We start from the raw sequence: 243793 nt of genomic DNA, 5'->3' as shown, positions 1-243793 counted from the left end.
CAGCTTTGTGACAATATGGTATTGTCTACAATACAGATAACGTGGTATTGTTTGTGAGAGAATTGCGAAGAAGAGATGGCTCTTCAGTGCATTCTTACTGATTGGAGATTATACCTACTCTAATAGGAAAATAGAGGTTCGCCTATCTTGCTACAAAATGAGCTCTCAATAATGGAGAAAAATACGGATTAATTCATCGAAATGGTTGTCCTTTATGACTAAGCCCCTACTTGTCATGACTTACGAATTTGCTATTCAGGGTAAAAGCTTGAAACATAAGAGAAATAAAAGGGCTAGATAATTGGTAATCCATGGGAATAAATCACATTATGTAATAATGTCTTATCACATACTGCACATTGCTAACTCTCCCTGATGTAATTGCTTTTAAGAAGGGCACGAGAGCCTTTGTAAGTAGCCTGCTCTTCTCACATCCACATCGGGTAATGAGGACAACTGCTGGGGCTAGAAGAAATGGAAATCTCCGTAGAAATGCTGAAGAACTGACCACTGTCATCTTAATTCTGTGACTGAGGAGGATTTAATGAAACTGGTGCTCTGTTCTTTGGAGGAAACCTGTTTCAGGAGTAGCTGAAGGCTAGGGGCTGTCTCCTGCTTTCCTAACGACAGCAACAGTTGTTGCAAGGAGGTAGACTGCTTAAAGATATGTGTAGGGGAAAAATGGAGGAGGAGAAGACTACTTGTGCTATGTCAGACTGTTTCAGATGACTTTCATACAGTGAAATGAACTAGCTTTGGCACAGGGTTGGAGGCAGGAGGGTAAGTTGCTGGTGTTTTTAGCAGGCAAGAAAGAAATATGGCCATGCTTCTTGTCAGTGAGCGAAGGGGAGGAGGAGGAGGACAGCACCCCTGAAGTGTAGGAACAGGCTCCAGACTTTGTCTTTCCCAGATGCTGATTCACTGACTGCAGTGTGACAAACTTCTTGTAAATTTAACAAGGTCAAAGCGTCACCCGCATATGCTATTGCTGCTTCTTTTCCTCACAGAAAATAAGGGTAATGTAATGAAGGGAAGCATTGGTGTTGATTACATCCCTGGGCTCTCTCCCAGGAATAAATGTCCTTTAACCTGGTCATAGATCTGTTGGAGCACAGGTGTCCACTCTCTTCTCCTCCTTCCTCTCCTTTTCCCTGAGAGAGCAGCCGCACCTGGAGGCCTAAAACTGGGGCAGACAAAGCCAGGTGAAAACGAAATACCTGCTCCCTGTTGTGCGGTTTTGTTTGATACACCCCCGCTGTCGAGCATAACCGTAGTCCTCCGTTAATCGCTATAATTAACGAAGAGGTGGTGGGGAAAGCGGTCCGGCCCTCCCTTCGCTCCTTGGCGGCCGTGAGGGGGCCGCCGCTGAGGCGAAGCCGTTGGGACCGTTAGAGCCGTTGGCGGCCGCCACCTGCCGCGCGGACTACGCCTCCCGGCAGCCCCCGCGCGCTGCGGCGGAGCCCGGGGGCGCTGAGGGGAGGCTCAGGAGCGGCTGAGGGGGCGCAGGCTGCGCGCCGCACCGCCCCGCCCCGCACCGCGCAGCCGCGCCGGGGCGGGGGCCGGGGCCAGCCGGCGTCTGCGGCACCTGCCCGGCGGAGCGCCTCGCTCCCTGCGGCCGGCGCCCGCCCGCCCGCCGAGATGGCGGATCCCGCAGAGTGCAGCATCAAAGTGATGTGCCGGTTCCGGCCCCTCAACGAGGCAGAGATCCTCCGGGGGGACAAATTCATCCCCAAATTCAAGGGCGAGGAGACGGTGGTCATCGGGGTGAGTTTGCCGCAGACCCTCTCTCCCCACCGCGCGGCGCCGTGACGGGGCGAGCATCCCCCCTCCCCGGGGAGAGCATCCCCTCCCGGCGGTCCCGCACCCGCCGCCGGGCCCCGCGCCCATTGTTCCCGCTGCGGCGGAGCGAGGGAGGGGCGGCGGCGCTCCCCGCTCTCCTCCGGCGGGGCTGGGTCTCCCCCAGCTCCTGTTCGGGGTCTGGGCTCCCCGCTCCCCTGGGTCGCCCACCGGGCCCGGTGAGGGGTGGGGGCGCGGGGGCGGCCGCCGGCGGCGGCGCTGATGTCATGCCGGTGACTGGGCATGCTCGCCGGCGCTCCGCGGGGGCGGCCGTCCGCGCCCCCGGGGCCGCGCAGCATCCTCCGCACCCGCGCAGCATCCCCCGCCAGCGCGGAGCACTGCGGGGCGAGACAAAAAGCCGAGCCGGCTGCGGAATGCCGGGCTGCTCCCCCGGGAGAGGCGGTGTCCCGGCGGGGGGGTGCGCTGTGCTCGTCCCGCCTGGCTGCTGGGCAGCGCTGGTGGTGTCTGGTGGCTGCTGGGCGGCACTGGCAGGACCCGCCGAGTCCCTGCGGAACAACCGGTGCACAAGCACCATTAGTTAAAATGATCCACGCAAGGTGAAGTTTTTTTTCCTCTCATTGGAAAAAAACCGAATTTAAACATCAAGTCACTACCAGCTTATAGCAATGACATATCCAAACTCTGCGTTTTCCCTGCGTTTTGTAGGGGAAAACATGCTTTGTGGGCTGTTCACAAGAGCAAAGGCTTTAAAATGAACAAAGCGTGCGTGTGTCAGGGCCCTCCGTGGCTCCTTGGACAAGTGTTGAATATGGCGCAGCGCGTTCGTCAGCCCTGCACGGCAAAGTGCCTTTTGCTTTTCCTTCCCGCAGCCCGAGCTTTCCAAAGCAGGTGGCTTGGCTGGGGTTGTGTTCAGGAGGCTGATGGTGCTCATGTTGGTGGGTGTTCATAGATAGTACCGAGCACTTGAGTTATATTTTTGGTTTACTGTCTAACCAGACCATGTCTTTGGTGCTTTGTTTTATATATTGGTCTACTGTGGTTAAACCGATGATATGATCCATACTGTACTATGATAAGGAGATCTTAAAACTAATTGATGATACAAAGAATGAGCGATTTCTTGTATGATTTGTCAAGGTTCTTATTAAAACCTCGAGTTTTTAAGAAACTTTTTTCATGAAAGTTGCAAGACTGTTATGGAAAAGCAAAGAAAAAAATTACTCAATTCTGGACATACATGGCTAACTCGTTTTTTCTTAATTTGTTTTTATTAAATGTTTTCTGTGTAGCCAAATTAATTTTCTTTATCTGAAGGTTAAAGTCGTAACACCCAGAACAGTCTGTTAACAATAGAATAATCAAATTAGTTACCAATCTCAGTCAGCAATTGAAGGCTGTCTTTGGTCAACAAATACTTGGAACGAAAGCGTTACTGTAGCACAGTCATTTGGATGCTAAAGAAACAAAAGTCAGCAAAATGCCGTCCCCCCTTTAAATAAATAAACCCTCAGATGTATTAAAAGTAGATTAAAATACATCTACTGCAAATCCTTTAACAATGTTATCTTTTTAAGAGAAGCATAATTTAGAATTTTTTTATCCCACCTAAGCGAATGTGCAAGTATATGATGTATCTTTCTCTAGAAAGTATCGGTTGTCTGGGAAAACAGTAACTGTGATGCTTTGAAAAAGATATCTATATCTTGCAGACAGGATATAATTCCTTTAGCAAAGGTAAAAAGGAAAAATACCAGCAACTGTCAATTTCCTACCATGGAAGTTTAAAAAAGTAGCTAGAGATAAACAAGAAAAGTGCATGTATCTATTTATTTATAGGAATACATATAAACATTTATTTTTAGATATATATATGTTCACTTTGGCAGGATCATTTTTTGGGGCTTATTTTCCATCTTGAAAATCTAGTCAGAAGCTTAGAGTATGGCTTTCCTTTCCCTTCACAGGGCAAACCACAGGTCTTTTTTAGGCGCACATTTTAGTCATCTTAACTAGTGAAATATATCCTCAAATACTGCTGCTTTTTTTTCAAAGAGAAACCATCCGGCTCAGGTTCCCTGGGGATATTTGTAGTTTTGTAGGTGTAAATGAACATGAAAATCTTTCCATATTCTTTGTCTTCTTTATTCGCAGTACCGAGCTCATTGAGCTTTAGTGTAACTTGATCTACAGTGGATGCCACTGCAGTACGTTAGTAGAAAGCAGTACCATTTGTTATTATTTACTGGTTTAGAGTGACTGCTTACATCCAACAAATAATGCCTGGCAGGGGGAAGGAATCATAATTCTGGTGGAAGGCTCTATCAGAGTGGCCTTCCTTCTAGAAAAGCAGTATTTTAGCCTTCAAAAGCTCTTAGAAACATTACATAAAGCAAAAATAAACCAGAACCAAACACTTTTGTGTGTGTGTTTTACTATAGCATTTGAAAAACACTGCAATGCAGCTTTTATTTTTGTTCCATAAAATATTGGAAAGAAAGAGATTCTGTTAAAATTTAAAAAAACCAACCAAAGCCACCAACACGCCCTTTCCCCCCCATTCTCCCCCCCCGCTGCCCCGAGGAATTCTGCCATCACGTAAGGAAAAATTAAAATATAAATGATTTAAAGGAAATGTCAATTTTTTTCCTGACTAGTGAGTCTGAACAAATTTACTTCTCCTTCCCAACAAACAATTGTGGGGAAAATGCTTTCTTTCTGAACCTCCCACCATCTCCTCCCATTATACTTCTCCAGTGCCTTGAGTAAATTTTCCAACAAAAATTAAAGATCACAACTTGATGATATTTCTTGAAAACAAGCAGCAATGAAGGAAGTTTAACAACTTAGGCTTGAGTTTCCCCAGGATATCTTTCATGCCTTGACTAAAGCTGTATCTCTACGATGCCTGTGGCTGCATGGTTCAGAGCTCTTTGTCGGGGAAGTCTTAGGACAATGTCCTAACTGTTCAAACCAGTTAAACACCTCAGAATTGGGATTTGACCCCGTGTCTTATATTCTGTCCTCTTCCATCCGTCTTCATGAGCTTTGCACATGCAACGCAGTGAAGCATGGAAGATTAAAATGTCTTACCTTAAATTTTCCTCTGGTTAAAACAGAGAAAACCCACTGGATTTTGAATCTACTTTAAAGTTTTAAATATAAAAGCCTTTTAGATGTATCTCATCTTTAACCATGGCAGGAAAAGGTGATAGTGGTAAATCCATCTCCTTCTTTTGTGGTTAGCTACCCAACAGTCTCAAAAGACTGCAGTTTCATTTTATGTTTCTGCTCCTCTGCAACCTCAAGGTGACTCTCCGATTGATTGTGTTGGCTGACATACCTAAAAATGTATTTTTTTAGCTGGCTTGCTTCTTACAGTCTTGTTGGAGAGCGTGGAGCTGTTTGCTGTAGTAAGCAACTGAGGCAGTCTTATGGCGTGTGGTTTCTTCGTGTTTCCCCTGTTCCTCTGAGTGCTTTTATTCCTGAGCATCTGCAAAGGAAGGATGCAGAGAGGCTCAGCACCTGGTGGGATGCCCTCCCTGAGGATGCTTTTCTGGTTTAGGTTTATGCGGGAGAGTGCTTCCAGCTCTTTTCCCCCTCCCCTGTTGTAAACAATAGAGGAATTTAGTTGTGAAGGAGTATTTTCACCTCCTTCTCTGTTAGGACTAGAGTGACCACTTCCCTTTTAGCACAAGACTGATCTGAAACTGATTTTTCAGGCAAATATCTCCTGTTTAGAAAGGAGAATGCCTAAATTGAATCTTTCTAGCCAGCTCAGAAACCTCATGTTAATATTACCAGAAAGAGGATAAAAGACTCTTCATTCTGGTTGTCAGCTGGTTTTTGAGCTGCAGTGTGAGTAAAGCCCAGCTTAGCAGGAGCTGCTGAGCACTGCAGTTCTCTGCTGCGTGCTCGGTGTCAGGCGGGCAGCGCAGAGCCTTCCTCGGCCCCTGGCTGCCTGCGCTGGGGGTTTTAGCGGAATTCCACCAGCTCCTGCAGCAGACTGCCCCTGGGAAAACCAGCGGAGACCTACAGGGGCAATGGGAGGGGCCCTGTGGGATCGCGCATTACTCACATGCGTGAAAATTCTGTTGTTTCATCCATGAAACATTCCACATAACTAACTATTGTGCCTAAGACAAACAAAAATATCATCACCTGATACTCTGTTGCCTTGCAATGCTTATTGCTGTTTTGCAGTGTCATATTCCATGAAGTAAAAGAAAACAAAAATTGATGACTGATTCCTTTGAAGCAGGTGGGGTGGAATCTGAGCAGGGTTGTGGTTTTTTTTTTAATATTTTCTGCTATAGTACTGTTTGCAATGTTGCCTTGTGGAGAGATTTTCACTTATTTGCATCCCTAGAATATCTGGATACATTTTACCTTTTATTTCATGTTCACCAGTAAAGTCAGTAGAGTTTATACAGATGATAAAAAGTCGTGTTCTTAAGTCCCTCCTTTACAGACATCTCTGTAGGCAGTTGTCATTCTGTGGTTAAGACAGATCCACAAAAACCCCTTGGGATAGTAGATAAATGACTAGTTAAAAAAAAAAAAAATTAAAAATCTACCCTGTGCTGCATGACATTTTTCATGGGGTGTGGTACATTGTGCTTCTAACAAAAGCCAAGCATCCATCTCTATTTCAAAATACACAGCAATTCTGTTTGTAGAGGGTTTGTTCATGACTTATCTGTAAATACCTTTTATAAAAAGCTCATACTGGTTTGATGTAGGATGTGAAGTGAGGTGGGATTTCTGTCTCGGTATAAAATATGTCAATGGATATGTAGCATGCTGTTTTCCTAGCAGAAGGCTCAATCTGGGAACCTAATGCTTGCTTTGTCTCCCAGCATCTTTGGTGTGTTTTCCACCTCTGTTCAACTCTTCTTTTCCAGTGAAGACTGAGCAAGTTTTGTATGAAAGCTTTTGTGAAGGACTGCTGTGAGATACAAGTGGCTGGCATAGCTACGCATGACATTTATATGGAATTGATGGTATCTGAAGACACCAAGAGCTGACAAATACCTTTGTGGGAGCTGTTTGTTTCGAAAGTGTTGCTAATCCTCCTACACCCTAAGATTTTCCTGTACCCTGGCATAAGCTGCGAATGTCTCTAACCTGCTGCATTTTCCTGTTTGGTGCATGAGATGTACCACGATGTGCTGTGCTCATTCCCCTGTAGCTTTGGGCTATGTTGCTTTCAGGTCAGACTATTTCCAGAGCAGCAGCAGCACAAGACTGACAGATCTGGCACTTGCTTTTTTTGGGTGATTTCTCTTAGTAGCTGAAGCCAGTAGGTATCTCAGGAAGAAGAGGAAGCCTGTAGATCATACCACGTTGCTCTTCATTTAGGAAAGAACAAATACAAGATGATTCCACTGGGTCTGGGTGGCTTTTCTGTGCCTTGCAGAAAAAACAATTTTATTTACTGAAGAACTGGTGTGGTAGCCATTCAGGGAGCTGCTTGCGTGCTTGATTTTTGAAGAGTAGTTGTTTTCCTGCTGTGCTTCACACTTATTTTCAGGAGCTTGTGTAGAAAGTTAAAATCCTGGGACTGATAAGATGACTGGCACAGTAGTTTTTTGGTTCTGTTTTTACAGTGTGTTGGCTAAACAATGAAATGGTTCTGGATCTAATTATCAAAAAATATAATACATTTATTTCTTTCACACAGCAATACTTCCATAAAGCACTGAAGCAAATGTAATGTACAACATTACTTACTCTCCCGTAATATAAGTCGGTGAAGAAAATCTGTCTTGAGAAGGGCTTGGAAAACATCTCTGAGCTTCTCCAAACCCCAGATGTTCTCCTTCTCCACCAGGCTTTGCATCTGTCCAATCCCACAACCTGGACTGGGTCGGTATGAGATAGGGAGGCAGCTTTCCAAAGGAAAAGTGGGTTTGCATGGTGATTTGTCGCATGTAGAGCTTTGAAACGTTGCACAGGGGCAGAGCATGGCATTATTAAGAGGGTGGTGAGTGGCATGAGCAACACCCTCCTGTCTGCCTGAGTCCGGTGGGTAGTGATGCTCTGGGGGGTTCCCCCAGGCTGCACTGCAGGTGTCGGGATGGGCTGCAGCCGATTCGTCTCCCGGGACTCTGCTGGTGCCAAACCAGTTTTCTAAGATGCTCCCGAGATGGAGATACTTTCCTCCAAGTTGAAGTTCGAAGCAAAATCCTTGGCTTGTTAAGTGCTGCTTGGCACATTCATGCTAGATTTAAGCATAGATAGTCACTTCTGCAGGGACACTGTGGTTTGGGTATTTCTGTTTGTTTCTTTTCTGAATCCTCAGCTGTTTCTCTTCTGGAAGGGATATTCTTTCAAGCTTGTCTGTAAGTGCTGAACTGGGGGAAATTATTCAACACGGATCAATGGGTACTTCTTGGATGAAGTTGTACGTGCATTTCTGTTCTCTAAAAATGTAATGAGAAATAAGGTGTGAAAATAGCTTCTATTTATTGTTGGTGGTGCTAGAAAGATGATTTACTCAAAATACAATGCTTACTATTTTTTCACCAGAGCAATTTCCCTTTTGTCTTTCCTCAGGGCATTGAAGGCTTTTTTAAATCTTTTTCTAATCCCATTTGGGTATCCTTCTCTAAAAATATCTTCATCCGGCATACCTGTCCTGGGCAAAACATGGATTCCTACTTAAAGCTTTGAAATTTAAAATATAGATGATATATTTCAACAAGCTGGATTGTCAAACAACTGGAAAATGTAGTCTCGTGTCACTCTCAATGTCTTTTTTCCTCTGGTAGCTCCTGCAGGATGCATTTGGTTTAGACCAGAAGGTTTAGACCATTCGGTGCCTGTGTTCCTGTATCTCCTTCCAGCTTGTTACAGTCTTTGTTTCCTTCCCCTGAGATGCCGTAGTTAGTCACTGGTGTTTGGATCCATTTTTGCAAATGGCTGTTCAGTCTGGTACAGTCTGATTTATCGGTATTTGGGGAAATTTGGGAGTACTTTTTTTTTCTGCATGGTTGGAGATGATTTCTCCTGAAGCTTCTTGCACTAAACGAAGGCTTAATGTGCAGTGAGGAAGCTGGTGGGGAGTGATGTGTACTTACATCTCCACATATTGTTTCAGTGTTTCAAACTGTGCGAGAAGAATAAAAGCCATTACAAAAGATAAAATGAAGGATGAAATGCCACTTATAAGTCTTTAATATTAATGTGCTTTTCTCTGTGGTATTTTTTTGAGGATTTTTTGAGGCTTGAGATAATTTTTGGGGGATTACAGGAATGCTTCTGTAAAAACAGATATTTAGGAGGAGAGATTATTTAATTTAGTTTTTCTTGGCAGTTTTTAATAGATTGCTGACACCCTTGGTATCATATTTGGTGTTGTTCTTGTTATCATTAAAATGACTCACCTTAGGATTTGTTTTGTTTTCTTCCAAATGTAGTCATTCTGAAATGCCTGATGTGCCTCCAGGTCCATTCCTAACTCTGTAAGTGCTGTATCAGAGCAGCAAGTTGCAGAGCTGCAACACCTGCAGGTCTCACAATTGTGTTTTCTTAAAGGTGGGCTTTTCCTTCTGCTGAGGAAAATGTTAAATGGAAGTTAAATATTCCGTCGCTGGTATTTGTCCATTCTTTTGTTTGAAGACTTCAGTGTGCATAAACTGAGCCGTGTCATTTCATCGGTGATACCGTATGTGTAGGGAGAAGGGGAGTTGTGGACAAGTGCTGAAAAGGGGGCAGTGGCATAGAAGAAACAAATGAACGGGGCGATCTGTTCTCTGCTTGGAAAAGAAACACACGTAATCTAATTTCCACCTATTAGCTTTCATGGCTTGGGACGGTCTGGTTGCTGATGCATTTCTTGTTAAATTCTGGCTGGTTTTGTTGAATACAAAAGTGCGTTTGGCAGGAATGTTTTCATCAAAAGATCTCTTCTACACAGGGGGATTTATTTGTGGGTTTTTTTCTTAACATAGACAACAGTCCTGTGCACAGGATGTTTTGTGTCTGTTTTTGTTGGATCCTTTTGAGCTTGACATCTTGTGTCTTAATGTAGCCAAACAAGACCAAACACAATTACCTACCAACTACTTTCAGACCCTTTACTTTCCCTCTTTTGTTTGCTTTTGTGTTGTTGCAGCCTTTTAAAGCTCAGAGGTCAAGCCAAGGTAAGACTCATTCTGAAAAGATAGTTACTAAGTTACTCAGATGACTGAAAAACCGTGTATCTGTGTGGGAATGAGTCTTGGTTCTGTTCTCAATTCTGCTGTTGAGAACCAGGATGCTGCAGGGTGCAGCAGCAGAGCTCTGCTTTGGCAGCGGGCAGAAGAAATGGAGGGACACTGGATCCAAGTCATTTGAGACAGCAGCCTGGGTGTGCAATACAGGGTAAGCTGTGCTTTAGCTGACGCTGCAGGGATAGGAACAGAAAAGTGATTTAGAGTTGCTCAGTAATTGCTTGACACTTTTGACTTGTCTGCGGTGTCGCCAATGTTTGCTTTTCTAGCTCCATTGGAAGGTGCATGTTGGATAATGGTGCTTGTCTGTGTGATGGCTTTGTGAACTGGGAAAATACCTTTATTCAATTTTATTGGATTTTGGAGTGTGAAAATATTGCGTAGTTAAAAAGAAACCAAAACCAACACAACAGAAAAAAACCCTTTACCTTAAAATATCCAAAATGGCATCCTTCATATCTTAAAGGTGTGGAGTCACAGGCGTGGTGTTTCTGATGAATTCCTGATTTTATTCATCTACTAGAAAGAGCCAAGCCGTTTCTCTATGTTTATGGCCTCTTTGGTTCTTGACTTTTTGTGGGATGTCCTGGAAATGCGTGTGATTGTTATCAGATTCTCATTATAATACCAATAATTGGTCCCATGACAGCTTCAGAAAGTGCATATTTTCAAATTATGAGATAGAGTCTAATTGAAACCAAGAATGTTGGATTTTTTCCTCATGAGAAATGAGTATTCAGAGATAAGGACTTAAATATTTAATAGTTGTCTCTTAGATGTCTTTGAAAAAAGTGATTTATTTTTTAGTGCTTTACTCTCTGCTAAAAGAAATCTTACTCTGCTACCTAGTTATAATGATGGATAGGAGATGCTCTTGGTTGGTGTAAGAGACTCTCTTCTGGGTCAGGGAGGACTAGGATTCTCGGAAAACTGTGGTGGTTTTGAAGTTGTTGTCAAACATTTCTGTTGCATGAGGAGGATGTGATACTGAAAAACACATTTTCCTGTATGTCAAATGGCCTAAAGGCTTGCAATAACTTTTGCTGTATTCCTGAACGAAATATTATTGAATTTACTTAGATAATGTTGCTATGAGTCAATTTTTTGTATTCAACTGTCCTTGTGGCAGCCTGTGAGGTAAACAAGATCTCTTATTTTGGGGGGTGAAAGTTGACTTTTAAAGTCACATTGGGAATCTGCAGGGAAGTTGAGTCTCTGGTACACAAGTATCATTCTGACTGCTAAATTGTTATCTCACTTAGCAAAGATGTGCAGGAGACCGTTATCTGAATTGGGGTAACTGGGTTAGTGAATATTTTTAGCAAAGCTGTTAACAGAAGTTGGATTTTTCTGCAGTTGTAATCTCTTTTCTTGACTATACAGTTCTCCTGAATTGCTTGAATCTCTGTATTTAGGCCAAGAGTGAGATGTGGATAATGCTGCAACTTCTCAAAGAGCTTTGAGATTTTATATTGTTCACTTAGTAATAATCTGTTCCAAAAATCTAGTAAGGAAAGTCATCTGGCTTTTTCTTAATACATTGCTCTGTAGTACAAATAGCTGAGCAGCTGTACTTGGAGGCACTAGAGCCTGGTGAGGGAAGCACAGGATGCAGCTGGAGGATGTATATATCTATGTTTGTAACTATATGTATATCAGACTAGCTCATAACATGCAGTGATGTTCCGTGAAGAGGTGGTTGAAGCTAGTTCAACTGGAGCAGGCACAGCAAATGTATACGTCTTGCCTTGTTCACTGTCTACCTGACAGGATTTGCTGATGGCTTGATCAGTGCCACGTGTCCTTTTAGAATGCAGTGACTTCTGTGACCCTGGGAAGCCACACTGCTCCTCGGTTTTACTGCTGATGCTCTTAGTAGCTGTTTCAGTTGCACTGCACGGTTGTCTGCATCCATACAGCTCAGTCTTCTCCAACTGCAGCAGTCAATTCCTCTTTAACAGCCCAACACTGATTTTTGTCACCATGCAAATCATACAAAATGCCACTACTAAAGATTGACTTGTTTGTCTCAAACTGCTACCCCCATGTCGTATCCATCCTCTACTTCTCTCCCCTTTTCTGTTACCTGTTTTTTCCCCCTTCCCTTTTATATTGCATTTTAATTTTTTTCTCTCCTTTTTTATATTACATTTTGTTTGTTTTTAGTCCTTTTAGAACCTTCTTATATATATACTTTCTTATTTTCTTACCACTCTTTTGGGTCACCCATAAATACCCAGTGGAAATCTTTGCTGTCATTCGATAAACACATTGGCTTGATTATTTTTCACTTTATGGTATCTTTTACAATTTAACTTCAAAGCAAAGTAGTTCAATGATGCAAAGAAATCTTAAAGCAAAGTTAATCTTGCTATACAGGAGCATGTGTTTCTTTACACTTGAGAAAAATGTTTGCTTATATTGGTAATAGAGGATTTATTCTGCCCATTGCTTGCTTTATGTGCAGCCCAGATTTTCTGAGTATTATAGAATAACCTCAGCCATAAACTTCAAACAAAACTGTTGCCAGCATAAACAATTTATTTTAATCATACCATATGTGATCATTGAGCTGTGAAGCACTGTTCAAGAGTTGCCTTCTCTCTTTCTGTGCGGGAGGAAGGAAGGACTCTGCTGCTAAGAGCTGAAGAAAAATGGAAGCATCTATGGTGGTTTCATACTGGGCTCATGTGTAAGCCAGTGCCAGAGCTGGGAAAAAGAATGAGATGTGGAAACCCCTGGTTGTCAGTGCCCAACTTGGGAAACACCCGACTCACCTGCAGAACTGCTCCCCTTTGGGGAAAAAAATGTTGAGATGGGTCATTGCTATCTCCATCGTCTAATCAAGCTGTTTTAAGGGCTGCTTATTTGAGATGGCTAGGAATATGTGTAAGTGCAGAACTGGCTGCCTCAGTCGGAGCGGTGAGAAGCGCTGTCTTCAGCAGCCCTCTGGGCTGTTCATCCTCCTGGCACAAGGATGGGAGCTCCCGCAGCGGGATCCAGCTCCTGGTGCTGTCTCCAGGGCTTTCTGATGGCTGGCTGTGTGCAGAGCTAGTGGATGTGTCTGTTTTCTAGAAGCAGACTGAACTATTGCCTTATTTTTTACATTTTTTTTGTTTTAAGTTCACTTTTGTCAGAATTTTTCAATAGTATATCACTTAATATGGGACTTCTGTTTTTCTGAAAATCAAGTGAACTATCTCCTTGTTATGTTTGATGATACATACATGTGCTATTTCAGCAAAGGCAGTACTATATGAATGTACAATTTTAACTGAGCTGAGCACATTGCTCTTCTGACTTGATGCAACTCTTAAACTGTTCACCTTAGTAGAGCTTGTGTTTGTCCTGGTTTGGATTCAGACTTTGTGCTGGAACTGAACAAACCTGGATTTGACTTGCAGGTGACTGTAGGCTTATCAGCTCTTTAGTCCCCTGTTTATACAATGGAAATACTCCTTGCTTTTCTCTTATTTGTTATTGGGTTTGGTGGTTTAAACTTCAGGGTTTTCTGATTTTTGGCACTATGGTAGCTGCTGGTGCACACTTCCGTTTCATTTTGAGAAAGTCATTTGGGACACTCTCTTTAAAACGCAGGAAGCCTGAAAGCTGAAGCAGCTGTAGTCTTGCTGGTGGACATGGGAACTCAGAGCAATTACTCTGTCCTGGAGGGAGGTACCTTCTGTCTTTAGGATTTGCAGAATATTGCTGTGTATCTGTCCTGCTTTTCAAAAGAGCCATCAATAACTGTGTAGATGTATGTCTACCGCACGCAGTGGCTGAGCTGTGTGAATGCAGTTGTAGGTGTGCAGGGGCAAGCGCTGGAGCCCCGCTGCTCCTCTGGCTGGCGAGCGGCAGCAGCAGCTCCTGCTGAGAGCCGTGTAGGGGCAATGACAGCAGCACTGTCCTGCTGGTACAGCTCTGATCCTGCCCTGGGTTGGTTTCTTTCATTAACATCTAAGCAGAGCACTGCTGATAAAGATGCCTTGCTGCCCAGGATGCCTGCAGCAGGCAGTGCTCAGCCTCTAGGTAAGCTGCTGCGAAGGGAAAGCGGGCAGCTCCTCTTTGCTGCCATTGCTCACTCGGTCTGTCTGGGAAAAGTTATCCCTCCTCTTCAGGGAGAAGGGCCAGGTGGAGAGGAAACTGTGTTCATTTACCAGTTATCTCCAGAGCTGAGCTAGTTTGTGTAACAGGAACTGCTTGCATTTTATTATTATTAAAAACTGCCGTGTGGAGCGGCATGTGTATTAGAGACTTTGAGATCTAGGAACTGTAAATTGGATAAACATCAAGGATGGCGAAGGCAAGAGACCTCTGTGGCTTCGGGTCTAAGGAGTTTGGGTTTTTTTTGGAAACAGAGCCAAATGATGAGCTTAAAGGTAAGCAGGGTGGCTGGAGGTTGAAGTCTGTCAGCAGAATGGCCTCTGACTTAACAGGAAGAGCAACTGCTTATGCTGATGCAAAGAAAAGGTCTGAATGATTGTTTGCACTCTCCTTGTCCTCCTTATTTTCTGCCCGTTGACAGTCCTGTGTCTAGCAGATTTTATTTGTTTCTGCTAGAGAGAAATAGGAATATGAATCATGATTTACATACAAGACAGGTACTTTGTTTATATGACTGCCATTCTATAGGTCATGGTCCTTTCTTCATCTTCCTTATTGCAGTGGGTCAAGAAACAGTGCCAGGGCTTTCACTCACGTGTGTAAGCGTTAACATCGTCTTGGTGCCTCTGGAACACTATAAGGGAATGGAGTGTGGCAGCCCAGATTGTACCCTGCTTTGAAGATTTGGGAAATGCAGAAGGAATATATCAGCATTACTAAATCTGATAATAGAATTAGTGTCAGATAATTCCAGCCAGCATTGCCTGTTTCTGGATAACTTAGCAGAAAGTGGGGCTGGTCTGCCGATGTCATTGCTGTGCTGTAAGAAGAGGTGTGCTGTATATGTAAGCTGTAATGCGTTTCTAGCTGCAGGGAGGGCACAGGAAGGGGCCAGAAAAATCTATTTTTGCAATTAAAAAGCCAAAATTGCCAAAGAAGGTCCAAGCAGTGCATTTAAAAAAGAAATTCTGCAGCTCTTTGTTGTTACGAAGTTCACAGGAGGGTATTTTGTTGTGTTTGTTTGTGTGTTTTAACCAGCTCTATAACATCACTTTTATTCATATTATTTGTGTAACAGTTTGAGCTATATTCTGTGTAGTAACACAATCGGAACCCCTTTGTCAGCTGTCCAGGACAGCACAACTTGCCACCGCAAATTTCTCAGTATAGGACAAGCTGGCATAGCCGTTCTCACTCCCAAATGCAAAGCCATTTGGAACCAGTTCCACTTGAATTTTGAATGAGATTTAAACAATTCTGAATTTCTTGATGATTGACTTAATTTGTCAGTGATGGATTAAAGTATCAGAAACGCAGAAACCAGATTCTCAAATACTCTGTTTTCCTCCTGATAACTGGTGCAAAAATGGAGGAGGCAGTAATTCTAGTTTGGAAGGGGTTGCAATGGTTTTGTAAGGATGGGTTTTTTTGTCTCTGCTTGTCTAATTACTTAATGCAATTTTTATGAACTAGAGGTACAAATGAAGAGTGCCTGTATTGGAATATGATTGCTGAGTATTACCAAACCAAGCACTTGCAGTATCATGACCCTGCTCCCACAAATATATGGGTTTTACAAATAGGGTTGGGGTCTCTGCTTAACAGATTCTTATTTAAGCTTTCCTAGCCCCCACTATATCAGAGAAATAATCCTTATTTTTTTCCTATTACTAAAAACTATTATTTTTGTATAATTACCCGTTCCCAAATGCTTTAGCTTGAGGAAGACTGGATGATTGGTGCTAAAATTGTGAGATTTGGACACATCAAGTGAAACAGAGTTCTGCTTTTTGTTTTCTCCAGATAATGAGATGAGATATGTATAAGGAAATCAGTGCAACAAGCTAAGAAACAGAAGCTTGTTGGTTGTAAGGTTATGGATGGGAGTGAGCAGGTTCCTCTCTATGCAGAGGGTACAGGTGGCAGGAACCGGTGCTCATGCAGGCGACAGCTGAAGCTCCAAGTGACCAGGCTTGTGCTTGGCCAGTGCCGGGTGGCTTTGTTCCTCCCAAAGGGGAGCTGCCTCCTTTCTCCTCCACTCCTGCCTGTCTTAAATGGGGTGAAATGGTAGGGCGAGAAGAAACTGGGCAAATTTAGGTAAGAATCAGAAGAAAAGGTAAAACCAAATCAATAGAAGTGTTACCAGAGTGAAAGGAGTAGCGGGAATCAAAGGCCATATGAAACACTGCAGCTCCTTCCTGGAAGATCTAATCTCACTCCATGTTCTTATTAAATAAGCTTTTAGATGTGCATTTCGCTTGTGAAGCGCAGACCTCACAGTGATGGGTCTGCCCCAAGAGCTGGAGAGTCCGCAGCACGAGGACGGAGAGAAGTGGCGGATGCGCAGACGCTCATCAAAATGGCTGTGCTCGTGCATGGGGTCTCTGTTCCGTGAAGGCTGTTCTCTGTCCGTGTTTGAAGAGGTTTGTTGCCAGGAGCAACTTGTCTGCATTACTTGGTGACAGGGTAATTGCTCTGCCTGCCTCGACATCTGAGCTTCTGTGAAGGCTCTTCCATGCTCAAATTGTAGCTGTTACTACAGTCGTTGAGATGCAGAGCTGGATATTTCCAAGAGACAACACGAATCTAGGCTGCAAACAGTCAAGCTACAAAATAGAAGGTAATGCCAGGGCAGCTGTGCATCAAATATCTCTATAGATAAAACTAGATACAGCACTGCACTGCTTGCTGCCCTTTCAGTTCTTCTTTTAGGTATCACTTTCCAATGGAAAAGGTTGGGGGAAGTACAGAAGTAGTGGTGTTGCCATTCTTCTTCCTTCGTTCTCTGATGTATTTTCAGTGCATTCGTTTTTAATTACATTGCATGAAAGGAGGCTGGGGCAGCCTAGTGATAACGTTTCTGTTATATTGTGTGCTTTTAAATCCCTGCTACAACATCAGGTCAGTAAACATTCAAGCTCCCAGCACTGCTGGCATTTAGTCTCTCAGTTTGTAAATGAGGAAGCAAGTCTAAGTTGTTGTTACTGGTCTCCCAGTGAATCAGGCACTCGACCAGCAAGGTATCAAAGGGCGAGGCTTATTTCCAGATCTCTGGGAGTACTGTTACTCCATTAGGTTATGGATGCTGGTATCTTCCTTTCTCACCTGTTTTGGACACTATAAATCTGGGCTTTTGAACATTTCAGATCTTTCAGTTCTTGAGAGCAGAGGAAAATAATCTACACGTACCAGTGTTGCTGTTGGTCCTACAGTTTGCTACCAGTGATTATGGGATGACAATAATTAAACCCTGTTTGGTGGAGCATGTTCTCAGCAGAGAGCCGTGTTCTCACCATGGTGTGCCACCACGTAGACGGCATTTTGGCTCTGCACAGGTCATTGTGAAGGGAGTCAGTTTGGGGAACAGAGATGTGCCCAGACTCACTGCATATGCTGTCTGTTGGGGTCTGGGCTCGTTGCTGTTGGGATTACCTGTGTGGTTTCAAGACCCTTCAGGAACTCCATCCACAGGATTCAGTCACACAATAAATTAGTGGCTCTGGATTAATCCCTGCGAGACTGAATGAGTATATAGCCCAGCTGCAAATGTGACAGTTTTATGCTTGTGAAGCGCTTTCTCTGCAGAATAAATACCGTACAATGCAGGCAGTGGGGTGCAAGCATCTCATTTGTTTCCTCTTGCTGATATATATCCAACCTGACGGGACGCTCCAAGACCAATGGTGTAGTTTGTTCTCTGATCCTCTTCAATCCTTGGTTTTGCGGAGCATGCTGAAAAGAAAGCTGCTGTACGGACCAGTGATGCCCTCTCATTTTGTTTTGACCTCTCCTGACCTGAGGTGGATTTGAATCTACAACTGACAGTGCTCAGTATCCCATTACTAATCTCCTGAGCCACCCAGTTGCCCCATAAATCTGTAAGTGATATGTTTAACAAAGTGGAGATTAACACAACACTGCCACGGCAGAATTAAGATGTAGTTACGTCTTGAACCGGGACTGGTTTATGTTGCACTTCTCTTCTGTAGGTGGAGCTGAAGGTCAGCATCTTACTTGGGACTTTTACTTCACCAAAACCGCTCCATTTCATGATTTGAAATAGCCACGTATCTTTTTTTGATTTTCGTTGGAATATTATAAACACTGATGATAAGCAGAGTTGCTGCTCCAGGTGTAACTTATTCCCACTGCCCTCCACCTATGAGATGGCCTTGTCTGACTCCTCTTCCATTGCTACTGTAGGGAGCTGCCTGAGGATAGGTTTTACTACATTGTTTTTCTGGCTAGGAATTTTTTATATTTGTTAAAAGAAAATCATAGTGTTCTTTAAATAACAAAAAGCCCACAGTAGTTTAAAACCAATTATGAAGTATTGCATTTTTACAAAATAGACAATTAATACATTGTTCTCTTTTCATTCTCAACTTCTGTTAAATCACAAGACCTTTAGTTAGAGGAGTCTTGGGCTTCTATAGTTACGGTACATTTCTTTCTCTTTTCTTCTACAACAAATATTATTCTGTCTTTTATTTCCAAACTGTTAGTTTGCATTGTTTTATACACAAAAGAAGTTATCAAATTCTCCTATCCTTTTGATGTGAGGGAGTAGGGTAGGTTAGCTGAAGTGCTGGAGACCAGTAGAACTGGAGAAATTGTGGGTAATTTTGAGTCTGGCTTACCGTCAGAGCTCATTGAGTGCTTTTTTTTGGTAGAAGCGTGCCATGGTTTAACTCCAGCCTGCAGCTAGGACTGCGCAGCCGCTTGCGCAAGGTGCCTGTTGAAGGTGGAAGCTATCAGAAGCATGTTAGAAAAGGACCCTGTGTACCAACTGTGCCTTGGAGTATTATTTATTAAATATCCTCCCAAGATTTCTGTTTACTTAAGAACCTCTGATGTCAAGAGGATCTTTATCTGAAATGCAAGTGACAGCATTTTAAAGTTAATTTAATTAAGCCTGTCTGTGCTTTGCTGAAGTAAAATGAATAGATTATGAAGGTAGCTTCGAATAGGCCTGAAAAGGTCAATTAAATTAGATAGAGCACATTAAATTAAACCAGTAGTTATCTGTTACACATAATACAGTGGCACAAGCTACCTGAAAGCCAGAGGGATGGTGCAGGGGACGACGTTCTCCAGTTTCCCCTAGGACCGTTACAGTAACCTGTGTCCAGTTCCTCACTCTGATAGTTTTGTACCTATGATGAAGCGGAGAGGTCTGCTGAGCGTACAATCACATATCTACTTAAAACTTAGTTTTGTGAAAAAAGAAACAGTTTTGTGAAAAACAAGTATGAAAAAGTTTTCTTAATGTGGGCTGGAAGACCCAGGAAAGGGGGAATAATGCACATCTTCAGCTAGTGCTGTACAGACCACCAAATGAAATCCTTTTCCCCACGATCATTAACATAGCTTCATCTTTTCAGAGATTAAATTTAACTGCAGGAGGATATCACTGCTCTCCAAATACCCAGTTTTGTGCCGTTGCATAAGCAGTTAAGTAATCAAGGCCCAAATCTGCAAGCTGCTGCGTGGCATGCAGAGCACTGGTGGGCTGGAAGGATGGTGCTAGTCCTGATGGCATTAGGCTGCACTGTGGAAGGAGTACCAAAGGATGCGTGGACTAACCACGGCCGGTAACACAGCATCCACATGCGGTGCTTGGTGCTGCTGGGCGCTCAGTCGCCGACCGGGCAGTGCCCCCACGGGGGCTGCCTGCACCCGACTGCCAGTGGAGTGATGAGGATGGCGAGGAGCTGGAGGAAGATGTGTCCCAGGGCCTTTCCGCCTTCCTGTCCTATTCTTGATCCATGCAGCGCTGGGGAGTCCCGGAGGAGGAGGAGGAGTGAGTCGGTTGCCCTCAAGTAAGAAGAGATCCCATTTTCCACGGTGCTGGTGGGTGCTGCAGCCTCCAGCAGTGATGGAGCTCCTGAGCTGTGGGTGCACCGGGGTGCTGCTTCTCCAGCCCCTTGCCCCAGCCTTCCTCCCAGCTGTGAGGACTCTCTCAGCCTGCAGTTTATCATCTGATGGCCAGGCTGGGAGGTAGTTTGCATTGCTTTTTATTTTTGTGACTAGTGTTACGTTGGTAATGTCCCATCTGATCAGCTGAGAAGTGCCAGCAAGGGGTTAGAGCATTTGCGGGGTCCATGATGGACACACCGGGTCCATCTCTTCCTCTGGACAGTGGTGACTAGCTTGCACCAATAAAAGTAAATAATAATGGAGAGTTGTTACTCTGGGTATTGCTGTGTCTGAAGTATAAAAAAAATGTTGCCAAAGAGTGCTATTTAATAGTTGGCTTTGTATTGGGAGATGTTTATACTTAAAATTCATATGAAGTTTCTTAAAGAGTATATTTTCCAGGTCATGCATCTTAGGTAGAAGAAAAGCTTTAAAATAATTGCTAGGGTTTGGTTTCCTAAATTGCAGATCCATACTAAAATAAAATACTGCTTTCTGAAAATGGGATTTATAGCAAGGAGTTAAAGGTTCTTTCTGCTGAGAGTGAAAGCTAAAAGTGGATCGCTGGCCACGTGCCAAATTCCATCAGCTCCACAGAAATATTCATAAGGTAGATCAATAATTAAGCCCACTATGCAAAAGTAATGCTGTGTTCAACTCAAATTGCTCTGCGGTGCCTGTTCATACACAACTGCTTGTTTTCATTTATTTTCCAATTGAGTTTTAGGACTGTTACAAAGATTTACGAGTTTCTTTTGGAGAACTTGGTTTGACTGTGTAGTATATTCAGGTTATTCTGAATAAATTTCCTTAAATTTTTTATCCCAGGTGTTCTGAATTCTCATCTCCTAGGTGAATTGCTGCTGTGCTAGTGTTTTTAAAGGGTGAGCTAGCGTGGAAAATGGGTAGGATGGGTGTAGCATTTCCTTAGTCAATAAAGGAAAGGAACAACATAATAACTAAATTTAACTGTTTTGCTCACATGCATTAATTTTCTCCCTCTGTCTTTAATCATAATGTTTTCAGTCCTCACTAGAGAGAGATGGATTCAGGAGAATGGGATAGGTCCTGTTTTTTCTTGTGCTTTATCAGCAAAATCATAACAACCTTGTAGTTGCAGAATTTCTCTAACTTGTGGGGAAAATAAGTCCTTCTATCTAATTAGTTCTATCTAATTCCAGAGGAAATTTGCAGGTGCTTATCCCACTTGTGAATGGAGTAAGTTTGATGCAGCGTTCAGTAACTGTGGCTTCTACATTCTCAAGGGGAGTAAAGACTTTAATTCTTACTCCTATAGGCTAGAGAGAAGAAATGAGTTTTATACCACCTTCCAAGGGAGAAACTCAGCTCTGCGCAAGGGATGTGCCTCGACTGAAAAATTGAATTGCTGCTGGTAATAGTTTGCTTTCTGCTCTTTGAAAAATTCTGTCTTCCAGGCCTGCAATTACGTATCTTCTATTTATAAAACCTCTACTACAAGAGCACTTATGGTAGTGAAAACTAGCTGGGAAATAATTTCCCATTAATTAAGCTCCTACGTATCACATGCTTTTATTACCTGTATACTCATCCGTTTTATGTACTGGCAGTGGCGTCTTGTATGGTATGTTAAACACACTCATAGATCATTCATTCCAACTGCGTCAATAAAACTCATTGACTTGAATAGAGAGCCAGAATAAAAATGACAGAGTTTCAGCAGTCACGGTTTTGCCAAATGATTCATCTGGTAAACCGAGCCACGTGATTTGTCACTGTTTTGTTTCCGCAGGGACTAAAAGTTTTCCTGAGCTATCAGCTGGTGATTGCATGACTGATGCACCCCTTTTACAGGGGTAAAGGGGATGCCTTTATCTGACCAGGTTGTGGAGAAAAGAACATTCCTGGCTTCTGAGGGGACAGGGGGCTAAGATGAATGAAAAGGACCCTGTGTATACAATCTGTCTGCCCGTTTCAGATAAGTGCCCTAACTATCGGCTGTTAGGAAGAACCAAATCCGACAGCCTGGCAGAGGTGAGGCTGAGCCCCTTTCCAGACCTTCTTGCACAGAGATGCAGCTGGCAGCATGGACATGTGGACCTTGTGACCTGTGGTCCCACCTCAGCTGCTGGTGCTTGGGAACTTACACGTTGCCAAGCAGTACTTTTTCCCCTATTATTATCTTCAGAAATACCATAACTCCTTGAGTCTCGTTCAAAATGATGTCCCCCTCGAGGATGTGCTGGCATGGTATGTTGCAGGCAAGTATGAATGAGCTTCACCTCTGCTTGTATGTTTGGGGTCAGAACTGCACTAGGCATACTCACAACCGCCAGTCATCATATAACTTGCTCCCAGCTGTTTTCTGCTCAAGCAGAACAAACTTGCATCTGTCCTGGGTTAAATCTGGATGCTATCTTTAATTCTAGGCGATGGTTTCAGGCTATAATTCCTCATCTAACTCAAATGTCTCCTTACAGCCCCAAAAAGCAAAGAAACCCAGCATTTTGTATGCCCTCATCTTTCTTTCTTCTTTAGCAATTATGTATCTGAGCTACATGCTAGCTGTTGGAAATCCTGTTCTAAGCCATCCCACTTTGCCCGTGGTTTTTATAAGGCACTTTGGGGATGGACCTTGGACTGTGGATTCTGCCTCTGAGCTCAGATGCCTGAAAGTCAGGTGTTGTCTTGCTTAACATCATGACCTGCAGATACACTGGTGAAGTCAACCCTGAATGTCTGTCTGAAGATCACAGGGAATTAGTCATGAAATTGCATTAAGGCTCCTAATTCTTAGCTTTAAGAACTGAGCACTTCTCATTTCCTGTGTAGAATTTAGGAGAGTTGATTTTTTATATATATATATATATATATATATATATTTTTTAACAGAAAATATATTTGGTTATCTTTAATTGAGACCCTGTTGGCTCCTAGTGATATCACTGCTCTGTGATGTTGCATGTAAAATGATGGTTTTGGTAGCGCATGGATTGATGGTCAGGATTCTTTTTGTGCTTGTGAAATCCTCAGATTTTTAAATGCCAAGCCTGTAAACTCAATAGGAAACTGTAGACATTAAGCTGGTGAAATAGTAATTGGTAATACATATGAATAGTGTTCTTCGTGCTATCCAAGGGCCAGAACAGAATCTATCTAGCTGTCAATACAACTTCAGCAGGAATTGTGTGGGTGGATCAGAGCACTTATCCTAGCCATTATGCAGCAGTGGCATAAGTTAATGGAACAGATTGTCAGGGGGACTGTAGGAAGTAATGGCATAGGAAGGAAGATGTGATGTATGTACGAGAGATAATACACTGCATATAATGAGAAAGTTTGAAAAATAATGTATGGAGGAGGCGCACAGATAAAACTGTTAGCATCAACTCAGAAAATAACACTTTATTTCTAGCTGCTTATTGCTTTCTTGAATAAGTGCTAATAAGGCTGAAATCTTCCTGATTTTGGTATTTAATTCAAGCTGAGTTACATTAAAAAAAAAAAAAAGCAGTTATGGTATTTCTGAAGGTGACAATAGGGGAAAAAGTACTGCTTGGGAACATGCTAAAAATAAGGTGATGTTCATGTTTGCTCACCCTCCCTTTCTGTTTTGGAGCAAAACCTTCGGATCTGCCAGTGTGTTGCCTTTGTAGGATGGATATGGCTTTTGTTACCTTTGAGGAAAGTCTGTCAAGAATTAAGAGCTTATAACAACAACATCCTCCAAATCAAAAAAAACCCCAAAGCCATAGTTTGGTCCAGAGAAAAATCTTCTATCTTAACAGTATCTTGGCAGCTGAATTACCACAGCTTTCCTTCAGGCTGGGCATCTTCTCCCTGTCTAAGGTGTTGTGGTCTCATACAGCCCCCGTAAGTTGAAGGTGAGCTCCTGCGGGACATGTGCAGAGTGTGTTTGTGGGCTGCCTAGCTGGGACGTGGAAAGGGTGAGGAACAACCTGGTAGGAGAGGTGATGAAGGTCACAGCCTGCCACCAGGAGCCTGGAGCTGGGTGGAGATGGTGGTGAGGAGGACTCCAGGGAGAGCCGGTGGGACAGAAGAGTCAGGAATTTGAACAAAGTGAGTGGGGTGACACGGGAGGTGCCCAGTCTTTCTCCAACATCAGAGACCCAAGCAGGAACTTCTGAACAAAGGAAGAGAGAGGAGGATGAGGAGCCTAAGGAACAGGGAGGGCAGGTGGTGGTGGAGGTGGGGAGAAGAGGGTTGAGCAGGATTGGGAAGATTTAGGGCAGAGAAGTGGTGGTAGAGCAAAAGAAGTATAAACTCTCAAACTGAGTAAAGACAGAGGGTCTGTGCCCACTCAGCATACTGTCCTTTGTGGAAAGGAGCATGAGCCTTGAGTTGTCTTCATCTAAGATCAGTGTGGAGATGAGGCACAAAAAACCTCCCCAAAAACCTGTAAGTGCTGCTCAGATAATGGAGTGCTCTCGCTTTGTGCAGTTGGTGACAGATGCTTTGTGATCCTTCATGTTCATTTATTTTCTTCAGCTATCAGTGATGGGTATTCCAGTCTTTCAGCTTCCCAGAACAAAAATCCCGAGGAAGAAATCTGACCTATGTAGCACGTTTGTGAATTGCTGTTTTACATTTGTAGCTTTTCAGTTTGACAGCTAAATAACAGTTGCAGTCAGTGCCTCTTTCAGCTGCGAGCAGCACAATTATGATGGGATTGGTTTTTGGGGCATTATAGTTGTCGAGAGCTCAGTAGAAGAGCTGGATTGATTGCACCAGAGCAGCGTTTGCCTGGAGTGCTGGGTTTGCCGTGGTAGGATGAGGTACTGGCATTGTTTTCTGCTATTCTCTCACATTGCTTAGCTAATAAGCCTCAACTCAGGCATGAAATAAATAAATGGGATAAGTGGATGGCTGAGGTTGTGTGTCCGTGTGTTTTTTGGCCACTTGCATTAGGGATTATTGTCTGGTACTTGGAATAAGCAAAATGGGGGTAAGTAGGTAAAAAGTCCATTTGAGAAATTGTTCCGGAACAATTATAGCAGGGCTGGGCAGCCCTTCTCATGCTGGGAATGATGAGCTTTGTCTAGCTGAGAGCCATGCGATGTGCACTGTCCGTGGAAAGCTGTGGAGAGCAGAGTTTGGGGTAGGTGCCAGCTGGGTGCTCCCAGCAGTCCCACCACTCTCCTGGGGGCTGGGGCTGCACTGGGGATGTCAGTCTGAGTTGCGTCTTTGGGCTTGTGTCTTATCAAGCGGGCTGCTTGGGTGGCCCAGTGTTCACCCCATTCCAACACAGGACCATGAATTATTTACTACGTGATTTATAAATTGCTTTCTTATCCTTGAGATCTGAAATTCTGGGATGAAGCATGAAGAACACACATTGCAAGCAAACACCTCTCTGTCTTATTTCCCCTGTGGCTGTTAAGTACCCGAGTTTAAGGAGCAGGCAACTGTAAGCTTGTGATCTGCTTGAAGAAAAATCAAAGTGTGACAAAAATGGCTAATTGAGCACAGCATTTGAACAGCTGGCTACAAATGGCAGAGATGGCACATCAACTCAACAGAACAAGACTCCTACATCGGGTATCCAGCCACCTTGCAGTTAGCTTTGAAGCCCTTGTTATGCCGTTCTCAGAGCAGGTGTCACATCTTCGAAGGGAAATATTACAGGCTTTGATGGAAGATAAGAAAGATGCTACACATACACTTAGTGTAACTTTAAATAAAGGAATTGTATTTTAAATGCAGATGTCTTGCTTGGTTTTGAGTTGTAAGGAACTGAACTGCTGTCTTAGAAATTGATTTGCCTTTTAAGTGTCATGCAAACCTATTTTTAGGATTGCTAATACGTGTTTCTCTTGTAACCAATTATACTCGCTACAAAGAGGAATCAAAATTTTCTGGAAGTGTATGTACGGGTTGTGCTACGCCGTATATGCATATGAATAAGTGTCAGTCATGGTGTCACCTGAGAATTAGGGCAGCTCGGTGTCTGTGGTGGGATGGATTGTGGTTCACAACCTGGAAATGGCCCTGGTCCCATTCAAGATGTCATTTTGGAGCTCTTTCACACGGCATCCTGTTATTTGTTGGTCCTAAGGATAAAAATCATGACAATTTCTGAATAAAATACAAGCTTAGGGCAACATAACAGTCTGACTGGTCTGCCTGTTTTGGGTCTAATCTGTGGTTTCACCGACACACATTTGCATGTTTAGCATAGAAATGAAACCAGGCTATTTCTGCTGAAGGAACGTGCAGTGTGCTGGGACCATGCTTGGAGTGTGCTGGGACCGTGCTTGGACTGTGCTGGGCCACCCCAGCTGCAGCAGAAGGCAGCTCTTGGGACCTTTCAAACTTCTGATTCTCTCAGGTCTGACTGCTGTTTCTTGCACCACAGCTTTCACCTGTTTACAATAATGAACGGCAAATCTTTTGCAAATATTTGTATGGCTATTCCCGTTTAACTCCTAGGAGAGCGAGAAAATAAATCAACTTCCAGTTGCTGATATTTTAGCTTATTTTTTCCTGCAACTGTAGCTGCTGACCCAAATGTGAACACACAGAAAACATATGCTGCGTTTTATTTGCCAGCTATAGACAAGATGGTTTTGGAGTGCGTGAGATGTCACATCTGTTTATTCAACAAAATATTGTCGTCTCCATTGCACTGAATGGCTTCCTTTGTAGTAAATGCTGCATTTCAGGAAGCCTGTTAAATTGGGTCTGTAAACTGTTTTAAATGTGTGTTATCTTACAGAGTTTCTCTTTTGTTTGCAGCAAGGGAAGCCGTATGTCTTTGATAGAGTGTTACCTCCTAATACAACCCAGGAACAAGTTTATAATGCCTGTGCCAAGCAGATTGTTAAAGGTAGGTGTTATCTTTGTTTATTCCTGCTTGGGGAGAGGGAAAAAGATGTCTCCCTGTCCCCTCAAGCTATTTAAAGACAGGATAATAAATGTTTATATGTCTGTGTGGGAGTTTAGTAATTAGTAATTCCAAGAGTTTCCTTTTTTAAGGACTTGTCTGTGTAAAAAAAAAAAACAAACAAAAAACAAAAAACAAAACAAACAAAAAAGCAAAACAAGCAAATAAACAAAAAGATCTGAAGGAATTGCACTAGTTGTTCCTTACTTTCTCCTTGTGTGTGACTGTTATTCCACACAAATACTTGCTTTTTGTGATATATGATAAGCAACAAAAAGCATGTTCTTCATGCAGCGTGACACTATTCCGTATGGAATGAGCTGTCTTTGATATGGATAGCTGTGTCTTTGACTGGAATGATGGACCACTAAAAGAAAACATAGAAGGCACTGGTTTTGTAGCTGCTTTGCGTGCAGATAGCTTGCATTTAAAAATGAAACGAGAGCACAAGTGCCTATTGTATAACACCCTATTTGTTTAAAACAAAACTTTCATAAACTGTTGAAATATCAAGATTTTAACTTGAGAATCAAACTTTTTGGGTGCATTTTAATTGCCTGCCATACTTCCCCCACCTCCCAAATCACTCTCAGACCTCCCACTCGGTTCTGATGCTGGATAGTCCATCCGTGATGGTATTACAACTGGATAGTCCATCCATGATGGTATTGCGGTCTAGTTGTTCACTGGCCTTGTGCAGTGTCCCTGTGCCCCCCAAGATTTGGTCCTCCATTTTTGTTTTTAAATCAAAGTATGCAAACAGTGGGAATGGTGTCAGAGCTGGTCAGAACTGTGCTTTTACAGCAATGCAAGGCTGCGTGTTGAATGCTGTGAGATTTACGAGGCATGAGAGATTTGGGCTTGTTCAGAGGTGCAGGAGCTACTGAAGCAGTGTTGAAGGACTCGGTAGCGTTCCAGGCGTGGAGCTAGATCTGCTGAGAGCTTGTGTGTGCTGCCGGTGGGGAGAGGTCCCTGCGGTGAGCAGCCCTGCTGCCAACCCTGCGTTCCCTTCTGGAGGAAATTGCTTGGCTCGCTCGGAGAGCCTTGAGCAAACCAACATGCGTGTAGACTAGATGGTTGGGGGTGAGGACCCGAAGCTAAGTTATTTGATGTTGGAGAGAGGAAATGAGTCATAAGACTTCAGTTGCTTCTTCTCAGCGGGGAGCCTAATTACGGCAATTCTGACTTCAGACGGGTAAGCCTGTAATAAAAACTGGTGGGATTGGAGTGGTAGAGCTTAGAAATCATTAGTTTGGGTTGCTGACACACCACTCAACTTTTGGAAGTTTGGGGACCTGTTTCAATACTACAGTGTGTGCTAACAGAAGCAACAGAGCACTGTTTGTAGCTTTGCGGAGGGTATTTATATCTCCTGTGGAAGTTGGTTTCCTCTGAAAATAGTGAGAGAAATAAAATCCTGTTTGAGAGCAATTTGGAAGACGTAAATCAGTGACTAATTCTTCATTAACCAAATAGAAAGCTAAATGCTTCCCAAAGTTCTATTTGAAAATAGAGTTCAAACATACTCTTTCATGTGTGTTAACTTAGACCTTCTAGATACCTTGAAAGACAAGTTTGATGGGGGGAAGGGTCTAGAAGAAAGGAAAAGAGACAGAGAAATGGGAAAAAAAGAGAGAAGGAGAGAAAGAGGGGAGAGGGATGGGGAAGGAGAGAAAGGGAGAGGGGGGAGAGAAAGAGAGTGGAAGACAGGGAGGGAGAGCACAGCATTACTGGAGTGATATTTTTGAGCTCTGGGTTTACATTTCCTTATGTTTAATTTCCAGTTTAAAGCCTAATAAAGTGAAGAATGTGAAACGTACTGGGCTGTTTCTGATAGAATGGAACAATGTAATTTACTACATGGAAATATGAGCTGAGTGCGTTACAACTTGGAGCACTATTTAAATCTTTGAGACTTTTTTAGATAGCTTTTCAAGGTTGCCATTTGTTATCAGATTTCATTATACTCCCATGAAATGGCTGGTGGTTTCATTGTGATTAATGTTATTACAGAAAATGCCAGCTGGCCTAACAGTCTCTAAAACAATGGTTACAATAACTATGTTGACAATGAGAATGATCTCAATGAGGTTTTTTTCACTAAAGAAGAAGTGGGATTAGGCTTAAGTAAACAGCTCAGTGACTAAGTCAAAGTATTTCACATTCCATATGTGAAAAACATGAGAAACGGGGAGCTTTTTAGAAGAGGAGAAGCAATCTGTTTGTTACAGCAGTTTACATCGGGCTGGGCACTGGGATGGTGTTTGTTCAAGGTGCTGCCAAGGGCAGAGGTACCAGTAGTGGAAGCGCGTGGGGAAATATCACTGGAGCATATCAACACAGTTTGGGGAACTTGTGTTTGAATTTTTTTCACCAAAGTAAGAAATATTGCTAAATCTGAAAGGGAACAATAGTGTGTGATTGCCACCACTTTTGCTTTGTTTCCCATTGCTTTCTACTGCCAGCAAACAACTTTATCTTCTCAGTCTACACAGATGGATGTGTGTATCTGGATTTTGCATCTTTCCTACATTGAGGGGAGAATACATAATGGCCATATATTGCTGAGCACTGGAGCTGTGAACATGTGAACATCTGTGCATTTGTGTGTCCTGTGAGGAGGGGAAAATTGCTTTAATAATTTTTTAGGTGGTGGGGTTGCTCTCAGACTGGGTAGCTTATTGGCCTTCTATTCTGGTTACAAATATGGGCCTCAGATGCTGTGTCGTAGAACTAGAAAGTTTAGAGATGGAAAAGATAAGTATGGAGCTAAAAATTTGGTTGTAGAAATGAAGCTGAAAGGGCTGCCATAAAACCACTCGGTCTGTCTTCTTGCCATTAAGACTCCTATAGTTGTCAGTGGTCCATTTGAAAGGTCTCCAGTCCACAGCTGCCCTTGGTGACCTGTTGCAGAGCTCTGCTGGGACTCTGGTGCTGCTGGAAAGACTTTCTGGGTCCCTAACCCGAGTGAGTCCGTGTTGTAGCCCCAACACAAGGGCTGTGGTTTTAGACTGTTGCTACTTGTCCTATCCATCCTCGTCAGGAAAATCACCATCTGGCAGCAGCTGAGTGGCTGAGTGAAGTAGCTGGCTTTTGTGGGGAGAGCAAATCAAACTGAAAGTCATTGTAGAGAGAGTTGGACCAGGAATTAAAAAAAGCACTTGTTCTTATTTTGTTTGGTATGAGTTACGTAAAAATCCCAATTGATCTTTGTTCGGTCACTTTGTTCATCTGTTATTTCCCCCCTCTCCTTTGCTCTTAAGTTTTGTGCAGGCTGTTTCTGTCAGCATCTGCCTTCTCTCTTTATCCAGTTGACAGATGGTTTATTTTATTTTAAGGTGGAAAGTCTTCTAACTAAAATAACCTCTTCTACCACAGAGACCACTGACATTTTTTAATTGCAGGTGAATCAAAGGACTGTGGGGTTTTTTTTTTTTATAGAATAAGGTATTTTTTGCTAATTGGGAAGGTAAATTGCTTATCTGTGCTTCCTCAAACAGTGATGTATCTTAGTATACCTTGATGCAAATTCTGAGCAATTTTCTTACATAACAGTAGATTAATCAGGTTATTTCCCCCCTAGGCTGTGTACCAGTATAAAGCTGACATTGTACATTGCATTCACCTGGAGATAATAAGCCTTTTTTTTTTTTTTTTAATTCAACCTATTTTTTTAAAACGTGAACCAAGTTTGGCAAAAATTTGAAATAGTAGTAGTGAAGTAGATTGTGCCTAACTGTCCTGTGGTAGAATTTAAAAGGTATTTGGATGCTAGGTGATATTTTAGAAACAAAAAGGAGTTGCACATGTTTGCTTGAGGATTTCTGACTTCCTCCTAGGACAACTATTTATATTTTTTGATGCCTAAGCACCTTTGAAATTCTGGTTCTGTGCACCTTCCAAACGTGATTTGCTTTCATCTAAAGAAAAAAACAAACCTTCCAACTTCTAGCTAGATTTTAGTTTAGAATAAAAAAGTCAAAATGCGAATACTTTCTTTCTTTGCTGTCTAACAAAGATGGAACTTTCTACATACAACAGATACGGAGTACTTGCAACTGGATCTAGTCTCAAAAGTTAAATACACTCCCTCCCTGTTCTGCTTAGATGTGTCTATGTTTAGTAAGAAAAGTGTCAAGTAAGCTTTTTATTTAAAATATTTCAAATAGAGTTGCATTAAACGTTCCCTTTCTTATAGGCTATATTGAAATTTAGTATTAATCTGATTAGATTTTAAAAAGGAAACAATATTTTTGTATTAAAAACAAGATAACAGTCCTATCTCCTGTGAGCTACTGCCACTGGTCTCATGCTGCAGATCCACGGCTGCGCCTCTGTCTCTACCTCCTTGGTCCTGCGCTCCGTGTTTCTGCTGGTTCGCCCAAGTTAGACCCATCAGTGTGAGTTGAGTGGAGCTCCTAGCAGAATTTGTGTTAAAGTTTTAATCATCAACAATCTTCAGGAAATTGCTAAGCAGCTAATTTTCTTTTGTTCATACTTTAATGACTTCCAAAGGCAATGCTCAGTATACATTGGGGTTTCCTTGTAAAAAAATGCTGTTAAATTTGCACCCCCAGAAGTTCAAGTGAATGGGCTTTGAAGGTGGTGGAGCCAGAGGGCTAGCAGGGAGGCTCGCCAGCTCTTCAAGCTACCAATGGAGTAACCCTTCCCTCCCACTCAAGTTCATCCTGTACTGAACTGAAAATGAATGTTTCCTTCAGAAAAGAACCGGTGAATGAATGTTTTGAAATACCAGTAACATGAAACTTGGTGCTACTTTGAAGCCTGTTGGTGAAATTATGGGTCAAAGGCATGAACTCAAGATAGCACTGCATCTATGGCTGCACATCTGTGTTTTTATCTTTGCAATTATTATTTATACTTCTTTATTTTAAACTTTGTCTCCTTAAAGCAAGAATAAGCAGTGTCTCTATTTTTATAAACAGATGAGGATGCTAAATTCATACAAAATGTTAATACCAGAATGACAGTAATTATAGTCTCTAGCTTTGTCTTTCTTCTAGAATTCAAGATTTGAAAAATTTACCCAGCGATACTCTGTGGAGGTCTATGCAACCCCTGGCATGTCTGTCCTCTTCAGTTCCCCAAAATAGTTCTGCCACAACTTAAACAGTTATGCTCTGTGTTTAATTAGACTATATATTTTTAAATGGCTTCATTCCAATTTCATCCTTACTCCCTGTTGCTGTACAGGAAATGTGGGTCTGTGTAGCAGTTGTCTTTGAAAAAGATCTCTTGCCCTTTCCTTTTTTAAAATCCATTTAGTTTCTTTGAAAATCACCTTTCTGTGTTTTTTCTATGAATTTTTTCATGCTTGTTCTTTCTCCATTCTTTTTCTCTTTTTCTAATGTATCTTATTTAATTATCCTTCCTATCTGGACCATCTACATACATACATATGGAGATACAAATAAGGAGACTGTATGTGTAAATGTAATATATATGACATTATATGTAATAATATATAATATAGTCATGTGTATATATTTACTGTAAATACACGCACAGCATATACTCTTTTCTCCGGGTAGTCTCTATTAGTATAGCTGTAGAGGGTGGGAAATGTAACATATTTCAGAAGCAGAAAGGCCAACTCTAACAGCAGGAGATGCGTTTGGAAGTGGCCATGGACAGGAAACTTTCTGCCCTGCCAGATGGTGGCTGCTCTCTAGTCCCCTCTGCAAGCTGCAAGAGTCCAGCTTTCCTTTTGCTTTTCTTCTGCGCTGTTGGCTTCCCCCTGTGTTTGGTGTTTCTGCTCCAGAGGCCCATGGCAGAGCTCCGGTGCCAAGTATGATGCCACTGGCTCCCACAAGAGCATCAAGCACGGTGGCGAGGGGAAGGTGGGTGTCCCTAAGCGGAGCACCTGGCAGCGTCCTTCCCACCGCCCTCGGGGCGCTGGGGGTCTCTCGGAGGAGGCTGATGGGGGGCAGCACAGGGTTATCACCACCAGGTTTTGGATTGAAGGTTTCCTTTGTTCTTTATTAGCAACTATAATAAGTATTATTCTATTTTTTTACATGAAAGCTGCATAAATAGGTGGCCCTCCTTAAGACTTTAAATTCACTTGCCTGGAGCAAGTCCAACTCTAATCCTTTCAATGGCAATGAATGGACGTGGGATTGTGCGTAAGAACCAGCTGGTTTACAACACTCCTGTATTTCTGAAAGCTACTATAGACATTAACCACTGCAAAGTTAAAAATGGGTATTTTTATATCTTAATGCAATATAAAATTATTCTGCCTTGAGTGAAGTATATTTTCAATAAAGCCAATTCCTCTTTGTCTGACTTTCTTCTTGCTTTGCTCTCCTGCTTTGCAGACAAGCTTGGAAATTAATGAGGCCATGAAATCTTGAGGGTGTTATAGTAGTAGAAAAAGTATGAATTTGTTTAATTTTCTCTCTGTTATATAATGGTTTAAAATGCATTTCCATGTTACAGAGATATATTGGATAGTATCTAGTGTCCAGAGATGATTTTTCCAGGAAAGTGAAAGAGAAGTCAATAATTCTGTAATTCTCTGAGTTACATTTGGTTATGATTTTTTTTTCCCTAGAGATGGTTAGCTTTGTTACATTTTTCCCATTCTTTATTGTGCAAACTATTTTCTAATTGAGCTTCAACATTGTAGAAGACTTATAAAATGCTGATAATCCAGCTAAACCGTCAATATGATTTTTAATTGTTTTCCTTCTTCTTGCAGATGTCCTTGAAGGGTACAATGGCACAATCTTTGCTTATGGACAGACATCATCAGGAAAAACGCATACTATGGAGGTACAGTGGCAAAATTAAATGAGTTTGGTAGCAGCAGTAGAATTATATGTACCAATTACCTGAACAAGCCCGCTATCTGGAGCACTCAGCTGTGAGTGACATATAAAAAGCAATCTGGGCTTCTACTGCCTTTTAAGCTGTAGTATTTCTTTCAGTGTAGAGTTCTTTTCAAGAGATGTCTATACATACCTACCTAAACTAACAAATACTGAGTCAAAAATACCAAGTATAGCTTCTCTGTATTTGTCATAACAGTTTAGGTATGTGTATATTTTAAAGGTTTTGAGTGAGATGTGTTAATCCACAAATGAAAACAGTAATAAGGGTCTGTAGAGTTCCCTGGCATGCAGGATTACGAAAATTCATGCCTGGGTTATTGGTTTTCTCATTTTCACTCCCCTTCTGGGAATACCACTCTCGCATGCTGCAGCACAGATGGATGAATTTGAGAATTGTTGCTTTGGAGGAGAAGAATACCAAATTATACCAAATTCCAGTGGCTGAGGTCCTTAGTCTTTTTATATATCTGCTATGTGAAGTGTGAGAGTGTAGGGTATTTTCCTGTGGTGGTTTTTTTTTTTAAATGGTTCAGTTAGAAGATATTTAGATATTTTAGTCTCTTGCTAAAAAAGGCGGATCATTCAAGCATTTAATCCTCACATAGGACTGTTCCATCACAATGCTGTACAAGCTGGATGTCTTGGAGCATTTCAGTTCAACTGTGAACTTTAATACAGGAGGGCTACAGCGAAGTTTTGCTAAATGAAAGGAAAAAATGAGCTTTCATTTGTTTAACAGCATCAGATGGTTTTTGCTATACGATTAACACGGGTGACCTACCTAACCTGAAGGTTAAAGGAGATGGAAAGCAATATTCTCTCGAGCCAACAGGCCCTGGTGAAATTGCCGTTCGATTGCCACAGTTGCTCCTTTCCTGGAGGATGCAATAACTGATGCCTCATGTCTAATTAAGTCTGTCCTTGTGAGGATGGGGGGAAATCGCTAGCTCAGCCCTCACAGATGGCACAATGGCTGAGTAATCCACCAGCTCTGAATGTAATTAAATCAAAATGTCTGCAGGGCTTGAGCTGGTGCTTCCACATGGCATGGGGAAAGATCTCTTAAAGCCAATTTATATTCAGAATTACAAGCTGTGATAAAGAAAATGACTGTAGAAAAATGGCTGTTTTACTTATTTAATAAAAAAAAAGCTGTCATTTTAAAGTGGAATCAGGTCTATATTCAGTTTTAATCCCCCTTTTAACTGAACATCCTCTTGTAAAGTTGCTAAAGTATGTTGTGGAAGAAAAAAATAGTCTGTAGTTGAAGCAATAGTAAATCCTCTTGGTAAAGCTGTTATGGAGGATTTTCTGTGAAATGTGAAATGCTTCGTAGTGTTAGTGGTAAGCTTAAACAGGACATGGTAGTATAATATAGCCAGGATAGCTTTCTGACATACCTAGGTCTTTCTTCTGTGCTAGATAAAACATTTGCCAGCCTGTATAGCAGGATATAACCAAAACTGTCTTAAAAATTACGTATTTCTGCCCATAAGATTGAATTGCTCAGCTTTGACCTTATAGTAGTTTTCAATGCTAAGTCCCTATCGGTTGTAGTTATTATGTCAACATCCTGAAATAAAACAGCACTGCCTCAAATGTTTCACTTCACTAACTACTGCCTGCCCGCTATGTTTAAATGTGGAAATTAGTGTTCTTATTAAAATGAGAGGCTTTAATGAGCAGAGAACTCTCTGTCCTGGTGCTTTGGGGGAGTTCACTAACTGCAATGGCAGCAGCAGCCCATTTCTCCAAACTCTTTCTGAGGTTACAGCTAAATCCATGAAAGTGTTGTGGTTTTTTTTTCTTTTAAATATATTTTGTTTCAGCTTTCCAGTGAATAGCCTACCTTTACCTTTGTCTTCCCTCCCAGTTTATGGTCTCCATAAATGAGAGTGGGACCTGCTTCAGTCATCTCGTTTTAATAAAAATCCATGGATAACAAAGTAAAAATGATATATTTTTTATCAATATGTCACAGAGTGCTGGTGCTACAGTGTTTTAAAGATCTTAACTCTTTCTTTGGAAAGCGTTGAATGGGGTCTCGCTTCACTGAAGTTTCTACTGACTTAAATAGAAAACCCAAGCCCAAGAAGTTGTAGATGCAATGGTTGAGTTACATGCACACTTAATCATGTTTTACAGATTGCTTTCTCTTCTGAGCTAGAGAAAGCTATGTAAAGGAAAACATAATTATTAGGGGGCTTGTTGAAGCTAGAATGTTTAATTAAATACTTTTATAAGTTGTCACTTATCCAGACCCCAAGCGATTATTAGGGGAAAGGTTTACGTAGTGCAGTGATCCTGGTGCACAGCTCTAGCATTTCTCCTGTAGCTGCCTCTGCTGCCTTAGGAATCATGCCTCCTGCAGGGCTACATAGCCTAGACATACCCTTGGTTGCATTAATGTGTGCTGAAGAAATACCTGCAAATCTCTGTTTACTCTAGAAAAACTCCTTTTCCCTCTGTGGGAAAACTCTCTGTGCAGTAATAAAGGGTAGTCTGCTGGTTTCAGTGAGCTTTTCAAGGACTTCTTCAGGAGGAAGGGACGGAGAGTGGGAAAATTGTATTGCAGTCTCTGCTCAGTAACAGCGCTGTGTGATGGAGCTAAGTGCTGGCAACTTAAAACGAGAAGAACAGAGATGCTGGCCATTGAAGAAGAGGGGGCTGACCCATTTGATCCCTCAGCTTTATACCAACCATGATGCCGATGGGATGCAATACCCTGTTGGTCAGTTTTGGGTCATCTGCCCTGTCTGCTTCTCCCCGCATGTGTGACCCCTCTACATTCTTCCACTTCCGACCCTCCAACGTGGCAAATAAAAGTGAGCTGACCTTGGCTGTTTTAGTAATAAGTGTAGGCAAAAGCCTCTCTGCATACCGTTCCTTGGTATTCGCTATAAACGTCAGGCCTTATCTCTGCTAGAGGCAGGAACTGTCTGAAAAACATGCCGTTGATTTCAGAGAGTGCAGTCACTTAGAACAGACTTGACTGAAAAGTAAAATTACTGAAAAGGAAAATTGGTTTTTTTTTTTGTTCCATCTCAAACCAGGACACAGATCAAATCTGAATTCCCATGATTTGGAATTGTATGGCTACCCACTATATTTAAAAAAAATAAAAATAATTCCCTGCCACTCTTTGGAGTAAGATGCTTTGTTGTGCTGATATGGGCAGTATTACTTGGACAAAGATATATTCAAAAGGTGTATTAGAGTTTCTAGACTCTGTGTTCTGATGGAGTCTTCCAACTATTGACTTGTTATTGCATGTTTAAGCAGTTTGATAAAACATTTGGAAATAACAATACAGTGTGTGCTGTAGTCAGAAAAGGTTTTTATTTCAAGTTAATATTTCTATTCAGTTTTCAAGTGTTAGCTTTCCTGTATGTGTCTGCCTTTTTCAAAAAGAGTAATACAACTAAAAGGAGCCATGCAGCCAGGGAAATTGTTGTTTTTATTTAATATTCAGTTCTTGAAAGAATAGAGGAAGGTAGTTGTGCATATTAACATAGAGAACAGTCGTGTTTGTAAGGCACAGTTCTCTGGCAACAGGCCCAGCAAGCTCAAATCAGAATATATTACTCTAATCCCCAAATCCCCGCAACCCAGATTTCCCTTTAGCTTTTCTAGCATAGTGGTGAAAGAGAAACAAAATGCTTTAATACTTCTTGCTTGTGACATGTTTCCAAATATCTGATTTAACTGGGAGAACTGTTTATTCCTCTATCTTCAATGGGAGAGTGACAGTGTAGATAGCGGCAGGGCAGCACGCTTGGCAAATGGCAGGAGCTGACAAAACAAATAGGTGCTCTGTCAGGTGAAGAGTGCTAGCACGTTGAGTCGTTCTGCCACCTTTTTGGTGCACTTATATCAAGCAAATCCTCCCCAAAGCAGCAGACATGTTCATAGGGGTCCACTGGAGGAAGGTGTGTTTGCACAAGGCTTCCTCCTCTCATGTGCCTGAGCAAGGCTTTCCGAGTTACGGTTTGGTTTTGTGTCCGCAGGGGAAGCTGCACGACCCTCAGCTCATGGGAATCATTCCAAGAATTGCACATGACATCTTTGATCACATCTATTCCATGGATGAAAACCTGGAGTTTCATATAAAGGTAAATGCAGAATGATGCATTATGTAATGGGTCGGATGGAAGAAAGTCAAGCTGGACGGGAAATCTGCATTCACGCTATAACATTATGCTGCAGAAGTTTTCCATTCTCCCTTTTTTAACTCAGAACAACCCCCCATTATTCTGCCCAGGACATTTACTAGGAATAATCCCATACAGTTAATACCCTTTGATAGAAATTTTTTTGGAGTGTGTTTTTGGTTCAGGTTTGTTAGTCCTTTGATTGCCTTGTCTCTCACCGCAGTTGGTAGGCTAACCAACTTGGTAAGAAATAACACACTTATTTCACTGCAGCTTCTCCAAAGACTGTACCTCAGCCCCACAAGTTGTGACCATAAATACCATTGATTTGCATGACATTTGTGAGAATTCTGACACGTTGTTCCTTTCTCAAGGATATACACAGTCCTCCATTGAAATGGAGGAAAGATGGCTTCAGGCAATTTACGGAAGGATGCTTAGAAGTAATTTTTAGCTCAAAAGTTTATGTATGGGTTCCTTAAGAATGGTGGTCTAAGTCTTGATTTGAACAGCTGCTATGTTTTTCTGTGTCACTATCTCGATCCCAACTGTATGATTGCTCAAATTTTTTGGGTGACCTTTAATTCCTACTGTTCATCCAGTCTCCTGGGGAGCTCTCAGCCATGGGGGGGCATTGGTCCATCTGGCAGAGTTGGGGTCAGGATACAGCTTCCTTCTGAGCAGACATCAGTAAAATTACCCAGTGGGTTGCAGGAAAAATTAAGTACTCCTCTGTATCATCCTTCCCCCAAAACACACAAAATATACCTGGATGGCGTCAGTAAAGTTAAGTACCTGAGCGCAGGCAGAGTGTGAAAACACTGTTCCTTCTCCTGCGGTGACCAGGTGATGCTCTCTGAGAATGGAGCTCTCCTCCTCTGTCCCTCTTGGGCCTAAAGCTTAGAGATGAGTGGCCTTTTAGTGCTGCTTGCATTAAAGCCCTTGAAGCACTTCTGGGGGTATGTGTGTGTGTATATATATATTTATCTATATCTATATCAGTGCCCATTCATGGCGGGGGTGCTCATGAAGTACAGACAGAAGAAGCAGCCTTACGAAGTACAAATAAACCATCTAAATATTTTAATAGAATCTAGATTGTAAAATATTGAGCTCCTTAAGAAGAGATGCCTCAGAATTTTCCTAGAAATGGCTTCCATAGGAGCGACACTGATTTCTTTTCATCATCCGTAAAGCTGTCCTGTGGCTATTGCTATTCTACTGATAGCACTTGGATACACTTCGATAGCACAGATGGGGACCCCCTTGTACAAGACGTAGTAAATTCCTGTCCTGGCAGAAGATTATCACTTTATAAAACATGTTCTGCCGGTGCTGAATTGTTTCAGTGGTTTCCTATCATAGTTGACGTTTATGAATATCTTAACAGAAAAGCTGCCTAAATAGCTATGAATGAGTGAGTGATTATACAAGGAGCTGTCAGTGAGAGAAATGCATGTTCTGTCATTGGGAGCAAGAATTTAACCAAACTGTCAGACTCTTTTAATAACTGAGCCAACGTTGAAAATTAATATAATTTCTTTCTCTCCCTTTTTATTAGAGACCCATTTAGAATAGGGGGGAAACTGGGTACCTCCTGTGTCTGTTGGTCCTCAGCAGTGTGTTAATAGGATAATGTGAAGCACGCGAGTTAAGGCTGGGTGAACTGGACTGTTGAAATGAGCTGGTCCAGAGGATGGATTTAAATGGGACATGGGTGAAGTAAATGCACAAAACCAAAATATATCTGTTGTCACATAGGAAGACAAAAAACTAGACATAATTTATTTTTCACATGAGACAACACAATACTTTACTAAATAGCTAGAGTTTATTGATACCTAGAATTTAGCCATCTAGTATTCTACCTAAGTAATCCCTGGATAAAGCTTATTCAGGGTACGGTCAAGCACCACGCCCCTAACACATTTCTGTTTGCTTCTGTGAGTTGAATACCCTTTTATTGAGAGTCATTCATTCATTCTCCCTCTCCTTGATTGTGTTTGGGTTGTATTTTTTTTTTTGCGGACAATTGTCTCTCTGTTACAGAACAGCTCATATTCAGTTTCTTCTTTGGGGCTTGATTCAAGACAGAACTTTTACATATGCTTCATTTAAAAGTTTGATTTAACATATATTGCTTACATTATGTAAGTTGTATGTCAAACCACTGAAGGTGCCGTCTGCTTTTGTGCTGTGAATATCAATACATCTCTTACAGCTGTCAAACCTGACCCTTCTCATGATGCAGCTGTACTAATATGATAGTAGCTTAATTGACTTGATTCTGTTCAATATTTTTGTCAATTTTGCCTATATAAAAAAAAAAAAAGAAAAGAAGAAAAGATTTGTCTGAAGTTTTTTTGTATACTTTCCTGATGAATCATTGATAAATGGAGAAAGATCAATGACTTGTAAATCATTCAAAATACAAGTACGTTCACATGAAAGATGTAATTCAAACTCTGTGGGAGGTGGGGTTTATTTCTAGTTTGGTGGTTTTTGTTTTGACAGATACAGAAATATAGGTATTGCGATTTTTAAATTGCCAAAGTTTAAACCTGTGATGTTTATGATTTCTTAATTAGGTTTCCTACTTTGAGATATATTTGGACAAAATAAGGGACCTACTCGATGGTAAGTTCTGCATTTCTTAGGGGACTAAGTATGTTTTGGCTGGGTATAGTGCTTTGAACCAACGCTTAAGGGGAAACAGTTACTTTCTTTGAGAGTGATTTAAGTGTAAGCTGTATGACTGGGTTTGTGAAAGAGAATTTTGCAGTTGAAGTCATCTGATCTCTGACTCTTGCGCACCTACCTCTGCAGTGCTACATAGCTTTATTACAAATCAATGAGTACAGAGAATTTTACAGACTTCAAGGCAGGTCTGAGCCACGTTGGCAATGTATATTCTTAAAGAAAAAAACCTGTAATTAAAAAATTTATATAGTATTCTGTTTGTGGGACTATGAAAGCGCTGGCAAGGGACAGTGAGGACAAGCAACAGCTTGTTAAATTTTATTAAATTTAGAATACATTCGGTTCAACTTATTCCTCGCTTCGCTTCTGTTAGGTAGAGTTGGTTTGGAGGGATCTATCTCTTTTACAATTTGTGCCTGTATATGCGTGCTGTATGTTAATGAAAGTGTGAAATGCGTGTGTTGAATCAGTCTGAAGACAGAGAAATGTATGCTAATGGTAACACAAAACCAGGAACGTGTATCTGAGCTTTTCAGAATTCCAGTGAGTTCTTCTGTCTATTTTGAAATTCTTGCTGCCTTGGCAAAATCCGACTCGTTCTGTGTTTGTTTTATTAATACAAGCAGTAAACGAAAGCTTTTGTGCCCTAAAGTTAACTTTAAAGAAACAGGTACAAGACTGACAGAACAAGAAACAAATTTTATATAGCAGAAATACTGGCAGTTCATAAGGAATGGGAAGTGACTACAATTCTCATTTACAAATTTAGTACATTCACAGTATTTGTCTCTCATGCCTATAGTTGACACATTATTACCTGTGGAATATTCCTAATGATCTACATCTTTTTTTGTAGTGTCAAAGACAAACCTCGCTGTACATGAAGATAAAAACAGAGTCCCATATGTTAAGGTATAAGGAAAATTTGATGCTCAGTTTTTCATTCTTTCTCACATATGCATTTATTTACACATTTCCATTTGTATCACAGTGTGTTTGCTGAAATAATTCAACTCGTGTTTGGAGTCTTGAATGTTCAAGTAGTATTGGTTCCTGAAATATTAATGGGCTTGAACCATGTTTGCTTTATTTTCCTGACTTTAAACATTTACATTTTGTTAGTATGGTGTTAAATTTTATGTATTCATATTCTCATTCATGTCAGATATGAAAGAGAACATCTTGAAGAATTTTGTTCGCTAAGATTTTGTTGCATAGATGCTGTAATCTCGCAATATTTTACAACAGATGTGTTGGGTTAGGATTTTTTTTTATGACATCCTGGGCCCTCACTTAAATGGAATATACTTTTTATGAACATATGTGTCTTAATAAAATACATATAATATTATTCTGTTTATTTTCATCCTGGGGAGGACAAAAAAATTTGATAAAATAATTCCTTCAGTAATATTGCATTAAGGCAGAGAATAAGGGCTATGCATCTTGTCTTGTAGTTTGAGAGAGAAAAACTAATTTGGATATGCAATTTAACCCGAATTAGTAACAGAAATATATGCCATATCATTCCATGTGTTCTACATGTAGAAACTCTTTTCTACTGCATGTTTGGATCTGACCGAGTCTTTAATCTTGTGAAAGAAAATTGTCCCTTAAGTTATCCTGTGGAGTCCTCCTGAAAGTCATATAAAGGCATGTTTTGGTCCATTGCCTCGCTAATGATCGTGTTGGCTGCTGATGGCTCTTCTAATTATTTTGTTCATTAGTGCTAAATATTCTTCCTGATGGCATTTGGAGTACTAGGACACTTCCTAAACTTTTCTATGTTCGACTTGCGTATTTCTAGGGTTGTACAGAAAGATTTGTATCTAGTCCTGAAGAAGTTTTGGATGTCATTGATGAAGGGAAAGCTAATCGTCATGTAGCCGTTACAAGTAAGTGTTCTGGCTGTAAAGTGTGGGTGGTTGTAGCTTCCTGGTGATGTATTGATTCTTCGTGTGCACAGAGGGCTTTGAGTTACTTAGATGAACGATGTAATGATGCACAATTATAACGCTCTAAAATTAATAGAGCTGTACTTTTTTTACCGCTTCACTGCATACAGAAACATTTATTGATTTTCAGCTTTGACAACTCCTGAATTTAATATATGGCATTATTAAGTGTTGCTATATAAAACATCAAAATATGTATTGTCACATATAGTATAGATATTTTAAAATTATGTAAAACTGAAATTATGTATGTACATTCTTCTTTGTGCTACAAGTCAAGAACTCAGCGCAATTCACTGGTCAAATGGCAGGCAAAGACTGCAGAGCAGTTAGCAGACTCTTGCGAGTTGTCCCAGTGAAGTGGTGACTTGGGTTGAGTTCCAATGATGGCAAAGCAAACAAATCTTCCTCAACTTAAAAAGAGAATATTCAGGCTGTGCCAAATGTGTTGACATTGTGTTGCGTGCAGGCTACTAGCGTTACAGTGATGAAAAGGGCAGGAATCTTTGGCCAGTTTCCCAATTTATACTGTAAGACGTCTTTGATCCAAGCAGTGAGCTTGGCAGAACCTCAGCTTGTAACTCAAATCTTCGTGGTGGGGTGGAGTTTTGGGTATGGGGTTTTTTGGTGGTGGTGTGGGGTTTTTTTAAATTGTATTTTATTTTTTATTCTGCACTAGATAACTTCTTTCTCTTCCATGTCTCTACCTTCTTGCTTTGGTAAATACTGTATTGCTTTAGCTTTCCCATGTCTTTCTCATCATACTAATGGAAACGTATTCTCTTTTTTCCTGCGTAAAATTTCCTCCTGTTGTTTCTGCTATTCACTTTAACAAAAAATATCCAAATACACCTTTTGCTGCGATACTACCTGTTGCATTTGGTGCACACACAAAAGTTCTGACAAAAGTTGACAGAGATTGAATTTTACCTAGACTGAAATGGCGAGGAGCAGATTTGGAAGTGTTATTGAAAAAACTAGGTTTGGAGATGGAGGAGAAAAAGGGGGTTCAGAAAAATATAAATATTGCTGTGAGTGTGAATGTGGAAAGGTGGGAGTGGATTTTAAAGTAACACAGAAAAGAGAGAAACAGATGAGAAAGCGGTTGACTGATTCTTAATGTTTTCTTTTTTGCTACTTTATGAAACTTCAACCATGATATGGTACAATCAAACTTAGAGTAAGTAGGAGCTGAAACTCGAGCTGCCTGTGTTTCACCTGCTGCCTGGGTGAAGGAGGAGTTGTAATTACACAAGCAATAAAAATCACTCTGAAATTTTAATTTAAATAGTAAGTTTTTGATGAAAACTTTTGCTAAAATGTTGGGAGATCTCCTCACACAACTGCACTGAGACCTGCCCAACTTCTTTTTAATGCAATTATTATTACTTCTCTTTAAATTCTCCTGCTCAGCTCACAATTATTGCTCTGTCCAGGATGCTAAACATACATCCTCATTGTAGTTCTGTCGGAATGGTGTATGTTAGATCACAGCAGTGTTTTGTGTGAGCTGTCTATACTCCTGAAGAAGCATAAAAGGACAGACCCTTTATTTCTTACCGTATCTGTGAAATGTTATTTTATTAGTCTTATGCTGTGATTTTTTTTGTTATTTTTAACTATTTCTGGTCAAATTTTATTGCGTCAGGGGAATAAAAAGACTTTTAAAAAAGAAAGAAGGAGAACAAAAAAAAGGCCTGTCACTTATCATGAATTGGGTTCATTTGGTCCTGTTGGGAGAAAGTAGGAGCTCGTTCTGTAGTCCATGAGCTTTACTTGCAGCTCTTGGTGTAGACCCTGCTGTCAGTACGCTGCTCTGGGCTCTCCAGGGAATCGCCTCATACTAGCACACTAGCCATAGGCTAGCTCTGATGAAATATAACTTCGTGTCAGGTTTTAAAGTCATTTAAACAAAACCTTTCAAATGCGATTGCAGATATGAATGAACACAGCTCTAGGAGCCACAGTATCTTCCTCATTAATATTAAACAAGAGAATGTGGAAACTGAGAAGAAACTCAGTGGAAAGCTTTACCTGGTAGACTTGGCTGGCAGCGAGAAGGTAATCTTCCCTTTTTCCTAAACTTCTGAACAACCCTAGTGGGGTCGCTAAACTGATCATGTGAACCCGTGTCAGTGCAAAACTAAGCTAGGTTATCTTAGCTTATTTTATCTTAGATTATCATTAGTATGGCAATTTTTTTTTTTTTTTAATGCGGGATGGAGTAAAGGAGCAGATGAGAACTGTTGGTATGAAATACAAAACCCCAAATCTGCAATATATCTTCATTTATAATGAAGTGGATTGAACCAGCGTACTTCTATATAGTGTCACATTTAGTTATGGGTATTTGAAGGAAGTAATGTAATTTAATGCAATTTGTCAAATTAGACAGCTATTTTAATTTGCTTATATTCAGACATGGCCTATTTCTAGGTTTGCTGTAATTATTTCACATATTAGATCAAAGAAATAACAGCAGCTAATGCAGTTTTACAGCTGAAGTCTACCTGAAGCTCCCTGAATGACTCTCTTGATTGTGGTGACTCTTTCTGCCTTGCGAGATAGAAAAATACTAACCAGAAAAGAACTTGTGTCTGTTTACCAATGGTGTAATGGTCTAGAACAATACTGCAGTGGGAAAATGTCATTGTTTCCCAATTCTCATTCCGACATCTTCTTGGAGTGTTCAAAATTGTCTAACTGTAAATTAAATAGATTATAAAATTCATTTTGCAATGCTATGGAATTCTTCATTCAAGCTGGATCCTTGGTAACTACTGTGCGTGTCAAAATAATTACTCATGATGAAGCAATGTCTCTCATTGTGGTCAGAGATTTCTATTTCTTTCTGAAAATGAGAAGTAAAATAAAAGATTTAGCTTAATAGGCTGGGAAGGTTTCAGAATGCTCATGGGGACACACTAGTTGATAACTCACTAGTACAATGCAGAAGCCATTCACCAGAGTAATTAATCATGTTAATTTCTATTATTGCCTATAATACTAGTTGTTAAATTAAAAACTTCTAGTGATGTTTAGAAAATGAGGGCCTAATCAGGCTCTACTCTCCTCTGAAAAATACACTTTTGTTTGTTTGGACATACAGAAAACTTGAAATAAGGGTTTTCTTGGTAGATTGTCTTAAAAGATGCAATTATGTTCATGTGGCATTTCTAGAGGAAAGTACAGATACTGTAGTTTTAATGTAGAGAAAAATATGTGGCTTTATCCTACTTTTCCGTGCCCTTCCCCACCCACCCCATCCTCCAAAAAAAGAGAGAGAGAAAAGACTGTAAAACCATGTTGCTGTCTAAAGGAGTGCTGGTCCCAGGCCACCAAGCTTCTCGCCTGGACCACCTTGGGATCCAGTTTGTGGACCAGTAAACCTTGCATTCAGGATGAGTAAGATCGCGCTTCTTCTGTCCTGACATTCTTGGTCCATGCAAGCAAAATACAAAGGCAAAATACTTGTTTGGTGGCATATGCTGTGCCACTGAGTGTGCCCTAAGAATATAGCTGTGGTGTTCCCTGCCTGTATGGACACTCTGGTCTTAGAAGTGGTCCCCAAGTGTCCTCAGGAGACACGGGCTTACCAGCTTTTCCCTGAACAAAGTAAGGGTCAACTTGCTGTTACGCTGGAGGAAAGGTGCAAGTATTACAAGCTTCCACTAACAAAAAAAGTGCATAGAAAAATTCTCCTCCTTTATGCTGAGGATAAGCTTGCTTTCTTTTTCTTCCAAGAGCATCTTTAAAGGTTGCACTATCTGCGTTGTAGCTGTATTTGTAGAGGCACTCACTGGTAGCTGAGCCTGACTGTTGCCTGCTCTCTTTGGTAGGTCAGCAAAACTGGAGCGGAGGGCGCTGTTCTTGACGAAGCTAAAAATATCAATAAGTCTTTGTCTGCTTTAGGCAATGTGATATCTGCCTTGGCAGAAGGAACTGTAAGTAATCCTGTTTTGTGTTGTTGAAGAATGGCTTTTTATCTATCTGTTTCTTTGCCATGCACATAAAAAAAATCAGCTAACATTTCAATTCAGAAACACGAAAAGATTAGCTTTCCAACCACAAACCTGTGACGCTTTTGCTCTTCTCCTAAAGATAAGAAACGAATTCTCAGTGATTCCACTTGAGTGATTATCCAATCTTAGCACAATCAAAACAATTACTCTTCATGATTGCATGCTTCAAATCCATTAAACCTGTCACTATCGAGTCGTGTTCTCTCTCATTATGATATCATTACTTAAAAAAATTGTTCTTGTCTCTTATTTATATTTTGATTAGAAAACCCATGTTCCATACCGAGACAGCAAAATGACCCGAATACTTCAGGATTCCCTTGGTGGGAACTGCAGAACCACCATCGTGATATGCTGTTCTCCTTCTGTGTTCAACGAAGCAGAAACAAAGTCGACCCTGATGTTTGGACAGCGGTGAGTCCTACTTGCCATTAGGCTGGATGACTCTTACTCAGGCTCTTCCACGTGTTCCAAGCCAGCTGTGCCAAGGGGAACGAGACGAGTAGGCATTTTAAAATATGGAGGTTATGGTTTTCTGGAGTTGTTCAAAAATAGTACTGGAGAACTTGAAAAAACTGCCTCTTCATTCCCTGTGGTACCATAAAAATAAATGTTAATGTTGGCCAGCAGCTGCACTACTTAGAAGCTCTGGTAATTTTTCCTGTAGAGAGTACAAAGCGTTATCGTAGTTCTTTGAACTTTTATGGGGAAGATAATGGTATTGGACAGTTTTCTGTTGGCTAACAGTGGAACATGTTTGGGTTTCCTTTATTTGATGCTGCTCTTGATGCTTTTAAGATGTGTCTTCTTCTTGAATGGCATCTCAGGGATTATCATTAGGTTGTAAAAAATATTTTTTAACCGTTAAGAAAAATGAAGAATATGGACTCCGTGTAATATTGACAACTTCAATAGATTATCGTGATAGCTTGTGGACATTTTTATGTTTGAAGGATCTTAACAGTTTAGGAACAAGTCTTCAGAAACAAGCAAGGGTAAAATAAGCATGGAAGTATTCAGAAAGAAAATTTCTCTTCCATATGTGTTCGTTGGCAATAGTCATATGAAATACATTTGTAAAGTTTGCAAAAATAGGTCAGGCTCATTACGTAATTACTGCTTTTGTTGTAATTGAGAACTCTGATACTTTATAAAATTACTCATTTTGTGTAATAGCAGAAAGAAAAAATACTATCAAGTTATGATTGTTTGAAATAGAATTGATTTAACAGTTTGTACAATACAATAAATTTGTCTTTGCCTGAAAATGGGTTGTTTTCCACCATGCATAATTTTTGCATTGAAGCCCACACTGTTAAGGAGCATTTTATATTGGAAAGTAAAATCATGTGTAAGAGATGAATGTGACAATATCTATTAATTCATTGTTCCACTTTTATCCTTTAATGTGAGCTTTTCTTAGATTTTCGTGGGGGAAGATGATCCCTTTAGTGTATTCATATAAGAGTACATAAAAGTGCAGGACAAACAGCTGCAGTTGGGCGCAGTCCCTCTTAGCGGCGAGTTGTGGATTAGTGCAGGTTCCCTGCAACACGCTCTCCATCTGGCGTTGCCAGAACCAGTCCGAACTTGGCCTTGTCATCTGCTGCTGGGGTTTGTGGAAGGTGGGGAGGGACCCCCACGCTGCAAGCCAGTTAGCTGCAAAAAGCACCACTTCCTCCAATCTCTTCCTATAAACTACTCGCTTAATAACAGCATGCAGGAAAAACTCCCCGGAGTTGGAACGTCACAGGTTGCTGCAGAAAGTTTTAATGGAAAAGCGATTGTTAACATATAATCGAGTTAAGGGTTGCTATGCAGTTTTAATTCACCGTTGTATGATGAACGTAAGTCTAAGTTATTGAAGATGTAAGCTTCTACTGAAATCCCATATATTATAATGTGCATCACAGATATTTTGAGTAAATGCAAATATTAAGATACAGTAGTTAAATAAAGATAATTAACCGTTCTGAAGTATAATGAGCTGCACATATTTTGTTGATGGTTAAATTTTAAATGTTTTGATGGTTCACAGTTTAAACCTCCCCACGTACAATTTTCTGACTGCAGGTGATTTCAGACGAGTGTGAATCTTACACCTCTCTAGAACAGAAACGCCATCCCGAAGTTCCTGATAATTCGTTCTGGATAAGGCTCCAGGGCAGTAACGCAGCGCAGGGGCATTCAGTTTGCAATAGATGGGTAGGTGCTGTGTTAGGTTCCCGCTGGCTTGCTGCTGTGCAGAACTCCCTGTCTGCAGGTATGGTTTGAAGTAAACAGAAACGTAAGCAGTAAAATGTAGTAGTTCAGATCAAGGGGATTAAAAGGTAGCCTAGCTTTTTTTAAATTATTGTTTTAAATCTAGATTAAAGGGGGTTTGCTTTTGCTCTGTAATGTGTAGCAGCGCTCCAGGCTCTCTGGGAAGTTGTATGCTTGGCTATTTGAGGAATTCTGTGTAGAGGAAGTCCAGTTTCCATGTTATTTCAGTTTACATTTCTCTTGGTTTTGTTTCTCTTTACAGTAATGGGTAAAACTTGCCTTTCCGTTGGAGCAAAATATTTTTTAAAACAACTCCACGCATCCTGGCTAGCAGAGCTTGGAGTGATGTGACGTGACTAACACTTTTCTAGAAGAGGAACATTGTAAAGATGTTCCTTACTGAGGACTGGGATGTCAGCTGAAAGAACCGGGGAAATAGCTAAATACTTCCTGAGAGTGCTTGGTTGGGGTTTATTGGGGGGTTTTTGTTTGTTTGCTTACAAGCTATAGAATTGGGCTGAAATGGGAGTTCCTTGTGGAGAACGTGCACTTGTAAGAAAGGAAATACAAGTAGGAGGACTGGTGATGTACTGGGCCTGCAGAGCAGCACGCAGACTTTACACACATAGTGTTATGTGTCAGCATTTTGGATAGGAATATTGCTGTCTAGGGGAAATGGTTTCTTTTACAGGCTCTTCGGTTGCGGTGTTTCATTTTTCTGATCTGACAGTATTAAGGGCCTGAATAACATTAAAGGCAAGGTATATGAGTCATGGGTGATTACTGGTTCCTCCATCTTTCTGAGCAAGGAAGAATTATATCACCATTAAAATAAGTGTTAGGAGTAAAATTCATCTTCACAGGCCACTTAAACTAATCAACACATGCATGTGCTCCTCTGTTAGTGGGGAGTCGGTCTCTTCTTTTTCTGCTCCATCTTTTCTTGTGTTTTTATATTGTTTTTAATTTTAGTTGCTAGTAAGTACTCCATGCATCATTGGGGTAATGCAGTCGATAAACTTAACGGTGTGGCATTTTTTTCCCCTAGTGCAGTTAAATGAGTGGAAACTTGAGCCATGCTTTTGGCAGAGACAATATGTAGAAGCTAACTATTAGGTGTCTGCATATTTTAAAAGTACAGGGTTATTTAAAAATGTTTCTAAGGTAATAAAACTCTTGCTTGCCACATAGTGCAAATCACTGGAGCGCAGTTTGGAGTATAAGGCACAGATAGGGGAGTGTTTTCTTGCTGACAAAACAACGTTTTGGGATTTTTAGTGATTGGCCACATTTAAAGGATGCTTTAGAATCAGTAAGTGGAGCTGTGAAGAAAATAATTAAGATCATGTGCCCTCCCCAAAGTAGAGTTAGCCCATGTATTTCTAGCCCATTCCTAGGCGTAGTTTCTTGCATTGATATTTCATACATGGTTTCATACTACGCTTTACATACCAGTAGGAGGTTTGTCTGTTATTCCTTTATTTAGCTTCTGTTTTATCCAGTAACACTGGAGTCATTTGGAGGGACTCAGTGTCTGAGCAGTGAAGGGCAAAGATCCGAAGCTTTCTTAATTCATACTGATTTGTTTGGTTTTTCTTTTTAAATGTGGATTTGCTGGAGTAGATGCTGTGCAATTTTTCTGCTTGCTTTGCATTTTCTGGTGCAATTGTTTAGGTTCAGTTGGAGCTAAGCACTTTGACAATAGTAAAGTGGTGGTGGTTGTTGTTAGAAGGGTTTAAATTTTGTGATTTTTGCCAGAGAGGCAGTAACTCGTGAACCCGCCTGCAGTGGCACCGGAATGAGTTCAGGCTCCCTTCCCCCTGAGAGCCTTCCCCAGCCCAGCAGTGACCCAGTTACCTGGTGGTGACCAGCGGTTCCCCTCCTTCCCCTCCTTCCACCCCCAAAAATGTGTTTCAAAGTGCTATTTGGCTTTCAAGAAGGATAAGTTTCCATAAGTTTTAAACTGAAAGAGGGGAGATTGCGATGAGATGTGAGGCAGAAATTGTTTGCTGTGAGGGCGGTGAGCCCCTGGCCCAGGTTGCCCGGAGAAGCTGTGGCTGCCCCATCCCTGGAGGGGTTCAAGGCCAGGTTGGACGGGGCTTGGAGCAACCTGGGCTGGTGGGAGGTGTCCCTGCCCAGGGCAGGAGGGTTGGACTGCATGGTCTTTAAGGTCCCTTCCAACCCAAACCATTCTGTGATTCTATATCTCTGCTTCACTGTGATATCCTTCATGCTGCGATGCTTGACGTATGGCTGAGTTTTCTTGGTGGAGTTTAAGGGATGGTTGTTAAGAGATGGGGCGAGACCGTGGTCAGACACTGGTGTGGGGTACTCTACAGTGGGTCCAGGAGAAGCTGCGAGGTGACGGCTTACCTAGCAGAGCAATAACGACAGGACTTGGTTTTGTCCTTAATTCAAGAACAGTTTCCAGAGCTTCTCTTTTTGGAGAAGAGGCAGATCCACGTCTAACTGGTCACTTGCTGCTGGATTTTGATACAGAAAAATTTCCATTGAGGCTTCAAGGTAGCAATGGTACTGAGGGTTTGAGAGAAATGGAATTGTACCATTGCACTTTAGAAAATAAACTGCAAATGTTTAGTAGTTTCTCATTGTGTTATGGAAAAAATTCTGAATCCCTACTGTTGTATGGAGATAAAAGTTGCAGAGCAACTGACAGCTGGTTTTGTTGCGCAGAGCTAAGACGATTAAGAACACGGTCTCTGTGAATCTGGAGCTGACTGCGGAGGAGTGGAAGAAAAAGTACGAGAAGGAGAAAGACAAAAACAAGAGTCTAAAGAATGTTATCCAGCATCTAGAGCTGGAACTGAACAGGTGGAGAAATGGTACGTACCAGAAAATGGGCATGGGTACGTGTGTCTATATTTTTAAATTATGTATGTTTAAATCTTGCCTTAAATCACAAGAGTCACACTGTTTCTAAGCTCACCATTCAGAGTGGCAGCTCACGCTTCATAATAATAACTGAAAGGTGAAGAAGCAAAAACGAGGGAAACCAGCAGCAGCCATTTATAGAAGGTACCATTTTAAATGCCAAAACTAGTGTGATATCAGATGTTGCGAGTACAGGAAGGCATCAGTAATTTTTAATAATGCTAGTCACATTACTAAAGAAAAAGTAAAATGTCCTTATGTTTAGGTTCTTTTTTTTTTTTAAAGAACTCTGCTCCTCAGGCATGAGAATCAGTTTCATTGTTCTTTAAGTAACTAAATCTTGGGTTTGTGGTTTGTTTTTTTTTTATAATTGAGTTTAACATTAGAATAATTAGTCCTTTAGTACAATGATTAGGAGTGTCATCGGATTAGAAGAATCACCGCTTGTCTCCTTCTGTGGCTTCTAAGTAAAATTTATGTTGAGCCAATTTGCTGTTTAGAAACATAGGGAATTGCTGTTCAGGGTACACTGTAAGGTCAAGTGTAGGATGGTAGAGGAGGAAGAATATTTTTATGCATCCATACAAATTAAAGAATTTTTATTTAATCTGGAACGTGGACAAATAATTTTAGCAAACCATCCTTGCTTTTCATTTTTATTCCATGTATTAAAAAAAAGCCCAAACAAAAAACCTCCAAACCTATAAGAAGCAACAAACAAACAACTCTTGAACCCCAAAAAACCCAACCCTGCACCCCCTTGCACCCTGAAATCCCAACAGTAAAATGCTGCTTCTTTGAAGTCATTTTTATTTTCTAAATTGCTTGTCATCCAGGTCCTAAGTGTTGATGTGTCTCGCAGTTCAATAATACGTAACTCTTGCAAACGTGAAGTATCTAAACCGAGAACAGATCTGTGATTTAATGATTAATCACAATTTGTTTTGCACAGTCGAGTCTGGTTTTGAACATCCTGGGTGAAATCACTACTTAAAAGATAATACCTGATCTTTATGGGTGCGAAAAATTGTTTCCTCTTTCAGCTCCCTGTGCTGTTTACTTGCCTTTCAGATGAGATCGTTACCTAATGATTGCGCTCCCTGTCTTTCTCTGGAGACTTCAGCACAGGGAATATTTCCCTTATCAGCATAGCGCAATTGCTATGGAGACGGTCGCTCTGCTGGTGGCGTTGAGGAGTGCTGGGGATTTATAACCTGCCCATGTTCTGCGTGTTTCATTCGGTGTTTGCTAAATGTGACGACTTTAATTTCCTTCCCATTCTAGAAACATTTTTTTTAGAAAACCCTGTATAGATCCTTTCTATAAGCCATGTAAACAAGCCTTATAACATGCTGTCTCTATTGTTTTGTCTAAATATACACACCTCCTCATCCCCTCCATCTCATTGGCGTTACCCAGCAATTCATTCAATGCATTCAAAATACTATTGATTTCTTGTCTGACCTTCTGCAATAGCATCCTTTGGAAGGATATGCTGTCAAAAGAGGCTCTTTACAAATGAATGCGTCACAGAAATTGCATCTTGAATATGAAATGCCAGATAGATGCATAAATATTCCATTGGTATAGCTTATTCTGTAAACTTAGAAAATAATATACAAAATAAAATTATAGCAGAAAATGGGTGTGCCCAGTTCTCACTGGAGCAGGATTTCAGCAGCCTTGTATCCAAGTGCACAATTTGGTCTGTGTTTTACAGGTAGGTTGTTTTAATCCAGTGAATGAAAAGCTAACGATTCATTTTGTGAGGCTCCTGATGGATTCTCTGCAGCCTGAGGAGCGTTGCCGTGGGTGCGAGGTCCGACGGTCTGACCGAGCCCACCTTTCCTAGTCTGCTCCGGTGAAATGCAACAATGAAAAACCAATTTACATTTTTCTCATTAGTAATATAAAATATCATCAAGCCACTAGCAACAGGGGGAGTATTTTGAATAAAGTACTTTTATAGAGGTTATGGTGCTTGATTTCAGATTACTCTCTTTCATGCTTTAAGCTTGAAAAAATTATCGTCTCCGTTAGTTGGTCGTGCTCTTTCATGCCCTGTTTTGTTTTGCTTTGGGGCCTGAATTAGCCTGCCTTTTTTCTTTTTCATATATTTCTCTTGTTTACTTGTTTCCCCACCAGTAAGACAAATACTGCCTATGCTGTTTTGGCAAGAGGAATGGCTAGTAAAGCTTTATGGCATTAAAATATTGCAGCTTTTCATAGAGAAGGAAAAACCCTGTTCATGCAGAAGGGTTGGAGGTAACCTTCCCGCACCTCGAGCCAGGCGTGCAGCGTTCAGTGACTCGCAGAGTCTCTCACCAGACTCTAATGAGCGTAGATTCAATTTCTGGCATGAGCGCTTTGCCTGTCCCTCTTCACTGAACTGCAGCAGCCTCGTAATTGCAATGCACTGACGTTACCGAAGAAAATATTCCTCGGAGAAAATGATTTTGAATGAAAATGTGTAGGGAGAACATCCTGTCTGCTATGCATAGGCAACATCTGAAAATTGGTGTATGCGCTTTAATTTTAGATGTGACAAGGCAGAAGGTGAACATCGTTTTAAATGCAGCTGTCTTGCCTGTTGTCCTGATGTTCTTGCAGTTCATTATGGGGAAGGCAGAGTTGACAAGGCAGTTGGCAATCTGGAGAGGAAGAGACATTTAATTGCCAGTAGGCTTTAGGCTGAAAGTCGGATTTTTTTCCTCCTTATTTACACTTCTGTTAATCCATGGAGCTAATCCCATCTATAGAGGTCTTGAGTGAAAGAGGAGCAGGGAGCTCAATGCTTTTAATGGCAGCCATTCAAACTGTTGCTGCATTTTGCATATTTGTGTTTCTAACCATGGAGGTCATCTTCCTAATGAGGATGGCCATCTTTCCACACCTCCTTTGGCCCGCCATTTGTCTGCATGGCAGTTGCCTGCCTTGCACAGCTGGATACAGCCCTTCTTTGCTTTGCTGAGTCCCTCTCAGCAGCTGTGAAGGACCATCCTAGAGTCTCCATGGGTTTGGGCAACCCTCTCTCTTGGATTGTAATGACCGTAGATTGCGTGCCTGCAGGAGAAGCTGTGCCTGAAGATGAACAGATCAGTGCAAAGGACCAGAAGAACCTGGAGCCTTGTGATAACACCCCGATTATTGACAACATCACGCCGGTTGTTGCCAGCATCTCGACAGAGGAGAAGCAGAAATACGATGAGGAGATTGCCAGTCTCTACAGACAGCTGGATGATAAGGTGGGAACCTTTGGGTTGACTCCATTCGCTGGAAAACTGCAAAATGGAAAACTAAGCCAAAATGGGTGGGTGTCTCTCTGTATTTCTGGAGCACCATGAACTGGAAAATGTCCCAAAGCTCAAAACATGGTCACTGCATAAAACCAGATCATGTCCTTTCCTGTCAGTTCTTGGCCTCTGTTCCCTCTGCAGATAGTGTTTGGGAGTGTTCTCCGTGAATTGGAGCCAAGCTTGCCTTTAATTTTAAGGGCTCAGTACAGGCTTTTCAGCACTCCTTTTCTTCAGTGATTTTTGTAAAATCCATCAGCAAAATGTAATGTCGTCTTGGAGTCACAGGAGAAAGAAAAAAAGGGAGACTATATCTTAATATTTTTTATATATTTATTGTGTATTGAAATTTTAAGGAAAATACATAACCATCCCCTGGGGCTCCTTTGTTCATGTTGTTCTAGCTGTGAGCGCTGCCTGGAGTGCAGGTGGCTTATTTATTTATTTGCACAGCTTGAAATACATCATTGGCACTTAAAGCTATCAGCCATACATTTACTGAGCGCTTGCCGTTAATAGCTTTGGCTTGCGTGAAGATAAGTAGTGGGGAAAAAAAGGCATACTGAACCCATTGACCATTAAGGATGAGAACAGCTTAAACTTTATCTAGCAAAAGTTGTTGTGTGTTGATGGCATTCAAAATAACAGTTAAGGTCTTTAAGAAATTACAGCTTTTCTGTGATGGAGCATAGAGCCCCAGTAGCGGTCTCTAGCTTTTACGTATTGATTAGAAAAAGAAAAAAAGTCAGTCATTCTTTCACTTTCCCTCATCAGTTGTAGCAAAGCCCATTGAATTATTCTGGAGGGAACTGGCAGCAGGATTGCGTTTCACCCTAGAAAACATGGGAAGCATAATTTGGTGCATTACTGCAGTACTATCGGAAATGAGAAGGTATTTGATCCCCAAAACAAAACCAAAATGTTGCCATGTAAAACTTGTTACAGTGTAGACCATTCTTAGGTTATATCTGGGAAAGGATTCGATGTATTCTACTTGGTATCTGTATTTTTTATCGGAAATCAATCTATTAGCGTGCTTGTCAGTGCAATACAAAATATCAGTTGACTCTGATTGGGTAAAAAGCAACCTTTTATCTTTGCTAAGCTCCTTTAGAGAAGGATGTCCATCATAAGAAGAGATGGACTTGGTCAGGTCCTGTGCTCGGTGCGCCTGTGGCGGTCTGGGGGAAGGACCTGAACAGTGGAATCCATCATCATTTCTTCTCTGTATTTAAGATCAGCTCCTGCCCATGAGGATGCTGTCTCAACAAGGAAGTTGAATCATAGAATCATAGAATTGTTGAGGTTGGAAAGGACCTTTAAGATCATCGAGTCCAACCTTTAGCCTACCCTGACAAAAGCCACTTCTAAACCATGTCCCTAAGTGCCCCATCTACCCTTTTCTTAAACACCTCCAGGGATGGTGAATCCACCACCTCCCTGGGCAGCCTATTCCAATGTTTAGTAACCCTTTCAGTGAAAAAATGTTTCCTAATATCCAATCTAAACCTCCCCTGACGTAACTTGAACCTGTTTCCTCTCGTCCTATCACTTGTCACCAGGGAGAAGAGGTCAGAAATGCCAGTAAAAGTGGATGCCTGGCTGTGCATTACCTGGCATTATTTTCTGCAAGGGCTGTGACGGAGTAGGAAAATACAAATTCTGCAGTTGAGGGTCCAAGTTCTGTGTTGTGGTTCGAGCTTCCTCTGTCATTAAAGCAGTTCAGAGCTAGCTGTAAATTGTAGTTGGTTAATAAATTTATTTATTATTTATAATAATTATATTATTATTATAAATTATAAATTTACGATCTCTCTTCAGCTGAAATTTAGGGACAGAGTAAGAAAGAGAAGGGGTGTGTATGTATTTTTATATCTATAAAACATCACATATGTTGGCAAAGTCTACTGCAAGTGATAAGGTGCAACTCTGACTGTATCAGTATCTTGTTTACCATCAGGGACGCCTCTGCTTAGGTATATACCAGAGACAGCTGCATGCATACATTGCTTTTACTATGTAGCTCCGTGTATGTGCATTTTTCTCTCCTCTCATACCACTCAAACCTGCACAAGGTTTGCTTCGGCATTATTCTTCCTTCTTTTTTAGAAAGGGGAAATAAAAGTGACCAAACAAGAACTGTGAAAAGAAACTAAAAATGTCCAACTCTATTTCATTGCAGGATGATGAAATCAACCAGCAGAGCCAGTTGGCTGAAAAACTAAAGCAACAAATGCTGGATCAAGAGGAGGTAAAAAAACAAAAGACAACAAACAAAAACCCCTTATGCATTTTGCTTGTGAGCCCCTTGTTTAGCAATTCTGTCACAGTTGTTGACTAAATATGTTCATATTAACTGGATAAAATTCAATCAGTAAGAGAAACCTGTGTGACAGCTAGGTTTAAACTTCAAATTTCTTAATATCCTCAGAAGAGCATTAAGCCTTGATAACTCCGTATAATAGCAAACCGTCCTGCTGGGAGGCGATGCTGGAAGTACCAAGGTAGGAGCACGGCCAGTATTTTTTTACTTCAAAAGTGTTTTGCAATATGTCTGTATCCTTTCAGGTGTCCAGACACTATGGACCGTAGGTGGTTAACAGATTTCCGGATTGACAGTATAAAGATTAGTTCTGGTAATGTTCATTATAGTCCTGATGTTCATTATTTTGGCAATTAGAGATAGTCCTGTGAGAAATCTGTGAGTCTGAAAAATTGATTATCGCTGCTTCCACAGATTTGCTTTAAAATCTTGGATTGCTCACTTTAAACATTTTATTCCATTCTTTTTGTCTGTAAAATGAATGTGGCTTTTAAGATGGGGAATATGACCACTAAACTTAGAGTCAAGTCATTTCCTTTTCTGTCATTTGTTTACGAGAGGTTTTGAAGATGTAAAATCTGGCAATAACACTAAATTACCAAGTTGCCCAAATGTTGCTGTGATATTTCTTGGAAGATGGCTTTATGCTGGTTTTCAGACTGTGGGAAACGGGTATTACCGTGGCGTGGAGGTTCACTCGTCATTACTGTTCCAAAATGTTGGTGTCTCTTTGCCGTGATTCCCTTGGATTCTCCCAGCTGCCCGAGCCCCTTCAGTTGGAGTACAGCATTATTCTGGCTGCTTTTTTGGGGTGTGAAACCTCTCTTGTAAATGAAAAATGATTCTGTCCATGCCTTAACCAAGTCCTCAGAAAGGGTCGCCAAGGTTTGGCTCCTAGCAGGGAGAGAACAACCTATGAAAATGTCTGTTACTCGTCATTTGTGACTTACCTGCCACCTTGGGGGACTTTATCCTCACTGCAGGAATTACCAGCTTTATTTTACTCCATGATTAAGCTCTTCATTCCCTTGCTGCAACTTTCTTTTGATGACTCTGTATTACGTGCTGCCCATGTCCATGGCTATACAAACATGAGAGAATTTTATGCATTCTAGGCAACATTATTTTTGGATGTGTGTTACTTACACCATCTCACTTCTCCCATCTTTCTTACATCAGTGTTCTCATCTAAAGCTTATTTTCCCTCACGGTTTTTCTTATGTCTTATTTTTTGAGCAATGTTCCTTTCTTTGTATTACAGATTTGGGAGCATGCTGTACCCTGGCTTATTCCCCACCCGCTGTGTTCCAAACTCAATATTACATCTGGAAGATGAATCAGTTTTTCAGTGGTCTCTAATCCTTGCCTTAGAGATCACTTTTTCCCCTTTTTCGCACATGCTCTGGCCTAGCTTTGCTGACTTACTGAAGTCTCTGCAGCTGATGTTGCACCACTAGTTCAGAAGGTTTTTAGCTGTTCATCCGATAAGCTTGTCCACCTCTTTGGAAGCTAATGCAATATTTTTGTTTTCTTCTTTAAGGGATTTGAATTAATTTTTTCAAGGTTTTGTCTTGCCCGCGTAAGCTTCAGTGTGGGAGCGATCTACCTGTCCTGTCTTGGAGCCTGTAATTAGCTCCGTGATAGATGTGCTGCAGAGCAGCTGCCTCACTCTGCTTCCCCCCAATTAACCAGAGCACTTTTTTTCTGCTTGATTAAGCTAGCAGGTTAATTATAAATCTAAGGCCTGCTGCAGATGGCACTGTGCTGATACTGGTATCTTTTGGTACCTTTTCACCACTGGCTGTTTCTTAGGGGGTGTGTTTTGGGGGGGATTCTGAATCTTCGGCCCTTGCATCTCGCGTGCTGTGAGCAGATCCCTGAAACGCTGCAGCCATTGTCTCCTTCCCTTTGTTTATAACTGATCGGTATAATGCGTTATTAATAGCTTTTTAACATCTTGGTATATTTTTCCACATTATACCAGCAAGAATCTTCTGGGGAGCTGTGTTTATGCTCTAGGTGATATATAACACTTCCCTTTACTTGAAGTCACAGTAATATTCACACAGAAAAATTTCTTAAGTAAATGTAAATAATAGTTCCATCTGTGTTTAGTAGAAAGATTATTTTAAGCTATTTTGTTGTTTAAATATTTACATGCCATCTGGCTTTGGCAATTCAGTGGGTTTTTCTGTAACGTGAGTGCACTTCTGAGGCTGCAGCATTACCAGTGAGATAAATTTCCCTTACATCTGAATCCTCTCTTCGCCACTTTGGGCACGTGCCAGTGTCTGAAGCTGCCTGGTTGGTTTCCTATTTTCCATTAGCACTCTGAGCCAAAAAAAGCAATGTTCTTCTCTGACATTCTCCTTTTAGGTGGTCCGTTTGAGAGAGACGTTTCTGTTTAGCTTGGGGACTTGCGCTCAACTTCTTCATGGCCCGGGGGCCAGTGGACAGTGGTGGGACAGGTCAGGAGAAGTCCACCCAGCACACTTCGGGAGTGCAGGTGTTGTTCTGCTGTTCAAGAGAGCTGCAGTACAGTAATATTACACTAATCCATACATAGGAAGGCTTGGAAATAAGTGCATTCTGTGAATGAATGTCCAAACTTTGCTGTTAGGATGAGCATGAATGCCTTCCTGCATCTCATGCGCTAGTTTTATACGTTATTGTTCTATATTTTATATCTTTATGCAATGCTAAGTCCTGATTTTGTTATTATTCTCAAAAGTACAATATTAGTAATAAATGTTAGGTGGCACCTTTTCATTTATTTTCACATCATTCTGCAGCATATGGCTGCTGTTGAGACTGGTTTTGTGCTAAGAATCCAATAGCTGAATTTTTGAGACTTTAACATCTGCATGAAGGTGGAGTGGTGCAAGGGCAAGGGAGAAGACCATGCAGCTGACCTCTTGCGATCAGCACTCTCACTGAAACTTCAGCATCTCTCTTAGTAACAGGCGAAGGGTAACTTTAATAAGTTTTACAAATTGGAAATACTCACTAGTATGTGTGAAGTCTGTATTTTCTTCTTGAGTTAATATTTTGCCTCAGCAAATGTGAGCAGCTAATCTGTCTTCAGCATCATGCTTCAGATGATACCTGAGAGTAATCATCACAGGTTTGCTTATCAAAGTGTTTCTCTAATGCCACAAGATCTTTGAGACTGCCTCAGACAGCCCTTTTACTTGGTTCGGTTCAAAGCTGTGAGTCTGTGTTTAAACATTTGACTTTGTGGTATTTTTTGGTCCTTGCTGCAGCATTGGATTGAGGGCAGAAAATTTCTTTGGAGCTATGATACTGTTTAAAATAAGTTTCTCTGCCTCAGTCTTGTGTCATAACAGGATTTGATTAAGACTTTTCTTTTCATTGAAGTTCAGAGCCTTTTTTGCTCCCTTCAAATACATTTATGCTGAAACCGATGGTGTTTTGAGTAGAATAGCAGAATTTCTTCTCTCCTGCTGTCTTTTTCTTGCACTTGCGCGTTCTTTCTCTCTTTGTCTGTTTTTTCCCTTTTCAATGTTGTCTTTTGAATGAGTTCTTGGGTGACTTAACGCTTCTGTGATATCTGCTTTCCAGCTTTTGGCCTCCACTAGGAGAGATTATGAGAAGATTCAGGAGGAACTGACCCGTCTCCAGATTGAGAACGAAGCAGCGAAAGATGAAGTGAAAGAGGTCCTTCAAGCCCTGGAAGAATTAGCTGTCAATTATGACCAGAAATCCCAAGAAGTGGAGGACAAAACAAGGGCCAACGAGCAGCTGGCTGACGAGCTGGCACAGAAAAGTGTAAGAGCACACTTCTGTGTTCTGGGTCCCTAATTCTGCATCTCCCCTAAAGATTTCCATAGGGGTTCCCAGATAACTGCCAGCCTCTGCCATTTCAAGAATCTTTCAGATCCTGCTGCCAAGTATGTTCTATTTAGTTTAAAAAATGGAGTAGCAGGGAAGCTGTTAAAAGATCCATATTTGCCGACGCTACCCTCCCTCTTCTATCTTAATTAAATGATAAAATGAAGAGAACTCCGAAACTGCTCTGTGGAAGCTGGTGGCAGGTTGTGGCTCTCCTGCGACCTCTGTGTTTTGCACAGCAGAGCAGCAACTGAACTGAATGTGAGAAGTGGCCATTCTGTGGTTTGGTTATTTAAAAACTGTATTATGCCAAAAAAAAATGTGAAAATCTGCTTCATGCAAATTGTAGCTTTTATGTTTTTCTGGACTCTGTGCTGTGAAGCAGGAATTTTGTACAGAGTCAGGAGATCTCAAAGAAGGAATCCAGAAAAAATTAATCTTTTTCAGCTGATGGGTACTGATCTTAAGGAAAAAATCTGATTTTTGAGATTGAGAAAAATCAGGATTGGGTTGCTAGCTTAATACATCCTCGTTCCTTAATTCATTATACAAAGAGAGGAAGCTGTTGTTAACAGGTCTATTTTCATGGAAGACTTCGTTATCAACTTCAGTGAAACAGATTACTATGAAATCCGTTTGAAAAAAAATTGAGTTTTATATCCTTCTATACCTGTTTCTCTGTGGTTAACCTGCTTTGCCATGTATTATGCAAATAAGATTCTTACGGGATTTACTACATTTAATAGATCTAAAGTAGCCTTGTTAGCAAGTGCGTTGTGAAAGTGGATTATGGCAAGGTGGAATTGTAGGTGGCAGTACACTGAGCCAGGAGGCACCTTCAGGAAAATACAAGACAATACCATGTACCTTAGATGTCGCAGAAGAACCGATGCCCAGTCTGCAGCGGGGGGATAACTTTTCCTTTTAAACCTTTTCAGAGTGCCCTGACAGCGACCCAGAGGGAGCTGGGCCAGTTGCAGGAGCTCAGTAACCATCAGAAGAAGAGAGCTACAGAAATCTTGAACTTGCTGCTTAAGGACCTGGGAGAGATTGGAGGAATCATTGGTACTAACGATGTTAAAACAGTAAGTCAGTTATCTTTATTGCTTGCCCCACCCCCACCTCCCGCAAAATAAAAATACTTGATGTGGAATATGTGTGATGCAGCAGTTCCTCCTCCCAGGACGCTGCTGTTTAAATCCCGGCCTCAGCACAGAGCGAAATACTGAAGAGATCTTTGTCTGGGCCAGAGATGGTCAGTGTCTGTGCACACAAATACCACTTCTGTTCCCAGCTCAGCGTTTGAGGCCAGACTAACGCGGCCCATCTGTGTGCTGATGCATTTATTAAGGGGCGGGCAGTGTCTGAGTTCCCCCCAGAACAATACATATGTAGCTCTACTCCTTCGTTAGCTGGCATGATCCAGTATTCCCAGAATCTGAAGAACCTTTTTAGGGGAGATTTGGCTTCTGGGTGGTCACCTTTTTGTTTGGAGTTTGTCCTTAAACTGTCGTGTGGCTGAAGGTGATCGGTTCTCAAAGCCAGAGGTCTGTACTGACAGCTGTCCAGGGCACCTGAATGAGAAGATCTGCATGGAAATTGTGTTTTCTGCATTCTGGTGTTTATTGCCTGCCAACAGTGGCTGGTTTCATCTAAGAGCCCGCTCTTTCATGTGTGTTTCTGAACACAAGATGCTTTAAATATACTGATTTCCAGCACTGGTAAATTCGTGCTAGATACCACATAAATATTTACATGATGGTAGGAGTAGCTTAACTTTTGTGTATTGACTAATGACCTTTATAGAGGAAAAATTGCAGAGGATCATTTTTCTCTGAGGTAAGAATGGGAGTGAAGGTCATTGAAGCAGCAGAAACCTTGGTATCTGGACGTGCCTGGAGGTGGTGCAAATTTTGGCCACCTTTGCTTTGAAACTTGTCTTCTGCCTGTCCCTTGGGTTTACAGGCACGGTGAAGGAGGTAACTACTCACTTTGTCATGCTCCTCATGTTGTAGATGAACAAAATGCTAAGCCTCAGACAAGATATTTGTATAGTCATTGCTAAATGGCACATCTCTGATGGAAACTTTTCACGGCCTGGAAAATCTTCTGGTGGCTTTAAATGGACAGATAAGATGACATTAGCACCATGTAGAAAAAAGCAATTGGTTAAGAAATTAATTCTCAAGATGTACATATCTTACTTGCAGTGCACTCCATTTTCTTACTTTTTGTTCACTTCTCAGTTTTTGAGCAATGATCTTTCCCGAACTTTTGCAGAGGTCAAAGGGAAAAGTGAGTCTGTGCAGCTGGAGGCTGAGAGCTGTTGATGTTCTGCTAATACCCCCTTAGATCAGCAGATACTCCAGCCTGCTCTTACTGCAGTGGACACCGGCCCTGTTGTCTGATGTGGTTGTGCAGATGCCAGGCAAGACCAGACTTCGCTAGATGTTACAGCAGCCTCTGGTGGCCGTTGTAATAGGAACTATAGGAGGAAATCTTTGAAAATGGAGGTGGAGCCTGTTTGATACAAATTTTTATAGTAACGAAGATGTCAGCATTTTACAGGACAGCTGTCAGTGTAAATAAGGCCAGATTGAGAAGCGTTTAGAAGAATAATTTCAAATTTGTTGGCAATTAACATCTTCTCAAAGTGTGTTTAATTTCAGACCAGACTGAGGGGTTTGGAAGCAGTTGTATTTTTAAGGCTGTTGGGAGAAGCCACAGCACGTGTTTCCTTCCCTTTGGTGGTGTGGGGTAAAAGGCGAAAAGCAGATGAAGTTGCTGGCCATATGCTCCCTCCACGAGAATCTTCACAGCTCATCAGTGGGTTACGTGAATTAAGTAGTTGAAGAAAAATCATGAAGAGAAGGACGCGCAAATATAAGGCACCACGTTAAACCAGGGAAGGAAATGATGTATAAATAGAATGATACTAATATTTAGAGACGAGAGCAGTTAATTTCCTCTTGCCAGGTGAGGTTTCCAGACCCATGTCTGTCTTACAGCTCCTTATTGAAGAAGCACAACACTTCAAGAGGAGAATTCTTTAAGGAGTACTTTAAAAATGCTCCTCCACTTTCAGCTGCTTGAAAGAAGGAAAATTTCCTGTGCTTGTGACATGAGAAGGTTTCTCCAAAATATGCTCTTCCCGTGATGGCAGGCTTGCTTACTTTAGATGTTGAACCACTAAGTTGATGGGGCGCGCTGTGAGTGCAAGCCTTAATTTCTCATTTTTGAGGGTCATCAGTGAAGATTGTAAGAAACAGAGTGGTATAACCTCCTTAAAGGTGACCTGAAGGTCTGTGGGTACTTTCTCATTCTGACAAGAGTTTCGCAGCAGGAAGACTGCTTTGCATTGGCTTACCTGTAAGAACCACACCTTCAAGATTGCGACCTGCTGTGTGTTTAGTTAGCAGATGTGAACGGGGTGATTGAGGAGGAGTTCACCATGGCGCGGCTTTACATCAGCAAGATGAAGTCTGAGGTGAAGTCTCTGGTGAACCGCAGCAAGCAGTTGGAGAGTGCCCAGATTGACTCCAACAGGAAGATGAACGCCAGCGAGAGGGAGCTTGCAGCTTGCCAGCTCCTCATTTCACAAGTATGTTTGTTCCTCCTTCCTTGTCCCTTTGTAGCAAGGTTTGATGACTTTCTCAGCCTCCTTCCTTGTGAAACGGGTGTGCTAGAATTCGGGGAGCTGAGTGGTATTTCTCATCTGGTTTGTTGGTTTGTTTCTCTCTTCTCCCATTCCTCCCCTCAGTGTTTTTCAGCACATTCTGTGGCAAGATCGTGTCCTGTTGTAGATCTCAAAATGTTTTCTATGGCGTAATACTGAAAATCCTCCTCAGAGTGATTCCCTCAGCATGAATTTTTGTCTTGTACCTCCATTTTAAAAACAACCTGAGAAAGGAAGCAGTGATTGTATGGTTCACCAGCAAAACATTCAGAGAGCCCCCCGTATCTGGTCTGTTAGTATGCTACCAAGACAATTCGGCAGCAATATATAAAATAATGCATTATGGAAAACATTGCCATATAAGTTAGAAATCCGGATGGTAGGAGGGCTTCACAGTGGGTGGCAGTTACAAGCAGTGACGCTTGCTGCAGCCTGCGGCAGGGGAGGGGGCTAATGCTTTGAGAGGATCAACTGCTTTGAAGTGGACATGCAAAAGGCAGGAGACAATCCAGTTTACTGTATTTCACCTGCTACCAGCTATTCAAAGAAACCCTGGAAGAAGGATAGCCTCTTGTCCTGCAGCAGAATGGCTTTACTAAGTTCTACTTAATACAGCTGTAGCTGTAAGCGTATCTTTACAGTAGCACCAACCCAGAGGTCTCAACCCCTCTCTGCTGAGAACAGTGGACCAAGCGAACAAGTGCCTCAGTGGCCTTATGAATAGCATGTAATAATTCCCAGGTAGTATCTCAATTTTATCCCCAAATTAGAAAATTTTAATTCAATTTTTGATGTTTTCCCTACATTCTTCACTATTTTCTAATAGCTAATATTTTCTAATAGCTTCACATAAGCCCTTCTGATTCAAAAGGATGTTTCTATGATTCTATGATTCCATGTTAACAAGAAAGAAATCATCAGGATGGCTGGGGAGAGTCGATCTGAGCTTCTGCAGGTTGAGGCATCCAAGACGTCACCTCAGAAGCCCAGCGTTCAGCTGGTTTTAGAAAGCTGCTGCTGTTTGTTTAACACCAAGTCATGAGCTTCTCATGATGTTTTGGAATTACCACCTGCACTGTTCAGCATGTCTTGGACTACTACGTGTGACCTTTACAAATGCAGTCTGTTTGGGTCCGTTAGCTCCTTCTCAGATCTTTTGCTGTATTTTCTCCTAGTCATCAGCTCTGGATGTGGAGAGCTTTCTATTCTTCCTCCTTTATGTAGGACAGTACCTGAATTCCTAGATAACAAGTCGTGGTACTCACCTCTCATTGCTATTCCCCATGTCTTTAAAGCATGAAGCAAAGATCAAGTCCCTTACAGACTACATGCAAAATATGGAGCAGAAGAGAAGGCAGCTGGAAGAGTCACAGGACTCTCTCAATGAAGAACTTGCCAAGTTACGTGCTCAAGGTACAACATTGCATCTTGTGGTCATCATTTCTTTCACCAAGTATGTCTGAGAAAATTCAGTATTGGCTGAAGTATTGTATGTGCAGTAGTCCTACAATATTTTATTGTCTGCGTAGTATTTTGCAGTGAAGACGTAAAATTGTGATTCAGAATATTTAACACATTGCACTTCCTCGTAGTACATTACACTTCAGATAAAACCAGAATTAGCCCTCTCAGTCTAGCCCATTCATGAAATAGAGAAACTTAATTTTTCAAAAGAATCAAAAACTTTATGACAAGCTTCACCTTGTGCTTTAATGATGTGAGGAATTTTAAAAAAACCCTAAAACAACAACAACAAAACCCCAAATACTTTAGCCAAACAGCACCAATCAATCTTGCTAAATCTTTATTCTGTAAATTCTTGGATATCCGTCTAATTTCAGTTGTCCCTCTGCAAATGCCCTGCCACGTTCAAGAGGAAGGTGCTTCCCTTAGGGTCAGGCAAAAGGTGTGTCTTTCCTAGCTCCTCTACAGGATTCATTTTAAGAACTGCTGGTTTCTCCCCTTCTGATTTAATGTGGAAAATGTGTATCAGAAGCAGTTCTTGTAGCATTGCTAAATTCCTGGTTTATGTAAAATTACAATGTGACCTAGTAGCCTTAACATTATTCTGGATTTCTGCACCAGGGATCTTCTCTGAGTCCGGGAGCAGCAGGTGGTGACAAGACTTTTTTTTTTTTTTTTTTTAACATCTTCTCTATTTTTAGAATAAATTTTTTATTCCATCTCCTGATTTTCCTACCCCACTTTTAAGATATAACCTGGTTCTGGTGGCACCGTTTCCCTGGAGAAAGTGAAAAGGGACAAGGAGGATTGCGATAAATAGGGTTACAAGGAGACAAGAGTAGGTTGGAAAGGAGCTGGATGGGCTGAAAACCATGTGGGCTGTTAGTAAAGGAAAAGGGGGTTTGGGGCAGTATGGTGACAGGTTGGGTACTGCAAACCATGGCTGTCTCTGCCCTTCCAACGCTGTCTCCCTGATCCCACTGCCCCCTGCAAAAAGAGGAACGTGTTTTTTTTTTAAATGGCTGGATGTAGCACATCCTGGAACTATGCGGTTAATTCTCAACTGTCTCCAACTCTAAACAGAAAAAATGCACGAAGTCAGTTTCAAGGATAAGGAGAAGGAGCATCTGACCCGGCTTCAGGACGCAGAGGAGATGAAGGTAGTACGTTGTGCGGCAATTTTAGAGGGCATTTGTCAGTGAGATCATTCATTAAGCTGATAATTAGGGTGTAATTTTGTCTTCCCGTACACATTGTGTGCTTTTAGAAAACCCTTCCAGCCTGTCAGAATTGCCAACCTCTGTTAGAAAACCTGACCTCATGTAATTGAGCGACCTTGGCAATGTGAAATTAGAGAACTTGTTAGTATTGAGGTTGTTGATCAAATTATGGAAAAAAATAAGTTATAGCCAGAATATCGGAGGTGAGGGCATTTTTTGGCACCAGCGTGTAAGGTGAGCCAGCTTCAAGGAGTAGAGAGGTTCAGTGGCCTGTGTTTGCTGAATTGGAGGTGCCTGCATTCTTCAAATCTCACGACCGGATAACCAAAGTTTAAGAGCCCCTATCCGTCCTTGACAACAGTTTTGTTATGTATGATTGAAAAAGGATATTGATTCACCTCTATGTTACTCTAATTTTTTGCCAGTGGAACTCCGCTGAAAGTCAATTTGCTAAGTAGCGAATCGGGCTGCTGGGGTTAATATAATTTAGGTACTGAAATTTGATAAAAAAAGAGGCCAGACCTCTTTCCCAAATAATTTGGCAAGAATTCTGACTCTCTCCTAGAAATAATAATCAAACATCAATCTGTTTTCTGGTATTTTTGTCTTCCTCGGGAATGCAAAGAAGAAATTTTAGGCAAAATTGTGCGTGTTGTGTTTCTGATGGGGTTGCAAATTGCGGAAAAGGAAAAACACGATTTTAAAAGGGATAGTGGTGGAGGTTTGTCAGCTTCATAACTTTTACCTGCATTATAAAAAGTTAAAGTTATTAAAACAGTTGTATAGTTATTCCTTACATTTGGAAGGAAAAAAGCAAGTCTTTTATTAGCAATTTAAAGAGATGTATGGAGTTTTTCTTGCTACTTGAGATATACCTAATCGTGGAATTTAAATAACAGGGCTATGGATAAACAATTTTCAGAGAGGGGGAGGGTGTTTGGGGTTTTACTTCTGTCACAAGGATAGCTGAACACATATTTTCATGGTGAATAAACAGGTGAAATAAGAGAGGACTGGTAAAAACAGTGTCATTCTTGGCACTTGATGTACTAACAACCCGGCTTTCACATGCGGTAGTTCTTGCAAGAAAATGAGTAGAAATTGGTGTACATCTGTTGCTAAAAAATGCCTGAATTAAATGCTTGGATGAGTAGACGCATTTTTGTAATCATAGAATGATCTACCAGGCAGACTCCTGAATTAACCAGGTCTGATAAGCTTCCCTCAAATCCAGAAAGAAAGGTTGATTTAGCTGACACGTACGAAGGAAGCTTAACTGTGTGTTACTTGGTTCACGTATGGCTGTGGTTTTTGCGCTCTGCAGAAGGCCCTGGAGCAGCAGATGGAGAGTCACAGGGAAGCCCACCAGAAGCAGCTGTCCAGGCTGAGGGATGAAATTGAAGAGAAGCAGAAAATAATTGACGAAATCAGAGAGTATGTTCATTCGCTCCATCACTTTCTCTGGTCCTGTCCTGTCCTGTGACACTGTAGGGTTTTTTTCGTTTTAATTGATGTCCATATATTTCGGTGTCTCACAGAAAGTAGTGTCCTTACATGCAACAGCCAACCCTCTAATTATTTTGCACAGTGGATTACAGTGCCTAGGGCTTTATTGTGGAGCTTTAACAAGTCCATAAAATTATAGAGAGGAAAAAGAAAGCATAATGTTACACCTGCAGCTCAGTAGATACGAGAAGCTTGGAGGAGAACAGATTTTAAAAGATAAAAGTTTTGAGGGCCTCTTGTAGTAAGTAGTTCTGCCACAGACTTTCTGCAAGTCTGGGTGGCTCGAATGTGTCCCATTTTTTGCACCCTTAATATTTCTTCCTGACACAGCAACGTAACTCTCTTAGTCAGATACTCCAGCACTTGAGAAACGGAGTTCTTTGCTCCTGTACTCTCGGGTTTGTCAGTGTTCATAAAATCTAGGCAATCCTGAGGTAGCGTTTATTCTTTCATCGTATTTATTTTGTGGCCAAAGACTAAAACCAGGGAAATAGGAACATGGGGAAGCAGGACAGAAAGACTGCAAGAACAGTATGTGCCCTTTAAGATACAGAAAGCAAGCCACTGTATTTAATTATCTAATGTTTTTACATAAAAGCTATTGTTCTTCAGGTTCTTTATTCTTAATGTCTTTCAGAATTTTTCAGTAGAGAGTTACAGCTTTACTTTCTCTGTCTAAGCCAGTTTTGTTTATGGAGATTTCCCCACGCTCCTTGGTGGGGTTCAGGACTGAGCTGTACTGACTCTTACTTTCGCATTTCAGTATGAATCAGAAGCTGCAATTGGAACAAGAGAAACTGAGCGCTGATTATGATAAATTAAAAATTGAGGACCAGGAAAGAGAAATGAAGCTGGAAAAGCTCATGTGAGTCTACAGTTTTCTCATCTGGTGTCCTTGAATATAGTGTCTTTTAACGTGTCCACAGGAAATGTCCTAGTGAGAAATGTTTATGTTGAAATATTCACACTGAAAATACCATTTCAGTAACAAAGCCAACATACAGTACTAAAATTATTACCAATTACTACGTATTTTTACATCATAGGCTTTTTAATAATGGATTTGATTTAACAGTGAATTGATAAAATCTGAAAAAGATTTTTTTTTTTTTAAGAGGTCCAATTTTATGAAATACTGTAGCAAGAGTTAAATCCCCTATTTCTTCATGCACGGCAAAAACAAACAAGAAAGAAGCTGGGGCTTTGGGGGTGGCTGGGCTGGGCTGGTAGTAAATCAGACATCTGAGTAAAAGCTTTTCCTGGAAATGAGAGATAAAAATGTCGTGTGTGGACACAACAAATGGAGATGGTGACTCAGCCATTCCAGGTGAGAAATTTGCGTATTTGGGACAGTCGGAAGAATAATTACAGATGCAGAGACATGTAGAATTTGCTGACGTCTGCAGATGTTCTACTCAAACTGAATGTTGATTGATTCTCTTCTGTCTTGTTATGTCTTCAACATTTTTGATTTGTGTTTAATGTTGTGATCTTTCTAGACTGCTTAATGATAAAAGGGAACAAGCAAGAGAAGATCTTAAGGGCCTGGAGGAAACAGTGGTATGTCTTAATTACACATTATTGAGCTTTTTTTCCCTAGGTCTTCATCACTGATGTATTACCAAACACTTTTATCTGTGCCCAAGGAAGTTAACAATTTATATCATAATAGGCTAAATTTGTGCATTTTGCCAAATTATTGAAATTGAATTTTAAAATTTAAGCTTAAATACTATTATTATTGCCTCCTGTGAATAACTATCATCGATAAGTCTACCAGTACTCGTTTGTTTTGCTGTCCTTGTTCCTTCCAGTCACCTGAAATAACCAGCGTACGGAACAGCGTAGCTACAATTAGGTGGTACATACCTGCCTCTAACGTGACCAGGGAAACAGCTTACCGAGAAATATGATATTGCGCATGCGATGTTAAAAATGCCATCTGCGATGGATGACTTCAGTCGTGAAGCTGTTGCTGCACAGTTTTGTTGGAAGCTACGTTTTCACCTGTCTATAAAATATGCAAGCTTTCTCAAAGATCTCAGAAGCTGGTCAAAACCATAGCTGGTTTAGGGGCATCATAAAGTTATTTTCGCTAGTGTTAACATGGTTAATAACTCAAATCCAGCATTTTCTTCTCTGTGTGATGCTTTAAAAATTAAGTGGATAGTGGCCTCAGGATCAGTTGGAGTTCATTTCTGAAGCTGAACTATTCAGATCCTTTCAGCTTTGGCTCCCGATGGCTCCCACACACATAAGCCTTGGTAAATAAACTCATGCAAGGGACAGATTTAACCAACCTTTTGGATATGAACTGTTCTCATTAGATACTTACAGAGCTTGCACGTAGACTTGATTGTCCCTGTTTGCCAAATGAATTAGGCAGCTGGAAATCAGAGTTAGGCAGTACGATACCGTCAGCTTGCAGAAACCCAGATGGTGGCTTTTTATATTTTTGAATAAACACCTTTGAAGTATCTTACATTAAAATTTTATTCACTTTGTTAGAATTTTAATAATTACTGCAGCAGGAATTGAAAATCAAGCATAGAGAATTACAGGAAAACCTGAGCCATCAAAGGCCAAACGGGGGCTCATCCCTGCCCATTGGTGTGGGGAGACACCAGGTTCCACGGGCACCGTGTGTCGGTGGGGTGGTGACTTTGAGAAGGAAAGGATGAAGAACAGTTTTGGTGGGACCAAAACTTTGGTGGGACTGTTCTTTCTCCTTCCCAGCACTGGGCTGGTGAGGAAGCAGAAGGGGGCCTGGGGGGGGGGCCCAGGGTGGAGCCTGCTGGGGCAGCACCCCGAATGGGAGCTCTCGGGGAGGGGTCTGCTCTGCAGCTGGGCGTGACTCAGAGCGGCTCAGGGTGCCCCTGCTGGGTACCACATCACTCACACGTACATAAACTGGGCTTGTAATGTACGGTTTCTGGCAGTCCATGAAGGAAGCTTCTCTTTTTTGGTTTCTACTCAGTTTTGCCTTTTTCTTTTGAGAGAGAAAGATAAAAAATTCGAGATCAAAAGCTTGTAGTCATGGTGGAGCTTATTGAGCAATTCATTTAAATTCCAGTCTGTGAATGGATAAGCATAAAACGGGAAAGCTAAGGTTGCTCTTACCAACTTTGGAAAGAGAGTTGAGCATGGCTTTGGCGCAGTACGGGGCTGGGGTGAGCTGCCTATCCACATAGTTCCCTTTCCTGCACACGGATTAGTGCTTCCGTCCTTCTGGGAGTAGGGGCAGGGCTGCCACTTCTTGTGTCACACCTCCAGTCTGGAGTCAGGCCGTTATTTTGCTCAGCCTGAGAAGTTGATACATATTAAAAAAAAAAAAATCTGGGAAAGCCTGGATTTTTGCCAAAACTGAAAAAGCACTTAAACGCGTTAAGTGCCTGTGAATAAGCATTCACAGCGAGCCAAAGCGTTTGCTACAGAGTGACTCCAGAGCTCTTTCGCGTCGCTAGATGTGTGTAACCGTGGCCAACTTGTGAGACTTCAGCTTTCTCCTGTTTCTACCCGCGCCCTAAGACACAGCTGACATATTTTCCAAAGTAGCTTTGGTGTGGTGAACGCCTTGGGAGGTGCAAGAGCTCTTCAGCGTGGGCAGTGCCCTTCTGTGAGCTTGCGTATACCTACAGGCAGGTTCACCTCTGTAAATAAATCACAGTAAAGCCATGTTATTGACTCAGTTTTTACACCAGAGTGTTTACTATCTCTTACTGGTTTGTGCTTTCTTTTTTTTGTTATTTTGATTCCAGGCAAGAGAACTTCAGACTCTTCACAACCTACGCAAACTGTTTGTGCAAGACCTCACCACCCGTGTTAAAAAAGTAAGACTATACTCTTTTAAACCAGTGTCTTATCTTTTTTTTCAGTATTCTTGTGGTTTCCTGGAAGCTTTTAGTTTGTGTTGTTACAAAGTGGGTTATTGTCTTTTTCAGTAACAACGACTAATAAGATTAAAACTGTTCTGATGTTAATTAACTTTTATTTGGTTCTAATTTGTTACGGACAAGTCTTGGTGGTTAGGTGAAATGAACCAATCCAATTCAGTTCAGTTACACATTCTCAAAGGTGGTACCCATGCGTACCAGAAATTAGTCAATATAATTTGCACTACCTTATGCCGCGGCCCTTTCTTTCTGTGGGCTTGTGACTAGTCAGCTTTTCCTGCAAAATTATTGTTTGAAGGAATAAATGGATTTTTAACTGTTGAAGAAGAGTCAGAGCTGATAAATAGTCAAAGGCTTTGCAATGCTTTTCAGTCCTTTAGAGTAGCTTTGAGGAAGAGGTTTTATAGTTTGGTTTCTTTTAAAGGTTGAATTTTTACACAAAAATGTCTCCCAGGAGTGGGAAAAAAGAGGGAAAAGGGGTTTTCCCAAGTAAAATCTATGATTTTTCCTATTCAGGATCCCCCCACAATTGTTTGGTAACAATAGTTTATCTTTTTTATTGGGGGGAATGTGGCTCTTGAACATAAAATGAACAGGTAGAATAAGTTCTCTTTAATCTGGGGCTCTGGAAGGCTTTTCTGCCTTTGGGAAGCTTAAATTCACAAAAGACCTGAGCTTCCTCTTGAGTTTCTGCCTGGCTGTGCTGAATGCTGCAACTCTGTGCAGAGCGTTGAACTTGACAGCGATGACGGAGGTGGAAGTGCTGCGCAGAAGCAGAAAATTTCCTTTCTTGAGAACAACCTGGAACAGCTTACAAAGGTTCACAAACAGGTAGGGGCTCTCCTTCCTTCCTCCTCTCCTTCCTTCCTCCTCTCCTTCCTTCCTCCTCTCCTTCCTTCCTCCTCTCCTTCCTTCCTTCCTTCCTTCCTTCCTTCCTTCCATCCATCCATCCATCCATCCATCCATCCAAAAAAGCATGTTTAAAAGGATCATTTTTGAAGGTAACATGTACTGTCTGAGGAAATGGTACCTCTAGATCTAAACTAAAATTCTTGGCGTTAGGAGTTGGTGTTAGAGCTGCTCTTCCCACCGTCCATACTTCTTATGGATGTGTTAAATGGACAATTATTTTTTCTAGCAGCTTTGGCAAGACTAATTGTCACTGTATTGGTGTAATGCATAAAAAACCGGAATAAAGTGTTTGTTATTACCTTGTGTGCTGCTAGCAGGTTTCTAGATGGATTGTGTATCCCTGGTTTTGACTCCTGGTCTGAAGCTGCTTTAGAGGCACCCTTGGAGGTGACTTGGGTGGAGTCAACCCACAGAGTATGGAAGCAAAGAAATAAAGGTTTTCTGTAGTGCTGAAGGGGTGGTGCCTCCCTGGGATGCTGAGGTTGGTCATTTCTGGGCATGTTCATCTCTGTCTCCTCCCTGTTTCATGGAGTTCCTCCTTTCTCTGGAATTCTGCTGTTCAGACAAGGGCTACGGAGAGCCCTTCACCCTTGGTACTCACCGTGCAAATGTGAGGTGAAGGGGATGTGTGGTAGGCAAGTGTTTTGGGTATACGTCAAGGGAAGAGCCTTATCCTCTGCCTACTGGAAGTGTGTCTATATCAATGATGCATGTATATATCTAGGCAGCACCTCGTTAGATAAAACTGGATCATTTCTGCCTCTTATCAGATGACAGATGTCAGTATTTCTGAACTGTGTCCCACTGTTCAGGTGCAGAGCACAACGTAGTTCAGATTCTTCTGATTTCGTTTTTGAAGAGTGACATAACATTCTCCAGTGCAGTTTTTGGAAACTGTTAATAGTGAGACACAGCGTTCTCTGAGATCTGCTTTATTCCTGTGGAACCACCAAAAAAGCAGTGCCGGACCGTGACAAGTGTCCGCTAAGGTTCAATATTTTGAGATTCTCAGTGAACAGATGGTTTAAAGACCTAGTTTCTAAATGTGGAAATCGGGACATGTTAGGAGTGATTTTCCTTTTACTGTTTTGCCTTTTTTGCACTCAGTTCACGCATCTGCTGGGTTTTCAGATACAGATTTTTATAGCTCTCATTAGCGTGTATTTACTCAAAACCAACTAGGAGGCCACATCTCTTAAGAAGCTTAGAGGGAAAGATGATATTGAACTTGACCCTAAGTGATATCATCCTGCTTTTATTTCCTATCATAACTATTTCGTAGAACAAGGGTTCGACACTTGCAGGAAAAGCACATTGTGACAATTTTTATTTAGCTTTGTTTGTGTTTTTCTTCTGGCACTCAGCCTGGACTAGCAGGTGTAGAACATTTTGGTTGTCAAACAAGGTGTGAATGTCAGTACGTGCTGTTGCTTTACTGTGTTATTAATGTGGTAGTTAAACCACTGTCTTCACTCCAGAAGAGGGAGAATCATTCCTTGGAGCAGTTTTCCGTTGACTTCTAGTAGTGGTATAATTCCTTCAGTAGAAATTGTACTGGAATTTCTAACTGTATCCGGTTTTTATTTATCAAAAAAATCAATCCTCTCTCTTGGCTGTTGTTGCATGGAAAGTTAGATGTTATTCTGATAAGCGATAGCTCTTGCTCAGGTTCGTATTTAATTGAGGAAGTGCATGAATTCAGAGTTGCACATGATCATCACGTCTATAACTACAGGCCTTAAGTGCTGTCTTAGCGATGTTTGAGGCATTGAAGTTTCCAATTTACCCATATGCTTGAGTAGGGATCGAGTAGGTAAGCATGCTGTAACCGGTGGAGATGGTGAATATTTAATGATACCCAGTGTTGTGCATAAGCCATCGTTAAACACTGCAGTTTTGAAATAATGAGGTGATCAAGTATTTGTGAAATATTCTGCGTTCTGAAGAAGTGCAGAGTTTCTGCTGCAGTTGCTCTGAAAGCCTAGGAAAGCAGGTATGGCAGTAGAGTGCCCTGCGGTAGCAGGCTTTGTCCTGGAGCCCTCACCCTTCAGGCTCAGATCTGTGAAATTGTGTTGAATGGTATAAACTTTTTCATAGCATATTTTTGAAACTTCTTTTCTTGCAGTTGGTACGTGATAATGCAGATCTTCGTTGTGAGCTTCCTAAGCTGGAAAAACGACTTAGAGCTACGGCAGAGAGAGTTAAGGCCCTGGAGAGCGCACTGAAGGAGGCCAAGGAGAACGCCATGCGAGACCGCAAACGGTACCAGCAGGAGGTAGATCGCATTAAGGAGGCTGTGAGAGCCAAAAACATGGCACGGAGAGCACACTCCGCTCAAATTGGTAAGGACATGGAGCTAAAGGGTTAGCGGTTGCTCACATACTTCATGGTTGGTCTGTTTGCTCATGTTTAAATAGAGAGCGCTTTGAAAGCAGCAGACCAGGGCAAACCACGGGGTCTGCTTCTCAGCTGCACGGGAACCTTCAAAGGCTTCACTTTTTAATAGAATCTGCCCCACCTAAAGTTTAAAGTGCCTCTGCTATTTAACTCAGTAAATAAATGGCATAATGGGTCTTGTGTGCCCTTCTAGTGACCTGAAAACTTGTCTCTTTAAATTAGTCTCTCACTTTCTTCCTCCTCCCCCACGTATTCTCCTTCTGCTTTCATTCTTTCCTTGCCTTTCTGGACCTTATCCCTTCCTCTCTTTTTCCCTGATCACTCCTCCTTGTGATTTAATTTGAGCTGTGTAGAGTCAAAAATCTTCCATATAATATGGATGCTTGATGTATCTGTGGGGTGCAATCTGAATGCATGAATACATCAAAAAGTGTTTAAGGTGGAACAATTTTTGCAATTATTTGTTGGAATTGCTAAAGTAGAAGGATAATGTTTTGGGTGGCGATGCTAATATTGGTGTCTTAAAACCTGAGAGAGAAACACAAGGTTTCCTGCCGTATGCTGCCTCTTGTAGAAAGCCATTGATGGCTTTGTCTCAGCATCTTCTGGGATGATATAGAGTCAGCTTGGACGTAGAAAGTACATCACTGACCACCGAGTGGTTCCCTCTGTTACATAGACAGTCCATAATCTTCGCAGAGATGAGGGGCATGCATGGGATGGTTAAATGGCTCTGTCACAAGCAGAAAACGGGTGTATTTGTTGTTGGCTGAGGTAAGGGAATGCTGTATTCCGCGGAGCTAGGGTACGGACTGCTCTGCCAAGCACAGCTCCTTGTTTGGAAACAATGGGGTATGTACGAGACGAGAAGGTGAGGTAGAAAACCTTGTGTGAAAGCTAAACATCTTGTTTTGTGTCCTACTTTTACTCTGCAGCCAAGCCCATCCGCCCCGGTCATTACCCAGCGTCTTCTCCAACGGCTGTCCATGCCATCCGAGGGGGAGGGATGTCAAACTCCAGCTACTATCACAACACCAAATAGACGAGAAGTAAGACCAAAGTAACCTACTCTTCTGTTCTTTCACTGATCGCCCAGTTTTCTTACATTTCAGTCTTGCTTTTAGAAGACCCACAGTATTTTTTTTTCTAGTTTTAGTAGGACTCCTTTGCTGATAATTTAACTGTGAAAATTTGCAATTTAAGTGAGGAGTGCCTTTGCAAGCTGCTGGTAAGAGTTTTTATTTTAATGGTATCTCACTTAAAACTTTTTTAATAAACTGAAATGCCCTGGTAAATCTGTACTGAAATTCACACATAGAGGTGTGAATCTCGTGTTGTAAAAATAGAGTTCCAGAGGTTCCTTCTGCCAACAGAATTTTCTGCTTTCTGTACCATGGATGTGTTTCCGTGTTGAGATATTCCAGCCTAGGACAGGGGTAGAGCAGCAGCCATAAGCGGCAGCAGCACAGAGCTCTCCAAATTAGAGTGTCACAATTTGGCAAACTTTACTTTTGTTTCTTTTTTTTTGTGCTCTCATTCAGCTCTCTTCAGAAAAAAATGTAAATATTTTACTTTAATTGCAAAGGCCTGGAGGTTTTTCCTAGGCACAAATCTCATCCTGGAAAAATGAGCAGCATATTCCTAATAGACTGCTTCATGTACCCTCCCCTCCCTTGTATTTCTTTAAATGCTTGATATTTCTGAGCTATTTTACATCTGCTATTATTTTTAGATGATAACTTTATGTTACAGGCATACTAGCAGTTGGATGGTAGTGAGTGGCTGTGAAAAGCAGGGGACTGCTGAGTTGTCCCTCTAAGTCTGGCTTTTTTTAATCCTTGAGGATTAATCCTGTCTTATGACTCTCTTCTAATAGTATGTGGTTTCCTTTAGGCACTTGGCATTCTTGGGTGTTTTTTTCTTTTTCTTTTTTTTTTTTTTTTTGAGAATGTTTCATGTCATGCGTGCATGCAAACCATCCATCACATCACACTCAAGCTCTTATTGTGTTGTGCAGATTGTTTCTGTTCATTGTGTTTTCCGTGAGCCCTGTAGCTGCAAGCAACATATTTTCGCTGGGGATGAATTAGGGCAAGTCTTTGCTGAGTGTTTTTGTGCCTTAGTTCATTCTGCACTGAAATTGGCTTTTCCATCTCACAAGCGAGATGGCCTCTGTCCATCTACTTCATTGCATTCCCACCTCTGTGAAAGCGCAAAGGGAAAAGAGTGTGATACAGAGGCATGTAAAATATTTCCAGACATATAACAGCTGCTCTGTGGGAAAAAAAGCTGCTACCTGCCTGAACTGGGTGGGCCTTTAACATACCATCTGCTAGGAAATTAAGTGTCAGACTCCACCAGGCCACACATTAGGTATAGGCACACGTCAGGAGAACAACTGTAGATTAATAAAAGTTATTAACAAAATAAATACACTTAAAACTAGATGGGTGTACTACAAGATAGGACTTTGGAAGTCAATAAAAAGCAATCTGAAGGCATAGAATACGCACCAGATGTTTTGAGTGCCAAATTCTAGATTTGAGGGTGGTGGAGGATGAGCGGGTTCAGGCCAGGCTTGGGACATGTTGCAGAGGAGCTCAGGGACAATACAGGTGGAGAACAAGAAGATGGAAGATCTTAGAAGAAACGGGGTAAACGTATGGATTTATCGTTTCTGAAAAAAATGGGAAAAAAAATTCTGAAAACCAAATGGAAGCCCTACAGGTTGGAATGTAGCCATTTAAAAAGTATGTATGTGGGTTTTTTTCCTTAATTGACAGTAATGGTCCTTTATGGCTTTTATCGGTCAAGTTTCCTTATTGCTCGAGATTGAGTCTAACACCTGGCTGCATTATGTATTACATATTATGTGTAAGGCAACAATTTGAAATGTCGTGGGAGTTGGACTCAATGATCTTTATGGGTCCCTTCCATCTCAAGATATTCTATGATTACTACTTCAAAGAACCATATTTTAGGCTTTATAATTGGTTTTTAAACACAGTCAAGTTCTAGATTTTTTGCAGGCGTCTAGAAAGATGTCTTGAAGATGTAGTAAACTAAGGCAGGGCAGTGATTAGAGAAGGTCAGTTCTCATCATTTTTGGTCCATCGGTTAAGAAGGTTATTGCAGCTGTTTGGCTGCCAAAGGATTTTGGGAGTATTGGAGTGATCTGAATTCTGGGCTTGTTGGATGAAAGTCCAGGGGCCTGAGTAAGAGTGTTACTAAAGGTACTACTTGTGGAGGGAAAATTTTATACAGATTATTGCCATAATATCGTTGAGACATTTCTGTGCCCTCTAGAACTACACCATGCTTTTGAACGGCACAGTTCTACACAGCTAGAACTGGAACAGAACTTTCTTTTATATTCCTTTAACAGCAGGGAAATAAAAGTGGGATTTCTACATAAATGTTGCTGTCAAGTAACATACCCTATCTCTGGAACAAAAATTTTATCCCAGGATGAGGGGCAATTTATCTTAGGTTCATTCATCATTCACAGTAAAGATAATAGATACTTATTACTGTTAGACTGGTCAGTAATCATGATTTATTAATGCGGCAGCTTAACCCTCAGTAACAGCCAGTGTTGGTGTTTTTATGAAGTCCTGCAGAGCTGGGCAAACCCGTGAGAGTAATCAGGACAAAGCTCAGACTTCGCCCAGTCTGGGCCACGTTGCCGCGGTGCAGCGTGCACGATGTAAGGAGATGATTTCTACCCCAGAAAGCCTAGCATTTGATGAACAACAGTAGCAGATGGGAGAGAAAAAAAATGTGGGTGTTAATAAAATGTGGTCCTGAAATTGCAAATTGCCAGTAGCTGGCTTAAACAGGAGACTCGGGAGGCCAAGGTGTGGCTGCAGATCTCTACGAGATAATTCCTCGCTCTGTTTACATTGCAGACATTTTTGAAAATACAAATGCAATGAATTTGTTACCTGGGGCGTACCTCAAACCTAGATTTTGGAAATGATCAGGAAGGGAAGTCACACTGGTGCAGCTGACAGGATGAGTGCTGCAGTACCAGTATTTTTCTGCACTATGCGTGTATTTCCATCAGAAGGTAGCACTGGAATTGCTACAACCGTGTAGCTAAATTTATGCCAGGGTTTCGTGGAGACGGCCTTGGGGATTTCTAAATGTTTATTTCTATAGCACAATTTTGAGTCAGTTCTTACAGTTTAATCTTTCCTGATTTAACAAAATTAGTTGAAATGTATTTTCAGTGTAAATCTCATAAAGTTTTTGAATTTTGCAGAGAGAAGTATTTTGACAAAACTTTAAAAACCGATACTCTTCATATGTGAATAGCTGCAAATCACGTCACGTGGATGGTTGTACATTAGTTTCTCTGCTGGTCAACTTGTATATTGTGCAGAGTTTCTAAACGTAACTAAACACAGTGCAGGTTTCAAAAAAGGTTAATATTAAAGTATTTCAAATAATGCCAGGAATTAAAAAACCAAAAACTATGGTATGTATTTTGCTTTAGATAGGACCAAAAAAACCAAACAAAGCAAGACCCAAATTGTCTTGACTTTCTCATGCTGCCCCACAAAGTTTAGGCCAAAAACTGCACAAAATTATCCAAGTCACTCTACAGTCTGGTTTCATATGTTTATTTCTAAATCGTTAAAGAAAACCTATAATAATAATATGTTTTAGAAATGGAAATAAGCATAAAGGCAGTGTCTGAGCAAACTTGAATGTCCCTCGCAGCCTGCTAGTCAGTAACTGCCAGACCGGCATGAATATAGGGAAAAATGCACGAAGTGGTAGAAGTCTACGTTGAACTGGCTTTCATGCTTAAAATGTGTGGCCAGATCAATGTTAGTGAAAATCAGCTCAAGTTCTGTCTTTAATTTCATGAAATGGACCTGCTGAGACCCCCCCGGCACCCCGTCTGGAGGACGCAGGTGCTGTTGCTCAGGTTGCTCATGGAGAGCTGAGCCGCGGTGGCGCTGTGCTTCTGCGGCTCCTGGTTCAATGAGGGCTTTCTCCAGGTGGAGCAGAGATCATCTTTGAGTCCGCTTTAATTACATCTTGGCCCTAGCCTGGCCCCCCGCCCCAGAACAGCGGGTCCCTAGCAGGGGGGGCACAGCTGAGGCTGGGGCTCAGGGAAAGCAGGGATGATACTACTCAACACTTGTGGCTTTGCTGGAGGGCGCTTCAGGTGCTGTACGCGAACTGCTAGGTTTGCTGTCACCATTTTTGCAACCCCCTTCTCAACGGCTGAGCTGCAGGCTGGAGGATGCTCTCTGCAGTCGCTAGACCTGTGAGCAAGCTGGCACCGCCGGGATGCTCGGGCGCTGCCCGGAAACCCGGGACAGGCAGAGCAGTGGCAGATGGGTGGGTGATGGGCGTGCTTCCCTGTTTCAAATCTGGAGGAAGCTGCTGATCTGCCTCTCCTGCCTTCCCAATCCTTGCTCAAACTTGTCTGATACCTCATTTCAAAAGAGAAGGAAAGGAGTGACATGAAGATACACTAACGAGTAATGCTCCATCACAGCCTATGGAAATTATATTAAAGCAAGTTGTACGGGGATCTGTATTTGTGCAAAAAGCTGTGCAAACAGACTCTTGTCTGTATGTCCCTTATCCTAAAGCTTCTGGTATGTTCCCAGCACCTCCCCATCCTTGAGCAAGATGAATAACCATATTTAATTAGCTAGACCGTAGTTAATCTAGCCATTAAGAGGCATGAATTAATAACCATCCCGGTTTCCTTTAAGGTGTTACTAAGGATGACAACTAAGGAGCCAACTACAATTCCCACTGTTAATTTAGGGTAAATTTAAAAACACCGATGCATCGATATTTATGTATTTATTTATTTTCCTAACTTGATCTTGAATATGGGCAAAGATTTTTTTTAAATAACTATACAAGAAAATGCTTTATTGAGGAAAACACATCTCTCTCTGTAAGGCTGATTTTATATTAGCTAATGTGCTAAAAACCGTGCTCGGCACATTCGGGTACTTATGTGGTAAGTAACATACGGCTAATGAGAAAAGTGGGGCAAAAATATTCAAACCCAAGAGTTTTTAAAAGTCTGTATTTGAAATGTTTTATAATCAACTCTAAGTCACCTTTGTACTTGGTAACGTGCCTTGAACCTTGCTTCTGGATGCAATTACTATAAAATTAGTGAGAAAGATGCCTGTATAATATGCATATATGGTATATAAAATGATATAGTATAATTGCATAATATATTACCAGGATATTATATAAAATAGTTTTATGTATTTCTGTAAACACACATTTTTTATATTTGTGTGTGTATATATATATTAGGAAAACACCTCTCTGTCAGGAGACATATAAAACAGAAGGATTGTTTGGGATTTGTATTTTTTCAGCCTTTCATTTCATACTAAGCTTTCAAACTCAGCTGCAGTTGCTGTCCTTCCGTGTATGAGACATGCACACGTCTGCTCTTCAGCATATCCAAGTGCTGACCAGTGGAGCGAAAAATCCTGTTAAAAGAACAGAGATAAAAGGAAAATAAAAAAGTTAGACCTTTAGATAGCGTTTAAGGATGTATTTAGACAATACATAATGCTATGCTACAGGTGGCAAAGAATTCATTTCATGAAGAGAATTGTTTCATTATGACTGTGCCAATTTGTGGGCTGGAAGGACAGATCTGAGAAAACTCCCCTGCAAGATTTAGTAACTGAAACCCTCCTTTCATGAATTGTTAAAATTGTGCTTTCTGTGACTCTCGTTGCCTCGCTGTCGCGGTGGCTCTTTGGTTGCCGCACATCACCTTTCTGTGAAGTGTAGGTGTCAGCTGATCAGCCGCGTGGCGTATCTGCTTTCTAATCTCAAACTTCCACTAAGTATCATTACCTTTCTTGCTCTCTTTCGACAGGTCAGTTCCACTTAGCATGCTAAGGACTGTCATTAAGTCACTAGCTTCTTTTTTTCCCCCCTCTTCAACCCGAAACACACCCTCTTCATCCTGCGCGTCCTACAGCCATCTGCAATGCACTGGTCCCGGGTATTTTGAGCTTCGTAGGATCTCCACGTGTACAGAAGTGTTCAGCTCAACTCTTCTACAGATACTTGTACAATGTATTTAACATAACCATCTAAGTAACGGTAGGAAGTCTGCCACTCAGAATCTCTCACTGACTGCGTTTGACCCCTTGGCGCTGGTTAGGTTGGGGCTTCTACACTCAGATTGATGCTTTTTCAAAGTCCTCTGTTGCGTCAGTAAATCCCGACTTCTGGCAGCAGAGAATTAATTATTCAATGACCAAGTGCCATCAAAGGCAGGTGATTGTGCTCTGTCATGACTGATTTACTGTATAATATACATATTATTTTATATTTTTAGGGGATGAAAATGTGCTGCTATATGGTTTAATTTTACTGCTTACATTTTCAGAAGTAAATTTCCCCAAAGAACCATTTGTAATATCCTGATAAAATCTTTGGACTGTATAAAATAACCTTTATTGCAGTACCTGGTAAAGATCAAATGGGATGCAGAGAAATCTGTTAGTATAGATCTAGGTTTTGAAGTTTGGTAGTTACATGAATATATCTGTGTGACCTATCTTAAAATTAAGATCTGATCTGCTTGTAGTTCTCCCTACAGTGGTGGGTTTTCCTGGAGTGTGATGGCTAGCCATGTGTTTGTAAGCGTTGTTCTCTATGAAATTTTGAAGGCTTTCAGAATGCTGTGGAAATCTTGTCTTGGAAAAGCCGACAAGCATCTCCCCCCTTTCCCCTTCCCGCATGCCTTCGGCAGGCCCCGATCCATTCACTCGGGAATTCAGGTACCGGAGTGAACTGTCCCCTACCAGAACAGACGCTTTAAAGAAGCAAAAAAAAAAAGGATAATCCCCCAAACCCCAGACCCTACCTTAAAAAAATTATATAGAGAGAGTCCAAAAGGAGGTGAGAGTTGTATACTCAAGCCGTCCTTTGCAGATCAAATTTGGGAATACGTTTGTTAGGAGGTGAAGAGCATATTGCAAGGGGAAAAGAAAGTCATTGTAAGTTACAACAGGCAAGTCGTCCCACGGATGGCACGCTTGTGCGCACGGAGGTAAGGATGAGATCGCTTGCCTTTCTCCGATCTCTCTTTTTTGTGCCAGACAGAAAGTTTCCATCTTCTCAGCACTGGGGGGCACTGGAATCGTTCTGGGAAGGTTCCGCTGGCCGGCAGAAACTCCTGCTCCTCCTCCCGCTTCTGTGCCGCACACACATATCCTCCTTCCGCAGGTGTGCAGAGTACGCGCCCCTGCGTCCCAACGGAGCGCGGGTTCCAGGAAGGGTACGGCCCAGCACAGCCCTCTAGTCTTGTTTTGCAGACGTTTGCTCTTACTTAATTTGCGATTGATTTTTTTTTTTTTTTAAATTTCTGAACGTGTTTGTTAGTAGGCGTAGAACTATTTAGTTAGTGTAGAGCGTTTTGAAAGATGGTGAATTGACTTTCGATATTTTTTTTCTACTGAAATTATTTAGGTTGTTGCAAAGTAAGTTGTACTTAATTTAACTGTTGTTTTTTTTTTTTAAATGTTGCACTATTTTGGGGAGCGTTTTGCTAAAAATATTTAATGAAGTTGCAAATTTGCATGTATTTAATTTATTTTGTATTTTTCAAAGTTTTATATTTTCTTTCTTTATGTGCATGTGCACTGCCAGAAAAATGAACTGTGAACTTGCCATATGCAATCTTTAATAAAATTACTGATTCAGAACTACTCTGTGCTATCGTATCAGCTGTTCAGAGCTGAGATTTCTACTATGAACTAATGATCCTCTTGTTTTGGTTCTAAAACAGTTGTCTTGGAAAAGATACCAAACTTAATTGCTGTCAAAGATTTTGTACTGTAGTGAAACTTTGGTTCTGTCTCTCGAATTCAAAGTTGGGTATGGAAGTATGTTGTAGATGCAGCATTAGCTTAAAAACCGTATTAAGTTCCTCGCAGCATCACCGTTAGTTCCGTATGTCAGTTGAGACGTCTCTCTTCAGTTTGAGTAATAAGTTAGCTTGGACATCTCTTAATTGTGCTAGTGCTGATCAGCCAGTCAGTTCATCTAGCGAAAACAATATAAGTGTCTCCAAGTTAACTTCTTACATCAAGACTGTCGGAGGCCTTTCTATAACCGAAACGCTGAAAAGATGCCTTAGGCTAAAAATCTCAAAAAGAAATGCAGAAGGTATTGTCTCAATTGGAAATGATTAATTCCGTCAATCGAACTTACTCTGCTTATATACAGATTCTTGTTTTGTAAGCCTATTTTAATTAGGCAACTTAAGTTTGTATTGCGTACTGTATATTCAACTTTTGTACCATTTTTAAGTCTTACACATTTTATATATAGAAACGAAAACCACACATCTGCTCTGCAGAGATCAAAACCTGTCTCCTGCCATTTCCACTACTTGATGCTATCTTACTTTCTTTGCTCTTTGAATGTTGTGTTATATTTATTCTAGGCTAATTTAAAAGTTGTGATTTGTATAGCGCAAATTAAATTTCACATCTTCAGATGTCATGCATGGGACAAATTTTGGTGGAAATACTGTTCACAAATGGAAAACGTACTTCAGATGGAACTAAAGTGCATATTGTTCTTTTTGCTAGTAATTAAAAAGTATTTCCTGCTCATTTGAGCTTCTCTTCATGATATGTTCAAATATCTTGCGTTTGTCTTGAGTTCGTGTTTCATCGACTTGTTTTCTCAAAAGCAAGGAAAGTTTTAAACCTGGAAAGATCTTGGCTGATGCATTTTTAAGTTTGTATTTAACTCAGCAAGGGTGAGAGCGGATTATCCTGAATATATTGAAAACTAAAAAGTAAGTCACAGAAACTTAACTTCAATAATTTGTGCCTAGAGAACCTTATGAGTAACTTTTATAAAGCCTAATGGACTGAGATGCACGTTGGCCTGAAATTTTGATAAGTAAGGCTGGGAAATACAAGAAATAAAGAATTTTAAGCTGAACATTGTTTCATTTGAATAAATGGGTATTTATACCAAATGGTCATACAGGTCCAAAAGGAAAAGGCCTAATTAAATTTCCCTTATTGGAGGAGAAAGACTTTGTGTAAACAGGAATGAAGTACATCTCCACTGGAAATGGAAGGGATCCAAAAATAAATTGGCAGGATAATCTGAATCTACCCTTGCTCTGATTTTCGTCTTCACTGTGCCTGTACGAACTGCGAAGCGCACTGGAGAACATCCGCTGTGCAGGATGGAACGCTGCTCCACCAGTTCCTCTCTCGCTCTCACAATCTTGTCCATTGAAACACTTTTCGTTGTGGGAGAACCATGGGGGTTGAGGCATTCTGTAGAATTTACATGTCTAGTTTGTAAAGTGTGTAACGTGTACTGCAGATGTGTATTCTCTGGGCTCTATGTATCTTTACAGTAGTGTTCAATTTAGGAAAAAATAAATTGTGGACACGTTTTGCTGGTAACAAGGGGAAATTTTTTGCCATTGCATCAAACGATGCTGAAATGTATTAAACTCTTGATAGCAGATCTCACCCTCCTTCCCCCATCCCGTGGAGATAAGTCTTTTATCTTCGTTCTAAAATTCTATCAGAGATGGATGGATACACTGGCAGACTGCATGATGTATCATTCGAAAACCGTTACAGTGGAAAATAAAATTGAACTAAACTTTGCGGTGTGCATGTTGTGTGACGCGTATGTCCGGCATCTCTGTTAGAGGGGTGCTCTGCCCATGGCGCGTAGGAGTGACCCGTTCCGTGGCACCGCGCTGGAGTCCCCGTCTCAGGCCACTGTCTGGAGTTAAACCTTTCCTCTAAATCTGTAGAAAGTAATTAGAAAGCTTGGGAAATGAACACAGGATTATTATTTTTTTTTTTTTTTTTATAAATAATTGCGTCTTCTCTACTACCTCTCCATGGAAATCTTCCTTCTTCCTACTTTTTTTCAGTAGCCTGGCGGATGACAGGGAGACTCTTCCACTAACCCATGCATGCATCTCCATTTTTATAGGAATGTTACACTCACTTTATATACAGCGTAATGGAGTAGAAGTTCCTCCATCCATGACACCTCCCTTAAGTCATAATCAGAAGCTTTATGAACAGCTTATTTTCAGTAATTATTACTCTGAGCATTTCTCAATTATATCGTTACTTTTCTGCTCTGCGATGCAAATTGATGGCGCTCCAGAAGTTCTGTAGAAATGGATTGCTCTGTTTTTGCTGCCAAGTAGATTTCTAATGAGGATTATGTGGTTTTCCATCATTATTTACCTACGCTCATGCTGCTTTCGCTTGGGGCCTGCTGGGAACCCGGCGGCACGGGAAGCCCCTTGGAGCCAGGCTCTGTCAGTCCCTGCTGGTGACGGGCGGCCGGTGGTGACCGATGGTCGGCGTGACAAGTACAGGTCTCTAAGGGCTGGGCTTAGTTGCCAGCCAGCAACTAAGCGTTCAGATGCACTGACTCCACAGCTCTACTGATATAATCACGATGATTAACCCAGTATATTTAGTAGGACAGACCACTGGCCAAGCAGACTTAGAAATCACTCTGTTAAAATCGGGAGTCACGTTATTTCTAAATCAGAGTGAACTTTCTATTATTCTATTGCATGAGGGATGGCGAGCTTTGCCTCCATCAGGGATGAAAAGTCGTTCCAACGTAGATGGTTGATACAGGGGAAAGCAGCCAGGGCTGCCGAGCATTCCCCACCAGTCCTGCAGAGGAAGGCAGACGCTGTGCCACGCCAGAGCTTTTTCCATGAGTCAAAAAGATGCTCCCTGTAAGATCTCCTAGATAAAGCCCGTGCCTGGAGGATGAACTCAATTATAGAGCAAACTTTGCAAGTGTATCCCTACGATTTCATTTTCAGAATGTGGGATTGCATCAGTTAATTCACTCTATCAAAACAACACAAATTATTGTATCCATTTCCAAGATTCAGTTTACGCAAGCGTACAGTGAAAAGTGAAGGAGAGGGGTTTCCATCCATAGAAAAAGACTCACTGCAAATCTATCACTATTGATAATTCACTAAAATAATTCTTAGATAAAACTTAATTGAAATTTATCTTCCATCGTAGCTGAACTCAATGGAGACTGTATTTATCCTCAAATGAGGACCTTCAATAGTTTTGGGTTAAGATACGTGATGGTCATTCTTTATCGGCTCACGCTTTAGATGTGCCTGACGCTTCAGTGGGGCTGATGTCTCGCCCCATCGGCCGCTCCTGTGGCAGAGGTGTTCCAGTGGCCACTGCGATGCCCAGGAGGCACCTGCAACATCCCCGTGGGTCAGGAACTGCTGAGCATCGAGCCTGTTCCTCGGGATAACCCTGGCAGCACATCTCACTCCTGGAGTGTCAGACTTCCTTCACATTTGCTTGAAAACAGGGCTTTGACATTTGCAGTCCCCTCAGTGCAGGTGCCCAACACCTTCAGCTCTGTGGAAGTGATTCATGGACCTGTTGGAGCGGGGCCAGAGGAGGCCCCGGAGATGCTGGGAGGGCTGGAGCCCCTCTGCTGTGGGGACAGGCTGAGAGAGCTGGGGGGGTTCAGCCTGCAGAAGAGAAGGCTCCGGGGAGACCTTCCAGCCCCTTCCAGGCCCTCAAGGGGCTCCAGGAAAGCTGGGGAGGGACTCTGGAGCAGGGAGGGGAGCCATGGGACGAGGGGGAAGGGTTTTACACTGACAGAGGGGAGACTGAGATGAGATGTGAGGCAGAAATTGTTTGCTGTGAGGGCGGTGAGCCCCTGGCCCAGGTTGCCCAGAGAAGCTGTGGCTGCCCCATCCCTGGAGGGGTTCAAGGCCAGGTTGGACGGGGCTTGGAGCAACCTGGGCTGGTGGGAGGTGTCCCTGCCCAGGGCAGGGGGGTGGCGCTGGACGGTCTTCAAGGTCCCTTCCAACTCGAACCATTCCGTGATTGAGAGCCCTCCCGCTGCCCCTCCGAGCCCCGCAGCCCCTCCGCGCCGGCCGGGCCGCCCGCGCTCCCTTCAGGCGCCGGGGCCGCCCCCGGCCGAAGCCCGTCCGCCCGCCCGGCGGGGCTCGGCGGCGCCGCCCGGGGGGCGGGTGCGGGGGTGTCCGAGCCGCTCGCTCCCCGCCCCGGCCCCACCTCCGCCCGGCAGCCCGCACCGCCCGCCTCCCGCCGAGCCACGGCCGCCGCCGTCCCGGATCCGCCGCCTCGCGCCGAGCCCCCGGGGAGCGCTGGCAGAGAGGGTGAGTCCCCCCCGCCGCGGAGCGGGGCCCGGCGCCGCCATCGCCTCCCCTCAGCGCGCCGCGGGGTGAGAGGCGGGAAGGGCGGGCGGGGAGCCCCAGGGAGCCCCGCCGTTAACCGGGAGCCGGAGATGGATCCCAAATCCCAAATCTGCCGCCGGGTGAGGGAGAGGGAGCGGCGGGGCCGGGGGGAGATGGTGGGGCTGGAGGGAGATGGCGGGACTCGGGAAGGAGCCAGGCTGTGAGGAGAACCGGGGTGTTCAGCCTCGAGCGCTGCCGGTCCCAGACCCAGGCCGGGCTTTAGAGGTGTGTGGTAAAATCGCAGTTATTACAACATTGCACCTGATGGTTATATACAGCTGTAAAAAATAAAAAAAAAAAAAAAAAAAAAAAAGCTCCTCATTTTTCACAGGTGCGTTGGCAAACTTTTCACTCTCTTTTGAAAGTAAGCGCATTAGGCTTTGCCCTAAAAAATAACAAAACATTAAAATACGTGCGTAATGAAGCAGATACCAGTAAGTAAATAATATAAGTAAATAATACAAATAAATAATACAAGTAAATAAAAACTACACGCCACCCGCTGTGGGAGTGGGCAGGCAGGTGCCGAAGTGCTGCCCTTGGCACGGCGTTTCTCCTGCGAATGGACGCGGGCTTCCCGTGCCTATTTCCTATACGCAGATGCACATTCTTGTGTTTAATTAGGCCGTAAACTCCTTGGAATAACAACCGGCCGTGTCTTTGTGGTGTGGAGGGCGCCGAGGGCTTGGTTGTGCGCCGGGCCGATGGGTGCTCTGGTAATAGGGTTAATGAGAACAGTCCCGGGGTTGATGAGTGCACGCCGTTCGCGCAGATAGAGCTGGTTTGCAAGACTCAGCTGGTTGATTCCTAAGGGCAATCTCAGGAAAATAGGTTCGTATGATTTCCCGTCTGTCAGAGGGTAACGCGGGCAGAGCCGGGAACCGCAGATGCAGAGATCAGAGCAATTGCAGAGAGCCGTGTACTGCAGCCTCTTTCATAAATACAGTACTGGTAATCCCAGATGCTCAGATAGTGAGTCAAGTTTCCCTCCCTCAATAAACATGTTTTTGCTTAAAATAATAAAATATTAAATGCTGAGATTGCTCTTTCTCAGGTTGGTTTTGAACCTCTAAGTATAAACTTTTCAAGCTTCCTCTGTAACTATGAACCTCCTGGTTGCGGCACCCCGTTCTGCCTCTCCTCAGGTGAGTTTTTCAGAAAAGGGCACAAATTTAAACGTTTACAGTGCCAAAGAATATGGTCATCCCTTGCATTTGAGAACACGTACACCAGCTCGGAGAAAGAGAACTAAAAGGTGAAAGCGTTTGTCCTCGTGATGGTGCGACAGCCTCGCATCCCTCGTGCCAGTGGGTGCCCAGGCTGTGCGCAGCAGCGCAGTCCTGCAGGTGAATTCCAGAGGTAATTGCAGATGGATGTTTTATAGCATGGATGAAGGGAGTTGTCCTGTTTGGTACACGGCTTGGTGATTCATCAATCTTTACGTGGTAATACTTTTGCTCTTCTAGTCAATCCACAATTAACTGCGCTACCAGTGTTGCTGATGAGAGTCTTTCCCTCTTCTCGTCATGCGTTACTTGCTGTAAGTCAATTAGCATTTCCCAGCGTGATAATTGCAGCACTCTGTTCACAGCCAGTCTCATCCTCTCAGTGACATCCCTTCCAGACCAAGATAATCTTAGGGCCTTTTGCCTTAGCCTGGTTTTGTCAGAGCCGTCTCTCCTCGAGCCAGCTTGACATGTGGCATTCTGGCTGCGTGACGTTAGGAGTCAGGAGTCCGGTAAATCCTGTAGTCAGCTTATATAGGATGGATCCCGCGCGTTGATCCTCGAAACACTTCTGATGAATTCCATCCTCTGGCTGGCACCAGGTGCTGGATGCTTTATCTGGCAGAAAGAGACGAGGGAGAGCGTAGCCAAGGTGAGGGTAGATATGGTCTCTCTGTCAGGGAGGCGTGCAATTTGCCAAAGTGCAAAGTGCTGCGGGGGAAAGAAGCTGTGTTACAAGAACGGGCGCCTTTTCCTGCAGCCTTGGGAACTCTGTAGAAGAGACACCTGTACCTTGCTAACTCGTGGGTTGACTCATGCCACGCAGTCAATTTATTATGATCTCTTCCTGCCCTGTTTTCCATTTGCCCAAGCTTCAGTTGTGGGTGAAGAGATAGGGGATGTTTCCTTTTACACTGTTGACACAAGTTGTGTCAATTATGTAGGAGAGCCCTGCCCGAAATCAGGAGTTGTGAACTTAGGTTGTGAACCAGAAGTCACCAAGACCAGACAGACTCTTCCAGTGCAGGCAGCAGGTAAGGCACTCGGCAGCAGAGGTGAGGGAAAGAGCATACTAAGTATACTCAGGGTGCTTAATGTCTCTCAAGGAGGGCAAGGTCGTTGAAGGGTGAGGAATCTTCCAGGGCTGTCATTTCCCAGTCCAAATGGGCCCTAAGCTGCACCAGAAACACCCCCTCACCTCCCCTCTACCGTACTACTTTGAGGGGTTCCTTAGAACAAAAGCCCTCCCTCTCCAAATAAATTCTGATACTTGAGAAAATTCCCCCTTTTTTTTTTTTTTTAAGTCTAAATTCCTCAGTATTTTCTTTCCTTCCTTATATCCATTAGCTGGATTTTGTAGATTCAAAGGAAAGGAATGCTTCCGTTATTCGTGTGTGTGACTCAAAGGACTTCTGGATGAGGGGCATGGCCAGCAGTTCAGAAGCGGTGAAAAGGTACGTACGATAGTGCCGCGCCAATAAGCTTCAGAAGGAATTTCAGATTGCAGCTTTCCTTTAAGGACCGAGTTGTATTGTATGATGCGTCTGTTGTTGGCAGTTATTTTTCCATTAATTGCTGTGAGAATCTTTTAGTCTAAAGAAGAGGCTTCATCTTCTAGACTTTGCCCATGCTTTCGGCAGAGATCTGAGTAGCGGGCTGGTTATTGCGATGCCAAATGCTGAAATGAACTGTTGCGTTTGCTGTTTTTCTCACTCAGAACCTGGCGCCCGTGAGGAGCCAGAACACGAGGCACGAGCTACGATCATTGAAACGGCACCACTCGAGCTACGGCAGCAAAGCTGGATTGGGATTTCTTGTTTCTTGCCTGAAGCTTTGGGCTTTTTGATGTACCGGGTTTGAACTGCAGGCTTTGGCGAGGAACCAAATTAGGGTAAAATGGCGTTCTTTTGGTGGTTTTTGTCTAGATGTTGCTTTGATATTTAAAAAAATCTAAAGTGTTGTGTGAAACCTGCTTGAAATAAACTTAAAAAAACCATTGTTATATCACTTTACGGATCTGGAAATGGGGCAGTAAATGATCAGAAAGTGGTTTGGTTAAAGGATCTAGGCTTTAGCTACGTTCTGCCCACCAAGAAGCCCGGCACCAGGGGATTCCTTTAGGGTGAGCTGAAACAGCCTTTGTTGATCTGGTTGAAGATGTCCTTGCCCATGGCAGGGGGGTTGGACTAGATGGGCTTTAAAGATCCCTTCCAACCCAAACCATTCTATGATTCTGTGACTTGCTGAATGGTTCTAGACAGGTAATTTATCTTCTTTCTACCTATCGATTGTCTCATTATTGGGAATAATGATGACTTTTCTATTTCCATCCATTGCTGTGAAAATTGATCGGCTTGTAAATAATTCTCAGTGCAAACAGCCCTGCAGGGGTAGCATTATTAAGGGTGCTGGTTTCACCCCAAGAAATGCAAGCACATGGAGCTTCCCCATGTTCCAGTCTAACCAGTGCATATGGAAGGCGGAATTTGCTCCTATTAGAGATGGCCGTAGGTGAAGTGTCAGCAATGGGGAAGTCTGGGATGAAGGTTTCCACTTGAAAGCTTCTGTAAACCCTATAGCATGTCTAGAAAAAGTTATTTTCAGTGTCAGGTAGTCCATCTTTAAACTAGATTATCAGAGCATTTAAAAAAAATTCTGAACTCTGTTTCCCTTTCTGTTTTGTTTTTTTTTTTTTCCCACAGTCCATAAGATGGTTTGATAACAAATACCATCTCTCTAAAGTGTGGTGAGAAAAAATTACCTCCTTATTTGAAATGCTCATTGAAATGAAAAAACCCACATTGTACTGTAGCGGTGCCATTTATTAATGAGTGAGTCACGTAAAGTCACTTTGCTGTGGAGGGGGACCTCACTAGAAGTCACAAAAGTTATTTTGAAGCTTATACATGCGACACGTTCTCTGCTGGTTGAACCCCATCCCTGCCCCCCGTGCTCTTGCTGGAGAATTGTGGAGTCTCAGATCTAAGGACAGGGCTGCGTTTTGTAAACATTCCCTACGCCCTCGCAGTCTAAATGTGCTGGCTTGGCCGAGAACTGTAATTTAAGTGTTTAAGCTAACCCAGCTCGTTTGAACCGTAATGACTTACAGAGCAGTCAGGTCATTATCCCGGAGGTGACCGTCTGGGCTGGGGAGAGGTGGAGGGAGGGGTGGCCAGGGCCAGGGGGTGTTTCCACGGGCAGCTCTCAAGCCCGAGGATGGTCCACTCCGTCCTGCAGGATCTGTCTGCTGGCTAGTAGCTTTGTGGAAAGAAGTCTTTATCCTTCATTTTTTAAAAATAGGAGTACGTGCTGACAAGCAAAACGAGAGGAGATGCTTGCAATAAATAGGTGAAAAATCAGATGTATCAGTAGGTTGAACTTACTGCTTACTCAAAATTTTGAAATACAGTTGTGTTCACACTCTTTATTTGTTTTGCTCATAAATCAGTGTGTCTGTGAGAACCGTTTTCTTTCCTACCTCAGTCAAAGTGGCCTTGTTGTGTCTCTATAAAGAAATGGGTCCAGCCTCCTGTGTAGCCTCGGAAGATTACACTGGTATTTCCAAATGATAGAGAAGCTAAGACTGAAATCCTGAGGCCTATCTTGGGTTATATAGATTGAAAACTAACACCAGTTGCAGGAGTAATACTTGATTTGTATCTATATATATTTGCCCTAAGTTTAAATGCAAGATACTGTAATTTCTGCCTGTTATTTAAATGGAAATTTAACAAACAGAAAGCCCTCCATAAAACAATCGCTGTCTTTGGTGGTCTGGAGGCCCTTGGTATAATAATAATAATCCTTTCCAGAATTGCTCCATGAAATCTTGTGGCGTACGCGTAGATAATCTCTTATTTGTACCTGAAACACCATGTCGCGTTCGAGCCCTGGACTGCGGAGTGCGTTTCGCAGTTTGGGAGAACCGGTTGCCATCCTAGACTGGCTCATCATCTTAGGTCTGTAAAGCTGCCTCTGGCAGTGATGAATAACTAACGCTCGAGGGAAGACTAATATCCTCTATTATGCACCTACCCAATTGGGCAATGTCAAAAACAGAAAGATGGGCGTAAGATTATCTGTCTGACCCCTGCGGATCATGCCCTGAAGTGTGGTGATTACCCTTCTCAGAGTCTAAACACGCATAAGTGCAGATGGTAGTAGTTACAGTCATCTAATCCTTTTTTTGAAAAATGCTGCCCCGGCTTTGTCTTGATGTGAATAAACCTGTTGCGGCAAATTACACTAATTCAGAGCTCAACTTAATACAGAGAAATGGAACTAAAAGCTTATGAAATAGAGGGAAATACAGGCATATGTACCTTGTGTCACTGAGCTTGCTAACACAAGCGTTATGTGTATCCTCTCAGTGCTTAAAACCTTGTTTACAGGTACTGGTTTTCCCTTAAACTTCATTTAAGGCCAGATATGAAGAGTTTTCGTGCCTATGTAAGGAGCAGTTGCTAGATGTGAGCTTGAAGTGTTGACGTTCTCTTCTTTCAGTCGGTAACTAAGAAAATCCGTTCTGGCTAGAGTTTCGATGGGCCAAGGCCACCTGTAGGAGGTTTAATAAGGCCAAGTGCCGGGTCCTGCATTTCGGTCACAACAACCCCAAGCAACGCTACAGGCTTGGGGCAGAGTGGCTGGAAAGCTGCCCGGCAGAAAAGGACCTGGGGGTGCTGGTGGAGCCAGCTTAACACGAGCCAGCAGTGTGCCCAGGTGGCCAAGAAGGCCAACAGCATCCTGGCTTGTACCAGGAATAGCGTGGCCAGCAGGAGCAGGGAAGTGATGGTGCCTCTGTACTGGGCACTGGTGAGGCCTCACCTCAAGTGCTGTGTCCAGTTCTGGGCCCCGCTGTACAAGAGGGACATTGAGGTGCTGGAGCGTGTCCAGAGGAGAGCGACCAGGCTGGGGAGGGGTCTGGAGAGCAGGGCATGTGAGGAGAGGCTGAGGGAGCTGGGCATGTTTAGCTTGGAGAAGAGGAGGCTGAGGGGAGACCTCATTGCCCTCTACAACTCCCTGAAAGGAGGGTGCAGAGAGGTGGGGGTTGGCCTCTTCTCCCAGGGGAATAATGACAGGACCAGAGGAAATGGGCTGAAGCTGCGCCAGGGGAGGTTTAGATTAGATATCAGGAAGAATTACTTTACTGGAAGAGTGGTCAGGCACTGGAACGGCTGCCCAGGGAGGGGGCTGAGTCCCCATCCCTAGAGGTGTTTAAGAAACGTCTAGATGTGGCACTTCAGGGCATGCTCTAGTGGCAGAGACTGTAGGGGGTTTTTTTGTGTGTGTGTTTTGTGTGTGTTGCACTCGACGATCTCAAAGGTCCTTTCCAACCATGAAGATTCTATGATTCTGTGATTCTTATGGACACGTTTTCCTTAGCTCATGGCTGTGTGGCAGCAGAGCGTCGGGTGGGTGTTCAGGTCCCAGCACTGTTGAACTGGGCTCATCGTTTTTCCTTGAAGTCCACTGTCTCCATCTGCTGTGCCTGGCTCAAGTCATGCAACGTCTTCCTTAGACTCATCATTACAGTTGTTTCTGTAGTTTCCAGCTTTTCGTGGTTGCAGGACTGCGTGGGCTAATCCTCTCATTGGCGTTTCATCCAAGAGTGGGAGAAAATTACCAGATGCTTGATCTCAGCTGCCCAGAGTAATGTGTCTGCTCCAAAACTTGAGTCTGCTCAAAGGGCACGTCCTGTATCCATCCTTTAAAACTAAGTCTACAAGTCAAACATTAAAAAAAAATAAGATTACAGTGGTTCTTCTCTCTTCGGGACTGTCAGAGAACAGACTGGTTTCCTGACACTGGTGCAGCACTGGGATTATAGAGTAAATAGTGAATTTTATTTTATGTGGTATACCTGAAGATGTGACCCTTTCTTAGTCTCTTTTTGGTACATGTCAATCTAACATTCCACCTCTGGGGTGCTCGTTCAAGGTAATGGTGTCTCATGTGCCTTATATGGTTTGTAGAATCAAATTAGAGGATGTTTATATGAGCATATAAAAATTATTTTCAAGTCTATAACAAAAAGCTACAGCACGGATTCTGCAGAAGTCAAGAAAGTGGTTTGTCCGAACAAGCCAGAGGTGAGAGATACTGGCACAGCAGCTGCTCCTCTGGGATATCAGTTATTAAAACACCACGTGTCTGTAAGGGCTGGGGAATCGCCCTGTGCAGAGCTAGTTCTGGATGCTAATTTCAGCCTGGGGCTCCATTCTGTTCCTCTTAATTTTTAATTTTTTTTGAGATTATTACAACACTGCCTGATATCAATCTAGTCTGATAAAATTCAAAATTCGCAGCACAGAAGGGAAAGATTATTGGGAGTTTGCCGTTTCAGGAAAGAGCCTTCCTGTGTTTTTTGTTGGTGGTAGTTTGGTTTTTTGGACAGTCCTTGCTCCCTTGGGAGCTTCTGCCGAGGATGCTCAGCTCTCCCCTGCGTAGCTCCATCTCCCGTGTCAGCCTGTCATCTTACCGAAAACTTGCTTCTCCTGTCTCTTCTAGCAGGCGATGACCCGTATTTAGGCCAGTACTTGCTAATAACTCTTTGAATAGTGATCTTCTAATAGCACCTCACTGAAGCTACAGTAGTGACTACTTGTCACTGGGCAGCTGATAATATCATTTGTTTAATGAATGACTGTTGGATTTAATTTAGTCCGGGTTTTTTAATATTTTTTTCCGCTTTTTAATAAGGAATTTTCTCTCATCAGATGCCATGAAATCGATACTCTCTGACTCAATAATTATGTTTCACATCAAGTTATTTTGGTGTAACAAAATAAATCCAAGGGACTTATTGCTTTAATATGTGTGTATTATTACCAAAACACTAATCGAAGTAAGCAGAATGTTTTTCGTTGAGGTATGTACTGTGGTTTTATGGGAGTTTTTGTTAAACGGTGGAACAGGATTTGAAAATTCTCAGTCGTTCATTGGGTAAAAAAATGAAAAGGATCATAAAGTGTGAGGCTTTAGAAGAGCATCACCGCTGGGTTCAGGAGGACTTGCTTACCTCTTTCTTTATAACATTTCAGACTTGACTATTTGGCGTCATTTATATTAGAGGAAAAAGGCAGAAATACAGCACCGGCCGCTCTGCTGGGCGGACGGCTGACCGGAGGCAATGAGGAGCAGTAAGTTGTGTCAGCGTGTACAACAAAAAACCAGTCCTGCTCAGGGGAAACGCCGACTACAGCGTTTCACTACTTCTTCCCTTTCAGCCTGCCCACATCCAGTAAAGTTACCGTTTCTGTACTTTCTCGGTACTAAACCTTTCGGTAGCCTGAGGAGCGCGACCAGACTCTGCTACCAGCATCCTTACGCCAGTGAGGTTTGTGGGAGAGAGGGTGTGGGCGCATTCCTAAAGCTATTTTGTGGTTCCCACCTGCCTCGGCTCTGTTGATTCAGTACAGTTCTTTTGCAAGCTGGATTGTTCAAATGATCCAAGTTCAAAATAATCCTATTCAGAAAGAAAATTCCCGTCTTTCCCTCCTTGCGATGAATCGCGCATTCGGAGAGATTACCGGATTTATGAGACTACGGCTACAAAGAATTTACACTGACACAAATTACATCTAGTGTGGAAAAAACTTAAAATAGGTGTTTAAAATATTAACGAGGTATAGAAGAGCTGCAGATTTACAGCTAATCTGCACAGACTTGAAAATATCTCTTCTGTGAAGCACCAAAATGAGGTTAATAATTACAGTATAATTAGACAAGAAGAAAAATGTGTCAAGTGAGGTAGGATTTCTGCCTCACTAGTTATAGGAGAAGAGAGATTTGGTGTGCAGAACAGACTCATACCTTTTCTGAGAGAATTATGTAGAGGGCTGAGAGTGTCATTTGAACTGTAGGCTGTAATACCTAGGAGATACTTAGAGTAAGAAGTTTTTGTTTCAGCCAGCCTGCTAATTTAACTAAAATCTGCGTGGCTTCTTTTTTTTCTTTTAGAGGCAGAGATTAGGGGCTATCATTGCCTGCTTCGAGTCCCTCCAGGCACCATGAATTCTGTGCTAAATCAAATTGGAATTCAGGGCATCTGGTGTTCAGGCTCACACCAGTCCTCTATTTTTCCTCCATCAATACTGCGAATAACGAGCTTTTTGAAAGTGTTGGATATTAGGACTTTCAGCTAATAACACTTCCTGAGACTACTATCCTATCGTATTCTCTGGATATGTGATACATGTCTACTCAGTACTGCATCATCTTGATACGGCCTTGTCACTGTTGGGTATCTGATGTGAAGCATGATGGAGTGGAATACTTCTCATAAACAGAATATCTGTGTATATAGAGATATTTCATTTGTGTTACCCCAGCTATCTTCCTCATGTCCAAGATAATGAGTTATGATCGTGTTACATGGTCCTTCTTGTTTTGTCACAGTTTGGGCAATAGCTTATTTATTTATAAGAAAGTGCAAGTACTTCCTGGGTTCTGAGGAACTAAGCAGATTATGTTTTCAAAATGATGAAGATATCAGTTAATATTGTTTATAGATTTGTCTTGCAGAGAATCAAAATACAACGAGTTTGTGTCAGTATAGCAGCTGCCATCTTGGATGGTGCCATTCGTCTTGAACTGGAAGCTTCTGGAGGTACAACCATGAGCTTGAGTAGGAGATACCCGCTCAGAGTCACCAGTGAATTCACCTTATGTCACCTGCACACTTGTAGCTCATGGGTGCCACAGGGCAGTGGTGTCAATGATCATGGTGCTTGGTGCTTGGCTAGGGTCGGGAACGGTGTGAATACTGAAGATGGATGATCCTAGAATCATAGAACGGTTATAGTTGGAAGGGACTTTAAAGATCATCTAGTTCCACCCCCCTGCCCTGGGCAGGGACACCTCGCACTAGACCAGGTTGCACAAAGCCCCGTCCAACCTGGCCGTGAACACTTTGAGGGGTGGGTGGTTGTTTGTTGTTCATTTTTTTTATTGTGGGTCTGCTTCTATGCATTTCACCACGATGTGTCCTTCCTCAGTGATACTTGCCAACTGTAATCATGCCTGGTTGTGACTGTAGGATTGATTGTTTTGTGTAAACACAATTTCTTTATATGTAAAGATTTAGACATTCCACCTGCTTGCCAAGATTCAGAATCTCAGTTCCCTTAGAGCAGTTCCTCAGCTATTGTGAACGTCCTGAGAGAATGCTGAAGTAGACTTTACTCCCTTTCCTGACCAACATTGACTTTAGCAACGCCCTAGTGATTTGACAAATAGATCGCTGTCTGATGGGAAAGAACTGTTTGCTGTAGTTCAAAGCCAGATTTCAGAGGTATAGAAAAATATTTCACTAAGAATTAACAGGAGAGGAAGAAAAGGCATTTGCTGACGTACTTTATTGCCACAGGACTTATTTTTCCCTGTTAGAACTTAGCAAGCCCACCACCTAGTAGGGCAAGCTTTAAAAGAGGATAGTTATTAATTATGGATTTTGGATAAAGAGAGGTTTCTTACCTTGCATTATTTACGCCAAAAGATACAGAGTGTAACAGAAGTCACATCAAGTGTTTTAATGCAATGCATTTTTTCTGTGTTGTGTAAGATACGCAACTACCCAGATTTTTTTGTCTGCATCAGTATTTGTATTTCTGCATCGATGGAGCACTGGCACAGTTTCCCAGGGAGGTTGTGGGGTCTCTCTCCTCCTTAGCGAGATTCAAAAACCATCTAGACACGGTCCTGGACAAGCAGCTCCAGGTGGCCCTGCTTGAGCAGTGGGGCTGGACAGGATGACTTCCAGAGGTCCCTGCCAACCTCAGCCATTCTGCGATTTGGTGATCAGATGGTCGGGTTTGAGTAGTTTTTGGAAGGAATCGTTTATGTGCTGACAGTCCTACAGGAGCTTGCTCACGGGTCTGGTTGGGATTGAATTAATTTTCTTCGTAGCAGCCCATATGGTGCTGAGTTTTATATTTGGGTCTAAAACATTGTTGATAACACACCCATGTTTTGGCTGTTTCTGAGCAGTGCTTGTACAGCATCACAGGACTTCCCTCTTTCTCACTCTGGCTGGTGGTGGGTCAGGGGCCGGGAGGGCACACAGCTGGGACAGCTGACCCCAACTGGCCAAAGGGACTTTCCACACCGTATAATGTCACGTTCAGCAATAAAAACTGGATGGGCGTCGTCTCTTCAAGGTAGATGTTGCCCAGGGAGCGCCTGGGCATTGGTCTGCTGGTGGGAAGGGTGAGTGATCGCCTCTGCATCACTTATTAAACTTCCTTTAACTTGACCAATGAGGTTTTTCTCACTTTTCCAATCCAATTCTCTTCCCCATCCCACTGAGGCAGGGAGAGAGCAAACCTCAGCTGGTGCATGTTTAATTGCTGTCTGGGGTCAATCAGCCACGGGGTTACAGGAGGAAGAGGGCAGAACTGAGAGAGGGACTACAGAACCTAAACCTCGTGTTGCTGTGGGTACCTAATGACTTGGCAGCGTACAGATCCAAAGACTGTGTTATTAGTTGTGTAAGGCAGGCAAAGCTCCGTGTGAGAGCCTTGCACCATTCTGCATCGCTTTTCCAACCTTACCCGCTGTCGAGTTGGCTTGCCGTTGGTGTGACCCACCTGGGAGAAGAAAAGTAATGAAAGTAACCAACTTTCTCCCTCTTGGTGAGACAGTGGGACTAATCTATAGCATTTCATCGCTTAACTTTCAGAAGGGGAGTGGCTTTCGGGGACATTTCACGTCTCTTTTGCATTTTCAATGAAGAAAGTTTTAGAAGTGACTAGTGCTTTCTGGAGTGTTAGACACACAGCAACAGCTGATACCTTGAACCTCTTGCATGTTTTGTGTTCCAGCTGCTCTTGAATTGTCAAACCACTAGCTTCCATCCCTTCCTCGCAAAATAAGACCTTTAAAGCCTTTAGTCATTGCAGCTGTAGGGTGGAACGCTGCCTCCCGAAAAGCTGGATGACAAAACTACCTTTGGCTTGAAAGAGGCTGTGTTTTCAGTTCTTTTAAAAAATGCACAGGGCAAACAGCAAGTCTTCTGATGCCGTAATTCAGTAGAAAATGCTTGAAGAGCTACAGTATGGGTCAGGTTTTTAAATAGATGTCAGCTTTTGAAGTCAGATCTTTTGAAAAATCAACACAGAAATATAACGATAGTAGGTACAGGGAATCAAAAAGTAACAGGGCCACTTTTAGTTGTTTTTAAGGGTTGATCTGTCTTGGAAAAATGTCCTGTGGCGTCCAAATGCCGGAAAATGTCATTGGGCACATGAATTTATTTATGAACTTTCTTTGTATCCCGCTGTCATGCTAGAGTAAGTACAATTAGAGATGGATCCTGGGATTTTGCAGGCTGAGCGAATGCATTGTGTACACTCTTGACAGTCACAGATATGCACGTAGGATAATTTTTAGTCAGCGCAGAACGAGAAGGAAGTATCTCCTCTCCTTTCTTGCCTTGGGCAGCCTTGCATTATTTCTAGGGACGGCTCTGACTTCAGCATTCAGAAATGGGGGAGTGAAAATGGTTTTGAGGGTTGACCTCAGGGCCCGGAGGTCTTGGGAAGGATGCACTCTGGGGCCGTTTCAGTGGCTTATCAGGGAAATAGTAGCATGGCTGTTATAAACCATGGAACGGGGCACTTAGTGCCTCTAGTTCAAATTGACGGACAACCATGAGAACATGGTGGTTCCTCTGGCTGGTGGCCAGAGGGGACTACAAAGGCTTGTTCAAAGTAAGAATCCAGGATATTGCGGGCTTCCCCTGGATGTGTACTCAAGAAAATAAATAGTGCCGATACACTTGTCGTACTGGCATAATGTTTCCAAATTGCTTTTTTCTAATTTTATTAATTGTGGTAGTAACCTAGCTGAGTATGTTTAACTGTGGAATCCTGTGTACGCTTGAAGACCTTTGATCTTTTAAAGGATAGATTAGTTAAGCCTCTAGTTATTTCTAGGGTTTCAGGGTTTTAAAAACATATTTCTATCTTCTTTAATGTCGCCAAGAATGCAGCCTTGCTTCTGTGATGGTGAGAATGTCCTGTTTGTATCGCTCTTCTCACAGAGGGTTTCATTTATTCTGTGTGGATATAAAACAATTTTTTCTCTGGTAGTATCCAGATGTTGGGAGGTGGAAGGTGCGTGTTTATTAAAGATACACTTCTATATGTGGCTTTGTGAGTTGTCAGCGTAGCTTGACCACCATAGTGAAGTAATTATGTAGTGAACTATTTTAAGAACAATGTGTAATTGCGAAAGAAATCTCTGCTTGTGTACTTAGTTGCCAAAATAAAGGGAATTGAGATCTGCTCTGAATTGTCAGAATACGCTCTTAACTAGTTAAATCCATGTTTACAACCCTGCCTGTGGTTAACCACCCATAGATAAGATCATGGGCTGTCTTGCTGTGAGTACTAACATGTAAAGGATTGATGATACAATTCACATTTAAATTACTTTTATTTGTGCTTTATTTTTTTCTATTGTCTTTGGCTTTGAGAGGAGCTTTCTGTGCTGTGAGGAATCTTACCGGTTTATTAAGCGACTGTTTCTCGGAATAATCCGTTGTAGCTGGAAAGGTAATAACTGGCCTCCCGTAATACTACACGACACTGGTTTCCTGCAGTGCTTCCACAGAAGAGGCTCCAGTGGTTGACGGCTCCGATAATGTGCTCAATCACATGTCTGGACATATGCACGATATGAAACTTGAAACTTGGCAGTATATATACAGTTTTAAGTCAACAGAGCTAAAAGCAGCCACAGTGCATCTCTTGAACTGCTGTTCCTTTTTCTTAGTTATCATGGAAAAGCAAAGAGAATTTATTTCAAGTGCTACCTTAATCTGGGCGTTGTCCTACCTATTAGCATAAATCTTCAGTTTTCACTGTGTACCAGGTAAAACTGGTATTTGAGCTGGAGCATTTGGGGTATGCCACCAGGGTCATCATGTTTTAGTACTAGTTATTTTACCAGAGAAATCGCAGTGTGTATACGTGTGTGTGTGTCCCCACATATTAAAAAATTCTATAAATTTTTTTTAGCAATATAGTATAAAAATTGTTAAGAAATGCATTAATAGCATTCAGTCACATTAGCTAGGTGGATGAGTGGGTGTCCTCCACCAGACTTTAGCCTGCTGCAGAGCTGTTCTGCAGAACAAATCTGAAAAATAATAATCTTTGCAGGTAAGTTTCTAGGTCATCTCTTGTGGAGCATAGTTCTTAATGTATTTCCATTTGTAACCAGGCATTTAAAGAAAGGATTTTGTTAGGAGCATCTTCAGGATTCGATTTATCCCCAAAACAATGGCAGTAATAGGAATTGTGTGGAGTGTGGCGAGTACCCAGATTTAGACTAGATATAAGGAAGAAATTGTTTGCTGTGAGGGCGGTGAGCCCCTGGCCCAGGTTGCCCAGAGAAGCTGTGGCTGCCCCATCCCTGGAGGGGTTCAAGGCCAGGTTGGACGGGGCTTGGAGCAACCTGGGCTGGTGGGAGGTGTCCCTGCCCAGGGCAGGGGGGGTGGAATGAGATGATCTTCAAGTTCTTTTCCAACCCGAACCATTCTGTGATTCTATGTTCTTTCATTTTCACCTGTCTGCTTGATTATAGCGCTTTTGAGCTCTTCTTGTGCTTTGCCACGCCGGATACTTTGGTTGGGACTGTGGATAAGATTTACATTTCTTTGGTCAGCCTCAGCACCGCTGCTCCCTTGCCTGCAATGAACAGCATTTCTTCCGTGGAGCGGCTGGTGGCTCCGAACCTACTGTTAGCAGTGTTATAGATTGGGAATTTTAACGTCAGCACTGTGGTTGGAGTAGGATGTAGGCATCGGTGAAAGACGAGCTTCCCGCGTGGGAGGGAATGTTTTGCATGCAGGGATTATGGAACAGCTCCCAGTCCAACTGGTCCTACTCTATCTAGAAATAACATACTATGTGATGGGTATAAAAGTATGACTGTCTTTATTTTTAAAGTTGTCCACTGGAATCTGACCCACTGGAAATTAGAGGCGTACACCTGCAGAGAATTTACATGTGAGAGAAGGAGGATGTTTAGCTCTTTTGGCACTTAAGATACAGCCTGGCTTAAGCTGTATTTACTTATTTATTAATAGGCGATAAAGCCACCTGGTCTTTATTTCAGAACACTTAAAAAGTGGCCATTGGTGAGCCTGGATTTTCTAGGATACCGTTTCCTTGGTGGCTTCTGTCTCTGTGTCTTATTCATGTTATATTTTGTTTCTCTCCATAGCGGGCTTCGTGCTAAAGTGCACGTGCTGAAGAAAGTCTCTGTGGCACCCCGTGGGATTTGGCATTCTGCTGTGAGGATTACTGCCGGGAGATGCCTGGCTAATTCCCAGTGCATACTGTTCCCACAGACAACCTGGAAATGGGTGCGGTTGACGTGCGCAGTAGCAACAAAGGTATGAAGCTGGGATTGCCTTCTGGAATGGCAGCGCATCAAAGGGCTAGGAAAATCTATAAAATGAGCAATAAAATCACTTTGAAAGTTTCAGGTTTACTCGTTTTACTACTGCAGGAAAATGCTTGTAACGTATATACACGTAAACCACATTGGTTTATATTGTGAATATAGTACGTATTCTTTGAAGAAGTAGATAAGGGGAAATCCCTTCAGAACTCTTACAGTAACTGTGCTCCTTTAAACGGGTTATTTTCTTCTGGGACCATCTTAAACTCTTGTTTTTTCATGTTTCTTTAGCTGAATTGCTTCCTTTCTGTATGAAGGATGCAGTAGTTAATCAACTTCTAAGTCTGCTTGGAAGAAGGTTAATTGTTAATCACTATCAACAACACTCAAGGGTGTCTGAACTAATTTGGTGAAATGCATTTTCCCTGCAGCAGCAAGTGCTGCGTGTTTTCCGCAGTCTGCTATAGTAGACATCCATTATACAGCTTTGACATGTGGCTAAATCCACAAAAACTCTGATGTGTGTTTCAAAAATAGCCCTTAAAATGGTATGAAATCAAGGAAATGCTGCGTGGAACCATAACATCAGTGTACCAGTGGTTGTGTTCTATATGTTTTACTAATACAAGGGAATTCACAGCAGCTGTCAAGGGCCTACATTCTACCTGTGGGAAGATGCCTGAAGGTATGCAGAAGAGGGAGGCTAGGGAAATACAGGTTTTTAAACATTGACTCTGTTGGAAATGTGGAGCTTTATTCTTGTTTACCAGAGGCGTTTATCTTCACTAGAAATTCAGATGTTTTATATACCAAAGTCATTGGATAAAAGAGTTGATAACTGAAACAAAGCCTGGAATGCAGATCTTCCTCCTCCCAGGTGATCGTCTGCTGCGCGTGTGTGTGTGTAGTCTTTCTGTCTGCAGGATGGACCTTTGATGTTCCCTGCAAGGTGTATCAGTTTCAATAAGAGAGATCAAGAGCTTCCCGCTCTGAATGAACAGATCGGCTGTTGATAGAACGCTTTCTTGGAGAAATGGTGGTCTGAATCCTGGCAAGAATTAATCCAGATCTCCCACATCTGAGGCAAGTGTGCCACTTAACTCCCGTTGAATGGAGCCCTACCTCCAATTACTTCACCCCCCACCAGAAGAGAAGGAATCTGGTCTGAGTGCCATCTGGATCAAACCCCTCAGATGAAGCCCTCAAGAAGGGCTTGTGAATACAAGCGTGAGACTAAGCTGCAAGATGGGTTGGTAAGCTGCTCGGGCCTGCCAAAATTGGGTGTGCCTGAAAGCAAAGTTTCCTGTGATTAGAGAATGGAAAACTTTGAGGTGCCTGGGGAATTCTGGTAGCAGCTGAGTGGGTGAATGTGAAGATTGCAGTTTTTCATTTGTGTGTCTACTCTGATTTTTAAATATATTTTTTTTTTTGTGAAACATAAATTCCTTTTGTGAATGTAAACCTAGGTGCTCAAAAAAATGGCTGTTTAAGCTCTGTAAGAAAAATACCACGAGTCCATCTCATCAAAATCGGCTCAACTCTCTAACGCACAATCACAGAAATAATTTCTGGTGGTGGCTTTATGTATAGGAGTGCCATACAGTTCATGGCTAATATCAGTTCTAACACAGGAATGGTTCGACGAGAGTTTGGTTTAGGCTTTTTCCAGTCTCTGTGTTGGTGAAGAAAGACTTAAAATGGAAGGATTAGCAGGTTGTGCCTGGGTGCATTCTCACACCCTGAGCATTGTCGAACCACCCAAACGTCTCTCTCTGCTGGGCAGATCGACCTGTCAGTGTGGTGGCCAGTGGTTTAGAAAGCTGGAATTTTTATATTCTATTTGAACAGAAAAGCCTGAAGCTGTGAATATGTATCGTGCAATGCAATACCCAATGGTGTATCAGGCACGGGGGAAGCTCATTGTGCCTGTAGCTACAATAGGATGTTAAATACCAGGGTTATTAATCTTTCCTCACCTTCCCTCACTACAAGAAACTTGTAGTCCATGTATTAATGTGTTTTTGTATGAGATTTAATTGCTCAGACTTGTAACGACTCAAAACTTAAGATCCCGTTTCCCACTGTGACTGGAGTCTTGAGAAATGGGTTCTATTTAAAAGCAGGAAATTGTTGTTTTGATTATATTACCTTTTCAGTGGCGTATGGAGGTTCATCTATTGTTGCTCAGAAGGGTAGTTTTTGAGGTCAGGTATTAGGTGGCAGAGAGCACATACACGTTGTAGTTAGGCACCCCCAAAAACCAGCTGGTCCCCTCGTCTGTGTCTCTCGTGTGATAAGGGTGTTAATAACATAATGGATGTCAGGGTCTCCCTATTGACATGGACAGGCTGTTCGGTTTCTGTGTTGTTTCTCCCGAGTGGTAGGTGCTGTCCATGGAGTTTTCTTTCCTTCTTGGCTAATACAACGAGAATTACCGCATAAGAAGAAATTACCATTTTCCGTAAAATCAGTGTAATTTGTAGAGCATTTTGACATCACACCATACAGTGCTGTTAGCGAGCTGACGGAGACGTGCAGTGGAGTGGGTCCCAGCCACCGGGGAAGCTCTGGGCTGTGGCGCGGCGGAGCGGCACGTTTTCACTCCACCTCCCACTCCCTTCAACTCACTCAAAAGATTTTTGGAACGTAAACTACATGAAAATCATTTCTCTGCAGGGGTATCTCTGCTATAGCTCTACTAGGTCTGGAATCACACAGTGAACTAAATCTAGCTTATCTTTGTATTGCTCTGATTAAGCCAAGCATCTAATTATATTCATGAATCTGTTAAAGTCAATGGGAAAGCCTGTGGCAGAGAGCTTCGCTGCTCTGGGATCTGCGTGAGGTTGACTAAAGAACACACTGGAAATTTACACTTTAGATGAAATCACGTTTTTGTTAATCAGCATTTGCTTGTGTGACATACATCAGCACCAGCCCTGAAGGTAAGATGTTTTATAGATGAGTGGAGACCAAGGCTCAGACTCGGGCAATGATTCTCCAAAAGTAAACTGCAGCCAGGAGTGATGCTGGGAAGGGAATTCCAGAGTTCTGGCTTCCTGCACTTGACTTGAATCATGTCAGCGCTATATTTGCTATCTTAAAGAAATTACCGCAATAAAACACCTTAATGTTTATCTTAACAAACATAATAAAGAAAGGTATTTCTTACAATAAAATATGATTAGACCTGTGGAAGAAATAATAGTCTCTAAATTAGCTTCAGATGAAGGCAAACTTCACCTTTTATTACGTGATTTTGGCTTTCCCATTGCATAAGCTGAAAGTAGCAATGATTATTTTTAAGAGTTAAAAAAAATTAAAAGGTTAGAAATTTTTTTAAAAGGTTTTGACATTCAATCTGTCATCATTGTCTTCTCAAGAATGCATGCAATGTTTTAAAAAAAAAAAAAAAAAGGAGAGGGTTTTGTTGAATGACATTGATCTTCTTTGGAGTTTTTGTTTGGTTTTCTGCTCATTAAGCTCCTGACATGGAAACAGACTTGAAAAGGCTGAGAACTATGACATTAAATGTAGCTTTCAGGAATGTCATCAGGTCTAGTAATAGAATATATACAGAACTTGATTTTTTTTTTTTTTTTTTAACAGCAAGAACCAGTATTTGAAAGTAACGCTTTTCTTCGGTGCTTCTCTTCAAAGTGCAACACTCGGTATACCTTCAGAAGATTTATCAAATAGACTACTTGCAAGGTTTCATCTCAATTTTTGAAAATTAGTTTCAGTTCTTCAAGCCTATACCAACAACATTGGTGTGGCTCAGTGCGTGCTGTTGAAAAGTGCACAGGACAGGAATGCATGAAAAAATGGAGTAGAAGCTCGTACTTGAGAAACAAACTGGCTGATGTAAACCTAAGTTTTCATGTTGAGTGACAAAAATGATAAACCATCCAGCAGGGATAGAGAAGAGGTGATAAAAGAAATAGTATGAGACGTAAATCGTGAGCTTTGTATATTTTCTCATTTAAAAATAAGTATAAGCAATCATATAGTTCGAATAACTCAAATTCGAAGGCTGTTTGTAATACAAAGCTAAGAAATTCATTACCAGAATCATCACTGGGTAATATGAAAAAGGGGAATCTTCATTTATGGTTTTCTCCTAGAGCGTCAGAAGCAATGCCAGCCTCGTGTCCCCAGCACAACAGGGCGGTTGATGTGGGCAAAGACACCACAGACCGGCGGCTTCTCTGTGGTGGTTTTTGGAGGTTTCTGTGCAGTATTTGGCAGGGGTTGTTGCCTCTCAGCCACACGGCCAGTTAATAGGCTATAGCTATTCCTTTATATGGTGCCTATGGTGGCAAAAGTGGTTTGCATATGTACAGACCGCGCAGTGGGAGGGATTTCAGGGTTTTTTCTTTATTTGATGTTATGCTGAGCTTGCTTAGAAATATTTAGAATACCTGGCTCTTATATGACTATCCTTTTCTTATTTTTTTTTTTTTTTTTTCTTTTCTTTAATACGGTTTTCTGGTACGTATTTATACCCAACCTGGAAGAAACCTAAGTAAGTGCCTTTTTGTATAGCCCTTCATGTCTCGGTTTCTGTAGCTGAGTGCCTTATAGTCGATGTTCTGCCGGCTGCCGGAGAGAGCTGCCAGTTGTTTCCATGTTCCCTCTCACCTTGGCTGGCCTCTTGCAGGGAAATGCTGGAAGTATTTTGCGTGGTTGTTGGGATGTTGTTTGTGAGTCCCCTCAGTGTTCCACGCCTTAATTTGTATTTTGGACATGGAAGCGAATTGGGGCAGTTAAAGTAGTTTAAATGTGTGCCCGCGTATCTTTTTGTGGTCAAAAAAACCCCCAAAACAACAAAACAACCAGCAAAGCCAAAGCAACCAAAACAACCACCTTTTTGTTTTGAAAGGCTAGCAAATCTTTCCCACAAATTAGATTCTCTTAGATTTTTGTTTTGTTGTAATACAGCGTCTAGAACCAGACACCGCGTTTGTAGTGAAACTCATTTAGTGCAAACTAGGGACTCGGAGGTTTCGCCGGCGCTTGCCAAGGGTGAATGGGCCTGGGGAAGCGTCTGGAGGGAGACTGTGAAATTAGAAGAGACATCTGAGAGTGTGTGCCGAAGCCCTCTTTCTAAATTAACTTACACAGAGTGCAAGGCTTCAGGACGCGTTTGAAGTGGAATTGTGGCCTTTCCCAGCAGAAGCTGAGGGTAACTGCGCATACTGCCCGGCACTAGAAACCAAAATCGAATCAAATTCATGTCTCTGGAATGCAGTTCTTGTTTAGTTTCATAGGAGGTTATGCCAAGGGGCTTGCTAAAGCCACGATGAAGCAGGTCACGTTGGTCAAAATTGTTGTTTAAATCCATATCCAGCCTTTTGGCGTTTTTGCCCTGCGTTATGCCTCACTGCGTTCAGATTGCTGCTGATCGGAAATGCTGAAATCATTTACAATCCTGATATTTATGTAATGAAGAGAGTGTGAAGCACCCCGCTACCAAAACCTTGCCACGCAAACCAAACATAAGCAAGACACTGACGAAGTGCAGCGAGTCCAGCAGAGGTGTCCAGGATGGACAAGGGGCTGGAGCTCAAGAGAGGCCAAGACACAGCTGGGTTTGCTCTGCCCGGAGCAGAGAAGGACGCAGGTGATGTTATGCCTTCTCTTCCCCCGGCTGGAAGCACCAAATTATTGAGGTTTACATAGAGAGTGGAACTCTGGAGAAAAAATTTGGTGATGTAGGAAATACATACAGGTGACGGACAGAACGAGGGAAGAGGAGACAATGCCGACCAGGTTGTCCAAGTCCAAGGGTGTGACCGCAAAGGAGGACACGGGAGAATCCTTTTGCTAGGAATCTGTCTGCAGAGTTGAGCAGCTGGGGGACTCTACAGCTTCTTCAGATGCGTGTGCCTGGGACAGAAGTAGATTCTGCTCTCTTCGGGGAAATTACATGTAACTTGTGCTTTTCCTGATTCATCAGTGCTGCAGAGCGCTGCGTGCCCATAATCACCCTCCCGTGTTGCAAATCATCTTTTTCAATTTATGAAGTGCATATTTTACTTAATGAATTATTAATGCGAGCAAAGCAAAATAAGGAATCCATTCACTGTTTCCCATCGCCAGGCAGATGTTTAGCCATTTCCAGAAAGACAGGGCTTCATCCCCTGTAATGGTTATTTGGGAAGTCTGAATGTCCCTCCTTCCTCCTTTCCCCACCCCAGCTTTTATTGCTGAGCACGATGCCATGTGGGATGGGACATCCCTTTGGCCAGTTGGGGTCAGCTGTCCCGGCTGTGTCCCCTCCCAGCTCCTTGTGCCCCCCAGCCTGCTCGCTGCTGGGGCGGGGAGCAGAAAGGTCCGTGATGCCGTGTAATTACTGCTCAGCAACAGCTAAAACACGGGTGTGTTGTCAACACCGTTTTTGGTCATAAATCCGAAGCATAGCACCTTATGAGCTACTATGAAAAAAAATTAAGGATCTCAGCCAAAAGCGGTAAAATCCTACTTGCATCTGGTGATGTTTCCTTTTAGGTTTCTGTTAATCTCAACACATTTTACATAGTTTGTGCTTTTGTCACTTAAAAACCCAAGCAAACATTTATTCCTTTGCTAGGTAACCGAGTGCGGTGCTACTTTGAGAAAAAGAGAAGGCGGCTTTTTTTTTTTCTTTTTTTTTTTTTCCCCCCTTCTGCAGTTGTGTACTTCAGAAGGTGGTTCCAGATTACAAAAACAAAGCAATCTTTCCCCGGGGATTAGTTGTCCAGCAAAGACTTCTCAGCTTCTTTAATCTGTAGTTTCTGCTCTCTTGAAGTGTCAGGAACTGATGTAAACCATGTGCTTGTTCATTGTCTTTGCTCATTTTCCTAGTCAGAGAGAAATTGAAAAGTTGTTTATTTTAATGTGTAGGGTTTTTCTCCCAGCCTAAACAATTGTTTGCCTTAAGTGAGCGTTAGATGCCCTGTTCTACTTTGCATAAAACAAGTCTATCCCTTTCATTGCACAGAAGGAAACAATTCTTCTTAAATTCTCATTATTTTCTCATGGTTTATAAATAAAAAGGAGCACTTGTTTAAAATAATAACCAATTAAAAAGTGTGCTTCAAATGAAATGGGATTTGTGTTACTGGGAAGGGAGGGTGCTTGTGCTTGATGTGTTTCAAGTGCGGAGTGTATGACCTACAGGTGTTGAATATACAGTAATTCTGCTTGGCTTCACTCCATTAAATTAGCCACCCTGCTTTCTTTCGCTTGCTGGGAAAATTGCAAATGCATTGGTTTGTGTCTCCTTGGCAGTTAGGAGTTTAGCAGGACATTGATTCTTCCCGCACTTCCAGACAGAGTCCCATTGTTTATCCTTAAACTCTGCCAGGGACTTACCAGATGCCGTGTAATGAGCCCCCTTCTTCCAGAGATGCTTCAGCTCTGTAAAGAAACCGCTACCGATTACTGACTTTCCTTTCCTAGGAGTCATTTTCAACGCGAAAAGGTTATTCTGTTTTAAGGGTTGTTGTTTTTTTTTTTTTTTAATGGTTTAATCTGGTATATTGGAGGACACTTGTTAAATGAGATTTTTTAGTCGTGGGCATGATAAGCATTTCTGTGCAGCAGGTATTGATTTGTCGCCATTAGTGTTGCCTTTCTCCGGTGTGGTGTGGTTCAGGGATATGTTGCCTCTGGAAATCTCTGCATCAATGTGGCAGCTCCGTAGGCATGTGCTTGGTAAGGAAACTGATTTAGTAAAAAAACTAATAAAAAAAACCCCAAAACTTCCTAATACCTAATCTAAATCTCCCCTGTTTCAGTTTAAAACTATTCCCCCTCCTCCTATCGCTACATGCCCTTGTAAAAAGTCCCTCCCCAGCTCTCCTGGAGCCCCTTGAGGGCCTGGAAGGGGCTGGAAGGTCTCCGCGGAGCCTTCTCTTCTCCAGGCTGAACCCCCCCAGCTCTCTCAGCCTGTCCTCCCAGCAGAGGGGCTCCAGCCCTCCCAGCATCTCCGGGGCCTCCTCTGGCCCCGCTCCAACAGCTCCGTGTCCTTCTTGTGTTGAGGCCTCCAAAGATGCTGTATTTTGCTATAAAACTTTACAAGAATTTTTTATTAAAAGGAGGGTGTTGCAGAAGATACAAGGCAACCAAGCAAACTTTCTATCCATTTAGAAAAATACTTGAACTACTACTTCCTTTCAGGGAAACTGTGATTAACGACCACTGAGCAAAGAAAATTAATGTATAATGATAAAAAGCTTCACGGGTCACATCACCTGTCTTCAATCTCTCTTAATAAAGCAGTACTGCCATGGGATGCAGCAAAGGAAGATTCACGTGTTGAGATCCAGGCTCCACTGGATGATTTAAGTTCAAATACACTTGCTGCATATTTCACTGGTGGCTCTGTTTGATCAGCATACGCCTTACTCAGTCGCAGAATAGCAGGTTGGAAGGGACCAAGGATCCCATTTGAGGATCATCTGGTCCAACCTTTCTTGGCAAAAATCCTACCGTAGCTTCATCGGTACTGGTCTGTCACCTGGATTAGCTGTTCGGATGGCACGGTGGTTACATCTATGTCCCCAGAACAGATCTGTACCGACTAAAAACTCTCTTTTCGTATCTGCCAGCAGAGCGTGTATTTGTTCTGTCCTGACAGCTGCGTACCTACAAGAGAGCCGAAGAGCAGCTGCTGTGATAAGAGGGACAGAAGCGAAAAGACTAATTTTTGCATTTGGATAATCAAATACCAGAGATTCTGGTATGGTTCAGCCTCGTGTAAGTGCATCGTTTTTCAGTACAGGCTGTCTTGTCTTTTGTTCTGACTTGTTCTCTCCAGCTGTGCTTTCACAGTCACTCACTGCTTTGGTTTCCTCCCCGTTTGTTTCCTTCTTAGTCTTAGAAGCTGTTGATGACTTATATCATCTCCCTTGTATCAAGGGAGATTCATCTTCATTTAGTTTAAAATTGTTCCTAAGAATATTTCTATTGTTTCTTCCACTTTCTTTGGACTCCAAATGTATGGAAACGTGCTGACATCCTCAAAAAGGAATCTCAGCTGTGCTTCTCTGCCCAGATGTTAATCTGCTCCATGGCAGACAGTTTCAGTCTTGTTGTTTTCTTGCTTGTTTCCCACTTCAAATTTTTTTGCAATATACTAGGTTTGTTACATTCTTGGATATTTTAAGTTCTTTAAGCTAATTGCGAAAAGCCTGTTCATAATTTTCTCTGTGCTTGAGGTTACCTTTCTGCTTTAAATCTCCTTTTGGTGGTGACTTGCAGCCTTCTCTCCTTTACTGTAGGAATACTTCTACACTCTTTGTTGAGCACCATGGAAAAATGAAGGTTAAAATATTATTTTAAATGTAAGAATAAGAAAAGGAGTGGTCAGAAGGACTTTGTCTATACATTTAGATAGACTTATTCTGTTCTGTAGAATTTCTTTTTCTGAAGTTAAATTCTGGCCTTGTGGAGGTTGATGGGGAAATTTGCTATTACTTTCAATGATCAGGAATTAAAATATTTTAAACCCCTTTAACTCTCTGCATGTTTTTGTTGTTCTTATCGTAGAGCGAAAATAAGATTTTTAAACTTTTCTTTCCCCAGCCTCTCTCTTCCATGATTTTCTGGGGTTTAGTTCCTAACATTTTCTGCTCAACTTTCATTTTAGTTCTAAAAGGGGAAGAAAACAATATGTCATCAATAGATTTTTTTTTTTTTAAATCTTATTTTTTATTCAACTCCCAAATGAAATATCTTGGTAAGATTTTATAAATAATAATAAAAAAGTGCTGCTTTTAAAACCTGGGCCACAAAAGCGGCCTCTGGAGTTTTAAAGGAAACTTTCCTCTCTCTTTGTTGAAAGTTCTAACTGTTTTGAGTGGGATGTACTTTAAAGACACACACACATATATATATATATATATTTGTTTGTTTGTTTGTCCGTTTGTTTCAAACGGTGCAGGGTTAATCAGGAGTACTCAGGGTGATGGAGTTAGTCGCAGGCATTGGAGTGTGAGTTAGCAAGTGCCGCTTCAGTCAAATTAAGACCACTTCAGAATAGTTTGTGGTGCAAGAGGAACCGTTTGAGTGCTATTTCCCCTTACAGAGAGAAGCAGGCTCAGAGCAGGCGCCTGCTTTCTCTGTCCATGTTATCTTTAACGCAGGCATCCGCAAAGAGCCAAGTCAAATTTCATTAATGACTTTCAACAGTCATTACACTTTTCTCTAAATACCTGATGTCTTTTTTGAATGGCCTTCGTAGGCAAGTCCCGTTTAAAAAAAATAAAAATGTAGCTCTAGATATCCTCTTTCTATAAAAATAGTGAGAAGACTGTTCCCTAGGTTCAGTAGCTGACTAAACAAAATAGGAACAGAGCAGACTATTTAGACGTTGGTAGATACTAGTGCAGCCGAACGTGGAAGGCAAACACCATTGGAGAGTATAATCTAGTCTTTGAGTTAGTCATTCAGACCAGGAAATATATTTTGCTTCTTTACTGCAGATTTATTACAAATTTATGGTCCATCTAGCAGCCGGGAGGTACTCAGTAAGCCTTGCTGCAATTCCACGGCAGCCTAAGCCCAGTTTAACTACCGACTTCCGAGGTGCAGTCCTCTCTCCTCCATTTTATGCCTTGTCTTCCCATCCTTTGGTCTTCAGGTCTGCAGCCCGCTGGAGCTGGGCTGAGCCGTTTCAGCCTGTGTAACGTGGCAAAAATCTCCTCTGCCCAAAAGTTCGCTCGGTGTCTCGGTGTGCTGGAAGTGGGGTGAGGTGGGTGCAGAGCCAGTGCCATGGGGACATGAGGCTCCTTTGGTTCCTCAGTGTTGTTCAGTCAGCTGCTTAACCCACGACTGATTATTTATTTATTCATTTATTACACTAGGGCTTCTCTACACGATCCCTTCCAACAAAAATGATGGCTAGAGAAGGAAGCTGATAGCCCAGCACTCAGATGGGTTTAGTTGAGCAGCCAGCAAATCTTTGGTTCGCTTTTATTTGGGTGTCTTTTATTGTGCGTGAAGACCAGAATGCACGAGCACGCATAGAGCTGCCGGGCGCACAACTGTTCCTTTGTCTTCCAACTAAACCTGCAAGAAATAGATTATGGCCATACGGTACTAGGTTAAACATTAAAATATTCGCTGTGCCTGGTTCAGCAACACAGTGGTGGTTGGTGGGCAGGTTGTGGATGTCGGCATCCCTTAATTGCTTACTCCTTGCAATGGACGGGTCCTTGTTCTTCCTCAATTACCTTCTTCTGAGTCACCACTTTTCATAGAATCACAGAATGATTTGGGCTGGAAGGGACCTTAAAGCCCATCCAGTGCCACCCCCTGCCCTGGGCAGGGACACCTCCCACCAGCCCGGGTTGCTCCAAGCCCCGTCCAACCTGGCCTTGAACCCCTCCAGGGATGGGGCAGCCATGTATTACTTAAATTCTGCCCTCAGGGTTTTGTGTCTTTTCACGTTGGTTGCTTTTCCAAATCTTTGAGTTACTGAACTGTTACTAAACTGGCAGTCTCATTTCTCCACTGCTCCCTTTCCTTGTTTTTGCTTTTTTTTGGTCTTGGCGGAATAGCCGGTGTACTTTCTTGCGTATGGACTAATGACAATAACCACACTCAACAACAACGTCTGCAGTATAATCAGGTCAAAATCACAAGCCTGTGACTCACAAATCTGTTTGTTTGGGCCTGGTCACATAGCCTTCCATAAATCTGCAGCCGTAACCCCGCAGGCTTTTGTACAGTGCAATTTGCATTCATCTGTGTCTAGTATTTATATCACCTAGGTGTCTAAATACGGGCATACCTGCTGAGTATTTATTGATCTATTACCAAAGCACGTGAGGAATGCAAACCAGCTACCCAGGAACGGGCTCAGAGCAGCAGTGAAAGAGCATAGTTTATTTTAAGACAGACTGCTTGGGGGGTGAAGTTCATAGGTAGTTTTCTGACAGCATAAAACAGTAACCACGTTGTCTGTTCCTGCTCGTTCCTGTGCTGTGTTTGCATAGGCATTTATACAGCTGCAAAGTGAGCTGAGCCAGGAAAAGGAACGTGGCTGAAAAGCAATCTTTTCTGGGTTTATTTTAACCCGGAGCAATTCCTCCGTTTGGTTCATGGTGTGGCCACACACACCTTCTGGGGGGCAAGTCGGAGGTGGGAACGAGCAGTTGGGGACTGGCAGGTGGCTGCGGATTAGACTAATTTAAGAAGTAATCTTAGAACCATAGAGTCATAGAATGGTTTGGGTTGGAAGGGACCTTGAAGCCCATCCAGTGCCACCCCCTGCCCTGGGCAGGGACACCTCCCACCAGCCCAGGTTGCTCCAAGCCCCGTCCAACCTGGCCTTGAACCCCTCCAGGGATGGGGCAGCCACAGCTTCTCTGGGCAACCTGGCCCAGGGGCTCACCGCCCTCACAGCAAACAATTTCTGCCTCACATCTCATCGCAATCTCCCCTCTTGCAGTGTAAAACCCTTCCCCCTCGTCCCATGGCTCCCCTCCCTGCTCCAGAGTCCCTCCCCAGCTTTCCTGGAGCCCCTTGAGGGCCTGGCAGGGGCTGGAAGGTCTCCACGGAGCCTTCTCTTCTCCAGGCTGAACCCCCCCAGCTCTCTCAGCCTGTCCCCACAGTAGAGGGGCTCCAGCCCTCTGCTGGCTGTTTCACCTGCAGGCTCAGGAGATGGTGTCACCTTCTGTTGCCTTTCAGCACTTCCCTCCTTGTCCTCCAGCTGCCCTCCTGCCCTGGCACACGTCGGACCTCGGCACCAGGCACTTCAGGATGCTGAATGGCCGCGTTATTACTTCAGTTCTGCAAGTATGGGTAGTGCTAAATAATTCTCAGTCCAGAAACTTTTTAGGCAAAAATTCATTGTGCTAATTTTTAGGAATCTCTGTGTAATTTGGTTCGTACATTTCCTGAGAGAAAGATGTATCTTTTTTCCCCTGCACTGTACGAATGGTGTTAAGAACATGGTGTAAAAACAGAGAATAAAATTTGGATTTTTTTTTTTCTTTCTATTTTCTTTTGGGTTTATATTTTATTTTGTTAGACTATGCAAAACTAGAACCATTTGGTATTTATTAAGACACGTGTATTAAAAACAAAAGAAAAACACAACAGAAAAGCGTGAATACATTTGCAGGCTGCTTATTTAGAAGTGGAGGATATCGAAGAGATTTTTTATAGTGGAGACAGGAAAAAAACACCCTTGTCAGCAACGTAATGGGAGAAGATGTCAGAGTTGTATAAGATGCAGAGCACAGAGGGTTAGTTTCGTAGCAGCTGTGACAGTTATCATGATAGCTAACGCCTTGAAACTTCTGTTCGGCTTTTTTACAAGCAAAACACCACGCTTAAGTAGAGAGCTCTGCCAACAGTCATACTTTCGTAAGTAAGGGGATTATGAAACATAAGCATTTGGATGCTGATTTTTATATTGTCTGTCAAGCCTGAATAAGTAAAGACTGATGAGGAATAGCAGTTTTTATACTTTATATCCGAGATTAAGTTTAGGTTGACTTTTAGAATGGAAGGTGTGTAGGATATATTTCTAAACAGAAATTTTGAAGAAACCCTCACAACATTTGGTGCTCAACAGCAGCTGCTAAACAGAAATTTCTAACTGTGGAAACTGGCGAGTTGTTGGAGGAATTAGATCCATATTGTCTTGACAAGGTGAGAACACTAATTCTATGTCTTGTATACGATTTTGATAGCATGTTGAATTTAAAAACAAGAAAGAGATTTTGGCTTTAAAATATGTCATGTATGTATTCTGTCAACCCGGAACAACAGACAAGGGCAGTAGAGTGTCTGCTGGCCTTTCTGGAGATGGGTTTCCACCATACAATACAGTCACTTCTGGTCTGGGACCAAGTGATTATTGCTGCGCAGAGTGGCCTGCAGTGGCTTTGTTGACCGAGCTGTGGTGGCGATGAGCTCTGCCGTGTTTTGGGGGAGCGCTGCTGTGACGAAGCTGGTGAGGGGTCTGGAGAACAAGTCCTACGAGGAGTGGCTGAGGGAGCTGGGGGTGTTCAGCCTGGAGAAAAGAAGGCTGAGGGGAGACCTTCTCGCTCTCTACAGCTCCCTGAAAGGAGGGAGTAGAGAGGTGGGCGTTGATCTCTTCTCCCAAGGAACAGACGACAGGACAAGAGGGAACGGCCTCAAGGTTTAGGATGGATATTAGGAAAAATTTCTTCATCGAAAGGGTTGTCAAGCATTGGAACAGGCTGCCCAGGGAAGTGGTTGAGTCACCATCCCTGGAGGTGTTTAAAAGATGGGTAGACGTGGTGCTGAGGGACGTGGCTTAGTGGTAACTTGGCAGCGCTGGGTGAACGGTTGGACTTGATGATCTTCCAACCAAAACGATTCTGTGATTCTATGCTGTGCTGACTGTGTGGGGGTTCTGCCCCACCAGCCCCAGCCCGCAGTGGTGCTCCCTCCTTGGCTTTTCTGCCCTGAAGTAGGGAGGGGAGCAACGGGGCCTGATGGCACCAGGATTATGAAAAATTCAAATGGTACCACCCCTCGTTACCTAACGTACCTGATCTGTTTTTCAGCTTTTAGTGGGGCTGCATGTCGTATTTGCTGTCTCTACAGAACTTATCACGATAACACTAAAAAGATTGTGTGAAAATTAGTGCCGTTTTTCTGTTTGCACATGTTAATGCGCTGCAAATAATAAACTATTTAGAAACCTCGAGAGCTTCTACAGCCTTTGTGGGTGGCATGGAGTTATTTCAGACATTTTTGCTATCCCTTATCACCTAAGGAGATGTGTTGGTTGATGTTGGTAGCATGCCTCTATCGTGACAAGTGTTGAAGGGAAGATGAAGAAGCAGAGTAAATAGTTTCCAAGGCTCGTGATCTTTTTCGTATCCAATTTGTGAATTGTGGAGAACTCCAGTTGTCACACGTTATTTTTGTGATTCAGAAGCATCCAGACACTTCCCAGAAGGAAGTGTCTTCACTCAAGTTGCAGTTGCTCTCAGTTCTTGAAAAAATTTCTAATAAAGCTTTCCTTTGGTTTCATTTACAGTTATAGCGCAGTTTGTGGTAGGCTTTGTACTGTGTTAGTATAATTTGTAGGAATTCTCGGTGTTGAAGCAGCAGTTGACATTTCAAGGACTAGTTTCATATATTTTTTATAAATACAGCTTTGTACAGCGCCTTTGGCTCTTCCCTTGTCTGGTACAGAGTGCTACAGCGATCCTTGCTTGCCATTTGTTAAATGTTGGATTTATTAGTATTTTCTGCTGAGGTGTCAGTGGTGACATTTGAACCTGAGGGGTGCATTTTAAAGTAGTTGACATAGGGAATTATAAAACCGGATTTCTTTTCAGCTTACACAAAGGAAATATATAACACAGAAGGGCTCCCGTATTTGCAGGGAAGTCCAAAAGACCTTTCTGTTTAGCAAGTGGAGAGACCTCTCAGAGCGTTCACTGTTCTAGTTGGAAGACATTTCTCAGGCTGCCATGATTTCTTCTCTCCAGAGTGTCATCTCGGGTCTTCTTTCTTGTCCGTCCCTGACTGCTGCTCCTTCCTCTCACCTATTCATTGCAGGAGTGGGTAAAACAGTTGAACCAGAAAACAGTCGTGCCTGACGGTGAGGGAGAGCTGGAAGAATATGGGGAAGAGATGAATGACTCCAAAAAGCCCAGGCAGCTTGGTGTCAAGTAGGAAGGGGAAGAAAGCTTTTAGACAGTGGGAGAGCACAGCCACAAAATGCTTTCTGGGTCATTCACACCTTCTCCTTCACCAGGGCTGCCAGCTGCAGAGGCCACAGGTCAGTACGGACTGCAGCTCTCCAGCTTGGAGCAAAACAGCAAATGACTCGAGCAGTTACCGGGGAATATTCCCTTGTCCTCTTCACCTGTACTACCACTTAAGAGCCACTCATGAGAGAATCATTCCAAGTGTTTTCTGTTCAAGGCAGCTTTCTGAGCCCTGGAGGTATTCATGATACAAAGCAGGAGAACTTTCACGTGGATGGGATTCTTAAGCTATATTTATAATTAAGTTAGGATTATTTTTTTCACTCCACCCCTGTTCTCCCAACCCTGCACTTTCAAGCCTTTGAAGAGAGGCCAGCTGTCTGGCGTGTCTGTCATAGTTCTCCTATTTCTGGAGTGCTTCCAGTGTCAGTGATTTCTGGCAGCTTATAGAATTTTATCGAGCAGGGACCATGGGATGATCACCCTGGCAGAACTGCTGTGTCCTTGCTCTTCTCTGCGTCACCAGAATAAAGCAGAGCGACAAACTTGCATAGTTTCCAAACTGGAAGAAGATGGAACCAAAAATTCTTAGGATGAACTGTCTTCCTGAGATGTGTGTGTGTGAACACGGGTATATTGTTTGAATGTGCATGAAAGCGTACAGTAAGCATTTTGGCTTTCTCTGGAGGCTGTGCTAAGGCCATTGAATGCCTTCGGTGTGTTACAGCTGAGGCAAGCTGGAGGAGATCCCTTTTATTTTTTAATAAAAGAGACTGATACTGGCTTTGGCCCAGTTCTATACCAGTGCTCTCTGACTAGCTGTAAATCCCAGCCCTAACTGGCTCGAAGTGCAGGTTAGTTTATATATGTGGGTCCCTGGGATCATCAGCTGGATGCTCTTGCTTCTATTCTGTAGGAAGCCCCCTTGGTACTTAGTTTTTCTGTAGTTAAAATGTGGACAAAATAATCCTTTTCCCTTCTTTGCAATGTGTGGCAGCACTGGTTGGTTAAATCCTGGCTATTTCTGTTCTTTAAGGAATAGAAGTAATTACACCAAATTGTATATGAGATTTTGAAATACAGTCTGGTGTTTGTTTAAGGTTTGATTGGGGGTTTTCAACAAACTTGCTTCCTTTGAGATTATTAAGTGTAAGATGGAATTCGTATCTATAAGAATACAGCATTTATGGCTGTCAACAAACACCACCCAGTCTGTCATAGATTAGTGTAAGATTAAATATGTTTAAGGTGCGCAGTTACTCTTTTTTTATGATGGAAAAAACGAAAAGGCTAGTGACTTGCCTTAGATGGCACATGTTTATAGTGGGGCAGAAATTGGGCCCACTCCTTCCAAGTCCTAGGCTAGTAATAATATGCTCATTTTTGAATATGCTCATTTGCTTGAATATGCCAATAAAAGCTCAATATGTTGATTTATTTTTATTTTTTTTAGGGTACTTAAATCTTATTATTAATAACTTTTGAAACTAATGGTAATTACTCGTGATCTTTTGTCTTTGGAATCCATTCCGGAGAGGACTGTACAACAGTTAATTAATTTTCTTGTCTCTAGTTATCGATTAGTCAGATTGCTTTGAGTAAGCTGTTCTGGGTTCAGCGTAACCGGTCCTTTACATGCCTTATCTCTTGTCTTTGACTGGCTGAGTCTCTTACATACAAAGTATTTTTTTTTTCTCCAAATGGATGGTAATGTGGCTTCATTCTTAAGGGCTCAAGCTATAAAACCCTCATGCATAAGCTGGGTGAGTTAACTTCTGACCCCGTTTTGGCTAACAGTAGCAACCATCAGCAGGTGGAGAACTTTATCTTTCCACAGCCCTTTATAGTGTTTACACAGCGTCAGATAAGAGCTGGAGGAATTCTGCCCCTATTATCGCATCGCTTCGCTGTGCTCAATGCGAAATTGCTTTGTAGGAATAAAAAAATACCTGAATGGCTGCATAAGGCAAAGCGTGCATTACGTTTTTCCTCCCAGATTCACACTGAATCCTCTGTGGAAAACTAGAATGTTTATATTCTTGGCTATTGAGTTTCTTTTTTACCTATAAATGCTTCCACCATGCTTTTACAGTAGTTAGTTATTGTTGTGATGCAATTGGCTGGCTGTGTTTTGAGTTCTTTGGAATAGGCTAATGACTATTTAAACTGGACTATTTTTTTTTTTTAAGGACTGTGTTCTAGATCTGATAGATGTGCTATAGACCACGAATAGGCTCCATGCTGTAGGTTTTATCTCCACCGTTGGTAGGGAGAGCTCAAGGTTGGATGTGGAGTTGGTGCTTTGCTTGCTATGGGGTAATCGTTGCTGTGTTTTCGTGTTTGAATTTTGGGTATTGCTATTTTTCTTCTGCGTTAAGACGTGGCAGAAGCCTGGGATTTGCACGGTGGATGGGCAACGCCAATGGATTGGTACTTCCTTGTACCGGTGGTGAGAGCAGCAGCAACCAGACGTCCTTCACAGGAGAAGTCAGAGACCTGCCCGGCGGAGGACACTCTCTTAGTTCTGTCCCCAGGCCCGTGGGTTGAGATGTGCACGCGTGCGCATGGTTGGCTCTGTTGCAACTGTTTTCCTGACTGCATCCTTCAAATCGTCCGACTGTGCTTCAAACCTGCGATCCACTCTTCAGGGCTGTAATGAGAAGTTCAAATTAAAGGTCAGGAGCAGACACTCACATTTCTTGTGGTGGAGTTATAGAACGAAGCGAGTGGGGTGATGCACTGCTGGGCTTACAGCTATGGAACATCAAAGAGGTAATTCACACTGGTGTGGCAAGTGCGGGAAGTGACAGATAGATAATAATGGCAAATTAGCGTAGTGCTCCCAGGCATTGGAGCTGAAGCCTCTTCTTGCACCCTTATGGATATCAGCAGATCCGACCGGCTCGGCACTCCTCCCTGCAACTGGGAGGATTTGGGGGTCATTCATCGTTTAAACATTTTCTGAAAGATTCGTTGTTGTGTTGAACCTTTAATCTTGTTTTGCGTTAAAAACGCCATCACAGTGTATCTTCTCAGTATGTCGGTGGAAGGAGGTTTTGGGAAAAGAAACCCTACAACGCTGGAGAAACCTGGCTGCGGTGATCAGCCAAGCTTAATGCAACTTCTTGTTCTTTGTGGCTCATGGGAATTCAGCGACAGAGGAAACAAATCTCTCCTTTTCTGTTCTGTGTTACTCAGCTGCAGACTGGAGAAGCTAGGGCTCAGGTGCTGGCTGCAGCACCCTGCTCGTCTCTTTAATTAGAGGACCAGTACTTAAGCAACCAAGGACGGGAGGGGAGGATGAAAGTAGTATCTCTTTTTTGCAGCGTGCTCTATTTTGGTCTACATTTAAAAAATTTAGCTTTTAAGTCTTTCTTTCTCTCTTCTGCGTGGTCTTTTCTAGAATGTTTTTTTTGCCTCTCTCAGCACCTTTCCACTCAATGGTTTATCTTAGCTAGGGATTTATTTTGTTAAACAAAACCAAGTACCTCTTATAGGCTGCAAGCAGTTGCTGTGGTCAAATGGTCTATTTAATTTTTATGAAGATCACACAGCTAAGTTACAGATTTATACCTGTAGTACAGACAAATACTGTGTAATGTTGTATGTTCAGTTACTTTTTCATACTTAATGTAGCACATGCAGCCGTATCAATATAACTAACCATTTTAAAAGATGAAATTCTGTTCCATCGGAGACAGAGGTGGTGGCCAGACGCACATTATGACTGTTTCTGCTCCTCAGGCGATGGTGGATGTTAGAGACATCTCCCTTTTCTTCTGAGCTGTGTTCCCTTCTGCTGCTGTATCCACTTTGTAGATACTGCGGTGTTTCTCTGGTAACGTATAAAAGTGCTTCTTGAAAACACCGAGGAGGTTTTGCTGATGCAGCATCCCTTTATGATGATTATACAAATGATTAAAGGCTCCATCAGCTGAGAGCTGTTCGGGAATGTTGTCTCCTTTTTTCTTTCCCCTGCTGCTGGTTTTCAGGCACCGAAGCCCATTCATGGAGATAAGTGAGAGCACAGAATCACAGCAAGAAAGTTCTCTGATTTTAAAAGACTGTTGAGCCTCTTTTTTCCTGTAATAAAGTTTATTGCTTCCTATGTATTTGCCTGGTACTACGGAAGGGATAGCTTTCCCCCTGCTGGGTAATTTGGTTCTGTAGAATTATTCAGTTTACACTGAACGCTCTAAAATCTGCTGATTCAGGTCACTTTCTAGATTCTCTGCCAATTAACTTGTCCTGGCCCTTCTGTCCGTATTTTTAATTAATTGTCTCGTAAGGTTTATTGATGAAGCCCATCCTGCGTTTCTTTTCCCTATTTTCCCTCCTTCCGTCGCCACACAGTGAAGATTTTTGCTAACCTCTAGTTTTCAGTGCAGTAATAATTAGGAGTCTGAAAGGATGTTCTTTCTGAGCCTTTCCATGTTTGGGGGATTTAATACTGTAGCTCAGACATAACATTTTGCTCCAGGCTGACACTTGGAATTGAAGATCTGAGTTTGAAAATGTTTCATTTATGTTCTTATTTTGTTTATACACTGCTGTAAATCCTTGAAGTAGATAATTAATTTTTGGTTTGTGTCAACTTCTGCATAATCCATGCATCATGTTAGAGGAATCAGAATGAAAGTAATAAGCTGTAAGTTACCCTCTGAAACTCTTTATTCGTCTGTCGACGTTCACAGAATGTATTTTGAGGAATTGCTTGATGTGCACGTAGGACTTCTTCTCAACTGACAATTTCTGAAAGTCATTTAACCTCTGAAAAGGTATATTCCTAACCTGTGGGTAATTGGGGTATTGCATGACCTGCGTCGCGAAAATGAATATAGTTAACAAAAGGAAAATTAGTATATTATCAGCAGTAATGAAAATTTAATTTTTCCTGGAGTTCAGGTACGAAGTCTGTTTAGGTGGGCGTACAGGGCTTGTGTATGCGCGTGCGTGTCCCTCTCTCCCCTCGTAGTGTACCCACACTTTGTTCAGTGGTTGCTTTTCCCTTGATTTCAAAATATATACTATGAACCAAAAAAAATATGCAGAAGACAATAAAGGTAAACAAAGATCTTCAACTTCTCTGAAAAAGGAGCGGGTTTTTTCCCCCCCTGCCCCTACTTAGGAAAAGAGACAACTGGCTCAGGGCTGTGGCAGGCACCAGGGAAATCCCGGCACTGTGGGGAAGGGAAGCCGCGGAGGGTCATTCGTGGTTTGTCACAGGGCAAGGACTAGGTGCCATAAAATGAAACAGGCAGCTGGTTTAAAACAAAGGGAAGGAAATAACGCTTCAAAAGGTACATGTTTGTGCTTTGCCGTTTATTGCCGTAGGATGTTGTGATTACCAAAACTCTAGATGGGTTCAAAACCTGGCAGTAATAACCCGTGGACAGTTCAATTAGCCAAGCCATGGGCAATTAAACACCAAGATAGGTACGCTGTCTCTGCCCTGGGAAGTCCCTGAATTACAGATTGTCGGGAAGGAGGGTGAACATATACAGGAGGAATTATCCCTGTAAGCTGAGATGTTCGCGTATTCTTTCCTGAAACGGCTTGTTGCTGGGCAGTTTTGGAGTAAAGAGAGCTTCCTAACTCCTGCTTCGTGACACGGGCCTGAGCCATCTCCCACCAAACAACCCTGCCTTCTCTACAGGCAAGAAGCCTGACAGAAAAAAAACCCTAAACTTTAAAAAAATGTATTATCTAATGGGAGAAAATCAAGTGAAAAACCCCTCCTGCTCTCATCCATTAAGGGAGAGTATTGAAAGACCTGTTGAAATACTTACGCATTGTCAGCCCAAACAGACAAAAATTAAATCAACCGAAATCCCACAAATCCTCCAAAATGAAATGGCCTAACATCTGTGTTTCCTTATACTTCTTCTTTTTGCCCTTTTCATGTGATGTTTGCAGGTGCTGAGGGAAACCTGTACAGCCTGGTGAAAGCATGTGGACCTGAAGAGACCAACAATAATAATAAATATGGGTATGCAATAGCTTTTGTTATGAGAGGCTGCAGTCTTTTTCTTACGAGTGTTTATTTTCTTACTAATGTTTATTTTCTCACTAGTGTTTGGTGGATTTTACTATTACTGGTGCTTGGGTTTTTTTTGTCTTAGTAGTGTTTGAGGGGTTTTTTCCATTACTAGTGTTTGGAATATTATATTTTTTTTTTTCCTTACTGGTAATTTTTTTTTTCTTGTGTCTGTCTTTCCAGTTTATCCTGGCACTAATTTGATAATGACCTAGCTGCCTAAAAGACACCCAAGGTTATACAAAGGATTTCTGCAAGGCTCTGAGTAACCTTAGGAAAAAGCACATGGTGCCTTTGATTGTGAAGAGTTAGAATGTGAGCTCCCTACACAAAAGGAATACGATTTCTTCTTTCCCCCAGGGAATTGCTTTCTGTTTGGAGGGGAATAGTAGTAAGGCAAGTTTTCATCTGTGTTCGTTTATATGGATAGCTTACTCAAATGGCATCTGATAGTTCTTGGAACTGGCCTGTAGCCTATGAAAAGCACAATAAAGAGAAACGGCTACAATAAACTATTTATTCACCCTTTAGGGTGAGTTGTGCGCCTGTTTTGAAACGCAGCGTGCAAATATTGCGTGGTTTGCACATAGTATTTTAGCCTGTTCTAGCGGGTAGAGCTTTATCAATAGGCAAAGCTCGTTTACTGGAAATGGATGCGGCATTGGGCGTCTGCTCCTCTCGGAAAGGGAGGGTTATCAGGCTCTGCGGAATTGCATGGGAGCATCTGAAATCTATGACAAAAAACCCAACAAAAAACCAAACAAACAAACAAAAAACAAAACAAAAAACCAAACCAGAAAAAAAGCAGATACAGCATTTGGCTCTTGAGTTTGAGCTTAGTCCTCTCACACCCGTTCATAAATCTCCGAAGAAATTCTGCTGCAAACCAACTGATGATATTTCAGATGCAGAAATTGGCATTCACCACTGAAATCCAGTGCTTCCTTTTCTGTTTTTACTCAGGGTTGCCTTACCTGTCAAGGATTTATTATTTTTAGTAAAGTAGGAATTATTTTTTTTCCTACTTGTAGTGCTTTTCTCTTTAGCGTTACTGTTGATTTGTGAACCGAAAATGAAGGAAACAGAAAATTTGCCAGCTTTAATTTGTCAAAAGAAATTCTGCACATGGTAGGCCATATGTAAGTAAATAAATCTCCCCACCCAGGGGCGTTCCTATTGTTACTGGTTACCGCGCTGCCAGTTTATTTAAGAATGTGTCATTGTCTCTTGGGCAGGTAAGTGCAGAGCTGGAGCGTGCACTTTGTCTCTTTCTCTTGCTCCTCCAATTGAATGAAAACTAACCTTTAGTTCAGATTATAAATTACTTCCCATGTTTTGTTTTATTATTCCGTTGACTTGACTGAAAGGAATAAGGTGTGAGGCTTTATTGGACGTTAGGCTTTGAGAATACAAGCCAGTCTCTGCTCAGAATACCCAGAAGCTAAAGATGATTTCTTCTTGGAGAGGACTTCAGAGGTGTGACTGTGGGAAAGACTGTTATTTGAAGTGTAAATCTCCTTACTGCCCTTGGAAAATATCACAAAGAGCCAGCACGGTACTGAATAGAAGCAGTGCTGTCACTTTAATTATAAAACTCTCAGGTAACCTCCTCTAGCAAGAGAGAAAACTTCACTGCATCGATAGCATCACGCTGAAGAGATAAGCGGGGCGGGGGGAAGAAAGAGCTGAGAAATGGGAAATGTGTGTCAGGGGAAGGGAACATTTGCGCTAGATGGAACCAAGATGCTTGGTTGCTTTCTGTAGAACGAAGACCATGAATCGCACCCACAGTCATTAGCTTTTGCAGCATGGCGAGGTGAGAAGACGAGGTGCCCGTGTCCCTTCGGTGGACATAAAACAGGGGGGCGGGATTGGATTTTTTTACCTGTTTCCTTCCAATATTCAATATGCTGCTAAGCTGAGGATGGGACCGTTCCGAGTGGTTAAGATTTGTAAGATAACCAGTGCTATTAGTGAATTCCTGCCGGGGAGATGAGTGGGAGCTGCGCTGGAAGAAGTGAAGGGACTGGCTGGATGCTGTTCCATCCCAAATGGCTGGCGCTGGAAATGGTTTGGCTCCCTGTCCTCTGCGCTCTTTCAATTCAAGCTTTTTAAAAATAATAATAAAAAAAAAAGATAGTGTCACTTCAGTGAAAAATACTATGAAAAAAAATGCTATGAAATACTAGATGTCCATCCTGGACAACGCTGAAAAGACAAGAAATGATAGATGTTTTGTTTTTTGTCTGAATCCTGGGAATGTTTCCTCAGCTACTATAATATCCAAGGCTCAGCCTCCAGCAAATGGAAGAAGAAGCTGCAAGGGGATGGGAATGTGATTTCCTTTTAGCTGCTATACACGGTGATGTGATTCCGCTTCTGGAGCGTGGGTGTTTATGGTGAATGAAGGGAAATGAGAGAAACTGTACAAAAATTCATTATTTTCAAATAATTTTAATTAAATATTATTATGTTTAATTATTAGTGCGTAATGCCAGGTTGTGCCTATAGACATGGAAGCTGTGTGCTTCTGCTCCAGAAATTTGAGCCTTAGAGGAAGAAAACAGCGCAGCGTTGGGGTTTTGTAGTTGCAGATATGGCATATACGTCAACGCGGCTTTTGTGAACCTGCGAAAGGGAGCTTTTTATGTTTGGATTGTCCCTCCCTTGAAATGAGGGCAAATCACTTTTTCCTCACAAAGCAAGAGAAAGCTGACTGAGGCTGTTCAAATAACAAGTTGTGCCAAATGCTGCTCGTGGGTGACAGTTCTCGGCTAGTAAAAAATGAGATTTGCTTTTTGCTGGTTTCAACTGTCTGGATTAGAGTGTTGATGGGAAGTAAATGCCGTTTTACGCTAGGTCAGATTGGATGGGTCAGCAATTGATTGAGCCTAGTTCATTTAAAGCATTTCAAAACAAACAAACGACTCTTAAGCCTTTTTGTGTTTGTAACTGTGTAAGGAATTGAAACAGACTTTGGTAGTACTCTTAGAAAAATAAAGCCTTTTTTCTTCTTACCCCCTTTCATCTCTTGCTTTTGCAGAGTTCACGTACCTCTGGACATATCTTCCAAGTAAATCTTTCTTTAAGAAGACAAGGCTGTAAAATATGCGTGTAGATATATTCCGTCATGTATATCAAGATTTTCCTAAGAGACATCATCAGAAGCACCCTCATCAGTGCCAGCTTCTCAGCTCGCCCTTCGGTGGCAAATAATAGGAGTGAAAAGTTCAGCTAGAAAAGGGGTTGTAGAAACCAAAGTACTGCAGACAGAGAACCTTGGCTTAGAAATGGGGTTTTCATCATCTCTTCTCCATTAGTGGTTGTATCTCAAGTAGAAAAAGCTTCATCTGTGATTTAGGAAGCCATATTTGAAGTATCCATCACTTCGGAGTGGAGTAGTCTGAGACCTCAAAGAGAAAACGGGGGAAATGCACAATTGGGGTTCATCTAGGAGAACTACATCTGCAAGTCTATACGCTTGGGATGTTATGTATGTCAGCTCTTGTAGGGCAAGGCGGAGTAATGGGAATTACTCAAATACTTGATCAGTTTTCAGTGACTGAAAGTACGCGCCTTAGAAATGTGGACAAGCAATGTGGAAGAGGGGAGATTTTTGTGCACACAACATTTTTCAGAAGTGTAATCAGTGACACTATGATTAATTTTCTGCTCAAAAGGAGTTATGTTACGCTGTTAGTAATGTTAGGTGTGATGCATGACACCGAGCTGTGGTGCAGCTCTGTAGGCAATGCGATTTCAAGGGAGGTACTTTTTCTGTCAGTTGGGTAGTTCCTCCTGTAGTAGATTCTGTATTGACTTGGCAATAATCAGAATTTCACTCTTTCCATGCCTCCAGCACACTTGCAATGGAAATCAGTCCTCTTAATAAATATAAACATCGGGTAGGCCATGAAAATAGAACCTGCAAAAGATTTCTGCTTTTAAAATCGCATTTTCAATAAGTTTGATTCAGATACGTGTGTTTCTTAGAAATGTGACGTAATAGCTCTTGTCATGAGTTCAGGTGAACAAAAGCTTCTTCTCAATGATTCCTCTGAGGACGGGCTGAGAGAGTTGCGGGGGTTCAACCTGGAGAAGGCTCCGGGGAGACCTTCCAGCCCCTTCCAGGCGCTCAAGGGGCTCCAGGAAAGCTGGGGAGGGACTCTGGAGCAGGGAGGGGAGCCATGGGACGAGGGGGAAGGGCTTTACACTGACAGAGGGGAGATTGAGATGAGATGTGAGGCAGAAATTGTTGGCTGTGAGGGCGGTGAGCCCCTGGCCCAGGTTGCCCAGAGAAGCTGTGGCTGCCCCATCCCTGGAGGGGTTCAAGGCCAGGTTGGCCGGGGCTTGGAGCAACCTGGGCTGGTGGGAGGTGTCCCTGCCCAGGGCAGGGGCTTGGAACGAGATGATCTTTGAGGTCCCTTCCAGCCCAAACCATCCTAGGATTTGATGATTCTATGAGTTCAATATGAAGACAGCTTGTTCCTCACAACCACATTCAACAGCAGGAGTTTGTTGTTGTGGTTCCCTGGACGTAGTCTGGCAGAACTGGGAATTCATGGTGTCCGTCCAGTAGCATTCGCAGTCATTCCTGGTGCGTGCAAGGAGCTGGTACTGTTTATGATTTCAGGGATTGCGTAGTTACAAAAAGCTGATATAAACATGAGGCAAAGATAGTATCAGACAAGTACCAGCACTATAAATTTCACACATTAAACCCTGCCAGTATAAACCAGTGGTTGACTCTGTGTGTGGCTTTTCTCAATTGCAGTGCGGATTAGTTCGTGCTACTGTCTTAAACGGGCATAAAATGGTGGCGGAAGGGCAGAAGGGCGTTGCTGGCCATTTTCTCATTACTGGGAAAGTGAAGGCAAAATAGTCCCTCCAGTGTTGTGTTATTGTAGAAAATGTCATTATCTGTGGTTTTAGTGAAGCGCCCTGCTGTAGGAAGTTAAAGGACATTTTGCCATGAGAGGTTGCACCCTGACGCTTAGTACAATAAAACTAGACAAAGATAGTTTACCTTTTCTTCATGTTCTTTCAGCGCAAAATGTGAGTTTGTATTGGCACATATGTGATACCCAACCCTCTGTGACTTGGGAAAAGGTGGCAACTGAAATGGGAGGAAGGGGCAGGGGGACTGATGGTTTTGAACCCCTTATTCTTTCCAAAGAACTGGAAAAGAACCCAACCAAACGCCAAGGTAGTGAGGGGGTGACCAAGAGTTGAGAACGAAGGCTGAATTCTCTCCAGACACCAGCGTTGGGTAAAATTATGAACCCAGCTGGTGCATAGCTCAAATCTTAGTTTTAAAATACAACTGAATATCAAGCTTCTGCAGAATGTTCTTTGTGATGCAGAAATGGTCATACCTTCTAATTTGTGAGATCCCACTGGGCCCTTGAAGGTTCAAACAGATTTTGGTGAGTGTAAGATGTGAAGCAGGACTGCATGCAAACACTCTTTTCTCCTAGCGAATCTTTTCTGCGCAAATCTTGATTTGACATTTTAATTTGAAAGGGAGCGTGGTATTTACTTCACAAGTGGAAACCATGTAGGTTCTCATTTCTGTTGTCTAGAATGTCTTATTTTTTTATTGTCTAGAATAGTATATGTAATTTTATGGCGCATGTAACTGTATATTGCACATAGTTCGTGTTAGAAATAAATAGGATTTCACTTGGAAAATCAGGGATTAAAAACAAGGCATGTTTCCAAGGCTGGATCAAACTGGCTGAAATGCTGCATTTTCTATTTAACAACAATTAGTGGATGGTCTATAGAAATATACAGGTATCTCTTGGTTTCATTGGAACAATGCTGTTGTCCCACCTTTCGCGTGCTCCAAAATAGTTCTTGAAGAACTTTATTCTTGTGCAACGTGCCGTAGCGTTACCTTTACTTTTGGTGAACGTGAGTAAATTTAGCTTGTCAGGAAAACAGAAGACTTTTAAATACTGACTGTGGTCTGGAGCTAAACTTGTAGAAGGATACTGAAAATCAGAATTTTGTCTTCTACTTTTGGCCGGTTGGGTGTTGACTGGGGCCTCTCGGTACCGTAAACTGGGGTCCCTACAGCTTCTGTACAGAGAGGTCTGTAGGTCTGCCGAACTTCTATCCCACCGTTTCTAGTGAGGCCTAACTAGTTAATAATGATCTGATACACTGAGGTATTTCACAAAATATTGCGTAAAATTAATACCGTTAAACTGATCTTCACAGAAGTGCCCCGATGAGCTCAAGGAAAGAAAAAAGCGCTGCTTATTCCTATAATCTCTTTTCTCTAGAGTAATATTAAGTTCCTATTTCCAGCCTAGCACAGGTGGGAGAGAGACATTTAAAGCTTGAATATGTGATATATAGAAGCTGTTACAAGCTGAAGCGTAAAACTTCTGGTCATGCATAGCTTTGACAAAGTGCAGTTCTTTGAGGAAATCATACGCTTGCAGAAGGGAATAGGAGATTTCTCTCTCATCAGTGACTTTTTAGCTAGAATAAATTACTTTCCAAAGATGATCAGGGATTCTGAATTTTAAAATAAACGTCAGTGCTCAGGACTAGTTTTTGCTGAGCAGTTTTGGCTGTAAAAGGAATGAGATGTAACGCCATGTAATGCAATATTCAATCCATGGATCTTCTTTTTTTGTATGAGCTTAAAAAACAAATACGTGATTTTATCCTGGCAAACACTTCACTTCAGTGGCGCTTCTCCGATTTATCACATTAATCACCCATTCATCTTTTCAAAATCCCTGCAGTTGTGTGTATTGTGGAGTCAGACACCGCCGTGTCTCGCGGTGGCTTTGCATCACAGCTTCCCACGCCAGCTCTACACCCCAAGCTAAGTGACGTCGCCATTGCCGGAGCTGTACGTGTTTTATAAGGTCTGAGATACGCAACTCTGTGATTTCTTGTAATTAAGACCATATTTAATTCCAGGCAGGGTTAAGTGTTCTGTGGGTGAAGATAAAGTAATGTGTTGTGTTTAAAAATAACGTTGATAACCTGGATTCTGTTCTGTCGGTGTTACTGGTTGCAGCTGTCTGTCAGCGTGACGTAAAATCTCTTTTCCTGTTATTTTGTACTAACGCTAATGTGGTGCAAGGAAAAAAATCAGAAAATAGAAACTCAACTCAGTAGATAAGAAAACTGTATAACAAATAGTTCTAATTTGCAGATCTGTAAGAGTATTTTATGGTTTGGTTTTTTTTTAAATTCTTCAAAATATTTCCTTTTTTCTCCCTTTTTATTTTAAATGTGCCCCACCTGTTTCCCAAAGAAAATGAAGGTTTTCTCTTATTCATTCCACCCATTTATTCACTCTCTGAGTTTTGAAGTGGGGTAAACGGTGGCTTACAGATCAAGTTAAGTGGTCTCCAGAGGAAAACATGAGAACGGCAGGATTTGTCTAAGAAATGGGGAAGCCAAGGAGCTATTTTTGTCCTTTTGGATAAGTTGAAGGGTCAGTTTTGGCCTCTCTGGCTTGTTGCAGGGAACACCTGATGATGTCAGGTGTTGGTTTTAACTTTTTCAGCCCTTACCATACATACCTTTCTGCCTATGTATTTCTAACTCTTATGTCCTGAAGTGGTATTTAACAAGCTTAACATAAGCATTTGCAATTATCTAATAGCACCTGAAAATTGCTTACTAAATGACAGGAGGAAGTTTCATTTGCGTTCCGTATCTGGTGTTAAATCTGCTAATCCTCCACAGAGTCTGCCAGGAAAAACAATGCAGACAGACTTGAATTTTATTAAAATCAGAAATCAAGCGCGCTGCTTCCTACTCTTATGTTACACGCTGCAAGATAAACTTTAAAACCTCCTGGAATATAATAGTTATTTCAGCCGCTGTATTCCTCGTTGTTTTCTTGAAATGTGCTTTAGTTACAGAGCGTACCTTAACAGCCCTTCCCTCTTGGGTCGTCTTCCCTCACCTGAGAAAAGCTGCGTCTCCGTGTTTGCTCTTGTTTATGTAAGTTAATCTTCTGGATTGTGACAATTTTTTCCTTCGTTAATGCGAGTTCTTAATTGTGCATTATGAAATGTTTACTCATGCTACTAGATAATATTATATGGAGGCACAACAGAGACGAGAGAGACTCTGAAGAAAAGAAGCATTTGAAAGATTTTGGATAAGATATGAAAGCCTTTTTTTGTTTTTCTTTTTTTTTTGCCAATATTTTCCTATTTTATTTGAGAAGGGACTTCTGGTGCAGCTGTGTAACCAAGACTGTGTCAAACCACATCCATTATTTATCGGCCTGGTTAGCAAACAAGGACACCTTTGACTACAGCAGGTTGGGAGGGCGATTTGCTGGGCTTTACACCAACTAAAGGCTCGCTTTTTTGTATTTATATTCTCTAGAATTTTCCATTTGGCTTGAGCTTCTCTGGGGAAAGCAATGGGAACTTGGGGTTGGGGCGGGGGGGACGGGGCAGGAGGGAGCCTGAATTTGTAGAAAGCTGGCACAAGTGTAATTGTGCCTTTTATTTGCTCTCCAGGTGCCTCAGATCAAGTTACAGACCGCTCTCCCCCGTAACGGCAAATTTTCCTCAACCTAGTAGAAACTGCAGAAGATGCATGTTACGGAGATAAATTTTGCAGCTGTTCCATATTGCAATGATTCAATACCCTGTCTTCCTGCGGGGTAAAAGTGGAAGAATTAAATGCTCTTGAGCTGCCCGAAATCCACTGAAATTTGCTACTTGCTTAAAACTGGCTTGCCAGTTTAAAAGTAACTTGCTTGTGATATTCAAAGGGCACAAACGGAGCTGTTTTGCAAGGGATCTGTGAAGAAGGATGTTGACATTTGAGGCATAAAAAAGACTTTTCTCTTACTCTTCCCAAGGACGCTCAAGCAGCCTGGGAGCGTTAAGGGCCTGGTAGTGGAGTCAGTGCAAACTGGTCTCTGAGCGTCCAAGGACACAAGAGGAAGGTAATTAGTGTCAGGAACGTGCGGCTCTGCAAATTGGTACCTACTTGTACTGGAGTTCCTGTCCTTGTAACTCCACACCTTGCTATCGGTTGCTGTACTTTTAAAAATTATTTTGTTAAAATTAAATATGTGGTGGTTCTGATTTTGAGCTAGTACTTATTCTGCATGGAAAAACACTGTCTGGCGTCCCGGCAAAGGATACGGAGGTTCCAAAAGATTCCGGTGTCACTCCCTCCTGGGGCTTGGGGACCAGTTTATCCCAGCACAGCTAAGAGTGGCTTCCAAACGGGCTCGGTTTAGTGGGAAAGCTGAGCAGGGGGAGGAAAGGGATCATGGCTCAGGACCATAAAATTCCACCTTGCAGTTAAAGTAGCTTTAATCTCTCTGCGCAGTAGTGGGATAAATGGGACGAATGTAAGACGGAGTGGCTGTACTGAGTCAGACCGAACACCTCATCGTTCCGTGTTTGGACTCCGGTCACGGATGACAGGAGATACCTATGGGAAAGAATGGCAAAGGACAACCTGCAGAGGGAGCGAGAGGAGGGATGTGTCTTCTACAGCCGACAAAGGGGACGTTACTGACGAGCTGGCTAATTCAATTGTGCATAATTGCGTTTCATATTCTGTGCTTTGTGGGTATTTTTGTTTTTAAATCGCCGTATGAGAATTCCCCTTTGTGTGGGAAATGAAAGATCTCTGAAGTTAGCCTTTGTGCATCCTTAGCTGTTCATTTTTTCTCAGATTGGCTACTTTATATAGAATTCTACATTTATATATAATTTTATTGAAATGATGCTAATATATTTTGCTTCCAGTACCTATGACATTTTGTGATTACTTTGACTTTTAACTCTTCAGCTCATTCAGAATAATGGTTACGGTGTTAACGAAGGAGCTTGGTGTGCTATGGTGCTTCCTTCTCTCGGTGAGAGCATTGAAACCTCATCCGAAATACCGTAAAGCAGAAGAGTGGGATAGGATAATACGGGGAATATTGTCTGTGAAGAAAAGAAGACATTCGTCAGCTGGAATAGAAATTCTGTCACCTCTTGACACTGGGATAAAAGGTTATTTTGGGAGCAAAATTGATTTTAAGAATCTCAGATACAGATGGCAAAGGATGGAGGTTTTAGGCACCAAGGTAAAATGAACTGTTTGAAACAAAAGGAGCTTGAGGGAGAGATGTTGTCTGCAACGTAAACTGGTAGAGCTAAGAAAGCTAGAGGAAGGAGAAGTTCAGTTGGATGGTGTGTTGGATCATTCATGTCTCCTCTTGTTGCTTTCTCCTGTTATCCCACTGTCTCCTGGATAATGCCACATTCTGCTGCTCTCTCTTGGAAAACATTAAAGGGTCATGAAATAGACTTTGGAGGCAACAGCTCAGGGACAGAACATGATGTGGGTTGACTTGTCAGCAGAAAAGCATCCAGTCATGATGCTTTTTGTTTTGTCTCTCAACAAATTAGTAAAACCCACAAAACTAAGTGTACATTTGAAATGTGCACCTTGAGTATGTGTTAGTGAGACCAGCCAAGTGGGTTATAAGCAGCCTGGCTTTACTGCTGCAGGGTATCATCTGCTTAATTGGAGAGATCTGTGACTATGTTTTAGATTTGTTTTGGATTTGGCAGTGGTGTTAGGGATTTGACCAACATTTTTGTGTTCCTGTTTCAGTAAGGAGTGAACTGTGGGGGACCTGTTTACTTCATAACTTGCTAATAACCGCTAATCTGGAGGCTGATGATTGTCTTTGCTCTCTTAGGTTGCCTTGATTAGTGCTTCTGTTTTGGTCACAGCATGTGTTGCAAGTTTGGATATGTCTAGAGTATGAAATATATATTCATCTGGTATAGTCGGTCCTGCCCAGGTCATTGCCTGAATGATGTTTTTCCCTTGCGAGAGAAGTGAACTCACCCTCTTGGAAGGGCTGAGTCGTCTCATTGCTTCACTTTTTGTCTTTCATTTGTCTTTGATGACATTGGGTGTCACAGAATCTGTGTATCTGCAGTAGGGTGGCACTCAATGAGGCAGAGCCACACCGTGTGGTTCAGGTGCTTCTTTGGATATTTTGTTATAAAAACCACCGTACTTCTAAGTTTCTATCTTCATTTTCAATATAAATAAGGACCTACACAGTGTTTCAGCTAATTAGTTCCTTCAGGACAGAATTATGATGATCGCTTGCTGTTTTTTTTTTCCCCACAGATTCTTCTTTGTAATCCTTCTTTAGATCCTGGGCTATTGTCAGAAGAAATCTGGACCATCCACAGAAAATAGTCTCGGAGGTGCGCTGCAAGTAGAGGTATGCTGCGGCTTTCTCACTGTCTACTGAAAGGGATTCATAAAGCCAGGATTTAAAAAACAAATCTTAAGAAGGGTGGCTACGCTCCCAGTGCATGAAGTTGAACTTTCTGTTGATTGGTTTGTTGGCAAAACCACCTTTCAAATAACTCCCGTCTGTGTCAATTGGGGAAAAAAAGCTCAGGAAAAAGAAGGAAATCTTTTGACTTCACCACTGCGGTCTTGAGTAGCATTTTCAGTTCAGGGCTTGGCGTCACTCAGAGCTTGCTGCAGTGTATGCGTACACGGGCCTGCGCGGGGCGTGCAGAGGTTTCTGAATGAATGCACTTGGCAGCTCAGAGCAACGTCTCTGGCTTGGCGGGAACCTCCACTCCAGCTTGTTTCTCCTGCTGGGAATTTGCATGGGCGGAGTGCCATTTCATCTGATTCGACTTTTTAATATCTCAGCTGGGTCTCCAGTATCGCTGCAATTTGCCATACGTACCTGTGTGTACGTACGTATGTGTGTACATCTCAATATCAAACTGGCCAAAGTGTTCAGTGATGAGTTCTGCTCTATAAAGCCTTACCAAAATACCTAGGATATTTATTTGGGGGCCCCAAATAAATGTGCAAAGCACGCCTAAAACAGGCCTCTCATCTCTCTGAGTGTTCTCCAAAACTTGTGTAACATCACCAGGCATCTTCCTTAGCATTTCTTTTGTATGCACCTTAAAAAGAAATAGATCTAATTTACACTCATGGTCTTTAATTCTCTGCCGTTGGTAAATGCACTTACAATTTATCTGAAGTCAATAGACTTACATTGATCTGTACCAAGAAGGAATTGGTCTTGGGTTCTAGGCTGTTGGTGTTAAACATGACATTTGTCTGCATTTTGCTTTCTTTAATGGCGCTGTAATCCCGTCTTGTTTCGAGTAGGATATAAAGGAGCTCTGTTTTGGTGTTGGTTTTTAGGAACGCTTACAAGGAATCTGTAAGATTGACGTTGCTTAGAAGGACAAATAGATGAAAGAAAGAACTTTTTTACACTTGTGGGAATTTTAAGTACTTTGTGCAGGATCTTGGCCAGCAGAAGGCAGCAACTGCCCAGCTTTGCATTGTTCATCGTTGGGTGCCTGCTTGCCTTAGCCGGCTTCACAGTATAGATCTACGGGCTGAATTTTCCAGGTTTCCAAAGTAGTTCATGGGAAACTTACTGTTCCACACGTCCAGTTCTTTATGATTCCCCCTAAATAATGCGTTCCCTTTCTTTCCTAGGCCTGAGAGTTTTGCTTTTCGTGTACAATAATCCTCAGCATGTTGTTATTCTGTCACATGCTGGCCGGAGCCTTTCTTCCCTTCCTCATCCTTTCAGGAAGCTGGGTTTCAGCTGAGAACATCAACTTTTACAACGTGAGACCTCCGCTAGACCGTAAGTAGACAGTTATGCTTTTTTTATGTGTGCAGTTGTAGCTTGACATTTTAGTTAATTGCCGTATTCTCTCAGTCCTGTGGTTTTCAGGTGTTTGTCTCCTTCAAACATGAAGGATAAAAAGATTAAAATAAAACTTTTGCTTTTCAGCTCCCAGCAGTTTAGTTTATATCTAAGATTTTAGAAGTTGACTTAATGAAAACAAACAATTGCGTGCATTGCTAAATTAAAGAACGCATGAGGGCAACAGTTTTCACATTTTAAGTGCTTTTATTATATTTTTCTGTCTCTGAAACGTCTTCCTGCAGAGCAAATCATGCAGTGCATTTCTCACAAATAACACAGAACAGAGGGTTTTGTCTTTTTTCGTGTTGGGGGTTTTGTGAGGCAGAGAATAGGTGTGCAGTTAATTCAAACTGAAGGTAATTAAAAACCTTGTGAGACCTGTGAAGCCAGTTGTCACTAATAGCATCATTTTTTTGCCTCTTATCTAGCATCAGATGTGCTCCATCCCTTCATTTCAGGGGAGAAGATTTTCCTGATACGTATCACTGAAACAGTCAAGACAGCTAGATATAATAGGAATCTATGCGCACCCGGGGAGCTGCGCGTCTAGGGAAATGCGCATCTTAAAACAATTTATATATTTATAAAATGCAAATGAGATCTTAAAATCGTTGTCTTGATCCCTTTGTCAAAGGGTTCAGACTTCTTCAGAGTTGGAGATCAAGATCCGAAGCTGGTTTTGAAGGTGTGGGGTTTTTTTCCTCAAGGGAATCAAAAGCCGTTTGAATGTAGGTAGTGTTTGTGTATCTGTACAAACATCCGTGCGCACGTACGGTCATGCGCATGTATACACGGTGTTCTCGCTTGCCTGTTTTTCCCACCACGACTTCAGTGGTATTTTGGATTGTGAGAAGGAAAACAACAGGAGGTGTTTTAAAGTTCAGGCGTAGGAAAATCAGTTAAAAATGCAAAAGCTTTCTACAAAACTTGTCCCGTAGGTTTTATTTGTCTAACAGTGATATACCATTGAAAATATGTAAATGTGTGTAGTATGTTTTTGTAACTGTATGTGTCTACAAGCACTTCCAGTATTATTCTGAATATTTTATTTTCTTACTATTTGCAAACTTACTATGTTTTAATACTTTTAAAGCCACTCCATTCCCAAACAGCTTTAAGTGCTTTACCTGTGACAACGCGGTGGACAATTACAACTGTAACAGATGGGCTGAAGACAGGTGGTGTCCTGAAAGTAAGTGCCTCTGTACGAAGGAGATTCTTTGTGATAGTTAAATTTGTTTCTCCCTGACTCAGACGTCTTGTAGAAGTCAAACTGAATAGGATTAACGTGCCAACGCAGTGGTGCCCTCAGTTATGTTGTTAGTAATACTGAGTCACACGAATTTTGCTGAGGTGAATATTTTGATCATTTCAGAGTGTGAAGCAAGAGTGAAAAATTATTTTAATATATATATATGTATAAAACATTTTATACGGTACACAATATATTATTAATATATTAATTCATGTATTAATAAGATATTGATTATATATTGATTGGTTATATATGTGCATGTGAATATATATAGCTGTGTGCTTCCTAGGAATTCATTTTAAAGGTGGTGGTGTTTAAAAGAACCGATGGATTGCCTTTGTAGCCTTGTCCCCTTCCTTTTGGGAGCCATCCCGGGATATAATGGGCTGTAGGCTTACATGTGAGCAGCAAGACCTGCACGACCAGGGATCATACTTGCATGAGAGGATGATAGATACATAGAAAAGAATGGAAATACGTTTCCTCATTTTTCTTGGCAGTGACATTCACCGTCACAGTGGGAAAAGGGAAGAAATGAACTAGAGGAATGAGGAAACGGGTCAGAAACAAAGAAAGCAAGAATGTGCTGCAAAAAAGAGGAGAGAATGGATGATAAATGCATAGATTATAGTGCTAATAAGTAGTTTAAATGATAGCAGCCTTTCTGGAGGTTTGAAGGGTCAGTTGAGCTTAAGATTTCATCACTAATTGATTTCTTGATAAATGGTATTTTGTTCAAGTTGAAAAATGGCTTTATACAGCCAAAATAAGTCATTTTTATGTGAATATTTTGCTAAATCGTGAAGTTTTTAAACCCTGTAAAAGAAGGCACGCTTTACGGAAATAATCATTTGTAAATTTGTTTTGTAGGTACTCGGTACTGTTTGACAGTTCATCTCTTCACAGACCACGGGAAGAGTACATCGGTCACCAAAAAATGCGCTACTGGAGAAGAATGCCATTTTGTAGGCTGCCACCATCACAGGGAAAGTGGCCACACAGTAAGCACCGCTCCTTGTGTAAGAGCAGCAGATTGGTTTGGGGGTTTGTGTTTCAGTACTTGTTTTTCCTGCTGGGCTGAAGAGGATGTGCCAAATACTCGCCAGTGTTGTTTAACTACAGAAATCAAACTTCTGCAACAGATGCCTGACTAGCCCTACTCTCCGAAGTGTGACAGGATGGAGGAACAACTTCTAAAGAAACACCTGAGCTTTCCGGGGCATTGCTGGTGTGCGCACGGGCCTTGGTTCCTGAGTTCGGAGTAGCCCAGGTGGCAATGCAGCCTGCACCGGTGCTGCAGCTGTGGCACTGTCAGCCCTTGGGCAAGTCAGGCTGGGTGCTAGGTAGTCCAGTGGTGTCTCTGCACAACACAGCTTGGGTAGCACTGCACAGTACACAAAACAAGGCTGTATTTGTCCACAAAGGCCACGCTCTTACGCAAGATACAACTGAGGGAGGAGCATGAGGGAGATACAGCTAAGGAAGGGCTGGAGCCCCTCTGCTGTGGGGACAGGCTGAGAGAGCTGGGGGGGTTCAGCCGGGAGAGGAGAAGGCTCCGGGGAGACCTTCCAGCCCCTTCCAGGCCCTCAAGGGGCTCCAGGAAAGCTGGGGAGGGACTCTGGAGCAGGGAGGGAAGCCACGGGACGAGGGGGAAGGGTTTTGAACTGCAAGAGGGGAGATTTAGGTGAGATATCGGGAAGGAATCCTTTGCTGTGAGGGCGGTGAGCCCCTGGCCCAGGTTGCCCAGAGAAGCTGTGGCTGCCCCATCCCTGGAGGGGTTCAAGGCCAGGTTGGACGGGGCTTGGAGCAACCTGGGCTGGTGGGAGGTGTCCCTGCCCAGGGCAGGGGGGTGGGACTAGATGGTCTTTAAGGTCCCTTCCAACCCAGACCATTCTGTGACTCTGAGGTTTTGTTCCGTGACAAATAGCTGCAACTGCTGCCTTCTGTTGTCCTTGGGATGCGAGGTCAAAGTTTATTCTTAATAATCAAGCATATCCCACCAACGTATTATTCACTGGAGTAAAGTGTTATCCACCAATTCCTTAACAGTTGAGAGGGTTAGTTATGTTATTTTTAGCATGAAAGATTTCAGACACTGAAGACAAAGCAGACGACATCCATGCTAAATATAAAAGAATCTGGATGCTATTTGAATCAATTTCCTTTGATTTCAACAGGTTTTGGTGGACTTGAGGGCATGAAGTGACTATGTAACCTGCCTTCTGCTGCACTTTTATCTCATAAGAGTTCTCATGCCTTTGGATTAGGTATAATTTGGCCTTCACTTGGCTTTTTCAGTAAGGAGTGTCAAGTAAGGAAAACTATTTTCAGAGCGTCCTAAAAATCAGATGTCAGTGGTTCTGTAGCACTAGAAAACTGAAAAAAGCAGGTCTGAATTTCAGCACAGAAAGCTGCACTGAACACAAAAGCTTGAGGGGAAAAATGAATGGGAATAGAGGTTTTGCAGTCAGAATTTTTTCAGCTTAAAACTAAAAAAAAAAAAGAAAAAAGCTGAAACTTGAAACATGCAAACGCATGTTTTTAGCTTATGTTTTAGAAGGGAGAAGCGGGTGAAAGCTTTCTCTATTTTCTGTTATGTTAGTGAACTTTTACTACTTGAACCACCACTGGCGTGGCTGTATTGCATCACATCGCGGTTTCCAAGGCCGGTGACAGCAGTAGAGGATGAGTTACTCCAGGAAGGCTGTGGTGCACGACTTGAAAGAGAAGTTGTAGTATATGTGTTCTATGTGTTTAGCTGTAACCTTTGCAATCGATTGAAAAATGCATAGAATCACAGAATCACAGAATGGTGGGGGTTGGAAGGGACCTCTGGAGGTCATCTAGTCCAACCCCCTGCCAGAGCAGGGTCACCCAGAGCAGGTTGCCCAGGAGCATACATCTCTGAAAGCCGCTGCTGAGTTACGCTGTCTCCTTTTTCTCAACAGGAGTGTGTTTCTTGCTGTGAAGGCATGATCTGCAATGTAGAAATACCAACCAACCACACAAATGCCGTATTTGCTGTGTTGCATGCCCGCAGGACGTCGGATGGCAGCAGGTGGACGGTCAGCGTTGCCCTGCTCATATCGGTCCTGGTGATCGCCTTGTCATGATGCAGCGTCCTCCCGTCACTTCTGCCTGAGAGGGTCCGCCTTTCTGCGGGCCCTAAGGAACCCTAAGGAGATTGTTTCAGTATGTGCAAGGAGAAATCACCAATACTGCTTAATTACATACAATGCAAGGGGACAGTGGAAAGGCAAGCGTACATCATGAAGTCCTCGGATGTTCTAGTGAAGATACTTCATTCGGCCTGCAGTACTTTTTAAAAAACAACCACCCACTGGTTGACTGGGCAGTGGCGTGGACTCAAGTTACTATAATTCACTATTTTATGATGACAATACACGTAAGCTCGGCATGTCTTTTGAACAGAGAAAAGTGTCAGTAGACAATTGCTTTCCCAGGTGAGATAAGAAGGAACTTTTGATGGACGATGTGCCAACAGGTATCTCAGTGGAGACTGTTTTTAAACTGGTTTTCATTGTGCATAAATAACGAATAAGTTTCTTGTCGTGATCAACAGGTGTATATAAGCTTATCTTTAGTTATGGTTTTCATAGAGAACATATATGAGAGAATTTTTTATCTGTTTTGATCAGAGCTATCACTTCTGCTGGAAATAATACAAAATAATACTTATAGCTTTCTTTTCTGTACAAATGTGGTCTCACACTCAGATTTTAAAACAGTGTGAAATGATGTATAATTTCTGTCTGAACATGATGAACTGTTTGGGCACCTAAATCAGAATTTTCCCCCCACAAAGGGATTATTTTCTTGCAATGGAGTCTCACGTCAGCTGAATCTTTGTGGTATTGCTCAAAGTGGTGGTAATACCATGACTTTGAAATTGCAGCCACGGTCAAGCAGCTACGTTATAAAGAGAAGAGCGTACTGTGTTCCCTCTTGATTTGCAGAAGTTTCTCCCAGAAAAGTTACTGGCCTTGATGGATCTTCAACTTGTAAGTCGGCACTGTTGGATATCCCAGGCCTCTGGACGTCATTGTTATGTAGCTTTGCCACCCCCATTTGAAAAGTTCAGGCCAAGATTCTGTTTTCCCTTACAATATCGGGGGGTTTAATGTGATTTATTTGCATAGTTCGACAGTTTGACTCCTTATCATTTAGACGACCGTTCATCAACGAGATGAACAGTTGCAAATTTGACAAATAGTAGAGTGTAGGTTACAGATAGACATATTAAAACCTTTGTAAACCTTGTGGTGCAGAGCGGGATAAATAAGCTGCTTGCGTGAATTCTCGCCCCTTATAGCGCAGAACGGTGCTTTCCAGGGCTCTGACAGATCCAGCTGTTACAGAGCCTGCAGTGGGTCAGACTTTACGGCGTCCGCAGTGGTCGCTTTGTTAATGTGTGTGTTCCGTGCACTGCAGACGTCCTGCTCCTACAGAGCAGCAGGTGCGGATGTTGTATGACTTCTCAGAATGGTTTTATGTGGTCCGGAATCCTAACAAATCTCCGCTGCTCCCGTTCGCCCCATTGTGTTTCTTCCAACTCCCCACCATTTTCATAAACCTCCTCTGACACCCTGAGATACTGCAGCACAGGTAAGGATTTGACCTAGCAAGGCTGAGGGACTGCATTTCACTTTTTTCCCTTTTTTAATCTATTTTACTCATTTATGAATACACTGATACGATTAGCAATAAGATAGATTATTCTGATCTGTCTCTAGTGGCTTTTTCTCATCTTAAATGAGATGGTTAAAATTATGATTAACTTGAACTATTTTTCAGGAAGGATGGATCATTAAGATTTACTCTTAAAAAGAGATTCAAAAGTGTTCTCTGAAAAATTTCAAGTATCTGTAAATTGGGATTTATTTCCATAAATATTGGCCTAGTTATTTGGTATTTGAAATCACTGAATGTATTTAGACTAGCAGGTGAAGAACAGATTTTGAGATGTTTTTGGTTTTGTTTACATTCTAAAATTGCCTCGGCAATATTTTAGAAGACATAAATGTGTCTAAAAATCAGTCAGTGATTTGTTGGCAGGCAGCTGCGCAGTTACAAAAATTGGATGGAAACACTTTTTCCTTGCCAATGCAAAATAGTTCTTGCCGTCCTAAGTCAACGTTTTCCAAGCTCTGGGTTCTGATGAGCGTTGCTGTGCCATCCAACAGGCCAAGATGCCGAGGATCTTGTGAGGAAATTTTCCCTTTGTTCAGTGACCATCCCTAGGTAACATACCTGTAGTATAAATCTTGGTGTCAGACAATAGTAACAAGCACATTCCTTGTTTTTCATCATTAAACGTCACCTTCTTGCTACGTGATCTACAGGGTACGCGAACTTTTTTCTTGTGGGGAAAATCATTCCAGGTTTGCTCTCTGCTCAGCAGGGCATTCCTTAGCAAAGTGAAGGCAAGGGGTCGGCTACTGCTCAGATCATGATATTTTTCCTGGTTCTGCCTCTAAGCACTAGGTGCTCCCGTAATTCGGTTTCTGGGAATGATTATCACAATCTTAACAAGGCCTTAAAGTGCCCTATAGTCTTATATGATTTTACTGTAAATAATATTACAATAATCTAAGCGCTGACATTTGTTTACGCTGCAAATGCCATTCCAGAGGGTTTGGGGGTGCCAGGGAGACCCTGGAGCGCCGCGGGAGGGCTCAGGCGCAGGGAAACGGGCTGCAGGTTCCCTGTGACTGCCAGGAGGCCTTTTGGGAGGGGAGGTCTCTCCGTCTTTGTTTTTCTCGGTTGAACTGAGGTGGGTTTTTTTTTTTCCTGTTCGTCACACTGAAAAGTTAAGAAATCTGCTCATAATTTAAATACTTAATGCATTTGATAAAAAATTGTTTGGAATAAAAAAAATAAATTGAAGAATTCCGCTGGAGTGCCAACATAGTATGCTTGATTTTAATTGTCATCGTTTTCAAACAAACAATAAAGACAACAACCTGGGTATATGAAAGGATTTGGTGTTGCCAAAGGTTTATTTTTTAGCCTAACAGGATTCCAATAGTGGAGGATATTAAGGATGAGTTCTAGTCATCTTGATACATCAATACCTTTGTTATTGCAAAGTCTAAGACTATGGTTTCTTGCAAAATGAATATGCAAAAGCTGTTACTGCAATGTTCATGCTGCACAAACAGGCGCTTGCCTGAAGAAATACAGAATTTAAGAGTGAATATCACTCTTAACCTTTGCTGCTTTTTTATGTATGTAAAAACCTGTATGCTTCTGCTTACTATTTATTTTAGGTCACTGTAAAATGCGGACTCTGTAGGAAGAGCAGTACGAGCCAATTATTAGAGGAAAAAAGTGCTAAAATTCGCCAGAGTGCATATTTTTGGCATGACTAATGATTGACTGCGTTAGGCAATCTTTTCGTTAATTTATGGTAGGATGTTTATATTTTATTCAATAGATTCAAGTGTCAGCTCTGTGTTCTCCTCAGCTATCTGTCTGAAGTACTCGCTGAGGAACTTACAAGAGCGTTGTCTGATCTGAGAAAAATAATCCTCAGGCGCTCCGCAAAGTATGTATTTCACGTGTCTCAATTTTGCTTCACTGATGTTGTAACTTAACTATGGATGACTCGTTAATGCCTAAATTAGCCACCCAACTCGGGAAGTGACGTTTCTGTCAACGCGCGTCCCCAGCTTTACATGCCGACACGTGTTGGCGAATGGTCTGTGCACACCCCGCTTCCAGCAATAAGGTGTTAAATACTGTGTTCTGGCTCGGTAATGGGGCAGGGTTTGTCTCGGAGACGGCAGGCGCTGGGTGAAAGCCGCGGGTGCCAAACTCATGTGCCTTCATGGGCAAAATGCTCCCTTCCCCTTGCCCTTAGAACCTGGGAAAAATTCAGGGGTAATGGCAAGTAAAGCAATTTGTGCAGCTGGGGAAAGATGAGCGTCGTTTTATAATATATATGTGTAATGATGAATTTTTTTGCATTGCACTGGACAGTCTAGAGAAGATCTATTTTTAAAAGCTTCTCCTCTATTCAGTGTTGGTTTGTATGACACTTCCTTGCTGCTGTGTCACTGTTTTAAATCTCCAGAACTGGCACTTTTAATTAAAAATATTAAAATACATGCTGGTGGAAAATGTTTGTGGTGAAAAAGATAAAAACCCTTTTGCTTCTTAAGACAGCAAGACCAGTTACGAGGAAGATTCTTCAGTCCTTTGTTGATTTTGGTTAAGGAAAATCTACTTTGTAAATTATGTAGCTTGTTAAAGGAAGGCGGCCGGTGGCGGCACTGGGGAACTTGTTGAGCTGATGTTGCACCGAGGGCAGATTCTGCGGCTCTTTCTCTTTTGGTACGTGCTGGAAACTCATCGAGAGGTGTCCCGAGAGCAGCAGGGTAGGAAGGACAGACAACGGACCAAAGACACGGGTCAGCAAGCCTTGACGGGAGAGCACCGCAGCCCTGGGGCAGGCAGTCATGGGTTGGCATTTTGCCTTTCCCAGTGGATGTAACTGTTTCCAGGTCCGTTAAATTTTTCATGGGGTGGAGATTCCCTTTTCTTGGGCAGTGTAAGTCCGAACCTTTTTAATGACGTGAAGGAGCTGCAGAAAATGGAAGTAGTGAGATACGGTTCATCTCTGCTTCATCTCCAGCTGGGAGATCCACCTGCCCGTCGGTTGCTCGTGGCTGTGCTGGACTGAACAAGCGTGCTGCGCATCACCACTTGGGGGTTCTATTCCAGTTTCTAGATGAGCATTTCCCTTCTTCAGGACTTTCCATTACAAGGTGTAGCAATGTAAAGATAGCTTTACACTGCAGGTGTAGCTCTGTTGAAGAAAAGATGACAAATGGATAATATATGCGCGTATATCTATGTATCCTGGGAGACTGCTCATTAAACTCCTGCTACAGCTAAGGAAACGCTGGCAAAACCTTAGTTTAAATAGAATTCCGTCATGGCGTCGGTGTCGTTTATAATATCATCTGCTTTGACTTTTACCGGGAGTCTTCACCGATGCCAGTCCTGCCCTCTCGGGGGGCAGTTTATCCCCACAGACACACACTGTGCCCCATGGCATTTAAAAAGGCATGAAGAAAACTAGATGTCATGTGCATTCCTGAAAACGAAATTGCTGTAATCACTAGTGAAGTGATTTTCAGTACAGTTTTGTAGTATTTAAGTATTTAGTATTCAAGTGGAAATAGATTTTTACTTTTACGCTTAATCAGAAAAGTTTCAAAGCAAGAAATGTGTTTCCACACTGGCCTCTCAACTCACCAGAGGAACTGAAGTCCAGGTGCAGGTTAGAAATTCCAAATTAAGGAAATAAGCAGCACACAGTCAATTCATTTAAACAGGACAAAATGCCAATTTCAGATTTTTATAGCAAATAACATCAAAAGAAGATTTAAAAAAAAATAATTTAAAATCTAGCTATTTCAGAGCACAAAGCCATTTCTGTAGAAAGTATGTGTTTAACATCGCTTGGCTCTAGAAGAAGCCCTGAAGAAGTGCCTGATTTTACAGGGCTTGCTACTTGCAGGTGTTTCAAATGAAGACAAGAAGGCCAGCAGCCCTCTCTTGAAAGGAGCAGAGGGGGGATATTTCTCACCCCCTTCACCTGAGAGACTGTTCCAGCTCCTGTGTTGGGGCAGGATAATCTGGAGCAGGAGCAGTTGATTGGGTGCTTGAGGATCTTTCTGGTCTTCGCATCTCCTCTGGTTTCTGCCAAGGAAGAAGCTCCTCGGCCGTGGAGCTCAGGAGAAGGTGGGGGTTTTGTTGCTCCCTGTGGATTTGGGGTTTGCAGCGTCGCTGGTCGGTGCAACCTGGGTGGAGAAGCTGTGCCAGGTTCTCAGCTGGGGCAATCAGCCTGTCCAAAAGCTGGGCGCAGGGTTTAATCAGGACAATTTAGCCTCCTGGAGGAGTAAGGTAGGCACCAGGTGACTAATTAGTCTGTGTTATCTCTCCGCAGAAAGTACATGTCTGGGGTTTTGTGGGAGCCTTTGATACCATCGGTTCTGCTGTTGTCTTCAAGAAATTGAGGAGATGCAGAAAAACAGCTGTAAGTTTGGGGGAGAGGGTTGGAGAACATACATGAATACATTTAGCAGTCGTAACTCATTATTTTAGAAAGTTTAAATTTCACGGTGATTTGGTAAGGTCATTTTTAACATTGTTGTCAGTACCCTATTAAGAAGCTGCTGTTAAAGGAGGGAAAACTGTAGATGTTTGATGTTTGAATGGATTTATGCAAGAAGAAAGGTGACAGTGTTCTATAGGGGTTTAAGGGTCACGTTGCACAGTTCATTTGTGTTAATTTGTCCCTGTCGTAGCATTTATTGTTGGGGGTTTTTTTAATCTCTGCCCTTTGATCCGTGTCACTGTAACCAGGGTGATACGGTGCTGGTCTGGAGTGGGAACGCTGGGGCAAAATGAACTGTAATAAGTAGAAAATAAGTCTGCGAGCAGAGGTGGGATAAACAGAATATTAAATAAGGTGAAAAATAAGTGAACGACAAATTCACTTGCAATTACTTTCACTGAATTTATACAAAATATGTCTTGTGTCATTTGAAGAAAGTATGTATCTTTTAGGTCTTACAAATTGTCGTAGTGTTTCCTCATGGTTTCAGTTTCACAGATTCCATAGTATGTTCCTCCTACTCTGAAAAAGGAAAAAAAAAATAACCTCTTGCGCATGCCTCCATCCCGCAGACTTGTTACAAAAGGCACTTCCTTACTGATCTTAGGCTTTCCCGTGTCCAGTTTTGGCTAGGATTCAAAGAACTTGTTAATAGATTCCCCACTATGCACCCACGCTAAATGAAGGATGAAAACAGCCGATCCCAAACTGTTCAGTTTTAATTTGTGACCGATCCGCGAAGGACCCTGTTATCCTTATTCCATAAAGATGTATGTGTCGTTGTTAAAGGCTAGCCTGAAGCTTTTAAACCATGGCTGTGTATGTAATTTTTTAACTCCGTGGGGTCACAGGCGTGTTACCAGAGCACACGCAGCGCATCCTTTGTGCCGTTAGACCTCGGTGACACAAACTGCTGCGGTGTACTCATTACTCGCGTCCCCGTGTACGCGTACTGTTTGTCAGGACTCGTCTCCATTAGCACGTTAATGCTGATACAGGTAGGCTGTCAGGCTCGAGCACAGCAGCTCTACCCAAATAATCTTGTGGTAATCTTGTTTACTGTAGTGCTTTTACCGGAGACAGGTAAATCTTCCAGGAGTAATGCGTTGTGTCCCCACCTGATCTTAATCAGCGGTGACTAATGATGAACTCCTGTGTAGGCAAGTTTGGAGCCTCGCTGGAAGTGACTCCCAGTTATTCTGTGATGCAAGTGTTCTCCGCTGATGCTTTTCTTAAAAGTACTTTCCTTCTTACGGCATAAAAATAACTGCATAGAAATGATGAAGATCAGGAGAATGTGGTTACTCCCTCCTCTTGCTTTTCACCGTCTTCCAGTAACCCCCCATGAAGGCAGGTGCTGGCTGGAGTAGCCGGTCCCGAGGGCCCCGTGGGAGGGACGGTGCGTATCCTCCAGGCTCCCCGTGGGTCTGGGGCCTCTCAAAGTGCCTTTGCTCTTCCCGAACTTCTCTGCCACTGAAGTTGCATGAAATGGATTTTCAAAGTAAGGCTTTGGGGTGCCTGTCGAATGGTGAGACGATTTAAGCTCAAGGATCCAAAGATGTGCAGGTGCTTAAAATTTAGAAACGAAAATAGTGTCGTTTGCTGTGTAAAGGGCAAACACTGTGAAAGTGCTTGCCTCCAATATTAAATATCTGATGCCTTTCTTCTATTGCCGAATCTACTGTACGTTTCACGTATTTAGTGTTTAAAAAAACCCTCAAATAATGCCTATTCACTCGCTTTGCCTATTATATCTCCTGATGAAGAGCGATAATATCCATAATATTTTGCTTTACCAAACTCGGCAATGCAGAGAATATGGAAGTATTCTTGCAACTATGCGGTTTTTTTCTTTCATGAATGCCAGTAAACTTCCAGTAAACAGGAAACGTGCCTTTGGCAGAACCCGGGAAGGTGTTGTCCAGGGAGCAGCGGCAGAGTTCAGTCTTGAATGTTTGAAAGTAGAAAGTTAATTACCGCAATTGATTAAGAACTGTGCGAGCGCAAATGCTTTCATTTAGTCTGCGAGGGCAGTTGTCTTGCATAGTTAGTCAGCTCGTATTGGCAGTAAATCAAACTTTTTAAAAACGTCTCATGGAGAACATTATATTAATGAGTTTTGCCCGCAGAACTCCCCAAACTGGGACATCATTCCTCTAGTCTGGAAAGCAGCCCATGGAAGTTGTCAGTAAGAAGGAATTCCTGGAATTAATTTTTTTTCTCTTTGTTCTTGGGTCAGAAGAGAACATAGGTGGGTTTTTTGATGGTTTGGGTTTTTGGGGGGTTTTTTTGGAGGTGGGTTTTTTTTTTGTTTGGTTGGTTAGTTTGATTTTGGGTTTGGGGTTTTTGGGAGTTCAGTTTTGGTTTTTTTGGGGTTTTTTTGGGGTTTTTTTTGGAAAGTAAATTATTTTGCCTTAGAGGGGAATATGGGACCTGAACTGGAAGAGATTAGAGAAATCGTTGCAAAGCTTGGTGCTGTTCTTGGTTCACTTCCATCTTGTTCAATGGTGTTGGGATTTGTCAGGGGCAAGAAGTAGTGGGGAGAATAAAACTGCTTTTTAAAAAAATTAAATCTAGGTATGCAAAAGATTCTAATATATTTCTAATATATCTCTTTCTTATTATTTCTAGATAAGATACTGAAGTAGGAAATGAAAGTTATGCTAACTCCTCCATAATTAATATTATATTTTACATAAAGAAAGCCAGCTCTAGGTCTGTGACTCACTTTATACCTTTTGAAGTTATCAGGTAAGAGTTTAGGGACAACTTAATTTGATGCCTTAGGACTTTTACTGCCTGAATTGCCAGGGTAATGCATACGTAAATACATAACACCCAGTCGCATGAGCATCACCATTTGGTTCGAGAGGGCAGTTGCCCTGCCTGGTTCTTGTGTGTCTGATGGCACTTGTTCAAATTTGGTTAAAAAGAAAAAAAAAAAAAGAATTATCTTTCTCACAGAAACCATATTTTACTGATGAGCTTTTCTATTGTGTCATTGCTCACGATTGTTTACCAGCTTGTCTTTAGAAAATATCACCTCTTGCTCCCTGCGAGGAAATTTTCTGCTACTTTACGCTGGAGTAAATAGAAGGAATAGATTGAATTGGGAAAAGTGAGATTTTGGAAAACCACATGAGGATATCAGGAGCTGATAATGACTGTTACTTTTTTAAAACCAAAGTATCCTTCTCTAGTCTTTGTACTTCCCTCCTTACAGGATTTGTTTTACTAGATTGTTTAGAACTACAAGTAACGTTTGTTCAAAGGAATATTATGTTGTTATAATCCCATGGCTAAACTAATTTGTGCTTTTGCAGGCAAGTTTCAGGGTTTAGTCAACTAATTTTTGTTTTCCTTCAGCGTTTCATTCAGCTGATTGCTAGTTTGCTTCTAACTGCCGCCTCTGAAACTGCGACTGTGTGCATTCAAGCTGAAAATACACAATAAGGCATGTTTAAATAAAATGCCCCTCCCTTCCCTCCCCCTCCGCCCCACGTGATTCAGAAGTTCTCCGATATATTTACCTTGGCTTTTGGTTAAACACGGGCTGCCAAAGCTAGCAGATCTGATCTCGAAGGTGAGCAAGGTATTGGCTGCAGATCGTCACATTGGAGGTACCGTCGACGTGATGCCGTTGACTCTCTACCTTTTCCACTTTCCATAAATAATCATGTCACCCACTGACCTAATCTGCTGAGTCTCAACCAGATCAAGAAACCGTTGTCTTTACAGGAAGAAAGTTTTTGGGAATATGCCCTTCCCTTGCGCTCTGGCCCTGCTCTGAGCCAGGGGCTGGGCTGGATCAACTCCAGAGGCCTCTTCCCACCTCCATGGTCCTTGATGGCTTACTGCGTTGGGGAACATCTTGTCGTTCTCAACTTCAGGTGTTAAAGGAAGAAAGTCTGGGTGAATACTTATCTTTGTAGGGCAATTGTGAAGGGCTACAGTGACTTACCATTCTGTCGAGCAGTTCGTTATTACTGTGGCTGACACAGGGAAGCGTTTAGCTTTAAATCATTCCCGTCATAGAGTGTTATTTACAGGTTAAACTCTTTGTGGGTTTTACAACCTCATATCTTGGTTTTTCGTGCTAGAACAACCCCTCAGACTCTGGTCTTACCAGGCACCTAGAGAACAGCACGACAGGCTTGGTGAGAAATCTGTCTGTTCTGCTGTGAAACAAGAGAACACTGAACATTTTTATTAATAATCATTCTCTATTTGAAAATGAGTTTCAAGTCCAAATGATCTGTTGGAATGCATTAGTGCAGATAATTTTAATAGAAATCATTAAAAAAAAAGATGATTTCTACCTTATTCTGCTTTAGATGTACAGATATTTTGGTTAGGCTATCTTATATCACTAAAATTTTTCTATTTTACATAATATTCTATACCAGACTCATATTTGTGCATGTTATATACAGACTCTTTTGTGCTATGTTGTAATGGTTGGATGGTACCTAAATGGAATTAACCAGTGTTTATGAATTTAAGGTGATTTTAATACTACTTTCACTCCATGTTTGAAGAGTTAGTATGACTAAGAGTAATTAGGCTCACCGGATTGTAGGAATCTGGTGAATAACTGATTATGGAACTTTTCAGGGGACTCTGCATATGAAACTTATATAGAACCTGTCTTGCAGTAAGTAACTGCAGCAGACCGCGCAAGTCTCTGTTACAGTTCATTTTCTTGCTTTTGCTGATAATTGTGCTTGTTTGTTTAATTGGCTCGGACAGCGTGCATATAGTCACTTGGGGAATTGTAATGTCAAAACGGTGTTTGTGGTTGATGCCTGTGTACGGCTGGGATTGCTGTGAGCATTGTCTTCTGAGATCCCAGAAATACCTTGGCTTTGGTGTCCCTGCACCGCAAACGGGCTTCATCCATCAGGGAGAAAAATCTCCATCGCTCTGCAACTTCTTCTCTTCGCTCAGAAAATGCTTTGACTAATCCAAGTTTAAAAGTTTCTCTTTTTTAAAGTAATATCAATCTAATACAGCTTCTGCCCTAACTGTCAAAAATCAGCAGTGCTAGGGGGTTCGGTTGAATGACATTTGGCTGTCAATTTATTCCTTTCTGTTTGTGAATTATTTCCAGAACTAGCTTTTTCTGTTATTGCAGCTATAAATAAATATTCCATTTACGCACATAAGACGTGTCAAGAAACCCCAGACTTAGTCTTGACATGCAGTTGTTCTGCTTTTCTTCGCATACACTGTTAATAGTTACTAATGACTGAAGGCTCTAAATCACATTTGTACGCCTCTGATTCGCAGGATTTTCAGCAGCTGAAATTTTGCTCCCCTTTAAATTAAATTTTAAAAGCTCAATCGAAATGAGCGTAAAGGCAGCCGAGGACCGGCCGAGGCTTTGGGCTGTTGCCCGCTCCGCGCCTGGCATGATTTAAAAATATGCATGTGTAGACACGCGCACCTTGAAACATTTGGCAACTCTACACCGTTGATTGATTTACGTTGTCTTAACATATGTTTAAGTATCCTTTATTCCCCTGATTTTAAGCAAATGCAAAATATTAAGGGATTTAAAAATTTTATTACTAGTATGGCTTGTGTATAAATCAGACCATCAGGGTTTTATGCCTGTGTCTGCCAGGAGCTGTGTTTTAAGTTTCTTTATTTGAACTTAGGAAGACTACTGAAAGCTCCTGGGGTCGCCGCTTGGTAAAGTTCCTTCTAAACTCCGAACATTCCTGAAAAGTTTTGAGTTCGTATGAAATGTCATGATCAATGACCTTTGTAATTTCATTTCGTGGGCTTTATTTTTTTTTAATTCAAATGTTCTCTTCTCTTATAGTAATTTTCCCTAATACCAATCTATTAAATTTCTTTGAGGCCAGATAGAAAATTAAAAGAATCTCCAGAAAAATGTTGGATCAACCTTCTTTGGATCGAAGATTGGTCTCAGCCTATGGCTGTAAACTAAAACTTGAGAGGCCTGTGGATTCTCTAAGGGATCCACTGACAGACAATCTTCCCTTCCCTGCTCTCCGTTAAAAGAGTTATTTTTGGTTGGTTCAAATTAGACCCAAAGGTTGTCTCCCTTTTAGGAAACTTTTAAGTTATGTGCAGGTCAGAAAAAAGGTTAAAAAATGCACCTCCCCCTTCACTTAGTACCTTTTTTCAAGCAGTTTGTGTTCCCTTTTGTGGGACAGAAACTGATGGTTTCAAGATGTTCTTTGGATTAGCTGTAAAATGAGGTCTGGTCACGGGAATTCATTAAGGATTCTGCATGAAAACAGAGGTGTTCTCCCTCAGCTGTGATCTACCCTCCCTCTTCACAAGTTGCCTTTCTGCGGTCTCCTTGCTCTTACAATGAAATACGGTGTGCTCCATCACACCGTGTCCTACAGGCCGCGTGCAGCGGGAGTGTTTCTGTTGTACACATCTGGGTGTTTCGGAGCGCGGTCGTGGTGATCCTCTCAGATCCCCCCTGCGCACGGGAAGACGTCACTGGCGAAGATTTTAGGGTGGTTCTGGGTCCTCAGGTGTCAGAGGGTGTAGAAGTGATACTGGGCAGCTCTGCCTGCTAAGATAGCGTGCCTTTATGTATTCCTTTATACATGTCGCCTTTTAAACTCTGGATAAAATCTTTTAGCTCTTCTTCGGCTATTTAAGTTTCTGAAAGAGATTATTATCTATCTTTTTTTTTTGCCCCCCTCTTTATTGAGTGAGAGAGTCTCTGTCTGCACTGCTTAAGAAGTGGGCTTTTCATTTCATTTATTTGTCCTCTTTATCTTTCTCCTGGTCCCATCCTAGGGAGCTCCTGATTCATTCCACTGGTTTCAGTGGAAATCCATTCTTCTCCTTTTCCCTCCTTAAGAACTTGTAGTTGGCTGTGGGCAAAGGAAAGCTACTGAGAATGCTGTTCGGTTGAAAAGCTTAATCTTTTTGCTTATAAAAGCCAAGGGCAAATTAAAGAGGACACAACAATTTATTGTGCTAGCCGTTTTATAACAGATGCTTCCAAAAAGGCTCAATGTGAGATTATTAAATGTGTAGAAAGCTATCTTCAAAATACTCTGCAGCTTCTTGTGTAGGTTGGAAATATAAGGAGGCTGTGTGGTTCTACAGGAAATCATGGAATCACAGAATGGTTTGGGTCGGAAGGGACCTTGAAGACCATCCAGTGCCACCCCCTGCCCTGGGCAGGGACACCTCCCACCAGCCCAGGTTGCTCCAAGCCCCGTCCAACCTGGCCTTGAACCCCTCCAGGGATGGGGCAGCCACAGCTTCTCTGGGCAACGTGGGCCAGGGGCTCACCACCCTAACAGCAAACAATTTCTGCCTCAGATCTAATGTATTATTGCTTTTCAAAAAACCAAGCAAGTCAACATTCAGCCATTTCCCCTTGTCCTTCTCTATATTCGTTGGTACAAAAATGGCCACAAAGGTCACAGTGAGGAGATAAGTAGGATGAGGGGAGCATGATGTTGGGGAGGTCAGTACTCTGTGGAGCATCATCAAGTTAAGCGTTGAGTAAGCATCACCTGGAGCCTGATCATATCCTGGATCATCAGAAGACCTGGTGAGATCTTTTCACTGGGGAGCTTTGTTTCACTACCTCCTCGCTGAAAAATAAGCTCAAGTAAGTGTGGAGAAAAAGGGAAGTCCTGCTGGAGTACGTGGATTAGGAGAGCGGTAGCAAGGAAGCGTGGTGAGACGGCAGCTGCCGAGCCCATGGTGGAGGGGGGAGCCGTGCTCTCTTGAAAAGTCAGTTACGAAGAGATGTGAGAGTTAATGTGGGGAAGGGAAGGCAAAGAGCAGTAGCAGCGTGAGTAAACTTGACTTACGGAAATCTTCTGTGTGGAGAAGGATGAAAGAGCGATCTTGGTTCCCGCAAGTGCGGTAGCTCAGCAATTCATCGTATAACTGCAGGGTGTACATTTGATTTGAAACCTAAAACCTTCTTGGCTCAGGCGGGGAGATAACACTTGTGTTGAGGTATGAGCTTGTACGTCGTGGTCGCGCTGGCGCTGCGCGTTTAACTGGGATGAACGGAGGGTGCCGTTGTTCGCGGCGCTGCTTGAGACGCCTCGGTTCAAGGAGGAAAGTTATGAAAAGGAAAATTGTGCCGTATACAAGGACATTGGCACTGCACGCGTAACAGGACTTTTTTCCATCTGTCATCGGCGCATTCAAGGCAGTCATTACGCCCGTGCTTTGCTGCGTCTGCTGTGGAATTTGCTATCCTAAGGCAAGTAATTTCAGAGCTTCCTTAACTGACCTCCAACCCTTGCTGCCATTAAGTCCTGTAAATCTCTCTGGTATGAATCCAGCACAGGTAGATAATTTTGGAGATAGTAATAGTGACTGAATTACAGTGGGTTGGGTTTTTTATTTATTTTATTTTTGAAAAAAGATCAGGGAGGACGATGTTAGTGATACGGATAAAAGAATAATCTGATGGATTAAAGCGCTCGATGGATTCAGAAGCTAATATGCTAATGTTTTCAGGCTTTATAACTGAGATGAAAAGATTCTGGTGTGTTTAGGTTAGCTAAATTAGTTACCAATCAGTCCCAGAATACAAAAGTACAAAGTGTTTTTGTGGTCCCTATTAGACTCATGTGCTCCTCGGCTTTTTTTGATGGGGATGCAGAAGGCTCGTGACTGGGCACAGTGCTGGGATGTGAGAAATGCCTGCACGTGTTCCTTTGTTCCTTCCATGACTTCAGCTAGCGCTTGTCTCCTTTCCGTCTGCAAAGTGGGGATAAAGGCTCTTCCCCACACCCCTGCTTCGTTCTGCCTGCATTTGGGGGGCAAAACCTGTTTGGCCTTACTGACCATCAAGAACACGCTCCCTTTGGGTTTCAGTCTTGCTGAAGGCATTTAGATCCTACTTGATTCACTTAATAATTATTATATGTTAATCTTTATAGAATAATTGTGTGCTCAGACCAAAGGCTCTGTGTATGTTGAAAGGACGTATCTAACGTTTCCCCCGTTAACATCTCCCTTTTCGACAGCTGAGGGCAGAGTCTTTTTACTTGGGCGCAAACTGCCTTAGGAGTTTTTGAGACATGTTATTAGTCTTTCTTCGCAGAAGAAGCTTCCGTTAATAGCCAGACTGCTGCTGACCGAAATACCGGTCGGAATATCTCTTTTGTTGATCTGACCTGTCTGCCACGTCTCGTTGCCTTGTTGCAGACGAGCTGCGTGCCGTCTCCTGCCCACGCGCTGCCTGTGGCTCGGGGCAGCCAGCGATGGCGGAGTCAAGCCGTGGTACCCATTCCGCATCCCGTGCTTGTCTCGGATAGAGGGGTCCGGAGCTGGCATACAGAGGCAGAATCATTGCTCTTCACTTCTCTGCCTCGTTTACAGGTATTGATTGATTATTCCTATTTTTTATATGTTTCTTTTTTTTCTTTATGATGAACCTTGGGGAAACCTGTAGCCCCTGTCTGCTTGAACTTTAACTGAAACCCAACAGAAATCTTTGTTGGATGTCAGCTTTAGGCTCTGTGGGCACTGTTTCTATGGCCTCTACATCGCGGGCCATATATGACAACAAGGAGCATGGGACACATGGACTTTATTCAATTTTTTTTCCTGTCCAAAAGCTGGAGGTAAACATCTATCAAGGAAGGAAGAATTTATGTGGGGCCTTAGGCTAGAAATGCTCAGGTTTCCCTGTCAGTTGCAAAGTGAAGTAAAAGCATCCATCTGTACAAAACCAAACCTTCTCCAGAAAATAAGCTATAGATGAGTGTTGTGCAGGAAAATCCCTTTGTAGAAAAAATTCCGTTTTTGTTTTATTCTCCTTTTTAACCAAGAAGCACCCCTGCAGAATACATCTGTGTGTGGTCTCATTCAAATAACATTAATCTTTGTGTCCCATTTGTTTCTCCAAAGTGCGAGTCGTAGTATCATTTTTGTGCCACTGACTTTTATGAGACCTAATTAGTTATTTATTGGTCACTTTTAGCCAGATTACACAATATATGTGCACTAGCACTGGGTGTATATACCCTTGTCTTCCACCGATACCCTCCAGAGCTCCTTCAGCAGCTGTTTAAACCCCTGATGCTCCCCAGGATTAACGAGTAATTAGACCTCTGGCCACGGCTAATGAAGAAGCACCGAGAAAGGTTTGCCCATCATAAAGCATAGAACCAAACACAGAACCAGGTGGTTTGAATGCTCGGGTAATTCGAATTTTTTTTTTTTCCACAATTGCACTGTGTAATTTTTTTCTGTCTTTGCTCTTCTGTAAAGGACACGATTTGTGTGTCTCAGAGGTGTTACGAGGATATATTAGAAAGCACCTAGCCTGCTGAAGGCTTTAACGTTTAATTGTGTAAACAACCTTGACCTGAGGTTTTGACCACCGAAAGCAGCGTGGAGAGAATCCGTTCTAGGCTGCCTGATTAGCTGGGCACGCGTGTCATCCCAGCCAGCTTGGTGTCACCGTGCAAGCGACCCATGGTGGTAAAAATTCAACTTCTGGGACGCCAAAGTACCAAAGTGTCCTTTCCACACAAGGGCAGGGAGGCGGTGGCTGAAGTTCTTCTCGCTTTCAGTAAAAGACAGGCTCCTCGGGGTCAGGTTTTAAAGTGGCTACTTGGCAGCGTTCTGAAAACCACCTGTATCCCTAAGGAATTTTACAATATCTTGAAAAGCCTTGGCCAAAAATACCAAAGCCAAATTTTCAGGCTGGTCAATAAGCTGCAAGTCAGTAAGCACGCTTCAAAAAAATACTATCCGTGGAGAATAAAAGTCATAATAATTTCTATTGCTAATAAATCCCTGTGGTTTTATCGCTAAAGCTGCCAGAAATGCATTAAGGAACAGATTTTTGAGTGTTTTAATCATATGACTAATCCTGGCTGAATTCAAACAGGGAGAACTAGCATGAACATGCATTTCTCGGTGCAAATAAAGACGGAGTAATTTGTCTCACGTGAAAAGCGGCTTTGCTAGTTTTCGTACTCCTCCCTCTGATGAGCTGGTTGTCACCAGCCGTAACGCAGTTACGTGAGTTTCACCTAAAGACCCAGTCAGGTGTGCTGGTAAGGCTCTCTCTGTGCACTCCTATTTTTATTTTTATTTTTTTTTCTTCTTTTTATCTTGTCTGGATTATTATAACTGAAGGTCAAATAATTCTGCATGGCTGATACGGAAGCATTGAGAGTGTCCTGATGGTGAGATAAGGCGGATGCAGGTGACTGTCAGCCTTGTAAAGTAACTACATGTGAAATGCAGCCTCCTCTGAAGCTCTTAAATGCACAGCAATTACATAAAATTTGCTCAACTCTTTCTCGTATCCCTTGAAATCTAAGCGAGGAAGAATGTGGCATTAGACATTAAGATTGATAGGATCCTCGATAGGCCGTAGCAGCTCAATAGCTCTGTGTTTCCTCGCTGGATTCCTTCAGTATTCCCATTGTTAGTTTAAACTTGATAAATGCAAGGAGATAGTGCAAATGGAAGGCTGGCCTATTTTGTTTGTGCGGAGGAAAGAGATAGCATTTTACTTGTTTGCTAGCCGGTCAAAATTCATATTTTTTGATCTTGAATATAAGCTGAAGTGACGCGGCGTTAATTTTCTAGCGTTTGTTTGGTGTGTCGTTACGCCTTTTTAAAAAACCCAACATAATACTTGTTAGGAGGGGCCATGCAAAGGCCACTTATTTCCAAAAGTAGTGTAACCCTAGCGTTGGGCACTGATATGTGTGCAACAATGGTGGTATTCATGCTGGTCTTCAAAGATTGAAAATGAGTGGTTAAGTAGGCTGCCCTTCTGGGGTTGAGAAAATCAGGGCTGTGCTCTCTTCCCCATGTGTATAGGAAATGGTACCGGGGGGGAAATATAGCATTTTTTTTCAATCAATCCCGGACAGAGAAGCAAAGTTCACTGCTGCTGGTTAAATCATTCCGTAAGTGCTGGGAATACTGACAATCATTTACAGAAACTCTACGTAATGTATCTGATAATGTGCTGATCCAAAACACTGTTTCTGCTAAATGCTGTTACTGCTGAACTGACCTAAGCAGCGTCTTGGTGTTAATCCTCTGTGCTTCAAAACAGCTTTTTTATTTTTATTATTTTTAGTTTTTTTACCTTTCCATTTGAGATCTTACTCTCTGAGGTGTCAAAGCTGATGATTTTGGTCTGGGTGAAGCCTGAATGCCAGGACGCCGTGTTTGACTTCCCTCATACAGTGGGTTTGGAATTCAGGCTGGCTCCTGAATGCATGAAATGACCCATCTCTGGCTCCCAAAATTCAGCAAATGACAATAACATCATCAAATCAAGATATCCTTCCTCAAAAAAAGTACTTTATCACTTGCTACAGAGAGAGATGGCCAAAGTCAGCTTGCGCAGCCTTAAGGTAGGTTTTGGAGCATTGTAGAGCTGATGCCGTAGGAAACCTCTCCCTGGAAATGCTGAGGTTTAGATTTGCAGTTTGTCCTTCGCATCTGTCTTTCTGGGGCTAAAATCTCCATCTCCGGTTCCGTGTGGCTTTGAGCCATCGCAGGCGGCGGCGTTCAGCGTGTTCTGTTTGGTTTGGTCCTGCCTGGCGTTTGCTCGTTATCGCCTTCAGACTCCGCTCTTCCTGCAGAGTTTTCCCGTGCTCTTCACAGAGTACGTACCTGCCCAGGCCTATGCGCACACACCGGATGGGTTTAGCTTTGCCGTCTGATTTTTGCTCCTATTCCCGTATAACTAATCTGCTAGCATTACAACTTCATTTATATGAAAGAGGAAGAATTCCCTTACTGATCTTTTCTTACTGAAAATATGGGTTTTCTAAGCATCGCCCTCCAAAATACCTCTCAGGGTACGAACGATTGCCTGTTTTACAGACAGGGTAACGTAGGATGTATCTGCCACAGGCTGTGCAAAGTTTGGAACAAAAAGCAGGAGTTTTTATCTTCTATTGTGCCGTTTTCCCCTCCTATTTAAAAATAGGCTCTTTTTTTTATTATTTTTAAAGAAAACTATTGTGGATTGCTCTATTCATCACCATTTAAAACCTGAAAAGGGAAGGGCTCTGGGCTTCAGCCGACAACTACTATGGCCAACAACATAGTCCACCCAAGAGAAGTCTGCGGACTCGGGAGGGCAAAAGCAGGATGCAGGTGGACTCAGAAATGTCAGAAAAACCTGTTTACAGAGATGCAGAAGAGCAGAGGCTCTGTGGGTGCGTACGGCACACAGCGAGTTAAGCGTTACCGGTGGTGAAACGAGGGCTGCAGAAAAAGAAAGAGCAAGAGCAACGTAGGCTTGAGTTTTCAGGAGGGTATTGAATGAAGAACATTATGAACTACAGTGGGAAGAATTACACCCTGAAGATTTTGAGTAAACCAGATCCAATGTCTTCGTAGCGGCAAACTAACTTTTGGAAAAAACTAACTGGAGAGAAAAATCTGTGCTTACAGGAACAAAGTTTGGGAGCAAAAACACCTGGGAGCAAAGAGCCCGAGACAACAGAAACATTGTCAAAATGCTGCTGGAGAGCACAGGACTGTCACAAGGCTCCCCAAATCAGAGCCAACACAACTGGAAACTGTGGCTTTTGTATGAGTTGGGCATGGAGGAGAAAAGACCTGGTGGTCCGGGACGGAGGGGTAAAATACCGTACCTGAATGGAGCTGAGATCCTAAATTAATGCTCTGGTTTAAGTACAGGGTGAAGCGTTGATGTCTGTCTTGCTGCTGCTGCTGAGAAAACGTGGTGAACACTCCTTTTCACTCCACTGCTTTGAAAAAATGTAATAAAATCCATATATACAGCCCATGGGATAGCTGTTGGTGTGCAACCTCGGGGCCAGGCACAGCGGCCGGGGGTGGGAGCTCGCTGCTGGTAGTGGTGGAAACCGGAGTTTTTGCACAGAGCCTGGAGTCCAAAACAGGGTGAAGGAGGGCAAAAAATCTGCTGATGGGATGAGATGAAATAATCTTCCCTGGGGACAACGATTTCCTTCTGTATGCAGGTTTGGGGCTCAAACATCTGGAGGACGGGAAGGGCATGAAGGTCTTGCCCATACAATACCTTGCCCGGGAGCCGGTGTTCCTGGTTTGTTAAGACCAGCTTTGCGCAGGATCTGGCTTCACAGAAAAGTGTTTTGGTCATAGCCCAATTCATAATAGAGAGGGAAGAAAAAACCTTTTTGACAGTTCATTGGCAATAATCTTTATGAGCAGATTTCTGGAACCTAAGCCTTTTCAGCACCCATCAAAATCTGCAGCTCTAAATCAGTTTAGACACCAGCAGACTGATATGAAGGTTTTTGATTTGCGCATGCGAACGCCTGCAGTTGGCCTGTAAGCGTGAGGTCAACGTGACGTTAGCAGTGAGGTGTTTGGTTACGGGACGGGCTGTCCCGCTCTTGTGGGATTTATACGTTGCTCTTGTTGAAGTCTGAGAAAACGTCCATTAATTTGTAGCTTGGGAGAATGGGATTAATTGTGAAATCTTGAAAGTGTACTTTAATAAATTTGTCCATTAATATAATGTCATCCTTGTCATTAATCGTATTGCATTAGCAAACTATGCTCTTGACTTGGAAAGAATTGTTGTTTTACATTCCCCTCGCCCCCCAGTTTCTGCTATTAATCTTAAAGACAGTTATCCCTGTTCAGATTAACAAGATAAAGTAGTCATTAATGAATTGGAAGAACACTATTGGAGTGTCACTATTTGGAGTGTCCCACGCCTCTGGAGAGGGGCTGGGACAGCTGATTGTTATGGAGTTTAGTGTTGTCTGAGCATCAAGAGAGGGAGCAGATGTTCTCCTGGTGGGCAGAGATGTGCTGTTTGCAGAGGATGCTCCAGTGGTGTCCTGGTGTCCGCACAGCAGCAGTCACCTTGCCTAGTAGGTGCGACCGATATTAGGGACCTCAAGAAGTCTCAGCTAGGTATGTACAAAGGCAGTTCTGCTTCCTGACCCTGCTCTTTCTTGACCCTGCTCTGGCAGGGGGTTGGACTAGGTGATCTCCAGAGGTCCCTTCCAACCCTATGGTTCTATGATTCCTGTGCTCCTCGGTGGTCCTTGTCTAACCTGGACTGCAAGACTTCCACTGAGGGCACGGAAAGCTCTTCCTATGCTTCACCACCCTTGCTGTTAGGTTTTGTTCCTGTCTAGCTTAAGCGGTTTTTGCTATAGCAGATGTGTTCATTTCTATGATGAACAGGCTGAATAGGTTGTCCCTTGGTGACCTGTAATGAACGTGCCTTTTCATTCTACCAGAAAATGTCCATAGGTTGAATAGCTCACACTCGTTAGACCTTCCCCTGTAGGTCATGGGCTTTAGAGTTCTGTTCTTTCTTGTTGCTCTCTTTTTGTCACTTCTCTGCTGGTTAAGTCTCCCTCTCTCTTCCTGCCCAGTCCTAAAGTGATGACATGGGAATTTGTGCGCGCCTTCAGGGCAAGAGGCTCTGGGGAGCAGAGCGGGGTGGGCAGAGGTGAGAAAGCAGTAGGAGATGGGGGCAGGCAGGAGGAAGAGTGTCTGTGAGGCTGAAGGCCATGGGGAAAGCATGGAGAAAGTTCAGGCTGTGCCACACTTCTCCTTTGCTCTGCAGCATCGCGTGCCTTTCTTGAGAACAACCTCACAACTTTCCTTCAAGAAAGCACGATGGTTGGTTTAGCAATGATATCTGGCTCATCTAAGGAGAGATGAGGGTGTCTTCTGGGGGGCCCACATGTGCTACGGGCAGGCCAGGGCAGCCATGCTGAGAGCATGTTGGGTTCTGCAGTGCCTCATGTTTGGGAGAACCAAGGGTTTGGAGATAACCCTCTTTTCAAAATTCGTATGTAGTTTTTCTTACCTCGTTACCTTTGCTTTTGCTGGAGGTGGGGCTGTGGTCTTGCAGACCTGGTACCGCTGCCCTGCTCGGCCACCTCCCGCGTGTGCCACTGCCACCATTGTGTGTTGATTCTCTAGCAGCATGCGGCTTTGCAGCACTCCTACTATTTTATCTTCAGCTCAGTTCTTACCTGTCTTTTGTTGGTGGTGAGGGACTCTGTTAGAAGTTAACCTCCTGATGTGGAAGCGTTAACTGTGAGTGTTGCTTTGTGTGTTGCTGCCCGGGGTGTGATGCTCACCAGCCCCGTTTGTCATAGCTGTAGATCCTCAGCACCTTCTGACCTTCCAGGATGCACGACTGAGTTCTCCACTTCTTGTATGAGGTCCAAGACCACAACCGGAGCCTTTCTCCCCCTCTAGCTGTGGGTCCAGATAATCCTCTGATGAGTCTGTTCCAGTTGCCAGCTGGACTGGATCCCAATCTAAAACTATTTTAAGCACACGTGTAAATTTAAGCATGCGAGTAGCCCAACTCAATTCAGTTCATTTTTGGGGGCTGGGCCGTGGTGGCGGAGCTGGAGAGCTTTGTGGCCATGAGTGAGGTATTCCCACCCTTCTTCGGACGCGTTCTTGATTAACGTGCTTGGCTTTCCCAGCAGCGCGAGTTAATGCCGAGCCGTAGCTGCTGCTGTTTGTCCAAGCATGAATTATTCTTTAACAGGGAGTTTTGTAGCAGTTACGTTTTGTGTGAAACTAAGTAATTCAGTAATGAACATTTCTGTGATGAAAATAGGATGGACGTGATCAGTTGTCATTATACTATTTTAAGAAAAGAATCATTTAAGCGGCAACTAATGACCTTGAAGAACACGCAAAAAAAACCCCAAACAAACAAAAAAAACCACAGAAAAAAGTGCAAAAGGGGCTTAACTCCCACTGGCTTCTTTTCCACTGAAGCATTTGATATTCATAACCAATTCAACATTCGATATTTGATATTCATAACCAAGATTTGAAGAAAGAAATATATCTGAATTTCCAGTACTCCAGGAAGAAACACACAAGCACTTTTCATGTTTTAAAAGATATCCGTGTATCCTAATGAATCAAAAGTGTTTGGAAGGCAGCATTTAGCAGCCTGATTGCAAACATTTTGCACGGCGATGGGGAAAGGGCTGGATTTCACTTGTGATTCCCAAGTTTAGCAGTTTGGGGAGCGTTTGCGTGTTGCCCAGCTACTATCGTTGTGGGGTTTGTGGTAGATCTCATCTTACATTCTTTTCTGCTCGCTGGGGATCCCTGTCTCTCCCGGGTGAGGGCATTTGTCTTTATGCCGATGCAATTTTACAGCTCCTCTGATTTCTGCGGAGAAGCAGACTGCTTGGCTCCACGGCTGTTAGCACAAACTGGTTAGGTTTTTTTTAGCATAAACTGGTTAGTTAATTTTTCAGGTTCATTATAAATCCTTCAAAATATTGCCTGTTCACCCAATTAGATAAGAAGATTCCGAGGTGCGGTTCTAATCCCATTACCTAAATTTAAGATTCTCTAGAAACTGCTACTATTTATTTAGTATAAAAAAGCGAAGTTATTTAATGACTGACAGGTGGCATATGGTAGTGTTTTTGGATAGTTTTACATAATTTTGGATAGCTTCTGACTTTATATTTAGAAGTTAACGTATCGATCATGTGTGTGATGTTTTTGTCCTGTTGAGCTGAAAAAATAAACTACTCCAGACCTCTTCCAGCCCTCCTTCGAGGACTCGCGTGTGTGCCGAAAGCCAGAGCGTGTGAGCACCTTGAAGTAACTGACACTGGGTCCTTCGTTCTGAGTGAAAAGCCCTAAATCCAAGTGTTTGATTAGGATCTAGGCTCTGCAGCGAGTATGCAGAAACGCTGTCAGACTTGGGCTTTCAACAGGGAGAAGGTTGAGCTCTACCACTTTTACTTCTGCGCGTAAGGCAGTATCTGAACTTTCCCCTCCAGCTCAGTTTAATGTTAGCTCCAGAAGTGAAGGGAGCTGGCAGAGAAGAGCCATGGCACTCAGCCGGTGTCCTCAGAATTGAACTCGTTACTGAAAATAAGGCGCACGTAGGGCGTGCTGCTCCTGGGTCCCTGGGGGCTGAGGGAAGAGAAGGAGGTGAGCAAGGGGCCTGGGGTATAACCGTGCCGGTGAGGTTCATCGCAGGTAACTCAGCTCCTCCCCAGCCTTGACTGCATCACTTCCAGCAACTGTTCCCTCTCCGGGGACACGTTCCTCTGCTGTGTGAGCGATTTGGAGACTGAGGGGAAGGGCACAGAGCAAGCCCTGTGGGTTGGGAGCAGTTGGAGGAAGCAGGACTGAGCTGCTCTGTTGAAAGGACAAGTTGGCACGAGAACAAATGGGACCTACTGGAGTCATGCATAGGCAAAGACATGCTGCCTTAGTCCTTTAGAAGAGGCACAAGAAATAGCCTAGGGGGTTTCTTCTTGATGACTTCCTCTGCAAAAGAGCAGGCCTGGGTTGAAAAGCCTGTTCCTGACCGTCCTCGCTGCTGGGAGCGATCTAAGCTAACACGGTACAGAATGTGATGCAGCCATGGATACCCTGCGTGGTGGGGAGCGGTTCTGGCGGTGACCAGATCAGTGAGAGTCAGGAATAGCCATCCAGTTGGCGGAGCTGCACGTTTAACATGGAAGTTGATCCCTTTGTGAAAGGGATTTCCTGACAGAACTGTTTGCAACGGCGGAGGGTGAGGTTTGCTGGTGAGGGAGGTTCTCTCCAGTACCTGGCTTCTGCTTCTTGGTTTTTCCCAGTACTCTGTTCAAGAGAAAAAACACTTCATGAGAACATTGTGTCGAGCCAAAGTCTAGGACCATCACGCCGAAGGATGTGATGCTACACATGTAGGTCCCCTGTGCTATAAGGCAACGTACATCCTTCTCTGGTCACCTCTGTATTGATGCGCCGGCCACTACCATAACTACCCTTCTTTTTTGCCTGCTTGGACAACATTGCAGTGTGCAACGGACTGCAATGCTGGGGGTGAAACAAATAAACTAGCAGTCCAGCGCGGGCTGCGGTAATGCCACCAAGATGGTTGCAAGAGTGGAGCCAGCAGTCCCATGAAGCCACTGGATGGACTACTTCATTAATACCTAAAGTCATATGAATTTATAAATAGACATTTAACACAGAGGTCCTAGAGGTGGTCAGCTAATCAATAACTACAGCAGTCGCTTCCCACCCTGCACCAAAACTCTTCTTTTTGACCATCTTCTTGATTTTCATGAGACGGGTTTTTCTGTGCCCACCTAGGAAATAGCTTCTCTTCAAAGGATTTTACTTAATCACATGAGAAGGTTAATGAGAAGAAATAATCCGTTACTAGCCATGAAGTCATTTTTCAAACTCTGACAACTCATTTCAGCCTTCCGTTTGGGAAGGAGGCGGCTGGCTCTGCGAGGCAGCTACGGCCAAGTGGGACGGTCCCGCAGATAACCCACACGGTCACAGCTGCACCTCGGCATCGCCTAGGAAATAATTTGGAAAAAGGATTGTAATCCTGGGAAAAAAAGCAGAGATTCCCAAACAGAAGAGAGGACTGAATTCGTACCAGCGTGCGTGGTATTGTAAATAACCAGAAACTCTCTACTCAGCCCAAAAAGATGCCAGCAGAGCGGGAGAAAAATACAGCTGGGGTTTAATAGCTCTGCCGACAGTCTCTCGTCTCAGGGACTCGTAGCTCGTTCACTCCAGCTCTCACCGCAAGAGCGAAAAAGCTGGATCAAATCTGGACTGGCCATCTCTGCGTTGAAATTCTCAAAAGTTTATCTCAGCCTCTCTCATAAAGATTCTTTTTAGCCAGCATGGGAGCAGCTTAAAAGAAAATTAAGGAAACAAAGATGCGATCTTGGAGTGACATGCCATAATGAGACCTTTCAGTCTCTCAAACTTTCTCATTAACTTCCACCAAATGCAGACTTCAAAAATTACAAAAGGATTTTCTCTCGTAGCCCATAAATAGTCTGTGCTTAGAGTATACCACATTGTCTCCATCTTTTTGGCTTTTTCCCAAAGCAGCTTCTTTTGGCACGCTGCAGTTGATGGGAATGATATTGTAGGAAGAACAAAGTGCAATTTTTCCAAAGGAAATAATAAATCTGCTGTGGGCTTTCAAAGCAAGCTAACATAATCAGCAAGGGATTTCTTTTTTATTTTTTCTTTAAGAACGTAGGAAGAACACAGATGTTATTTGGGACCATTAACATCTTAACTATAAAGACATGCAAAGTATTTCCCAATGGCTTTTCCCCCTTCTTTTGTTTATTTTCTTATTTAGTTAAAGCCTTTTTTCACCCTGTATGTTAAACATGGCAACGCCACCTCACAGTTCTGCCAAACTGCCGGTATGATAGTCTGAACAACTACTGCTGAATATTTTATTTTATTTTATTTTTTAAAAAACTGCTTGTCGTTCCACCAGTTCATATTTTATCTCCTTAATGTATAAACCCAAAGAATCATAGAATCATAGAATCGCTGAGGTTGGAAAGGACCTTTAAGATCATCAAGCCCAACCTTTAACCTACCCTGACAAAAGCCACTTCTAGAAGACATCTAGCTGAAAAGCAACTCCATCTGTAAACCAAGGGCGACAGGGTTAAGCCGCTGATATTACATATCCAGGAAGTTTGACCTAAACATGTGGCAAAACCCAAGATGATCTTGATGATTAAAAAAAAAAAAAAAAAAAAAAAAATTCATGGAATTTAGCTATATGGAAAAAAAAAATGGAGAAGTTTGTAATTATTTTTTTTTTTAAAGCCTAATCAAGCAAGGCTGGAGTTGGTGGGAGCCTTGCGTTAATTCAGCTTCAGTGGGCATTGGCTCAGGTGGTTAATAACGTGAGGTGTTGAGCTTCAAACCGAACAAGGGCTCTTTGCTCTGGGGCCCCGCGCGGCTCAAATGGTCCTAATGAAGGCTGGAACCGTCTCCAAACTAAAAGGTCGTGCGTGCGACGCTGGCAAAGGGGGCAGGTTTCAGGAGATTTCTCCCATTCCCACAACCTTGCAAAATCTTCATGCAAAAAATTCTGCATTGATCTTTTTTTTTTTTTTTTTTGAATCTAAGACAAAGAGTTGAAGCAAATGTGTGTACGCGTCCTCCTTCAACACCTTTCTGACCTGGGATCGGATTTAATGGTATTCTTTAGTAACACAGACAAATGGTCAAAGGAAGAGGCTGGAGTGGAACTTGCGTGGTATTTTGCAGGACGGAACTGCTTTCTTTGCCCATCTTGCTTATGCAGTCCGACACCATTTCCGTGGGAAGGACACGTAATTGTATTTGCATGTGATTTTTTGCTGTTTCTTCCATGTCGTGTTTGCACCACTCTGTGCCTTCTGCTCCTTATCTCCACACCTGCTTTAGAGACGTTTTTCCTGAGGGAAGAATATAAAACTTGTCGGTTTAGCCCCCTTTGGTATTTTCTTTTAAATCCATCTTTTTTTTTTTCTTTTTTTTTAAATTTATTTAATTTTGTCTTGGTTGTGTTCTCTAACTAGTTATGCTGGAGAGCTGAGAACTTAAATACAAGTATTCCCTTGTACTTAATCAAGGATCCAACTGTTACAAATAGCTAGCTACGAATATCAGAAATTAATGGGAATCTTCTTCAGATGATCCTTTTTCCTCCTAAGAATCCCAACGGATCATCTCCAGAAAGCTCCAGTGTTTTGTGTCGGAATGTTTTGGTGCATTTGCAAGTGGAGAGATGCTCCTCAGGTAACGCTTGCCCAGAGTGATTGTAGTTGACAGCAGTGGCTTTGCTTGTTCCTCTAGAAGGAATGGTGAAAAAGGCAGCTGAACGAAAAGATCTGATTTGGTAATTTTGTGAAAACGCTAGGTTATTTATCACGCAACCGAGATGCATGGTGTAGATCCACGCGCTCATACAAATGGGATCTGCGATGAGTTACTCTAGCCCATCCACTCTTTTTTTGAGATTCAGGGAAGAAACAGAAATGCAGGGGCTGGGAGGACAGACAGACTGCTGTTTTAACAATGAGGTATAGCAAGTAGGCATTAATTCCTGAAGCAGAGTTGTGGGGTTTTCATTTACCAGACCCCACCAGAAATGGAACCGTCAAGCAGTCAAAGGGTCTGGCGGCGCTACCAGAGGCGACGTACGCCCAGGGACCTGCGTGGGGGGAAAGAGGGAGGTGCTGTGGCAGTCACCTGGACGCCTACAGCTCCTTGCAGAAGAACCGGCCATATTATTATCCAGCTGGTTAAAACAGTTTTATTTAAAGCTGTTAGGGTTAGGGTTAGGGTACCTAACCTAAACCTAGGGTTTTTATGTTAAAACATGCTATAGGAATCACCCTAAGCTATAGGAAATCTTGCCTGTTTCCTTCCCGTTTCTCTAATGTATCCATGAAAAGTTTTCAGAGTCTTTTAATTTCTTTGTGCGGTGCTATTTCTGTATTCCCTTACGCTGGCGTTTCGAGGATGCTGATGAAGCAGAGGCGATGGATTTGCTTTCCTTCCCCGCTCCCAGCGCATGCTGCGTTTTGCTTTCTGTCCTCTCCCAATCTCGTCAGTTGGAGATAGCCTTTATCTTTACGGAGCACCGAAGGAATTAATGTTTCCTTGCATCGTGCTGGGGAGGTGAAGTGATGCTGCTGTATCCCACTACCGACCCCAGGAGTATCAGGAGATACTTATACTTCATTAATTACGTTTTGTGCCGTGCTTTGACAGACCCTGATCAAAGGCGCGACAGGCATATGAACTATTATTGATGGTAAATTTTAGCGTTGTAATACAGCAATGCTGGGCATAAAGCGGAAAAATAGCAGGAAATCTTCTACTGGGGGGGGGGGTTAAAGTTGTCCAAAAATCATTAGGAGCTCTCTTGGTGAGTACAGCTGACTACAGGCATGTGTGTTTGCATTTTCACACAGGTCCGAGAGAAAGCATCAATGGAGTACGGAGCTATCAGGTTCATTTCCAATTTTCCACCAGACTGTAATGAAACGCCAGAATGCCTCAAACCAAACCTCTCATTAGCCTCCTTATTAGTTTTCACTCTAGTAAATAAACTAATGGTGCTACTAGCAGTTAATAATAGGCAATCAGGGTCTCTTTCATGCCTGTCACTTTTCTCCCTGCTCTTTGCAAAAAAAAAAAAAGCGAGCGGAAAAAAATTCAACCCCCCTTTTTATTCCACTGACTCCCTTTTTTCTTTTTTTTTAACTCTTTATATTTTTTTAAATCCTTTATTTCACGGTTCCGTGCTTTTTATGGCTGCCGCTGATCCAGGAGTGCATTTTCTGTGACGCATCCTTCAGCCGGCAGAGAGGCTCCGCGCGATAGTTTCTGCAGTTGATACCCGCCTCTGGAATTCCCTTCCTGGCGCAGAGGTGTCTCCTGCCGGAGCCTGGCAGCGGAGGGAAAACACGCCGTCAGTCGTTTGCTGAGGTATTGTTCTTGGTGGGTGCAACGGGCGCGCTGAGACTGCGGCTGATAAATTGCGAGGCGCGTTGTTAAAACACGCCACACACCTTCAGTACCTTCTGCTAGGAAATACAACGTTACGTAGCTGCGCGCGAGTGTTTTGGTGGTGCTGGAGCTTCTGCCTTGTGTTCCTTAGTGACTTGGCCACCTTTTTATTGGTTGTTGGTTTTTTGGTTTTTGTTGTTTTGTTTTGTTGGTTTTTTTTTTTAAACTGAACTCACGTTGTCCATGGGCTAAAACCTTACAAGAAGATTTTGGGGATGTCTGTGCTTCTGCTGTGGCACAGAAACCTGCACTGACTAATTAATCTAGTTTCTTGTCAGGCAGAGGAAGCCAGGTCCTTGTGGACAGAGGGATTTTCCCTGTCCATGGATTATTTTAAATTTTCTCTTCCGCCTCCCCACACACTTATTTCTCCATGTTATGCTGTCCCTTGCCCTTGAAGCACTCCTACTTTTCCCCCTCCAACTTTTTCCACCCTGCCCAGCTTTCTGTAAACCTGATCTCATTCTTTCTTATAATATTTTCTTGTTTATTGGAGGTATTGAGGGTTTTTTATTACACCAGACAGGTGTTGTGTTTGGTTCTATTAAGCCATGCTCTCTCTTAAAGGGATGTCCAAAAAGAATCATATTTGAAGAGGTACCATTGGAAATGAAGGGATGCTGAACTGGTATGAAGTCCTTTTCTTCTTGATACTGCTTTGGTGGTTGGGGTGTTAGACTGGACGCAATTAGAACAAATAATTGATCAGGTTTTTTTCTCTCTTCAAGTGATATTTAAGCCAGGAAAGCCTGAAGTCAAGTGAAGGATACAAAAATGCCCAGTGTGTCCTGTTCTTTGTAAAATGCTGTGGTTTAATAGTGTGTTCCCAACTTTACTACTGGGAAAATAATTTCCAAATGCTAGCGACCAGTAACACCATAGATATTTACCTCCATTTCCTTTGTAGGGCTGAAAAATTTGGTCTTGCTGATATCATAGCAAGGCGCCCGTGTAGACTGCTCATGCAGTCTCCTGGCTCCCAGTATCTGTTGAACATTATTAAATGTTGTTAATTATGTCACTAATTCCATATGAAACCAAAGGCTGTTTGGGCATGCAGGAACCTAAGCCTTACAGCTGTAATATGACTATAAAACACCGATAGCTTGGAATATGTCTCCAAGCTATTGTCCTTGAACCTTCTACCAAATAAGACAATTTGGGAGGATTTTGGTAGCAATTGAATTTGAAGCTTCAAAACTCAGTAATTTCAATCGTGTTCGTTTGGTGTAAAGTTTAATATCCTTGTCGCTGATTTTGATCTTCTTCTTGCTGAGACTGCTGGTTTTTGAGTGGTGCCTTCTGGGGTCAGCGCACAAACACACAGTTCCCTGAGGTCTGTAGGAAGCAGAAGATAGATGGAGGCTTCTAATTTGCAGAACCTCTTTGTGTCGAGGCCCTCTCCTCTATCTCTGAAGATGTGGAGGTTCAGTTCCCATCAAAATGATCATTATAGTATATCCAGACTTTGGATACCTGAAAGCAATGTGTTTCGCCATCTTTTTGTAGTCTTTTTGCCCTGGGTGGTGGGCAGCCAGGAGAAGGTGGTCTGGAAGGGCTGCACAGAGGCGTGAAGCGTGCGAGCATCTCTCTCATGCCCTGGCTTTTCTACAGCCTGATCATGGATGTCCGGCCCCAACTCCACCAAGCCCAAAGGTTAATGATTTGCTCATGTTGTGTCTTCCAAAATCTTGGTCTAAATCCCGGAGGTGATAGAAAACAGGCAGCGTGCCTTCGGGGGGCTGTCTGCTACTGCAATAGCTGAGCGGTTCTTTCAGAAACACCAACTGCCCCGGTGCTCTTGGCAAAGCTTCGGCGAAGATATAAAGGTGATTAAAACTGGCAGAAGGCTTTTAAAAAAGGATATAGCAAAATTTAATTTAGACAGATATGTTATATGCGACGCTGGTAGAGGAGAACTATAAATAGTGATGATAACGTACGCTTAATAGGGGAGTTACTGTCCTGAAACGCAGATGGAAAGAAGTTCAGCCTTATGCCTAAGCTAGAGTAGGTCATGGTGGAGAAAGAATGACATAGCAGTCCCGGTTTAGCTGTTTTCACAGTGTTTATGGGGAATTTGAGGAATCTGATGTAGCAGTGTTAGGCGCCGCAGATGCACACTGCTGCTTGTATAAGCTACACGCAACTAAAGAAACGGCTTTCATCTTCCCCTGCTATGGAGTGAACATTCATAAACCATCGCAAGCAAGTGGCTGAATGAACGGCATTGAATGTTGGCACAGAAACCGAGGGCTGCACTGAAGATACTGTTAAATGGTGATGTGTCTTCGTGCCTGGCCAGTTAGGAAGTGTCTGAAGATAATGTGAAAATTCAAATCTATTTTTACATAGTGCACAAAGGCAGGGTCACAGCACTTAAGGCCCCCTCCAAAAAAACCCCCAAACCATTTCTGAAGGAACAGATGTCCCTCATTCATTCACCACAAAGACAAAACCAGGATTTGCTATCAACAGAACTCATGTTGTCGGCTGGTTTTCGCTGCGATTGTTAATTCTTTCATGTAATCTTTAAAACTAATGAATTAATAATAACTATTAATAGCTGGCCTTTGATGCTTCAAGATTACCCAATTTAACTTGGCGTGAGACACCATAGTGCTTGCTTGGACCCTTGGGGTTAATTACTGCTCGTGAGCCTGCCCCAAATATCACATGAGTGCGCAACCTCTCGGCGAGGGGATGCGTATGGTGCTTGGCTGCAGTGAGCAATCCTCCTTAGGAGAAGAAATAAATGTCTTTCACAACAAATTACCTAGCTTTTTTTTTCATGGTTAACATCAATTATTTCTTTAATCCTCAAGTCTGTATGGGACTCTGAGAGCGCTTTACAATTTATTTCGTAACTTGCATAATTTTATGAGTTATTTTAACAATGGTTTTATGTACCAAGTTTCTAGGCGGTTGGAAATGACTCCGTACATGCACACGCAGCCAGGTAGATACACCTTCTACGCATACTGATGGAGTGAGTTGGAATAAATTAATTCGTATAAAACCCTTTTCAATTAGACGTTTTGACCTCATAATCTCCCTACTGAAACACAAGGCTTTTGTAACCTTCACGAGGCTTACAGCCCTTGTAATCCTGATACTGTTGTGGGATTTCTTGCCTGTCTTTTTGAACGTCTCATCTTCGCGATGCCATTTCATAGCCTTGCTGCTCCTTTTGTCTTCTCTTCGGTGAGCTCCTTGTCTGTGTGTTGTGATTGATTCATTGGGATGATTCACAAGCGCTGCAAGCTCCAGCTGGGTGAGTCTCTTTCTATTAATGGTATTCGTGGCAATAAACAGGAAAATAATTCCTTATGCATTATTAAATCCTGTGTATCAGGCAAGGGGTTTTCATTCTTCATTCATTTTTCAAGGGTTGGCTGGATGAGGGGAGAGCCGTAGATGTCATCTACCTTGACCTTAGCAAGGCTTTTGACACTGTCTCCCATAACATCCTCATTAGGAAGCTGAGGAAGTATGGGCTAGACGAGGTGACAGTGAGGTGGATCGGGAGCTGGCTGAGTGACAGAACCCAGAGGGTTGTGATCAGCGGCACAGAGTCCAGTTGGAGGCCTGTAACGAGTGGTGTCCCTCAGGGGTCAATACTTGGACCAATTTTGTTCAATATATTCATTAATGACCTAGATGAGGGGACAGAGTGTATCCTCAGCAAGTTTGCTGATGATACCAAGCTGGGAGGGGTGGCCGACACTCCAGAGGGCCCGTGCTGCCATCCAGCGTGACCTGGACAGGCTGGAGAGCTGGGCAGAGAAGAACCAAATGAGGTTCAACAAAAGCAAGTGTAGGGTCCTGCACCTGGGAAGGAAGAATGCCAAACACCAGTATATGTTAGGGGCGGACATGCTGGGAAGCAGCTCTGAGGAGAAGGACCTGGGGGTCCTGGTAGACAGCAAATTATCCATGAGCCAGCAGCGTGCCCTTGTCGCCAAGAAGGCCAATGGCATCCTGGGCTGCATAGGGAAGACTGTGGCCAGTAGGTCGAGGGAGGTCATTCTTCCCCTCTACTCTGCACTGGTGAGGCCACAACTGGAGTACTGTGTCCAGTTTTGGGCTCCCCAGTTCAAGAGGGACAGGGAACTACTGGAGCGAGTCCAGCGTAGGGCAACCAAGATGATTATGGGACTGGAGCACCTCCCTTATGAGGAAAGGCTGAAAGAGCTGGGACTCTTTAGCCTGGAGAAGAAAAGGTTGAGGGGGGACCTGATTAATGTTTACAAGTATCTAAAGGGTGGGTTTAAGGAGGACGGAGCCAGGCTCTTTTCAATGGTTCCCAGCGACAGGACAAGGGGCAATGGGCACAAGCTAGAACATAGGAAGTTCCGTTCAAATACACGGAAAAACTTCTTTACAGTGAGGGTGACAGAGCACTGGAACAGGCTGCCCAGGGAGGGTGTGGAGTCCCCTTCTCTGGAGATTTTCAAGACCCGCCTGGATGCAGCCCTGAGGGATGTGCTTTAGGCAATCCTGCTCTAGCAGGGGAGTGGGACTAGATGATCTCTAGAGGTCCCTTCCAACTCTGAAGATTCTGTGATTCTGTGATTCCGTGATTCTGAAGGATCATCCTAGACCTGAGTCGGGCCCTCGGTCCCAGGGCGTCCACCCTCTGTTAGCAACACTCCGTGTCTATCCCACTCTTTTAACCTTTTTTCTCATTAGCTCCCCTGAAAAGGAGCTTTCTTTCTCTACCCATTTATTTTTTGGGGTAAGGCTGGTTGCCACCTCAGTCCACAGAAGCCCATTGAATACTTGCTGGGCTGCAGCCAGTTCTACAGCCACCTCCTGGTGCAAGCTGTGAACCCAGTGACTAAACCCAGCCAGGTGCCCTTCCTTGGTCCCGGCAACGGCCAGTACCGAACTGGGGCTTCCATAGCTTCCTCCTCGCGTGGGCTTTCTTGCTCCTGTCCCCTCCACCCCAGCACTGCTGGCTCAGCACCCAGCTCCCTGCCTCCGCGCCCAGCCCTGACTCAGGTCCTTGGCCCAGAGCTGGCATCTGCCTTTGAGCAGCTCATCCTCTGGAGACACCTGGCAGCTCTGGTCCTGCAGCCGGGTGAGGGAGCGGACCTTGCCTGGCCCACGCAAAGGTTTGGTCCTGGGTCCCATAAAGGCTTTCCCGGACCTTTTATTGCCTGTTCTGCTAGACCGTTTCTCTCTTTCCCGTCACTTCTTCAAGTCCTCCTTCAGCCTTCACCTGACACATGGGGTACATTGCTCTAAGGAGGTCTGCCCTTCGCCCTGGGTCAGTGCTCCGTTACGTGGTATTTTTTGTGCAAAACTGTAGGGAATCTTTGAAATGAATACTTATACTATAGTAACCCTAAGAGGAAAACATGAACTTCTCCAAGATGCCATGTAGGCAAATAATAAGCAAATAATTCAAGAATTGGGTCAGACTTTGCAGCCTTTCCGGTGAGTGAGCGATGGTTGTATCAGAGGAGCAACTCTTTATGAAATGAAATTATCCACGGGAGCACACGGGTGTCAGCGCTCAAAGCCCAGAGGACAAAAATATCTTTGGCCCTGCCGGAGAACTGTGAGAGCTTGTGTTTTGCAGATGACGTTCCCATAAACATTGCGAGAGGGAAGGGGAGCAGCGCGGAGCAGGAAAGACCGGGGAGCGGGGGACAGGTTGTGTAGCTTCTCCCATCAGCCGGAGCATTCCTGGCTTTATTAGCAGCTTTCAACTGCCAGCCAATGCTGATTTAATACTAATGCCTTTTTTTTTTTTTTCTTTTTGATGAATTGTTGCTTAGTCTTGTTTTGAATACTTCCTGCATGACTAATTAATGTAGCGAAATGAATTAAAGTGTGTTGTTAAACTTTACGCTAGTGTGTGCAAACGAACGGCTGGAAGTCACAGCTCTTCTTCGATGTTTTATCTAATCTTCGCATTCTCAGGGATGCGGGGTACTGCTTGTTATCTAGAAGCCAGTTAACTGAGCTAAAATGTGATGTCATGCTTCCCTAAGTACGTGTAGGTATTTATGTTCAGTCTGCTGGGAAACAGGCGTGAATATAGGGAGATATACGTAATTACATTCTTCTGACGATAACAAAACCCACTTGAAATTGGCAAGAGATGAAAACCTGCAGCCTCGTATACGGAGTTTTGCTGGAGTAAAGCGTTCTGTAACATTACGCTGGGATAAAACCCGGGTGATTCATCGCGGGAAAGGCACTCCCAGCTGGAGCAGATAGTTAGCAATCCCTCGCTGCCGACCCTGGCGCGCAGCGGCATCAGCCCCTCCGAGCGGAAGAGCCGCAGGGCAGAAGGTAACCCCGCGGCCGGGCGAGTTTATATTTCATTTTCGGATAGCGCTGGCTCGGCGCTCGGCTCGCTCCTCGCTGCGTGCCACCGTTCCTCTCCCCTTTCGGCTGCTCTCCCCGAGAGCTGCTCCATCCCCCTGCTTTATTTACGCTTTATTGTCCGTAGTTTATTTTTTTTTTCCCCCCCGAAACAAAGACAACTTGTGTAAGAGTAGAATAATAACATAATTGTGCGATACGCCTGTGTACCCTTGAAATAATTCAGCATCTAATTTTTAACGAAGCATGAAAGAAAACTAGAGCTCAGCAGGATCCGCGCCGGGCGAAGATCCTAATCTTCCCTTTCCAGCGGCGGGGAGTGTGTTCGGCCGTCGGAGGAGCCGCCGGCCCCGGCGGGGAGCTGTGCCCACCCCGGGACATGTCCCTGCTGCCGGACCCAGGGAGGGGACCGAGGGGACCGTCCCGGGATCCCCCGGCGCTGCTGAGGGCATGATGGAAACCCCCTGAGCAACCTGCCAGAACGTACGTGCTGCAAAGGTACACCTCGATATACTGTATAGAAATCTCTTCTCTCTAACCTTTTGTTTCTATTACAGCAAAAAAAAGTGATGATCTTTTAGTCTAAAAGTCACTTGGCTTGACACATACTTAAAAAACCACACTGTGTGTCGTGCCAGGTGAAAAGTAAACCTGAATATTTTCTGTTTATTCAACTCTCAGATTATTGAAGCCCAACATGTGGATTAGTCGCCCCGTGCAGGGAGTAGCCCTGGACCAGTACTTGCCCGAGGGCTGGCGGGGGGAGCCCGGGGCGGTGATACGACCAGCCCCAACCCCAGCCTGGTGCTTTGGGTGCCGCAGGAGAACCTGCCTGCAATTTTTAGGGGTGGTTTTTTTTTTTTTGAGACCCTGCTTATGAAAACGTAGTTCTTTACGAATCGCTTTCCAAGCAAATGCAAATGAAAAAAATTATACGTGTCGCGCGTCTGCAAGAGAGAAGCGCGTCGCCGGCGTGAAAGATCTTCCCACTCTGCCTCCTTATTTAAAAAAATATCACTATGCAAAAAAATTAAATTAACTTCTTAAACAAATATTCGAGTTTCTGATTGTCACTAATAGCTTGCCACTATAATAGGCAAGCTATTATGATTCTAAAAAATTCAATTAATTTCTTAGACAAATTGTTGAGTTTCCAATTGTAACTAATATCTTGCCGGTATAATAGGCAAGCTATTATGATTCTATGTTTCTAAAAAATTTAATTAATTTCTTAGACAAATATTTGTGTTTCCAACTGAACCCAGCGCATGCACTCTTTTTCTGCTAAAATACCCTTTCTTTGGAGGGAATATTGGCAGCTTCCTAGTGATTGTTACGTTCTATAGCTAGTGTGACGGAAAACGGTAAATCACATCACTTGCCAAGAGAATAGGCAAGTTTCTATGATTCTGTATAATTCTATCATACGTTCATGTGTTTTCTTTTGTATCTTGGAAACTTTTACTTAGTAGTGGATATTGAGAAGTCTGAAAACCTGCCCAAATTGTGGGACGACCTGCAGGAGTATCCGTTGTGTTTAACACAGCGCGTTATTAGGTGTACGCTGGTTGATTTTTACAGCGTGGGAAGCCTAGGCTGCGCAGAAGGGCTGTGGTTACTCTTCTTTTACTTGTATGAGATTCATTGTAAGGCCACGCCAGAGCAGAGGGCTGATGGTTATCGTGGATTGTGAACTTCCAATGGGCAGAACTGGTACAATATACGTATTCTCTAAAAAAAAGAAAAAAATTACATTGCCTCAGAGAGCTTGTTCTGTGGAAATATGGTAAAAAAAAAAAAAGTGAAACAACAAAAAAGATCTCAGTGTGAACTGGGTGGAGATCCCCAGTGTGGCCATTAACATGCCTTTAGAACCATCTTTGTTGAATTTTTTTTGCTTTTATTGCTGTGGAAACCCCGTTTTGCGCAGAGATAATGACTATCTGGATGTATCAGAGCTCGGGGCGGCAGCTGGACGGTGGTGTCGGGAGGTCGGGATGGCTCCGGCGTCCGGCTCCAGCATCATGGCTGCGGAGCCCCCAGAGTTTCACACTGGCGCCTCTGGATTTCTGGCGTGGAAATGTAACGGTGCCATCCGCTGTGTAACGAGCTCTGAAATGAAAACGTAGAGATTTCTGCTGTAGTGAGCGATGAGCTTTCAGGCTCCATGTGTCGGTGGAGGGAAGGTGTCAGGACGAGGTTTCGTCACTAGATCCGCGTCTGCTTTGCTGCGGAACAAGGTAAAAATAAAGCCTTGGTGAGGTGCTTACGGGTGGGTGATCACTGCAATAATAATAGTGATTTAGCTCATTAGTATCGCTCAGATAAAATGATTCCCAACATCCAACTGAGGAGTTATGCAAACACTGAGGACAGGCTTTGAATCAGGCTGGTCCTCGGGTATAACCCTGCTGCCTCCTGCGCGGCCCCGGGGGTGCCAGCGGGGAGGGAATCTGACCCTCTGAGTTTCCACTGGATTTTTTTAGGTCAGCGCTGACATAAAAAACTTTTGAAAAGTCATCCTGGTTGCATTACAGTAGAAGACTTGTTCGCCGTAAATCTAAAACTTTATTTATGCGTCAGCGCCGCGATCCGCTGGTTTAATTATCTGGCATTCACGTGGCTGATCTTGAGTCTGATTTCCTCCGACTCTCTAGTGTAAAAGGCAAAGTGTAAGTTACAAGTAGTTTGGAAACAGAATAATATGGGTTTTTTCAGCTTTTGCTCATGAGTAGGGTTGGAGTTTTCCAATGGAGACCCAAGTCCGAAGCCCTCGGTGTGTCCAGGCTTCCCACTGCCCTTAGAAACGGCATTGATGGGTAAGTATAGCGGTTTAAGCAGTGCTAAGATAATTGCCGCACGTCCTTCAGGAGGTTATTTAGCCATGTATGAACCTGACCGCAGTAAGCTATGACCCCCGCCCCCCAGCCTTTTCCTGGCCCCCACATCGCACGTCGTGTCTGTCACATTGATGTGATGGGACAGGCAGAGCAACTGGCGGGGGTCAAGCGATACAACAGCCGAGCTTGGGCGATGGTGAACCCCGCAGAAGAGCCTGAAGCGCGTGTTGGTGCGGCTGATGGTTCGGTTCGATAAAGCTCAGCAAGACATATTTAGTCAAAATGAGCTCATTTGCCTTGAAAACAAACTCTTTATTTTACTGCTCGGGTGGCTGACGTGGTTAAAAGGTGGCGTATCTTGATTGCTGATAGGTATCTTCCTCTTGGAAGAAGATATTTACTGAGTGAGAATAGCACAAAGTAGGCGGTAAGGTAGAATTGCTGGCACTGAACAGATCTTCACATTAGACAATACCTCCTTGCGATATAATCAGTGCGGAAGGACATAAGTAGAAATATATTCCATGTTTATTTCATCTTTTTTTTAAATTATTTTGGATTCCATGACTTTTTTGGGAGGACGGGATAGTTTGTACAACAAGACTGCCTGCTTGCCTTCTTTCTTTTATAAAGTTAATAATTCTTCATAGTTTTCCTTGTTGCCAACTATTGGAATAGCTGTAGTAGACCTTAGATGCCCATTTTCCCTGGTGAATTTACGGTGTTCTTTGCTGTGTGGGGTGACCTACTCGGAGAGGAGCGTAGTTCTTATCCCTCAGTCACCATATGTTCGCAGCAATAATCATCGCTTTCCATAAGTGCCAGTATTGGGTCTGTTGTGCGTACGCGGTACTTTACTGTCCCTGATATAGTTTTTATAAAGCTGCTGTGGAAATCGTGAGGGTTTCACGCTAGAGATGGATGTACGTAGGCAGGACTGCTTCATCACGGGCCATATATCACTGTTAACTTCTTAAATATTTTTGACATCTGCAGACCAAATAAAATCACAGTTGATCCCTTGGCACGTGCTAGAAAAGGGAAAAGTTGTCTATGAATGGCGTTTGTACGTTGACACAGCTTTGCGCCTACGTGATCCCCAGTCCAGACCCTTCTTTGGTGCCGCGGGGCGTGATCGGGTCTGAATCCACAATATTGCCAGTTGTGCGGCTGGCAGTGGTGCCACGGCAGGGCGTTAAGAGTGGCTCTCTCTCAGAAGGGACGCTGCAGATGCACGCAGCAGGAGCTGCGCCTCGTGCCGGGACTTTACTTCGCTGTAACACTCAGAAAATTCTTCCTGGGAAACCTTGAAGCGAAATACGGGGATGCGCTCAGGATGAGGGCGTAAAATACCCGGCGTGCTCCTCCGGCGGTGTGTATTTCTGAGCAAGCTGCGGCCACGCCTGGCTTTATATAAACAGCTAAATATGCTATATGAACTGCTAAATATGATAGGAAGGGATGGGAGGAAAAGAGTCAATTATAATTAAGTTTTATTGTGGCCTTTTTTCCTTTTATGTGTTCATATAGTATATAAAATCCCTCGTGCGTTCTGTTTAAATTCTGGGGGGTTTATCTGACCTTTCATTCTCTTCCTATACAACTGCCTTTCCTTTAATAGAATTACATAAATTACTGTCATCGAATTCTGCCTGCAATTACTTTGTATCCGTCAGCCTACTGCTTTTGTGCGTATCTGCTTTCATCTCATTAGCTGTTGTACAGACGAATTATGGCTCGTGGGTAGGTGACTGACTGGCTGTCGGGTGCCTCCTTTGTGTACTGAAGGTATTTGGCTGGTAAAACGGTAACGTAAATATTTCGGCATCGGGCAGGTTACAAAGCGACCGGGGTTTGTATTGACAAGGGTGTTTCCGTACGAAGGGATACGCTGCGCGAATGTATGTAACCGGGTTAACAAACCAAATCATTGGGATTCCGAAATCGGTTTATAGTGCAGCAAATAAAATGATTCTGGAAAACTGGAAGTCAGGCCAGGAGGGCATTTTCCTGGTATTTTATATTCAGAAACGCCGAAGGCTGCATACTCATGACCTTGCCTAATTTTGAGCTTATTAGCTATAGCTATTAAGAGCCCCAGGGCAATTAAAAAAAATTCCTCAAGAAAAATAGCTTTTCACAGGAACTTGCATGAACTGCTGCTGTCTTAGTGTTTGATTTATTTTTTAATTTTTTTTAACCTCTCTCCCCCCCCCCCCAATAGCTGGAAATTGCTAACTCCAGCCCCCGTTCCCTTTCACCGTTATCATTCCTTTACTCCTGCAGAGATTTTCAGATGAAATCGCTTTGCAATGCGAGTCCCCGCTATTTTCCAGCACTCGTACGGAAGCGCGGTTGGGGCGATTGCAGCTGGTTGTCCTTTTATGCCACAATATTCACATTACTGCTATGGAAATCAATTGCTTTTCTGTCTGGATGCTGGAGGCAGGGGCCTGACGAGCTCATTTCTGGAGTTTCATCAGCTGTAGGATGGATTTTTAAAAGTAAATAACGTGTGTCTACAGTTGTGCTTTGGAAGCTAAGGTAAAGCTACGCCATAAAATGAGGTTGGCAGGAAGGAGAAGGACAATCAAACCAAAATATTCGCTTAAACCACTGGATTTCTGTTCTCCAGCTCCAAGCTTTCCTATGCAGATTTTCATTTGTTTGTTGTTTCATATCCTTGCACGTGATTTTTGCAGTAAATGAAGTAGATTCCGTTTGGTTACTTTTCAGACGTTATTTTTTGAATAATTGAATAAAAGCTAATTTGGGCTATTGGCTGCATAGCGCGGCTTCCCAAAATAGCGCTGATGTGAGTGGACACAATAGCTCTTGTCTCCAGAATAATGCAAGTCCTTGATAAAATTGTAGCGTCTTAAGATACCGCCCTGTGCATCTGTTGCTCAAGTCATTCGGTCTCGTGGGCTTCCATGGACCAAAACCCCAAGGAGCAGCAGTTTAATTTCAGCATCCCAAACCAGCTTGAACCTTTTCATCTGGCTTCATTGGAACGCGATAAGCAGAAAGAAGATGCGGTCGGGTGGCTGCTGATATGTCGTGATACGTTTAACGCTGTTTTGCCCGCGTGTTGTCAGGGATGAAGCACGTGATGCCTGTGTGTGTTTTGGAACGGCTTCCCTAAATTACAGCCATGCTCACTTTGTTTGACTGGATCGGTAAAGTGTGTTTCGGCAGGATAATCGCTCTGGTGGTTCTGATGTGCACGTGCAGTTGATTTAGACTTGGTTCATATATGTCGTATATAATACCCATCTCATGATATTTGCTTGAGTGTCGCCACATAGGGCTTGTGGCACTTCTTTAGGTCTAAATACATTAAATTAACATTTGAATTTTCATAAACAAGGCAAACCTTCAGATAAAGGTGGCTTTGACGTGAGCGTTAGTGGGTTTCCATGGCCAGTTTGGCTAGTACTGTTATTGTGGTATTGTGTATGTTTAAATATTTAATAGAGTTTAACTTATTTTTAAATATTTTATTTTTACTACATCCATTGAGCTCTTTGTTTTTGTGGATGCTAATGACGAAAAGCATTCTTAGGCTTTTCTGGCCTTAAATATTTACCCAAGGGAGTTTGTTTTCCCAGGATTCTTGTGTTAATATATCAAGAGCCTAAAGCTAAACCAATACAAGGCTGGATTTCACAGAAATCCCTACTGGTTTTAGAGCGCTCTTTCCAGACAAACATTTGGGGCTAAACTGCCGAGGAAACAGATGCCAGTCTGCAGTTATTAAGAGTTAATATCTCTTGAGATGTGTTCGTTCTCTTAAGGAGCTTCCAGCCCCCAGCGAGGCTCCTCGTCAGCGAGATAAGAGGGGCTGGCGAGGGTGGTGGCCAGCACCTTCGGTCACGGCCTCTGTCTTGTGCGGAGCCGCCTGCAACTGTTGAACTTGAACCCCGTGTCGCTGGGATAGCGGCTGTGACTTTGGGTAGGTTTACGTAGCTTCTGAACAGGTTCGTCGGGTGGATAACAATCGCGGTGTTCCAGAGCATCCAAGGGAGTCAACTACAGGAAGAAGTTTCGGGGGAGTGAAAACTTCGTTGATTCCTCCAAGCCCAAGAAAAGGCTAAATGCCCTCGTCCTCCTCGTTTTACCTCCCGTCTCTCCTGAATGATGAGTGTGTGTGTACGTGAGTGTGTGTGTATATATACACGTGTATACGCGTGTGTGTATTTATTTGTTCATTGGCCTTTGAGATTTGAAAAGATTTTAAAGTTGTTTTATCAGCATTGGGTGAGCTGCTATGTAAGTATGAAAGTTTCATTAAGTCGCTTTCAACAAGAGTTTAGCTCCAAACTGTGTGCTACTTTAACATAGACTACAGAGGGGGTGTGTGCATTTAAAATGTTTTAAAAATTCATATCATAATTTTCTTACTTTTTCCCAGACAGAAGAGGTTCTAAACAGCTTCTACCTCATTAAAACCTGGTTCTAGATCTGATATTCAAGTTGCAAAAAGGAAAAAGACTTTCTTATTGGTTTTTGTTCTCGTGAGCGTTTTTCTGTGGTACTGCTTTATTGAGCAAATTTCAGCTGAGGCAGCCAACAGCATTGTTAAACCAATGAATATTATATTAATGAAGGTAGAATTTCATATATATTAAAATATTTTATCTGGGAATAACATTTGGTGCTATTTAGTTTGGTGTTCAGACAAAAAACCTCTGGCTTTCTGGCACTGATGAAATAAAAATCTTTGATTATGATGCAGTTTGGCAGGAGACCAGCCAGCAACATGCATTGCCCCAAGTAGACCATGAGACCCAGGTCTGATGAAGCCCGATTTCTTATGGCGTTGTGTTTCATGGTGGTTTGTGGTTTGTAATTTAATTTTTTCCATGATCGGGGCACCTAAAATTTTTCTCTTTGTCTGTTGGGTTTGGGGGTCATGGGATTGGGTTTTTCTCTGTCTAATGAGGCACTGGTGCAAGCTGCAGTGTTTCCTTAACTGGGGCGCTTGGAGGATGTTTGCTCTGTGTGTTCACTAATTTCCCAGCCTCTACCTCCGTGTCCAGCCTGGCCGAATGCCACCGACGGGTCTGAGTGTGGCTTTGGATGGAAGGAGCGAAAAGGCGCATGATACACACTCCAGTACAATGGGAAAATCCCCCTTTCCCTAGTAAACCGTGCTGAAGATGGGATCAGATGAAGAAGGATGAAAAGGGAGAAAGAAGCAATAACATAGGGTGCATCAGGTTGCTTTTTTGCCCTTCTCCAGTGAGAGGGTACAGAAATGCCGGGGTAACCACTGGGTGACCCAGCGCACTGACTGGTGGTGGGATTTGAGGAGGGAAGTCCTCACGTAGGGAGCTGGGTGTTGTTTCCCTCACCTTGAGAGCCTGATGTCATTAAAACTTTTTAGCACTTCTAATAATAGAAAAATACTTATTTCCTAACTGGCTCTTAAATGCCTTTTAGTGGATTAGTTTGAATCACATCAACTAAGAGCTTGATCATCTGCCAGCTGCTAGAGTTGGACCAAAGCTTTGTAAATTAATGAGGTCGAGGTGATTAGTACAGGTTTTGGTGCTTTGGACCATGCACCAAATTGTTGCCATGCAAAGTGTGTAGCACTGGACGTCTGTCACTTTGTTCCCTTTTCAGTCATATGCTGTGAGGGTGTTTGCCTGGGTTGGCAGTCAAAATAAATGTGAAGGGCTCTGTCTGATGACAGCGAATGAAAATTATATTGAGGGTCCAAAAAGTAGGATCAACGTTATAACCACTCCTTTTTTCTAGACACCTACTGCTGCGATAATTCTGACTCCAATCTCGATTCAAGGCCGTGGTGCATTAAGCAGGCTGATACCTGGTATCCATTCACAGGACGTGTATGGGAAGAGATTTTAAAGTCTCGCAGTATCACTCCCGTGTTGCTGTTGTGAATGGAGAAAGGTCTTTGAACAAACACGTTGGTACGTCTATCGTATAGAGCTGTGGAAGCTCACAGAGCTCCTGTGGACACCAGCGCATCTTACGCATTAACTGTTGACTGTTATTGGGCGCAGGAAAAGAACTGAGCTGTCACTGTTACCCAACAGGGCAAGTTCTGGTGATGTCTTTAGCACACTCGTTATCTGTAGAATTTTAAAAAAATATAGTAACTTTCAGTAGGCAGGAAAGACTCCTGCATTTCGTAAGCTCTCAGGCAGCTTCAGACGATGGAAAAATGATGTGGGCTGGATATCCAAATTCACTCCGGCATTTGTGGTCCAGCGAGAGTTTGATGGGTCTGGCAGTGGAGGCTCATATTTCTGAGGCTCACCCCATACCTTCCTGCTAGCTTGCATCCGTCGTCTTCAGGGACAGAGAGCGTTTTCAAGCCGTTTGGTTGAGTTTTGTCCCATTTGGTCTAGAATACTTGATAACTCTGTTCGTTGATGCCAGCCTTTGTCTTCACTCTGTTTTTCTCTCTAGTCAGCATCCATTGTATATAATTGCTTTTCCAAGATCTTTACAATCCCCTTCTTTTCACAGATGTCTGAAAACATTTGTTGGATATCATAAGCTTTCTTGAGGGAGGATTATTTTCAAGGTGATTTGTCTTGGAATGATTGCATGTGCTTTCAGCAGCTGTCAGCAGCATCTGGCAGGGCTGGACCACCAGTTAACAGTCTTAGCTAGATCTGTCTGAGCGCCATTCATTTGTTGGATTTTTCGCATTATTCTCAAGCATTTCAAGTAAGACTTTAATATCTGCTTGTTCTTTTCAAATCCAAAATACCAGCAGATCTGTGTCAGTTGATTCGGTATTTCTCAGGGCGCCGTGTCGCCCATTAAAATTGGTTCATTATTCAGGAGGGAGGCTGTAACTGTGGTCTCCAGTGGGGCACTAAGTCTCCTGGTACCTCTGGGAGGTATAAGTGTATTTATTTTGTCAGTCCTTGGTTGCCCCACCTCCTGGGGTTCAGGTCCATCTTGCTGGACTCACCGAACATGGGACATGTTGGAGGCCTCTGCATGATTGTGTATGCAGCAGCTGCCTTCTGTTGCTGGGCGGCTGGAAGAGCCACTAGGTGCCATTGAAATATTAGAGTCATAGGATGGTCTAGGTTGGAAGGGACCTTTAAGATCATTGACCCAAGCATTAACCCAACACTGCCAAAACCACCACTACCCCATGTCCCTCAGCACCACGTCTACATGTCTTTTAAATACCCCCAGGGATGGCGACTCCACCACTTCCCTGGGCAGCCTGTCCCAATGCTTGATAACCCTTTCAGTGAAGAAATTTGTCCCATTTATTTATTTTCCTATTTTTCCTAATTAGACAGGTCACGTCCAATGGACAGACCTTGCAAGACGTGAGACTTGGCTGTATAATGCAGCACTTTCTGTGTCATCTGAAATTTTTTTTGGTCCTCTGACACTTAAAATGACACAGTGAGATCGCTTAAAGGAAGTGTCATCGTCACCACATCTGTGGCCGTCTTTCGCTGCCATTGTTGAGCCCAGCCCAGGCTGCGTGAGATACACCTACCAAGCCTGGTCCTTCAGGGGTGGCATCGTCCACAGCCAGTGCTTGGGCACAACTGAACGATAACAGAGTGCATTTGTGCAGGTAAAATGCTGTTTGAGACAAACACCCGTTGGCCTTGGTGTGAGTTGCGACATCTACTTTGCAGATTCTCTCCAAATCTGACCCATAATCATACTCTTGACTTAATTGTGGTTAAAACTCCTGGGTGTCTGCAGCTATCAGGACTGGTTGGCAGTGGCGTTAAATTAAGATCCAAACGATTTCTTGTAATTCACAACAAATAGCAACTCCTCTGTCTCCAGTCGGGGTTTGAGGTTCCATCTTCTGCCCCGCGCCACGTGCTCCACGTCTGGGGAGTGGGCGGCTGGGCAGGAATGTCCCCTGCGGCGGGCAGATGGGAGCTGGTGGCTTGCTGCCCAACGCTGTTTTGAAGTCTCTCTGCGTCTGTCTGCGCTGACTTAAATATAGCCACGTCGTGTGAGAGCCCACACTGTACGTTGTTCTATGCGTGTAGACGCTGATAGTGTGATAAGATGGTAACTGTGACTCGAGTTGGACATATATATATTTCTATTAACCCTGAGGGCAGCGTTGTAAAAGTGCTCTTTTGTTTCCAGTTTAGCACAGGAAGCTCATTTTGGCTTCATTTAATATGAACCGCTCAAACTGGCGGGGAATCAGAAATTTAGTTCCATGACATCATATCTCTGGCACAGCAGCAGGGCTGGGAGCTTCCCAGAAACCAACCCCCCCTGGTCCTACATCAAAACCCGAAATATCCGTGCAAGTCTGTCGGAACAGGAGAAGGTTGTATGGCACGTTTTTGTATTTCTTCCTTTCCGCTTCGAGAAGAAAGGTAAAATTTTCTGAAGCGCTGCAATGAGCTGGATACGGGAGAATACGCAGCAGAGGGGGCGAAGTTCTGTGCTCGGGGGGTGGGTGCCTGCCCCGTCCCCTCTGCTGCCCTCGGGGGTGAAAATTCACCTCGTCTCCCCCCGCGGTGCCTCCGCCTGGGCCTGACGATTTACTGCAGAATTGTGACCGTGAAGATTGCACATTTCCACTTCGGCTAAAATAAAAAATAAATAAAAAAAAAATCTACACTGGTAGATAAGAACATATAGGGGTTTAGCTTGCAAGAGTTGTAGCTACTTTGTTTCTGGTGTAAAATTGATTTTTTTAATTTTTCTTTTTTTTTTTTTTAGGCAAAATAATATAAAGCAAAGACTTAAACCACTGATTGTTTTGTTTTCTCAGGTGAATCGTTTTCCCGGCTGCAGTGCGCAAAGCTTTAGGGTTTTATAGCGGGCGAATCTGGAGGAAACAAAATCACTGGTGGAGGGCTGAGACCTTTTTTTTTTTTTTTTTCTTTTCTGATAGTCTTATTGCATAGAGGAGAAGGCATGGATGTGTGCTGAGAGTAAGTATAAGAGCAGACTCTACAAACTTCTATCCAGTATTTTGTCTTCTTTATTTCTCTAATATTTTATCTTGTGCAATGGTGTGGGTGTTTTTTCCTCCGCAGGAGCGTACATAGAGCAATAGGCGTCAGCTTGTTCTGGAGGAGCCGGCCCTGGTGCCCGTCTCCCTTGCAAACAAAGCTGCAGCAGAAAGAGCCGACACCTGATCAGACGTGGAAACCTGTTTTCTAATTAATTCCTGACGCTTCTCACGCTGCTGTATAACTTTATAAGGAGCTCAGAGAGATACTGTTCCCTTGGTCCGGGAGCCTTGGTTACTGCACGCCTTATCCTGCCGCATCTCGGCAGGCCTAGATTTCTTCGGTTACTTGTCCCTTCCCTGCAGAAAGGTATATTTTTAAAAGCGCTTGTTGTGTTGTGAGGGGTTTTGTACGCTGCAGACAAGGGACCTGGCCGATGGTGGGCGAGAGTGGGATCATTTCTTGGTGCCAGACCCGCCAGCGCTGCTTTGGCTCCAGCCTTTGGACGAGCGGGGTGTGAGCAAACTGTTTTTAAGCGTCTATTCCTAATTGTCGGGCTCAGAATTGCGGCTGCAATTATGAGCTCGTGTGTAAAGCTGTGGTGGGTGTAGGAGGTGCCAGGTCCGGGTGGGTGCCCCAACTCCCTGTGGGAGCACGGCTGAGCTGGCGCCGGTCTTTGCTCAGGCTCTGCAGGAGGATGCTCCTCTCGCCAGGCTGTAAAAGCCCTATGGAACAGGTATTTGAGGCCAACGGAACCTTTCTGCTGACCCAGACGTCATTGCATCCAGCCCCAGAGGAAAACCGAGCAAGGTGAAGCATCTCCTCCTCATGGGAATTTCTGGTTTCCACATGTTTTTGAAGTCAACAAGGCTTTACGCTTAAATATAGAAGCAATCAAGGGGAGCGTTGAGGGTGTAATCACTGAGATAACTGCACATTTTTCAGCTTGGGGCTTCTACCGGCGATCCCTGTGTGCCAATGCCGGGCTGGAGCAGGAGCTGTGCCTGTGCCGTGAGCATCCCTGCATGGGACCGTCTCGGCCACCGGCTGCTGGCAGGACTCTCCCAGCCGATGGCCAGGCACCCCTAACCGGGGGAGCTTTGTGTGTGGGCACCCCTTCCTGGCCTTCTCTTGGCCCACTTCATCTGCGGGAGTAGGTGTAGCCCCCATGTATTAGGGAGTGCAGAATCCATGGGCAAAGCTTTCCGTTGATGTAACAGTATGTGTGTGTGTGTGTATGTGTATATATATATACACATTTTATATATATGTAATCATAGAATTGTCTAGGTTGGAAGGGACCTTTAAGATCATCAAGTCCAACTGTTAACCCAACGCTGCCAAAACCACCACTCCTCAAAAATTCTACGAGAAGCTACTGAAGGGGAAGGTTCTCGGGTCCATGTGGAGGTGGCAGGTGTTGGGGTGAACAGGCGGCCGATGGGGAGCCTCGCCGGCTTCTAGCTCCTGTGGCCCCTGCCCAGGATTAGGATAATCATTGCAACCAGCAATTTTATCGGCTAATCTTGCTGTCTAATGTTTATAGTGCTGCTTTGCTCCATAATACAGTCTCGCTTTTTAGAGTTCTTTTTTAAATGTCTGTCTTGCATCGGTAGTTTGAGATACTACACCTAGTGCATGTGTTACTTAAAAAGAGAACAGAAATGCCATTTTTCTTTAGTTAGAATCCAGCATGGATTTAAGCACATAAATGGTTTTACAGCCAGTGACTTGTGACATAATTAGACGTTATGGAAATTAAATCAGTCTTTCAGTGCCAAAATGTGTATCTGTTGGTGAATATGTTGGTGACGATCATAGATGTTGTCGAGTAATTTGTGTTTGATCTACAATATTCTTGGAAAGGCCATCATTCCCTACAAGAAACTTGGCCTGACTTAATTTTTCATGAGGTCTCAATTACATATAAAACAGAAATTAAATAAAATAGTGCTGCAGAAAGCAATCTGGAATTCCTCTCATCAGACATGTTCTCATGGATCCTTTGGACCAGTAAGATTTTTGAATTTTCAGTCCGTTTGCCTCTCTGGAGGCTAACTTGCCAGTTAGCCTCTTCTGTTGGCTTTAGGAAGTAAACTTCTATCATACTTTATTCTAGGTTGATTTAATTTATTTCTTTTCAGGTTTTCAGTGATCCATAATATGTTTCAAATCAACATTTCTTACTACAGCTTGACTTACTGTCTGGTTCTGGGGTTTTGTTGTGTCTTTGTTTTCAAATAACGGTGTGGGCCACGTTTTCTGGCCTGGTTGTGCTCTCAGCTATAGATCTTGCTTAGAGAGGTCTTTGCTAGGAAAGAAGTGTAATGAAATATAATGATGCTGGCCTGGTGCTTCAGTTGGAAAGAAAAACTCTGCAAAGTTGCAGTTCAAATGTTCTAAAGAAAATTGGTTTAGGTAATCTTAAATATTCATTGGTATTTGTTGTGGTAAAAATATAGCAACGTTGTGGCTATGATGGTGGAGTGTCTTTGCTAGAAGCCTATTTTCTCCCAAGGCTGGAGGAAGAGTTGTCTTCTCAGGCTCGTTATTTATAGCCGTATATTCTACTGTCAGCATTGGGAGTAATTGTCAGAAAAGGGTCAATTTTAGAGAAATTAGTAGATGAAGAGCAGTGTATTTTCAAGTCAGATCAACATTTCACCGATCAGACATGGATTCCTCAACAAGTTGGGGGTAGGACCAAGAGTGGAGATCAGGTCTAATGAAAACCAGTAAATCATGGTCTTCCAGCAGTGAAAATGTCAGCGGTGACATAATGAAAGCTATATATCGTGGCCTGTGGAATGCCAGATGATTCATGTGTGAAAATTAAGCAACTGGTTAAATCAGGGGGGCACATTTTGAAAACTGCATCTGCTTTTAGCGTGTTCTGTAGGTGAGTGTTTGAGGCAGATGAGTTGGAGCACGATTTTGAGGTATTCTTCAGCTATGTTGAAGATAACATCTCTTAGCTGGCAGACACTTGAATTACTGATGATACTCCATAAACACTCTGTACCTTGGGAAAGTGGACTTTCTAATGCCAAGATGATGAGGCATTTGGATCTAGCAAAAGGCAGAGCAGATGAAGAGATAAAGGAAGGAGCAGAGAGGTCTGCAGTGAAGCTTGATCTCCAGGAGGTGAGAGGTTTGATGGAGCAGATTGAAGATGGGGCAGGAGGAGGTCTGCCTTAGCTTCCCATTACTGATAATCAAATATGTTCTTTTATGTCATATGTAACACTTGCCGTCTAGTGAACTGATGATGGTAAAGCACCCCAACTGGATGAAATGGGCACTGGCAGAGGTGACAGTGCGTCAGGAGGTGGGTGGAAGGTGTTAAGGCAAATGCACGAGACATCAGGGAGTGGGGCTGGTTACAGCTGACGGCAAAGGGGGGATGAGGGTGTCAAAACCCTGCACGGGAGCCTGCCTCAGCTGGCCGTATCGGAGGCACAAGGCTGAAGGGGTGTCAGCTCCTACATTGCAGAGATCTTCCAGGATGGAGGGAGAAGGGCAGGTTGGATGGGACTTTGAGCAACCAGGTCTAGTGGGACGTGTCCCTGCCCATGGCAGGGGGGTTGGAGCTAGATGATCCTTAAGGTCTCTTCCAACCCAAACCATTAAAAAAAATATAAAGCTTACTAATACCAAGTAGGGGTTATGTTTTAAATCGTGTACTGGCGATTGGTAAAGTTGCCAAGCAATGCATACCGACCCAGTGTGACCAGCTGCAAAATGATCTATGGAAGCGTGTGCTCCAACGTACCCCAGGGGAGAGAGCCAAGCAAGACCCAGACGCAGGAGGGCAGACCCATCAGCTTCTGCCTTTTCCTCATTTTCTTATGGGATGTGGTAAAATTGTTCAATGAATGTGGTTTTCTCTCCACCCTGGACAACCCAATCTCTTCACACCCCAGCTGCCGTTCTTTTTCTTTGCTGATCTTGGGCAACGTCCACCCCAATGTCCTGGCTCCCAGGCTCCTGCTTTAGTGTGCTTCGCTCTCCTGATTTGTGTTTGTTCTGGTTTTATTACCAGAACCAGGGTTTACCGGTTATGATGGGCACCAGGTGGTGATCCTGTGACTCCCAGGATCTAGCCCACAGAGGCTTCATGTAAGGTCCCCAAGTCATCTTTCTGTCCCCTCTTCGTCCTCGCCATTTTTTAGGTAGCTTTATTCATGCATGCATTGCTTCTGCCCTGAGATGAAACAAACGTGTGAATATCATTTTATTATTTTCAAAAAATATCAGCCAGACAGACATCATCGTTTCAGGGAGAATCATATTTTCTATCCTGGTGCACTGCTGTTATTTGAAGCTAATCATGAATCCACACAGTAAATAACCCATGAGCTCCAGCTCGTTATTTCTGGTTGGTTAAAGTAACAATTGGGGAAGAAAAAAATAAACAAACAAACAAAAAATCCCCAAACAACAGCAAAGCCAACAAAAGACATCTTTTCTGACATTGCTTACAAATGACTAGGTCTGTTTCGGTGAGAAATCCAGGAGAAAAGGCGCCTGGTTTTGTGCTTGCGGTGATTCTAGTGCAGCGGTGTTTACCTCTGTGCCGTAGCTTGGTTTACTGTCGTTAAAAAAGGAAAAAAATATAAATATATGCATTAGCTTTATAAGATGTTAGCAGATAATTAATGATCAGGGGAATGTTTTCCTGCTTAACTGTGTCATGTGACAGCAGTATTTTTGATGAGAACGTTGCATCATGCTCGCATCCTCGCTTGTGCGATTTGCACACAGTGAAATGGAGGAGTGAGGGACGGTGATTAGCTTTAAGGGAGATGTAGGGAGGGTACAGAGCTTGTGTGGAAACCAAATGAAAAACTAAATGCACAAGGAAGCTGGTACAAGAGGGAATGAATAGGTCTGCTTTAGTCCCGGAGTTTTCTGCCGACAGTTAATTCACTTTATAAGCAGTTGCCTCCCAGCTGAGCTCTGAACAACGAAGTGGTTCAGATCTCTGCAGCTTCAGAAAGATGAATTCAAAGCGTTAATTTATCTTGCGTTACGAGTAGCGTATACCAAGGCACAGCAGACTGTACCGCTCCGGCAGACTGTGTTTGAGTCCGGTTGTGGGGCAAGTCCACCCGTGCCTTGTGCTGGCATTAACCAGGGTGGGCGACTGTTGCAGAGGAAGCCAAGGGCACACGACGTTCTGTAGGAAGGCACGTATTTACTGCTGCGCAGCTTCCCAGCCCCCGTACGTGCCGACAAGTACCAGGGAGCACACTGAGGTCTCCGTCTCAGAAACATCCACCTAAAACCACGGTGTGATGTTGGAAGCTTGACACTGTCACAGGAGTGGTGGCTAAAATGAGGACGGCATTTTATAGCTTCCCATCACGGTGGAGATGACAATTTTCTTTCAATAGGCGTTTTTTTTCACCAACAATTTAAAAAAATAAAGGAGTGAAATGGCTTTTTCTGGGAGGACAAGAGCCAAATAATTAATTGGCCATTGAATTCAAACAGCACTTGAAAGTCTTGTAAAGTTGTGGGGGGGAGGGGGTTGTTTGTTTTGGGTTGTGCTGGGCTTTGTTTTTCTGGAAAAGCTATTGAAAATCTGAGCGAATTAATGACGGTAGTGTTTGTTTACTCCATGGATTAACTAGACGGCATGGATTAACACTAATTGGTCAGTTCTAATTTGGGTTTCTTTTACATGACTTTAATGATACGCAGCTTTTCTAACGTTTATACCAAATAAGATATGCATAAAAATCAAAGGGAAGGCAGTGGAATAACTTTGAGTAGAGCTTAATGAGAGAAGTATTTGAAGTTGAGTATCACATAATGTCAAATATGAAATCAGATTAATTTGGCTCTTTTAATGTACCTAATTATGGAAATTTCTGCAAAGGGAGATTTCCTACAAAGTCTGTCGTAGTCCTTGTGGAGCAAAGGGTGGCAGTACAAATAATACCACAGTGCAAATAGAAAGGTCTTATTTATTTTGGTGGCTGGACCAGGTTGTGGATGCCACCTCTAACTTGCCTAGAAGTGGATGCACACGAACATGAGCTACTTTCTTCTATCGTCAAGAGAAAAATGAGAACGAGATACTTATCCAAAGGACTGTTGTGCGACGTTAAGTTCGTTCTTCATTAAACGTTATGTCGGTGCCGAAAGCGCATAGCTGGGGACGGTCAGCCCATGCCCAATTATTTCCCTGAGGTTTAGCTGCCGACATCGGTGCGGCGTCTTCTGCAGCCCGGTTGGAGACGTGCTCTTTGGAAATGAGCAAAAGCAGCCGTTTTGTCCTCAAACGTGTCCCCTGCCTTTGTGGCTTGCTGGTATTTTTGATGCCTTGTGCCAACGGGAATTCAGGCGCGGGTTGGGAAATAAAAAATGGCATGAACTCCGGGTGAACTGCCAGGGGAACAGAGCCCTTCTGCAGCCTAATCTGTGCGGGTCCGGGGCTGGAACAATGCCGCCCGGTGTTCATTAACTACTGCATAAATATGTTAAATTGTTTGGGGAAAAAAACATGGCACTACAGCGTGAATGGGAAGCACGAGAGTTTATTAATATCTCGCCCATCGCAAGGAATAGTAACGGCCCAATCCTGTTTATGCTGATTTTGGTGAAAAAGGTCCTGTTTCTCTTCTGCGGGGGAAAAGCTCAAGTTTTGAATTAGTCCGTAACAATAAAATCTCGTTTCCCCAATACTGTGTTTTTGGGGCTGATCTCTGAACATCTACAAAGCTCGCTTTGGGTCGATGCCGAGCAGTCTGTGACTCGGTGCCTAATCTAGCATGTCAAATGTGCGGGGTGATGTCCGAGAAGAACTGTCACAAATCGCTCTGGAGAGCCGAGGGGGAAGGCATGGGCAGAGCCAGGACACAATGGTGCAGATTGATGTATGGTTTTATTAAAGCACAGTTTGTTGCATGACGGACAAGCGTTTCGGCTCGCTCTTTAACGTCTTCTGGGGTGTTTAATACAAGAAGTTTCTTGTTGTCAATAGTTTTGGGACAAAAGGCTGAACGTAGCCTTGCAGGAAAGTGAAAAAAAATAAGTATTTTCATTTGAAGATGCCCTTTTCACCAATTAGATTTTGAGATGTCACTAAGATGTTTTTTTTTTAATTTGTCCCAAGCATGCTTGGTTAATTGGGTAGAACTCATTTTTGTAATCAGAAGGGTCTGGTGCTTTGGTCTCCCCCCAATTATTCTGTGTAACAGTCTCCTTTCACAGCCAGAGCCGTAATCCTGCCCATTTCAAAACGACGGGTTTGTTTGGAGACCTATTTTCCACAAAATCCTACCAACCCTCTCGCAATTTTTTTTACAACTGGAAATGTTTGTTGGTGTAGCATAAATAAGACTGTTGTGTGAGTTTACCCAGGACTGACCTGGGGCTAAGCAGGCGTTCCTTTGAGCCTTTAAAAATTCGGAGTTTGTGCTGATGATCTTCCTGGACTCTAGACTGTCCCAATTTTCTAGAAAATGTAACCCCAAAAGCTCAGCAGTATCATCTCATTCTTTTAAAACCCCTGAGTATATATATCTGCTAGCCTGGTACATGGGCCAGAAAACTATTTTATTGAAGAGTTTCATGTCTTGGTTGCAATTAGATCATTTGCCGGCTGTCTCTTTGTAAGCATGGGATGCGTCCTCCTGTTGTATTTTATCTCACTCCTCTCATTGGCATCTCTTACTCTTGGCTACGTTTTATTTGGTAATGTGCTGCGCATTTTTGCCCTTTTTCCTAGCAGATGCATTGCATGGTCGCACCATAAGTGCTTCCCCGTGTTTTAACTCTTGTTTATTGGGTTAAATGCCCTTGCTTATTGGGAATGCTCTTGCTTCTTGGGTTAAATATAAGTAGGAAAGATGGTCCGGGATGATCCCAATTGCTGTCGCCACACCGAACCTCACCCAAATTTAACTTACTGCATTGGCTCGGGACCTCGTTTTACCTTTCCCTAGGAGAGCACCACCACCCTGCCCGCTGCCAGCACCGTTTCACAGTGTCACCAACCCTGGACTGGCTGTGGCGGCCTCCCTGCCCCGAAACACCCTTCCCGGGGCCGGCTGCTCGGAGCCTTGCACCTCCTTTTTTAAATGAGACTTTCCCGGGCAGCAAAAGGAGCCGTACGCAACGCGTGGTCCACACAAACGGCATCCCAGCCTTGGAGAGAGGAGCCCTTTCAGTGGCCCCCAGTGAACTTCAGCGTTTTTTTAGGAAATAATTTACACCCCCCGCTTCCCCTTTGCAGAGGGGCCTGGCCGCTGGAGCTCGAGAAATGGTTTTTTGCTTCTTATTAGCAGGAAAATCCCAGGATTTCTGCGCTCACCCATGGTTTCCTTATCCTCCGTCTGCGTGGAGCCGGGCTGTCTGGGGGCTCCCCGCGCATTGGGGTCAGCCCATGTGCCGTGGGACAGGGCAGGGGCGAGCGCCGGCTTCCAGACTTCCCCGACCGAACCGAATCCTGGTCTCGCACATCCCCTTGAGTTCAGGGCTCACTGCCCCTGCTGCCTCTAGGGCATGCCATGCCAAAACCTGGGGGATAGGTCTTGAAATGATTTGTTAGGTCATCCATGTCCGTCTTGCCGCTAGTTCAGCAGTGTTCAGTCTTAAATATTACTATGGAAATGAATTATGTCTGACTTTGAATATCTCGCCTTCTCAGTTTGACAATTAATTTGACCATTAATGTATTTTCTCATGTGAACATCATGGCCTGCCTGATTTTTAAGCTAACTTTTTTTTTTTCCCCTGTCATTTATGCCAAATTCTGAGTATCTGAAATACTCAAGCGAAATACATCTGTTTCATCTCTCCTCTGTTTTTTATCTGAAGCCAAACTATCCTCTGGGGATGCACGAATAGAAGTGGCATTTTACTACAACTCATTAAAAGATGAGGGGTTTATTTATGACCTAAGAAAAGTTAAGCTTTCGCTAGTTGGACTGAAAATATAAGTAACACGGGTTGAAAATAGAAGCAATGTGCTACTTCTAAAATAATTGTGAAATCACATCTTGTTAAAGACTAAATTGCATCCGAGGGAAGACGGTGCGAGAGGGAACATATTGTACCCCCCTTCGCTTCCCAGGACCTGGGCTTTTAGCTCAATGAACTACAGGCTTTGTAATTAGCAGCAAGGCGATTAGATCGTCCACATTTCTGGGAGTAATTTGTGCAGTAATTGTGTTTGATTGTTTAATTACTCTTGCTTACTGTAAATGAGGAGAGGTAGTGAACCCCTTTGCACGGGCACCTACAGGTTCCTTAGCCAGAAGTTTCATGTGCTTCACTACATCCCATATTATCAGGAGAATAACATAAATTTAACCATTCCTGAGGCCAAACTGCAAAGAAAATTCTCTAAATGGCAAATGGAAAGCAGCTGGATTTGAAGGCAATTCAAATGAATTCCCAGTTTTGTTCAAAATCTTTCTGACGTGTGTGGAAGGAACCAAAAGACAAGAAATAAACAGAATAGACCCCCCCCAAAAAAAAGAGGTAAAAAAAATTGAGCGAGGTGGAGGGGGAAGATTGTGAGTAGAGCTGGTGAAGTTGCAGATAGCCTCTGTGATTGCTGTCCGGGCTCCTGCACAGCCGGTAGGTGGGAAACCTTCCATTGCAATCCAGATTTGTCTTGGGACGGTGATGACGTGACACAGTTAGAGAGCTGGGGTTTAATTTTTGAAGCTGTAGAGAGATGCAAATGAATGCATGTATTGTAGATTCGGTAGTGGAAACTCCAACCTGCAGCTTTATCTGGACTGTGAGAAAGGCAGGAGGAAACGTAAAGAACAGGGAATTAACTCTTGCAATTGTTGGGAAAGTCACATTGGTGATGTCCACAAGGAGGAACGACTGTTGGGTAGACTTTGCATCCAGGAACAGACCTTCCAGCGTTGTCACACTGGTTGTAGCTCCTTTGATGTGGTTTATCACTCATGAATTATCATCATAACATAGTAGAACGATGGTCCAGCTGACCTTGCATGGTGGAATTTGCTAGAGCAAATTACTCGTGCTGTGATTTCTGCAGTTTCTCACAGATGTTGCTGCTTTGGCATGCTGTGCTTGATACTTTAGGGCTGATAAGTCTACTGCCTGCTGAGAGGGAGCTTTTGTTTGCTTTTACTATTTTATCTATCTGAAAGAAGTGTTGCTTTAGGGTGCTCTGAGATGGAGGTTCTTCCAAGTGAAGAGATAAGAGACAACATCTTCAAGATGAAGTGAGGTAGCAAGCTATAAAACTTGGAGATGTCGCCCAGAGAGTGAGAAGGAAGGTGGAGCCGAGATACCAGCAGAAGTTATCCCAAGCATCAGCCTCTGGTGAGACTGGGCAACCTCCGCCTGCATCAGACATACAGGGAGAGCAGGGCAATGCCTCGTCTCCCGTGGGAGGGAGGTGGAGGGCACTCAGTGCTGCAGCATGTGTTGTACTCGCACAAGGAGGAGGACCACAGAAATGCCTACAAACCAGGAATTCCTTCATGCCTGGCTTTGGCCAACTGGTTGTATGGGAAGATTTGGTGTCTGACTTGTTTTTTTTTCTCCTGAAATGCTGCAACATTTACTGCAGCCTGGCAGCCAGCAGCAGCCCAGCTCGTGGCCATCAGTGAAGACCAACGAGCAGGTATCTACTGAGCTTGCGAGAGGGACAGGAGGGACTAATACATCCTCACAAATAACTGCCTTCTCCAACAACGCATCTCCCCCAGAACCAGAGGTCTGACGTTCGGCAGCGCCTCTGCTCGAGGGCTCCCCGGTCCTTCCTTGGAGGATGGGGACCTTCCATTGTCCCCAGCGCTGGTGACAGCGAGGAGGAGGAGACGTCGCCGCCCTAATGAGACCTGACAGATGGGCAATTGGGCTGCTGCTTAGGGAATTTAATGGTTAATTTCCATAGCGCCGTGTGGGGGCAAAGGGCAGGAAGAAGTAATCCTGCTGCAGAGCGGGGATGGGGATGCCTTTCCGTCTGAAAGGTGCTGGTGAAGCTGGAAAGATTGAGTTAACTAGGATTTCTGTGTCAGCGCCCAAGACCTTTTATAAACAGACTGCATGAGCTAAATACCATGTGACTATTTCCCCGAACTGCAATCCCGTATCGAATTCAGAGTCGGGCCATGCCATTTCCTATTAGGTTGGTGCGTGCACTCTGCTCTGCGCGAGCAGAGGTTCAGCCCTGCCGTAGCCGATACGTCGGCGAAAGCTGCTCCAAAAAATATTTTTGTACAACGATTGGCGGTTTTGGCTGGAAGCCATGAGCTGGAAGGGGCTTGTGAGCAAAATAAAAAGTCTTCCTGCCCTTGATGAAGCTTCTTAGGGCTTATAGACCTCATGAAGAGAAGCCATGTTTGCAGAAAAATATAGTTTGGGATGATTTGGGGGGAAAATAGTGAACTGAAAACAACTTCCTGTCAAATGTCTGCAGGTTTTAAGACAGTGTGTCCATATATATATATATATATTTATCCCCTTCCTTTAAAAACAAAAAAGTAATTACATTTTCTTTTTGTGTGTGGGTGTGCTGAGCAGTAATTATTGAATATGTCTGATGTTATTCAAAGTAGGTTTTGATATTCCACTCTCTGTGAAATACCAGTATTGCCGTAAATCTCAACGAATATTTTCTCCATTGGATGTAGTATACTTGTACATTTAGTTTTGCCTTCTGCGAAAGATAGAACTATGTGTACCCATGTGTACGTACTCAAAATATTTGTGAAATACTGAGTATTCAAGTTTCTGACAGGAGGGACTCCTATCTATGCAGAAGTATCTATTTCTGTTCTAGCTACGCGTGTATGGGGTGGCCAGGTAGAACATGCTCGCTGTGAAGAGTGGTGACTCTGACGGTGGCGGGTGTTTTGCTCAATAAGGACTTTTTACTTCAGTAGCTGCCATAGTTCAAAACGGTGGCCAGGCTGGCCTTGCTCCGCTCGGCTCGGGGTTGTTTGGAACACAGAGGGGTTTAAAATTTTAATTCCTTGCCTGTAATTAAATCCCTTTCAAACCTATAAAATAGAGGTGGGGAAATGAATTCCATATATTCATTTGTGGTTCTTGCAACTCCTTAGAAGTGGTGCTGGCAATTCAGCTGCTGAATTACAAGAGGCACGATGTGAGTATTTTTGGTGCGCAGCTGGAGGATTTCTGCCGCCCTCGCAGGCAGGACTAACAGCCCCTTGTCTTCTGAATCTGACGACTCGGCAAGTACTAACAGCTAGGCACAGGCACTTGGAGATGGGCTGAATGAGCGCTTGGTCCCTAAAAGGGAGCGTGTACAATAGAGGGAAAATTCATGTCCTCAACGGGAAGACTTTGATCAGTACTGCAAAGGGCTTTTTGTGAACGTGCTGAGAAAACCCAAGAAATTATTTTCTTATTATACTTGGGAGGAATTCTTAGGGAGCTTAGGGACATGGTTTAGGGGTGGATTTGGCAGTGTTAGGTTTACGGTTGGACTTGATGATCTTAAGAGTCTTTTCCAACCTAAAACATAGAATCACAGAATGGTTTGGGTTGGAAGGGACTTTCAGGACCATCCAGTTCCACCCCCTGCCCTGGGCAGGGACACCTCCCACCAGCCCAGGTTGCTCCAAGCCCCGTCCAACCTGGCCTTGAACATATAAATACGTGCCCTGAAAGTGAACTCTCCTGGAGGGGAACATGTCTACCCAGTGCCGTTGCTTGTGCAGCTGATGGCTCCTGTTGTCCTCGACTCAGGACCATCAGGACAGGGTTGGCATTTGGCCAGCTCAGCTCCAGGTCCGTGCGTGTTTAGCCATGAGAACTCAAAAACGTGAATAGTCCTGAATCCACGCGGATGCCCCGCTCCCTGGCCGAGGTGGGCTCCAACTGGCTTTGCTGGGGCTCCTCCTCCAGACCCCACAGAGAGCTGCTGGTCGCATTTCTTTCATCTTTCCCGTGGCTGGGAGAGGCTTGTTTTATTTCCTTTCTGCTTCTAATCAGGATTTGATTTTCCCCTGGTTGCATTCGTGGACTAAACTCAATGGAAATTGGCATTTTCCTCTTTGTAAGGTTAAAACAACAAAGCCTAACACACCACACTATGCGTTATCTGTCTCCCTCACTATTTTTATGGATTTCACAGTGTTTTAATTAAAAGGGGTGTTTTCAGATAAGAGCCAAGGATAATGACAGCCCCCCCCGGCCAGCCATCGCGCTGCTGGTCCTGTGTGGGTCTCCGCTGCAAGAAAAACATTTGGAGCCAGGGGTGGAAGGTTACATCCTCGCCCCTGGAACATCTTTCCTGAGTAAAACAACAAAAATGATTTATTAAACAATGGGTACCACGCTTTCAAAGTTGCTTAGGGAAATATCTGGGCATCGCTGATTTTTTTGGTCAGTCTGGGTGGAAAAAACACCCCAACCCTGTGTGTGCTGGAGGGACGCCAGCGGCCGGGGGAAGCCGGCGGCTCCTGCCTGCCTCGGCAGCCGCGTCCTCTCGGGGCTTTCCTGTCCCGCTCGGTTTTGACGCGTGTTTTCATCATTTTTTACGGAATTGTAATAATATGAGCTGTGTATTTAATGATGCGTTAGCGTTGTCTGTTGCTGGAGATTGCTCCTGAAAGCTGCTGATTTTGGGACGGCTTCACAGGTGGTGCCACAGTGGGTATTTGTTTCTGCTTCAATTCTGCTTAGTTCCCTTCGTTTGGGGACATGGGGAAAACACCCTGCACTTGTTGTCAACAGCGTCACAGAGGAATAAGACCCTTTGGAGCACGGATGAGGAAAATGCAACAGTCACTCTGTTATTAACAGCAGCCAGGTGAAGGCAGGGACAACCTGCAGCTCCTCGCCTTTCCTGAGATACGTGGAAAGTAACGTGGAGCTTCTGGTTGGGCGAGAAGGTGCATTTTTGAAGGGTGTGAGCCTGTGTTGGAGTGTGGGAGTGGGAGACCCATCGCTGCTCCCCCGGACATCCCGATGGGTCTCCATCTACCCCGTTTCCTTTCTTCCCAGTTCAATTCTCCAATTTTCCAATATTCTCTAAAAGAAGAAATTAAATCCTGTCGCAGTGCAGTCTCCGATGACTTTATCAACGTCCTACTCAGGTTTTTGCAAACCAGTCGCTGACCGGTGAAATTGTAAACAGCGATGAACCCAACGACCCTTCCCCTCGGCTCCCATTTGGCCGGGAAAGGGTTTGCCCGGCGGTGCCAGGGATGTCACTGAGCCCACACCAAAGTCACCACACGGCTGCCTGTCCCCGCGGGAGGGCAGCCGAAGGTTCATGGGACCGTCGTGGTTTTGGCGAGGTTGGGTTGCTGGGGGCGGAGGTGGTGGCTGGGCTGCTGGTGGGTTTCCTCTGCTCACCCCTGTTTCTCTGCCGTCTCCCAGGTGAGGTTCTTCGGCCGCCGCATGAGTACGTCCTCGCCGGGCGATGGCCTCGCAGCCCGCGCCGGCCTGGGTGCTGCTGCTCTGCCTGCTGGCCACCCGCCCGCCGGCCACCCAGCCCCGCGACTTCACCGTCAAGGACATCGTCTACCTCCACCCTTCCAGTAAGCCACCTTTGCGCGGGGGTAAGGACGGGGGCGAACGGGGGCGTTAAGGGGGTTGAGTTGAGCAAAGATTAAAGAAATATTCCCGGTACTCACGATGTAAAAACAGAGCGTTGCTTCCCAAAAGGGATTAAAGGACAGCAAGGGCTACAGAAAGGCAGTTGCTGAGCGTGTCAGGGGTGTTTTGTTCTCTGTTTTCTGCTCCGCAACAATCTCTCTGGCCGTAAGACCAAGCCCCACGGCCGCGCCGTTTGCCCGAGCACATCGATAGCTCCGAGCAAGGGCCAAACGCGGCCATTTGCAGCTGCGGCACCAACCAGCCGCTCCTGACGTTATTTCAGTAGCGCCCTGAGGCAACTCTATAGCAAAGTTATGCACCTTCAGCTCTTTTATGGAATCCCCTTTCACCGGCCTGTTCACTTTATCAGTTACAAATTCTAGGCGGAGAGAGCTGTGCCTGCCATCTGCTCCCAGGGAAAACTCTCCGCCTTCCCAAATTTGGCTGAAAAATTTATATTCATTACGAGCAAGATGGAATTCCTGTTTTATGCTGTAACCATGATCTGATAGTGCCCCGGGGTGGATTTATTAGCGCTGTCGTGTCATCCCACCCCAAGCTGTTCCTCGAGGGCAGCCCCAGCCCCTCCAGAGACGCCCCCAGGCGACTCGTTGGTCCTTACCCAGAGGAGCCTGGGGAGACAAGCTGTCAATGCCTCTTGCTTCACCTCTCCTACCCGACGGGGTCTGGCCCAGAACCAGTGGGCGAGGGGAGGAGGTGGAGGGCAGGGAGGGGTGAGACGTGGCCCGTGAGGCTGTGGAGGTTTGGCTTACTTTGCCCCATGGAGATAAACGTGACCCATTTGGCTTCTGAGAAGGTGGCAGCATCTTGAAGATGTATTGAATGTGCTACAGAAGCCCTGCCAGGAGACCACTTAAGAAGCTACGCTCTTCGTTTGGCGAGATAAATTAGGATGGAGTCTGCTGTTAAAATCTGGAGGTTCAGCAAATTGATTTTTCTTTCCTTTGGGGACATCGGCCTGCCTTCAAAAGGGGTAGCTCCTTTCCTTGGTGGGACAGAATCCAGAAGTATTTTAGTCCATCTGATATTTTGTTATCAGCGGTGATAAAGTAGCAGTATTGGATGCGAGCTCTGATATCAAGCGAATAAGGACTCCTTGCTCGCATTAACTCCCTTTGAAGTCGGCAGTGGGAGCTTTTGTTCGGCAAACGCGGCCGAACTGAGTCCTTATTGTATCTGTACGCGCCTTTCCCACATTGCTATCGGTGATAGGATTTTTACAAATCAGGCCCAACTTGACGAGGTTGACAGGTATACTTGTAGACAGATATGTCTTAAAGAGAACAAGTGCTGCTGTGTGCCTCTGAAAAGCGTAGTAGAACCGGATTAATTGGCTCATTTTAACTGAATGCTGTCTGTTCCTTTCAGCCACACCGTATCCTCACGGATTTAAATGCTTCACCTGCGAAAAGGCAGCAGATAATTATGAATGCAACCGATGGGCTCCGGATGTCTATTGTCCAAGAGGTAACCAGCCGCATTCTGGTGTTTAATTTAAACCCACCTTACGACAACCGCTCGCTGTCCCCACCGCGGGGACAGCACTGAGCCCCCTTTATTCCTTAGGCGTACGCGGGTGCCGGCGATTGCTGCTCCCGCGTGTAAGCCTCCTCGACAAGAGAGATGTGTAAGCGATACGAGTAATCCTTTAAGCTTTTCTGTCTCTTGGCAGTGGGTGAAGTTTAGGACTTTCATCTGTTCCCCATACTCCTCTAGCTCAGCGGGAAATTAAATCAGGCTGACGCCTATTTAAGGGTTGTATTTCTCTTCCTGGTGAGTACGGGACCGGTTCTCGCTTTGTTGGGTTCCCTCCCCCGGGGCACAAGCCCACGCTTCAGGGCGGCTGAGCCTGCCTCCTTTTTGGTTGGCATCAAGGTATTTTCAGTATTTTGGGCTCATAACCCCCATCGGAGTCTGAAGTTGGGAACAGCTCAGAAAGGGCTTTAGATACAGGCACCCAAATATCAGATCCAGGTATCGGCGAGATCCGCAGACCTCCCCCTCCCCGACCGCTTCTCTTTTTGAGACGCTCACAAGTGTTAAGATGTCCACGGCCCCTGACGAAGCCCTGGACATGGGCTGGATGTGGACTGGGTCCTCACCGATGTGGCAACCACGTGTAGGCAGGTGGCAGCCGCCGTGGCAGTGGGGCAGAGGGATGCTGCTGGGGTGGTGGGATGCTGTCGGGGCTGCCGGGGCAGAGGGATGCTGCCGGGGCTCACCCCTCCCCTGGTGCTTTCTGTAGGCTCAGCAGCGCTTGTGCAGCATCTATCCGGAATGTCTGTGGTCTGTTGTGGGACATTACAAGTGCCCTCAGAAAATATTTATCTTGGAAAGAGAAAGACCATAACCTGCACCGCAGCGATGGACCAGCTGTGTGTGCAGCCTGTGTCAGAGCGTGTTATCTGTCCGAGAATGTATTTGCTTTGAGCTCAAATCAGCACAACATCAACAATGATAAAAGAGATCAGTCTGGCTGGCACCAGATGAGACCGATGTTCACGGACGCTCCCTGTTTTGACAGGAGTAGGTGATATTTAAATGACTAAGGGCGGTGTTACCTGCACATCGCGGAGCGAGGGGTGACCTCACCGTCTGCCCTTAGCAACAGCCAGCAGAAACGGCTTGCCCGAAAAAGATGTGCCCGTCTGGAAAGCGAAGTTAGTACTTAGTGGCTGTTTAGGGGAGGGGGAAGCCACGCTTTGGTGTGTCTGTGTTCCCCAAGACTGCAGCTGCGAGTCACGGTCACCAGCCCTCCTGCCGCTGGTACAAGCGCCCACGTCCATGAAGTCAGGATGGGGTTTTAGCCGTGAGAAGGGGCCAGCCGCAAATCCGAGTCTACCTTTGAACTTCAGCACAGCAGACTTCTTATCTCCTTAAACTGGAGGGATCCGATAACGTTTCACTCGAGGCAGGACTCGTTAGTGCCCAGACTGCCCCGAAATGGTGTTGCCTTGGGCTGGAGCACAGCTCTGCTGGTGGCACAGACCCCCAGCCCCCCGCTGCCCCCGGGAAGGAGCGACTGCGGAGTCGCTGTGCGTCGGAGGAGCAGGGAACTGGGAAAGGGGACGGGCGCTGGGGCTCAAGTGCTCCGTCCTCCTTCTGTTGCAGTGGAAGCAAAGCTGATAAAGTCGTGTCTCCCCAACCTTTTGTTAAGCCAGCTTTTTCTCTCTGTTGCTTTAACGTTCAAATGTGATTCTGCGTTCGGGTAAGGAAGCCGCAGAAATGCAGCCTCAGGTTTGAGGCCTGACCCGGGGCGTGCTCTGGGGGCTGGGGTTATCTGCTCGGGGACTTCCCTTATCTCCGGGAGGCAGAGGGGTGTGCTCGTGGCGCCGCCCCCCTCGCTGGGGTGATCCGAATCCGAGCCCTTGCTGTTTTGCTTGGGTTAAATGGTGGGAGAAAACAAGAAAACTCCATACTGGTATTTGCTTTCTTTTTTTTTTTTTTTTCCTTTTTCTTTTTTTTTTCTTTTTTTTTTTTTTTAAGACAGAATGCTACTAAAATGCAAACCAAAATATGTTCATTAACTATAATGTAGGACTTAAAGGGAACCACATTTTGTGTACAACAAAATTCATTGTAATGGAGAGTGAAAACACGAATCCCTGTACTGAACAGAGGTTAGAAAAAGCATTTCCTAGAAGGCAGGCCTCCTGCTGTGCATTAACCTTGTTTTCTGTTATTTATTAGCTTCAGCTCAAGCAGAAACTGTGTTAGTGATCTAATTTGTATGGAAATACTGCACTCAAAATACTCCCAGTACTCTATTTTTGGACGGCCTGTGGGCGGGCTGATGTCTCGGTGGTGGCCACCACCACCACGGTGACGTTCCAGCCACTGCGGGTGGCACCCGAAGGCGCCATTAGAGGCTGCGGGTTGGGAAATGGGCTCTCAAAAGTCAACATGTGACTCTGGGTGCTTTAAAACCCCAGATTCAGTGTTTCCCTACCCAGTTTAAAACGGAGAGGACAACCTTCTCCTTCTGGAGACACGTGCCAGCCTTGCTGGGTCGCAATGTGCGGGGCTGGTTTGCTTGCCCCGAGCCTGGCTGGCTGTCTGCACCGTTGACTTCTGGTTTCAGTAGCTGGTTTCGTGCTCCCTTTAAGGGTGCAGGAGGGTGCCCAGGAGGTGGATCCCATGGGGAATGTGCGTTTCAGGCGCTGGGTGATGCTGCCATAGGTCAACAACGCTCCTGGCAGGTCGAGACCGCGGCTGTCCATTGTGTGCAGGTGTTTGGAGATCCCTCGTAGCTGAAGTGCGTCACACAGTCTTTGCATGACAGTTCCACCAGAGAACGGACAAATGCAAAAGACAGTGACGCTCCGGAACTGCAAAATTTAGGAAGCATTACTCCATGCTTTCTTGATAAGATGCCACCAAGAGCCATCCTTACCCTGTGGCCGTACAGCTTGCAGCCTGGCTTGGGACCACCGTGCTTGGAAGCATCAGCTTCTAAGTCTTATCTGAATCGCTCTAAATGTCTCTGTTATTTTTGGTAAAATTTTTATAGTGTTGGGTTCTTCTCTGTAGCCTGTGTTCTTCACGGGGTCAGTTTGGAGTCCCTCTTCCCTCCCTCCGTCCAGCAGCCTCCCCACCTGCAGCGCAGTTAACGACCCCCCCACGCTGATGTTCCCCACCTCCGCTTTGCTCTGGACTCTCCTGGTGCTCTCTGGCCCAATCCTTCTCATAGCGCCTGTCGCCATTGCGCTAATCCTGCTCTGAGAAGAGCGGCAGACCGGGATGGGGCGCAGAAGTTAATATTAATGTGAGTAGGTGGATTTTATTGCTTATTGTGGGCTTACTCCGCAGCTGCCGCCCTGCCTCGCAGCGATGGTAGCCGTCAGTGGTGGCTGTACGAGGAGAGGCGTGCTCGCTCCCTCTGAGCAGGGGAAAATACATATCTCCAAGATGACCGCACGATATTTTCTAAAAACACATGCGGAAGAAAGAATGAAACAGCCCGAAAAGAGTTATGGGGTGCTAGAAGCTTTATTTGTTCCATCTGGGGCCTGTCGGGGCGAGCTCCTCGGCACGGACAGAGCCATTGCAGGAGAAATAAAGCCACGGGTGCCCAGGTTTGCTGGGAAATGGCACTTCCAGGCAAGGTCCTGGGAGAAGCTCAAAGCCGCCGCGCAGAGAGTGGGGTAAAACTGCGAGAGCTTCACCCCCGGGGGCAGGAGAGCCTGGAAAAGCCATTAAGAGCCGCGCGTGGCAGCCCCGGCCGGTTTGAAGGAAGGCAGCACACCGAGGGTCTCCAGCCTCCCGAGATAAGTTACGGCTGTTTGCTGTGGATATCGCACTCGAGTTAAGAGCAGGTCAAAGATATGGCAGATGTCTGAGGGGGTTTATTGCCTCATGAAGAACGCGTTCGGTCGGCAATCTCGCTCGGCTGCTGCCGAATGCCTAAAACACGAGAAGTATGCGGGGCTTTGCCCGTTGGAGACAAGGGCTCAACGGGAATGTTCGCTTTAAATTAACTACACTCCCTTTTTTTTTCCCCGTATGAAAGCAACAATTTTATTAATAATAAGGCTGATTAATAAGAAGCAAGGTATAATTTAAAGAAGAAACACATAATGGCATGTTTCCTGCGTTGGAAACCCGGTGTTTTCATCTTGGAGTGCCAGGCGGGGAAACAGCACCTGCAGCTTCCCTCTGACAACTAAAGCATGAAATAAACCCAAATTCCTGTAAGCCTGAGGACAGCCACAGCGTTTGTCAGACGTTCTACTTCGAATTTTCTGTGCGTTTTGCAAGTGTCACCAGAGGAGTAGCTTAAAAAGAGGAGGAGGAGGAGGAGGGTTGTCCCCCTTGGGCATGAGGGAGCCCACAGGAGGAGCGTGCAGAAGACGCGATGGGAATACCGGGGCCACGGTCCCTTCCACGGTGCTTTTTCCAAAGACCGTGAAGCTGAGAAATACACAAATCATTGTTTTGCCGGTATTTTGGCATTATTTTATAGATGATAAAACTGAGGGACAGAGAAGGTGAAGGATCTTCTCTGGGCTGCGCAGGAGCCGCGGCAGAGCTGGGATGGGAGCGCTCGCGCGGGCCGCTAGGATACAGGGAAAGGCGTCTCCAATGTGTAACGTTTTAGGTAATTCTGCAGAATTAATGGTTGTGCATGAAGCTAGGGAAAAAACCCCAAACCTATACAAACAAAAAAAATTCAGGCATAAACAGGTATTGCAAAGGTTTTAATTTTTAAAGGCCATTCTTGTAAAACTAACGCCATAGGAGATTTTGGGTGTTTATTTGAACCTCCCTCTGTAACCCGATCATCCAACGTCCCGTGTTTCTTTGGCTGGAACGCAGAGACCCGCAGTCGGACGGGGAACAAACCTCCGTGTTCCAGTGTGCTTTGAAACCAGAGCTCGGGGGGTGTGTGGGGGGGTGTATTTAGTGACATTTATGTATTGCAATAAATACCTCAAAAGTCTCTTTTTTTTTTTTTTTTTTTAAATCCCGAGATTTGAAAAAAAAAATATCTAAGACCTCTATCCGGTTTCTTCCTATTTGTTAGACTCTCACAAAACTCAAAATGGACGGGTAAACACATTTTTCCATCTTTCTAGGTACGAGATACTGCTTTAGCCAACACATGATGAAAGTTACGGGCGAGAGCGTGTCCGTCACCAAACGCTGTGTGCCATTAGAGGATTGTCTGTCTACGGGATGCACATATGTAAAGCATGAAGAATACAAGGTAAAGGATAAAAATTGCTCTTCTTTTTTTTTCTTATATGAAAACCGGGCAGAATCCTTTTGGCCTCCGCTGGAAGTCTGACCGGTTCAGTGGGTAAATCAGCATCGTCAAAAAATCAAGTTTCTCTTCTTAACGAGCTCCAGCTCATTTCCATTTGTTACAGAAACAAAGGGATAACCTCTCCCAGAGCAAAAGAATAATCTCTTTAAACAACGCTCCTGCCAGCGGCTGCGGGGAGGGAACCGCTCCCTTCTCCCTTCGCCTGCGGATCTGCTCCGGGCTTGGTCCCCTCCGCTCTGCAGCGGACGCTCGCCCACCGACTGGTGGGTTTCTTACCGAAACGGGACGGGTAAAGCCCCGAAACCTTTGGAGCAAACGTTTGATGTGCGAATCCAACAGTTAATTTATAAATAAGATTTTTTTTTTTCTGAAGGTCAATAGTCGGCCTTTTTGGACTTCTCCAACGGTTAAAATGAAAGAGCTGGCTGAGCTGCCGGGCCCCCCGCAGCCCCATCGCGGGTTTGCAGAGAATTTTATGCTCTCCTGGCCTCGGGCGCGTTACTCCAGTTGCTCTGAACCCGTGTGCTCTGGCAGGACACTGTCACTGTCCCCTTCTTGCCCTCAGAAGCCAGATCTCCATGCCTTTGTGCCGGCACGGGGATTGTCTATCGCCCCCGTGCCTGCACGCTGGGTGACAGGCAATAAAAAAACCCTCTATGAATAAATTCTGGTTTGTTTGAGTCCTGACCCCTGAGCTCTACTTGAACCAAACAACAGTAGTTTTTGTCAGTTTACTTATTTGGGATAAAAAAAATACAATAACCTCTTCAAAATGGATGTGTCCTCCTTGTGCTAGCCAACAGTATGGCTCCTGCATGAGTGAAATTGTTCTCCAAGTAGAGGGATTTAAAAAACAAAGGGCAGGGGGGAAAGAAAGGAAAAAAGAAAGGGAAAAAAAAAAAAAAAAAGGCAGGAAAAAAACCCCCAGACTGGCCACTGTGCTCCTTTGCAAATGCCCTATTATTTTCCCTATGCCTTTATTCGGTGGCATGGGTATTTTTCCAATAACCAAGTTATAACCCGGTGTCTTTCAGATCTGCACCTCCTGCTGCGAAGGAAGCATCTGCAACTTGCCGCTGCCGAGGAACGCGACGGACGCCGTGTTCACCACCCTCTCCCCCCTCAACAAGACGCAGCGGCTCCCGCATCCCGCCCTGCTGACGACGGCCTGTCTCTGGCTGGGGCTGGTGTCCCAGCACTGGGTGACGCTGCCACGCGCGGCGGGCCCGGACAGCTGAGGTGGCCGAGGACATCTGCACCCACGTCCAGCCTCTCCCCGCCGAGCCTGCGCTTCGGAGTTCTTTGTAAGGCTGGTTTTCCTCCTGATTTTTTTGTTAGCGATGAACTAGCGAGCCTGGGATGTTGACGTATTTGAAGGGGGTAAAACCATCGTGTGGTTTCTCCACTTTGTTCTGAAGAAACTCATGCAAAACATTCCCAGAATCCACGGCTGAGACCGATACATAGACTTTTCTTAACGCCTGTCTTTTCTCCATGAAGAAATGTTATTTAAAAGTACTATATCACTGCCAGCTGCTATTATCACCACTTATGCATTTGAAACTTTCTTGTTATAATTCGTCACAGCACTAACGCCAGTGTCTCCTTAACCTGTTTTGAGACCATAAGGTAAATAATATAGAGGCAGTAGGTCTTTGCAGTCTCCCCACATGTCCTCCTCCCGGAGAGGGCAGGAGTTTGTAGCAGGGCAGCAGAAGCTGGAAGGGATGAGGACAAAGGAGCAGCTGGGACCAGGCCAGCATCGCGCCCAGATGCTTCCTCTGAGGTTCCACCAGCAGCACGAAGAGCCACCCCCACACCACCACCCACTGCGATGGGCAGAAAACCACTTTGGTATAGAAACCAAACAGGAAAAACTCTAAAAACTCTGGTCCTGAAGCGCAACTAGAGGGGAGGCGGGTGCGTGGTCCCTGACCCTCCCAAGAGGAGAACCAGTGGGTGTCCCGGTTGGGATGCTGGTGGCTCCCAAGCCAACAGGTTCCTGGTGTTTTGGGGCTTTACATATTTCCACATTTTGGCACCCACCATCCTACGGCACGAGAGAGAGTCGATCCTGAACAGCTTCTTTTATTTAATGCGCTCCCACGACGGAGGATGGACTGTTGCTCGCTACAGCTGCATTTTGGTGACCTGCGTTGCTTGTTTTGCTGGGAAATCATGTATGCAATATTTATTTTTGTACGTTGAGTAGGCTCTAAAGCGTTTAAAACATTCTTAAAACTGATATTGATAGGCAAAATGGTTGTTTTGCAAGTGGGTAAGCCTGTAATATATAAATTATCTCATATATATATATATATATAATGGTTTGCATCACTATTGAAAAAGCATCAGCTTTGTTTTGCAAGGTCAGTAATAAAGCAGGGTGTCCATGGACGGACTTGTTTTAAAGTTAAACCAAACTTTTTTATAATTTTTGTTTGGTTTTTTAAAAAAAAACAACAAACCACTGTAGTCGTAAATGGTTCTTTTATGAGTTAACTTTTGGCTAGTCACGCTCCAAGGTAACTTGTGCCTTATCAAGCTGCTCAGTGCTGTTTTGGCGAGTTACACAGTGAAAGGCAGGTGAAGGTGGCCCAGGCTGGAACCCAAATGCTTTGCAAACCCCTTCAGTGCTCTGTGAGGGTCCCAGCAAGCCCCCGTTTGGCACCATCTGTGTTGGATAACATTAAGAGCTGGGAAACTGCTGCTCTGAGCACGCAAGGTCCTGAGTTCTGTGTCCTTTGGAGTGAACTCCGGCCAGTTTTACTGGAGGCAAAGGATGAGGAGGACCTAAAGCACCGCTCGCTCACGATTTAGTCTCAGGTAACGTCTGTGGGGGAGGAAAGCCCGCTGGAAGCCTCGCTGTGCTTCACTGGGTGATGTTTTCTAAAATGTATATAATACTTCATTGTGAAAACTGAACTTCAAACACTGTTTCTTTCCTTTTTTTTTTTTTTAAACTTTTTATACGAAACTAGCATTTTTGAGGACAGACTAGCTGACCTCCCTCACAAACCTTGCGTTTTTGGTGTCCTTTCAGCTCGCCTGTGACTTGCTCGCAGAAGGCTGGTATTAAGAGGGTAGTTGCAATCTGTTATTTTCTGCACGCCAGACCTCTCGCTGGAGACCCTGAAAAAATGAACCCTGGCGTCTTTCTAAAGCCCATTCCCTCCTCTGCCTCTCACGGCAGCAGAGCTGTGCCAGGTACTCACCCTGTATGGGCTGCGGGACGATGAGGTGGAGGGTTATGGCTTCTCCAGCAGCAATTTAAGTATTTATTATTACTATTATCCTGTGAAATGGAAGAATTTAAGTCTGGAGGGACCTCGCTCAGCGGTTCAGCTTCTCTCCTGGGCTGGGGGTTAAACAGGTTTTCTGCGATGGCCGAGCATTTCGTCAACGCTGTGGTGTAGAAGCAGGCCCAGATTCAGGACACACGCTTGGAGAACCTGTGTTGGAAGCTTGGGAAGTCTGGGATTACTGAGGAACATCTTGTTTATCTGTTCAATCGAGGTGGGCTCGAGGTTTGGGCCATCCTGCACGTGGCCAGAGGTAGGACCTCGTGGGGAGCTCCTCACCATCTCCGGGCTCACACGCTGGTGGTGGCAGCTCAGCTGGAGGTTTTAAGGATTTATGTTTTTACTTTGGGCCATGCTGTTAAACACCTGTATTTAGGAGTCAATCAATAAGACACCTAACCAGCAGCAAGGAGCAGAAGTTACCTCCTGACACGAGCTGGCTGCCTTGGTTAATGGCTCACCGTCAGGTTTCTGCCTGTGTCTTCTGGCTTCTCTGTATGTCATCGCCCTCTATTTCCCATTTATTTTCCAGTTTCGTTGTTATTTAACAAGGCTAACCGGTGGTGTGTACCTCTGAGCTAGATATGTATAATCACATGGGCTGAGCTGCAGGAATGGCCGGATTTCCTCAGAAAATATTGGACTTTCAGGACCGCTCCCACCCCATGCAAGGTGTGGTACCCGCAGTGAGAGGACACGGGCTCCAGTGCTACCTGGCCCATCGTGTGCACTAACAGGCAGGACCTTCATCCTGTGTTTAGGTGGACCTCAGACAGACCAGAGACCTTTCTGGGTACCTGGTAGCGTGCTCTACCCACAAAGACCGGGATGCCACTGAGCAAGTTTAGTTACCGATGTTGCATTACGCCAAGCCGGTTACTTCTACTCCCTTTGTAGTTGGTGGAGGAAAACGTGGTGTTTCAGGGGCTGATTCATTGTATGCTGAGGTGGATGGTTAAATTATGTCTTCTCAGGCACACAATGGACATGCCTATAAAACACAGCTTGGCTGTGAGTACTACACCCCACCTGGGCTGTCTGTTTGCCAGCCACGTGGCTCTGCTGAGACCGGTGCTTTGGGAAAATACCTGAGCGGGAGCCACTCCTGAGCCCATCACCAGCTTCGCTCTGACCGTGATGCTGCTGCAGATGCTGAAAGTCCTGGTTCCTGTGCTGTGCCGGCCCCGCTCCCCTGCCACTGTGCCGCAGTTGTGCCCTTCAAAAGGGACCTGAGCCCTGTCCAACCGAGCTGCTACCTCCGGTACCAGGATTATGGACATTGAGCTCAAAAGAGCAAATGAAGGTGCCTGAGGGCAAGAGGGGAGCGGGCACAGCATCCCCCCGTGCCAGCAGGTCACTGTGCCCAGGCTGCCTGCAGAGCTGCTGGGGGCTTTTTAAAAGCACATAAATGCTGAGCTGCACCGTATTTATATATGCAATATTCCTTTTAAATCTCTAATTTTTTTAACTATTGTAAATGCTGTACATTTGTATAAATAAATATTTTAAATGTTCAGATGATGTGAGGTGTCTGATAACCATGTACAGTTGCCATCACCATCCCTGCTCTTCAGTGCCGTGCCACCCCCTGCACCTGGGACACTGCTCTCTGCTCCCCTGTCCCCTTTTCCTCTCTCTGGTGTCCTAACAGCAAAAAAAAAAAACCCAAACCACCCCAAAACCCCCAAATAACTGTATTTAGAGCATTTTGGTTTAACTCCCACTGTAGCTAATGAATCTTTCCCATCGTTTCCTCCTGTCGAGCTCCCATGATTATTTGTTGCAAATTGGTTTATATTGGGCATTTGAATAAAATAAGTCTGAGAAGGTTCCTGTTTAGTTTGTGACACCCAAGTCTTCCATTCCCTCGCCTGCTCTGGGGAAAGCTTTCCCTTTTTTTCCATAATTGTGCTGCCACACTTAGTCCCAGTGCGTCCTGGAGGGTTCAATGCAGTCATTTCTAATTTCCCTGAAACCTACACTTACTTGGATGGAAACAACTTCATTTAGCTAATGAAAGGTTTTGGACAAAGATATTTACGGGTAACATGAAGAAGGTACAACCCAAAGTTAAAAAAAAAAAAAAAGTTTAAAGAGATACATAAGTTAAAGACATAAGAAACTATAGCCGTATTATGGGATATTCTGACAATCTCTTTTCCCCTTACGCTACACGTATAGAAATGAATTTACTTGTTTCTCCTGCGTTCTGATAAAAACCTTTCTATCTCAGTGACCGCTTCAGCAGTGGGAAAGGCTGAGCCGAGGCTCCTCTGGCCAGGATACAGCAACGGCAAAAAATAATAAATTGATGTTTGCCAGGATATATGTAATAGCAGGAAAAGTGTGTTGGTGGGGAGTACAATGTGCAATTAATGCTTCGTGCCTCAAGCATCAGGAGAAGCCTTTAAGGGGGGGGGGATTAACATCAAGATGTTAACAGTTCTCTCTTAGTGATGAAAAAATCTGGTTGTACTTTAAATGGGAGCTTCATTAACAGTTTGCAAAATAGTTGCTTCTCCTCCCCTTAAACACCACTAGACGCAGCCTTCGCCTGCTTTTGTGGGCATCGAGCAGCCCAGCGTAGCTTTCAGCCACCCAGTTCATGCAAAACCCGCCTGGTACCTCTGCCCTGCAGCACCCAAAGCGATGCTGACCCTCCTGTTTGCAGTACCTGTAATCACCAACATTTTTTTTGAGACCTCCCGGGAACCTCTTCTCCATTGCCAGCCAGACTCCAGCACCATCCCCAAAAAAAAACCCCAATTTGGACTCACTGGCAGGGCAAAGCTTCTGAGAGCATTTTGACCCCCTTAAAAAGGCTCAAGCCACCAGCAAAGGCTATGCCTCAAGTGTCTCACTGACAACAGGAGGTTCCCATCTATTCCCTTTCCAAGCTGGGGAGAGGACCCTGCCTCACGACTTGCTCCTTCCACCAAGAAACTGCCAACAAATTGAACTCTGACTCTGGTAGGTGGTATCACCATACCTGTATGTAGCGAGCGAGAAAGGAAATAAAAAATATACTTAAAACATGCATATTATGCAATCAATGGCAAGCATAAGTTAACTCTCATGATCCATAGGTGCAAACCTTGGAAATGGCAGTGTCCGAAGTGGTATCAATTCAGAAATAAAAAAAAAAAACACAAACGAGATGGGAACCAGCCCTCTGAATCCTGAATGAAAGTCCTTGTATGCCCCACAGCATTACAATTCCAGGTGTGTGTCAAAACGGGCTTGCGATTTTTGCTGCCAACCCTGTTAGATCATTCGATCGGTTCTCGTACCGATGTCTCTTCGCGCATCGCTGAGTGGGATTCCCCTTGACATTAATCCCAAAGTCCACTTAGATTCCTCCTTAGCCAACCATCAGCCACCCACTGCCCAGGCTGCTCCAATAACGTCATTCCTTTAACATTGACATCTTGTATTTGAAAGCATTTTAAATATATCTCTTTCAACTTACATGTATTTAGAGGGTTTAAGGTTTCCTGTCCCTTTTTTTAAGGTTTCATCAGGTTTTTAGACAGCTAACACACATTTCATCACACGCAGCTCAACCTTGCAAGTCTTGGTCTAAAAAAAATAGCAGGATATCGTCAACATGAAGGAGCCTATCCACAAGAAAGGCAAACAAACACACCACAGGCGTGAGGGCACTGCCAAAACAAAGTGATATCAAGCTCTCAGAAAACACCTCCCAGAGGTTTTTATGCTGAGCAAAGCAGCCTGAAAGAGCCAGCTTCGCTGATGTGTATAAACACTTCCCTACTCTCCAACATAAAACTGAACCAGCATTTAGTTGGGCTACAGCTGTGTCTATCAAGCTCTGGTGAAGACAGGCTCAACCTCAACTTGTCAGTCCCCGTGTGTTAGAAATGACTAACTCCGACCCAAAAAGCGTTGATTTGGGATGGCGGCAAGGGGCTGCCAGCCCAGCCCTTTCTGAATATTTGAAGTCGGTAACTATTTTAAGGCGGGTAACTTGCCCAAGTTTTTCCCGTAAAAATGAAAATAATCCTCCTGTTGTGAGCCTGTGTGCCACGCAGCGCTCCATCTGCACGGCCAAAGAAAAGAGCCTGTGCCAGAAGAACAGAAGAACATGGGGTTGATTTTGCTGACCCCCCGTAGAGGACCACCTGGGATGGGTATTTCCTACTGTTCATCCGCAACTCATGTCTTCGCAACCTAAGCACAAGGTATGTCACAACACATGTGCCCATACGTGGCTTCTTTACAACCAAAATCACGGGTTGTCACCTGAAAACATCCCACGAACCAAAATTTTGAGTTGTCTCCAGGGGAAATATATTCCAACAAGTTCGTTTCCCGACATTTTCTACCAGTCACCGCTTGGGCTCTCCGGGATAGCGCTGTGTCTCTCTCAGCCATAAAACCCTCCCCACAGCCCGGCCCTCAGACTACCTTTGCTTTTCTTCAAGCTTTTCCAATCTGCCAGGCGCTGCGGTTTTAGCGGTAGAGATTACTTTCCCGGTGAAGCGTAACACCCAGCTGCATGAAATTTCAGTCTCCTAATCCTGTTAGGTTTCCCCCATCAGCCTCCACGCCGATGGGACCTTTGTGTTTGTGCAGCTCCTGAAATCCCAGCCTCAGCCCTACCGAAAAACAAAAAGACCCCAAAGCAAGAATTGCCATTGCCAAGGTGAAGGGCTGCTATTTTAAAGGCGCCGCAGCAGCTCGAGGAAGATAAAAGCCGCAGTCACTTCCCAACTATTATGTAGTCCTGGTTTTTATGTGGATTTGCAGATTTGGGTGCCGGGCTCAAAGCTCCACCTGTCCGACTTCGATGTTCAAAGACTGATTTTCACTCTCTGACCCTGTGCATACAGGCACAACCTCAACTTGTGTGAGAGCCTGGCAGGCACGCTACTAGCCTCTGGTCTGTAAGTGCCATACTTATTCATATATATTATATGCCATATATATATATATGTCTCTTCAGAAAAATGAGTTCAGGGCATTCATATGGAGAAGGAGGAGTCGGTCACGGCCCGTTGCTGAACATGCACAGTCTGTAGTGAAAGTCTATGGTCCACACCGTAGTGCCTAATAAATAGTTCTCCAAACAGGACAACCATCTACGTATTATTAACGTCTAGATGTGGCACTTCAGGGCATGCTCTAGTGGCAGAGATAGTAGGTTGTTTGGTTGGACTCGATGATCTTAAGGGTCCTTTCCAACCATGAAGATTCTGTGATTCTTGAGGTTTTAGTTTAAAAAAGAAAACTGGCAAAGCAATAGGAGGTGTGTGGCTCTCGCGTCTTTAACGAGAAGAGCTGGAAGAGCAGTGGCTTTGCAGGCTGCAAAGATCAAACCCCACGTGCCAGTGGGCCAGCCCCACATTTCGCCCTGTTTCCGTGGAATATTTGGGTCATTAAATGGGACATTTTCCCTTGGAAAGGGACAAGATGCTGGGAGAGAGGCACGCCTGCACAAGCAGTACTCCCGTGAGCTGTTTTAGGAACCCCTTGGTCACGTTTTGTGTTGGTGGTGGGGATCAGAGGAGCAGCAGGAGGAGAAGGGGCAGGAATGGGGGGGTCCCATCACCCGCACCCTGCCGGCACACGCAGGAGGATATCGCCTTGTCGGGAAATCCCCGAGCTGAGAGTCAGGCATTGCTCTGGACGACTTTCATAAACAATAGGATGGAGCTAAATACCTGGATTTCCTTTGATTCCTACTCTGATTCCTGTCTGTAAGAATTACTAATGGTATTTTCTGTGCTTTTGTCTCTAAATTCTGAACTTTTCTGATCTCTCGCTCCCCTCTCCCAGACTCCAAAGTACCAAGTCAGCAATGATCCTGCCCTCGCCCCTCGCACACGAATTTCCTTTTCCGTGCCTCTACACAAACATACGTTGCTTCTGCACCTCTGGGTATTATTTATCTTATTATTTTTATATATTTTCAATATATATAATATTTTATAATTAATTAGTTAACATTTTATATATAATATTATTACCTTATTATTTATCACCAACCTCTATTTTTCAATATTCTTGAAACTTCATGCACTTCTGGATTTAAACCATATTTATCACACAACACTCCCCCCCTCCGAGAGGGCGCAAAGATCACTGGATAAAATAAAAAGAGAAATCTATCTAACTCCTGCTCGTAAACAAAGCAGTCCTGAAAATAAATATGTTTATCATGAGCTTGTCAGCTCCACATCAGTGTTTAAGTTCTGTTCAAATCAGTAAATTACTTGGGTCAAGATTTTCAACTTTGGGTTTTCCTGAGCACAGAGACCGCGATGTGTCTCAGCTGCGGGCTCCGGGTGGTCTCTGCAGCAAAGTCAGCCCTCGGGAAACCCCAGCCGGTACAAAACCACCCACGGATTTTAGCAACACTTGATCTCGCTGAATGTTTTGAGGCTTTTTTCCTCCTGTCACCACATCAACTTCTCAGCAAAGACCGTGTCAGACGTCACGCTTGGGTCTCCTCAGAGGGAGAGGAGGAGCTTTGCAGCCGCCTGCAAACCAAGCAGAACTTCACGCGACCACGCTGGGCTGCCCTCCTCCTGAGCCCCATCCTCCCCTCAAGCACAAGCCCAAAGCCCCTCCAAAACCTGTACAACATTTATAGGGTCTTCCCTGTCTCGAGACCCCAGCACTCATACAGCAATTTGAATTATTGTCACAATATTCAGAACTGAAAGGCCGAGAGCATCTCCCAGCCACAACTTACCCACGCCGAGGCGACACCACATCTACCAAACCCTCTCAGAAGGGGCAGTGCAGCAGCTGAGCAAGAGAGGTCCCACCGCAGGGCTGGGCTGCAGGAGGACGGGCAGGACCAGGGGGACCAGCTGCAGGGCGTTGAGCCCCCATTACCCACCTGTGGAAAAAACCTGCCTCCCTGTAACCAGTGGGTGAGGGAGGGGCAGCTGTTTAACAAGAAAATTGGGGCTTTTTGGTGTCTTGCAGCAAATCCAGCTTTGCTGTGCTGCTGCTAGAATTTATTTAAAGAGTTTCTTTGTATTTGAGTGTAATGGTTGGGATGTGATCATGAGTAAACGATTTGGTCTCGGTCACCTGGTTAAGGCGCATGTTGGTGTACGTACCCCAGGGTTAAACCCTGCGTATTAACAGGGCACAGAAAACCCTCACACGGCAAAAATAAACCTTCCATCTCTAAAATGAGCCTAAGCACTACATATCACCAACGCTGCGCGTATCCCCCGGCAAAGAGCTGCTCCTGACAAAGAGGGCTGTCAGATGCCATTATTCCCCTGGAAACAAAGGGAATTATAACAGAGCAGGATCCTATGAAAAAGCCAACACATAACTTATTCTTGCAGCTGATCCAAGATATTGTCGTCATCAAGCAGCTGCTGCGAGCCTCGGGTGCGCGTGTGCATATGGGCATGTAGCTCCTGGACGACTTCCAGATTTATGGAAAAGGTCCCCTAGGCAAGTGCCAGCCTGCACGGAAACGTAAGGGCACAAAAGGCTCCAAGCGACCTGCTCGGAACAGCAAGCAGAAAGCACGCGCGCATGGCAACCTTTAACCTTCCTTGATACGAATGAGCTGGACCTTTATTTGGTGGAAATTAAAGCGGGTCCGCTGGCTTCCATGAAATAATTTCAAGCAGCTGACCAACTGCCCCCCAAAGTGTTTTATTTTTTTAAAAAAAAAAAAGGCCAGGTCATATCAGAGGCAGCACTCAGTGCTCAGGTGTAGCTGAGGTCTTGATGGCTGAAGTTCTTTGACCAATGGTTTTAATAGCAGGGTCAAAACTTCAGTACTTTGCCACTTCTAATTGCAATTAAAACTAGTTAGCCCTGCCGAAGTTATGCTTGAAGAGGAAAAGCAATGATTTGAAATAAACTGCAGGAATATTAATACCTTCTCTGCAATTAGTTTTCTCAGCTGGAAATTCTGACCGACCTTAATGCTCGCTCCTGACATAGCAATTGTACAGAGGATGCTTTTCTGGCCACGCCATCACGGTCCCTTTCACAGCACACCTAGCCTTCAGTAGTACCTCGCCATCCAATGCTTTTTTCAAGCTAAGAAAAAAAATAAAAATAAAAATGCATACAATTAGAGCGATAACATACAAAGAAGTATTGATACTAAAAGGCCAAACGATACAGCCAGCGTGCGAGTATGCACTACCGGGGGTTTGGGGTTTTTTTCCCCCCAGTAGCACACACAAGCCACTCCCGCAGCGGCAGAACTGATTTCCTTAGGAAATAATTTACCGCTACATGATTTTGCATTACATCCTGAGTGTTAATAACTAATCAAAGCTCTGTGATAACAGGAGGATACCTTGGCTTCAACCCAAAGAGTACTGGTAGCGTTTGTGCTCTGGATCTGCTCAGCAAGACTCTGCCAAGAGCCATGAAAGCGACGGAGACGCAAGCTACCAACACACAACTTTTCAAACTTCGGGGTATCTCTATGGATTTCCTAGTGGGTGCTGACAAACCAGCCTAAAATTCTGTGGTTTAAAAGGAAAACTTAAAGCAGGGTGTTTTCCTGACCATGACTTTTGTGTGCATAGTAAAGTAAAAAAATAAATATTGATGCATATGTGGTAAAAACAGCTATTCAGAGAGAACATCGGTAATTATGTATGGATTTTGGCTTTGTGTAAGAAAAACTCGGGGGGGGGGGGGAAATCCAGAAATGTTTGCAAATTTTGCGTGAAATTGTCCTATTTTGCTGGAAGAATGACTATGCAAAAAATATCCGTACACGGAATGCTTCATTTTTGGATCAAGCGAGGTATTTCAGCCCTCGATTATCCACTCGCCAGTTAATTCACGTAGACACGGCTCATTCTCCTCCATCAGCCAGCCCTCCACATCTCTGCTGCGATGCTAACACGGCATCGCTGTCATCGCTATCAAATACAAGGGTTGTTATCAGTGTCCACTAAGCATTAGCTCAAGAGCAAGGGAAGGAATTAATTTAACATACACGGCTACCTGGGCAGCTTTTAAGTGGCAACGCCGTGGTTTAAGAAGTCACCCCGTTTCTAAAGTACGTGATTTCAGAAATATATACGCTGTGTTATCTCATAACGCAACATAATAACTGCCTTATCTATATCTATCAGACATTTTAGACCATGCAGCCGTGAAAATCAATTTCAGGCGTGTTTTGAATCAGCAGCTTTCACGTTTCAGTCCGGCAGGCAAACCGCAGGGAGAGATGCTCTACTGCTAAGGGTGCAGCGCAGGGGAAAAAAAAAGAGCAGAGAAATTGTGCTCTGATGTCTTGGATGACACAAATTGTATTGCCACTCTGTACTTATTTCAAATTATTTGAGCAACACCATCAACACAGGCTCTGTACACCGAGTTCTTCCAAATTCACGTGGTTTTCCACTCTGTATCTCGATTTCTGCCATTAGTTTAGGCTGACCGGGCAGAAGCTTTGGGAGTAAGACAAGCTGCCAGCCCAAGCTTTGTGTATGGTACCGTGACAGAGTAGCTTACGTCCTGCGGCCTCACCTTCCTGCCTCAGCTGCCCCGAGCTGTCTAGAGTTACAGCCCTGCTTTCCTGCGGGTTTATGAACCAGAGCATCTCTCGTTGAATGACACCGCAATTAGCAAGAAAGGGCGAGGAGCCTGCAGCCAAGCTGGCAGTCAGAGACGAGGGGCCTCTGCCCCAAGAGATCCCTTCGACCCTCTGGGTTAGTCTGAGAGCTTTTTTGCCAGTCAGGTGGCTGCTGGCGGAAGGAGAATAGAGTTCTTCACTGTTTACACTCTTATAAACGAGAGGCTGCTCAATTCCCGGGATTATTTTTCCTGTTCTCTCTAAAGGCATGCACAGGGAACATTAGTCTGAATGACAACTTTGAGGATGCCGAGTAAAAAAGAAGCGACTTTCAGTAAAAAAGAGGCTTTACAAAGACCGGGCCCATGAGGCAAGTCATACAATTGTTTTGCTATTATATTTCAGCTCTACACCACTAGCAGTATTTTTACTCCCTCCACATGACAGATTGTATAGTGTTCATTTTTAACTCAGTGTCGACCAACACCCCCAGCTCCTTTTCCGCCGGGCAGCCCTCCAGCCACTCTGCCCCAAGCCTGTAGCGTTCATGGGGTTGTTGTAACCCAGGTGCAGGACCCAGAACTTGGTCTTCTTGAACCTCATACCCTCGGCCTCAGCCCGTGGATCCAGCCTGTCCGGATCCCTCTGTAGATCCATCCTACCCTCAAGCACATCAACACTCCCACCCAACGTGGTGTCACCTGCAAATTTACCAAGGGTGCACTCGATCCCCTCACCCAGATCATCGATAAAGATATTAAACAGAACCGGCGCCAATACTGAGCCCAGGGGAACATCACTTGTGACTGATATAAAGCCAAGTTCTAAAACCTCTACTGTTAAATGAGGATGTGTCCTAAACGAATCAATGAATTCACTGAACTGAACCAAAGTGGATGAGGATTTGGAAGATTCCTCCGTACACAATCCTCAATCTGTTAAAACACCGTACTTCTGTCCTTTCAACCACGAAATCTACACAACTCCTACACTTAGCTCTTACTGTAGCACAGCTTGAATATGAACATTCATGGCACTGAAACCCACGTAAGCTTTGCACTTACTGCAAGCAGAAACTGCCCCTTTCCCTCAACACCTCATCCTGTGAATTTATCCCTACCAAACTTTTAAGCCTGGTTTCAAATTTATTTTTGTAACTTAAAATCCTGCCACCCCTGCCGTCCTTAGCAGTGACACCACCAGCTATTTAGGAGACTATAGTGGTGTAGAACTTCACCAGGATAACAGATCACGTAAGAGTAGTACGAAGATATTTTAGGAGAGAGAAAAAGACAACTCTGTAATTTTTTTCCTTTACTAGGAATTCTGTGGAAAGACCTCATAACTTAGGGCACCTATTCACCCGTAACATTTTTTTTAGCCTTTTGACTACTACAAACAACATCTAGACTTGCATAATTTTGAGCCTATTCTCCATGTATACTAACGTGCTTGCAAATGCAACTACACAAAGATAGCACTGCTCTTGTGATGCTCACCACCACCACTTCACATAAGTTTTTGTGGAATTTCTTGCAAAACCAATAAATTGTGTTATATTTGGTAGTAACTAACTTTAGAAATAGCCTCTCCACATTAAGAAAAATAGTACTTCCCACAGAACAGTAATCTTGTTCAAGGAAAGATATGTGATCTCACATATAACAGCTCTTCTCACATGTTTGTTTCTTTACTCTAGAAAGGAATTAACTGTGTAACACTGAAAGTTGTTTTGTTTTTTATTATCAGAAGTACAGTTAATCACACTGCATTCAAGAACTTTTATTTCATAGTAGCAAGTTCATTAAGGCACAGTATAGCTCTTCTGCTGTGAGGGAAATTGAACTGGAATCAAAAATGTATGAGAAAATCTTACTTAGAAAAATACCGAGAAATTATACTTCCCCTCAAATTCTGTTATGGAACATTAGTATTAGCAGAGTCAAGGCAAAACTCACCGTTATCTTCAGTGAGATTTTTGCCTTGGGTTGAAGCCATTTGAAAAGCCACTGTAAAAGCCCTTTCCAGGCCGAAACTGTAATGGATACGAACTCAAACACTAGCATCCCAAGCTTGAATTGCATAGCTGTCTGACAGCCCCCACCCCTTATAAAAAAGAGAAAGGCAAGAACAGCACAGTCACCTAAAGAAAAGATAGCATCAAGAGTCTTCAATGTAGTTAAAATATATGTGAACCATTCACAGAATTTATTTTTCTAATACTTATCCAACAAAGTTCTCCACAACAGTGGAGAATAGTCCAGGGAGACACTAAGCCTCTTTTATCAAATGAGCTAATTTGTGTTCTGCAAAATAATTGTATTTTGCAAACAGACAAGACACAGTGCAGCTTCTCAAGCTTTTTTAATCCTCTTGATCGGGGGCGGGGGGGGGAAATCAATGAAAGACTTTGAAGTAATACAGCTTTCTTGGACAGTAGAGAGGAGGTCAAGGACCTGGGCTCTGGAAATACAGCACAAATTCCACAACAAAGCGATAAACAAATCCTGCCTCAACAGCCATACACTTCAACCTTGGAATGTGCGCAGCCTAGAGCCAACAGTGATGACGATGGTAGGGGAGTAAGATAATCTCTGAATTGCTGCTGGCTTAGTAATTTCTGTCTACTTAAGAGTAGACAGCACTCACTTCTTCAGCAGAAAGTCCTCCTCACTTCCACCTCCGTGATCCAGCAGAGTTATGGGCTTGCAGCAATCCTTAACAAGGACAGGTACAGGCACTTGGTAAAGGATCTGGTTCTAAACCCATTGAAGCCGATAAAAAGACTTTGGTGATAACTGGCTTAGACCCTGAGTAGGGAACAGAGTAGTATACAAACGTAGAACAAGTTTCAAATCCACATTGGTTAGTTCACATTGGCAAAAGACACAATGATTAAAACCCCTACCTATCTGACAGGAAGACAGATCATTATCTTGTATAGCCATTTTCCAGACAAAAGTTGCACTAAATTTTGACGGAATCAAGACTGAAGGATTCCCATTGTTACAGGAACTGGCAGAGCTACAGCAGTGGTGTATTAACAAACAGCCCCGATAACTGACTGCGATGAGATTAAAATCTAGTTCGTTACTTGGTCTCTGCAGCGAGGCTGCCAACAGAGCTCCACAGTTTCAGGTGCACTGAATTTTCTTCACTGTTCTTCCACCAGTAACTTCAACTGACCCGATTGTTTTTACGATACCTGAAGAGACTGACTAGTTTACTGAAACCTTCCTGTTGAAATATTTTTATAATTGATCATAATTGCAATAATTGATCATAATTGCTCTTTGCACAGGCATTTCAAAATTCCACAGAGACAAGTCTAAATTGCACCCAAGTACAGGAAAACAATGATGATATCCAAGCATTGTCCTATTATCTTTTTTTTTTTCCACAATGTATTTAATGACCTAAGAAAGTTACAAAAGCAACTGTAAATTACATTTACGTATATAAACTAATTAAATATATTTAGCTAACACTGAGAAAATAAAATCCCAAGCAATATAAAGGCAAAAAACATTATGAGATGACTGATTCTAGAATAATTTAAGACTTTTTACTGAGTCTGTGGATGTAGCAATCAAGTGAGCACTCCCCTATTGAAGTATCACTTGTAGGTAGAGCACCCCCGAAAGCTTATCTCATTGTTCTCATTTTAGAACAGCAAACAAGCGATTAGTCTGGCATTAACTTCTGCAGTTTTTATGAAGTTCCATATTCTGGGAGAACAATTTTTTTCTGGGAATTCCAGTTTGGATTTTTTTTGCCACATTTCAAGTAGCACAATTCCTAGAAACTTCAGTGGCATCAGGATTTTTAATACCAAGAGCATAGACTTGTTAGACACTGAAAGACAAAATGGTTAAGAAGCGTGGCTTGTAAGATAATATTAAAAAAGGATATGCAGATAGCTATGTACATGTATGTTTAAACTCATTCAAGACGAAGGAAACTCACAGCTTAAAACTCATGTGGCACATTAAGGTATCATCTGTTTGAATGTTGTCAATTAATATTCTAAGTCACGTGTGGTGAACACATATTCACAAAGACTAAAATAAATAACAACTACTTTATTACCTAAGAATACTTTAAAGTGTGGCATTTCCTGACAATGCTTAGAGAGAATCATCAAGTAAAAGAATGCAAAGGTCGTAAGAACTTGTGAAACCCTGATGACTGCTAGTTTCCACTTAGTTTTCTCATGATAGGGCTGTCAGGTTCAGCATTAGTGAAAATACTTCCTACAACCACATGAGTACCCCAGATGTTATGACGAATAACTTTGCAGCAGCCAAGATCATCAACGGAAAATCCCAAGTGGCGGTAGCGTTCATCTGTTTCAAAGAGAGTGTTGTTTGTGTAAGGTCCAAAAAACTAGGTGGGGGGAAAAAAAAAAAAAGAGAATTTTTCACGTGAACATTTCCAAGAGCATTTTAAGTGTCAGAACTACCCTTTTTTAAAACCAAACCTAAGCCCAGAAGTACTAGTTATATCTGTTGAAGGCAATTTTAGGTACAGTTTTACTCATGAAATTTACACAGAAAACTAAGCAGAGCACTTCTGGTTATACTGGTACCCCATATTTTAAGATTTCCCTTCCCCACTGACAGAGTGCTGAAGGTGTATCAGTGTGTTTCAATGTTTGATCAATCATACCTATAAAAAACCCCAAGTGCTTTGGAAAGGCTCCGTTACTTCTACAGGCAGTAAGGATAGAATCCTTCTGTGAAATAGCAAAAATAAGACATGTACCTTTTCAATACGGCCCCTATAAAGAAAGATGCTCTGAAGAGCAAAAAATGTGTGCAAATTGGAAACAGGCATTTCAGTTGCTTTACCTCCAGAGGAAGCTTCTGACCAAAAGCCTACTCCTGATGAACAGGTTATCATTAAGGCTGTTGCTACTGAATTGGAGCCCAAAGACAGAACCCTACCTTCATCAATCCGTAACTATTCCTTAAACGCATGGAATTTCTGGGAAGCTTTTAAGCACTACACACACCTTCAACTGCCTGTTCACCTTATAAACATACTCTGTTAAATGTAGCTGCCTCTGCTGACACAATAAATCCCTGACTTTCACAGTGTTTTTAAATAAAAACCCACTAAACTGAGCTTTGCCATGATTACGTTCAACTATGATATGGTTTTAACAGTTCTCAGACAAAAATACATATATGTTCATGCTTTGATAGAAGCTTTCTCAATTCTCTCCTGCAAGTTTTAAGACTCCTCCAAAGAGCTGGTATCATCTGATAATGAATGCCAATGCTGTTTAACAGGAACAAGCTATTCATTTTTTCTGCATAACAAAGATATCATTAACGAGTGCAAAGAGACCTTTTCAAACTCTGTGTAACTGTATAAATAGGTGTCAGGACTACCAGGTTACCTTGGGAGGGCATGACCAGCCTTGTTGTCCACTGAAAAAAAGCTCTGGGGCACAAAACTTCTACAGTTATCCAAAATTCAGCTTCATCACTGAACAATGTTCTCCAAAATACCAACTGCAATGACAGCTGACACAGTATGGGAACTGGCTCAGGGTTACTATCCCATCTTAATTTATGAAAGGAATTATCCTATGGTAACAGCTTTTGGGCAATACGAAAAAGCTGGATTTAACCCCTAAAGAAGAACACAAATAGCACTGCTAGTTAGAACACAGCAGTGTCCGTTGCATATTCCACACAGCACATAACTTACTGCCAGTCCTGAGGATGGATCAATGAAGTCAGCCCAATAGCCTTCGGAACAAATCGCATAGCAAATTTCCTTGGCACCATTAATGAACTTAACAGAAAATAAAGGGAAAGAAGGATATCAAATGGGATTTTTGTTACATACACATCAGAACACACATAAAATATTCCAAAATGAACAAGCACAGGTTTTTTTCGGCCTCTACTAATAAATGAGAAATTCAGCATACTTGCAATAAAATATTAATAATATTAAGAGGATTAGAATTAATGGCATACATTAGGCTACTTCAATCATATGAGATTTAAAAGTGTTCCTTGTGCCAGTCAGTAATGGATTAACAGCTCGTACAAGGAACAATGTAATTGCTTTGATTATTCATGCAGATTGCAATCATACCTGTTATCCTCTTTAAGAAGTCAACCATTACTGCAGGTATTTCTGTGTTATTTCCACGAGTTTACAGATCTCACCTAAACTCCACAAATTTGACACTAAATGTAGCATGAAATATGTATTTTTATAAATATATGAAAAACATAGTTTTGCTGTAAGGTCTTATCTCAGCCAACAGGACAGTATTATGTAGTTCTTCCTACACTACAAAGGGTTTTAAAGAACATTTCAGTTCCGCATCATGACAGCAAACAGTTCCATAAGCACTTGACATTTACATCAACCTACACCAATTCTCTTGTTGTAATTAACTGGTGGTCAGGATGAAGGACGATTTCAAACTCTCACACTATTTAACAAAGTTGTAGGTCACATTTCAATTACACCACTCGACGTTCCTGAAAATAGTATTTTCCATTAAGTAACATGCCAAGAAGTTTCCTGTTCTGTAATGTGTCAAAAACCTCCCTTCTCTGAAGAGACAGTTTAAAGAATCTACTTCTTTTTTTTTTTTTTCAGCAAACTTTTCACATCAGCTAATTTAATAAGCTATGTTGGGGTTTTCTTCATTATTATTTTTGTCTTTTAAAATCTTTGGTGTTGACTTGCAGTTATGTGTTTGTCAGATATAGAAGAAAATTCAACCAGGTAGATTTAAAGCTGTGCTCCTGTATTCTGACATCACAACACAGGGCACAAAATAATTACACGACCTACAGATTACACAGCACATTTTTTCCACAGATAAATCGGCAAGAACAGGAGACCTCAGTTATGTACTTTTAATCACCTAGACCAGCAGTTTTGAACCCATGTTATGAGGGACAGCAGGGCCCCGTAGAAAACTTCCGAAGAAACCTCCAAAGGTGAGCGAAAAAAAAACCCACAAAAGTCGAGGTACGTGAGAGATCTAAAACCATCCATGAACTCTGAGAAAAACATGTCCAAGTGCAAAAATCTGAACAGCTGAATACACTGGTCTAGAATAAAGCACAAATAGAATTCACATAGCTTCCTCAAAATGTGAAAGAAATTCCCTAGTCTCGTACAAAAATATTTTTAACTTCAGAATAAGTTAATACTTCAGTGCCCTTAGGAGCTCAAGGTTTCAAGTTTATAGAAGTGTTATTAGAATTACTCACCTTCAGTTCCCTAGTGGTTCAAATTATGGGGAGTTTATCCTTTACAGTAATCTGTTCTGTATTTTGATATGCGATGGCTCTGATGATTAACTGTGCTTCAATTGTAAATTAAGTCACCAATGTAACTAAGCCATCTGAAGATGGGATTTTAGGCATTACATTTCTGATACAGTACATCTTTTGATCCAGTGTTGTAACAACCCCTCAGCAACCACTCAGAGTGAGGCTAATAAACACTTGAAATTCACTACTGTAAACAGATTTGGCTGTGAGTAACCCTCATTACTTTAGCACAAGCCTCTCACATTAAATTAGTATTTTTAAGGTTACTTCTAACCATCTATGAAGCAAACAAACAGACCATTTTCTTGTGAATTTGCTGTTAGTAACCTTTAGGCCAGGAGGTTACATCCAACATCCTAACACCCCTACAATGACTATATTAGACTTGACAGGGAGGTGCACAAGGAAGAAAGATGCCAATTAACATATAATTAGACCAGATTACAAGGCCAAAGACCAACAGACCAGAAATAATTCAAAGAGAAGAACACACTAAAATGAAGGGAATTTTAATTTGTGTGTAATCTTTATGTTGATCCTTCAGACTGCCTTTTTTTTTTTTTGTGGTAACCCTTACACTGCTTTACACAGGCCACACTTGCAGTTTACAGTATTGACAAGGACATTACCAGATTATTTTCAAATTAATATGACCCTCGCTATACAGATGGAAGTCCTGCAGGGTGCTTTTTATAAGTTTTAGAAAGATTTTAACAAATAATACGTAGAAACGTTGTATTTTGAGGTGCTAAGAAAAGAATGCTAGCGATGGGGAACACCGACACCTGCTGGAGTACATGCACAAAAAAAAAAACCAATCTGAAGATTGTGAAATAAAGTGATTGTCAGAGAGACCTCTAGTGGCAACAGAACAATAAGACAAAGTTCATGAGGATGGTTAAGATACAATAAATGTAACTGATACCCAAGTTAAAAGCATTAACCACACCCGTTATCAGAATGGAAAATTCAGAGCCACCACTTCTTAAAAGGACACTCATGGACAGACTCTGTACTGGAATCTTAGTTACACCATAGAAAAACAGAGAGAGAAGCGAAATTCTACAAAATGCATTGTACTAAAGCTGAAATAAGGCGAGAAAATAGTTGCTGCCCTTTACCTGCAACAGGACAACAATCAAGTGTTTTTAACAATTTACTGTAGTATTTTACAACATTTTAGCGTACTTTTGACTCACCCCACTCTAAAGAATTTAATAGTTCTATGAGACACGTGTAGAGTAGTCAAAAAAGCTACAAAGCTGGAAGTGTTATCTCCATTTTACCAGTAAAAGAACACAGGATTAGCTCAAAAATGCTCTAAAAAATAATACGATATATCATTACCAGAGCTACAAATGGATGAAAATACACGCATAGTTCACTGAAGATTCATCTGAAAACAAAAATAGCTGGTGCTACTGCCAGCTACTTACATTTTCTAACAGCATTTCTCTTTCATCCTCCACTTCTTGACTCCATACAGTCATATCATTTTTAGTCTTCTGGGTGACAGTTAATATCGTTAAACGGTTGGCATTCACTTCTGGAAACATTGACTCAAAGTCTAAAAAGAAAAAAAAAAGCAAAACTGGGATGTTATGGCTTGCTCTTACATTTTACTTACGATTTTTCAGTTTTCGACAAACTATTGACCCTACTTCAGAGCCTTCCTTTCATTTAAATCCAAGATATATGTTTGTTTTTTCATGTCAGATGCAGCAAACAGCATGCTGGTTTGAAACGCTGGCCTTGCTTTTGTGGAAACTAATGCACCTTGGTAAGGTCCTGTTAAAAACAACCTAGGCAATGGAATTTGCTGTTTCAAGACCTCTTGTTTAATTGCAAGATGATAAAAGCTCCGCTACTCTGCACATTTCAGAACCTGCAAACAAGTGCACTTCTTTGCAAAGACAATACACAAAATATAGTAATAGTTTAATATTTTGAATTGAACACCACACAGTTCTCGACACACATAAGGTGTGAAAACCCTTATTTTCTGGCTAAGCCACGTTACGTGATACACACTGACTTTTTTACATTAAATGCCTCAAAGTCTAGAATGCAGAAATGCCTCAGATCTTCCTCCTAGAACATGACAGCAGACTCGGTATGAGAAGTGTACTGCAGGCATGAGTTGTGACAGTTCTTCCCCTGGGAAGGAGAAGGCCCAAGCCATCGTGACTCTCTCTCTACGTCATCTATTGGGCTACAAACAAGAATGCATGTGAAGCACCAAAGTCACAATTAGGCTTCGTGGACCCTTATTTTCAGTGTAGAAGGAAAAAGCACTTTCCAAAACTAAAGGTCCAAAGGTTCAATCTGTCTTACTCTCAGCAGTCTGTTCTCTTCAGCATCTAGACTAAGATTTCATCCAGACTCCAGTCTCTTCTTTCTTTCAGTATATGACTTTAAAATTGGAATAAAACTTTCCAATTTTAATTCCAATCATTTCCTTCTTGAACAAATTAAAGAAAGATACAAAAGCAATGCTTTCAGTACTTTCATAATTCCAGTTTGCTATTTTACTGGGAAGCAGTAGCAAAAGATTTGATTTTGTCACAAACTGGTTTTTGGATAGTGACTGAGCTCCAGAATCTACCTGACACTGAAGAAGCAGGCGGCAGTTACTCCCCACCCCAGCTGATCTCCAATTTAAATGGCACTGACAAAGTATTGTCAACAGCAAAGTTTCAGTTTTCATTTTATAGCATGTATTTTTCTTTTGTAAAATATTAACTCTGGATTACCCTTTTCTATTACACATTCTGTGGCATCGGTTACATCAGAGCGTCTACTTACATATTTTCACATTTTTAAAGGTTATAATTTCTTAGCTATCAAAAGAAGTGAAAAAATACCTTTTCGTAGCAGTTCAGGACAAGCTTGTACTGCACATTCTACCTTTGCATTTTCAAAGTAAGTTTCAGCACTATTGATTTGCTGTTTCTGCGGAACATCAGCACCCTGAGGAAAAAATGAAAATTGTTAACATATAACAGGAAGAACTTTGTACACCAGACTATGTTTTTGTGACGAAATGTCCACCGATACGCCCAAGCAGTTTCAGAGAAATATCATTTACAGTAAGACTTAAAATTTGTTTTTCAAATAGTAGAAACAGAACAGATTAGGTACAACCTATTGCTTAAACCTATACAGAAATGTTAAGCTTTATGTACTACTGTAACCATATTACCTCAAAGCCTTAACCAATACAAAAAAATCTTGAAAAAATGGCCTCAAGTATTCAATACAATAGCAATTGACAGATTTCAGACATAAGCACATGACCCAAGCCAGAATAAAACTTTACTTTAAAGTTACACAACAGTTCTAGAGCTCTGAACTACCAGTATTTTCAGCTTTAGCTGTTGTAGCTCGAGAAGCGGAAGTTTCCCAGTAATACTATTTCTATTCTTTACAGCTTTTTAGTTCTACAGTTTCTAAAAAAATCCAAACCAAACAACAAACCAACAACAAACCAACCCCCCAGATTCTTGTGGTTATGTTATAAACGGGGCACCTGTAAGTTAGATATATAGCATTTAAGCTTAAAAAGCCCTTAAGAAGGTAGTAACAACAACTGCCTCCTTTGGGATACCAGTTATTATGTAATAGGTGTAGCATGCCTTAATACAGTTTTTCTAGCTCTAACTATGCCATAATTTACAAGGAATTTCAGTAAGTTTCTCTAAGACTGAAATGTACTACTTAACATCATAATTAGGTCCTACCTAACACCTGTCTTTATGCAAAAGTTCTCCCTAGAGAAAACTATTACAATAAAAACAGCGTGGGTAATATTTTTGTTCTAGAAGTTAGCATTCAAGAATAGCAAAAAAACCCCAACCAACCCATCAAAAAAATAAACACGAAAACAGACTAACAATAGACATTAACTGCAGTTTCAATACATATGTTTCTATATGTATCTCACATTATGACTGCAGTAATTTGGACAGATCAGTTGGTACTTTAAGCCTGACAAACCATGCAGTTATGGTGGTAAACCCCTTCTCTTCCTAAGATGCTTCTATTACTAAGAACAGAGGTTCATTGTGATTTTTTGCATACTACTCCCATTCTATCCAGCTAAACACCACTTCATAGCGCGTACACTTAGTAGGCATGCTATCATCAAGAGACTATGACCATTTTCCAAAGATCAGTACCGCTTTCTCATATTGATAGGCTGCTAGGCCCATTTACTCTGCTCCGATTAAACTAATGCATCAATCTCAAGTACAAAGAGGGCAGAGAAGTTTGCCATTCCTCTGACTGGTTTGAGGACTGGAGCCTGAGCTCCAGCAGCACCGAGTTTTTCCCCTGCTTACTGCAGCAACCTATGGCAGGTTTCTGTATTCAGCTGATCCCATCATTCAAAATTTGGTCCTCTCCTAAGATGAGTAGTTTAGCATTTTTATTAGCTAAATGTCGTTCATGGATTCCTAAACACCACCAGTATGAAGCAGCACTGACTCTTGTTGACTGCTTTCTGAATACCAGTTGCAAAAACTGCCTCTGCTCTTTCCAGTTTCTCCCTTCCATTTCAGACAACAACAGCTGCCCCAGGCATTTTATTGTACAAGGAATCTTGATGGAAAGTGAACATGCATTCAGTGCACCTGGTTTGCACGAAACAAACAGAAGACTAGAATTTTCTGTTGGGCTTTTAACAGAAAGTATGATCCACACAAGCTGAAAACAGAACATGGGGAGCTCACCAGAAGCTTACGTTTTCTGAACACTTTAGAATACAATGCCACATTTACAAAAAAACGCTATACAGCATTTTTACAATGGAGATTTGCTAGCTGACTTCCGATGTCTGAGCATGTCACAAACTCAGAGAGCCTGGAAAGCTGAGTCAGCAGCTAGTAGCACTAAACTTCTGTCGAAATGCTGCAATCACACTAGTAATTATCAAGCTGCTTGTTAATAACGCATCTGACTCGTTGCAAGCTCTGCCATTGCCAAAATGCAGTCTCATTGTGAGGCTTGAGGTATGTTGATCTGCTTCTCCTGTATGAATTCAATGGCTGTCAGAACTAAGCAGGCAGATCCAAACACTGTCCAAACTATGTAACTCCAGATCCATTAAATGAAATACTGAAGAAACCACCAATTCCATTTGATAAAAGGCAAGGAAAGACTCAGTAAACAGCAAGTCTTGAAACTGAAGTTTTCTTTGCCCATATCAATATAATTAAGTCACTAATAAAATGCTATTTCACTAAACAATGCTTAGTCAAAAAAACCACACCCCGAAATATTTCCTTCTCCTAAAAGAAAAAACTTCAGGTAGGTTCTATGTAATATCTCGCTCTCCCCAATTGAAGTTCATCTTTCAAAACCATCTAGAAAATCAACAATATCTTTCTTCAAGAGGAAGACAGATTAGTTATGTTTCTCTTAGACAGGAAATACCAGTTTCACAGATGAAGCCTGTTCTTACCTGAAATTCGTTTATGTATTGTGCCATGACAAATTCATGCCTTTCACTTGCTGAAGGCTCTGCTAATATATCAGGCAGACTTTTTGAAACTTGGCTTTTCTTCTGAGAAGCAGTGCCATTTAGGTGACAGTCAAAACCAATATTACCAGGCAACTGGAATCTCTGGTCCTGAGGGCCAAATGGACCCATTACTTCATCTGGCCATACGGTTCTCGGACCTGCAAAAGTCAAGGCCTTGCTTTAGTCATCACATCTAAAAAGAAAGAAAAAAAAAAAACAAAAAGAAGAAAACCCCTCTCCCATACAAATATCTGTATTTGATCACAATCACATATAACTAGAGTAACCACAACGCACAAGTAAAAGTAAGGGCCCTGACATAAAAAGCACACTTGAGAATTCCCAAATTTATATGGGGTGCAAAGTTTCGATAGCACACGAATGCAAAGAAAAAGAAATTGCTTTTTTTTCTTACATAAATCAGGAGGTGTAGCAGCAACATGAGGCTCATCTGAGCCAGAGGACCCTGCTGTAGAAAAAGCCTTGGGATTTGCAACTCTTTTGACTAAGGAATAAAACCCTGGTAGGTAGGTGACCAATCTTGCTCTGGTACAGAGCACCTGAGAAGACAAAAATCAAAATAAGTGTTACATACTGCTAGCAAAAATACTAGTTTAAGTACAGTTTTGTGGATCACAAGAGAAATCCTCATGCGATAATTAGTTTACAGTTTTAATTATGATGAACTGTGTTTCTGTAAAATCAAGCTTTAAGAGTATTTTATTACTTTTCTATTCTACTAGTACTAGTATTCTAAGCAAAGAAAAAGCCTCAAAAACTCTTATTGAAAGGCCTTCTCATGTGAGGAAAGAACTCTTAAAAAGTTTGAATAGCACCACTGAAATCCCACAACCTAAACTACGTTATAGATGGGGATTGTTTCCATGATTATTTCCATTCATGTCATTGTTTCCATGATTGTCACACTTCAATCATGGGATTGATTATCAGAAATACCTAGAAATATTGTTAATTAAGTAAATGCTGATATCCCAGACATTTGTCTTGAAGGCTAGCCCAAATGTTAGCCAGCCTATATTCCTACTTCATAAAATACTGGAGAGAGACACAAGATAATATAACTATAGATACATCTTGTAGCTGTCATCTAGAAGCACACATACATATGCGCTTACACACACTTCTCTGCCAGCAAATTACACATACCAACAGCTCTGAACTATACAGGGAGATAAGCATATCAAAACAGGTAGGTATGGTAATTACGGGTTCTTTCTTTTGTTATCAAAATCCATAAACATTTAACACGTGCAAAACTTTAGTGCAGCCAGTGTCATTCAGATTCACAAACTGGGTACAGTCACTTATTTATAAACAAGCATTGTTGCAAACAGGTCAGTACCGCAGGCAAAATGCCAGCAAGCCATAAAACCTTTATGAATTCCACGGTCTTGGAGTACACCAGAAAATCTGCTTCCCACCACAGAGTTTTCCTGTCAACCTAACTTGCAACTGCTGAAGATGATTCTATCGGAAGCTGATTCAGCCACACAGCAAACAGAAAATGATGCAACGCAACGCTATCTCCCTGAGTGTGCAAATGGTCTCAACAACAGGGCTCTAAAGATCTAGTAGTTCCTCACAATGAAGATTAACTCTGAGGCCAAAAGATATTATCTTATGTAGTAATAAGAGCGACTATTACTGATTTCTTTTGTTGTGTTGTTTTTGCCAGGTGATGTGATTAAACTGAAACATCTGATCTATTTTTTTATACTTTAAAAATAGATTGACAACTCTCATGATGCATTTACACAGACATAACAGAAAAATAACTCATACACTCAAAACAGAGAGTTGGAAATGTAATTTAAAAAAAAATAATATTAAAGACTACTTAACTCTAGCACAAAGCTACTAATACTCTTGAATACAGTTGCACAAAAGTGTGCATTAAGGAAAATACAAATCCCACCTGCCATAGCACGTGTGCTTTCATAAAACTTTATTTTCCAGGTGAGGGAAAGAAATTCTTTTGAGAAACTGACATAAAGGCATTTTCCTTAAGTGCTGTATTCTTGATTCTGTAAAAGTTTATGCATGTGTTTGCCACTAAACATGTATGCAACAAGGTTACTTCAGAAAAAGTGAGATAATGCTACTACTGTTTGTATGTTTAAGATAAAGGCTATTCAGTGTATCAGGACCTAAGCCGGTATGCACCAGTTTTTTTACATACCCCCTCTGCGTAAACATATAATGTCTAATAAGTTCTATCAACATTATGAAGACTCAAATACATAAAGGCATGTTTGATTTTATGACTTAAATTGAGAAATCATGATTAAGACTTTAAGCTGTCTAGTTCTAAACCACCGCTAGATTTAAAAGGTTCCTGTAACAACAGCAAAAGCCTGAGGATTCCACCTGAATGCTTTTTTCTTCTATTATGTAAAAGCGCTACTAAAATTTGTTTTTGCATAATGACAACGTTATAGATAAAGCAGATGTAAACAATTATAGTTGACACATAATTACAAGAAAAGAGCATTTTTCCTTATAATCAGGATCACTTAACGTGGAGATGTTAGCGTTAATTACAGACGTGTTGACTGCACTCACTTACGCAAATATTTACAAATCTAGCATTACCCGAGCGGAAAAAACACCGTCGAAATCAATACATTATTCATGCCACCGTGGCAACACTAGATCCATAAAGGGTGTTTTATTCTTCGGTCTGAAAGCTGCCTGGTGAATCCGAGCACTTCATCTTAACTCACATCAAAAAATAAACAAAACCAAACGGATCCGACTTAATCCTCGGTTACTCACATTGGCCATTGCAGACTGCGGGCTGCCTCTCGCCGACAGGCCTCTGGAAGAAAAGCGAACGCACTGGCCTCCGAGACACCGGCCGGACCGGGGCTTCCCCCTCACCTCCCGCCCCGCAGCGGCCTCGCCTCCTCCCCGCCCCTCACGGCCGCCCCCCGCTTCCCCGACAACGGCCCCGCAAACCACCGCCGCGCTGCCCGCTCGTTACAGGCCCGGCCGCCCGCGGCCGAAGCTGCCGACGACGGAAGGAGAGAAAGAAACACCGAGGGCAGCAAGACCACCACCCCGCCGGCACCTCTCACCTCTTCCTGCAAAATGGCGACGGCCGCCGTCCCCTCCCCGGCACGGCGCACCCGCGCGACGGGCGCGCGCCCCGCCCGTCGCCAAGCCAAGCGAGACGATCCACCGACACCTCGATTAGCGTGCCGAGGGAGCGGGCAGAGCGAGAGGCGGGGCGAGTCGCTCGGCGGTCGATTGGTTGGGGCGGCGGGGAGGCCCGGAGGGGTGAGGCCGGGCGCGGTGGGCGGTGTGTGGCGGCGGGGCCGGCGGCGGCCTCTCACAGCGGGCGGAGGGAGGCCGGGCCGCCGCGGCCGGAGCGGGTGTTTCTCCTTGTCTCGGCGTGGGGGCTTCTCGGGGTCGCGGTGTCGGCACCGGCTCGTCCTTCGCCGGCGGTGCAGTACCCGTCGGGTGCGCCAGGAGTCAGTCATGTAATGTCCGCCGGGCTGCCGGTACACCGCTCCCCCCACCGCCCTTGGCCGGGGCTTTCTGGGGATGGGGAGTGCAACGGAGTCGAAAATGAATAAAAAAGAGGGTGTTTTTATTGAAGAAAATACAGGGAGAGCTTCCCAGCCAGCGAAAGGCCGCTAGGCCCTGGGTTTCCTCAAATTTGAATATAAATGCCACTTTTGCTAACAAAACTGTTCCTCTAAGGGCAATATGTAGTTTCTTCAAATAACTGTTTTACAAAGTAAAATACAGAATAAAACCTCTTTTCAGTGGACCAAAGGCTTTTCTTTTGTTCTCCCACTTTGTTGTGGAAAGGCTTCGTTTTTCCACCTTTTCTCCTTGGGCCTATTTATTGGAATCTGGGGGGAGGTTTGATTACAAAGCTGGCTTTTATTTAAAATAAACTTCTCTGCTATGAGCCAAATTGAGGTAATTCCATAGGCAGCGCTCTTAAATATCTGTTAATTTCTGCTACGCAAAGTTAACTAACTGCAGAATTTATTAATGCAAGCGTGTATTTACCGTTGAAAGCGTTCTCCTTTGTGTGGCGAGGGAGCAGCTCGGCGGCAGGAGTCGGCTGGGAGCCCCGCGCAGAAGGACTCTCCCGTCCAAAGGACTCTCTGCTCCACAGCAAAGAGAAGGGGTCGTGGTTTTACTCCACTATACTCATCGTCTGCGGTTGAAGGTGCTCCAAGCTGCGTTTGGGGGCAAGGCTTTGTTGCTCCGAGGAAAACGGGCAGTATAAAGGTAGTTTGTGTTTGGTCTTGGGCCCTACTGACTCTATGGGTTCTGCTGAATAGATGGATCGCTACCCGCGGAATGCCTATTGAATATCTACACAAAGTCAGTGAGGCTCAGCTGGGGCACCGATTCCAAAGCCACGTCCCTGTGCATGTGTTAAGAGTTCCTGCACGTGCTCCCTCTTCATTTGCAGAATTGTACCGGTTTTCCAGGACATAACCGGGTTCAAATTGCCATCGTCTCTTTCTTAATGTCACCTGGAGCACGACACTTTTATCCCCCTGTGGCCTGAAGTGGACTTGTGAAAAGGATCATCTTAGCTCCTTTTTTATCTTTGTATTTGCCTTTTTCCTCATCCACTTCAAACACTGTAGCCATTGTGCGGTATCAACCAAATCTATAACTTCTTAAATGCTGTGTCTTTCCAGATTTTCTAGCATGGCTATCTCTATCCGTTTGCTAATTCTGAGTCCGGAATGGCCTTGCACAGGCACTGTGCTGAGGAACCTCGTAATCTTTGTCTTCGGTCTTTCTTGTTTGCTTAGCGCAGGCGATCGCTGTCTGTATCTTGCCTTCTCATAAATCCTGCCATCAATGGAAAGGGGAAGGGAGAAAGCTTTGTAGCTAGCTTAAGACTCGGTGTTGTTTCCAGGTAGCTTTTTTAGTCCTTTTTTCAATATTGTGATTTAATTTAGATCATGAGTTCTTTGAGGCAAAAACGTCTCTCCTTGCATAGGTGGAAAGTGCTGTGCATACTAATGCAACTGTTTAAATGCTGAATTAAAAATATCAGGGGAGAGGTGCCCAAACCTGGATCTTCTTTAAAGCAAGTATAAAAGAGCTGTATTGCTTCGGCAGTAGAGGGGAAATGCACACAAGCCACATTGCTATACTAGGATTAAGACTCTTTTTTCTTATTTTTTGCCATTTCTTTGCTATCTTTTCAAAGCAGTGATGCTGG

At 43.2% G+C, this 243793-nt stretch overlaps 4 protein-coding genes across 12 annotated transcripts; 3 read left to right on the top strand and 1 right to left on the bottom strand.

Annotated features, from left to right (window-relative positions):
- The first annotated feature begins 1518 nt into the window (after positions 1-1518).
- On the top strand, positions 1519-86958 carry KIF5C (kinesin family member 5C). Of its 4 annotated transcripts, none has more exons than XR_010071954.1 (27): positions 1519-1764; positions 26769-26859; positions 33641-33714; positions 37781-37885; positions 40513-40561; positions 41481-41536; positions 42432-42519; positions 44516-44640; positions 46419-46523; positions 46867-47015; positions 51558-51706; positions 54825-55000; positions 57231-57299; positions 60954-61160; positions 62162-62308; positions 64636-64824; positions 66195-66312; positions 67447-67523; positions 68908-69017; positions 69853-69954; positions 70589-70649; positions 72848-72919; positions 73709-73813; positions 76020-76236; positions 77227-77351; positions 77442-77519; positions 83178-86958. XR_010071954.1 is itself a non-coding variant. In XM_063341155.1 (26 exons), the coding sequence occupies exons 1-25, from the start codon at positions 1639-1641 to the stop codon at positions 77331-77333; spliced, it is 2874 nt and encodes a 957-aa protein (XP_063197225.1). In that variant the 5' UTR covers positions 1520-1638; the 3' UTR covers positions 77334-77340; positions 83178-86958. The 4 variants fall into 4 exon arrangements, 2 of the variants coding, with proteins under 2 accessions (XP_063197225.1, XP_063197226.1); XR_010071953.1 differs by having other exon boundaries at positions 1520-1764; positions 77227-77340; XM_063341155.1 differs by lacking the exon at positions 77442-77519 and having other exon boundaries at positions 1520-1764; positions 77227-77340.
- Positions 86959-89400: 2442 nt separating this feature from the next.
- LYPD6B (LY6/PLAUR domain containing 6B) lies at positions 89401-146970 on the top strand. 2 transcript variants are annotated; one of them, XM_063342500.1, is made up of 7 exons: positions 89401-89498; positions 105032-105203; positions 138089-138185; positions 139445-139598; positions 140758-140856; positions 141790-141920; positions 143868-146970. In XM_063342500.1, the coding sequence occupies exons 4-7, from the start codon at positions 139484-139486 to the stop codon at positions 144030-144032; spliced, it is 510 nt and encodes a 169-aa protein (XP_063198570.1). In that variant the 5' UTR covers positions 89401-89498; positions 105032-105203; positions 138089-138185; positions 139445-139483; the 3' UTR covers positions 144033-146970. The 2 variants fall into 2 exon arrangements, with proteins under 2 accessions (XP_063198570.1, XP_063198571.1); XM_063342501.1 differs by lacking the exons at positions 89401-89498; positions 105032-105203 and adding an exon at positions 135713-135881.
- Positions 146971-179006: 32036 nt separating this feature from the next.
- Positions 179007-217665, top strand: LYPD6 (LY6/PLAUR domain containing 6). 3 transcript variants are annotated; one of them, XM_063342159.1, is made up of 6 exons: positions 179007-179059; positions 179983-180220; positions 205881-206041; positions 207489-207587; positions 212696-212826; positions 213921-217665. In XM_063342159.1, the coding sequence occupies exons 3-6, from the start codon at positions 205924-205926 to the stop codon at positions 214122-214124; spliced, it is 552 nt and encodes a 183-aa protein (XP_063198229.1). In that variant the 5' UTR covers positions 179007-179059; positions 179983-180220; positions 205881-205923; the 3' UTR covers positions 214125-217665. The 3 variants fall into 3 exon arrangements, with proteins under 3 accessions (XP_063198229.1, XP_063198227.1, XP_063198228.1); XM_063342157.1 differs by having other exon boundaries at positions 179983-180235; XM_063342158.1 differs by lacking the exons at positions 179007-179059; positions 179983-180220 and adding an exon at positions 183765-183949.
- A 9828-nt stretch (positions 217666-227493) lies between these two features.
- MMADHC (metabolism of cobalamin associated D) lies at positions 227494-242267 on the bottom strand. Of its 3 annotated transcripts, XM_063341495.1 has the most exons (8): positions 241668-241769; positions 241366-241408; positions 238985-239129; positions 238510-238727; positions 235913-236018; positions 234485-234615; positions 231451-231537; positions 227494-230118 (listed from the first exon to the last, which is right to left on the bottom strand). In XM_063341495.1, the coding sequence occupies exons 2-8, from the start codon at positions 241372-241374 to the stop codon at positions 229924-229926; spliced, it is 891 nt and encodes a 296-aa protein (XP_063197565.1). In that variant the 5' UTR covers positions 241375-241408; positions 241668-241769; the 3' UTR covers positions 227494-229923. The 3 variants fall into 3 exon arrangements, with proteins under 3 accessions (XP_063197565.1, XP_063197562.1, XP_063197564.1); XM_063341492.1 differs by lacking the exon at positions 241366-241408 and having other exon boundaries at positions 241668-242229; XM_063341494.1 differs by lacking the exons at positions 227494-230118; positions 231451-231537; positions 241366-241408 and adding an exon at positions 231557-231920 and having other exon boundaries at positions 241668-242267.
- Positions 242268-243793: the final 1526 nt, after the last annotated feature.

Source organism: Chroicocephalus ridibundus, chromosome 7 (genome assembly GCF_963924245.1).
Source record: "Chroicocephalus ridibundus chromosome 7, bChrRid1.1, whole genome shotgun sequence".
Taxonomy (NCBI): domain Eukaryota; kingdom Metazoa; phylum Chordata; class Aves; order Charadriiformes; family Laridae; genus Chroicocephalus; species Chroicocephalus ridibundus.
This window is presented reverse-complemented; position numbering and strand designations above follow the sequence as displayed.

Bases quoted from the DNA above. Each gene is read 5' to 3' on its own strand.
- KIF5C (XM_063341155.1), top strand. From the start codon at position 1,639: ATGGCGGATCCCGCAGAGTGCAGCATCAAAGTGATGTGCCGGTTCCGG. The intron at 33,715-37,780 runs GTACAGTGGCAA...TTGTGTCCGCAG, and splicing joins GAAAAACGCATACTATGGAG to GGGAAGCTGCACGACCCTCA. The intron at 42,520-44,515 runs GTAAGTGTTCTG...ATGCGATTGCAG, and splicing joins TCGTCATGTAGCCGTTACAA to ATATGAATGAACACAGCTCT.
- LYPD6B (XM_063342500.1), top strand. From the start codon at position 139,484: ATGTTGTTATTCTGTCACATGCTGGCCGGAGCCTTTCTTCCCTTCCTC. The intron at 139,599-140,757 runs GTAAGTAGACAG...ATACTTTTAAAG, and splicing joins CGTGAGACCTCCGCTAGACC to CCACTCCATTCCCAAACAGC. The intron at 141,921-143,867 runs GTAAGCACCGCT...TTTTCTCAACAG, and splicing joins ACAGGGAAAGTGGCCACACA to GAGTGTGTTTCTTGCTGTGA.
- LYPD6 (XM_063342159.1), top strand. From the start codon at position 205,924: ATGGCCTCGCAGCCCGCGCCGGCCTGGGTGCTGCTGCTCTGCCTGCTG. The intron at 206,042-207,488 runs GTAAGCCACCTT...TGTTCCTTTCAG, and splicing joins CGTCTACCTCCACCCTTCCA to CCACACCGTATCCTCACGGA. The intron at 207,588-212,695 runs GTAACCAGCCGC...CCATCTTTCTAG, and splicing joins GGATGTCTATTGTCCAAGAG to GTACGAGATACTGCTTTAGC.
- MMADHC (XM_063341492.1), bottom strand. From the start codon at position 242,072: ATGACTGACTCCTGGCGCACCCGACGGGTACTGCACCGCCGGCGAAGG. The intron at 234,616-235,912 runs GTATTTTTTCAC...TTTTCTTTTTAG, and splicing joins TCCTGAACTGCTACGAAAAG to ACTTTGAGTCAATGTTTCCA. The intron at 231,538-234,484 runs GTAAGTAGCTGG...TTTTCTGTTAAG, and splicing joins GAGAAATGCTGTTAGAAAAT to TTCATTAATGGTGCCAAGGA.